The sequence below is a fragment of the Varanus komodoensis genome, unplaced genomic scaffold (assembly GCF_004798865.1).
Source record: "Varanus komodoensis strain SLA01 unplaced genomic scaffold, ASM479886v1 scaffold3, whole genome shotgun sequence".
NCBI lineage: Eukaryota > Metazoa > Chordata > Lepidosauria > Squamata > Varanidae > Varanus > Varanus komodoensis.
Window position 1 is genome coordinate 36,857,583 of NW_025335761.1, and position 224,817 is coordinate 37,082,399.

At 44.9% G+C, this 224,817-nt stretch overlaps 3 protein-coding genes across 4 annotated transcripts; 1 reads left to right on the top strand and 2 right to left on the bottom strand.

Annotated features, from left to right (window-relative positions):
• Window positions 1-47,226: 47,226 nt before the first annotated feature.
• Window positions 47,227-59,914, bottom strand: ZDHHC22 (zinc finger DHHC-type palmitoyltransferase 22). The gene is made up of 2 exons (XM_044437088.1): window positions 59,359-59,914; window positions 47,227-47,486 (listed from the first exon to the last, which is right to left on the bottom strand). Exons 1-2 carry the CDS (start codon window positions 59,912-59,914, stop codon window positions 47,227-47,229), a joined length of 816 nt encoding a protein of 271 aa, XP_044293023.1.
• Window positions 59,915-103,714: 43,800 nt separating this feature from the next.
• On the top strand, window positions 103,715-186,284 carry TMEM63C (transmembrane protein 63C). Of its 2 annotated transcripts, XM_044436420.1 has the most exons (25): window positions 103,715-103,845; window positions 126,036-126,218; window positions 146,872-146,955; window positions 148,214-148,442; window positions 150,361-150,440; window positions 154,841-154,928; window positions 155,928-155,965; window positions 158,541-158,683; window positions 161,548-161,599; window positions 162,455-162,563; window positions 164,243-164,316; window positions 165,173-165,253; window positions 166,412-166,532; window positions 168,957-169,090; window positions 171,604-171,726; window positions 173,277-173,430; window positions 173,861-173,967; window positions 174,586-174,672; window positions 178,341-178,406; window positions 179,059-179,221; window positions 180,097-180,202; window positions 182,574-182,741; window positions 183,974-184,089; window positions 185,510-185,581; window positions 185,876-186,284. In XM_044436420.1, exons 4-25 carry the CDS (start codon window positions 148,245-148,247, stop codon window positions 186,086-186,088), a joined length of 2,493 nt encoding a protein of 830 aa, XP_044292355.1. In that variant the 5' UTR covers window positions 103,715-103,845; window positions 126,036-126,218; window positions 146,872-146,955; window positions 148,214-148,244; the 3' UTR covers window positions 186,089-186,284. The 2 variants fall into 2 exon arrangements, with proteins under 2 accessions (XP_044292355.1, XP_044292356.1); XM_044436421.1 differs by lacking the exons at window positions 103,715-103,845; window positions 126,036-126,218; window positions 146,872-146,955; window positions 154,841-154,928; window positions 155,928-155,965 and having other exon boundaries at window positions 148,428-148,442.
• Window positions 186,285-198,376: 12,092 nt separating this feature from the next.
• On the bottom strand, window positions 198,377-218,572 carry NGB (neuroglobin). Its single transcript, XM_044436423.1, has 4 exons — window positions 218,461-218,572; window positions 209,128-209,239; window positions 203,641-203,760; window positions 198,377-201,444 (listed from the first exon to the last, which is right to left on the bottom strand). The coding sequence occupies exons 1-4, from the start codon at window positions 218,562-218,564 to the stop codon at window positions 201,298-201,300; spliced, it is 483 nt and encodes a 160-aa protein (XP_044292358.1). The 5' UTR covers window positions 218,565-218,572; the 3' UTR covers window positions 198,377-201,297.
• Window positions 218,573-224,817: the final 6,245 nt, after the last annotated feature.

A 224,817-nucleotide genomic window follows, 5' to 3' on the forward strand; every position in this document is an offset into this window, starting at 1 on the left:
AGTCTTGCACCTTAGAATTTGTACTGCAGGGACTCGAACCTGAATAGTTTATTTGACCCAGGGAATTAGGCCACATTATTCAATGCATATTAATTTGATAGGTATTTATTCTATTTCTAATCAGCCCAATTAAAAAATCAGGATCAATGACATCCAGTTAAAAGGATGAAAGGCAATGCAACGAAGCATACTGTGGCAAAATCCTTTTCTTATTTCTTACCCCTAATGAGATGATAAAAAGTTATAACATTCTGTTTCTATGGCAATCTATTTACAAGAACTCCTCATAAAATTCTTCAAGTTCAACACAGTTATACCAGTGCTTAACTGTTAGTTCTGTCATTTGATCGGTTGATCAGAAAAGTACAGAAAAGCAGGGGTTCAGCCTGGATGCATCTCACAGCAGTTGTCAGAGAAAGCTGCTTTTTAAGGTGCATTTCACTGTACGGAGCATCTGGGGACTAAGGTAAGCGAACGATGACAAGGTTTCTTTAAGTGCTTGTGCGTACAGCCAATTTGTATTCCTATACTGCAGCTGCGACTGCCTCAATCTAGTAGTCAATATTGCTGTGTTAAGTTCATGAGCACTGCCTGCATTCAGTCAAGCTTGCCACTCACAGTCATGCTTGGCACACACGTGGCACACCTGTGTTTGGGAAATAAATCAGGAATGGCTGCAGGAGAATAGGTCACAGGAGCCGCAGGACTGTTTCATCCACTTGACTGCTGTGTCAGGCTTCCTGGGGTTGGAGATGGGGGTGTTTCGGGTTTTGGGGGGCCCTTAGGTCCTCAGTGAGCCTACCTTTTCACCACCCTTGCCACCAGCTGCCGGTGCTCTGGACAGACAGGGAGCCAGTGAGCAAAGAAGCCACAGTGGCATCCCCTGCTCCTCCCTCCCATCACCACCACGTCTGGCCCAGAGTGAGGGGCCGTTGAGCATGCACGGTGCAGTGGCGAGGAGGTGCAGCAAGACCCGGGAGCTCTGTTCAGCCGGCCCCTGCTGGTGTGTGGGCCCATGGCGGATGCCCAGCCACGTCCACCCTTAACCCCAGCCTTGGGCTGCAGTGCTGTGGGGCCCCCAGGTTTGTTGCACACGCAAATCTAGCTTGTCTGATGTTGCTTGATTTCTGGGCGTGGTTGGGTCAATTTGTTTGCCATGCCAGGGAAGCAGCAGAAAAGCAGTCCCTCTGGCTCCAAACCGACCACCCTATCCAGCTGTGAGGCTGCTGGTGGCTCATCAAGCGTTGCATGGAGATATTTCATGGTGCATCGCAGCCACGGCCCAGATGTGTTGGACTACAACTCTCATCAGGGGATGGGACCGGCTGGGCAACCTATTTGGTGGGGAGGAGGTTGGTGAGGCTGGTGTATGATGTGGCACTTCAGCAGGTAGGCTGGAATCCACAAGGTCATGACGGAAATGTAAGATAGGCTGCCCTCCGTTTTCAGCCATGATTTCGAAAAACTTTATTTATGAAAAGAAGAACAGCAGGTGGCCAGGGGCAGCAGTGTGGTGGGGGCTGGCAGATGGCCTCTCAGAGACTGGGGGCTTCAGAGGAAAGATCTGAAGTGAGCCAAGCCCTCGCTGTTGACAATCACACATGTGTGAGAGACTACTGGTTGCTGTACATCATTGTCAGAGCCAGAAGCAAGCAGTTCACAGTGGACCTTTGGACTAAAGCTCCTTTAGTCCAGTGGACGTGGTCCAGAGCAGCCTTTCCCAGCCCTGCGCCCTCCAAATGTGTTAGACTGCAAAGCTGAATGATGGATAAGGACTAACAAATGGAATATATAAGGTTTCTTCCAAAAGCAAGCACAGTAGAATTGAATAAACTTTTTTGAAGTTGTTCTTCTTTTGTCTCCCAATTCTCCACATTCTCTTTCCACCCGGAATGAGGTTACTCAGTTGGGGAAGTCTCATCCAGAGAAGTCTCTGAAACAAGAATAAAAGAAGAGCCATGCTGTATCAAACCAAAAAGCTGATCTCATCCAGCACAGGTATATATGAGAAACTTGTTTCTGTTCATTCTTGACCAGAACTTATCCAGTGAATACCTCCTGGAAGCAATCAGGGACCCAAGCACAATCAGCAATTGAAATCCACACATTTAAAACTTGCAACACATTTCACGGAACCAAGAAAATATGTGTCCAAAGATGCATACCTTTGGAAAATGCATCTTAAAAATGTGAGCTATTGAAAAATGATTGCGGTAGATGTGAACGATCAGGGAATTATGCACAAATTTCAGTGTGAAAAGAAAAATGGGGGGTTACAATCTGATATGGGCACAGGTCAAAATGAGTTTCAAAGAGGAATTTGAGAGCCTCAGCAGCTCAGGTTTTGCTGATTCACAGATCCCTAGTCCAGCATCCTGTTTCCCATAGTGACCAGCCAGATGCCTCTGCCCCAGTTATTCCCCAGAATCTGGAATCAGAGACATGTCCATTCAGATTCCAGAAGCAGATAGAGTCAGAAAGATTTGGCGGGGGGCTAAAAAAACAGGGTGTTGATTTTCAAAAGATGTACCTATATTGGTGTATAGGTACAGATCAACATGTTGAAATAATGACCATAATTTAACTAGAAATGAAGAACATTTCACCCGGGGGGAAGACTGCCAGCAGGTGACCTGTGTGTTACCTGAGAGATTTCAAGGTATGTCCAGTAAAAATGCCATTGCTTTCTTTCCTGTTCATGCCCCACTGACATTTTAATAATGCTAGGACCTAAACTTTGCTTAAATGATACATCATTGCCATAAAACCATTATGTTGTTTAGATCATTATTTTTAGTATTATACAAATCATTATAATAGCAGTATGATACCTTACCACTTGTATTGTATTTCCATTGTTTAGCTTGCCCACCTTATTTTTAACTATATGTGGGCAGGAACAACCACCCCAATTCAAAGTAATTGCAGGGGCTTATTGTTTCATTCATATAGTAGATCTGGCATGAATAATATGAACCAATAAATGGGAAAATGTATAGAGGCTGACAAGCAGCACATTGGAGTGATCAGTTCCTATCCTTATCACTACCATATATGGAGAAAGACCCCCTTCTCTGTCCACACATGTCACACATAAGGCACAGAGGCTCCATCTCTTGTCAGTTTGTGTCTTGTCGCAGAGCATTGACTGGCCCGCCTGAAGGAGAGACCTCCTCTCCAGGGACTCAGCTTAAGCCAGTGTCTGTGTAGCAGCCAGTCAAGGGGAGCTTTCTGATTTCACATCTCCCTAGATTCCAGCGATGCTGTTCACATGCTTAGGAGATAACCATCTGATGCACCAACAGGAAAATGGCATAGGCACCAACAGGTAATTTTTTAGCTGATTGCAGGGGACCCGCGAACATCTCCGATTGTTGAACAAAAATTATTAGGTGTAAATTAGGCTGTTAGAATCTCTGATCTAAAGCAACCCACACATAGGCTTATATTTGGGTAAGTAGACCATCCCAACACAAGCTTCATGAGATCTTCCCACCCCTTTTTGCCTCTGGCTCCAGCTGGCAGACCTCTGATGGGAAGGGTCATGATTCAATGGTAAAGCGCATGTGTTGCATGCAGAAGGTCCCGGATGCAATCCTCGGTGACTCCAGGCAAGGCTGGGGCAAAAATCCAGCCTGAGGCTCTGGCTGGCCATTGCCAGTCAGTGTCACCAAAGCTGGGCAAGGCCCTACTCAGTGTTAGGCTGCTTCCTGTGTTTCTACAATTATAGTGAAAAGCAAAGGAGATTCCACATACCTGATGTTTGTCCTTCCTGCCATTTACTCAAAAACTTCCTGAGTTCTCCAGGGGCCGCTTCCTTGTTACCTCTTGCTAAATTTATGACATATGCACATTTAAGTGAATGGGATTTCCTAACTCCCTATAACTCCCTAACTCCATTTATTGCAATGGATTTAACCCAGGAATGACTGAGTCTGGATCCACCTCATGTCTACTGGAGTTGAAAATGAAAGAAAGCGGGGGAAATAACCATCTTCCATCAACCATAAAAATCCCAGTGCATGAATTTCAGCATAGGAATTTGTTCAGAACTTGAATATAACTTTATCAGGTAGTATTTTGAAGGGTGTTCAAGCAGAAAACCAGAGGAAGAAAGAATTAAGAAATAAGAAAAGCAGATTGGAAAAGGAGATCTACATGAAGCAAACATATTGTAAAGCCAGCAAGAACAGTTTACCTGAGAACATTCTTAGATAATCATTACTTATACGCAGATATGAATAAATACACAGATTGTATAAATGTTTTATATCAATTTAGAAAAATGGCCTTGTTTCACCTTGATCAAATTCTGTGGCCCATTCTGTTAACAACAATTCTGACACCCCCACTTTGACATTATTTTTCATAAATCAGGGAAAATAACTATCAAATGATTTCTTCCCCAGTAAATCCTTCTGGGTATTTTTCAGCAACTGGAAAAATGAATGTTGACAAACCCAAAATTTATGAAACAGCAACATTATAAAAATCCATCATATAAATAGTCAACAGTTTAATCCCAGCAAATCCCAGCTCTGATTTCTAAGACTCCACATTTGTGGTGGTTTATGGTGTCACCAGAATCCCTTGATAGAATTACTGCCTTGTATTACACTGCTGATTATCAACTGCCTGTGTATGTATAGAAGAGTCTTTACAAATAATTAAGGATTGTAATTCTGGATTATCATTGATTAATGGACAGCGAAGCCTGGTACCTCCTGTGTCTTGGAAGGCTGCTCTGCTATTATGTCACATCTGATCTTTAATTCATCCATTTGATGACTACCTCCATCTTTGGCACAGGAATGTCTTCACATTGCTCCATATAAATTAAATCCAGCTGTTAAATGGTATTTTCAGGAAGATTAATTGACGCTAACAAGGAAAAAGTGCTGGGTGAAGAAAAAGCCTGAGTCCTGTTTTGTTTTTAAATAGATTTAAAAAAAATGCAACCTATTGAATCTCACCGTTTAGAAAATCTCGGAAACCTTGGCTACTGGAGATTGTCAAACATCCTGAATCCCCTTCTATATATGACATTCATTTTAAAATTCCCAGTGATACAAATGAGAATTCCATGTCTGCAGGCACAAATGTCCCCCCATCCTATTTATATTTGAAGCGTTGTGATATGTATCTTAGTAAGGTAGCCAAATCCCATTCTGTTGTTTATATGCTAATATTTCACTGGGCTTTCTTCCAGACCCCCCTTTTTAATGATCATCCTGTTTTGTTCTAAAGCTGTTGTACAGAGTTACAGAGCATTTCTTAGATATTTCTGCCTTCAAATGATCATATCAAGTTTCTGTGGTGAATCAAACCCACCTCTGTAAAAACGGAATTGGGAATGATAGTGATAAAATATACACATGCACACACCTGTATTTTTCCTGTCCTTCAACATAAAGGGCTATAGTAAAATGCCACCTAAGTTTTCTTTTTCTGCAGTTTTGCCCTTTGCAAAATCAAGAGAAACAATGGCTCATATTCTCCCCTTCTCCCCAAAGGAGGACATACAATACACCGAGACTTCTCTGACCTTGCCAAGAAGCCTTTTGCTCAAAGACAAAAGCAAACGAACAATGCTAGGTTGCTCTTTCATGCTGCGCTTTGCCAAAAGCCTTTGAGATAAAGGTCAGAAGCTGGCAGCCGCGGCTGCTGGTTAGTTCTAATAAATCCAACAGGTAATTAGTACAATGGGTTTAATTAATTTTGTTATGGTGGTCTTTACTGCCCACTGCCCACTGCCCACTTTATACTCTAAGGAGATAGTGACTGCAATGAATGGTAATGTAACTCACAACATTAGATCTTGAATAAATCTCTTCAGAGCTACCTTAGATTTTAAAAGACAGAAAGAGAGAGGGGGGGAGAGAGAGATGCAAAGGCATATTTTTATTCACACTCTTTCCTGAGCCATATAAACCGGAGAAGTGGATGGAGGACTGTCGCATAGAGACACCACCCGCACCATACCTGCGCTGCATACTAATGAAATGTGCTCCCACCCTGCAGATGGGGACGTGGAGAGACTGTTTTCATGTCAGCTCCAAGCTGAGAAGTTCGAGCAGCAAATCTCAATCAGCAGAAGAGGAGCGTGTAAAAGTGGCAGGGCACCCAGACTTTCATACACTCCCAAGAAAGGAATATAGCCTGGCATGACTCTGGTCATGGGGCGGGAGAGGGATGGGGGCGAGATGCAGACCGAGACTCATCTCTGTGGGATAAGTGTATCAATTCAAGTCTTGGTGTATGGAGGTCTGAGTGAAGGCTCCTTACATGAAACCAGAGGAAGATACTTAGCCAGGCATCGCTCCAAGAAGGGCTCATGCTCAGAAAGGCCTCCGTGGGGAAGCAGGAGCTCTTGATCCAGCTGGAAACAGACTGGCATCAGAAGTTCTAGTGCAGCTCCATGCATTCGAATGGCTGTGGCAAAGCCCAGAGTTATAAGTCAGGGTTTCTTGCAGCAAATCTGCAATCTGTGCCTCTTACACAGGAGTGTCATGCCAACTGGGCCAAGTTTCCTGAGCTCAAAGGTCTCAAAAGAGATTTTTCTGAGAAACTTCCTGAGAATATTTGGGGGTGCTTTCCACTCCCAGAAAAAGAGGGCCATTTTGCAGAATTTTCACCAGAGATGTGGAGCGGGGGGACGCTGATGGTTGCCATTTCCCCGTGCCCGACAAGCCCAGAAATGATGCTAGATCTGGTGCATAGAGTGTGTGGGGTGCGACATGGCAGCCAAATGGCCAATGCAGCTGCTGCTGCCTGCAATGGCTACCAAAAGGAAAAAGAAATAAGCCCTGTTGCTGCCTGTGGCAACGGACAGCTGTGCATCCCAGAGCCTGTTGGAGAAATGGTATCCCCACTTGGTTTCCCCAGCATGCCAATAGAGGAAAAGATCTGGGGAAAAGATCATTTTCGTTTAGGACCTGCATGTTCAGGATTCATCAAGGTCCCATTTACTGCAGGAATCATAATGGGTGGAACAAACGCCAAAAACACAGATTGCCAGCAGTCATCAGACTAGAAATGAAAGCTGAACCTCAGCAAGAGTGAGTGAAAATATGCTGGATGCAGCAGCACCATCAGGGGAAGTCCCAGGCCTCATTCTGCAGGTTGCTCAGGCAGGCTGCAAATGCAGGAGGGTCCCCAAATGGTGACCGAGTGGCCACATTTTCAAGTGACTGAATTCATGCATGTCATCATCTAAAGAGGGGGGCTGTAAGACCATTAAGTCCAGAGTCTAAAATCACCCAGCTGCACTACTGGCTGGGGATGCTGATATGGTAGGTATATAGAATATTTATGCCAAAAGAAGTTCTCTGCATGACTTTTCTCCAAACATTCCTATGAATGGAGGTAGGTTCACCCCACTGATAATATAGGCAACGGCCTGTAATGGAACACTTTGATGCATGCACCTTCAAAGTTGCACAAGATGGCAAAGAAACTGAGCCTCTGTGGCAGAAGCCGGGCACTTTGAAAGGAACATTTGCCTTCAACAGCTTCGTAGAATTTAGTATTCCAATCAGGAATACCATTCCTCCCAGGGGAATTCACGGATAGCACCACCTACACCCCATAGGGCTGTGAAGCATGCTGTGACCCAGCCAACCTCTCCCTCCTGAACACTCCAGTCCTGCAATGGTCCTTCCTCAAAACAAGGTACAGGTAACTATGCTGGGCTCTGGATACAACAGGCATATGGAGCCTCCCTTTAGATGGCCATGCGTATTATGTGAAGCACACAGTTAAGATCTCTCTTCTTCTCACCCTTCCACTTGCTTCTCGGTTGTTTTTATATCCTGATGCTAAATACATTTACTTGGGAATAAGTATTGCTTTGTTGCAGAAACAGGTAACGTATGTGCAGTTCTAAAAATAATAAAAGGCACATCCGCAATCACACATGTTCCCTGTCATCAAGTCAGCTGCCCCTTGGCTCTAATCTGTGTGGCTTTGGTTACTGCTTTTAAATAGGAGGTGGTTGTGTGAGAAGCAACGTTGAGCCTCTTGCAGCACTTCAGACCATGTGCCACTGCCTCTCTCACCTTCTGCTCTCCGGAAGACCCTTTGGGGAGTCCCTGGACTGTGGGGGTCTCTGGATTTCAGCCCCAAGGTCCTACCTGCACCACTGCCTCCAAATCATTCCATTGTTTTTGCAAACATGCACAAATCATAAAGCCAACCCTTCTGCTGGCTGAGGCCAATGACAAGATGGCAACCCGCCACCGCACCCCATCCGGCCTGGCCGCTGAACGCCGGTGATGGGGCAGCATCCTCCACTACGTCTGAGGACAGCGGGCTCGTTTTAGGAGTGCAGGACAAATTCTATGGTCCACATAGCTTGGCCCTTCAATATTCCCAGCATTATTCCCCTGAAGTGTCTGCTCCATTCTGCTTAATGGGAGGGCCGGCCCTGATGGACCTGCACAAGCGCTTTCATGCTGGACTCGTGACTGAAAGCACCTCATGCTACTGTGACCCAGAAGTCAATTTAGCCATCTCTGAATGTTCCCTCAGTAAGTCTGAATACCCAAGGGGCAAACATATTTAGAAGAGTAATCGTTCCAGGATTTAGAATCATTAGCTCCAGGGAAAGGGGCCATAGCTCAGTGGTGGGGCACCTGCTTCACTTGCAAAAGGTTCCAGGTTCAGTCCCAGCACATCCTTTCAAAAGGATCAGGTGGTAGGTGGCAAGAAATCCCTTGGGAGCCCCTGCAGCTGTAGATAACATCCTGGATGAATGAATTGTCCGACTTGGCAGGTTCTCTCTCAGAGCAGCAGGCTCTAGGAAATCTTCCTACTGCCTTATGCAAGGGTAGCCAGGTGGGTGCATTCTAGGTATATTGGACTGCAGCTCCCACAGTCCTTACCACTGAGTAAGCTCGGGCTGATGGGAGCTGTGACCACAAACATCTAGAGGGCACCAGCCCGCCTGCCCACCTCTCACTTCAGATCCCCTGAATAATGTTCTTTTACATGGCACAGGTGAAGAGGAGTTGTGTCAGCTGTAATTGCAACACTGGGGTAAAACCAATGCTGACCACATGCTAGAGATATCAAGACAAGGGCTGAAGCTGGGCCCTTCCACACAGCATGTGTGTTGGCGCTGAACTACCCTGCGCAACCATCGTCCCCCACCTGAATGTGCCAAATCTCTCAATGGCCAGTGCTAGTGGTGCACGGCAGCACTGAAGCAATGACTCGCTTCGCTAGGGTGGGACAGGACCGCCCACAGGGGCTTGTGAAGCCAGATGAGGCAATGTGGTTTTGACAGCGTCGGCCACAGAGTCTACGCTATTACATCAACAACACTGATCGCCTGATGCTGCAGGAGCACGTTTGCATGACACGACAAGCCACACTGTGTAGGAAGCCTTACAGTGAGGCTTGTTTGCCCCGGGTCCTGCATCCTGAGGCAGCCCATCCCTTCTCTGTCCTCCCACTGCTATTCCAGAGACACCATGTGGGAGCACTGGAAGGAGCCCCAACAAGAGGACAGCTGCCCCAAGTGCCCAAGCAGCGCTGCAGAGCGGCTGCCCACAGCTTCCTGCTGCTGATCTCAGCAGAGACAGGCTGGCAACCAATGTGGAGAACAAGCCATACGTTCCGGGGCAGGGCTGGGAGAGGGTGCTTGTCCCCACCCCACAAGCCGTTTACCTGGCAGGCTGATTGGTATGGTGGGACAGCGATGTTCTCCTGGGCCTACTCCTGCATGGACCCAGGGGAACATACCTTATCCCTGCCCTTGCTTTGCACAGTGCCTACACGTGCGCTCCTGAAGCCTGTGGGGGTGGGGGATGGCACACAGAGCTCCTCTTTCCCTGCAACTCCACCTCCCACCTTGGGCTAGCAAGGAAGAGGAGCGAGTTTCAGCCAGCAGGCTGAGCTCCCTCCTCTTCCTCCCAGACCAAAACAGCAGGTGGGAGTGCAGCTGTCAGAGGCACCGCTCTGTGGGTCACTGCTGTGCATAAGGAGGGGGTTTGTTGGAATGTCCTCTGCTCCTGTTCCCAAGGAGTCTTGGGGACCAAGAGTGACACAGTTGGTTTCCTGCATGCCCCCCCACAAGCCTCAGGTGGAGCACATGGCAGCAGCACACAGCAGACACCTGGGAAGCCGGTGACAGTTGGCCAAACTGCCGCTTGGGCACTGGGGCACTTTGGCTGGCTGGGAATGGCTGGCCTAGAGCTGCGTAGGTGTAGCAGCAGGTGTTTCTGCCACCCTGGCCAAGCACTCTGTGGGCGTTTGAGCTGCCCCTGGGATCGTATCATCCAAGGTTGGGCAATGAGGCATGTGCTGGGTGGGTACCTAGGCCTGCAACATGGCCTGCTGGGGTAGCTTCAGATCCACAAAGAAGCTACCCGGTGGTGGGAGACAGTGCTGCATTTGGTCAACGCACTAAGCCACAGTGTCTTCAAAGCCAACGTGGCTTAGCATGTTCTGCAAACCCAGTTAATATGACCCACTATGAAAGATGCAGTGAGTGGGTTCAGACAACACAATAGCCCATACTCAAGGGCTGAGTGTGGGTTGTCATTGAACTGTGAGCTGTTGCTGAAATGTGGCTTACCGTGTTGTCTGAGTCTAGCCAAGATAACAAGCAATCTTGATAACAGCCCACAGTCAACCCTGCAGCAAACCATGGGTTGTTTGTAGTTAGTGTGCCATAGAAGCTGACATCAGACAAGATGGTAACTCACATTATAACAACAACCCACTGTTGAACAACAAGCCACACTTCACCATACCCAACCCTTCAGTATGTTTGAACCTAGATTTGGATCCCGATTGAAGTCCAAGCAACTGAGCTGGCAAAAGCAGATTTCCCTCATCTTTTCCTCCACTTAGCAGACCCTTCAGGTCCCTGACAATGCTGCATGGGGCACTGGGTGTCCCTGATGAATAAGAGAAGTGAAGAGATTTCTGAAAATCAGGTAGCAGAAGCCGTTCCATTCCTGGAAGCAGAGCAGTTCCAGGAGCAGAGCTGTTCCATTCCTGGAAGCCAGATCCCTTCATCTCAATTTTTTTTTTTTTTGAGGGGTGGGGGGATTCAGGAAACTGCACTGCAATACAACTAGAACGGCTGAACACCAATGTAAATGCAGAGGCAGCAGACCTGGTTTTTATTTGTATGAATTGGCAATTGTTTGACAATAGCGTGTTAAACAAGAAACAAGCAGAAAAAGGAGTGCTATGCCTGTTACCCCAGCAGAGCTGTTTAAGAAAAACCTGTCTGTAAAGGAGACAACTCTGCTCCCAAGTGCTTGATATTTTGAAGATGCGATGCCAGAGCTCTCCCTTTAATCTACCAGCAACATGGCTGTTTCGTGTACTGCTCCAATTCTTTGTTTAGGTGTTGCGTTCTTCCTTCTTGTCCTTTAAATCTTGCTTTAAAGTTTAATCTGATTGAACTGAAAATATTTTCTCATCTTATTAATCATATGTTCCTCATGTGAAAAAGTCTTCAATGAACGACTTCTGTTTTCCATTCTTGAAGGCTGTTTGCAGCAGCTTGGGGCAACATGGTGTGTTTTCCCGTACAAACATATAATCCATACTATTAAAAAAAGCAGCATTTCGGGAGACACTCAGGATATGCTATGATTACAGGTTGTCATCCCCCCTGCACATTAAATCTTAAACCATACATCCTGTCTTAAGATGAGATTGTTTATTTGTTAATTGCATTTCTATACCACTCAATAATCAAATCTTTTTGGGCCAGGCTATTCAGAAGGCAGAGGTTCAAACCCTAAAACATAAAAATGGAGGGAAAATAATTAACCAAAATAAAACCAACAACAAGAGAACAGCCCTGTAAAGACCTAAAAAGAACTAGCACATGATTGAAAAAGCAAGCAAGAAAGAAATACTTATTTCAATGATTTCAATTAGACTTGCTCTCTAGGAGATGCGCACAAATGTGGCTTAACCGCCTGGCCTTATGCAAGCTTACTCGGAAGCAAATCCCATTGAATGCAATAGGATTTATTCCAGAGGAATTGTGCTTAGAACTGCAAGCCTGAGCCTTCAGTCCTGTGCACACTAATCTGAAAATATCTCCATGGAATGCAATGGGATTTCTATATTATACGCACACAAATACATACATATACATATAATATTAATATCCCACCATTTTCCTGCAAGGGCCCACTGCAGCTTATATTATCCTCCACAGCTCCATTTTATCCTCACAACAACCCTGTGAAGCAGGTTAAGCTGAGAGTCAGTGAATGGCTCAAGGTCTCTCGTTATGGGTGAGTGGGGACTAGAACCAGGATCTCCTAAGTCCCAGTCCAATATTGTAACCACTATACCAAGCTGGCTTTCCATAGTGCTCTGCAACAAGCACCTGAGAGCCTTATCCAGCACCCTCCCTCCCTCCCTTCCATTCTTCCACTACTCCATGTGTTGCATCCAGGACACAGCACTGTGTGTAAGCACTTATTAATCACAAAGGAGGTCAACCGTTCTAAGGGGTAATTGGTAGCTTCAATTGTCAATCTATTTTGCATGAGAAATGGGCCTAGCCTGCTCCAACTGCATCAGAGATTTCTGAGCCCCATCTGGATTGTTCTTCAGGCGTGGTCCCTGAAGTGTGGAACAGGGCAGGCATTTCAGTGAGGAGCATCTACTTTGCTCTTCTTTTGCAGCCCTCTATAATAAAAGGTGGGATGCAGGTGGCGCAGGGGTTTGAACTGCTGTGCTGCTGGGCTGGTTGATTGAAAGGTCGCCGGTTCGAATCTGCACAACGGGGTGAGTTCCTGTTGCTCCATCCCAGCTCCTGCCAACCTTGCAGTTCAAAAGCATTTAAATGCAAGTAGATAAATAGGTACCATTTTGGTGGGAAGGGAACAGCATTCCGTGCGCTTCGGTGTTTAGTCATGCCGGCCACATGACCACGGAGACTGTTTGCAGACAAATGCTGGCTCCCTTGGCTCAGAAACGGAGATGAGCACCGCCCCCTAGACTCAGGCATGACTGGACTTAACATCAAGGGGAAACCTTTACCTTTATAATAAAAGGTAATGAAGCACCCAAGCACTCGGATCACTACTGTGGTCTTGAATTTGTAGGCATGTGCCATATTGTGAGATCAAACTGGCTTGGTAATTAGAAGTTCTTGCTTTGAGTTGAAGGACTACTGCTGGATTTCTGGGTGGTTTGCAGTTGATCAGTAAGGATTTCTGACTCCCAGTTGTTTTCCAGTGCAAGAAAGAAAATGATTCTTCCTTGCCCTGAATTATTCTGCTGGAATTTAGAAGGTGAAAGGCTGGTGCTGGAGTGTAGATGTTTGTGTGGAAGGACTGTGAGTGTCCTCTGTTCAGTTCTGGTACTCAAAGCCAATTCCTGCTCTCAGGATTCTCTGCTAAGCATGTGCCTTTTGCACCCGGCTCAAGGTTGCCCGAGGCTATGATGACACGAAAAGCACTTGCCACAAAGTAGACTAAGGCACTTGGGTGGCTGATGGGGAGACATGCCTTCTACAGGTCTAACTGCTTCTCAGGGTAGCCCCATGGAATGCATGCTGCCCTCCTCCCCGCAGCCACCCGAGCACCTTCCTCCAAGGCAAGCACAGAGATGCAGGAGAAGGGGTTGGGTGGGCAGGAAGAGTCCTGGCAAATCCTAACCCCCTCAGCCTTCTTTTCTCCAGGTTAAACATACCCAGTTCCTCCAACTTTTCCTCATGTTGTTTCTTTCCATACTGCTGGCCATCTTCACCGCTCTCTCCTGTATCCATTCTCATTTGTACATGTCCTTCTCAAACAGGAACACCTAGAATTAGATACTGTACTCCGGATGAGATCTGACTAATACAGAACGAAGTGGAACTATTAATTTCCGTGACTTGGAAACCGTGTCTCTATTAATGCAGCCGAAAACTGCATGCACCTTTTTTGCAGCCACATAGCATCACTGATTCGTATTCGGCTTGGGTCATCTTGGGACTACAATTCCGAGAGCTCTTTCATAGCTACTCCTGCCAAGCCAAGTGATTCCCATCCTATAGCTGTGAACTGGATTTCCCTTCCCCCCATTTCATGTTATCCAGAGCTGCCTTCTTTGTGTGCATGGAATTGTCTAGGGAAACTGGGAGGAGCCAAATTAGTTGGCACTCTACTTACTCCGAACAGCAAATGGTGCCCATCCTTTTGGGCATAACTGCAGGATGCTGCACTGCAGGGACAAGCAACGCATGCAGATGTGTGCAGTTGGCTTCACTCTTCCCCCACACAGCCTCACCCATGAATTATTTGGTATGATCCTTCTTTTCTATCTATATGCCATCAAGGCAATTATAATTGCATCAAAATGTAATTAAAAGAATGCTATCAGTTTGGGAATCTTCCCCCCTCCCTCTCTCATTTTTGCAAGGGGGCTCACCAAAGGCATCAGGCTAAGCATAGATGGGCACCCACCCAGGAGCCACCCCCTGCAAGATTCCACTGCCAAGACCCTCTGGAGTCGCTTCTGCTCTTCTTCACTACAACCTGCTTATTCACAGCTATGTGTGATGGTCCATCTGAGTCTTTTTGGGCCTTTTTCTTTTGCCTCTCTGGGACTGTAAACAAATCAGCCCAACCATCCATATGATACAGTCAGCATCAGAAAGGTTTGTATGTGCAGTAAAGAATGTTTGAAACAACCACCCCCTGCAGGGGATGATAGCACCACCGGGCCCCCCCAGCTGCCGCATCAAGCCAGGCCTGTGCTGAGAGCCCAAGCCTTACAGGCGCTCCCTGGCAAGTGCTCCCTGGATCTGCTACTCTTCTTCAGCATCACAGCCTCATTGTCTACCCGTCTCTCACTTTGGCCAGACCATGGCGGTGCTGGGGAGGAGCAGCAGATGTCACTGCCTGCCTCCTTACTGACCTTCTGCACACCTGTGCTAGCAAAGCTGAGAAAAAGAGCAGAGGGCGGCAGAATCTGCTGCTGCCGACAACGGTGATGAGGGGGGAGACTCACTGAGGCAGGAGTCCTGCAGAGGGATGCTTGGCCGAGGGCTCTTCAGCGGCTGGGGCCAGTGGTGGTCCTACGGCAAGATCCAGAACATCCGTCCACCTTGTCACAGAGACTTTGGTACAAATTTGGGGGAATCACACTAGGTCCTATTATTGCTCAGCTTACCGCCTGAACCACTCCTTCCACCTCTGGCCCATACCTCAGACACCATGTGCTCCCCTCCATCAGTCCTGCTTTCACAACTCTAATCGTCACAGCTACAAAGACTGTCATGGAGGATGCTGAGTTAGCCTCACACCTACATTGCCCAGGTGGGAATAATCGGGCAACATGCAAAGCGATTCCAGACAGGGTCCCTCTGTCTTCAGCAGAGAAACATGAGAGGAGCGTCAGGCACCAGGGCTGCAAGCATAGCATGGCAAACCCCTTATGGAGAAATGGATCTTGCAGGATCAACAGAGAAGGGATGCAGTTGACAACAAGAACAGAAAAAGAGTATTTCTTTTCCTGACATACTGGTGGCCTGCTCGAGTGCTAGAAGACAAAGAAAGGATTTCTTTCAATTCCCAGTTTGGCCTCATCCCCATCCACTCTCTCAGACAGGCTTAGAGCCCATAAGAGGAAGCCAAGCCAAACAATGCAAGAAGCAAGACCCACGTTTAATTTTAGCCACACAGCTGCCTCTGAATTCCTTCACTGCACTTCTCTTTAAATGCTTTCATGCACGGGGCTATCTGGAGTGCTGCAGGCAGGCACAAATCTCTCTCCAAAACTAATCTGTTTGGCCTTGTCAAGGAAACTAAACAGGATGGATCAAATGCCAAGTGGAACCAAACTGGATCCTTATGTGATTGCCTGCAGTCAGACTGGTTTTAAGCGATAAGTCAATATGTTTCACGTGTCAGGCAGCGCACTTCTTCACTCCCTTCCTTCCTTCCTTCCTTCCTTCCTTCCTTCCTTCCTTCCTTCCTTCCTTCACCCTCCCCGGCACACATATTCTCGCACAAACACAGGACGCTGCTGCTTCCTTCTTTTGCAGTAGTGTCAGTTCTGTACAGATGTAAGATAAGGAGTTCTCCAATCTCTAACCTGCACTAGCCGGAATGTTTCTCAGTTATCTGGAATGGAGTCTGAGTTTACTGGGAGAAACCGGAGAAATCGAAATATCTGGCCAAAAAAGAAATTGAGTGTCTTGATCACCCCGAGTTGTTTTTCTTCTTTGGGTTTTGGAAGATGCTTGCAGCACTTCCAAGTGTTTTTGCTGCCATCATGTGGAGAATATCCAAACTGCAGGGGGGGTTTCTTGCAGCACCCACAACCATGACTTCCACCTAGAAATGTGTCGCAGCTCTGCAGGGGCATGCCTACATGTCGGGATGGCCAGACTGGCTCAGCAGAAGAGCCACATATGGTAAATGTCGCAAGCGGGCAACCGTGGGCAATGAGTGGCAAGCGGGGGCTGTGGGCAGCAAGCAGCGAGCACGTGCCTGCAGGTGGTGGCTGAGGGGGGCAAGCAGCAAGTGGGGGCCGCGGGCACCCATGGGCAGTGAGCTGCGAGCTGCAAAATACACTCAAAGATTCGCGTGCGGCTCGCAAGCCTCGCTTTGACAACCCCTACTATATATGTTTATTAGCAGAGCCAAATTAGATACCTAACTCACCAAAGCCATCTATCAAAGCCATCCATGTGATAAATGGCTTTTTAATATCATGGCACTCTCCAGGGAATTGTGTTGCCTTCTAAAAGGCTCCCTGAATCTACCAGACCAGCAGAGCTAGGCAAAGATTTGGCAAACTGGAGGCACTTTAAGACCAAGGAGCACAATCCCAAGAATTCTCCCTCAGTTGCATCCACAGTTGTGATTTCATTGCCATTCGTTCTTGCTCCTCCAGGAATATTTAGGTTGAAAGCCAGCCTGTAAAGTTACCCTTGACTGTTTTAAAGTATTTAGTCTACTCACAATCACATTGCCTTCCCCCCTTCTTTTTCTTGAGGACAGGAAAGGGTGCAAACCTCCCTAGAGGACTAGATGACGGCAGGGTATGCTCCTTTTGCTGGCTGGCCTCCTAGGCTGTAATTTGGGCCTAATTTCTGTTTTTCCCAATGTGTGCAGCTCAGAGTGTGAGGCCTTTTCAGGGTTTCTGGACAGAAAAATCAACCCTGCAACCATTAACATCTCTCCAATTGCTTTCCACAATGAGTTTCCAATCACATAGTTACATATTTTCCCTTGATTTTCCAACAAGTAGGAAAATCTAAAAGCCAGGAACAAGACTAGACAAACCCTCAAGAAGGAATTAATAAACAGATCCTAAGATTAAACTTGAATCTTTGAGAAAACAAACTTCACATTAACTTTTAACTTCTCAGTTATAGCATAAATTTGCAAAAGTTTTATACCTTTTGGAATTTCTTTGTTCACTGTGCCCTAAATCTCTCTTTTGCTTAGCAAACAAAATATATGTCAGTTATTTATATATACTTTTTGTTCTGTTTTGTTAAGTTGACTTTTTAATAGTCCATTAAGGGCATTGCTTTTCCTTTCCCTGTCCTGGTCTTCACTTCCCCCACCAGTGAGTAAGGGAGGGGGATTGGCTGGTCTCTCCCCACAAGAGATCCCAACCTATAAATTCAGCTCCCCCAGGTAACAAGAAAGTATGCTACTTTTGCTGTCTGGCCTCCTAGGCTGTAATCCGGGCCTAATTTCTGTTTTCCCCAATGTGTGCCGCTCGGCGTGTGACGCCAGACAGCGAAAGTAGCATGCCTACAGGGCTGGTGCAAAATGAAGTTAAATAGAAATATCTGTTGGAACTGATGCCTGCCAAGAAGGGATAGACAATCCAAAGGCACCATAATGCTGAGCTGGCTGATGGTGTTTCACCTGTATCCCAGGTCTAACTTCTAAAAGCCACTACAGTGCAGTGGTTAAGAGCACAGGACTGGTGCTCAGGAGAGCTGGGTTCTAGTCCCTGCTCAGCCACGGAGCCAAATGGGTGACTTTGGACCAACCACAGGCTCTCAGCCCAACCTGCCACACAGGGTTCTTGTGGGAATAAGATTGAGACCAGGAAGAAGAGAATGATGTAAGCTGCCTTGAGTCCTTAAAAAGAAAAAAGGTGGGATATAAATCTAATAAATAAATAAATGGTGTGATGCTGTGTGGCAGGAGTGTCTAAAAACAGTGTTTGCTGCTCTCAGTGCTGTTTTCTTAATCTCTGATGCTCTGCTCACTCAGTGCCAAGGAGAATGGCATAGAAGGTGGGCCTGGTTGAGCCCCTGCCAAGGGCCCCCACCCCAACAGAGGCCACTGGCACAAGCCCCTGGAGCTGCTGCTCCCCTTCACCTGGGCCAACTGCTTGTCCATCTCCCTCTTGCACTGACCCAAACAGCAGTGGAGGTGAGAAGGGGGAGCAGCAGCATCTGGAATCGGCTGGCCAGGTGGGACTGGAACCACTGCAAAGCCGTGTCTCAAACTCCTAACCCAGCCAGGCTATCCAGAAGGATACCATGGTCAATGGTATTGAAAACTCCTGAAAGGTCTGGGAGAACTAACAGGGACACACTCCCCCTGTCTTTCTCCTGGCAAAGGTCATCCCACAGGGTGACCAAGGCAGTCTCTGTCCCATAACCAGGTCTGAAATGGGACTGAATGCAGCCAGATGGTCCATTTCCTCCAAGAGTGGCTGGAGCTGCCCAGCCTCCACCCACTCAAGTACCTTACACAAGAAGGGAATGTTGGCCACAGGCGTCTAGTTGTTGATGTCTTCTGGGTCCAGGCAATCCTCCTCCAGGAGAGGCCTGATCGCTGCTTCTTTTAATGAAGGCAGGACCTGACCCTCCATCAGAGAGGCATTCACAGTCGCCTGGACCCAGGAGCACATTCTCTCCTTGGCTTTGAATACCAGCCATGAAGGACAAGGGTAAATGATAGAGGTGGTTGGCTAGACCTGTCCAAGCACTTTGTCCACCTCATTAGGCCTCAATTCTTGAAACTTATCCAATAAAATAGGACCAGACTGGGCTCTGGACACCTCTGTTGAAGAAACTGCATCAATTTCATGACAAATCTAAGCAACTTTATCCTCAAAGTGCTGGGCAAACATGTCACAGTGGGCTGCCGAGGGTTCTTCTTGGTATTCTTCAGGGCCAGCGTGTAAAAGGCCACGGAGCACTTGGAACAGCTCCACTGAGCAGCACTGAGAAGATGCAATGCTGGCGGAGAAGAAAGCTCTCTTTGCTGCCTTCACTCCCATGGAGTAGCTCAAGAATGAACTCTTCCCGGTGTTCAGTCAGACTCAGCCTGGCTTCTTCTCCACCTGCACTCAAGTCACCTTCCAGGTGCTCCATTGCCCTCAGTTCTGCTATATACCATGGTGCTACACAGGGTCTGCCCATGGGAAGAGGGAGCTTTGGTGCTATCATGTCAACCAGCTGGGCTGCCTCTGACTTCCATAGGACAACCTGGGCTTCAACAGGCACACCAACCATATCAGCCAGAAGAACCCCCAGGGCCCCTTGGAAGCCAATTGGATCCATCAGACTCCAGGTCCAGACCATTTTAATGGGTCCCCCTCCCTTGCAGAGTGAAAGAGCAGCCACAAGTCTAAATTTCATGAGAAAGTGCTCTGACCATGAAAAGGGGGTTAATGACAGACACCCCCCCCACACACACACACTTCCAGATCACCGTGAGTTGGGCTGGTGACATGCTGAGACAGCCCCATGGCTGTTATGGTGGCCATGAAATCCTGAGCTGGCCTGGACAAAGCAGCTTCAGCATGGAAATCGAGGTCCTTCAGAACCCCCATCTTGAGGATCCTCAACACCAGGTCTGAGATTACCTCCATCAGCTCAGGTAGGGAGTCTGACATCCAGCTGGTGGGCGGTACATCAACAGAATCTCCTATCTGTCCCCATTGCCCCAAACCAGGCACAAAACCCCAAGACCTTTCTTTGAGTGGACAGGGAGTTCCAAGAGAGGGATTGTATCCCTAGATTAAGGTCCAGAGCCGTCTTGCATCCTTTCTTAGACACAGCCTGCCTGCCTGCCTGCCTGCCTGGCTAGGTGCTTCCTCTTCTTGCCAGGACTGGCCTGCCTGCATGAACCAACAATAAACAGGTCATTACAATAAAATGCTAAAACTGCGGGAGTGACGACCAACATGGACAATTATTATAAACATGACTACTAACTGTTAATTTTTTAAAAAAATGTTTTGGTTCTCTGCTGCATGGTCATCCTGCTTAGTTTCACACCTTTTCTTACTGTGATCTTCACTAAAACAGGAAAAATCATCTCACTTTTGCTGTCACTTTCTGAAAGGTCTTATCTCCCTTCTCTTCAGCTGAGAATTTATGCCACTAATAATTAGAAATGTTTTAATAATGTTCATTCTAAACATACCAGTGGATTAGTGGAATTAATTTTTCCCTTTCTGTGAATGTCTTATTTTCTCATCTTTGCAATTGCTTGACTTTGGGTTCATCTTGATTGGATATAGTTATCAAGAAATACACACAGTGACATTAAATTGGGCCTTAGTGGCGTTTTGTTCTGTGGTGTTCAGCCCTGCTGGAAAAGCCATTTTTCGTGTATCCAAAAGTTTCTTGTGCCATCTTTGTGACAGTGTCTAACAGGTAATGCTGTCCTAGGCTAATATTTCTTTGAATTTTGACATGCAGTTCTTGGCATAATTTAGGAGGAAACTTTTATAACCGAAATGCAATTTTTATGCAAGTGTAAAAAATATTAGCAGAAAATGGGACAGAATGAAAACTTACAGAACATGCACTGACCCAAAACAGACTGATCAGACCATCCCTAGTGTTCTTTTTATGAAATAAGAGTGTAACTAATAAGATATCAGAGTTTTGATCTAGATTTTTTAAAGAATGTAAAATCCAGTGCACCCCCCGTCCCAGCATCTTCTCCCCCATGCCTGCAGCCTATCCCTTTCCTCTTCTCAGCACTGCACTTGAACTCTTCAAGAGGCAGTCAGTGCAGTGCAAGAGCAGTGGGCCAAATGTTTGGTCTTAGGAGTCTCACACTAACTTCGCAGGACCTTAGTACTGGGTCATTAAAAAATCCTAGGAACCCCAGGCAATTTGAGGAGGCCATAGGGTTGCTCCCCCAAAGACTTAATATTTGATGGCTTTTAAATATACTGAACTATGCTCTGGCCCTCATCCTCTTTGATGGAGTCTAACTGCCTTGCTCTTTGGCGACCTGGTTTTCTCTTGCCACTGAGCATTCCAAGCATTATATCTTCTTCTAATGAGCTTGATTGCATGTGACTGTAGTTCAGCTGAAAAAGGTGGCACAGGATCAGAAAGTTCGGCGAGATTTGGCCGATAGGATCACTTATAGTCGGGCACGACTGAACAGCTGAACAACAACAACAAATATACTGGTTTGGAGAGAATGTGACCAATGTAGAGATTAAGAGTGTTGTACTAGGACTTGGGAGATCTGGATTCTAGTCCCCATTTGGCCATGAAGTTCACTGGGTGATTTTGGGCCAGTCATGAACTCTCAGTTTAACCTACTACATGGGGTTGTTATCATGAGGGTAAAATGGATGAGGAGAACTTTTTAAGCCACCTTGGGTTCCTTCCAAGAAGAAGACAGGTGGGGTATTTATTTATTTATTTCAAACTTTTCTATCCCGTCTACCACTAGTGTCTCGGGATGGCTTACAATAAGAACAATAAAATAACAAAACAAACACAGCACCCAACAGTCAAGATAATGAAGATAAAACCCCCAGTTAAAACCAATTAAACATTACAATAATGGGAAAATAAAAAGGGTTTTACCTGACTCTGAAAAGAATAAAGCACTGGCACCAGGCAAACCTCTCTGGGGAGTGTATTCCATAAATGGGGTACCACCCCAGAGAAGGCACAGAGGAGGATATAAATCTAATTTAATAGTTACAACTACATCACAGAACAGCTTTTTAAACAATGTATTTGCCTTTAAATGTACTATAGCCATAAGACTGGACTCTTAACTAGAAAGTAATAGAGCAAAATATCCTATATTTAAAACAAAAACTTCAAAGTGGAATAATCTGTCATATGCCTTAGCCAGTCCATGGTGATAGATGACAGGAGTTATAAGCCACATGTCTGGCATGCCACAATTTGCCCACCTTGATCTAAAGCCTGCCTAATTGGTCTCTATTCCTGCTATTCCTGCTTTCCTCTATTCCTCTGTCTGGTTTGCCCCGGTAGAGGCAGGATAGGTTCTATCATCTGTCTGGTTTGCCCAGGTAGAGGCAGGATACATTCTATCATCAGAGACCAGTCAGCTTCCCAGCTTCTCCCGCGGCTGCTCAGCAGAATCTGCTGGCTCTGCTGGAAGGTTCAACAATAGCTCCCAGTGACTTTCAGTTCGACTAGTCCCATTTGTGATTCCAGTGCTCCGGAACTGACCCCCATTTTATCTACAGTGCTCATCCGGCTGGCCTTTAAGCAAGTAAGTCAGAAATGTGTGCACAAGATCCAATCTAATCTGCAGTACGCATCTGGAAGCTGAATTTTGCAACATGTCAAGCCTGCTATTACAGCAGCGAAGTGAAATCAAATGCCTTCAGAATACATGGGTCATGCTGTGGAAGTGCAGATTGCTTGAGATCGACTTGAAACGAAGGAGCCAATGAATCAGAATCAAGTGATTCCAATTGACCTGGTTCAGCTGAAGCAACAATCTAAACTAGCATTGGCTGAACCAGAGGTGTCCCTAGCAGAGCCAAACAAAGTGAAGAACCTTCTATCCAGCTTTCCCCAACCAAATACCCTCCATCTTTTGGATACAGCCCCCATCCCTCTTAGCCAGCACAGCCAGTGGTCAGGAATGCTGGGAATGTAGTATGAAGCATCAGGTGAGCATCAGGTTGGAGAAGGCTATACTAATGTAAATGCCACTTGAAGTTATTTTGGTACCTAATGCTAAAAGTTGTCACACAAGCAGTTCCTCTCCCTTGCCTTTCCGTTGAAATTTTAAAAGACTGCTTCAAATTTAATCCATGAAATAAACTTATCATTGACAATTGCCCATGTTTGTAAGTGCTCAGATTCAAAAGAAGCTTCAGCAAGTGTTGATTCAATTAGCCCTCGTGATTTGGAGCTCGTACACAGTATGTGCTTTGATCATCTGAAGGAAGGTTTTATCTGATTTATTACTACATTTACAAACTACCTTTTTGTAATAATTCAAGGTGACTTGCATAGTCCTCCTCCTCTCAATGTTATCCTTATAACAGCTCTTTAGGTTGATGTGAGGTTAATGACTGGCCCACAGTGACCCAGTGAGCTTCAAAGCTGACTGGGGACTAGAATATTGATCTCCAGAGTCCCTATCCACAGTGTGCTACATCAAACTAGTTCTTATTTGAGAGCACAAGAAATATTATTTATTTTCCCTTTTCTTTCTTTTTTCACAGTTGGACATGGCCTAGCCCTTTGGAGACAGCAAGACTGAGAGAGAAAGAGAGGGCAAGAAAGCTTTTGATGGGCTACCATCAGATTTGAAGAAGGTTCTCAGTAGTTTCCACCCAATTCAAGAGCCTGTTGGACTAGTGGAGATTGAGGGTGCACTTTTAAAAGTGTGTTATATGGTGTTGCTATATTTAAGCAATGGGGTATCTAAGAACCCAAATAATAGTTCCAAGTAGAATAAAGATATTGATTCTTTTAAGATCCCTTCCCCCTTAAAGCTGGGAATTGATTGAGATGCTGAAGCATCTTCAGTGCCGTTTCTAGTCTTGTGAACAAAACAGCTCCTAGAAGGTGCCTCCGTTTCTCAGCTTGAAAGGTTCCCTTTCTTAGCTTGCATGCACCCCCCGCCCCCCGCACAGCCCATCCAGTTCAGCTGGGTCCATTGACCTACTGGTGGCATTTCCACTGGATGGAGGGACTGCTGGGGAGGAGAGTGCAGGAAAGTTTAAATCTGGATCCCCAGTATTTCATGGACAGGTTGATTTGCATCAGCAACTGACCAAGAGTAATACTGAATATACGTTCCCTGGGTACACAAGAGATGGGACATTCTGCCTTCTTTGTAAGAAATGGGGTGAACACTGTTTAACAGTAGGCATTTGCTGGCCACTGGGATACTGACCCACTCTTTGTGTAAAGACGGGGCACTGTTCCTGTCAGGCCATGAGACTGATATGCTAGCTTGAAAGGGCAGTGAGATCTTCTGCACACCCCATGCTCTCTTTCATTCTGCTGAGAGAACCATGGGGAAACATTTTTTCACGTACTTGGCCTGAGTGACCTTAAACATAAACTATGCTACCTTCCCCCGCCCCCCAGTTGGGTCCCACACATACCTGCACTTTAAAAAAGATTGGAGCCTTGATGTTGAAAAGGTTCAGTAGAACTTCTCCTACAGAGATGTTCCTGCTCTTTTTGACCTTGCCAGCTGTGCGCTTTTCATGTTGTCCCTGTTCTTCCCTTGAGCTGCATCATAGTTTGGAGTCTGAAGAAGAATGAAAATAGTCTTTCCCCAGGAAGATAGCAAGCAAATCTGGGTTTACTGAAGCAAATGGATTGTTAGACTGGAAAATATTTATGGAGGGGCTTTGCAGCTGTTTGAGCACAGCTGAGCGCTGCACAATTCTGTGTGTTTAAGTTTCAAAACAGCAGGAATGGTCTCTGGTTGGAAATGCTAAGTGTTTCCTTGTCACTTTAAATTTAGTGCCCTCACTGTATTTTTCTAATATCAACAGCCTAAAGCATTTTAAGCAAGCATTTTAAGCATTCCTGAGCAGCTCCTCCTCCTTATCTTTAATGCCTTAGCATTTTCCAACCCAGGTTTCTCCAGAACTGTGGATTACAGGTCCCATCAGCCCCAGCCAGGATGGTCAATGACCAAGGATAGCAGGAGTTACACAAAGTTTGGGGGGAGTGCGTTTTGCATTTAGACTGCTGGTTCTTGTTATGGGCAGTGGTATTCACTTGTCAAATTCCAGAGGATGCCTGAAACTAAATCAATTCAGATTTAAGTCATCTGAAAGCCACATGGTAACACACAGAGAAAACCAACTACTGGATATGTAAGAGAAACACTAAGTATAAAATGCACCTTAAGAAGGATGTGTGTTTAGGATTAGAGCAAGTAAAATGACTAAGCAGCCTCCTTCTCCTTATGATTTTCCCCTCATTTTTTTGTGCCAAACACAGACGCTTGGGGTTTAAAACATAATAATCATGCCCATCAGTCACTTGATAACTGAGAACAAAATTGGGCATTTCTTTAAAATGTGATGCTAAAATGCATACTTTAAAGGTAAAGGTAAAGGTTTCCCCTTGACATTAAGTCCAGTCATGCCTGACTCTAGGGGGCGGTGCTCATCTCCGTTTCCTAGCCGAGGGAGCCAGCGTTTGTCTGCAGACAGTCTCCGTGGTCATGTGGCCGGCATGACTAAACACCAAGGTGCATGGAATGCTGTTACCTGCCCACCGAAGTGGTACCTTTTTATCTACTTGCATTTGCATGCTTTCAAACTGCAAGGTTGGCAGGAGCTGGGACGGAGCAACGGGAACTCACCCCATTGTGCAGATTCGAACTGGTGACCTTTCGATCAACCAGCCCAGCAGCATACTTTAATTCCATGCTAAAATTCCCCAGTGTCTTGTTTGTATTTATATATCAAAAAGTAATTGTGGGAGACCCTAACTGGAGAAGGGGTTTCACCTTTCCCCCATGCCAAATCCTGCTGAAAACCAGCCACCCAGTGGCTTTTTGCAACTAGCCATAAAAGAGGAAAGAAAAGCACCACCCTTCCCAAGACACCTTTTGAAACAGCTTTCCTTTGGCTGCATTTGACTGTAAAAAGGCTGGGAGGGGGACATTTCAGGGGGCAGAAAGGAGGAGACTGATACTCCACCAGGATATGAAGGATCAAGGCGCAACTTCTCACAAATAGGGGGGAAACACCTGGCTGAAATCAGTTGTGAAAGTGTTTTAAAGGTTGTGGGAAGCATGGAGGCGATGTTGCCTCCGCACTCCTTTGGCCTTCCACTGGATCCCCACAATCCTCTGAGTTCACAAGTCTGTGAACAGCCACACTGGATGGCAGCCGAGAGAAGTTCTGGCTGCTGTAGTGTACTGCATAATATGAAATAGTTCATTTCACTCTGTGCTCAAACCATGCTGTAAGTCATGTGTAGAATGCGCTATTTTTCTGAGAATGCCAGAAACACTGAAATCTGAAAAAATAAAGTACTGACTGAGGAGCTTTCTCCACCCATAAATATCTGCCCACTTCCTCAGGTGTCACCATAAGGAAGTTAGCAGTGTGCTGTCTGAAAAGCAGCCTTGATACTACTTTAACAAGCACAATAACTTGGAAAAGTTGACACAAGATTTGTACGTGCGGTTAAGATTAATAAGAACACTTGGTTGTGTACAGGGCTCCCTGTGCTGGATGCAGCCAAGCTATTCTGTCCTTTCCTCCCAAACGAAAAACATGCATATGCCCCCAAATATTTTCTGTGGTTTTTTGTTCCCTCCTACCATGATTTATGACCACTGGCCATGCTCAACCTTCATTGGGCTGTTTTGGGGGTTCCCTTCAAGGCAGGGGAAGAAGGGTTCTAAAGGGGGGGTGTATTCCACAAACCTTGAGATCCCCCCAAGTCTGTCTACCATTCCCTCTCATGAGTGATGTTGCTTTACAACCAAAACAGAGAGAACTGAGCCCAAGGAGTTGAGAATCTAAAATGTGATACATCTGATATCAGGAGCAGAATCTCTGTATACCAGTTGCTGAAGAACACAAGTGGGAAATAGCACCATTGTGGTCTTCCCAAGCTGTTTGGCCACTGCGGGCACAGAATGCTGGACCAGATAGGACTTCAGGCTGATTCAGCAGGGCCCTTCTTTTTTCCTTAATAAATATAAATATAGATACAGAAAAACAGAGAGAGAATATGGTTCAGCAGGGGATTAGAGTGAAGGGGATGTGTGAAAGACTTTGCAGCAAAGGTGAAATTCAAAGAAAAGCACGGAGGTCACATCAGGTAGCTTTACTTGAGGAGCAGGAGGCTTTTGAACAGGTGCTGAAGGTGTGTATTGGAAAGCACCGAGAGAGAGAGAGAGAGAGAGAGAGAGAGAGAGAGAGAGAGAGAGAGAGAGAGAGAGAGAGAGAGAGAGAGAGAGTTGCCCTGTCCTGTCTCTAATTGCTTTTAGAGGAAGGCTTCTAAGCTGCCTAGAACACATTTGCCTCTCGATAAAACCACAGAAGAGATGCAAAAGAGGCATTAGGATAGTGCAAGTCATGCTCTGAACATCTGCATGCAGTAGAACAACTGCAGTGCTAATTTGCCCAAACCCAGCAAAGGAGGAGAAGGTGCCTTTTAGGTGTGTGGTCCCTGTTTCTGAGCAATGCTGCTGGCTGCTGTCAGCACAAGGCTTGGCTTGAAGGTGGGCAGCAGAATTTTCTTCTTCCTAGAAGGAGAAAATCTGGGCATGCTTTTGTCTTGGGAGAGAGCCCTTTGTTGCATGTGCGTACGTCAGCCGTGATTTTAATTGGAACCTAGCTTTTCACCCATTAAAAAGAACAAACTTTGCCCCTCCATGTTCTTTAATGGTGCACTCCTATGCATGCCTGTTCAGAAGGGCCACAATCTCTTCTCCGTTATGCCAGAGGGCGGGATGTAGAATATTGGGCTGAAGTTACAGGAAGCCAGGTTCTGGGGGGACATCAGGAAAAACTTCCTGACTGTTAGAGCAGTACGGCAATGAAAGCAGTTACCCAGAGAGTGTCAGGCACTGGACAGTATAGACATGAAATTAATAGTAATTGTGTTCAAATAATCAATTGCAACAAGTCTTTTGTAATTGCAGCATTGCATGAAACCTCCTTCATTTTGCCTTATGTATTCTCTTGAATATCCACTTAGCTATCTTAGTGAAGCAACCTAATCTAGCGTTGCCCTGTACATGCAGATACAAATACAAATACAGGTACAGATACAGATATACATATTGGGGGTGGGGGAATTACACTTCCAAGTTTCAACCAAGTTTTATCTGCACTGAGAAGCCTCTTTCCTCCTTTAGTTCTCAGTTTCTCTTCTAAAAGGTCAACCCTTCTTGCTCATCTTTTCGTCTACAGGGGAGGTGGACAACACATGTGCCACATGAGGCTCCCCCCTCCCTCAGCTGGGCTCCACTACCCCCTTTTACCCCTTTTTTCAGGATATGAAAAGGTAGAAAGTTGCGGTTAGCCACCAATATTTCACAGCAAACCAACAGAGTGGCTTAAAAGGGACAAAGCTTGCTTGAAAACAGACTACAGCCTGGGTGTCTCGTGTCATATCGTATGTCAGGCATCCCTATAATCTCACTTTTCTTCTTCATGTGCATGATTCCATTTCCTTGTGGTAGACAACCTTCCCTCCACCTTCCGCGATGTCAGTGATCTTCTCAGTGCACCTGTGATTTTCCATCTCTGGGCCACATTCTAAACAATCACATTAACTAAGAAATGAGATTACTTTTGCAGGGAAACCAGTAACCATATGGCTTATGTTTTAAAATCTTAGTGATTTGAGAAGATGAAAGTCTGGGGGAAATGCAGCAAGATCCCATAACATTCATACTGTGAGTGGGTGGCAGCTGTTAGCAAACAGAGAAGACAGAAAAGCGTAGAGAGAAGATTGAAACGTATAAAGGAGAGCAGAGTATGAAGCACCTGCTCTGATCTGCTAAGGTGGCTAACAAGCCAGAAAATACTTGAACGTTTTAATTTGTTTTAGAAAGATGAGTGGTTCCCATTAATGAAACAAGCATTTTGTCAAACGGGCATAGCACACAATGAAGGCTATAGTTTTTTCTTGTTTCAAAAGTGAAAGCGAGAAGTGATGGGGAGGGAGAAGATAAGAGGGACACATTGATGAATGGATTGATGCCAAAGATCAGTTCTTCTTCCAAGCACCTATAAACATGAAAAAGTTTTGCTATCAGCTTTATACGTCAACAGCTCAAGGGCATCCAAACCGAATGGTCTGTTCATCTAAACTCAGAATGACATAGGAATTTCTAAGCTAGTGCGTCAAAACCATGCATGCCTTCTACAGAGTTTCCCATTGTGTATCCACCTTTCATTACCTCTAGTCTCTCCATTTGTCAAAAGGCAGAAGAAAATCTCTCACTAGGTTCGATCTAGACTAAATGAAGGCATAATCCTATGAATGTTTAATCAGAACAAAGGTCTAATAATCCCAGCAAGCACTGCCTAAAAGTATAGAGGATTGCACCCTTACTCATGTTTTGGTCCCATGAGAATCAACAGGACTTGAGGTTTCCATAACTAAATGGTCTCATTGACTTCAGTGGGCCTAGGAGCAACATAAGCTGCTGCCTTATGCTGAATTCCTCTTGCCCAGTGGTGATGACGGTGACTGGCAGGGGCGCTGAGGGTTGCAGGCCATAATATTTCCCAGCCTTTCCTGCAGATGCCAGGGATCAAACCCAGGGGTCTCTGCAAGCAAAACAAGAGCCTTGCTGCCAAGGCGCTTCCTCTCCCCTCAATATGCCTTCCATGGTCTGGATGCAATTGAATGGACGGGAAGGCCAGCTTGAAAAACTCCCATTATGCCATTCCTTAAAAGGTCAGACTGTGGGTACCACTGACTCACTAACTGTTCACATTCTGTGGGAGGGTTTCTTATATAATCCATTTTGACAAGGAAGTATCTCTGTGAGGATCTCCTTCCTGTCATGGCTGTACTCCTAAGCAGGCCTCAGTGGGTGAAATGGAGATCTGACGCTCTGAGACGTACCGCCGCAAAACAAACATTGCCCATGATGAGAACGAATCTCGGTTTCGCCACATGGGGGTGCATGTGCAACACGCTGGCGCACCAGTTGAGAACTGATTGTAGAGCCGGCTTCTCATCGAAGACAAAGCCCAGTGCCATGGGTATGCCCACATTCCCAAATGCATCCCCACTCCTCTGCATGGGCCTGATGGCAGAGCAGGCTTCGGCACCGATGTGTACTAGATGTTGTTACAGCACTGGAACAGTGTATGACAGGGTGTGGAAATGCCTGAAATAATAAACATAAACATGTGTAGGAGCCCCATGTCTCTCATTCAGATCTTAAGCATTTCTGCGAAGTCTCGGAAAATTTCTCAGTAACCATGTGTGCTTGTGTCAGCTTTACTGCCCATACATCTAAGGGAGTTTCCATGGAGTGACAGATTCATCACTGCATCTCTCAGCGGTTTTGTACATTTTCCAGTCAATATGCAAAGCATCTAAGAAAAATGCCCTTTGTTTTAACTTCAGAGGTTGTAAAGTGAGAGGACACTTTGCACGTGTGCCACCCATCTCTTTGTAAATCTGTGTGTGTGCAGGTGTGTGAGTGGGAGGGTGGATGGATGGATGGATGGATGGAGAGAAAGAAGATTGCTATTGTTCTGTCTTTCTTACTGCCCACTCTGTGTGAACAGATGTGTCATGTGCTTGTAGAATCACACCCCTCCCTGACACACCCACCCGTCCACTCACGTTACTTTGGCTGCAGCCCGGCCTCTCCCGCGTTGCTCCACCTCCCAGGCTTCCTTCCACTGTATTCCCAAGGGAAGCCACCCCCACGTGCACAGGCTCTGCTGGCTTTCTCCTAATCTGTATAGCAGTGTGTTGGAGATCCTTTCCACAGTTTTTTCTAGGAGGGAGGAAAAGAGTTAACCCTCCACTACTCCATGATCCCCCACATGCTCTTCAGCTGGCTGGCAAATAAACAGAGGGCAGGAGGGGGAAAGATGCTGCAGCCATCCCTCCTTTCTCCCTTCTTCCCAGCTGATTAGCAGGAGGGAACGCTGCAAGTTGCATTAAATTAGACAGCTGGCTGCCTCTGAATGAAAGAGAGGCCTATTGCACAGAGAATGTGCAAAGCACGGCCAAGACATGAGTGTCCGCCAAGGCCTTTTGGAGATTATGCCCTCAGAGCAGAGGATGTAAAGAATCTTGTGAAGACACCCATATTCCTCAAGTCTTGCGATAGATGTATAATACCTAGAGAATATATAAAATGCAGTCACAGCATGCATGTTCCCCAAAGCCCACTGGAGAGTAAGCACATTAACCAGGAAATGTGCACGATTCCTTCTTGGTGGACAACTATGTGCACCTTCTCCATGAGGCATGGTATGTGCGCACAACGGCTGGCTCCTATGCGCATTCGCTATTCGAGTCAAGTCACCCCTGCGGAGCTCCTATGTACCCGCTGGAGAGCCTCTGGAGGTTTATATCTTATGTTATGCATTGGATTGCTCCATCTTTCTTTTTGTGCTCTGGAACTAAACTTGAAGCCTGACCCCACCATTGCCAGTTCAGGGAAAGCTGTGCATTCACTTCACAGGGCATCTCTCTCCTTTAGCTTCAGCATTTCCCCTACAGTCAGTTCGTATCTGAGATGATTACTTCCCTCTGCTCATTCGTTCTGTTACCTTTGACATATTTATAGATGACAATTGCATCTCCCCAAGCCTTCCCGCCTCCATCCCCCCTACAGATTGCAAAATTAGCTCCTTTGTCTTTTCTCATAAACTGTCTCCAAGCCTTATAGAAGGTTTTTCTTGCCAGTTTTTTCTCCTTGTCATTCTTTTCCCCATCTGTTTCCCCTAATGCCTGGACAGCAGTGCTGTAAACAGGTCCTCAGCAGCCAGTACAAAATCAGATGGGTCACTGTGTGGTTTGCTTGCTTGTTTGTTTATATATTGTATTTATATCAAGCCTTTTTTCCTTCATTAACCCAGGCAGCTTGCACATTCCTCCTCTCCATTTTGTCTCCACAACAACCCTGTTAGGTAGGCTAGATTAAGTGTCAGTGACTGTCCCAAAGTCACCCAGTGAGCTTCATGGCTGAGCTGGCAACCATAACCCTTCTTCCCCATCCCAGTCCAGCACTCTGGCCTCTGCACCACACTGGCTCCCTTGATTTCAAGCGAGATCCTTTTATGCAGTGACACCCCCCTTCCACAGCCTCCATATTCACCAGACTCTAAGGGTAAGCACAGACCATCTTTGCTGGTAAGACTCTGCCTTCAGTTCCCACACTGAGGCCCAGCCAGCTTAAAGATTCTTGCTCACGGCAAAGACTGAGTCTCCCTTCCCCTCTTCCTGGCTTTACATCAACACCCTTTGCTTGAAGCACCTGCCCTTCTGGGTCCCCTCCTTCGCTGACCCCATGTAGCAAGGCTCATCAGCCAGCCTCGCCGCACTTGAGGCTTCCACGCCAGATGTTCATTCCAGCTGCAGCTCTCCTGCCTCTTCCTGCTGGAGAGTTCCAGGCCCCTTATCAAAGGAAACCAGGGGAGGGGACCGTACAGAGGAGCTGCCCCTTTCCTCTGCCTTGGCATGCAGCATTTTCCTCTCTCTTCCTTCCCACTTTCCTCCCTCCTGCTACATCTCAGGACTGAACAGTTTCATCTTGACGGGAGCCAGCTGTTGCTGCCAAGGCTGCACGCTCCTTTCTAGGCAGCCGTGGTTGCACCTGTATCCTCAGGCCTACCAGCTTGGGTGTTTCCAGCCAGAGCATGAGGATGCCCTGACCCAGGGAGTCCTGGCCGCCTGTCACATGCGGAGTGCGACTCTGGCTTGCCTGCTCATACCCTGGGAAAGGGCCGTGCTGTGGAAATGTGGCTTCACTGTGACATCGTCACTGCATTTGAACTTCCTCACTTGCAGCTCTGCAAACAGAGCAAATGCATCTCTCCGTTTGGTTCTTTTATCCCATGTGCAGGGCAAAAAGTGGGCCTTTGCAAGCACCTAACAAGCAGGAAATCTATAGAATAGGAAAACATAGTTGGCTGGAGCATGCTGGGAGTTACCAAAGTTATTTCAGTCTAATCATGCATAGGAATGCACCCTCACTCAGTAAAGGTTGCAAAAGTTTGCCTTTTTCTAAGAGCCCGGCTATGTGCTTCTTCCACCCTTTGGGAAGAAAAGAATGGAAAGAACCTTGCTGAGGACACAGTCTTTAGTGGGCTTCCAGGGACAGCCATGGGTGGGATGCTCTGGATGCAAGGATGCTCCAGAGTGCAGGGCCGCATTCAGGTTGTGGTGAAACTTTGATACAACACTTGAAAGGGACATGCCCAGCTCCTATTATAACACAATGCATTGAGGACTTAGCAGCACTTCCAGTGTTTCAGTGGGAGGTATTTAGACACCACCTGCAGAAGGATAAATATACGGACATTTGATCCTCCTTTTCTGAAGTTTATGCACAGCTATTTCTATTGATAGCTGTATGACTACGCACATAGATACCAATGAATACACGTTTTATGTACACCTACTGTAAGTGATTCATTTTAATTACTGAAAGAGAATGGTGGTTTCCCCCCCTTTTATATGCTTTTTTGTTTGATTCTTTTGGTGAAATTCACATTTATTAAAAATAATAAAAGTTTGGGCAGAACCATTTGGCAAGGTACTGGAAGGATGAGATCTGAGCCATTCCTGCTAGTCAGTCCGTCCCTTATCACATGGATCCAGGATTAAAAACTACAGGGACACAATCCCAATGGCAGAAGCCCCTCTGGTCTTCCTCCCCTACCAATCCCGCAATCTGGGAGTGGCAAAGACAGGGGAGGAGCTGTGTGCAACTGGTCAAAGAGGAAGCCATGGACCATCCTTCCATGGAGTCTTTCAAGAATTCTGGAAGTTGTTGGTGCTGGTGGAAAATGAGAACTCCTTGCTAGCCAACAGAAACCAGATCATGGGAGCACTGGATGCCACACAAAAGGACCAGTTGAGGAGCTGGTCTTCTCTCCTTCTAAGCAGGACAAAAGGCTTCTAACTAGAATCCCTATTGTCTTAAAGCTGACCAGCTAGGCTGGCTTTGTGATACAAAAGGAGACTATTGAAGAAGTCAGTAACGGAAGACACAAGCAAAGTTAGAATACTGTTCATTAGGGAAGCGTAGCTTGATGATCCAAAGTTAATTCCAGGCTGAATGCCTCTTCTGCCTTCCAAACCAAAAAGAATTGATTTTACCTTCCAGGTAGATCCTGCTGTGTGTGGGCCAATCAACTGGAACATCTGACATTTCTCAGCTGGTGTGCTTTCTTAACATGACACTGTGTGATTGGACTAATGATGCTAAAGTCCACCCCCCACCCCACCCACACACACCCCCTCCTCAGCTTGCTTGCTAGAATTTCCCACTAAATCTTAAACTCTCAGGCTCTCACTAACTGTCTGGCTTATCTCTGGGTCCATTTTGGGTGTGAATTCCAATGCCTCCCCCTTTTCCACTTCTGAGTCAGAATCTGAATCAACAGCCTTTGAAGGATGCATTATTTTATTTTATTTATTTATTAAAACATTTCTATGCTGCCCCATTCGCCGAAGCCTCGGGGCGGCTCACAACATGCAGTAAAATACAAAAATAACAATATAAAAATAAAAATATAAAATAAATAACAATATAAAATAAGTTGCCCTTATTATAAGAGGAGTGGGTCCAAATCCTACACCAGCACTGGGAACAGCAGCTACTCCTCCCCGCATGAGCAGCCCCGGGCTCCATGTGGCACGCTGGTTGGATCCTTGGTTTCTCACAGCAGGCATCATCCTCATGAGGGTGGTGCACAGTATATGAAAGGCCTCAGTTCATTCTGAGAAGCTCAGTCGCTCCTCCCAGGGGTAGCCAAGTTTCCTTCATACCCACCGTTATGCCTAAACTCAGATCAGAGGTAACTGTGGGAATTCCTCCAGGGAACAGAGCCTAGAGGCCAAGTCCCCCTGCCCCCAGGAGAAACCCAAGATGGCTCCACAGCCCACATATGGAACCTCTGTGGGCCAGCGTTTCTGCATCCCTTCAGTACAGGAGCTGGATCCGCAGCCCTTAGACCTTCTGGAACTGGCTGATTGCCATTTTTCCATCCCGTTCAGCCACCAGGGCATCTCACAATAATACAAAGATTTCAAGAACAATATCAAACAACAACATCATCATTTAAAAGGGTCACTAAAGAACAGCAGATGAGCTTCCTTACTGCAGTGGAAATGGGACTCAGCATAACGTGCTTCAGCTCAAACTTGTTTTGCATTGCATTGCACCGTTTCATGCAGCAGCTGAGTAAAACAACACATTCCTTGTGGCTCAATGCATTTCAGCAGAAGAACATCCAATCATGCAGCTAAAAAAGTGGAGGGGCAGAGCCTTGCAACCCTCCCTAGCAAGCATGGTTTGCAGGCACGACTGAAGCCACAGCCCTGAATTTACAAGAGCTAAACAGGGCTATCATGGATAGGATATTTTGGAGGACTTTAATTCACAGAGTTGCTGAAAGTCAGAGATGACTTGATGGCAAATAACAGCAACAGCCATGCATTTTATTTAAGTGAAGCTACCTTCTGAATATTCCTGGTCATACAACTGTGAAAAGCACAGAAAGGCTGTGACTTACTGCTCTGTTACCATTGCAGTAAGCATGCCTCAGTTCAGAAAAGGGTGAGATTTCTTAACTGGAGTTTGCGAAGGGCATGTCATTGTATGCCCTGTTCCTTTACTGTGGAGATTATGAATTCATTTTATTAATATAATTAATATTATTAATTTGTTGATTTGGATTTTGTTAAAAGCCTATTCAGATTTAACCCAAATGTTTTAAATAAATTAATAATGCCACTCAATCTTCTGCTTTGTATTTTTATCCATATTTTATTAACATTGTATTTTTAAGTGTTGCCATTAGTTTTTATTGTGTTTTATCTCATGACTGTGTGCTGCCCAGAGGTGCTGCGGCACAACTGAACGGCATACAAATGTTTTAAATATAAATAAATAAAGGACCCTGCTTCTTGTGTCAAGTTTTAACTAAGGAGTGGGGAACTTCCTGCCCTTGAACTGCTTTCTTATGGGTAGCAAGGAGGGGAAAGCAGGAAGGGAGAGAGGGAAAGGAGAGCCACCTTCTCTGCTCCAGCCCTTGCTGGCATGCAGCTTCCAACAGCTTAATCCTTAGGCAATTAAGCCGTTGACACAAAAAGTTAAAAAACTGTTTCCCACCCTGCCTGATGGAAAGAAAACCCTTCTCTTTTCAGTTTCTGTGAGCCTGGTACACACACACACCTCTGTGTTTCATTTTTAGCCTCTAACATACTGGCTGTGTGCTTCTTTCCCATCTGGTGTGGAATGACCTGCATGCCAACCCGTTTTGATTCACAGGAGTTGTATTCCAATTCACCTGGAGGGTAAAATGTTGGGGAAGGTTGGTGTACAGCTAAGAACTTAATGCTGCATGCCAAATGCAGTTTGCAGATCGCTTTTGACAACTCCATAACAATATGGTTGGAGCCTTATTTGTCAACTCTTATTCTCTGAGGAAAGGTTGTCTCTGGAGTTAATAGATAGTGACTTTTTATTTCTCATTTTCCTCTGAGGGATTTCTGTAAATGCCCCTCACCCCAGGATACATTTTTCCACCTACACATCTACTCGTAGCTGAGGACTTGATCAGACCCAAGGGCTGGAGCAAATTAGGAACTCTGACAGCTACGGCTCCCTTGGGGCTTGCAACTCTGAGGCCTTCAGTGTTACACTCCAGGGAACTGACAAAGTGACAGAGAGACAGACTAGCGTGCACCATCAAGAATTTTACATGTCTGTACAGGGAGCTTATATATAATAACAGGGGTGGAAAAGCTTTTTCTGTAGAAGGCCACATTCCTTCAAGAATAATCTGTTAGGAGCTGATGCCATCAGTGGGCAAGGCTGGTCTTGTTGGTTGATGGGGTGCAAACTAGGGGAACTCTGAAACAGAGTCAAATGAGTCTAGATTTCTGTGACTCTAACCTGTGGGTTCCACAGTGGACCAGCTTATTCCCAGTTACACAGACTGCATGGACTTACAGACCAGTGTTCCACTTTTGGGATTGGGTTACATTAATTCACATTAGCATTCGTGCACACTGGGGCAAATGCACCTCCATTAATTAGCACAAGTAAAACAAAATTGTGGTTAAAAGAATTTAATTTCATCAGTGAGCAGGTGGTGGAAGAAAAGGAGTCTGACAATCCACAAATCATAGGCAGAACTGAGTTAACAGAATCTGGACATCCAGAACCAGAGCCAAGAATAGCTCTGCCACCTTGTTTTTGATTTCTTTTTCCCAGCCCCCTTGTCCTTTCTCCCCAATTCTCTCCCTTTGTGCTGCCGTAGGAGGTACAGAACATGCCTGCCAGAAGTGTGAAATGACCACTTTGAGAAGACTTTTGCAATCAGACCAAGAGGTGTAGGTTGATCACCCCTGCTATACAGGGAAGCAGGGCTGAATAAGATTGCAACCCGACTCTTGGAGATGTACACCCACCAGAACAAAAAATACTGGACTAAATTAAAGATGGTTCTCTAGCAGTGCATAACAGGAGTGCCAAACACAAGGCAGTCACAAAAAAAGGTCACATTTAACTTGCTCTGGAGTGCTACAAAGCAATTTCAGTGTCTGCCAGCAATTTTCCTACCAAAAATTAAAATTGGTAGGTGTCATGATGACCTGGATGGTATGATTTATGGGGCAGGAGAAATTGGTGGTCAAACAGGCCCCAGAATCTCCTGCAATTGCCCACTCTTGCCATATAAGGTGGATTAATAAGCACACGAGAAAGGATAGCCAGTGAAGACGTACCAGTGGAAATCTGTCTGAACTGACCTTGAGCAGAAATGTGTAGCTGTCAAACAGCAACATGTTTGTGATTCATCCTCTATGTAGCATTCCTCATTTGCAAAACGCTGCACCGTCTTGACTGCTTCACCCACACAGGCCTGTGATGTAGGTGGCTGTTATTTGGAACTCAGCAGGGGGGTGGGCAAGAGGTCCTGATCTGTTCTAAACCACCCAGCGCTGAAGCCTTCTGACTGATTTTTATATTCTGTGCAAGAATTAATAGGCATTTCTGTGCTCATTTCTCTTAATACACATATTTATACACAGTTGCAAATACATGTTCCTCTAATATCATTGGCCTTGTTTGTTGACTTGTACAAAATTTTGGACTTTCACACTCGGATTAGAATTTTTGCACTTCTGAAATCTTCATGCTTAGATCTTCTGTCCCAGTGGAGTGCACTGGGTTCTTAATCTTAATATATGAAAACAAATACAGCATCAAAATGTCTTTTCACTAAAAGTTTATCTAAATTGGCCAATTATTGGAGGTGTAATACAGCTAATGTTTTAGCAATGCCAGTGGCTGCTCCTTTTGGGAGAAGGTAATAATATGGATAATTCTTGCAATGGAAAGTTCTTTAACGCTTATGGGCACTATGTCTTGTCTTTTGCATTTAGTGCAAGGTCACAGTATACATAGAATCATAGAATAGTAGAGTTGGAAGGGGTCACGAAGGCCATCAGGTCCAACCCCCTGCTGTTGCAGGATACCTGGGTTCAGTAAGGAAAGACCCCTTTTGCTTTAAACCTCAGCAGTTTATTGAAAGATCACTCAGGCCCCCTGCAGTTACTTACAACTGACATGCTGCCAGGTAGTGGTTCTCACTGCCAACTACAAGCTTTTTGAACATATACAGAGTGTTTCACAGGTTCTCAGTCACATGACATAGCAGCTGATCAGGTGATGACAAAATAAGGGGAACACAGTGAAAAAAGAATGTGAGAGATCTGAAAAGGAGCCGTAATACAATAGCCTTGATTATGAGAGATTAACTTAAGATCACAGAGGCACAGGGATTATTGAGGTCTTGGCAAGTAGATGAAGGTGATTGCAATACTGCTTGAAAAACTTGTCTGGCTGCCTTATCAGTTTTGTTTGCTGTTAGCACAAGAATACACAGGGGTTAACTTTCCTTGGCAGCCCCATTCTGCAAAGGCTTTTCCAACCAAAAGTAGTTGCCATCTCTCAAAGAAACAGCTTTAAAATTAAAACTAAACAAAACCCTGCCTTGGAATTCTGATACTTTCTGAAAAAGAGGTGCAGAGATGTTGCAGGTTTGATTTTATAACACAAAGGCAACTACCTTTTCTACCAGGATTTATCTGGATTTCCCCAACACAGGACACCAAGTGTAATAGGTTCACTCAAGTTTCTTGTAAGAAAACGCTAACACTTTTTTTCCTTCTATTTTTCTGATTTTATTTTTGGTTTTAGTTTGATTTTTGAAGCTCACAATAAAAATAATTAAAAATAATTGCAAACAAGTTCTCCTAATACATTTTACAAACAAGTTCCTCTAATTCTTAATGTTTCAATGCTTAACTAATATATACATTTTGAGATGTACTTGACCCCAATAAAAGCATGTTTTTACACATGTTTTGCACAAGTTTTTACAACATTCAGAGAAGTGTGCTTTTTCTAAATTATCAGCCTGTGCTTTTGCAAGGACCTGCAATTGGTTTGGAGTCTACTCAGAGTAGAGCTTTCCTCGTATTGTTGCCCTCTCTGAGGAACTCCCTGCCTGCTGATGCCCTGCAGCCATTGAGGTGGTTTTTGTTCTGATGCCTGCTGAAGACATTTTACAAACCTTCCTGGACTGACCAATCTGTTTTATTGGTACAATAGGATTTCAAAGGTTTAGTTCTGTATTTCAATTATTATTAATTTTTCTCCCCTTTTTATTGCTCACTGCTCAGACTTTTTTGTGTAGACTGATTTAGAAATAAAATTCAGAGATGATGATATCTCACCTTTTTTCTTCTTGTGCTTCACATAGCCTATTTTAGGCTTCATAGCTGAATGGGGACTAGAACCCGGATCTCCCAGGTCCCCAGTCCGACACTCTATCCCCTCCACCGCATATAATTGAAGGATAATTGAATTTCAGTTTGCTTATACATTTGAAAGTAATAAATTAGGGATTTTTACATTAAAATGCAAACCCAACAATGACTCTCCCAACCATCGCATACCCCCAAGAGATGTAATAAATCCACTATCATGGTTGTATTTTGATACAAGGCTCCTGGATCGAATCATCCCGCAGACTGTGCCTGCTGGATAACATCCCAGCCCTCACTGAGGTCTCGGTGCAATGGGACCGCTGCGCCAAGTGGCCCCTCCCCAATTACCCTGCAGCAGCAGTGGAACAGAGACTTATCGCTTCCGATAGAAATCCCCAAACAAGTGGAAACACTCATTTCGGCAAGGCGGCAGGTCAATGGAGCTATGTCAGCTTTGTTGCTTTGCCCCATTCCGGAAATGCTCGTTTCTGCTCATGTCCTCTTGCTCCTGGAAGTAAGCAGTGGGTCTCTCTTGGGGAACAGAAACTGTAGGGCTGTAATCTAATCAGCAGTACACACTGTCCCGGAAGTGCAGCAAGATGGGAATCGGAGGAGAAATTAGGAGGAAGTTTCAAAACGGCACTGAAGTCATAAAGGCTGGAAGAGGACATGTTTAGCCTGGAAAAGAAAAAGACTGAGGAGAGGCATGATGTCACTCTGTGGATTCCTCATGAGTTGCCTCCGAGAAGGTTGGCTAGCTACCTCCCCAGAGGGCAGGACCAGGTTGAATGGGCTTCAGTTACAGGTGGGCAGATTCGAACTGAACATTAGAAGAAATGTTTCGATGGAAAGAGCAGTTTGCCAATGGGACTGATTACCCAGAGAGTGGTGGACTTTCCTCTGCTAGAGTTCTTTAGGCACAGGCTGGGCAGCTGCCTATCGGAGCCCGCTCGCTGTGGACCCCCGCATCAGCATTTGGTTGAACTGCAGGGCCCCCTCCAACTCTGGTTCTGTGACTGTGGGATACCAGGTTTGGGTGAGCATAAACGTGAACCCAGTTTTATTTCCTTTCTGCTCCCCCTACCTGACCCCACCACTCCATATTCCTCCTCCTCTCCATGAACTTCCATTTTAGTGAGTGCAATCTGGGGTAAAGTCCAAGGATCCCCATTATTAGTACTGTATTTCTATTTGTTTTCCTGCACTCTCTCTATTTTTGTCCGGAGAGCACTTGCTGTACAACGCTGCACCATTATTCACCAAATGCAAGGAACCCAGCCAAAGCCAGTAAATGCAGTGAAGGTGAGAGTGTGCTGGAGCTGGGCAAGAGCGATCTGGATTCAGATTTTTCCCCAAGGCCAGCCTACCTTCCAGCCACAGATTTGCAGTCATGTACAATGCTTGGTACTCTGACTGGTGGGACAGCAGTGAAATGGGATACTCATAAACATGCATTTCATGGTGGAGCAGAGATTGGGGGCATCCTTGTTCACCACATCCGCCCCAATGTCTCTTTTCTGTCACCACATGCAAATGTATCAGACTCCTGCAGCATCTCTCAGATGCTGTTGGACTACCACTCCCATCATACCTGGCCATAGGCCATCCTTTCTTGGGACAGATGGGAGCTGGAGTCCAACTACATTTGGAAGGCTACGGGCTCCACCTAGGACTTTATATGCCTTTGTTTCCAATTTTAAGAGATTAAATGTGCTCCACCAGCATGCATGTAAGTCTCAAAATCTGGAGAAATTGCGATCCTGTGCACATTTAGACAGAAACGGAGTCCTGTAGCTCCCGGTATGCTGGCTGGCTGGGGCCTGCTGGGAGTTGTAGGGCTTTTTAATGTCTAAAATGAATAAGGTGGCACCCTAAGCAGCCCAAATGAAAGAAGGGCAAAGTGGTTACATAACAGCCACTTCTTGCAAAAGTAGAGAGGAGGATGGTGGAATCTGACTTGACCTTATTTTATGTTAGTTCTATACCACCCAATATAGCTGAAGCTCTCTGGGCACTGAAGAACTTGTGATCTAGAACACAACAACAATATATCCTAGTATTACATTAAAAATAAAACCACATTTAAAACTCCTTCAAGGGGAGTGCAATCCCATCCAAAACAGCTTGAACACCCTCCATCTGATCAGGGGAACCACCCATTGACAGCATCTCAGCCTTTTATGGACTGTGCTTCAGTTTGTTAGTCCTCACTGAGTCCATTCTTGCAGCCAGGCATGGATTAAGGACATCCACAGCCTCACCTGCTAAAGATGAAAAGGAGAAATAGAGTTGTATGTCTTCTTACTGATGGCAACATACTCCAAAACTCAGTGGTTTCATTCAGATGTTCAATAGCATGGGAGACAAGACCAAGCCCTGAGGAACCCACACTGGGGAATCCACGGGGCCGAGCAATATCCCCCAAGCACCGCCTTCGAGAGCTGGCTCTCCGAGAAGGAGCAGAACCCCCGGCTCCCTAATTCAGATAGCCACCCCAGAAGGTGATGGTACTGAAAGCCACAGAGAGATCGACCAATAGCAACAGGGTCACGCTCCCACCATCTCTCTCCTGGCATTGCCCATCATCCAGGGCAACCAAAGCCGTTTCTGCGCCTACACCTGGCCTGATCCCTGACTGAAATGGATCCAGATCATCAGACTGATCCAAAAGTACCTGGAGCTGGCTGGCCTCCACCCATTCAAGGACCTTGCCCAGGAAGGATTCATTTGCCACAGGCCTAAAGTTCTTCGGATATTCCAGGTTCAGGGAGAAGATCTGCAGGAGGGGCCTCACCACAGCCTCTTTAGGGCAGCCTGGAGCCACTCCCATTCACTGATCCCTGTCATGGCCCAGCTGGCTGTTCCCTCCCTGCTAGGCAAGGCTCCAGCATGGACATGGCTGCACAAACCTGTCCAAGTATCTTGCTGACATTTTCATGCTGAACCAACTGAAACTGATCCAATAAAACTGGACATAAATGTACTTCATTTGATTTAACTGCTATAGAACTGGAGACCAAGTCCCAGCAGATGCAAGAAATTTCATCTTGGAAGTGCCTAGCAATTATATTACAGCAGACCTCAGGTGGGTCTAAGATGTCCTTGGGCTCTGGGTGACCCTAAAGAGGTCCCCTGGGTGACAAATAGGAAATTGGACAGAGGCAGTGAGATGTTGTTTCTTAGCCACCCTAACTACCCCCAAATATACCTGATTATAGGCTCTTACCAGGACTTGATTGCATCCACTAGAAGTCTCCTTCACCTGCACTCTAGCTGTCTTCTGTATTGTTTCCTGGGTATTGTTTCCTGTATTGTTACCATGGAGCTTTATGAACTTTGCCACAGAGAGGCAGCTCAAGAACAGCCACCTGGGTCATATCTGTATTCCAGAATCAATCAAGGATTTGACAGAACTGCCAGCCATTTCAGCTGGAAAGTCCCCCATAGAATCATAGAATTAGAAGTTTCCAGAAGGCCAGAGGGTCCAAAACCTGCTCAGTGCAGGACACTGAATTAAACCGCCCCTCTCAGGTGGCTGTCCAGTTGCTTCTGGAAACAATCAGGATGCATTAGGCTTCAGGGCCAGACCATCTTAATCTGGTCTGCTTGCAAAGGGGGAAAGTGACCATTGCAGAATCATCGAATAGCAAAGTTGGAAGGATCCAGAAAGCCAGAAGGTCCGATGTCCAATGTCAGTGCATGACTGCAAGTTAAACCATCCCTTTCAGATGGCTGTCCAGTTGCATCTTAAATGCCTCTAGTGTGGGAGAGCCCACAACCATCCTAGGCTTCCATTGTTGTACCACTTCTACAGTCAGTAAATGTTTCCTAATATCTAGCTGGAATCTGGCTTCCTGCAACCTGAGCCCATTATTCCATGTCCTACACTCCCTATCTGCCCTCCTGCCCCTTGAGATCTGAGGCGGAGGTCCTTCTTCGGGAGCCCCCCTTGAAAGAGATTAGGAGGGTGACTACCCAGAGGAGGGCCTTCTCTGTGGTGGCACCACGATTGTGGAATATGCTCCCCAGAGAGGTTCTCCTGGCACCAATGCGTCTTTCTTTTTGGCGCCAGGTGAAAACCTTTTTATTCTCCCATTATTTTAATGCTTAATTGGTTTTAATTGCGATTTCATTATGAATTGCTGGATGCTGTGCCATTTTTATCTGTGCTTGTTGTAAACCATCCCAAGATGCTAGTAATGGGACAGTCTATAAAAGCTTCAAATAAATAAATAAATAAATAAATGAGAAGAGCTCCTGTCCTGCCTCTTTGTGCCAGCATTTCAAGTACTGGTAGAGTGCTATCCTATCTCCTCTCAGTCTTCTCTTCTCAAAGCTAAACATGCCCAGTTCTTTCAATTTCTCCTCATAGGGCTTTGTTTCTAATCCCTGAATCAACCTTGTCACCCTCCTCTGAACCATCACTCCACTAACTGAGGACCACACACTTGGTCCCATGTCCTCCCCCCTCTGAGCCACATATTCTGGCCCTTGGGAGGGAAGAAATATCACCACCCACCCATCAAGTGTCCTGAAGAGCCCAAAGGCAGGATGCGAAGAGGGTGGCCTTTGCCCTTGCAGCTTCCTCAAGAGAATTGATCCCCTTTGGTCTTATCGCCTTCAGGGTCATGACTGCTGGGAAACACTGCCCAGGGAGCTTCAGCTATGGGCAGTATAGAAATGTAATGCATAATAACAACACCCCAGATCAAGTGGCTCCAAATAAGATCCTCTCACTCACAGCTGGCTCAGACCAGCAATCAGCCAGGGAAGTTTTGTTTCTCTTCTTTCTGTTCCTCTGCTGCTGAAGATCTTCCCCAGAACAGAAGAAGCAGAAGGCAGCCACAGCCCAGGGCAAGGCCTCAAGGAGGAAGGTCACACTCAGCTGCTGGAGTGTGTTCTGGCTTGTTTGTGAATCTTGTGTATGACACTGAATTCCCAGTCCATGCTCCCCTATTTAATAATGAAGGACTTTGAGATCATGGCACAGACAAGAGAAACATTTAAAAAAAATCATTATGCTTTATTTGTGAAAATGCAGCATATTAGATAGGTAGGTACACAAATAAGTTCTCATGCAAGCACAAGTATTATATAGAAGGCCTGTTTTTCTATGTGTGCTCCCATCGATCTAACTAGTTACTATTTTTCTTCTTTAGAAGGTCATCATGCTCTAAACGCCTTTCAGAATATGTTTCCAGTGTGCAAGTGTTGCACCTACGTACAGGAAATATGGGTTATGAACATCATGGAAGAATAAAGATCTAGCTTCAGAGCGGTTCCTCCAGCCAGCTCAAGAACAGTAATGAGCTTGCCTTTGGTTAACTAATAAGAACTTCTCAGAGCAACATTGGGAATGTTGAAATGAAATCTAGGCACATCTACGGGAAGCCCTGAATTCAGTTTCTGCACATAGAGGGATCTGGCTATCTAATTCCAAATGGACTGGAACCTGCCATGCTCTTCAGTTATCCCTGGAAGCTACCCACTAGGTGTGTCAGCCCCCCGAGGTGAGAAGGACAGTGACAGTAGTGGCACCCACTTGGTCCCCACTTGTATACCTACTTGGCATCAGCAGCAGGTCTTTCCATTTGCTCTGGGATTTAAAACAATGAATGCCCCCTTTCCATTTTATGTCACATTATTCTGCTCATAAATTTTATGTTTATATGTCATTTTGCTTATTTAAATTGCCTAATATTATTTTTTGTGCAGTGGTTAGTTGGTTGCCCTGCCTGGAAGTATGGGTATTGAAAGACAGAATATAATTATTTAAAATGGTATCTTTCTACAAAAAAGGGAAGCATGCATTTTCATAGTTTTGTTTTCATCAACTTGTGGGTGGATTTCAGCCTTTGGCGTGTTTGTGCATGTGTTTAGACCTGCATTTATCTGTTTCTAAATTTTGAAAAGGTAATGGATTTAGCATTTGTGCAAAATCCCATATCAACTCTAGAAGAAAACATGTTAAACTTAAATGGGGAAGCAGGTTTTTCTTTTCTGTTCTCTTTTCATTTAAAATAAGGCACCTTCCATGAGAGGGTCCTGGCATGGAGGGAAATGGAATGTGTGTCAAAGGTGTATGTCAGAGAATCCAACCGACTGGATTGATCCCTGGTAACTTGCATTATTTACTGCCTCCAGGCAGTTCAATGAATATATGGATGAAACCATAGTTCTAACGCAGCCTTCCCCATCCCGGTGCCCTTGGTGTCCAAGAAGTCTTGCACTAGACCTCCCATCATTCCTGGCCATTCATCATGCTGCTTGGAAATGATAGGAGTTGCAGACCAAGTGATCTGAAGAGCACCTGACTGGGGAAGGATGCCCTAGATTTATATGGGCAGGGAAATCCTAAGAAGCCATCATCAGGATAAGGCAGGCTGTTTGGGGAAATAATGTTTGGTTTGTGGAGGGCATTGAGAAAGAGACAGAGAGACCGAAGGATTCTGGTCCTTAAAATGTCTCTTACATCCCATGAATGGTACAAATTCTTCTTCATGGAAGAATTATTTATTGCAAAGTGCTAATTCAAGCTCCTGCACTCACACTCTGCTACTTATAGCCTTCTCTCTCAATAATTCAGTTTGCTGTCTCTGGATTCCTATGGCAATGGGGCTACTTAGTCATTGCAGTTTTGTTTTGAGCTTTAAAGAAGCCATCCAAGGTGATGAACTCCATGCCCAAACAGGTCCACTACCATGGAACACCATGCATAGCTCTCACGAAGCTCAGAACAAAAGCTGCTAGCCCCACTGCCAAAGGAGCCACTCCTGGTTGCCCCCCGACACATGTGAAATCCTCCCTCGATCCTTTCATTCCTGCCCCACTGCCAGCTCTCCTTGTCCCCTTTGCCCTCAGTGTGTTCAACCCAGACGCTCTTGCTCATCAGTCCCAGGGCCCCAGGCAGCCCTCTGAGGCAGGGATCAGGGTGAGAGGCTGAAAAGCCCCCTAAGTGAACAGGCCACACGGCCAGTTGATGAACTGCTCTTCCTGCAACATGGAATGGAGACAGGAATGCGGCTCCCCCCACCCCACCCCCCGTGCTTCATCGCAGCAGTGTTCAGACAAACCCAGTCCACCTCCCTTGCACGGCCAAGCACTTCGCTGACCACTGACCACTGTTCCTGTGAAACTGGAGCTTTTCTATATTGGGGCCAGTCTAAACTGCTAAAAGCTTCAGCTAGCACATTTGGGCAAATCGCACAGGAAGCCTACGCTGTGCTTATTTCCAGCTCACAACCACAAGGCGGAGGGTGCAGCCACTGTTCCTACTGTGCATTAAGCATGAGAGGTGAAGGGAAGAAGGCTGCGGGGGAGGGGGGAGGCGAATATCATGAGCAAATGATCCAAGGGAAGGCTCAGATTCATGCCAGGGATGAACAAGGCAGGGATTTCTGCCCTAGCTTTATCCAACTCATGGTCCACGTCCTTCCCCTCCCCTCTTTGTCTACCAAGTGGTGCAGTCCATTACCAAACGTGTGTGTGTGCGTGCACAGGGGCTCTCTGCACACACCCCATGTCTGCAGGAGGAGGTGTCACTTCTGCCGGTGATAGTCACTTCCTACATTGAGCACGGGAATGAGAAGTCCCAGCAGCCACCGCTTGCCAAAGACCTCCTCGAGGTTCTTCTTCCAGGGCCGGGCTTGGGCAGCCATCCCCTTCCGCACCTGGTACCGCGTTTGCCCCCGCACGATCAGCAGCACTTGGTGGCAGCAGAAGCCGGCGCAGGCGAGTCCGATTCCCAGCCAGAGGTACAGCATGAGGATGACAAACATTTCTGAGCCAAGAAGAGCTCCTGCAGAGCCACAGCAAGGGAGGGAGGAGAAAGCGAGGGAGAAAAGGGAATTCCATGAGTCTCCTCACACATTCACACAGCACACGTCCGGGAGCGGCTGGTCGGTCGCTGGAAGCAGAGGCCTCTGCACACAGGACCCTTTCACTCGGGAGTGTTGAGCCTCTCCCAGCCCGAGGAGCCGCTCAGCTGGGGATGTTCTTGGGGACTGCATTCCAGTGGGGTCACAGCCAAAGGCCTATAAATCTCCTAAATAAATAAAATAAATAAACAGAGGGTGGGGCCAAAGGCAAAAGGGGCAGGGCCAAAGTACCCAAAAAGTCCAGTAGAGTAAAGTGCTTTAAGCTCTTACTGAGAGTTGGAGGGGTATTTTAGGAGGAGAACCTTAACCTTTCAGAACGGTGGCATGGGGGGATGCGCAAAAGCTTGGAAACCACCAAGGAAATGAGATACCTGCAGAACCCTGGAAGGCTGGATTAGGACCTCCGGTCCATGTGGGAGCAAATTTCACCTGCTTTTCATTTCGACACTTTCTGTGCTTCCAGATCCATTGAATGCAGACATATGGATACATTTGAAATAGAGCATTGAAACTCAGGTCCATGGTACAAAAACCCAGCCCACCACCATTCCATGTCAGTCATCTAGATCAGGCTCTGAAATACCACCTGTACCACTGACAGGCCCTAAAGTAACGCAAGCTTATTCCCAACCCTGGGAATGAGGTGTCCTATGCTATCGTTTGATACGTATACTCCGAATACAAAGATTACTGTGAATGGCACTTCTATGAAACACAATAAATTCTTAACCGCAGTATGTGCAATGTACTTTGTCACAGGAGTACAATTCCAATCATCCCCAGACAACGCGGGGTTGGAGGGAAGTAGCTTTGGAAGGCTGCACCAGAGGAGTTGCCATGCCTCTGGTAAGATGTTGGTTAGAGATTCTGGACTCCAGCTCTTTTGCACCTGGCACCCCCAGGATGATGTTGCAGCTATTTTAGAGAAAAGTCCTCTCTTTGAAGTCTATCAAAGGATAACCTTCTATTTGTAGGTGTCCTCCATCTGAGTCCAAGTCCAGTTTAATGGAGAAGGCCAGAGAAGAGGAGGGGTCTTGAAACTGCCACCTGGGTGGGAGACCGAACATCCAGCACACAGGCCATGAAGCTATGGTCTCCCCTGCCAGAGGAGATGGACTCACTGCTGTTATGTACCCTTGAGTCATCTCTGATTTACGGTGATCCAATGAGAGAATGCCCTCCAAAATGTTCTGTCCTTGATGGCCCTGCTTAGTTCTTGTAAACTCAAGGCTATGCCTTTCTTTCTGGAATTTATCCATCTTATAGCTGGCCTTCCTCTCCTTCTTCTGCCTTTAATTTTCTCTAGCATTATTGCCGTCACCCCTGAGCCTTGCTTTCTCACAGCCAATGTGTCCAAAGCACAACCACTTCTGTTTCACCCTTTTTGCTTCCAGAGAAAGTCCTGCTTTGATTTGATGTAGGACTCGCTTGTTCATCCTTCTCCTGGTCCAGGGTATTGACAGAGCTCTCCTCCAGCTCTACTGCATTTCCGTTTCAATTACTGTATGACTTTTAAATTCATACCCACCTATACCTGTACTTGAGCCTGTAACTATTAGCATATGCACATTTCCTGCAAATATACATCCCTATTCATTCATGCCCTTTTGGAGCAGCGGGAGATGCATAAAGGGCATGCAAATAACCACAATTTTATGGCCTTCTGAAATCATCTGGGAAGTCATAAAATTATTCAGAGACCCAGACCTGAGGTCCTGCTCTCTCAGACTTGGAACTCTGAAGGCTAAGCCCCTACCTGCCCACCTGCAGCCCCTGTGCAAGGAACTACACCAACTGCCACCTCCAGGTGGCAACTTGGTCCTGCAGATGCAGAAAAGGGGAGGGCTGGGGCAGAAAGGAGGCTGAGGCCAAGGACTTAATGCTGATTTCTACCAGCATCCCAGCCTCTTTCCTTCCCACTCCCTCGTGGAAGGCATGGCGGCAGCAGATGGGTATCACCACTACCACGTTTTGTTCCAGGAACAGGAGACACATAAGCCTCCGAGGTCACAGGCTTACGAGCATCGAGGAGATGGGGCATAGGACTGTGCCCCAAAGGGCATGATAGAAGATGCATAATGTACTACTAAAAACCTTTTGAATCTCCAGAAAGAATTTAAATTGGAACACGTCAGTATATGACTTGGGGCAGGGAGCTCCATCCCATTTGAAGTAATAAGAAAGCAGGAGGCTTTCAGTGTTACTGCATTTAATTTCGTTCTTTGGGATTCAGCTGTCTTGTCAGATATGCCAAACTCTTGACAGTTTGGGGCTGAGATATTAATTCCAACTAGCATGTGGGCTAGTCGAGAGAATACTGCCAGGACAGGGTCTAAAGGCATCTGGCACATAATCCTGAACCACAGCTAAGGGAAAATAGACTTTTGCAGTCTGCTCTGACTGTCGAAATGTTCCCTGGCTCCACCTTCACAGGAGCTTATATTCTCTGCATTTCCAAGCACTACCCTCGTTAGCACGGCTGTTACAACCCTAACATGTTGGGCTGGCTACACACAGCCTTCCACTACTTCTACTTCTATTTCTCCTTGAGTTTTAGTTACTGCACACAGAGTAACTAAATTTTAGGTACTGCACTCTTCTCCCATACCGTTTGATCTCTTCTTACAGCCTCCAGGTCTCTCAGGATGCTGCACTGCTGATCTGAGGGCTAAAAAACGCTATTAAGATCTGGATCTAGCCATGACACCTCGCCACCCCCCACACCATCTGTGCTCTAGAGCAGTGTTTCTCAACTGCTGGTCCACGGACCGGCACCAGTCCGCTGGAATTTCCTGGTGGTCCGTGAAATTTTTTAGTTTTTAAATATAGTACCAGAAATGAAAATTTTCTAAAATAACCAGAAACTGAGCAGTAAAACTGCTAATAAAGGAATAAAATATTGAAATTAAGTGTAATTGAACACAACTTGCCAGGACTAGCACGGGGCCTCTTGTGCTCTCGGCTGCCGATTCCCCGCCTCTTCCCCAGCCAAGGAGGTTGGGAAGGGGAGAGGCAGCCCAGCCAGGAGCCACACCTGCCTGGTCCACCCTCGGGGCAGAGACCCAAAGACTGGCCCTTTCCCTTTCTCTGCTGAGTTTACTGCTGGGAAGGGAAAGGCAGAGATGGGATTGTGCTGAGAGCATTTTATCGGCCGGGCTATGCTTGTGTGTATGGGGGCTTGAGGGGGTGGGGTTTGTTCTCTTTCATTATTTCATATTATGAATATTATTGTATTAAGTAACTTTGATTTTGTATAGCTCTGCTGTTGATATTGTATTTGGATCTGAATTTGCTATGAGCACAGTATTGCATTTATATTGATTTTGTATTTTGCTAATGTAAATTTTTTATCAAGTATTCTAGAAATAAGCAACAGCAGATTCCATAGTAGCCTTATTTGAATTACATATTGCTCTCTAAAAATTTCAGTTGTATTCGATTGCATTTAATTTCAATATTTGATTCTTTTATTAGCATTTTTACTGCTCAGTTCCTGGCCATTTTAGAAAATTTTCACTTTTGGCACTATATTTATAACTAATAACAAAACACTATGTTATGTATATAATGCTTTTTATTTCTGCCTCAGCAGTCCCCAAAATAATTTTTTCTGGTCTGCAACTGTAAAAAGGTTGAAAACTGCTGCTCTAGACTAGGCGTTAGGGTTGCAATCTGAATCAGGGCCCTGAACCTACTCTAGAGTAACAATGGGAGCCTTGTAGCTGCTAAAGGTAGATTTAAAGTAATACCTGTTTTGTCACTGAAAATTGTGTTCTCCTACAAAGAGATTTGCAGGTGTGGTTCCAATCTAGAAAGGATAAATCAGAGCTTATCACAAAATTTGAGCCCATCCAAATAGGCTTGAATTGGATAATGGATTTGTCTCAGTATATTAATTTAGGCACAGTCTAGTGCCCCCTCACCTTTGATGCACAAAAGCCTCTGAACTCTGTGAGTTCCAGGTCTAAAATATCTTTTTCTAATGTTATTTTCCTGGCTGTTGATGGTTTGCCAGGCCATGATGAATCTTCATATTGTTTTGGCTTGTTTTAAAACATGTTTTGTTTCTACTCTTATTCTGCTGCTGTGAAAATTTGCAAAACACAGCAACTCACTCTGTGAACAAGCTACAGAGCGTAAGTAGTCCTGCGTGCCTAACAGACCATCAGCGTTGCTTTGGGTTATCTCCTTCCCCTGGCCCTCCAGCTGGTATCTGAGATACCCTCACAGCACAACTCATCTTCTCACCTCCCCATTGTTTCTTGCTACAACCCCCTTTCATGCCTGATTTTGTTTGCCTTTGCCAGAATTCGGTGCCTCCGCCAGAGACAGCTGCTCCGCCAAAGCCCAGGCGGCACTTCAGAGTAACTGTCAGTAGCTCCCTACCCTTGTTTTGTGGGGAGGCAACCATGTGCACATGTGTCTTGGTAATTCTTTGTATTTATTGGCCTGTTCGAGTTGCACAGATACACACTCACAGCTGTCAGAAAATAGTCTTGCTTGGTCTATTACCTTGTTAGTTACCATGGTCAAATGCTAATAGGGCAGGCAGACAATGCATATAGATTACATTGAGAACATTCGATAGCTCTCAGTTCCCTCGCTGTCAGCTGGAACATACCAACAAACAGGAAATAAACCACAAAGGTTAGTTCACCCAAAAAGTGTGGTCTGTAGATCTCCCTCTTTGCAAGGTGATTAAATGTTGCACTGGCATTTCTGAGTGCTACCCACCTTTGGACACTGCCTGCGCCTCCAGCAAAACCAGAAGGGGTTTTTAAGGGTACCCATGTTTTTCAACTCCCTTTTGAGGTACTTCCTGCAGTTCCTTAACAGCTGTGAGTGGGGGCACATAGGATGGGTCCCTATTTTCATGATCCTGTTCCTGCTCTATTTTTAAGTGCCTAGGAAAATTTCCCTTTTTACTTTCTTACAGGGAAATATATGTAGCTCTTATGTATGAGAAATAAATAGAAGGGAAATTTCACTGTATGGAATTATGTTTTCACACAAACCTATGTGTGAAAACATAGGTTTCATACATTGAAGCAATCCAGAACTTTGTTTTTTGGGTGCCCGGGACTAAAGGGCTTCTTGGGTGTAGGAAACCTGGTGGATTGGATTAACTATTGATGCTGGCTCTGAAGAGCAGGCTATGTAAGGTCTCAGTTTCAGTTTATTCAGCGTGGAACAACACAGGCCCTATGTCCTGCAACTATCTTGTTCCAGATGCATGCTTAGAACTTTGTCTTCTGACATTTCTTCAAATAAGGGATGCCTTAAAAGGACACGTGATCACCCACGGATTGCCAGATCCAGAACAGTCTTGGATTCGAGAACTGCCAACATTTCCTTAGAGTAGTTTGCAAAGGATCCTTTCCTGTGCCCCCACCAACTGAAGCTCCACAAGGAAAGAATCACAGTGCTTCACTAGATGATCTCCAGTGTGAGCCAGTGGGGCATGGTGGTTAAGCGCGTGAGTCTGGGACTCGGCCAGTCCAAGTTCTAGTCCCTGCTCAGCCATAGAGCCAAGTGTCTGACTTTGGGCCAGTCACAGACTTTTGGCCTAACCTATCTCACAGGGTTTTTGTTGTAGGAATAAGACTGAAATCAGAAGGAGGTGAATGATGGAAGCTGCCTTGAGTTCTTCATAAAAGAAAAAGGTGGGATATAAATCGAATGAATGAATAAATTTCTTAAAATAGGGAAATCTATGGGGGTTGGGGAAAGAGTTCTTAAAGCATTATGGTCTTCATAAGCCATTAGGAAAGCCTTCTACAACAGGTGCCCCGCAGACATCTTGGACTGCAATTCTGACCAGCCCCAGCAAGCATGACCGAGGGTAAGAGATGATAGAAGCTGCAGTCTCACATCTGGAAAGCACCAGGTGAGGAACGCTGCATTAAGAGTTTTAAAGTTAAGGACCAACTCCAGAAATTGTGTGTGGAATTGGACCTGCAGCTGGTACAATAAGAGAGCGCTTCCCTTACTGTGGTAATGAGGGAGATCCTGTTGCATGTCTGCTTTCCTGCTACTATGTCAGTTGGAGCCAGTTATGTCTAAAGCAGAGACAAAATTTTGCCTTTTGTTCTTCTAAAGCCTGACTGAGATGGCTCTCCCACTGAGGACCCTTACAATTTGGTTTCTTTGGGCCCTGAACCATGTGCTTCACTACCAGGATATCAGACAGCTTAACAAGTGTGCTTCACCTTCATTCCCATGAAGCTGCACAGCAAGAGAGCCTGTTTCCACAGTTCCTAGTTTCCATGTTGGGGCTTTTGCCAGGAAAAGTTAGGAAAATGTCATCTGACATTGACAGAGCTAAATTATCATGCTTTCACAAATCAACAAAAGCAAGAGTACCTCCATGAGCCAGCCTGTAAGTAGTTACTGTTTGCTGATAATGCCCAAACCATTGCAAACATTACTCCAAATTTCTGTTGTCCTGCTTCAGAAAGCCTAAGCATGTCATGGGCTATCTCTGCACTGGGGAACAAGTTTTGACTCCTGCACAATTGCGCAACTTTGCATTGCCTTTTCAATGGTACTGCAAATCTAAGACTTCCTCTCTTCCTAAGTCCTCTCATCCCATTTGTCTGTTATTCTACCTTCATCCTTTACTTAAGCCCTAAACTAAGTTAGGCTAATCTGGAGATGCTGATGGAACAACAGGAGTACCATGCATTTTGCCAAGGAGGCAGGATGAGATTTTGATTTCTAGCTGCTTCTCGCTATGGTTTTCATAGGACTAAGATATCAGTGCCTTAGGAATGGCATTCCAAGCTTTTCGCACTGGGACGTGTGGCAGAGGAGCTGGGAAACCAGCAAAGGAATGGTCTTTGACCTTCTGAAGAACATGGAAGGCTAGTTTTGGCCCCAGGTGGGGGGATTTTGTCCATGGGCCAGAGCAGCTACACCTCAACTTAGGAAAATGATGTTCAAGCTTGCTATACAAGGTGTTTATATAACTGGAGATAAATATTGGACAAGAATCTTAGCTAGTGGTATGTACATAACTTCAGTGACTCATTCAACTACAGTTCAAATTCATTTACCCGCATAGCCCAAGAAGCATCACAAGCCTCTGAATAATTATTCATCATCATAAAGAGAGATGCATTTACCTGAAGTCGCATTGCTACAGGGCTACACAGAAAACACATACAGAAATATGTCAGGGGATAAATGAAACAGAGTAGCATAGATAAAATAGATAGAAATGCTAGAGGGTTTACTCCCCTATTTAGTGCTTGGAGCCACTGCAAGAGGGTTCTGTGATGCTACTCATGGTACTTATTATAACCATTAAACACAGCATAAGGAATTCCTTCAGGGTTTTCTAAAGGACCTTTTGAAATTTTCTATATGTCATCTTGAAGAGGATATTGCCAAGAGGATGTCAATAGGGAAGGTCAGTTATTTGCATCCAAGGTTCTGTCTATAAAAAGCCACTGAAGACAATATTACTAAGTACATAAGAAGAGGGTCACACTTTTCTGCCTTGATAGGCCATGCTATGGGTGTGGGCTAGATCCCGGAGTTCTTGTTGAAAGACCTACAAGTGGTCCTTTAGCTCCCGTTACCCACCTAGGAAGGCTGGAGGGTGTGCATAAGAACACAGCAAGAGCTCTGCTTCAGACCAGCTTCCATCTAAGCCAGTGTCCTGTTTCTAACAGTGGCCAACTTACAAATCGTGGGGAGCCTACAAACTGGGTGAAAGCAACAGTCCTTCCCTATTGTTTGTCAGCTGCCCATCTGGCATTCGGGAGGTATATTGTCTCTAAATGCAAACATTCTTTTCAGTTAGCAAGGCTTCATAAATATTGATAGCCTTATTTCCATGTACGCTGAATTTTTAAACGCCATTTAAGTGACAGTGGCTTCCTTAAAATAACAGTATTTTGTATGTAGAAGCTCTTCTGCTTTTACCTGCCCTGAGTCTGCTTCTGGTCCATTTCATCAGGTGTCCCTGATGTCCTAAGGGACACTGGAGAAAGAGCTGCACAGTCATGGGCAGGGGAAGAAGTCAGTGGGGTCTGGGGTGGTTTCAAAGCTACCTCTGCTGTGCAGCCTGCCAGCTTTGGGTGCCAGGCTAAACAAGCAAATCACACAGTGCATAACTGGTGTGACAGTTATGGCTCCTTTCTCCCTGTAATCACATGAACCCAGGCAACATCTCTATCACCACTTCTGGTGAGGCATGGCAGCTTATAATAGTGTGAGGAGATTCTTGCAGCTGATTATCCCAAGATTCTCCTGGAAGAAAAGGCATTAAAGGGATCCACCCATCCTTGCTTTCTAAATGTGGAGTCATCCTTCCATCCTTGTCAGTTCCACTTGTTTTGCAAGGCTTTGTGAACACTAAACCACAAAAGACAGACCGGGCTTCTTCAGGAACTGAAGGGCAGGCATACATAATTTTCTACTGCAAGGCAGGTTTGAAAAGTGAGCAGAGAATCTGGAGACAACTATTAATTGGAAGCCTTTGTTACCTTTTGTTGCTCTCAACACTCAGGCTCTGGTGGGAGATATGCAGAGACATTTTCCCAGGAAAGCCTGCGAATTTCATTTTGGGGCCACATTCCTAATGCTTGCCAGTGCTGATTTCTCTGTTTCTTCTTCCAGTACAAATCTCCCCTAAGCCACTGACTTAAACTATATGTATATATATTTGGCTCCCTAATCTGCTCCTTGAGGTAAGCAAATAAACAGCTAAAATTGTCATTTTGATGATTCATTCTGAGCAAAGTTTGTAAAGCTGGAGGTTGAGATTGGCTGCACAGTTCCCCCACATTTTAGCACCTGGATTTATTTTTCTTCCAGATAGGCATAAGGTGATTTCACGACTGTTGTTGTGAGCAATCCTGTCCGAAGTGCTGAGTCATGATCATGAAGTTTCTGCAGACTGATCCACTCCAGGCTACCCAGCCAGGAACCCTTGGGCCCATAGCCATCACCAGTCAGCTGAGGTAGCCTATTCTGTGATGTATGCACCAGTGTGAAATGAAGCAGCCCCATCTCTTTCCGCCACAAGCAATATCTTCTCTGTCTCAAATATGTGGGAGAAGCTGCCTCAGGGGAAGAGCCTACAGCCACTCAGTCATAGAAGAATTTTGCTCTCTTCGCTTTTCCTAGGCTTGTCATGTTTTCAGACCCTTGGGGAAGATACATCATTGTCTTCCAATCATGCAAGTAAGTTTGTTCAGATTCAAAATTAACAGTGAGAGTTCCCATAATGAGACGAATATCCAGGCAGCTGGGACACTCCAGCGGCATGGATTAGCTCATGGGTGGGGGACCTGGTGCCCTCCACTTGTTTTGGAACACATTTCCCATAACCCCGATCATTAGCCAAACTGGCTGCTTCTTATGGAAATTGTAGTCTGACACATCCGCAGGGCACTTGCACCTAGTTTAACTTGCAAGAGAGATGACGAAGAATGGACTACCGAATTAAGGCATCATAGCCAAGATCCCTGATGGAATGACCTTTGCAATTCCTCTTTCTCTCCACTTCATAATGCTGAGCAGAATCCAGGCTGCAAGCTTAAGAAACTGATCCAGCACTTATTAAAACAACAAGAACATAACATTAACAAGATCTCCCACCTCTGCTTTACAATAAGAAAAATAAAAACTCTTAATGAATATAGGCAAGGGTCACCTAGTCCACTGATAATCTCAGAACAAATATATCACCTGTAATGTTTTCTTAATCCTTCCTACAGCACACAATGCTAGCAGCCATAAATAGATTTTTTTCTCCCAAGCAGCCTTGTGAGACTTTAGTCAATAAACCAAGAAAACACAATGCATTCAGAGAACAAGGCTGTTGCGTGAGAAAAATCTTATTTTATGCAATCAGTTCCAGAATGGAACTCTGGATGTGTGTTACATGTCTGTTGTTTGGTCTTTGAAATTTGACACAGAAAGCTATGATGGGAGAAATTTGAAAATATGGGGAGGAAAAACCAGAAACTGGGCCCAGGCAGAGTGGTTTAGATGGGTGATGGAAAAGAAGAGAAAGTTCAATAAGTATGGAGAGCAAAAGAGAACACAGCATGATGATAAAGCCAAGCGTTTGACTTTCCTTCGGACTGCTTCCAGGTGCAGCTCTCAGGACACCATTGCCCTGCTCTGAATTGAATGGGGGCTCCAGGCCATGCAGCCTTCACCTGTAGTCCTCCCAGGCTTCCCCATCACTTCTTCCATCCCTTTCCTCACTGCAGAAAACCCATTCAAGAGAAAAAGATGGATTTGCCACACGATGCTTTCTTGATTTTTCACACTAGACGTCCTCCATCTGCAAGCACCCTCAACCAGCAGCGCACTTTGCTCCGATGTGCCAATATTAATTTCAGGTCTTCCCTCCCTCTGCTAGGAAGTGCTTGCACCATAATCCTATGAACGTTTACACTGGAGTAAGTCCCAATAAATTTTGTTGTACTTCCTGCATAGCCCAACCGGGTTTATAATCACCAGCTAAGGGCACAATCCTATGCATATGTTGATAGGAGAAGATCCTTCATGTTTCCCTGTCAAAATATGCATAGAATTGCACCTTAAATGAAGTTCAACACCACTGCTTTCTCACCCTAATTTTCTTCCTACTCCCTGTACCTGTCCCAGAAAAAGGCATGATGGTTGGCATAGAAGGGACAAAAGCCCAGATGGCCAGTACCCTTTGACAGCAACAAAACCAAGCCAGGTTGCTTTTCCATCCGAGGCAGAAAATACCCCGAGCATCTCTCTCCTTCCCTGGCAATGACAACCAATTCAATAACCAATGATTTGCTCCCCTTTCAAGGCCCCCAGGCTAGGTTGTCCAAGGCAGCCTCCTCACATTCCTTAATGGTAGGACTAGACCCAGGAGAAAGTGTCACACTGGATAACACATCTTCTTTGCAAGCCATTCCATCAGCCCTCCAGTAGCTTCACACAATAATGAACCTCTCCTGCTCTCTTTTAATGTCTGCTTGGAAGGTTTAGTGCACAAGATGCATTGCTTGCTTCTCACTGACTCACCCTTTGGTGTACCGTTGGGTGCCTTACTTAGAATCTGATCAATTATACATAGGCAGCATAGGCCTCAACTTGGAGTAGCCCCTAGCCAGTGCTTCAGGCTTGGCATCCTAGGAATGTAGGGAGCCCAGTAGCCTCTTTCTATTGTTCGCTATGTGAAGAAGCTCTTTTGTCTGTCCTAAATCTCCGGCCACCCTGCCTCATGAGACAATCCTGGGTTCCGGAAGTGTGAGAGAGGAAAAGTTTTATCCACTTTGTCCACCTCACGCATGATTTTATGCATCTCTAACTTACATGTTCTAAGCTTTCCTCCTGGGAGACTCACTCCAGCCCAATCATTTTGGTTATTGTAATCTGTGAAGGCTATTAAAATAAACGGATAATTCAGAGAGTCTTTTGGCTATTGGGCAGTATAGAAATGAAATGAAATGAACAAACTTAGGAGCCTGGATAGCAATATGAAGGCCTAAGGGGAAAATCTCCCCCCTCCAAAAAAAAAAAAAAAAGGAACTCACATCTCATTTTTCCTCCCTTTTTCCAAATTGCTCTGAAAATTGGAATAGAGACAGATTTCCTCCCCCAATATTTTTCATGCCCCACCTGGTTTTGAATTCACACCCACATATATACATTCAGATTCTCACACTCCACAACTAGGAATTCTGACTGGAGGAGGAGAACTTCTGGAAAAAGAAAACTTACAACAGAAGAACTGGTTGGGAAGAAGGAAAGGGATTGAAATACTCCTTCTGTAAGATGGAAGATACTTACCTGAGAAGAACTGGCTGATAGAGCGAGGCAGAAGGGTAAGGAAAGCCAGTGGATTAGCAAAGGAGGTGGAGAGCACAGCAGAAATATAAGCCACCCCAGTGACCAGGGAATCCAGGCAAGCCAAGGAGGTGTATAGACAGAACATAATGAAGTTCCGCATGTTCCTGTTCCCTATACAGTTCCCTGTGAAGAAACAGTGGTGGTCATGCCTTTGGGTGACCCTGGCACACAGTCTACAGAAGTGGGTGCCTGGCACGGCTGAGTCTAGGGAGGAATGGCTTCCATCCAACCAGTCAGCTCCTCTGGCCAGGTCCACGCTTTTGCCCAAGTCCTCTGGGGAGTTCTGAATCACCAGGATGTAGTTGCCCAGTGCATTGGCTGAGAGGAAGAGGAAGAGGACCCCATGCAGCAGGGCAGACGAGAAAAGTGGGGTGGCACCGGAAGGGTCTTGGAGCATGCTAGGGATGAAGAGGAAGAGCTGGAGGGCGAAGGTCACCAAAGAGATGCACAGGAAGTAGGCAGGAGCAACCACATTGAGAAACCTGAGAACTAGCATGGTGCAGGTGGCATTCCTGCAGGACAGACAGAGAAAAGAGAGCAAGCATCACCATCCCCCTGCACACCAGGGGTCGTCACTTCCCTCTCCCCCCTGCTGCTGGAAAGTACCCTCCCCACCACAGCTCCTGGCCCTCCCGCACCTTTCATCCAGCCAGCTCCTTTGGCGCCACTGTCCCACTGCAGTCCTCACCATCCCCACCCTTCACTCCCTAGCTCGGCCATTTATTTATTTATCTAGAGTATTTGTATGCCGTCCTTTCACATAGCCTCAGGACGGCTTACATAAATGTCCAGGGAGATAAACTCCTAGGGGAAGGCTTGGTCCTCACCCCTTAGATGAAGTTGCTATCGGAGCTTGAGGTCTACCTCCAGGGACCAAGTGGGCAGCTCTGCCACCAAGATGCCCAGGGCTGCAGTCTCTGGAGCATCTCCCTGTCAGCTTCCTTGCCTGCCTGCCTGCCTGCCTGCCTGCCGGCTGCATCACAACCAAGCTCACTCTACTGCCTCCCTGCAACCTCCTTGGTCTCCAAGGCTGCAATCCTATATACACTTGCCTGGGAATCAGCACTGTTGAACTCAGTAGGGCTGACTTCTGAGTAGGGCTGCACTGTGATTCAAGAGTTCCTCTTGCAGGCAGGTGACATGTTGTTGTTGATTATGTATAATTATGGGGGGCAGGGGAGGATCTGTTCTAATCCTCTGCAATATGGATCAAAACCCCCAATGCTCTAATTTAGCCTCCTAAGCCACAAATCTGCAGATTACCTCACTGACTGTTGTCCCTGACAGCCACATCATTAGGAAAGACCGAGAGAGCAGCTGCTTAAGTGCTGCCCACCCTCCAACCGTGTGCCAAGAAGGAACTCCGTAAACAGAACCCCTCCAAGGTGTCTGGCTGGCATGGCTGTGCAGCCGATTCACAGCACAGCAGCCGATTCAAGCACACACACACACACACACACACTCACTCCCACACCCACCCGCACCCGTCGCCGGGGGCCTCCGACACCCAAACATGGAGGTGTTCCTACAAGTCTTTCCGCCCACCCCCCACTTCCTTCCCACCCGCCTGCCTCACAATAGCGTCTCTCCAAAACAAATCTATGTACGACACGCGCTTACAAGGTAGAGGTTTCTTTTTTCAGAAAAATAAACTGCTGTTCCCCAGCAGTGGCAGCCTCAGCTTCTCCCCTGCCCAGCCACTCTCCTTAGTCTGACTCTCCTTAGTCAGACGCAAACTTAGGAGTCTGCATTTGTCATCGGAGGATTATTAGCTCTTGACCCTCCCGTGATCCGATAGCCGCTGGGAACTTTTGCGGGCCACACTTCGGTCCCTCCCTCTAGGGGGCTTCGGCAGGGACCTGCGATGATCAGGCGCCAGTTCCCAACTCAGCTCTGTCTCGCTGCCTGTCTGCAAGGTCCATTCAGTCCTAACCTTGAAGTCCCCTTGCTGGCTGCCTTGATGGATCACCGGGCGCGCACCCCGCTCCGCCGTATGTACCTGGATGCCGGAGAGGATCAGGAGCTGCTGTTCTTCCAGCACCGGCCAGCGCTGTGAGTCGCCGAGCTCCAGCCCAGCAGCTGCCTCACCCCCCGCCCTTCAGCAGCGGCAGCATGAGCAGCGGAGGGAACGACTGAGAGCTCCGTTAGCAGTCGCGCCAGGGCTCGGTGGGGAGCCCTCCCTCCCGTGGCCCCAGCGCAGGATACGCCTTCGCTTGCACAGGGGAGCTGTCCGCCCCTTCAGCGCCCCGGATGGGGAGTCGCTCGCGGGAGCTCCGCGGGGAGCTGTCCCTTCAGCACCACCCAGAAGCAGCCGTCGCCGGCAGCAGCGGGGGAGGCAGCGGCGGTCGGTGGAAATCCCTCGGCGGTGCACTTCTTACCTGCTGGAATCCCTCTCCAGACAGCCGCCGCCTGCAGCTGTCCTGCTCAGTCTGGTCTGCAAACTCAAGAAGGTCATGGGATCCTCCGAGCAGAGGAGGACAACACTGGGCTCATTCACCTGGAGAGCAAGGATTCTCTCCTGCTCGCTCGCTCGCTCTCTCGCTCTCTCTCTCTCTCTCTCTCTCTCTCTCTCTCTCTCTCTCTCTCTCCCTCTCTCTCTCTCTCTCTCTCTCTCTTTCTCCTGTTATGTCCTAAGGTAGAAGTGAGGAACGTGTGTCCGGCCAGCCACATCCTGGATGTTGACTGCAACTCCCAGAATCCCTCGCTATTAACTATGCTGGCTAAGGCGGATGGGATGTGCAGTCCAGTAACATCCGGAGGGTCACACTGTGCTGGCAATAGCCCTCTCCCACTTTTGTCCCCACTCACCCCAGCAAATGGTCTGTCATGCCATACAGCCTCTGGACATAGCTAGCTAGTCTGGCTAATTGTTGCGCTTCCCCACAGATATGGGAAAGTAGACATACCTTTCTGCTTCTGCCCACCTCACCCCTGCCCCCCACAAAACTCAGGATCAGCTGGCCTCTTCAGTCACAAACATTAGTACAAATCTTTCTTTTTTTCCCTGTGGGGAGAGGCTGCAACAGCTGGGATTGTCTAGCTTAGGAAAAGGTGAGCGAGCAGGCACCTGGCACAGGTGTACACAATTATGCAGCATGTGGAGAAAGTGGATGGGGCTTTCCATCTCTCAAAATACTAGAACCCAATGGGGTCATCCCATGAAGCTGATTGGTGGACGATTTGGGACAAATAAAAAGAAGCACTTCAGACAGCAGATAGTTAAACTATAGAATTCACTTTTACAAGCTTGTAGTGCTGGCTACCAATCTCGATGGCTTTGGAAGGAGACTGGGCAAAATTCTGAAGGAAACATCTATCAGTGGCTACTAGTCCCAATGGCTATATGCTACCTCCAGTAGCAGCAGAAGTGTACAAATGTACAGCAGTTTCTGGGGAACATGGGCAGGAGGGTGCTGTTGCACTCACCTCCTACTTGTGGGTTTCCCATAGGCAGATGTTAGTAACTGTGTGAACAAATTGCTAGATGAACCTTGGTCTTGTGCAGCATGGCTCTCCTTATGTTACATTAGAAACATTGATGTGCTGGGTTGTAGGCAGCTGTACAGTCAGGAACTTAATAATGTGCATACCTTTGCCCAGGCAAAGGCCAGGGGATCCTTATAGAAGGTTTGTGGAATCTCAGATCCACAATCCAAATCCCGCCTGCCTGGAGTCCAGATCTGGAATTTCCTGTGTGTCTTCTCTTGATGTCACTTGCTTTACCCCAACCGTCAGTCATTTCCTGGCTTTTCTGCATGTGTTTCGCTCCATTCTCAAAAGCTGAAATGTAACTCCTAAGGTTTGAGTTATTGGTCGCAAGGGCTGACAGCTTAAATATGCCAGTATTGGGGGTCTTTTTGTAGTATGGTCCCATGCCCTTTGCATTTGGCCATGGCCAGAGCCCAAAAGTTTCCCTAAAATTGAATTTGATGTTTGGACTGAAACATCAGGTTTGCTGCAACTTTCTAGCCTTTCCGGGTTATGGCGAGCCAGTGAGCAGCCTTTGAGGGCATACAAAATAAGCCATAAGAGCCATGCGGGATCAGACCAACAGTCCATCTAGTCCAGCACTCTGTTCATACAGTGACCAACCTAAAGGAAATGCACAAGCAGGACAGGAGTGCAACAGTACCTTCTTGTCTGCATTCTCCAGCAACTGTTGAATATAAGCATGCTGCCTCTGCTGCCAGTTAGCATACAGCCATCAGGACCAGTAAGCAGAACAGGCTCACCCTGGAACTTTGCCGCTCTTAACTGTCCTGGGAACAGCTCTGCTCACAGCCTAGATGGAACAAGGAACAGATCAAGACCACAAGGTTCTTTCTAGGCGTCCTGCAGCAGCAGGGGGTTGGACTTGATGGCCTTCATGGCCCCTTCCAGCTCTATTAGTCTATGATTCTATGTTTCTGTGGGTTCCTGGTTCTAGTCCCCACTACTCCCAAGAAGCATCTTTTGAAGCTGTGCTGATCAAGTGATTAATAAGCACATGCGGACTCCCCCGTAATGCATAGAATGGAAATGATTCTGAGCAAGTGATGTTACTTAATACTGAATCAGATTAGTGTTCCACCTAGGCCCATATTTATTCTGACTGGCAATAGCTCCTCTGGTCCCCATGCAGGGACCTCTGCCATCACCTGCTATGACATCTGTTTGGACAGCAGTGTCAGAGATGTGTGCATATCATTTTACTTTCATTATGCTGAAATCTGCACTGAATACTTAGGAACACGGAGCAATTTCAAAAGGCTAGCTCAGTCAATAAAAGGTCAATATGTTCCAGAGTTTAAACCATGTAAGAATTACCTGTATTGTTGCAGATGAATCAATCAATAACCAATCAGGTATGAATGTAGCCTAAGTGCACTGCAGGTGCCCCCAGTGGGGAAATCACCTCCAACTGGTTGTCCCCTCTCCCCACCCCCCCCTCCTGCCTGAGAGAAAGCTACTCAGGTGCAAGCAGGTGGTGGCAGGTGCTTGATGGCAGTGCCCCATCTGGAGGTAGAACCACTCAGCTGATTCCCTTGCTCCTGCCTGAGATGTTCTTGACGTGGGCTTCCTACCATGAAGGCTTGTGTTGCTTGGGTTCAGACAGCACAGGAAGCAATCATGGTAAGTGACAAACTGTTTTGTATAGTGTTTTCATGTGCTGAAATGCCACAATTGGGTTTGGGCAACATGACAGTCAAACAATAAACCGCACTGTGACTTGTTACATTGTGTAAACCCAGTCCATGACTGAATGTATGCATGAGCACATAAGACAGGGCGCTGCGGTTCTCCAGAGTTGGCCGACAACTCCTCCTTTCCTTTGGGGCAATGGCAGTTTTAGCCCATAAGTTCTGGAGGGTCACAAATTGCCCATTCCTGACACAGCATGCACACAGGCAGAGAGGAGGGGAGAGGAAGAACAAATGAGAGCAGAAAGGGAAAGTGGCGTGGGGAACAAAGCAGCAGGAAGAAACCCCTCTTGGGCTAAAACCTAAAAAGTGATATATTCCTTTGCAAGGGAAATAGCAAGTCTACATGTCTCTCCATTGAAAGGCTAATCATCATGAATCATAACATGGAAGGGGCAAGCAAGGTAGTCTACCATCTTTGTCCTCTTTTTCTAAAGTAATCTGAATAGATGTGTGGCCAGTTTTTGCTTGAAAACCATCAAGGAAAGGGATTCTGTGGTTCCCCTGGGCTATTTACTGCTGTGCTGAAGCACTTCAATAGTCAGAACATTCTTCTGACATAGCACTCACCTCTGCCTTCCTGCAAATGAGCCTCATCTACCTGTATCCTCATTGAACAAATAAATCCACATTTGCAGGGCTTTCTCTCAAATATTCCTAATCTGTCTCCGTAGATCCCTGCCAGACCTCTTCAGTGCAGGCCCTCCTTTGTGAACATCCCCCAAGTGAAGTATGGAGCAAATTGGCAAGAAAACGGGCCAACTCTGTTATCACAACTCCTCTTTGGAACTCTCTTGCTAAAAAAGTGTGACCGACACTCTCATTACTCTGTTTTTGTCACCAAGTAAAGACTTTTTAATTTAGTATACTTTTTTGGAATTATGGTTTTATTTGCTTTTTGCTGCTGGTTTATTGTTGTTTATATTATCCTCCAGTTTTCACACTTTATATTAGTTGGAATTTATGTTGTTATAGATGCTATTATTATATTTTATTATAGTTATGTTGTCATTTCTCTTTTCTGTGAGCCACCAAGAGAGCCCCTCAGCCATGGGGAGGTATACAAATACAATTAAATAAATATCTGACAATTGTTATTTTCTCACATAGCATGAACATAGGCAAGTTTACTAAGTAGTAAATCCCATTGCATTCAATCCAATTCACTCCCAAATAAAATAAAGTGGTCAGCCTTCCTGTTCTTTTCTTTCGGCCAATAATCAGAAAGTTATTCAAACTTCCAATTAAGTTATATTTGTTTTCTGCATCTTTCTCAGTTGCTTCTGCCTGAGAAATTCTAATTATGGTTTCCGTGGGACTCACCATCATAGTACACAATCCATAAGCAAGACTTCATGGGCTACCAGCCACCTGGACATTCCCCTGGGCAAGCCCCATTGAAGAGAATGGAAGCTCACAAGACCATGGTTATGATTCAACAGAGCTCATACAGAACTTCAATGGTCACTCTTTGATCTATACAGGTGGAGTGGGGAGGGAGTCTTGATTTGTTGATTCCTTATTTTGCAGGTTTATCTTAAGTTGAATCTAATAAATAAATAATGTCCCAGCCTGGATTCTATTTTTAACTGGACAATGTTTTCTCCATATTTTAACAGCTTTCATCTTTTGGAGAGAGAGAGAAAAAACACACATAGAAGCCTTTTCATGTAATAACAGACTCATAGACTAAAGAGAATGACAAACTTGAAAGGCATTAATCCTCCCCATATAGGCCAACCACAAGTTATAGTTTATTAATGATATGTATAACAGAAATTGGACAGCTTTCCCCAATGGGGTCATTACAAAGGCAAAGTAATTCATGCTCAGCTTTCTCATTAAAATGGTTCTCTCAGGTTTGATGTCCCTAGCAAAAATTAAAGCTTCATAGATTAGGAATCAGATACAAACAAGTAGAACCCATGACAAAAAATTGCAGCACAAAATGGCCCCTTTTGTGAGGATAATCTGTCCTATTCCCCTCCTAACATATGGATTAGGATTCAGAGAACTGAGATCAGTAAAAGCATATATCATATGCCATTATTGTATATATCAATACCATATACCATTAACTTTACCATATACCTTTCTTGTTTATGCTAATGACAAATTATAGTAGTACTGATGGTAGTGGGTTTATGTTAGCATGCCTCCATTTTATTTTACTTATTCCAATGCAAGCTGGGAATTATGGGAGTTATAGTCCAACATACCTGGAGGGTATCAGATTGGGAAATGCCATCTTAGTCCATCATTCTCTTTCCAACAGAAGTCAGCAAGGTTCTCCTGAGCATTCCCAAACTGGGCAAGCAGGTGATTAGTGCCTTCGTTATTTGTCTCCAGCATATGCCCCTCTACATGAGAATTCAATTTCACTGTCGTAGTACATCACTGTAAAAAGATCTGTACTCCATGAACTGTATTTAATCCTTTAAAAAGCCTTCCAACTTAATGGCTATCACCACATTGTATGTTAGTTACAAGTTGGGTACAGTCTATCAACTAAACCACATAGTGCTATGACTAGGCCATGCGCAGCAAGAAATCTGAGATGAACTAGAAGCCTGGAAAAACAAGTGGTATAAGGGTAGACCAGAAGGCAGGAGCAAGCCAGGAGTGAAGCCATGACTGAAGAGCATGAAGCACGTTTAACCAGCAACCCAAAAGTCAAGGCCAATGAATAACCAAGGTAAGAGTGGCATGCTAGAGTTCAGGACGCAAGGCTCAGATGAATAGGAAGTGATTTATATACATTCCGTCCCAGAAGTCCTTGAAGAACCTGCTGTGCTTATCTGAGCCTCAAAGGGGACACCACAGGCACCCAATAGAATCACATCAAGGCAAGGAAGTCCAGACTAGTAAACAGAGTCAAGACACAGTGGGAAAGGTCCACCTAAGCCCACATACCCCGATCAAGGTAGATAAGTCCCGACACAATATGAAAACAGAAGCTCTCTTAAAGAGAGAGTAAATGAAAACATGAACTAAATAGCTCCAAGCATCCTGATGCCTAGAGCCTTTTTCTGACTAAAATAATTGAGCATGGTGCCTCAGCAGGGAGCTAAAGCCAGCTAAAGTCCTATGAAGATTTAGAGGACTTGTATATGGTCAGCTCCATCCTAGCAGAACTGAATGGATGTTTAAAGACCCCTCACCTAATTTTACAGTCTTCAGATTGTGCCAAGGACTCTTCATTTGATGATGGCAATATTGTGTCCTTTAATGGAAACACAGAAACATAGAAACAGAGCAGGTCAGAAGGGGTCTCCTGGGCCATCTAGTCTGACCCCTGGCTCCAGCCGGCTCCACTCATGACATGCCTCCATGAGGTACTGATGCTCTGTCACTAAGGAAGTAGCCTGTGCCTTGACTTCTTCAGAGTCTTCTGCTGCACATTGGAAAACCTAGAGGACTGAGGTCATGACAGAAACCCACAGTGACCAGCCTGGGTGGGTGGACTCAGTCTATGGCCTAGAGGACGCTACCAACTGCCATTCAGTAGTTCACTTCACAGGGCAGCTGTGCACAATTCCAGATGCTCCTGTCACTGGGTCTCTATGCTAGCATAAATGTTGGAAAAACATAACGGGTTCTTGGGCATCTTAAAGATGGATAAATACTGCCACTAAGCTTTCATAGGCCACAGCTCACTTCAGAAAACACATTTCACTACTACTGTAGCTATAATCCAGAGATCTACAAGCAACTGGAAAACAAACGCCAATACACTGGAAAACAAACAGTTGAATGGACCCCCAAAATTGTAGATAGCATTGTTAGGTCATGCAATAAAATTCCCAGAGAATATATAGGGACAGAGTTTGCATTTGGATTTATGTCAGGGACCGATTCCTATATTTATACCTTTCTTTTGTAGCTGTTGCTGCCAATGAGTAGTTATTTTAGCTCAGGGCTCCATCTGTAAGTAAGCACAGCTACCACTCCAAGCCTCTGAGGGAAAGTGCCGTACCATCAAGGACAGGCTGTAGCTCACTGGTGATAGATAATTTCAGTGGTTTTAGCAGGAAGATAGAAATGTCCATGAGTTGCATTCTCTTATTTTCTCTTCCAGTTCTGTTCTCAGGTGTTGATAGGGCACAGAAAAAGGCCTCTTGTGAAGATCCCAAAAGCCAGGCAGGCTTGCACAGGAGAAGGCAGTTCTTCAGAGATCCTGGGCACAAGACATTTAGGAAACAACCCTACATATATTTACCCTCAAAAAGTCCTATAATGCACAGCAGTTCAGAAGTAAGCCCCAGTGAGTTGCAAGGAACTTCCTTACAGGAAAGTGTGTATAGAATTGCTGCCCGATGGTCATAATCGGGACTCTGAATTGTGCCCAGAAACATACCAGCGACTGATGAAGCTGCTGTAACAAGGGAGCCACCTGCTCCCAACCTTTCCACCACAAGCACCAAGGCTTGCCCACACACCATTCTGTTCCTAGATGGCAAATGTGAACATAACATAAGAAAAAGCAACACGAACTCACCCCTTAAAACCAGTCAACCAACCCTAGTAACAAATCAATGTTTTCCTGTGAAACAAGTACTGTATCTCATTAGTGAAGAATATATATTTTTTAAAGGAAAATGGGGAAGCAGAGAGAATGGGGAACCCATGGGCTATTCCAGGAGTTTGTCCTTTGCTCACCAAAACAGCTCTGAAACAGAAGCAGACTTGTCATGTTCCTTCACTTTTAATAACATGATGTGTGGATGCTGCAATGCAATGTGCAAGAATAAAGGCACCTAAGAAATTCTCCCGAACAGGGAGAGTGCAGTGTAAGTTAATGTGAAGTGATGTATGTTGGGGGTGGGGGCGGAATCCTGATTTCACACACTCAGTGGCCCTGTGAAAACACAAGGCCTCCTTCTGTTGAGAGCTGCAGGAGCAGTGTGGGTGGAAGGCAAGGGCAAAGCCCACTTGCGTAAACCAGGGTGCACCTGGCTCCATAAAGACCTTTGCACAGGTAATATTAAGGCTTGAAATGGGATTGCGAGAACATTTGGCTGACCGTACAGTTAGGAACTGATAAGAATGTAAGACAAGCCATGCTGGGTCAGGCTGCAGGCCCACCTGGTCCAGCACTGTGTACACAAACCAGCTGCCCACAGGATCCCTCAAGCAGGGTGGTTTCAAGACCTTCACCCACCCAAGCTCCTCTGCAACAGGTGCATGCGAGCAGGCCACCTCTGGTAAAGGAGGTAGCAACCAGCCAGCAAGGCTAGTAGCCGCTGAGAGCCTCCTCCCTCATGAAGCTGTCCAATCCCTTTTTAAAGCCAACGGGATTGGCAGCCATCACCACTTCCTGTGGCAGCAAATTCCACAGTCTAACTATACACTGATAAGATGCAAAGGTCCACACCTTGGGGCAGCAGGGGTGAAATTCGTGTATGCCCCTCTTCTCTTAGAGTTTTAACTCTGTACCACTTCAAGGGCAAGCAAATGTCTGCACAGGGCTACAGAGGAGGGATGGACTAATGCTGACTAATGGGAAAGGGGATCTTGAGGTCAGGGCACATGGTTCAATGGAAATGTTCCAATCCAGTTTGCAGAAGCCGAGAAGAAGAGGATCTCCATGGCAAGAAGGATGAGACAAGAGAGCACAAGTAATACAAAGAGAAAAGGCTGCCAGTATCATAATGCCTTGCTATAGCCACCTTCAGAATATCACCCCATCTCAACAAGGATATGGTAGAGCTAGAAAGTGAAACAAAATGACTCTCTTCTATGAGGAAAGGCTACAGGATTGAGTAAAGTGTATAAATATATAGAGAAATCAGATAGTTTCTCCTTCTCTCATAATATCAAAGCCTTTCACAGGAACTGAGTAGCAAGCAACAGAACGAAGGAAGGATTTCTTCAGGTAATGCAAAATTAATATACAAAATGGGCTGCTGGAAGTTGTGGTGATGGCTAAGAACTTAGATGGTTTAAACAGGATTTACACACAGGGGGCTTCCAGATGAGGTTTTCTTGTACCATCGCCCTACCTTGCCCAGGAGGTTTTACAGAGTGGCCAGGTGGAAGCATCTTCCACTCATTGCACATCCATGTTTGCCCACTGCTTCCTCCATCTTCTTTCTCCTTGTTGAGAATCATGCATGAAAATTGATGACACGGTGCCTTCTGACTGGCCGTTCTTGGAGCCCTCCATCCAGAAGCACCCAGTACCATACAGGATAATGCTACCAGTCGTTTTAGTTTCCATATGGAACCTGCAGCTTGAGAGGCAAAGTGGCACTGGGGGAAAATGTGGAAGGCATGCGTGGTCTCAAGCAATTACGTGGTGTGCTGCCCTTTCCCCTTTGTACCTGCATGTCCTTTTGAGCTGGGATCCTTAAAAGGCTAGATGCATTCCACATATATCTGTATCTAAGGATATTCTAGTCCTCGTTTAAGACGCCCCTGCTTCGAAGCTTTGGCAAGTGTCAAGATGGACATCTGGGAAGGGAGCATTCTGGATAAGTGCCATTTATCTGCACTGTCCTCAGCCAGGGGAATGGAGGAAGGGAAGGACTAATCATCCTGATAACTACTCAAAACAACAGGTAATTCATAAAGGCTTTATAGTATACAAATCCCAGAGAAACAGCAGTTGGACTGAGCCTCATTGTAGACCTGAAGCCTGAGGGTGCAGCCCATTCCAGGAGTCTGCCTACATTTGTTTCTCTGAGAGGTTCCCAAAAGCAACAGGGACATAAGCATGGCTCTTTCTGTTGCTCTTGCTTTACGCTTTGTACTTTAATTGCTGAGCATTCCTGTTTGGGAGAATCGAGCACTGATCTTTGCACATTTTTTGCTCCATGCATTGCAGCTTAATAAAATCTTTTTGCCTTCACTCAATTAGTTTGCTGCTTGCCTCCAAATCCTCTTAGAGAGAAAACAACCATTGCCCTTTGGCAACACACTGATGCCTTGCTGAGGAGCATGAGGAGATGGCGCTTGCGTTCCTGCCCTGCTGACCAGCCACGGATGCCGGACAAGAGCAGGGTGCCAAGCAATATCAGGCTGGAACATCAAGGTTGCCGCTTGCGCCACCAGAAGATGTCAGAGGGCACGGCCCCACACCCACTGGCACCATCCCCTGCCCCGTCCCCTTTGGCCTTTCTCCAGGCTGGGAGAGGCCCAGAGAAATAGACCTGCCAGCCCCTTCTCCCAGGGCTGACCTGGTCCCTAGCTTCAGCACCTTAGATTGCAGAGAGCTGAGGTGATTCCCCGTGCAGTGCTCTGTGCAGTAGGGATTTTTCCAGGGGCTTGGAAAATGGCTCGGAGGCCCTAAGCCCCATTTCCCGGAGGAATCCAAGGAGACCCCAAAGACCAGATTGGGAAGCCCAGCAGGCTGGATTAGGGTCATGAGCTGGGGGCCCTGCACCCCTGGACTAGATGGACATTTGGTCTGATCAGCAGGCTTCTTCTGGCATGGACATACATAGACCATACGCAGCATCTGAGGCGCCCGGCTTCTCAGATATAAAAGAGCAGTTAGTGCTACTCTGGAGCCACTACCTGGAAAATGTTGCTAAAAAAAGACCTGCTGCAATCTTTGGATGTGGATGATTTGCCATCAGGAATGGAAATCTTGCTTTTTGCTTACCTTATGAATGAGTGGCATCTGTAATAAGCAGTTTGTTAGACCATGAACACACCCCCAGTTTGTTCATAATATGGCTCTTCTCTAATTCCCCAGCACTAAGCTACTTCTGATCCTTCCTGTTTTAAAAGGACCGTCTTTACACATGACAAAAAAAGGAAGCTGCTTTAGGTCAATTATCCGCACAAACATCCATTTCTTTGCTGCCACCCAGAGGGTCAATCACAATGAGTACAATCTTTTAAAGTACTGGTTTTTCTAAACAGATAGATGTTCTGTTGAAAAGTTAACACATTCTGTCCCAATCTGTCAAATATGTAGTTGAATTTTTGGATAGGGAGCAAATTAGCCTGTCCTTGAACTGATGCCCAAGAATGGAAAGTCTCTTTATTCCAGTCGTCTGGCTGCCTGTCACTGGGAGAAATGATTTACGGCCCAGCTGAGCTCCATGCCCTCTGGCTTTCGCCCAGGAGCCATCTCTTGGAAACAATTTCTGGGACTCCCATTAAACCAGCATTCGAAACGTAGCTAGATCTCATTTGCACAGATGAATGGTTTAATGACTGCAGATCAGATCCAGAGGAATGACTCTTTCCAGTGGGCCTTCTCTTGTGAGACACAGATAAAGCACATAATGCTCCTGTAATTTCCTATTAGTTTCAACTTGGGAGTGTAGGAAGCTGCCTTTTACTGAGGCAGAGCCTTGGTCCATCCAGCCCAGTATTGTCAACACTGATTGGCAGCAGCTCTCTGGGGTTACAGGCAGGAATTTTATCTCCCCAGAGATGCCAAGAATTGAACCTGTGGCCTTCTGCATGCTCTGCCACTGAGTGATGTCCCCCTCAACATCAGGGAGGCTAAAAAATAGCAGAGGTACTGAATACTGACTCATTAGGATTCTACCAATTCCCTCTAGTGTGAAAATGGTCTGTTTATTATTCTCCTCTCCTTCCTTTTCTTAATATTAGGCCCTAAGAGAATCAGTCCAGTTTCCCAGGACCGCTAAATTTGCTGAGGAGACTTTGTTGAGGGATTTTATGAAAAGCTTTCTGGAAGTCCAAATACAGCATGTAGGAATCAGCCATATCTACAAGTTGGAGGATATGCTTGAATAATTCTTTTTAAAAAGCATGTTGAGCAGGACTTTCCTTTGTAGGCACAAGAGTGTTTCTTTGTCAGCAAAACTCCCATATTTCTAATGCTTCTAGATTTATGAACACTTTACATCAATTTACCAGGGACAGGAGTTATGCTAAGAGGCCTCTATTCTATTGGTTTCCCGCTACATTTATTTAGTTAGTTATTAAAAGGTCATTACATGGGCTGCCTTTTAGTCCTTGAATGAGGAGCCTGATTTTAATTGCATCTGTTTATTAGGAGATCCATAATTTCCAGATGATATTTTCCTGGGAATTCTTAAAGCAGGGGAGGGCAAACATCAGCATCAAAGCCAGAGGTACACAAACCAGAGCCAGTTGTGAAACTCTAGAGGATGAGCACATGTTTAGCATTACAGAGCAAGATGCTGCTAAGATGCACGGGTACAACCAAGGACCTGCAAGCCACAAGCAGCAGGAAGGCCCTCTCCCCGCAGCCTGGGTCTTTTGCCTCCAGCCACGTCCCAGCTGCTGGCACTGCCAGTCTGCATTAAGCTGCAAGCCAATCACATTTCTGCCCCATTCCCTCCCCCCCCCCCGTTCTGCTTTGAATTTGTCAGTTAGCCTTAGTAGCATCACATTTTGTCACTTCACTGGATTTGCTTCCTCAGATGCATGCCTCCAAAGCAGCGGCTCAAGCACAAATATCTCTCTAAATTTTCCACACTGAAGATGAATGCAAAGGATGCAGTTGCTCTCCCAGTAGCCTCCCCAAGCTCCTTCAATAATTTTTTCATGCCTTCGCCATCTAATGGTCCCACAGCCTCCCTTGTGGAATTCCTGCTTCTGAGATCTTTCCAGAGATGTGTATCGTTTGCCTTTATGCTCTTGGGTTTCAAGAGCTTTGCTCAGCAGAGGGCTTTGAGGAAAAAACCTGGGACCCACTCAGCAGAACAGCTCCCAAAAAAAGGCTCCCAAAAAAGCAGGGCCAGCTGACCCCCATTACCAAATACACTCACATGTGCCAAGTACACAGTGTCATCTGAAGAGCAGTGCCCTCTGGTAAGTCCAGAGCCTGAAATAACCAAACTTCCCCACTGTTTTTGCTTGCCTGTTTATCACATTGGGTGTGTTCTGCTGAAGTCTGTGCTCTTCTTTAAGGTTGCCTACCTGGGCAAGAGTTCTTCTTTCTAAAAGAAGCCTTCTGGCTTCTGCTTGTTAAGCACTGCGCTATTTGCACACGCAGCTAGGGAGAACTTCATTCACATGTACCCCTTTCCAAAACAAATGCATGTACAGAATAGGCAGGATGAAATGACTGCAGACGTTTCGTCGTGTATGATCTGACATATCCTAAGCGGGATGGCCACTTCCATATTGCTGAAGAAAAGCAAATGTATCCCAAAAAAGGCACAAGAAGGCACACATTTAAAATAAAAATGTGTGCATAGCAATTAATATTCATCAATGAAAATCCAGATATAATTTCTATAATTTAAATGGAAATGCAACACATCTCACCATAGTAAAGACTACAACCAGGAGATCAGTTCCAACTGCTATCCAGGACTAATTCAAGTCCCCTGCTCTTATTCTCCTTTATTATAGTAATCTATCTTTAAACCATGCTGGGACTGGACAGCTCATGAAACAGAGGATGTATTGTCCTCTGTAAAGTAGGACCCATGGCATCTGGTTGCCTCCTTTGTTTCAGTCCATCATTATCCTTCATTACCAAGAGGAAGGATGGAATACACTTTTACTCTCCACTTTCATAAGATCTAGCAGGTCAATAGATTTTCATATTCAGATTCAGTCAATTCTGCCCACCAACCCAATCTCTCAGTATTAAAATCCACTTTGAAATCTGTCGCATTAGAGCAGTGCTTTCTATCGTTAATGGACCAGGCTTTGGTCTGACATTTGTTGGTTGGTTGGTTGGTTGTCTCCTAGCGAACATCCTGTGTCCCTGAGTTTGCAGCTCAACTGTGGCAAACCGCCTTAGGCAAAAAAGAAAAAAGTCACTCAAAGCAGCTATCTTGAAACAGATTGTGTTTTACATGTTGTCACACACTGAAAATCAGCCAGGACAGCTTTAAGGAAGTGAAGTGAAAAGTTTGTATGCTTCAGGCAGGCTGTTGCCATGGTGTTACTCAGTTGGCTGTATTTTTGTATTAAGGAATAATTTTGACGGTATCAGTTGTAACAGGTTGGATTATCAGCTTGGATTAGGGAAGGGAAAGGAGAAATACCACCCACCTTCCAAATTGAGCAATTCTATAACCCTCTAGAGGGCGAGGGAGATATTCCACCAGTATCCTGATGGAAACCTACCAAATCCTACATGGTTTTGGGCTGGAAACAGAGGGAAAGCCAAGTTAAAACAAAATAGAATTTAGCACAGAACAGCTGCCACACACAAAAACCCTGAAAAATATACTTGTGGCAGCCAGTCAGAAATCATGTCTCTATTGACGCCCATACACAGCCCACATAGGTAGCCAATGAGCCAATGAGTGCCCATCATCTACACTGTTTTTTACTGCTTCACTGGCATAACTGATTATGGAGCATCCACTGGAGACGTCCAGGAGTATATCAGGAAGGATCTGCTGGCAGGTGCTTATTTCCAACCATCTGTCCTGTTCGGTCAAGTTGGGGAATCAGTGGGGCAATTCCTTTTGTCAAGGTCAAAAAGCAGGTAGAGATTGGAAGTGCCTTACTACCGGGCCAAAGGGAGACATTTCAAAAGCAGGGCTAGAGGCACTCCAAGAAAAAGTCAAAGCTGCCATAGGCAACCAATTCAGATTAAGAACAGGGTCCTATTTATCTGTCTATCGCATTTGTATGCTGCCCCATAGCTAAAGGCTCTCTGGGCGGCTCACAATGTGCAATATGAATATATTTAAAATACAGATAAAATTAAATAACTATAAGAAACAAAACTATAAAACATAATAAAATTAAAATACATTAAAATATAAATAGGAAACAGGAGGAAAATGAACTCAATATGACCAATTGTTGTTGTTGTTGTTGTTAGTCGCGAAGTCATGTCCGACCCATCGTGATTCCATGGACAACATTCCTCCAGGCCCTCCTGTCCTCCACCATCTCCTGGAGTCCACCTAAGCTCACACCAACTGCCTCAGTGACTCCATCTAGCCACCTCATTCTCTGCCGTCCCCTCCTTCTTTTGCCGTCTATTGTTCCCAGCATTAGGCTCTTCTCCAGGGAGTCCTTCCTTCTCGTTAGGTGGCCAAAGTATTTGAGTTTCATCTTCAGTATCTGGCCTTCTAAAGAGCAGTCAGGGTTGATCTCCTCTAGTTTGACTGACCGGTTTGATCGCCTTGCGGTCCAGGGGACTCACAGCAGTCTCCTCCAGCACCACAATTCAGAGGCCTCAATCCTTCGGCGCTCAGCCTTCCTTATTGTCCAGCTTTCACAGCCATACATTGCAACTGGGAAAACCATAGCCTTGACTATACACACTTTGGTTGGCAGGGTGTTGTCTCTGCTTTTTAGTATGCTGTTTAGATATAACCAATTAGAATTCCCAAAAATAATAAACAGTAAAGCAAGAAATCAGCAGCAAACCAATAATCCAATCTAAAAACAGATTCCAAATTTAAAAAGTCTTGACTTGGCGTCAAAAGCAAGATACAGTGGATGCCAGTCACCCCTTCATTGGAAGAGAATTCCAAAGGTGAGGCACAACGACTGAGAAGGCCCCTCTCCTCACCAGTTCCCCCCTCACCTCACAAGGGGTGGGTTCACAAAGGAGGGCCTCCAATGATGAGCTAAGTGGTCTGGCAGGGATATATAGAGACAGGCGTTCCTTTAGACATCCTGCTCCCAAGCTGTTTAAGGCTTTATATGTCAGCGTGAGCACCTTGAATTGGGCCTGAACCATAAAAGGGATGAGTCTTATGTCATGGAGTAGCTCAGGAGAACAGGGTTTTTTAAAGGTAAGATCAGGTAAACTAGACTGCAAGGTAGTAGGAACTCAAATAAGCTGGAGTTTGTTTGTTTGTTTGTTTCAGCAAACAGCATATTTCAATTGAAGACTGATAGAGTTGGGTCTCCCAGCCCATACCCAGGTACAACTGCAAGCTGTTAGTCTTGCTTTGAAGTCTCCCTACTTCCAAAGAGTTCCTTTACTCTTGGGGAACCTGGTTGTTCTGGGACTTGAGGTACATCGTTTATCTCCAAGTAGTAGCCTCTGCATGTACCTCCTATGCCAGGGGCTCCATGACCTCTTCTGCAATGTTGGACTCTTCATCAAAAGAAGCATCTGGGTCTCACTCGGATATGGCAATAGTGCAGCTGTCTCTCTATCACCAGGACAGCACTTTGGGTGCATCATAAAGCAACTCAGCATTTCTGTGTGGCAGGATTGCACCCATAAAGATGGACAAACTGTACAGGCATTTGTATAATTTTGCTAGATGCTTCAAACCCAATTCAAAAATTGAATTCTTGGTCATTGTTTGGAGAGGAGGAACACATGTGACAAATATTTGTCCCTTTGCATCTTGCAAAATCCCTTGTACCAAACTGCATAAATGGTGACCTTGAAAATATTTATCCAAAGCAGAGTTATTGATCTTGTACCTATTTGTCTTATAATCTTATCTCTCTTATAAATGTGTGACTTTTATAAATAAACAAATATAATTTTAAGACAGATTCCTGTATTAAGTTTGAATCCATCTGACTGAACAAGAGGCATTCCAACCGAAGCATTTGTGCTGACATGCTGTGAGTTTTCTCTGACCTAGAAGAAATTTGCCCAGTTGCATTCAGGAAAAGCCAGCAGGTGTTTCAGGTAAGAAAGCTGGAGGAAAAGATACTGCCCACTTGGCTATCATTCATGTGTGTTCAGGTTATGTTGCAAATGTTGTACTCTTTGTATATGTGTACGTGTGCATATGTGTATAGCACAAAAAGAAATAAGTTCAGTATGAGAGGCAAAATGCAGACACTTCAGAACCAAATGTCAATCTTACCAACTTACCGTCTTGCCTCATGAGAGATCAAAATATCTGTCTCATCGACTTATCTGCTCTGCTCAGAAATTTCACTGTGTAAGACTCTTTAATTTTTTTAAAGGGTAAAAAAAGACAGTGCTGGTGGAACTTAATTTTTAAATACTTTCAAAACTGTGTTTTGTTTGCAAGCACTTCGTATTTTGTATTGACTCAATGCTCTTTTAAAAGCTGTGAATTATACATGCACTGCTTAAGATGTTAAAGTGCAAAAATAAGAAAACATTCCTGATCTCGGGATCTTCTATATGTGCTAATACCAGGAATTTTGTAAGCATATCATTTTCTCAGGGACACTTTCTTCCTGGAATAGAGCAAGGGGTATATTATCTGCTGATCCATGATCCTCTATGTAAAGAAACCCCACAAAATAATATCCCTAGGCAGGGACACATGTCACACATAGGTATAATGACAATATCAGAACAATGATAATTAGTCAGATCAGTTATCCCTGGATATCAATCATCCAGTGTTAGAATAGATCCATTGAAATGAAGGAGACTAGTCAGTCAGTCTAACACTGGATTCAGCCCAATACCAGTGCTAATATTGCTCTGTCTGTCAGTCAAAGTGGGGCATTGAATAAATTATGCTCATCCTGCAGCTTCCAATTTATTCAATCACTGCATACAGAATTACTTTGCCAAAAAACAAAGTAAAGTAATACTGGGGACATAACTGTCACCCAACCCTGACCAAAGTTCTTGCAGTGATCTTCAGATGGAAAAAGAAATCAGAGAGGCAGCCAAAAGAGAAATGTTGGGATAATGGGTGACTTCAATTACCCTCACAGGAGCTGTGTGAATGTTCACTCATGACAAGGAGAGAAAATTTCTAGATAATGATAAATTATTGTGCACAGCCTTAGATAAGTTGTCATGTAGATAACAAGAGGGGAGGTGACCCTTTGTCTTATTCCTGACCAGTGATCAGAATCTGATTAAAGGTAAAATAGTTGCTGAAGAGCTTGAAAGCAAGCACTGTCAAATTAAACATAGAGGTGAAGGGGAAATGACCTATGAAACACAGCACTGGCAAGTCCAATTTGAGGTGAGAGAATTCCTCAAAAATGAGATGATTTGCTCAAAGGAAGTTGGAGAGGAGAATTGGGAAGGTGAAATGTTAGCGGGAAGCTATAAAAGAAGATGAGATAAAAGTATTTCAAAGATTACTTTGAAACTGTAATCCGAGGGCATGAGCAGGGCTAAGAAAATGTCAGCACGGTTACTGCTGACCCCAGGTTCTGGGGAACCCTTGAGGAAGGCACCCTCCACGGTCCCTCCCCACCCCGCCCCGGTCAGCCTGCCTGCTCACTGCCCTTGTCGGCAGCTGCTGTGCCTCATCCTTGTCTTTCGCATCATTGTCAGGCATCGCCGGAGCCATTTTTTGCACCAGCTCCGTTGGAGGTGAAGAGAGTAAGGAAGAGGAGCCAGTCCCAGGGTCTCTCATCCTTGCCCCTGGCAAGTGCCAATCATGCCTTCCCAGGATACTAGCCCTGAGCATCATTACTGGGCAGCATTAGAGAAGTAATAAAGGGCCCAAAGGCCTGCTATAAATAGGCGAAATCCTATTTATCTATTTTGGAGCACAATTGTTAAAACAACTTGAAGTTGATCCCGACAAACAAAGAAGAAACTGAAGCAGCGAATTCTGAAAGGCATGTAAACATCCAACCCACACATCTTTAAAAGCATTAAGAGCAGGGAATCAGCTGGAGAGAGAAAGGGGGATGGGAGGACCTTTAGACCAGGAGAGAACAGACTTCAAGCTTGCAGGGTTACCTGTATGTTTTACTTGAACCCCAAGGCTCACCTGCTGGAGCCAGGTACAAATACTGGCTCGGGGTGGGGGGAACCTTGGTCTTAAATGGATTGTGAATCTGTTCCGTCTGTTTTGCAGACTGCCAACCATATTTTGTTGGATCATGTGTTCATTGACAATTCAGATTTTATTTTAGGAAAGTAAAAAAAAAAAGTCATTCTAATTGCACAAGTGCAAATCAGTGCAAGTGTGCATTTTCACAAAATCCTCCCCTCACAAAGAAACCTTGAAAAAATGGTCCCCTGCAGAAGCTATAGGTCAGAATCATAGCAAACGTAACTCATTTAACCCTACTGAAGATTTCACCATCATTTCTAACGTACACACACTGAAAATTAAGGATCAGGGTGCCCTGAGCACCCACAGAGCCCAGGAAGTGTGATCACTAACAGAATCCAGCTCACAAGTCCTTTCACACAAAAAGCCACTCTTGGTAGTCCTTCAACCATTATTTTTCGACTACCTAATTTATAAGATTGGAAGTTTTAAATTTAAGCAATCGGAGGGAGTTTGCAAAGAGGCTAAGGGTGCAGTGCTATGCGTTTTAAGACAGATAAAAGTTCTACAACTCCTTGAAAGCTGTAGGAATGTATTTGTCCAAATCTTCATTGGATTGCACCCTTGGGGTGTGATTTTAGATCTAAATAGAAGTAAACACCATAGGGCTTCCTCTCAGGAAAGGGTTTATGTGATCGATAACCGATGGCCAGAACTAGTGCTTTGAAGTTCAACAATCAATGAAACTGCTGGAACAAGAGAACCAGCATGCTGATGGCACAATGGTGAGAGTTGTGGAAATTTTTCTTTCTCAACATGCATAGGGTTGTACCCTTAACAGATTATTTGATTGGCCTTAAAGATACCAACATATGAATAATTGTTTTCAGAAAGTGTATCTCAGGGGTCAGGAAGGTCAAAGGAAGGTGACAAAAGATGAAATTTTAGAGTAATTTAACAAATTACACATTACAAGTCACCCAAGAGTTCTTAAGGAACTGACATGAGGTAATGCCAATCTTTTAACAAACGTATTCAGTTCCCTTCAGGATTGGAAAATAGCCATTTTTAAATGAGGTGATAGGAAACAGAATCTGGGAAATTACAGACTTCTCAGTTTGTTCAGGTAAATTGGTAGAAAATATGATTTAGAGTAAACAAATGTCTAGAAAAATGCACCTTATTAAAGATGGATTAGCAACAGGAACTCTGCTTTGCTAGAACTTTTCAGAATTTCAGTGTCAAGGATTGAGACAATGGTGTGTACACATTTTGTTCTTGGACTTCCCAGAATGTTTGGCTCAGTCCCTTATCAAAGGCTCCTGAGTGAATTTAGCCATTCTGTTAAGACTGAACCATTTTAGAGGTACTTTTGCCCAGATGCAGCAGGCTATTTTCCATGTACTTTTATTTTAAAATTCAAAATAAATTTCCATCCACATCTGTTCCAGCTACGCTTCTTCAGCACAGCTACACAAAGAGCTTTAGCACATGGATTTAAAGTACTTGCCAGATTTACTGAAAAATAGGTCCTATTGTGGTCATTACTTGGAAGAGGGTGTCTCTAAGATTAAAGACTTAGGTCCACCACAGTGTTTCGGCCACATCTTTATATTCACCCATATAAAGAACCTGATCTTTGCAGTGCTCAAAAGAAACATTTTATGGTTCCATATGAAGTTTGCCTTACAAGGAGCAACACCAGACCATTTCGTGTGGCAGGGCCTGCCCTCTAAAAAGCTCTTCCAATTTATACCCTGCAGGCATCTATGCTCTTGCCTTGTAGATGTCTCCTTAAAACTTATTTCTGTCTTCAGGCTCTCCCTGAGGTGTGAGCCAGCCACTTTCAGCCATACTTTTATTGTTGATTAGCAGAGTGATTAGTCAGTGTTGCTTATTGTCAATCTGTGAATGAAAGAAAATAAAGAGATCCCCACATATCTTCAGTGTGATCATGGAGACTGGCCTGGATGGTAGAGAGAGACTGCAATCTCAGCCACCCCATAGTTGGATAAGCAAGTTTCTCGCACTAGAGTTTTCTTGGGTTTGCATGCCTGATGGGTTCACACACTGTATTTTGCCTGCTGGTACACAAAGAAGAGGCTTTGCTTTTTAACTGTTGACTAGGTGAGCTTATGGTTTCCTATCGTTAAGCGTTTTTCCAGCTCTATGGTATTTTGGATTGAACCTAACCCATTTTATCCATTCAAACTCTGGGTTTTTTTTGACTTTTTATATGCTTTGATTTCCTATACAAATCTTATTCTGGATTGTACAAGATGCCACCCTCCAGAAGCTTTAGCACCCTCAGTCCATGTTACTCATGATATGTCAGAGAGGATGGTTACATCAGAAAAACATCCTGTTTTACTGCAAAGATTAATTTATGTTACCTTCTGACTCTACAGCCATTCAGGAGCTCATAACCATATGCAGAGAGAGGAAGAGGTTCCTACCTGAGTTCAGCTTCTCCACTGAATATGTTTGACAGGTCTTAAACGTCTACCAGGAACATTACAAATCAAATCAGAGAGATTCTTTGTGACAAACATGGTAAGTGATCTAGAGAAGTCTCTGAACACAGTGGGATGCTAATTTTCATGTTTTAAAAAATCAGAAGCAGAATGAAGTTATGAAGAGGCAAGTTATTTGGGACATTGTAGTTAACCTTCCCCAATCCGGCACCATCCAGATGTATTGAACTACAGATCCCATCATCCTGGGGCTAGAGTGATGGGAGCTGTAGTCCAACCCCTCTGGAGGGCACTGAGTTGCAGAAAGCTGTTCTAGGAACAAATCATGGGAAAATACTTTATATAAAAGTGCTTGTAGTATGATAACTAATCTTATCCCATCTCCAGTAGAAAAGTGTGTGAACGAGCCATTCACATAAAAACCCAAGGAGTTAGACCAAGTGCTGTCCTTCGACAAGCAGAATGGACACGGCTACTGAGTCCAATACCACTTCTCCTATCTATTCCCCCTGTGTGCCTCCCCCCTCCCCCAATCTGCTTCCAATGGGTGGGGTGCAAAAGGCCTCTGGGGAAAGGGGGAAGCAAAACTCTCCTCCCAAGAGCCGCGTTCTCCCTGCTCGTGCCATCTGTGGTTTAGCCGAATATAACATGGACTTTCCTTCCAGATTAATGCATCGAAATGTGTCTTCCCTAACTTGCTTCATTGGCTCAGAGGAAACAGTGTGGGAGAAAGCTGTGACCTTTTAGTTGTGGTTGGGAAGGGCTGAGGAAAATGAAAGGGGAATGAAATTAGAGGCAAACATACCAAGTAACCATTTATTGGGCATCCTAATGTGTCATGAAAGCTGTTGCTGAAATTAACATTTGGATCATTTGCTTCCTGCTGCTGCTGATGGGAACCACCCACTTTTTGCAGTCAAATGTGTATTCTGAATGTCAGTGAATGCAATGCAAAGCAAATATTTGATGCAATGTTCCCAAATACATAAAATGAAACAAGGGCTTTATATATTATAAGACAATTATGTTTTCAGCCTGAATTATAATAAGCATGTATTATTTACCCTAATTGGATTTATTATAAGTGATGGGCAGCAAAGGGGTAGACTCTTGATTCCGGGTCAAAAAATGAATGGCAAAGAATGGGTACTGCTATGCATTCATTTCTCCTGAATCACTAGGGGAATTCACTGAATTTTAAAGCAGCCCTTGGAACACTTTAAAGCAAGGGTAATTGGAACTGTTAATGCCAGGAGCCCCATGCTGCTGACCAGAAGGATGCCCCCTATAAAATGTTTAGAAACCTTCCCAACTCCCTGTTTCCCCATACAGGACAAGCTGTAGGGACCTGGCCCACTGAAAAAATACAGCCTTCCAAAGTGGTTCTTCAGATTCTGAATCAGAACTGGAAGAAAAGGCAGGATGAGACTATCAGGGCCAGCTAGCTCTGAGATAAGCCAAGAGCCAGTAAGAACCAGACCACAGCTGTTTCCACTGGGAAAGGCTGTGGAAAAGACAGAGTTGGTTTGAAGCAGACTTTAAATTATTAGTCCAATTATATGGGAAGAGATCAAAAGGGCAGACCAGCTGAGCAGTACAGCTTTTCCTGACAAATGGCTTCAAGCAACATGCATGATCCTGAAGGTAGACTCAATTCCCTTTGGCTGGTGAGAGAGGAAAGGTATTTGATTTGGAATTGACTTCTTATCATTAAGGCACTTCTTCCTAAAAGCCAATATTCTAACCTTGCGGGTATCTCTTCTAATGATGATGTCTGAAATACTCCTCTGGGTCACAAAACCCTCCTAGCTAGCCAATTTTAACATAGTAGAGACTTTAGACAGAAGCATTTTGTTCTGATCTGCTTGGAAGGCATGGCAGAAAGACCAGCTTGCAATACAAGCACGTCTAAGAATTCATGTAGCACTCTTTTTATCTCAAACAAGTGCTTATAGCAACCTTGTGAATACACCCATATGGTTTTCCTAATGTCCCAGATTGAGGCTGAGGGGATGGTGTGTTGCATGAGTCCATTATGCGTATCTGTGTCTATAAGGAGAGATTTGAATATAGGCTTTTCCACATACATTCCAAGTTCTGCCAAGAGACCACAGAAATACAGTGGGATTAATAGTCTTGCCTTCTGCCTTGTGGTTGGCACAGGCTTTCTCCTCCCCTTATCCATCACTGCTACCCTCTCCATTTCTACGTAGTGATGGGCAAACTTACTGCTGGTGAATGTGTACTTGGAAAATAACTTATTCATCCATGTAAGTTTGGATGAGAGCTCTGTTTTAATATTGAATTTCATTACAATTATATGAATTTACACATGGTGGGCATGTCGTGAGCGCAGCCGGCTGGTGCCGGAGGTCAGACTAGATGGCCTGGGAGGCCCCTTCTGACTCGCTTTGTTTCCGTGTTTCTATGTTTCTAATTTTTGCTCATGTGTAATATCAAGGAGCATCTTGGGAGCTGTAGTTTGGATGTGCATAGCGCAACCTGGCACCCTGTGCCACCACATTATGTGCCCACTTCGGATGGGTTATTTTCATGTGATGATGTTGCATGATGTTTGTTCAGCACTGCGACTCCAGGACAAAGAGGGTCCAGCAGAAGTGATTTCCTCCTCCTTGAAGCCACAGCTGCTTCAATTAACTTTTGGGGCAGTCTGAAAATTTAGGGGGAGGAGTCTGTGAAAAACTTTACTGCAAATGTTCCAAAGCTTATGATCAGTCTTGGACATAAGACAGAATTCTTGATACATTGATCAAGGGATGCATTTTGTCCAGCAAAGTAGATAGTTTTCAAATACAACAGGAGCATTATTTCTAGCAACCAGACTGTCTTTACTCCAAGTGGACAACTTGTAGTTTGGGATGGGAAGAAAATATGTTCCTCAGACAGGTTAGAGTAGAGAGAAAGAGAGAGAGACACTTCCACAGGGAGGTGGTTATACTGGGAAGGAAAATGGAGTTCTGTACAGACCTGGGCAGGTGGGTGCATGCATGTATCTGTCACTATGGATCTATAAACACACTCTATAAATGGATGACTGGATTGACTGATTTAATCTTTCCCCTCCCTTTGCACTACTTATGACACTCAAAGCAACTAATGACCTAATGGCACGATGACTAATGGAGTCAAATGGTCACAGGGGAAAAGAAGACCCCAGACCCCTGTGAGCAAGAGGTGTGCCATGCAATTTACCTAATTAACCCCATAGCATAAAGTTCCTATATTGCCTGAAACCAGTAGGTACATGACAGGGAGTGACTTCGAAACCAGCCCAGAAGCCTACAAGTAGCCATGTGTTCTGGGGTGCTTTCAAGGCCATTCCCACTACACACCTTCCTACTTCAGATGACACAAGAAGCCCACATGCCATGAGGATTATGACTGGCGTGCCATGGAGACAGGGAAAAGAAATTGCCCCGCTTTCTTTTCCCCAAGTGATCGCGCAATCCAGGCCAATGGCTAATGGCACCAACACATCCAGCAGTCTTTCTGGGCCGCCTATCCATCCTGCTGCATTTCTGCTAGAAAAGCGCTGTGCACTGTTATGAAGCCCTACACATAATAACATGTTCTTATATTCAACCATAACCCAGTTGCTGATTGAGTGTTGAATATTCAGCACCCAACAGATGGTCTGTCATTTTTTTCCCTTTCAAAATGGAAATGACCAGTTACTAAAGATAAAATACACAGTCCCCTTTCCTTTTCTCCTCCAGGGCTCTCCTTATGAAATATGCTTGTCCTCTAAAAATCCAAAATAGGATCCTAAACAGCCTTTGTTGTATAGGACAGAAGCACAAGTCACAAGAAACATGAGTAACAGAATTCCACCAGCTGTTTCTTCTAGGGGAAAGTGGATGAAGAAATACTGGGGACCATAAGTAGAAGCAGTACAGAAGAGGATGCAGAACCTTTCCTCCATCTACCAAATTCCCCCACATTCCCCCCCCATCAAACTCCTCCTCCCCCACCTCCCCCACACTCCAGAGATGCCCTTTTGAAGGGAAAACAGCAGGGGAGGCTGGTGACCCCTACACCAATGGGTCCATTGCAGCTTTTTATTTCACCTGTCTATCTGTCCATCTGTCTACACCATCTTTTTTCAAAGAAACTCGAGGAAGCTTATATAATCCTCCTCCTCCTCCTTGCAATCTTATCTTCACAACAACCTTTTGAGGTAGGATAGGCTGAGTGTCAGTGACTGGCCCAAAGTCGACCAGTGTGCTTTGCAGCTGAGTGGAGACGAGCACCTGGAACTCCCAGTTCTCAGCCCATCCATATAACCACCATACTGCACTGGCTCTTTTGTTTTCAGTTTCAGCAAAGCTACCCATGGTGTTCCGTGGGGGTGAGCCTACTTTAGGGATGGAGTTGAGTACCATGGGTAGTTTCTGCAAAACTCAAATGAAAAGCTGCAATGGATGAGGAACCTGACAGCCTTAGGGGTCACCAACCTCTCCCAGAAAGCAGAATGTGAACAGATTTTCAGTCAAAAAGGAGCAATCATAGGAGGGGTTCAACAGCCCCTTCCCCACCACCTTTGTGCTCCAAGCTGCCCTGTCTGAAAAACCTGAACTACCACAGTTGTGCTGCAGAAGCCGGTGAGTTACCTGTAATTCTATCATCAGTTACAGTGGGAAAGATTTACAGGCAGCGGTGGAAACTTGGCTCGACCTCCACTGCACGTGAAGGTTTGGAAGGAAGGCATTTTGAGGGGCAGTCCATCTTCTTCAGTGCTTGGTGTCTAATTGAGGCAAATCTTTTGAGTCATTGCAGGTGAGAAATGCTGGGAAGTGCACCCTGGATCATGCTGTTTTGTTGCCAAGGCGCATGGGGGAATCGCTCTTGTGCAATGTGCCACTTCACTCATGATTGCTGTGAACAAGCCAGGAGGAGCAGCAGTTGAAGGGATGCTGAGGCATGGCTGGCAGTTCAGAGGCTGCAGCCAAGCGAGAACGTCAAATGTGCAATGCTGGACTTCACCGGAGAAGTTGCGGAGGGAGTGGAATAGGGCATTTTTGCACATGTTCCAAATGCCTTTGAGCCTCTGCTCTGCCATTTGCATGACTGTTGGATCATAAGGTACAGAGGATGGTGGAGAAGCACTTGTGATGGACATGAGTAAAGCAGTAGTGAGGTCTGGTCCTCAGGGGGAAATCCAGGTCTCCGCAGCTCATGGGGCTCACACGGCTACCCATAGAGTGATAGGTAATAGGAGCATCAACTTGTCTGTCATCTGATTTATTATTTCCTGCCAAGGTGAGGAGTGGCACTTGTAGGTTTATCTGCCTCAGATGGTAAAATAACTTGGTAGCCTAAGATACTCTGTACCTTGTCTTGGTGGCTGGGAGTGCCATTCACCACAATGGTACCTAATGGTAGGATCAGCCTACCATAACCTTTTAACAAGGGAAAAAAGTCTTTCCAACCTCCTCCCAAGCTGGGAAGGTCCTCATGGCATGTCTCCCTTAGGAGAAAATGTATTTCTGCAGCCCAAAATAGTGTTTGCCTTTTTTAAGGCAGCACCACACTGCTGGCTCATGCTTAGCTTGTTGTTTACAACTCCAAGGTCCCTTTCACTCTCAGTACTGTTGAGCCAACAGTTCCCCAACTTGTATCAATGTAGCTGATTTTTCCTGCCTAGGTGGAGAACTTGGCATTTGCCCATGTCGAATTTCATTCTGTTGTTTTCCACCCAGCACTGAAGCTTGTCCAGGTCTTCCTGGATCTTCAACCTGTCTTCCAGGGTGCTAGCTATTCCAATAATGGGTGAAGTCTACTGCTCAACCTTCTGCTTCTATGTCCTATTACTTCTGGCAACCGGCATGCTACTTTATACAAAGCACAGTTCTAATCTACTCAGACCCACAAACGTTTATTCCCTTGCCATCTTCAGGAGCAACTAGAGAACTTTGCTCACACACGTATCTCCCCACCCTGCCTCCATTATTTTGAACATACAATCTAAATCAAGGCTCTTTTTTCTTATAACTGCTCTGATGGCTTTTCAGCAAATAAGGTGCTATTTAAATGTGAACAATAAATGAATAAAATAAGGTATACTGCTTAAACGAAATGAAAGCCCAAAGCAAAGGCAATGTGTGTGTGTGGGGGGGGGGGGAGTTGGGGGAGAGAACCAGGAAGAAAAGGGAAAATAAGGATTATTTTTGGAACAGAGTAGCAGCTGGTTCAAATTCTTTGGTCTCCCCCCACCACCCATTTTAAAGGCTTTTATTTCCAGCCCTCTACATCTTTAATAGTGCTTTTGTGAAAACTGCTTGGTCTTTGCTGACCTTATACTTCTTATTTCTTGGTAGCAAGAAATTATGGGAATGATCATAGAATAACTAACTAACTCTTATGCAGGTGTAGACAGAAGAAAAGGCTGAACATGCTGGGAGCTGAGGACCTTTATCTGTCTAAACATGCACAGGACTGAGCCCTGAAATAAAAGAAACAGTAATAAACTTTTAAAATGGAAATTGGTCCATCTAAACCCATGCCATTTACACCAGCCAGCAGTAGTTCTTCAGGTTGTCAGGCAAACTTCTCTTAGATGTCGCTGTCCTAAAGTAGCAGCAGCAGTAGTAGTAGTTGATGTTGTTGTTTTAATGGAGCTAGCAGGGACAGAAGTATGACCTTCTACATGTAAAGTCTGTGCAGTCCCATCAAGTTCATCAGAGAAACTGGAGATACCTGTGGAAAAATCAGGGATACACTTAGAAGGTTTAAGCAAAGTCCATGAAATAAAAGCCATGCAAGATGAATGGCCAGGTTGATGCATCATTTTCCAGGAGAATAAAGCACACTTGGGCCTCCTTTGGGGATTATTAATCAATGACTGAAAATCTCCATGGAAGCCAGTAGATGGCAGTGCTAAATTAGCTTTAACAGTTTCCTCTCACCTTCCCTCAGTGAGCAAGCCACACATTCAGATATCAACCTACTTCACATGGCAGGGCAAACCATGATAGGTTATCGACCTTGTTTGCTTCAGAGTGGCTTGTTGTGATATTCAGACTCAGCATGGTTTCCTCAGCCTGGTTTGATAATCACACCTGAAGCTCTATGAAAACTTCAAAGCTTGTTGTTGGGCTCTTCAGGGTGGCTTGTTTTTCAAGTGGCTTGTCATGACGTATGAATCCGGCATAGTGGCTTATGTGTGGCTTGTCATAAAGAGCTATGGAGCTGCCTAGCAAGGTCAGCCAAAAGGGCAATAACAATTTAGCAACCTAACTAACAATATTCCATCTCTATTATGACAGTTTTCTCTTCCACCATCACCTCCCTAGAGAACACCCTTTTTTCCACCATCAGGGAGATTTGCACAAATTTAATGTTGGGGTTTAAAAAAATATATCACATTTGGATGATTTGTGCATAATTAATAGGATGTATTTTATTTTAATTATTTTGTGAGAGATTTGCACACATTCCCTAGAGCACTATAACTACTGAACTTTGCAAATCTCCCCAAAATGTAATAAAGGAATAAAGGTACATTTGTTAAAAAAAACTCCCTGAAGGTGAAAAGATATACAACATTTATGCAAAGCACCCTGAAGATGAAAAGATAGAAAGACAGAAAAAGTACTTCTTCCCACAGTGCATCATGAACTATGGGATTCAATTAACTATGGAATTCATGGCTACAGGAAGTAGTGATGGCCACCAATTAGAGTAGCTTTAAAGGGGGATGGACACATTCATGGAGGAGGAGGACAAGATAATTGGCTGCCAGCCTAGTTGGCTACCTTTGTTATCAGAGGTGGTGTGCCTGCATACACCAGGTGCTGAGCAGCTTGGACAGGTAGAACTCTTGTCCCCATCCTGCTTGAGGCAACTGCTTTGCTACCATGTGAACAAAATCTTGGCATGGATGGACCACAAGTCTGATCCAGCATGGCTCTTCTTGTGTTCTTCTGTGACTTGTGCACTGTACCACTGAGTATCACTAATTCCTGAGTGAGGCAGTAAGCACTGCTTCGCTCATGAAATATTTCCCACAAAGGTAAGTCCTGCCTCAATAACTGTTTGGAGTCCTTTAGGAGTGCCAAAAATGATGCAAAGGGGTGATCCAATAGGCATGGTTTATCGGGACTTTGAAAAGGCTCTAAACAAAGTCACTTACCAACAATCTCTGAACAGACTTAGCAGTCATGGAATAAGAGGAGGGGTCCTCTTATGGATTAGTAACAGGATGAAGAGAGTGCGGACGAATGGTAATTCTCCTAAAAGAGGGATGTAAACATTGGGGTCCAGCAGGGTTCTTTACTGGAACCAATGATTTCCAACTTGTTCATAAATGATGGTGAAGTGGCCATGTTTGCTGACAGCATCCCATTATAGGGTGGTTAAAACAAAAATGGACTGCAAAGAGCTCCAAAAGGATGTCCCTAAACTCAGAGAATGGGAAGAAAAATGGCAAATGCTGTTCAATGTAAGCATGTATTCAGTGACACATTTTGGGTGAAACCCCCCAGCTTCAGGTCTAGGCTAATGCAGGGGTGGCCAGACGCTCAATGGAAGAGCCACATACAGTAAATGTCCGTCGTTTGAGAGCCACAAGCAGGTGCCCACAGGCGGCGGCAGTGAGCAGAAAGCAGGTGCCTGCAGCAGGACACGAGGGGCAAGTGGGCACCCGTGGGAAGTGGCGGCAGGCACCGAGTGGGCACTCACGGGTGGTGGGCAATGGTGGCGAGCCACAAATAAACTCCAAGAACCACATGCAGCTCCAGAGCCTCTCTTTGGCCACCCCTGACCTAATGGGATCTGAGTTGATGGCTCACCAAAGATGGGTTGTTCACCATGGTTTGCATTGTCAGCTGGATTCAGGCAACACAATAACCCATTTCACTCATGACACATGCTTCAACAACAACCCACTCAGTTCCTGAGTGTGGGTCAGCATGTTGTCTTGAACCCAAACTGTATGAGATACTCAGAAAGGTGTAAGGAGGCCAGGGCTGACGTCAAAGGACAGTGAGGTGTTTGCCAGGATTCCAAGAGCAGCAAAGTGTCCACCATTCAAGAGCACCAACTTTCATTTTGCTTGTGGTACCCAGAAAGGTTTGGGGAGAATACCCGGTGTGCTCACCCCAACCCTAACCCTGGGTAAGCAGGTCTGCTTCGGCACACATGCTTCCTGTGCTTCTTCCAGTGACAAATGCCATTTGACCTGATCCCCAAACCCAAATATACCAGTAAATTAATATTACAAGAAGACATGAAGTTTAATTAGTGTGTCTCTTGCTACATTTATCCCCAAAAGCCAATATATTACTTACTTGTCCCATCATCTCTACCAGATCTTTAAAACTTCAGTAGGAACTAACTAAGAATATAATAAGATCAGGAGAAATGCACAGGCCAAAATAAGCAATTTAGCAGCAGGCAATTAACATTCAAGAAAATGAGATTTTTTCCTACTTGGCTTCCAGCAAGACCTCTGTGCTTGTCTCTGCAGAAGCAGCTTTTTTCTTGAAAAAAGCAATTACTGTAACTGTTTGACATAAAGCTGGGAGATAGTATTTCTCCTATAATGACTTTTTTCCTAGTAGAAGAAAATTAGATACATATTTTATCAGCTTTCGGATAGAGTGTTTAATGTGTACAGTTTATGTGGAATATCTCAATTATATACATCATTGTGTATGGATACCCCAAAGTTGTCAGGGAAGGATTCATGGTTTTGTTCTGTTAGTGATTTTGTGCTTATTTGCCCCCAATTATTTTTGTTTTCTTTTATATTTTTAGATCATAAGCCAACTAGCAGGATTCTTTGTAAGAAAGGGTAGTTTCACTTGTTCAGATATTCAGTATTTCTTAAATCTTCTGCATCCTGTTTCTGAAGAAATGTGCAGATCTGGGTAGAAACAATTCAAAAAACAAAGCAAATGAAATTCTCATCCATTGTTTTTGTTTTCAATATGCTTTGCATGGGTTTAGGCATTACTGTTGATGATGTTAGAAAAGAGGACTCACAAAAACAAAAATGACACGTCCTGATAGGAGCATTCCTATATAAAGGTCCACCAGCAAGAGCCACAGGTAAGATGGTGGTTGAGCGGGGTGATCTGCATATTCAAATACATATGTACAAGTGAGTAAATTGCAAAACAAAATAGTGATCCAACCATCTGATTTAGACTTTAAAATTGCTATTGTTAAGCAATTGGGATTTGGAGAGCCCTTCTAATGCATTGCAAATCATGGCGCCATGGCACTCTACCTGACCAAATGAATGGGCTGAGCAACAGCAATTTTTGCACCTGGGCTGTATCTAGTAGCTCCAGCTACTCCGGGAAACGTTTCTCTATTGAATTGCCTTGAGTTTCCAGCTATATCTTGCTTTCAAGGCTAAGCTTTGGTTTAGGGAGCATTTTTTCAGAATTATATATGAGCACTGTGATACTGCCCTAGGCTGTTTTAGTTGCTGATTTAGGAAGTGGGGGCCTCATTTGTCAAAATTACGTTTTTCTTATGTGTTCACCCCTCCTACTACAAAGTGTCATCATTACTTGCAAGAACGAGGTGATTTGTAGTAGAGGTCGATCTGAAATTATTAGTTGGTATTGCATACTTGGTGATTAATGATTCCTGCAATGATTTTGTGTCTGGCAAGATATTGTGCCCTGGATAAAATAAGGCAGGCAGGTATTAGAGGTTTTACTGTTTCTGATTAATTCTGGCATTTTCTAGGGGTATCTGCATCTTGGTCTTTGCTAATAGTGTGTGTGTGTCCTTAATCGGAGGCAATTCTACAGCCCCAAAGAGTAGTGATAAACTGACCTGCTTTTAGATCTCTGCTGATGAAACTACACCTATATTTTCTCTTGTTTTAGGCTTTCTGAGTATTCCCCACACAAGATTTTGGATTTCCATAGTTTGTCTCTTTCTTTTACCTAAGCTAACCAGAATGATTCACTGTGTGTTAGGTATGGAAGAAAAGGAGGATATAAATTTAATATATACATGCATATAATATTTTGTATATTGTTGGGAAGCACATGATAAAATGATAGTTAATTAGTTTGCAAGAATCAACAGATTGTAGAGAATGTGTGCCATGTGCTATACAATCCCACACACATTTACTCAGAAGTAAGTCCTCTTGGTTTACTCCAAGGTATATCAGATTCTAGCCTGAGTAAACTTTGGGAATAGTCATGGTAATGATTCATGTTGCTGAATGTTGGATTATGTTTTGTGTTTTGGACTGTTAACATGTCCAATAATTTTATGAAGGACCTATCCTGTTTGCTGAATCCTTTAAAACCAAAAAGCAGTCAGGGGAGACTATGAACAGGAGCAGAAGTGGGTTGGAGAGAGGAATTTAATCATCATCGTTCTTCCACGTGGAGGAAATTATGTGAATGCTCAGGAGAGATGAACTAGACTGGACTAGTCTACTTTTTTAGACATCAGAGTAAAGAATAGTGGTCCCTCTGCTGCTGTGCATGCAAAACAGCTTTGGGCCACTAAGATTTCTGCTTCTTTCTATGCTCACTTTCAGGAAGGCTATGCTTACAGAAACTGAAAGAAATTGTGTCTCAGAATAATGCATGATTTGAATGATAAAAGTGTAAAGAACTGCTACAAAACTTGCATCTCTCTTGCTGGCTTTCCCCAGCTGGAGCTTTAAGCATCAATCCAGCAATAGTTCCGTTTAGCTAATATCACCCTCTTTATCCTTGCATCAAATGTTACTTTGTTGCTCATGTTACTCATTGGAAATATTATTTGTCCATTCAGATATCTGTCCATTCAGTCTGCATTAAGGTCCTTGTCCAGATTGAAATCCAATCTGAATTAAGATGAGACATTGTCTATTAGAGACAATTTTTCATATATTTTTTTCAGGAAGAATGCAAATTGTACTCTAGGAAATGAAATATTAACACATGCAAATCATCATGAAATTATTTTTGTTAGGATCTGGAAAGAATTTGTCCCTTCATCGGTCCAGACAGATCTTTTTAGCTGGAATAAACTATTTTTTCAATATCCCCATGTACACTTTTTCTTCATTGGTTGTCCAGATCCTAAATTGTTTATGGAAATACCCTCTGCAAGGTGCAATTACATGGCTTGTTAATTTGGAAGGTGGCATCAAAGGGGGTTGTTAATTGATAGCAATTAAACCATTTTTCATTTTACTTTTAATTATTTTTTTCAATTTCAACATCTGTTCTTAATGAATTTTCTTAATGTCTTATTATCTCTTTTGTAAATCCTGTAATGGTCTATGGCTAAATACAATAAAAACTCGATTTGACTTCTTAATTTGCTGTGCCTTTAGTTGACGCTGGCTCCACATAGTCTAAAACCTTGGGATTGTTATTTAAGTTGTATGTTGGCACTGTGCTTCAGTTAAGGATCTTTTACAGCTTTACTTTGATTTTTGATATTAAGAGTGCATGGTTACTTGTTCCACAAATAGGGGTGCGTGAGGAATCTATTTGCAAGTGAGAATCCATTGAATTCCCTGGGGTCAGCTCCCTAGACTCTGGCCTGCTGAGTGCCTCTTCCACATCCTGCAACCACTGCTGATGAGGTAGGTTACTGGTTGCACAACTAGGGTTCCATGAGCATTCACAGATTTCCTCTTGAGTCAGCTTGCTTTGCAAGACTGGAATAGAATGAGAGGAAGTCTGTGGGTGCTAGAAGGATGGATTCTGAAAGTATTCATCCCAGCCCTAGCCACAAACTGCTCCTAATCTTGTTTAGGCAGCAAGAATGCCACTTCTCCATCTTCTGCTTCCAATTACATAGACTAATTGATTTCTATATTGCCCATTTGGTGATGCCCATGAGTACAGTCACCTAATCTGTCGCTTGAAGTATATATTTGCAATAAACAGATTGTTGACTTCAAAGAATTGTATGAGTCCTTCTCCTGCTCTGTTTTTAATTCCTAAGTCTAAGCCTCCTTCAACAATTGATTCTGCGTTGCATCCTACTTTTATGTTCCAGTCACCTGTGATTATCAGCATGTCCTGTTTTGGTGTATTATCAATTCTCTCTGGGACACATGCATAAAACTTTTTGATGTCTTTTTCAACATATGCTGTTGAGGCAGAGACTTGAACGATGCTTATGCTTTCCAAGAATTCTGACTGATAAGATTTCATCAGACTTTGCATTATACCTTCTTATTGCCTGTGCTACATCTTGCCTCCACTTCTGAGTCTGTCAATTCCAGAGTAAAACAGTTTGTGCCTGACTGAAAATGTCCCATTCCAGTCCACTTTAGTTTGCCCACACCGGATACTGTGATATTTAAACATTCCATTTCTTGCTCTACGTTTTCCAGTTTGCCTTGATTCCTAATTCTCCCGTCTCATATTCCAATTGTATGTTTGCACAGCATCAAACACTCATTTTGCCTTTGTGCATGTCAACCCTTCAGCTTCTCTTCAGCTTTGATCTATCTGCATCCTTAGCAACACTGCTATTCATTCTTGTCCTTTGCCCTTTCCCAATAGCTGGCTGAGTGCCTTCCAACCCAGGAGACTCATCTTTTGGCACGATCTCTTGCTTCATTTTGGATTGTTTCATCATAGGACCTGCAAGGTAAAAAATAGTGGTTTTCCATTGCCACCTTTTGCACAGTACAAACCAGAGCTAGTTTGATCATCACTGCCATTGTCAATGAAAGATCTTCTGCCAGTGTCAACTACCACTGCTATCCAGTAGTTGCCCTTCAGCATTTTCTCTACACCCAATGCTGCAAGAGATATCCACTCTTTTCTCCTGATGCGACCATTAGTCTGAAGAGGCGGGATGTATCTTTGTCTGGAGTCTCCACTTCAACCATTCCATCTTAGGTGCTCTTGGTTTCTCTGGTATTCTCAAATCCCCTCACCACCTTAAGGTGCCCATATAGTTTATTGATTTAGTATATTTTATCCTGCTATTTTCCTGCAAGGAAGCCAAGGCAGTTTACACGAGGTTCCTCGTCTCTCCATTTTACCTTCCCAATGACCCTGAGGGGAAGGTTAGGCTGAAGTGGCTCAGGGGCACCCAGTGACCTTCATAGCTGAGTGAGAACTAGAGTCTCATGAGGACTAGAGACTAGACAAATCCCATTCTGACTCTCAGACTGCTACAGGAGACCCCATAGTGGCAAAGTCTGTGTCATACCATAGTATATTATGGTATTATAGAGCCAGCTAAATAGGAAAAAGTACAATAATTGACATGTATTTCTCTAATTATGGTTTATAACTACTTAAAAAAAAACAAGGGGAATCAGTAAAGAAATGGGGGGGGCAGTTTTTAGAGAGAAGAAATTACCCCCATCAATGCAAGTAGTACTGTCTGGATGTCATCAGAACTGATGAAAATAGGGCCACCTGTTAATTAAGGTCCCCCCATATTGGGGAGTGTGAAGAAAAATAATTTCCCACCAGTGTTTTCACCTTGAAGATGTCGCCAGCAAGAACTGCTTCTGGCAGCGATCAGAATATGTTGTCTGCTAAGCTGCCAGTGTGGCGTAGAGGTGAAGCGTACAGGACTGGGACTCAGGTGATCTGGGTTCTAGTCCCTGCTGAGCCATGGAACCAAGTGGGTGATTTTGGGCCAGCCACAACCTGACCTGCCTCACAGGGTTGCTGTTGTCGGGATAAGCTTGAGAGCAGGAAGAGGAGAATGATATAAGCCACATTGGGAAAAAATGGGATATAAACAATTTTATTTATTATTAGATTTATATCACAAGAATTCAGTAATCAATACTCAAATGCATAAGGCATAGATCCCCCACCCCCAATTCTTATTCATATTCATGAAGTAACATAAAAATCTGAGAAATATCCAAGAACATCCTATATTCCATAGTCGAGAGAACCACACAAGCAGGACTGATGAATCATTCTAAGAAGAAAAGACAGCTGCAGTGTTCAAATGACTGATTTAAAAAGTCAAGGGTTTCAAAAGGATTTTTTTCTTCAACATGCAGTGACAAGAAAATCCCATTGGGAAGCAAGACCACTAATCCATTTCATTCGTCCTTTGTGGATGAGAAATCTAATTTCGATTGCTGAACAGCTGTAGCTGAAAATACAGTAAAAAGATGATAATAGAGATAGCTCTTTGGAGCCTGCTTCCTGCTGTCCTTATAACAGACCCATCTGCAAGTTCCACTCTATTCTAGTTGAAGAAAGTAACTTCCAGCTTGTTCTTTCAGACCTCTGGTCATTCTTCTGGCTGAACATTAGACAATTCAAATTCATTTTCTGCCAACTGGAATCTGCTTTGTACTGGCCCTGGCTGGTGATTCTTGACTCTATCAAACACAGAATGAAGGAAGTGTGAAGAACTTATTCCTCAGGCATTTCAGGGGCACAAACTGATATGAACATCCCTAGAGGACAGTTTCCCAAAGCATCATTGCTGGGAAGACTCTTCTGTTTCTTTCCACCAACCAGCTGAGTGTGTTTGCATGCATTTGTGTGTGCATGCATGCAATATGTTTTTAGAAATCCTGGCTTCACAGAAATGACTTCTATTCTTCTGTGTTCAGAGGTAGCCAACTTTTTGCTGGATCATTTGGACAAAGAGACAATCATTTGGACAATCATTGTGCCTTGTTTGTGAGCATCCATACAAAATGCTGGAAGGTCTTTGGTATGATGTAAACAAGGTATTTCCCATGTGTCCAAGTTGAGGAGGTACATGACCTAAACTGAGACAATACAACAATGATCTTGTCACTGTCATTGTGCAGGCAGTTGTGTGGTGCAGCGGTGTGGCACAGGATGGCACCTTCCTTCCTTGACATGCACATGGTGGGCATGTCATGAGCAGAGCCAGCTGGAGCCAGGGGTCAGACTAGATGGCCCAGGAGACCCCTTCAGACTCGCTATATTTCTATGTTTCCTCAGGGTAATGAGTCCACAGTGTGTGTGCGTGTGTGAGCAAGCTTGCTCGTGCAGGTGGGCAGGAGCCAAACCAAGTGTAGATTCAATCAACTATTTCTCTCTCACTTTCACTGTTCTCTCTGGCACCTCTATTTCTTCTTTTTCCCTCTCCTGAAGGAGGGACTAGCTATCTTGCCAGAGATCTGAACTAATCATCTTCAGAAGGCTTTTGAGCTAAGGCTAAGGACCACTGCTCCCTGCCCCTTTGACACAGTATTAGTGGTTGGGCTATCACATCAATGATTAAAGCACACTATAGGAAAGTTACACCTAGTTTTACTGCAATGTTTTAATTGAATCTGCACATCTAAAAAAATGTAAACATTGTCCTGGGAGGAATGACTGCCTACACCTTTGGGAGGATGTCTAAATGAATTTGCATACAAATTAATGATCTTTAGCCCACAATGGAAAGATAAAACTCATTTGTTTGTTTGCTGCTGTTGATTTATTTTTATTTTTATTTTGTAAGGTGAGACATAGCCCAGATGTCCTGAGTGAAATATGCAAACTTTTACTCCACCAATTCTTAAGCAAGGACAAACTCAACCATGTACTTAACTCTCTTCAAAGAATCAATAGGACCTGAGAAGTGCTTAATCCTGGCAGGATCCTTAACCCCTGTGCTGAAACAGATGCCTTTGATTTAAGAACCAAGAAAGATGCATCTCTTGAGACAATCACACTCAAAGGAAGAAAGGTCAATATTTTGACGGAGCAGATTAGAACTGGAATCAAAGGCAGACAACAAACATGGAACCCAAGGGTGCCATTCCTACATTGCTATTCTCCCCAGTCAACCTGTTCTTTAACGATTGATTTGAATGTATAAATATTTTATGTCTGAGGCTGGGTCACAGATGTGCTGGCTAAGTGGTCTGTGATATTTTATCATTGATTATTCTTGTTTTACCTGATGTTGTTTGGGAAATTACTGATATGTTATTGTTACAGTGATAGTCTTCAGCAATCAATAAATGTGAAAAGCATAGCCTTGAAAAGTGGCTAAGAAAATGATTAAATAATAATTTGACAGCCCTTGATATTTGGAATGACCATGGAGTTCAAGGCCACAGAACTGGTTTATCAGACCATTACATCACAATGCCAGCATCTGTGCTACACATCTCTGTAACAGCCCAATCCTATAAGGAGCTGAAATCAATTGACTTAGCACAAGATCAGTCAACTTTAGTTATCTGAGGAAACAATCAGTGGCCCCTAGACATGGTCTGAGGGTCATAGGATAGTTCAGATTCCCAGCTCAGATGTCAGGGGTCCAGACCCCTCCCCCCCCCACCCAACCCCACTGCAGCCCGCACAGGAAGAACTGCACCTGCAACTTTCTGAGCATAGGAAAGCAATTTCACAGAAGTGAGAAGGAAGAAGGGGGTGGAGGGCAGGGAAGCTGTTCTGAAGGTGCTCCAGCATTTCAGCTGTGAGCTGCCAGCAGCATGAACACAGTACCTTGGATGCTACTTTTGTCATTTCTCAGAATACCAGGTTCTAACATTGTAGTGCAATCAGAGATAACCATAAGCTCTCTGGGCAGTTTACAGCAAATGTAAGAACAAAACAATTGCTTTATTAACAACATATTATTTTCAAATCTAACATACATATGGAATCAAAGAGGTGGTAATTGAAGTGGATCACTGCCTTGTTGTGGTGAAGGGGCTTGCGTAGCTCAATGAAGCTATGTGCTATGCCGTGCAGGGCCACCCAAGACGGACAAGTCATAGCAGAGAGCTCTGACAAAACATGATCCACTGGAGAAGGAAATGGCAACCCACTCCAGTATCTTTACCATGAAAACCCCATGGACAATACCAAAAGGCAAACAGATATGACGCCGGAAGATGAGCCCCTCAGGTCGGAAGGTGTCCAATATGCTACTGGGGAAGAGCAGAGGGCTAGTACTAATAGTACCAGAAAGAATGAAGCGACTGGGTCAAAGCTGAAAGGACACTCAGGTGCCGATGTATCTGGTGGTGAAAGGAGAGTCCGATGCTGTAAAGATCTATACTCCATAGGAACCTGGAATATAAGATCCATGAATCAAGGCAAGCTGGAGGTGGTCAAACAAGAGATGACAAGACTGAACATCGACATCTTAGGAATCAGTGAACTAAAATGGACAGGAATGGGTGAATTTAATTCAGATGACCATCAGGTATACTACTGCAGGCAAGAGTCCCTCAGAAGAAATGGAGTAGCCTTCATAGTCAATAAATGTAGGAAAAGCAGTACTGGGATACAATCTCCAAAATGACAGAATGACCTCAGTTCGGATCCAAGGCAAACCATTCAACATCACAATAGTCCAAGTCTATGCCCCAACCACTGGTGCGGAAGAGGCTGAAGCTGACCAGTTTATGAAGGCCTACAACACCTTCTAGAATTAACTCCAAAAAATGATGTCCTCATCATGGAGGATTGGAATGCTAAAGTTGGAAGCCAAAAGATAACCGGAATAACAGGCAAGTTTGGCCTTGGAGTACAAAATGAAGCAGGGCACAGGCTGGTAGAATTTTTCAAGAGAATATGATGGTCATAGCAAATACTCTTTTCCAACAACCCAAGAGACGACTCTACACATGGACAACACCAGATGGTCAACACAGAAATCAGATTGACTATGTGCTCTGCAGCCAAAATGGAGAAGCTCTATACTGTCAGTACAAACTAGACCAGGAGCTGACTGTGGCTCAGATCATGAGCTTCTGGTTGCAAAATTTAGGCTTAAATTGAAGAAAGTAGAGAAAAGCACTAGGTCACTCAGGTATGACCTAAATCATATCCCTGATGAATATACAGTAGAGGTGACAAATAGATTTTATTTATTTATTTATTATTTATTAAAACATTTTTATGCCGCCCCTTTCGGCAAAGCCTCGGGGCGGCTTACAACAATAGGAATTTAAGGAATTGGGTCCTGGTTACCTGAAGGAGCGCTTACGTCCATATATGCCCAGCCGCCCCTTGAGATCAGCGGGAGAGGCCCTTCTCCGGGAACCCTCCGGGAAGGAAATTAGGAGGGTGGCTACTCGGAGGAGGGCTTTCTTTGCGGTGGCGCCCAACTTATGGAACACGCTCCCCAGAGAGGTCCGCCTGGCGCCGTCGTTATTTGCTTTTCGGCGCCAGGCGAAAACCTTTTTATTTAAGCGGTATTTATTTAAACGAGAAGGAAGGACTCCCTGGAGAAGAGCCTAATGCTGGGAACAATAGATGGCAAAAGAAGAAGGGGACGGCAGAGGATGAGGCGTCATTCCTAGATGGAGTCACTGAAGCAGTCGGTATGAGCTTAAGTGGACTCCGGGGGATGGTGGAGGACAGGAAGGCCTGGAGGAATGTTGTCCATGGGGTCGCAATGGGTTGGACACCACTTTGCGACTAACAACAATTGTTGCCTTTAGAACAGAAAAGAAATTAGAAAACTTAAGGAAAATTAGATACCCTGAAAATGATGGCTGATTCAGACATTACATAAATGTAGTTTTCAGAACTTCAAGATTCCTGTTTCTAATAAAATATCCAACATACAAACACCCATGGCGAGATCTGAAGATCTGAAATAACGAAATCTGAACTGAGGAAGAATTTCCAGAGATTACATTAGACAAGGGCAGATGCTCTTAATATAAATAAAATGAATTCATATACATTAAAAAGTGTTTATATCATAGAGTTGCTATATAACCAGTTCTATACAGAGTGGAACATTCCAGGCAAAATTAATAAAACAGTGTGGTTTGGTAACCATCAGCTATGTACATACAGAAGGAAATTTTAACTGTTAGTATTAACTGATTTTATCTGGCCAGGGTGGCTTATTTTATATTGTATTTTTTGGATTTTTAATGTTTATATTAATTTATTGTTGTAAGCCGCCCCGAGGCTTCAGCGAATGGGACGGCATAAAAATGTTTTAATAAATAAATAAATAAATAAATATGTAGAGCCAGCATCAAGGGATGGACATGGTTGGGCACCTTTTCTGGATGTGTTCTTGTCCTCCTCCTCACTATTGTAAGCTGCTGTTCACCTGCCTCATTTTGGTTTGACAGCGGTGGTGCTGAGAGGGAGGAGCAGCAGATGCCAGGGCCTGATCACCAGTTTTCTGGCAGTCAAGTCTCTGATGACCATGGCGGCAGCTGAAATGCAGCTGATGACAAGGGTCGTGAGAAAGTTAGCTCATTGAAGCAGGGGGCCCAAGGGCCCTGCAAAGCCTGGGATTGGCACTATTTCTGAGGCAGCAAAAACTCCACCTGTTGTAATGCTGCGTGTCACACGAACTTCATCATAGAACTCTAGATCAGTGATATTCAGAAGGATTTGTTGGCATCTCACAGAGAGGTGGTGACAAACCGCTGTGCCCACAAACTGAGCCCATGTCAGCTCCCTGTTGGCAACAGGGTCTTCCGTTTTCCCCGACCCCCAATTTAACTGCGCTTGGTTGGGTAATTTGCAGAGAGCCCCTACTCCGGGCATTCTGGAGAACGGAATTTCTGCCGCGCGCGCCTTCTGCTGCAATGTTGCAGAAGGGAGGAGCGCAGCAGGCGCAACGGGGAGGTCCCTTCCTTGTCGGCCCGCTGCAACGAATGCTCCTCTGGGAAGCTCACCCTCTCCCTTCGCCCCAGCTCAGGTGGCAGGGAAACTCGAGGAAAGGGGCGGACTGGCCGGCGCGCACCCCCATGACGCAGGATGTCATCTGCGCGGTTATGGCACGCAAAGTGAACCCAGGTGCAGGGGGAGGTGGGGAGGAAACCGGGCTCCTCTTCTCCAGCCTTCTCAGCCTGATGCTGCACAGATGCTTTTGGACTACAGCTCTTGTCACCCCCGATCGCTGGACTTAGTGGCTGCGGCTGAGAAGAGCTGTAATCCAAAACTATTGAGAGGACGTCCAAGTTAGGGGAAGACTGCATCTTACTCCAGTTTCCAAATGGAGGCGCCCTTTGCACGGCTTCGGGAATTTGCAGACCATCCCTCGGCTCGCGAGAAGTGGCTTTGGAATGGTTATCGCTGTGTGCTTTTTTGTAGCCTTTGCCTGACGGTGCAGATCTCGGACAAGTGCAGAGGCGGCGGCGGCAGAACAACGGATCTGGAAAGGGCACCGCGCCCGCGAAAAGCCTCCTTTTCGAAAGTCTTCGGACGCGGAGTTAGCCATTTGCAGACGATCCCTTTTCAGTTCAGGGGGTTCCCTTGCATAGTGCCGATGGAGCAAAAAAGCAAGATCTGCGTTGCCCTTCGACTCGCTCAGGTAGGAAACGAACCTCTCCAGCTCGTCCCCTTACCACGAGGACAGGAGACTCCAGCGTCTCTCCGCGCACGTGAAAATGCGGCGCTCCCCGCCTCCATTTCCGGGATTTGGAGGGGAGAATGCCTCATGAAAAAGCCTTGCTAGATCGCGAGGAGAGGATGCTTTGCGAGGCAGCGATGCAGGTGGGATTCCTCCCTCAATTAGCGATGGAGACATTTGTTCCCGTTTTCGCCGTTCGTGCTGTTGTCTTGGAAGGGTCCCCTTTGCTGTCAAACATCCAACAGGAAGGGAAAGGCTGGGAAGTGGGTGAACATGTGGGGAGGCCGCAATAATCGGGCGTGGGTCGGCCAGGGCATGTGAGATCACGCGAGGAACAGTCGGGGAGAGCCTCTGCCTCTGCTAGCGCGGCCTGCCGTTAGGCCGGCTGGAACAGTAGAAAGACGGGTGGTTCGTGGGACTCTGTAGAGCAGTAGCCTAAAATATAAATCAAGAGTGCGGCTGCAGCCTCATCATGCTCTGCTTGTGGGCTTCTTGGTGCAATTTGGCTGACCACAGTTGGGAACAGGATGCTGGGTTGCTAGATGATACTCTTGGGCGGGTCCCAGCCGGCCTCTGTATCCTTAAAAGCAATTACAAAAAGCTAAAAGGAAGGTGCATCAAATTGGGGCCCAGTTTCTCATTTATGGGAACTGGAAGGCTACGCATGATTTTTTTTTCTTTTTTTTAAAGTGAAAATCTTGCCATTGGGCTAAGTTGTGCAAGTTACCCTAATCACAGGTTGGGTATCATCCAGCTGTACTAATTTTTGGGAGCAGTGTGCCTCACTTGTTGGTTGGTACTAAATCTGAGGCTCCTGCTATGAATATATGAATATCTTAGTTAATGATAGGAAAAAGTACTACTGAGATAGCACAGAGTGCATTTCTTCCAGAATAAGCATGGACACCCAGACTCAAGAGAGCTGGAATGGTATATACAGGCCTTCCGGTATTGTAGCCTGACCACGCAGGTCCTCACCCCTTCCCTTTTGTCTTCATTAAATAAATAAATACAGAGGGCTAGGTATACTATACCACTTCAGACTGCAGGTAGAGAGGATTCCCAAAATGAAGTGCTCTTATATATATAAAAACTCTCCATGTAGTAGATTCCCTTTCCTTAACAACTAGTTTTCTGCATGGAGGGATTTGAAGTTGTGGTGGTTTTCGTATGGAAGAACATTGTATCATGTGTATGAGGTCACTCTAAAGTCTATGATGGTATGGCTCAGTCACAGTTTATAATTTAGGTAAGGTTTATTCCCAAATCTATACCTAATCCATGAACATAGCTACCCCATGTATTTATTTGGTTAGACTGCAGTCCTGGTTGGATGGGCAGCTTCAGCTTGGGTCCCTCCGAATGTTGTTGGCCTTGAACCCCCATCAGCCCTAGCTAGCACAACCAACCAGTTGTGGGGGATCATGAATGTTTTTTGCCAAAACATCTGGAGGGACACAAGTTACACCGCCCTTGTACTGAATCCAACAGCTTTATTTTATTCCAAGTTTTCAAATGCACACAGCTATGGAACAGTCACTGCCAACTGGTGAACTAAGATTTCCTGTTTAGCAGTTTAAACTTTTTGTGCTGGGATATTGCACAAAATGATACAGGTTGTTGCACTTCTGAGACAAATGTACAGTAGTTTTGTGCAAGAAGAATACCAGTGATGATGCCATAAAAACTAAGGGCACAATTTTATATAAGTTTAGATATAAAAAGGCCTACAACTGCAAGGATGCCCCAGCCAGTGCCATCTGTCTTTTTTCTATCTAAAAAGTGCCCATAGGATTGCATTTTAAAACAAGTACATTTGTATTTATTTTTGTACTTTCCAATAATCAAAGCTCTCTAGACAGTTCAGAAATTAGGAGAATGAAAGCACGATACACAAAAACTTAAGTGCCAAGTAAATTGCAAAATCAATTGATGACTGCTGCACAGCACAACATGAGATCCCAGGTTGCCGATGCTTTCTTCAGTTTTGGACTACAGCTCCCATAATCCCAGACCAGTGAGCACACTGGGACTTGTAGCTAAAACATCTGAGGGCACCAGGTTACTTACCACCTTTGTACAATGATTTTTATGCTACTTGAAAATCATAGAAACAGATCTTACAGCAACACAAAGCATTTATCTGGCTATCCCAGTGTAGCCTGCACTAGCAGCTGCTGTTCAGAGTTACAGGTGGGAATCTTGACCATTGTGTAAGAACAATTTATGCCTGAGATCTTCTGCCTGGAAAGTAGGAGCTCTGCACTGACCTAAGCAGCATCCTGTATGATTTTCATTACTTCATATTGGGCTGAATTCTCTAATCACAGGAACTTTTGAATGGGTTTTCTGGCTCCTGACTGCAGGAACAGCTTCTGGGCCAGGGCTGATGAGCAAGTCAGAAACGAAGAGCTCATTGCATCACTGATCTCCCTGATGATGATTTTTTCTAGAAAAGGTGGGGCAACATCTTAGAACATCAGTGCCTTATTTTCTGCTGAAGCTTTTCCTAAGATCACCAGTTTGCCTGTCTTTCTAATCTCTGCTGATCTCACCTAGTCATGCACACATCCATCTGTGTGGCCCCTGCTTATTGCTGCAGTTTTATTCAGGGGCCACATTTATCGCTCCTGGCAAATAGCCCTTCAAAGATGGAAGAGGCTGAGAGTGTGTCCTGAATACATACCTCAGCCTGTTTGTATTGATTATTCTTTATTTATTTAAAATATCTTCACCCCACCTTATATCTGAACTGGATCTCTAAATGGCTTACAATTAGGGTTGAAAAGAACAGGAGCTATGGTCACTCAACCTTACTTCTTTACCTTTGCATGTTTATTAAGATCTTTTCCTTGGTTGAACACATCCTATATCTTGGCCTTTTCCAATCTGGGGCCTCAAGATGTCTTAGACTGCAGTTCTCATCAGCACAAGCTGGCATGGGTACCAATTGAGGATTATGGGAGTTGTAGTCCAGACAAGCTAGTGGGTACCCAGTTGCGGAAGGCTGTTCCATCTATATATTTCTGAGTGTATAGAAAGCAGTGGCTTGTCTGAATTTGCGAATCACACATGGTAGGGCCAGGTCAGAACAGGAAGCATATAGCTGTTCTGATTTGCTGCTGGCTGAGGGATGAGGCATTTCTCCTTCTGTCTAATTCTGTGATTTGTTGCCAATTCCTGCATATTATGCTCCTTCCTTGGAATTTGCTCAGCTTATATTGGGGGAGTTTCATGATAGTAATAAAAAAGACCAGCTCTCTCTTGTCATAGCAAACCCTGAACTGTTACAGATTATAGAAATCAACCGAGCATAACTGCAGCCCTATAACTCCTGTAGTTTACTTTTTGGTTGAGAAACCCAAATTCATTCTTTAGCTAACTTGCTCACAGGATTCCTCCCACCCACTATAAGATTTCTGAGATACTGTACATGAAATATTTTTAACATGTACGTATGAAATATGAAGATTCTTAAGGCAGATAGTATTAACAGCCTTCTCTGAACTGGTACCCTCCTGATTCTCACTGGGGTAGTGGAGCTGCAGTCTGACGCATCTGGGAGAAAGCTGTTGTTTACTGTAAGGCTATTTGTTAGAAAAGGAACTGTTGCAGGAGTTGTAACCTTGTATGGTCAAGATTTCACATACTGAGGGTGTCTTTCCACTAGGTCACACTCCCCTTATTCTTCTCATGATTCTGAACACTTGCATGGATGACCATAGTTGTTCCATATTGAAACCATGCTGGTAATCGAACTGAAAAAGCACTGCGATATTTTGCATCATCCAAGAATGCCTGGCCTTGATCCACTATTGTAGGTTTAATCCCTTCCCCCCAAAAGGTAATTTTGCAGGATCATATGAATCTAACTTTTTTTTAATGCTGCCTTCTTCTCAGTTCAAAGGATAGAAACATCCCCAACTTAAAGTAAAATCTTTCATCACAGTTGTGATCCTACCAAACCATGTTCCTTAACTAGCTTTAATTAGCCAGTCTAATTAAGAGGCAGAGATTCTACCATTGCTATACTACATACATATGGTATCCTCATCACTACTGATGTAAAACAACAGCAACCCTGAAGACAGACTTAATCTAGTCTGAATATTTGTGTTTTTATTCATGGTTTTGGCCATATATCACCTTGGAGATGGTGCTCCAAAGGTTGAAGCTTCCAGGTTGCTACTAAGAGTAAAAATGGAGTAATCAAATCCAGAGTTACTCCAGTAATATGGTTCTGCAATCCAATGATGCATTTTCAGTGTACTTCCATCCTGAGGATCTTACATATACATGACTTCCAATGAAAGGGAAGGAACCATTAGGTATTGGAGAAATGGCAGGGAGCAGCAGATGCCTGGGAATTCAGGTCTTGCAAAAGAGGAAGGGTTTTACTGTTGCCCAGATGCCATTGCAATGGCGCACCAGTGTACCCCTTGCTACCCTGCAGGACTGGGATTCCCAGGCATCCGCTGCTCTCCTGTGACTTTTCCCATTGCATGATACCATGGCAACCCAGCCTCATTGATGGACAATATACACTTTTTTTTGGCCTGATGGTAGAAAGGTGAGAGGGGTGGGGAATGTAGGAAGATCTCATAGAAAGAGTTGTTTTAACTGCTTGTTTCTGTGCTAACACATTTCTCAGGGTTACAACAGCAGGTTAGCTCCTGCCTTGATTTTTTAAATGCTTTTATTTTTTTAAAAATGTTGATGGTATTTTTTCACCCCTAATAATCTTGGTATTTCACATAAATGCATTGCAGTTACTATGGATCCCCCAAGCTGTTTTGGTGGCAATTAGTTACAACTCAAGAAATTTAATTGTGCAACCTGCAGATGCAAAGGGCAGTTAGCAGATCAGTGTCTGCTTTTGGAGCCTGGCTCCAGACCTCTTGCGTTTGTTTTGTAGAGCATCCTCCACTCCCAGCTGCAACATAAATTAGTGTCCTTATGTGAATGAGACTTTGGTCCAGGATTGTAATGCTTTGGGACATGATGGTGTGCAGTTGTTTACCACAGGCCAGCTGATGACCTGCAGTTTTTCATATACAGAAGAAAAGGATGTCTAGAATCAAAGAGTACTAGAGTTGGAAGGAGCCAGAAGGCCTTTGGGTCTAACCTCCTGCTATTGCAGGACACTGAATTACACCATCCCATTCAGAACACTCTCCAGATGCTTTTTGAATGTCTCTAGTGAGGGAAAGCCCAGAACTTCCCAGGTAATAGGTTTGATTGTCATACTACTCTGACAGTTTGGAAATTCTTCTTCCACCTTGTTGGTTTAGGTCTCTGAGGCTTTTATTGGAGGTGGCTTATTCTTCTGATCTATGTGAGAACCTGTTGGAAATGCTCCCAAGTTGGTCAGGAGGCTTGCAAAAAAAAAAAAAAAAAAAATATTCCATGGAAGCCATTTAGCTCATCCCCCCAGCCCTTCTATTCCCACATGGAATTGACAAGCCCAAGTCCAGATTTTGATCAATTCACATTGCATGGTGGAGACTATCATGAGGTTCTGGATGTCTACAGAAGAATCCAGCAGTGGCAAGACTCTGGCTCTGGTGACAATCAGCTAATCCTAGTTTATGGTGCAACATCAACAGTGCTACTGTTGGATGCTTCTCTTTGCATCCACCTGTTTCTTTATCCAAGCATGACTGGTACACTGCTGTGGCTTAGTTACTCCAGTGTTACTGATAGCTCTGAGCCCAGCATGAAACACACTATAAATTGGATGTACATTATCAGTCCCTTTGGCATGGGATGCAGTGGTCTGTGCTCAGTGCCTACTAGGATCTGAAGAGCATCTCGAAGGATAACTTCCTGGTTCCCATGCAGGTTTATGGAAACTGCCCTGCTTTGCAGAGCAGCATGTTGCTTGACAAGGAGAGGCCACAGCTCAGTTACTTGGCATGCAGAAGGTTACAGCCTTGTACAAATACAATTTTGACATCACCAAGTAAAAAGATCAGGTAGCAGGTGAAAGGGAAAACCAAAAAAGCCACTGTCAGTCAAGAGTAGATAGTCCAGGATTGGATGGCGCAATGGGCCGACTGAGTGTAAGGTAGCTTTGTTTGTTCCTATGACTAAGCAAACTGGAATGCTATCCATGAAGTCATACATAAAATATATGAAAGAGGCTTTTTATTATATATGCCACATTTGTTACTAGTTTGTTCTTAATTTTTTAAAAAAGTAATGCATGATTTGATGAACTTGTATATTCATTTGGAAGGGTCTATTTTATATTGCAAGGAGCTGTGAAGACTGAACTTTTAAAGGGTTGCTAAGACATGAACTAAATACATATTTTGCAATTCCCTGCATATGCAATTCCCCTACCTTGTGAGCAGGGACTTCAACACAAACATTTTTGCTTTGCAGTGTAGATCTGCTACATCTCTCTCTCTCTTCCCTTGTCTTTCATTTGGAATGTGCTGAATTAGATTGACAGTCTATGTGTAGATGAAAACATAGTGATGGATTGTTTGAGTGATAGGTAGATGGAAAATTTGCATTTTAGAATGAGTCCATAGGTAGGGAAAAATTCAGTGGGTTGTCCCAAATATGTCACAGCACTTGTTTGATGGGAATTTCTGGAATTTGACGGATTATAATGCTGTGAAAACTGGTACTGTTCTCCCTGTGTCAGATGCTCAAGCAGAGCTGATGTGTCAGAAATCTGCAATGGATCATCTGCTGTCTTCTGGAGGGTTGTGTAATCTTTGGGGATCTGGAAGGCTAAAGGACAAAGGAACCATTCACACTGGCTAAAGATGTGTTACCATTGGGCCACTATGATTGAGAGAGGCTGTGTTTTCATGGCTCGGTGGGCTAATTGCCTCTGCCAATATCTGAGCTCCTAACATACTGCCTGTCCCAGGGAAAGGGCATTTACTTACCACTTAGAGGAAGTATGTAAACCTTGCTGTGACGCCTGGCAGGAAAAGCAGGCCAGGATTTATGGATTTACACAGCTGTCACCGAAGCAGGAGTGATCTTAGGCTGTTGAGCATTTAATGGAGTGGTAAGGACTGCCTGAATCCTCTGTGCTTGTTCTTGTTAGGGTGCCTGGCAAAGTCTAGGACAGAGAGTGCTGTCTGATGCTGCACGTCTACAGCTCTCTGTCGGTCTAGGCTTTTTTTATTTTCCCCTTCTCTTTTTGCATTTCTCCTGGAGGCTGCATGAGATGGAACCAAGCGCACAAATGGAGACTGAGACCCAGCTGGGCTGCCTCATGTCAGTCTCTCAAAGGGGAAAGTCACCAGATGTCTGCTCAGAATGCAACTAGCTCTCTGGGCATGAGAAGCCAAGGGCACCTGGAAGTGTTACAAAGTCTGTACGGGGGGGCAGGGGGGGCTACGGAAGAATAGGATGCAGCTGCCCTGGCAGAGGAGAAAGCTACTTTATGGCCTCCTGGCTCTTTTTTTTATATTAAATGGCAACTGCAAGAGTAGACTTTGAACCTTCAGTGTTTCTCTCTATAGCATTAATCACCCAAAGCTGTGAGAGAATCAATGGCCACAGTGAGTATGTGTGCTGCATGATTTAGCTCCCATGTGGGAAAGAGTTCCCAGAAAAAGAGGTCCCAGAAAGTTTTGTTCAACATTTTTAGGGCACATGCCCTAAATTTCACATATTGCTCTGCCTGCTGTCTGGGCTGTGGCAACCAGCACAGGATTGGCACAGTCCCCGTATGATTTTCCTTGATAAGATGTGAGCAGCTAATTCAGCCTTGTCCAGTCTGGTGCCCTCTAGATGTATTGAACTACTACTCCAGGAATCCCCCAGTCAGTGGTAGTCCAACTCATCTGGAGAACACTAGGCTTGGGGCAGCTGAACTACATCAGCATCTCTGATTACTGGATGTCCAAGAGACTCCTACTGAAGGGATAGAATGCAGTCTTTCAGCCTGGGCCAACTCAGCCTTTCATATGTATTGCAATGGCTGTACAGCCCACTTCAAAGCAGTGAAAAGTTTCAGGGGCTCTAGCACTTACCCAGGCTCCAGCTTCCTTAGAAGGAGGTCACTGGGGAGTCATGGTGTCTCTGTGATACAAGTTTCGTTTACATGTATGGGGTCCACAGCATTAGCACTCCAACAGATTGCTGCTACCCTTTCCATATCACCATTCTCTGCTTCATACAAGCTTTGGCACTTGCTGCTTCTTTCCAGTCCATTTCTGTACCTTCACACTAGAATAAAAACTTCGAGTCACCTGCGGCAGCTGTAACTCCATCACTTCCAGTTACTGTCAAAACAATCTGGTCATTTCCACCAAGGGACTAATTAGTCTCATGCAGGAAAGAGTCTGTTTCCTGCACCTCATATTAATGTCTGTGATGGCCACTGAATATTATTGGCTTTTTGGGCTAGAGCTCAAAATGAAGTGGGTTGGGATTTACCAGTGACAATACCAGTTAATGCAGATAAAATAAAAGCTATCAACAGATCCCATTGTCCAAAGCCGTCAGAATCTCTACATGTCTGTAGTGGCAGATGGACTAAGGACTTTCTAAGGCTGCCTCCAACCTGCCCACATAACCAGCAGCGACCAGTCACAGGCTGTTGCAGCCTACATATCCCTGTGAATTTATTTATTTATTTATTTATTTATTTAGAAAATTTCTATGCCGCTCGGGGCGGCTCACAAAACATTAAAATATAATACATTAAAAATATAAAACGAATTACAATATAAAATAAGTCCTTAGTTCTGGACTGATAGCAAAGAACCTCCAGTGTAAACCGTCCCACAGGTGAACACTCATGCTGAATTATAATCCCTGATTAGCATCGAGCCTTTCCTGATGAGCCACATTAAGGAAGGAAAAGAGGATAATGTTTCACAAGGCTGCCCCAGCCCCATGGCAGCAGCCCTCTGGGTGTTCTTCTAGAGGTCCCCAAACTCTTACCCTTCTACTGATCCAACACCCCAAAAGCAGCAAAACTTGTTTTTTGTGGTCTTGATGCCTCGCTACTTCTCATTAGGCAGGCTTGCCACCTTTGGGTGCAGTGGGAGCCACCCTTCTATTTTCATAGACCAGGACTCTGAACCCTCATCCTCAGCTCTCCTCTTTCCAAAAGAGATTGCATTTCCATTATCAAATTCTGAGGACTTGGGTGATTGAGACACCAGCACTCCAGAGCTATTTGCTGCAGCCTGAGACTGCTAAAACAGGAGAAACCATTTATGTCACCAGGACTCAGTCAGTGTGGAGGTAGAACCAATCAGCCCAAAACCAGCTACATCCTTATTTAAGCCCAGTATTGCTCTGGTTCTTTTTGGACCTATAGACATGCAATCCTTCTGGCTTCTGGACCCAGCATCACTTAGAGCTTTCAGATCTCTCCCCATCTTGGTTCCTTGTGGACGATCAGAATGTAGCAGAACACTGAAACCCAGGCACCATCACTGAACACCATCTGAACCTATGGCCTCGAATGGTACACCCATCACCATTCACCATTTATGAATTAAGATTTAGATGCACATCCAGTTAACTTAAGGTATGTGAAACTGTGGGGGACATGGGGGTAGAATCATCTTGCCTTTTGGCCAATAAACAGAACACCTCGAATGCTCACTGTTTCTACATTGATGCCATTTCCTGCTGTACCTCTACACCCCTCTAACATAGATTTAGAGATGGGCAATCTCTTTCAATTCAAAGGCAGTTTTGGAGAAACCTTTGCATGCTACATTTCAGTGGTGGGTTTTGCTGAATGCAAAGACAGTGAGGCCAAAATACAAAAATCCACCACATTGTAGCATAAAGCTCTGACTGCCAGTTACTAAACCTTAGGGAAAGCATTTCAGCTTTCTAGAGAGGGGAGACATAGCAAATAAAGGGGGGGGGGGGGTGGGGGAACCACCTAAGAATTGGTGGTTGAGGAGAAAGGGGGTGGGAACTCTGGGAAACCCAGGGAGGGTGCATATGGGTCACAACGTCAGATTCCCCGCAGTTCTACCTGCACTGCACCGGCATCTGTGTTTACCCCACTGTGTGGAGTGCTGCTATGCGAAAAGCTTTGAAGTGGGAAAGTCACTTTCAGATGAGCACTAGAGACTTCGAAGACCAGGGTGCTGGTTCAGTACTGCTACCCTCTGCAGTTTCATTAGAGTGAGAGCCTTGGCACAGTGCTTGCTTCCCTGGAATTAAGCCACATGCTCTATTGCAAAATCTGCTCCTCTGAGTTGGCAAAAGCAAGCTGGACTAGTGTAGAGACTCTGCTGAGGTTTTCAGGACCATCATGGCATTTGAAAGAAGCAGGGTAGGGTCAGGGTCAGGGTCAGGGCCATTTGTGGAGCCGAGAGGTGGGCCAGATTTATACTGTATGGTTGTCTGTTCACACAACACAGGGATGGACCCAGCTGCCCTACCAGGAGCTCACTAGAAAAGCCATGTTACATGAACAGGGGTCAGAACCTGCATGGAGCCTGGGAGAAAAGCACATTGCCCAGTCAAGGCACATATAACTTTCTCTCATTGAAACAAACAAGACTTGATTGCTTGACTTTGGTTGAATTGCACCCATTCAAAACAAAATATAGGATTTGTTGAAACCTCATGAAACAATAGAATAATGCAGCAGGAATTGAGCAGGATTGTTCAGCAGGATTTTAACAGTTATTTTTGAAGGAGGAATTGAGCAGCCTAGTACAGCAAGACTTGCTGGGTTTCTAACAGGAAGACTACATGATTAAAGAAAAAAGAATTTTAAAACTTCAAAATGATGCAGTCGGGAGGGATTAGTGTCATGTAGTGCAAATTCATAAGTGCCCATTCCCTCCTGCAACTTTATTATTTATTTAAAATATTTATAATCCCTCTTAATGCTAGTTCCCAAGGTGGCTTATCATAAAATTTTAAAATCCATGCAAGAAATAAAGCCAATAAAATTAAAGCAACAATTCAAACAGAAGAGCAGTGAAAAGAATAAAAGCAACTGCAGCAGTAAGAGAATGCGTAAGGACAAAACAATGCCAACAGATTGGCCCAAAGGTTAAAATATGTCAGACCCAGTTAAAAGCTCATAGATACCATTAAAAGCTTCAATATATAGCATTGTTCTTCAGCAGTACTGCAAAGAAGGAGCCAGCGAACATATGGGGGAGGGCATTCTGCATCCAGAGAGCCATGACCGGGGAGACCTTGCTCACTGCCACTCATCTCAGATGGAGGCACTCTGAGCAGAGCCTCTGTGAAGGATCTTATAATTAGGCAACTTAATTAGGCAGCTGGTTAAGGGTGCTGAAAGCCACCAACAGTATCTGAGCCTCCATCAGAAGTAAGGCTGCGCTCAACAGCAACCCCAAGCTGCATACCTGATTCCTTGTGGCAGGGATGAGAATGTGTCACTCGCAGATATTGTGAGTTGTCCTTCCTTATTTGTTGGCTCTGTTGGGTAGGGCTGATGAGAGTTGCAGTCCAATGACATCAGGAGGTTTGTGTGTTCCAGTCCTGTTTGTGACACGTGTGCCCTCATTCAAAACAGGCGAATCCTTTCCTAAGTGGCACCTGGGCCTTTTCTGGAGGGGAGTGTACTCCTCCATAAAGCAGGGTTGGGGAAACTTTCAGGCAAGGGCCTTGTAGGGAGTTGGGGGCTGGATATCATTGTAAGCCGTCCTGAGACAATTGTCATAAAGGACGGCATATAAATGTTTTAAATAAATAAAGATCAGCAGTGAGTGAGACCAAAACCAAAGTGTGGCGTGAGAGAGCCCAGAGTGGCCAAGTGCTGCTTCTGAGGCCCTTCTTCAGACATTCTGCTGGTTGAGGGGCAGCAGCAGCCTTTTCTGGGGCAGCAGCCTGGCATGGAATGCCCTCCTAGAAAGACTTGCCAGTGCCTGTTTTGGGTGCCGTTTGGTGCCAGGGAAGACCTTTTCCTGGACTTTTCTATCTGTTTTGTCCCGTGCAATCCCTTTTGATCCATGTTCTTATTCTCTGGCTCTTGAGTCTTATGCTGCATCATAATTTTATTCTTATTTGCCTCATTGAGTGTTTAACCCATTTTATAAATTGCTCTGAGACAGCTTGTTTGCAGAGTAACCAAAACAATAAAATAAATAATAAATAAGGTTAAGCTTCAGCATATAGGCCTTCATCCAACCTATATCTATAGCAGCCTTCCCCAGTATAGTATCCTCCAGTTAATTGGACTACAACCCGCATAGCCCTAATGGCCAAGGATGACAGGAGTTGTAGTCAAAAAATGTGGAAGAATGCTGGTTAAGGCTGATTCGCTGCCTCACTTGGAGAAGATAGAAAGGAAAGTGGGAAAACAGAATAGCCGAACCATATTCCAGGCAGCCATGGCATTTAAAACAGAAGAATTAGGAGCAGGGAAGGATGTATTTGTGCAAGATAGCACTTGCCTATACACTAAGCATAAGCAGGAACATAGATAATACAACTCCTCTTGTAGCAGATGTGCTGATTTTCAAGGACATCTGGATTCTGCACAATTGCTATGTTAACACAGTAATTCAGAATGCTAGAACATTCATCCAGAAAGAACCAGGGATGCTCTTCAGCAAAAATCCTGCTTTGAAAGGAATTGTTTGGCTAAGGCAGTTGGAAGAGCTCGATCTGCTGAGCATCATATATTAATAAACATCGCTATGTCTGTTCTTAGAGTCAAAACCTCAAGCCTGATGGTTGCTCTCAGCTCTTGCTGATACTGCTGGGAAATTGTTGATGCCTAATAAACCTGAGCACTATGTATTCCCCTTGGAGGAGAAACAACAAAGCTGCAAAACACACCCATATGAGTCTGATGGGGGGAACAGGAGAGGGAGACAACAATGGTTGTGGAGGAATGTGTGCAAAAAATATGACCGCAACACAGACTTCTGTGGAAAAATCCTGAGCAGAATATCCAGTCTGTGAATATTTACCGTAAAAATAAATCTTTTTTCCCCCTATACTAGCATATCATCTTCCCCCAGCATTCTTGTGTGGGGAAAAAATATTAAATTGGTCTTGGCCCCAAATAATCAGAAGCAGTGGATGAGTTTCAGACAGAGCCACTTGCTGGTGTTGCTGTCTAGACTGCGGAACTCTGTTCCCTGGGAGGCGTGCCTTCTCCCATAGCTCTTTTCCAGTATGTGGGGAAAGCTGGCCTTAAAAGCTAGCCAGGCTTTTTATTTTTATTTTAATAAGGCCATAGTCTTAGATGTATGCCCCATTGAAAACAGTGGGAAATCTCATTATCCCCCCACATTGTTTTGATTGTTTTTTTTTTAGGCAGCCTTTGTAGGCCATTTTTGGGGGCATATTGGCTGAAAAGCAACTTAAAGATAAATCATAATGTAATACAAAATATGAAAGTAAAATAATTGCTTATTTCCCCTTTAAACATTAATATGAAGTTAACTGGGGCGAATATTTATAGTCTGTGTTAATGCCTTTTAGACTATACCCAGATAGCATCTTCCTTTCTAATTCCTCTAGCAGTAAACCTGACCGCAGTATTGGAATAATGGTGGCAAGCTATTGCACCAAATAAGGCGTAGGCTAAGGGCTGATTAGCTTTTGGAATTTTAAAATTTAAAATGCATACCTTGGTGGCACCAAATAAGTTTTCTTCTTAGCCCATGTTTCATGTGTACAAAAAGATCAGCATGGCCACCGTGTTCTGTAGTACTACCAGTTTCATTCTTTTAGAAGTCTGGCCTTATTTCCTCAGTTGTTTTGTACTTCTGGCTGCTCATCACTCAGTCTTCTTTATTCACCCATGTCTGTGAATAGCCAGAAAAATACTGTAAAGATTTTCCTGCAACAGTCACTAATTTAGGCTCTGCCATCTGCTCTGATTCTGCTAGACTCTAGTCCAGTTCTTGACCTAGCTTGCTATTTGCAAAGGGATCACCCAGATGGCTTGTGGGTGTCAGATGCACCGAATAGGTACGACTGAAGAACCCTATCTGCAATTATCCTTTGTTTCCAGTGTGGCAATTACAAGTTTTATTAAAATGATACGCAATGTTGGAATTAAGCCTTGAACTGGATGCACATTCTGATCAGTATGGCATTTTCATTATGAACTTTGCACATTCAATAAAGGACATTCTGATAATCTTTGATTAAAAAAATACCCTACTACCCGAATAATGAGAAGCTAAGATAATTTTCTACAGCACAAGAAACCATCAGTGCTGGGTGTGCAGTCCTTCAGTACCATTGCCTAAACATGGGGTCTCTAACATAGTGCTCACGGACATTCTTGATGCTAGGCTCTGTGCAATTCCTGGAGTTGATTTTATTTCCTAAGATTTTTTAAATGTTAAAAAAGTTAACTGGGAGGCTGTGTCGCTGCAAAGCTGTGGTGACCTGGTGCCTGCAGGCAACCCCACTTTGGGTGCAAGGCCTGGTGTAGCAACTGGGACTGGTTACCACTGCCAGGAGGAAACAAACCTAGTCTTCTCAGTTGTGAGCCAACTTGCATGTAATTTGACTTAAAGACAATTTCTGTTTTCTCAGGAAAAGAACTCATTCATAGACCTGGAAACTCCGTGTAAATCTCATCCAGCCCCTGCCCACTTGTCTGGGTGGAGATTCCACAAGATTCTCTTGCTTTTCATCTGCTAACTCTTAAGAATAAGCTAATTCCCAGTTCTGAGATGGATTCTACAAGATTCCAGTTGTTCAGACACCTGGACAGTTCCCTATGCATTAGGCTGGACAAGTGGTGGCACTTAACCCGGTTGCAGTCATCTCTAGGTCATCTCCATTGCAAAGCCAGCATCAAGTGACCTGGCTTTTCACTTAAGCAGAGGTGGACAACTGATTACAAAAGGATTGTTTCTGACTTTTAGACTGGGTTATGATATGTCTGAATGGACCACTCTATGCCAACCATAACAAAAATGAAGGGGTGCTCTCCAATGCCATCTTTATTTGGGTTCAGAAGAGTAGCTTTACATGTTGGTGGTCAGAGCTCATCTCTCCATTTTATGTAGCTTCTTGGGCAAATTGTTTTCCTTTAGCCTCACCAGTTTTCCTTCTGGAAAATGAATGTTTTAACTGGCCATACCCACCATAGCAGCCATTTTATGAAGGGACAGTCCTACCTCCAGAGCAGCCATTTTCTAAGAACATTGATGGCATGCTTACAGCATTTCAAAAGTGCTTACCTACCTGCAAATTTGGGGACTCCTCTCTTTCAGCTCCAACAGATTCCCTTGCTAGATTTTAACTTGATTGGGGGTATTTTTCCCCAGGCTTTTTATATGTGCTGCCCAGCACTGGAATAAACAATAGATTGTGTATCTCTGTGTGTTTATGGAGCAGGGGGAAATTATCCTCTCATGGGAGCCAGCATACTCTCCAGTTTGTATATATACTTGAACTGAATCACATCTATACCTTCCTTGTCTTTCCCCTCTCATTTGTGGGTGTTTTGTTTTTAATGCTCAGCTTTTAGCAGGCACCTATTGCATTTTAGTATTAGAAAGCTCATGGCACATTGATGGTGCCATAGCAGTGACATGTTGCTCATAATTTCTCATGCATTTCACACCTTTTCTGTGTAGCTGTGGGAGTTGAGGATTTGCTCTCTTCCCTGTATCCTCTCTGGACATCATGGTCTGGCTGTTTTGAAGCCCAGTGGTATCTGTATGTTTAAAGGGAAGCTGGAAATGGTGTGATCTTCTGCCCAGTGCTTGTTAGTCAGCCCACATATTCAGCCGCCCACGCAGAGAGGCAGACAATAGGCCGCTCTACGTCAGCCGCAAGAAAGCCAGGTCACTGGAGACTAGCAGTGGCTCCAGGGAGCAGCCTGTGAGCATCTGTATTGCTGTTCATGGTCTTTTCATTGGAGATTTCTTACCTTCTGCCCTGTTCTTCAGCAAAACCACTAGCAAATCCCTTCTCCTTGCAAAGAATGTATTTGCACTGGTGCCTTTTCAAGTATCAGTTTCCAGTTCTGTCTGTTCTTCTTTGTTCTGGTAATTCATCAGACTTGCAATCTGCCCTATTTTGTCTGGTTTTTAAAACTGTTTGTAATGAAACCGTACATTGGCCCAGGATCTGATCTGTAGCCACATTTCTGGAACTTTTTCCCCCAAGTACCCATGGGCCTTTCAGTGAATCATTAAAAATTGCCTGTTTTGTTCAGTATTTGGGGCATTAGTTACTGCTGTCTTTATCTCTTTTTAAAAGATATCTTAATTGGAATTAAATAATTCTTTTACATGTTTATAAGCTCCTTTGACCTGAATTGCTGGGTATAAGTGTATTAGACAGATAAAAGTGTTACTTTAGCTAGTTCACATAGATTAAACCAGAGTTTCTAATTCAGATGGAATGAAGAACATTGACTTAATATAAGCAAAGAATGAAAGACGAAAGCAAGCATGCAGGCAGAGGGGTAAAGGACTGTTCAACCCTGTCATTAGATCTTGGCTTTATAACCACAATTATGAAGCTGGGAATGATTGTCCATACCTGGCTACTGAGACATCTTAATGGAATAATAAATAACCAGGATTGAGCATGTTCCTATTCTCCCATGCTGCACAGTGGATTCTGTAATAACAAGTTGCTCTTTGGGAGCCTATGCAATCAGAATTGGTCTCCCTTAAAGTTGGCAAAGGAGGAGCTGTGTGTAAATGGCTGGACTAAGCAATGTTGGGATCCATTTGTCCAATCCAGCATTTATGGAAATTGCAAGAAGTTTAGCTTCACAAGGGCACCATTTTAAGGAGATGGAGAGTATCTGAAACAGATCTCCCTCCTTTAGAACTCGGGCCATCCTGAAATTTGCAATAACAGATTCTGTGGTAAACTGAGAACCAACTAGAACAGGACTATTAAATTTCCATTTTGGAAAAGCTCTCAGGGGCAGTAGTCCAGTAATAGGTGGAACCCAAGGCAAAAGAGATAAAACCAAAAATGGCATTAATTTAGATTAAAGCTTTTAGTATTGCTAGTTCTAAATCTTGTTGTTACATGATGTCAAGTCATCTCCAACTTACAGCAATCCAATGAATATAAATTAGGAGAAGTGTTTAAACTTATTAGGGAAAATCTGCAGAACAGCAGGGAAATCAGCAAAGGGTCAGTGGTAGAAGGAAGGGACCACCTGGAAGTCACCCAGGCCATCTAAATAAGAATAATCAGTGGACCACCCCAGAACAAAGTTACCCAGCTTTTCCTCTGTTTCACAGGCCAAGTTGATTATGGCAAGAAATGTTAAAACAAGCAGCACACAACAAATCAGTCCGATGAAGTATAAGCAAAAGGACCACAACATATACCAAATGAGAAACTAGTGGACTTCTCTGGGCTGTGGAGCACATCCTAGAGCATAAATACCACAAGTTCATCCTTCTCTTACCCACCTATTGCACCTCAGCTGGCAGTGAGATATACAAAGCACAACTTCCATTATTAACCAGAATGCACAGGAAATGGCCTAGAAGAGAAGGCAGTCCTGAAGAGTTTTAATAGTGGGAACCCAGAAATTATTAGATTATCACATGATAGCAGGGATAATAAATTTCATCTGGCTGTCCCAGGAAACTAAGCAGGGGTAGCATTTTATATCAACTGCTTTGTGTTGAATTTTGGCATTCATGTAACTAGGGCCAGGGGATATGAGGAGGTAACACACACATTTACTACCATTGTACCTTATGAACTGCTTAATTTTGACAGTTCTTCTTGGGGAATATTAGCTATTGGGCAGAATAAAAATATAACCAATAAATATTTGCATAGCAGCTAATAGTTATAGCAGCCATCCATTACTTATCCTCATATCCTCTATGCCACTGTTGTCACTGAAGCACTCACAAAAGACCTATTTGTTAATACAGGCTTTGAAGGGATAAAGCAAGTGCTCTGTTTGTTCTTATTCCTTGTGTTGACTTTTTATGGTATTTTATTACATACTTGTAATTTTAGCATCATTATTTTAATACGGTTTATATTTGATATAGGTTGTCAGCCACCCTTTGTGTGCAAGGGCAGGATAGAAATCAAATGCACTATGCCACGTACCAGTTGACAGCACCTGTCTGAATTGCAGGTGTGGCTGGGGATGATGCGGGGCACATAGGTTGGGGAAGCCTGCACTAGGCCAGGGTTAGAGAACATGGAGCCCATGGGCAGCAGAGCCCCCCTCAGATGCCTCTCTAAGATACTGTACCCCACTCACATCACCCACATTACATTTTTAAAAAAAATCATGTCTTTTTTTACCAGCAGCTAGGATTGCTGTGAAATAGGCTTCTATCAGTGCTGAAAACTGGGTTCAAAGCAATTTTAAAATGCTAAGGCTCAGCTCTGTACTCAGACCTGTACTCAGTGTTTTCAGTAGGCTGTGTCTTTTGTCGTGCCGTTTTGTGGTGGTGCACAGGACAGCTTTTCAGACTGCCAGATGTGCCCTTGGTCCAGCAAGATCTGCCCCACTAGATCTGCACGCTAAGGCACAGGAAAATCTAGAGATATAGGAATGTTGCAAACCCACATCAGCTTTGGGTGCCATTTCCAAGGATGCCAAGAATAAGTGCTAACCTCTGTGATGCAGCACAAGAAAAACACTGTAGCTCTGCAACAGCCAATGAGTAGCTGTGAGGTCACAGAGATCAGTGCCAAGCAAGTAACAAGTCCCTGTCGTGGGGAGTTTGCCATCTAATTAGTTAATGTTTGCTCAGAGCTTTGCAGATGCATCATGCAGACTCAGTGGTATTAGGGCATTATTGTTGTTAAGGCACAGTGTATGAGCAGGAGGCAATTAATATCCAAAACAAACAGTCTGTGAAGTTTCTAGTGGGGGTAGGAGCAGATAGTCTCCCTATATAAACCTGTGTGGAGGCTGCCCTTGCAAAGTGTTAGGCCAGCAGCCTGGATGTTGTGCCAAGGGGGAAGCAGACAATAAGAGGGAAGCGGAATTGGAAGTTTTCAGTCCTGTATGAAAAGGTAAGAGTACAGAGCTAATTTTTTTCCTTTGGAATCTTTGGTTGTATTTTATAGTTTTAATGTTTGTATAGCATTTTAATCTTTTAGATGTGCATAATCCATCCAGAGAGCATTGGCTTTGGGGTGGATTAAAAGGAAATCACTTAATAAAAGCGCAATCCTATGGGGATGCCTTAAGCCCCTGAACATGGTGGCTTATGGTCATCCAGCACAGAGGAGAAAGAATGGCAGATGTGATCTCTGCCTCCCAATCTGCAGTGTTGCTTGACGGGCCTTTTTGCCCATTTAGTTGGCGTAGTTTGGAGATGGAGGGAAGAAGTCTGGAGAGGCTTCAGGATAGTTTGTGTCTTTACCTCCCTGGTCTCTCCTCTTCCCTGCCTATCTGAGATACTCTTTTCTCCCTGCTCCAAGGTTGCTTTCTTGGTCTCAGAGAACAGCCAGTGTAGCTCTTTCCAGGCTCTCTCTGAGGGGGAGGAGGGTCTGGAGCTCAAATTCCCAGATGGAGCACAGTCTCCAACCCTGGAACTGCAAATCTGAAATACCCACTGGTCCCCCAGAGGCCACAGGATCGCTCCTTCTATAAGTAAGTAAATAAATAAATAAAATTATACCAAGTTGGTCCACAGTATGGTCTGCAAAGATTGGCAATGGCTGTACAAGGATTTAGACAAGGTTCCCCCCCCCCCGCCCCCCATTCCTATCAGGAGTGCCAGGGTTTGCATCTCTCACTTTGTGTGTGCAAAACCGCTACTCGCAGCTGAGCAGCAGCCCTTACCATAGATCCTCAATCACTTAGCCTGAAGAAGAGCTTTGTGAAGTTCAAAACGTTGCACTTCCAGTGGAATCACTGCCTTCCACAACCAGTTGCCCTCCAAGTGCGTTGAACTGCAACTTCCATAATCGGACAGCATGGTTATAAGAACTGCAGCTCAGCATCTCTGGAGGCCACATCTGGGAAGCCTTCATTAGAGTATCAGACTAGACTGGAGAAATCCCGGTTCAGCTCCCCAGTTGGCCACAAAGTTCTCTAGGTGACCATAACCCAGTTTCCAGCTCTCATTCCAACCTACCATAAAGGGTTGTTGTGAAGTTAAATGGAGAGGGAGAGCACTTTGGAGAAAGGTAGGATATATATGGTTTTTTTAAAAAAAAAAACCATAATTACTTGAGTTAAAATATAATAGCATTACCCACTGGATCCTCTCGTGCTTTGGACTGAGCATGTTGGGAATATTCTATATGTTTCTGTTCTGATCGGTTGTCTGCATGGATGCACATGCCGTTCAGCTTGCTGAGGGTTGATTCTTGTTTCAAGGCAGCACCATGTGCACCATGTTAGCCCCAAGGCTTCCAGTCCATACATACCACATTTGGAGATGCGCCACACCCTTCTGCACTTCATCTTTCTTTCAGAGAATGCTGGTGTAAGTGCGGCAAGTACATCTGGCAATGTCAAGTGTGACTGGTCTTACTTTGGGACTTTGCAAGGTTGCACACATATTTATGTATTTATTTATTGCATTTCTGTCTTTTCTTTCCTCCAAGATTATGAGACAATTTATATAATTTTCCTCTTCTGCATTTTAGTGTCAAATAAAGTCAAGCATGATTCTATCCCCTCCCCACTCCAGTTATGTACAGAACTCTCCCTTCTCCTACAGGAAGCTCTTACCTCAATTGTCTTAATAAAGAGGTAGCAGTAAAGGCCAGCAAGGGAGGATTTACTGGGGTGTGAGAGCAGAGAGGAGAGTAAGCAAGAGTTCTGTGGCCACTTGTCCTTTGAAAGAAAGGAAGGCCTATTTTGGAATCTGCCGCCAGGTCAGCATCTAGCTGTATGGGCTAGGAGACGCTGATGAGTTGGGTGCAGGATGCCAAATTATGATTATGATTCTTATTGCAATTATATCCTTCCTTTTTCCTCTTGCAAGGAACTTAAGGCAGCTTGCTTGGTCCTCTTCCTACTTCCTCCTCCCAACAACCCTTTGCAGTAGGTTAGACTGAGAGTCAGTGACTGGTCCAAAGTCATCCAGTGAATTTCTTAGGCTAAGCTGAGACTAGAACCTGTATCCCACTAGTCCTGGCCAGCACAATAGCTATTATAACTCACTGGTTCGTTTGAACACTTGTTTTATAGCAGTAGAAGAGATGGAAGCATTTCGACATTTCAGCAACCCAGGAATGATTCCAGATGACCCAACAAAGGTTTGGTGCTGAAATGGTTTTATTAGCGTCATCATGTATGATTGTTGCAAGGAGACAACCATGAAATAGCATGTGGCCCTTGGTTGGGCAAGCCCTCATATGACTGCATCTGAAGAAACTATCATGAAGTCTCTGATAGACAGCCGGTCAGATTCATCCATGTTTAGCCCATATGGTTCCCTGATACGGTTATAAGGGCAATGAGATGTGTTTGCTCCAGGCGTGAGATGAGAAAGCAAGCAGCTGAACTGCATACTACTAGTCCTGCGGTGGTCAGGCTGCTGTGTCATAATAGTCATAATTCACACAGCTTTTCTCTGGCATATTTAAAAAAGCAGAAGGCAAAACAAAGCCTGCCTTCTGTGTTTTCAGCCTGGGGATGGAAATCTCCGGTTGTAACATTTGATAGCCCCTGGGAGCACAGGGAGCAGGCACCGTACTCCGTGCAAGCCCCCCTCTGCCCCTCCTTCCCAGACAGGGCCCTTATAGTAGCCGGCAGCCTTGCCACTGCAGAATCACAAAAAGGCACGTGCTGAATTGGATGGATTTGATGGATTACTGCAGTGACAGGAGATGAGGTGGGGACACTCTGTGTGTCTGTATGTGCAAGATCCTCCCACATATTCCCTGGCTGTTGCTAAATGCTGCGCACCATGTTCCAGCTAAGTGCGGTATATAAGAGGCATAACTCGGAGGGAACTGTTAGGGTTTGCTGATGGCAAAAAGCCCAGTTGAAGTGACTGAGAAAGCTGACCATTCTCCAGAGGTTTCTCCGGGGTGGGGAGAGTTTCTGCTTCCTTGCGCAGACTTGCCTGCTGTGATGATTAGAACTGAGAAAAGGCCTCTTTAGGCAGCTGACCCATCCCACTCTCTTCTGCCAGCCAATGCAGGATTGCTTCCCGTGTCCAAAGAGACGAGGAGGAGGGCAGGATACCACTTCTTCATGCATTATGCGCTGCGTATTCACCAAAGCGGCCTCAGATGTACTGACAGCATCTTTCTTCTTGCGTCTCCAGGGGCCTTTGGGCACAGCTGCTGCCTCACAGCATGAATAGGCTTCAAAACTGATTCTTGGAACTTTACTGGGACTCACCGCGATAGAGGGAGAAAGAGAGAGATTCAAGCATCCACTCCCACCTTCTGGTTGCTCTCAGTTACTTTGCAGACTGTGTTTGGGATCATCTGACTGTCTTCATCAGGTATGTGGCAATTGCAACATAGTTTTGGAGCCAGGGCTTGGGGCTTGGGCATGAATGCAGGTGTGGAGTAGAAAGTGATTGTGCCTGCCTGGCCTGAAAAATCAGCCCCCTTCAAGGGCCTTGGTCAGGAACTCTGCCAGGAGAGGCCCAGTCTGAGACTCTTAGGACTCGGCTGAGTAGTTTCTGTTGAAGTGTCATGTCTGGAGCCCTTACCTGAATTATGCGGAGTGCTCAGAGTGTAGCTTTGGATGTGCTTTTCAGTGTCAGATAAAGGCAGTGCCAGTCGTCAGTGGGAGAGCAGGAAACACCCTCTGGAGCGCAGCAATTGACACACTCCACCTCTTGGAATGCTGCCGGCTGCTTATAGCAAGCAAGAAGGACTTGGTTCGCTTTCCTTGGTACTGCCTTCTCCAGGAGTGCCCTCCAGATGTTTGGGGTCACAACTGCCAGCACCCTGGCAATTGGCCATTCTGACTCGGGATTATAGAAATTACCATCCAAAAATCCTGAAAAGCCAGTTCTGTCCCTTGTGCATACTGACCTAGTTTGCATGACGTGGTATGGATCCTCATGGGTTACTTAGCCCACAATGAGCTGCAGTGCCCACAGGCACCACTTTGCATATCCAGGCCCCACCCGGAGGTTCTGAAGACACACAAAGCCAACAGGCGCGAATTATTCAAGGATTAAACAGCCCCTGTGTAATGCATGCTCTGTCCTGGGGTTAGCATGACTCAACAACCTCTGAGCAGGGGCTGGGTATGCAGAGTGTTGTCCACATGTGGCTTAAATAAATAACCCAGAATAGGTTGTATGTTGTGTGAACCATCCTATCATCTGGAAGCATCTCCTTCTGATTTCAGACAAGTCTCTTCTCTTGTTCTACTTGGAGGTGCTAGGGATGAAACCTGTAACCTTTTGCATGAGAAGTATAAGCGTCATGATTGAGCTGCAGCTATTCCCCTCCTGGCAGTGCAGGGAATGATAAATGGGAGTGAGTTCCTAAGGTAGGGTCAGTAATTTTGCTCCAAGGGCTTCATCTGGGAATTGGTCATAGGTTGGGAATTGTCATCGGCACCTGGGCTGGCAAGGAACAGGGCCAGACCATGCATTGTCCTTCTTACATGTATATCCTGGAGACCCCTCTCAGTGAGACACTGAGTCCCTCTTCTTAGTGCATAGGACTGGGGAGTTGAAGCCTTCCCTGCATGCTTGCCAGGAATACATTGTGTCTCCCCCCCACCAACAGCGTTCAGCTGGAGAGAGGAAGCAGGCTATATGGGAAGGATGGGGCATGGAGATGGCCTTCTCTGTGCTCTGCCTTCGCAGTCACTCTCTCACCAGCCTGATAAGCAGCCGTCAGGTGCCATCTACCGCCACATCATTTTGGCAAAATAGGCAGTGGGGTCATGTCTGAGGACAGCGAAAGCTTCCACGGGTGACTTGTAGCCTATGAGACACAAGTTGGAAATGTATGCTCCGTGTCAGAGGTAGGCAGACTTTTTGCAGGGAGAGCACATTTGACTATTCGAAGAACAATCTTTTTAGCACCAATGGAAACCTATTTCCCAGCTGCCAGTTAGACAATGTGTTAATTGAATGGAAAAAGTGGAAGGGGTAGGACATCTAGGCAGATGCCAGAAAAGGAGCCAAGGGGGTGCCCGTGGGCTCCACGTTGCTTAACTCTTCTTTAAGATCTTAATGCTGGAGTAACAGCTTCTTGGAATTTATAGGCATGACAGGATAATAGGGTGAATACCCACTTGAACTTGAAATATGTTGCAAGTTTGAGAGCTAGTAGATCTATCGAAGAGGCCACCAAGTTATAGCATTGTACAGTACAAATGATTCAGATAGTAAAATCCCTCTCCGTACTATCAGCTCCAGTATGATATAAAACAAGCTTAGAATCATAGAATGGTAGAGCTGGAAGGGGCCAGAAGGTCATCGGGTCTAATCCCCTGTTCTTGCAGGACACTAACTTACACCACCCTATTCAGATGACTATACAAATGCTTGTTTAAAATTTTCTTAAGATAAAATACAAAAAGAAGAAAAGTATACATAAAATAAAGTAAAACAGAATAAAGTAGCCAATGGAATTTTAAATAAGTACAACCAATACATTCAAACCCACAAATTTATCTATCTTTCTGTCATTCCACACTCTATGGGAGTTCAGAAAGGAAGAAGTCGTTATTCTGTACACCAACAAATTTTCCAATCACTTTAAGTCAATTATAGATCCTCAGCTACTTTTCAAAGAACTCCCTTTTACATCCCATTAATTGTACTGGGTATAATAGAATTTCCATTGTCATTAAATTCTTCAACCGGTCTTCTATTTACATAATTAGTTAATTTTGCCATCACTGCATATTCTGCCGGCTTATTTTTCCATTCTTCAATTATTGGCAGTTCTGGCGATTTCCATTTAGAAGCAATTGTAATTCTTGCTGCAATTACGTAACTGTCCAAATGCTTTTTCAATGTCTCCAGTGAGAGAGAGCCCACAACTTCCCCAAGTAATTGGTTCTATCGTCATACTGCTCTGAGAGTGAGGAAATACTTCCTGGTGTCTAGCCTACATCTGGCTTCTTCTGTTGTTGTTGTTGTTGTTGTTGTTGTTGTTAGTCGCGAAGTCGTGTCCGACCCATCGCGACCCCATGGACAACATTCCTCCAGGCCTTCCTGTCCTCTGCCATCCCCCGGAGTCCACTTAAGCTCGCACCAACTGCTTCAGTGACTCCATCTAGCCACCTCATCCTCTGCCGTCCCCTCCTTCTTTTGCCATCTATTCTTCCCAGCAGTAGACTCTTCTCCAGGGAGTCCTTCCTTCTCATTAGGTGGCCAAAGTATTTGAGTTTCATCTTCAGTATCTGGCCTTCTAAAGAGCAGTCAGGGTTGATCTCCTCTAGGACTGACCGGTTTGATCGCCTTGCGGTCCAAGGGACTCGCAGGAGTCTCCTCCAGCACCACAATTCAAAAGCCTCAGTCCTTTTGCGCTCAGCTTTCCTTATGGTCCAGTTTTCACAGCCATACATTGCAACTGGGAAAACCATATCCTTGAATATCCGCACTTTTGTTGGCAGGGTGATGTCTCTGCTTTTTAGTATGCTGTCTAGATTTGCCATGGCTTTCCTCCCCAGGAGCAAGCGTCTATTAATTTCTTAGCTGCAGTCCCCATCTTGGAGCCCAGGAAAATAAAATCTGTCATTACCTCCATTTCTTCCCCATCTATTTGCCAGGAAGTAGGTGGACCGGATGCCATGATCTTGGTTTTCTTAATGTTGAGTTTCAAGCCAACCTTTGCGCTCTCCTCCTTAACCCGCATCAAGAGGCTCTTTAGTTCCTCTTCAATTTCTGCCATTAGAGTGGTATCATCTGCATATCTGAGGTTGTTGATATTTCTCCCAGCAATCTTAATTCCAACTGGTGATTCATCTAGCCCCCGCCTTTCTCATGATGTGCTCTGCATATAAGTTAAATAGGCAGGGCAACAGTATACAGCCTTGCTAACTCCTTTCTCAATTTTGAACCAATCTGATTCCATGTCCAGTTCTCACTGTTGCTTCTTCACCCACATATAGGTTTCTCAAGAGATAAATAAGATGGTCTGGTACTCCCATCTCTTTAAGAACTTGGCACAATTTGTTGTGATCCACACAATCAAAGACTTTAGCATAGTCAATGAAGCAAAAGTAGATGTTTTTCTGGAACGCCCTAGCTTTCTCCATGATCCAGCGTATGTTGGCAATTTGATCTCTAGTTCCTCTCCCTCTTCGAAATCCTGCCTGTACTTCTGGTAATTCTCGGTCCACATACTGCTGGAGCCTAGCTTGTAGGATTTTGAGCATAACTTTGCTAGCATGGGAAATGAGTACAGTGGTGTGGTAGTTTGAACATTCTTTGGTATTGCCCTTCTTTGGGATCGGAATGTAAACTGACCTTTTCCAATCCTGTGCCCACTGTTGGGTTTTCCAAATTTGCTGGCATATTGAGTGTAGCACTTTTACTGCATCGTCTTTTAGGATTTTGAATAGCTCAGCTGGAATACTGTCACCTCCACTAGCTTTGTTGTTGCTCAGACTTCCTAAGACACATTTGACTTCACATACCAGGATGTCTGGCTCGAGGTCATTGACCACCCCATCGTGGTTATCAGGGGTGTTAAGCTCTTTCTTGTGTAGTTCTTCTGTGTAATCTTGCCACCTCTTCTTAATCTCTTCTGCCTCTGTTAGGTCCCTGCCATTTTGGTCCTTTATCATGCCCATCTTTGCATGAAATATTCCCTTCATATCTCCATTTTTCTTGAAGAGATCTCTGGTCCTCCCTATTCCATTGTTTTCTTCTATTTCTTTGCACTGTTCATTTAAGAAGGCATTCTTATCTCTTCTAGCTATTCTCTGGAACTCTGCATTCAGTTGGGTGTATCTTTCTCTTTCTCCCTTGCCTTTCACTTCCCTTCTTTCCTCAGCTATTTTTAAAGCTTCTTCAGACAGCCATTTTGCTTTCTTGCATTTCTTTTTCTTTGGGATGGTTTTAGGTGCTGCCTCTTGTACAATGTTGTGAACCTCTGTCCATAGTTCTTCAGGCACTCTGTCTATCAGATCTAATTCCTTAAATCTATTTGTCACCTCAACTGTGTATTCATCAGGGATTTGATTTAGGTCATACCTGAGTGGCCTAGTGCTTTTCCCTACTTTCTTCAATTTAAGCCTAAATTTTGCAACCAGAAGCTCATGATCTGAGCCACAGTCAGCTCCTGGTCTAGTTTTTACTGACTGTATAGAGCTCCTCCATCTTTGGCTGCAGAGCACATAATCAATCTGATTTCTGTGTTGACCGTCTGGAGATGTCCATGTGTAGAGTCGTCTCTTGGGTTGTTGGAAAAGAGTGTTTGCTATGACCATCATATTCTCTTGACAAAATTCTACCAGCCTTTGCCCTGCTTCATTTTGTACTTCAAGGCCAAACTTGCCTGTTATTCCAGTTATCTTTTGGCTTCCTACTTTAGCATTCCAGTCCCCCATGATGATAAGGACATCATTTTTTGGAGTTAATTCTAGAAGGTGTTTTAGGCCTTCCTAGAACTGGTCAGCTTCAGCCTCTTCAGCACCAGTAGTTGGGGCATAGACTTGGACTATTGTAATGTTGAATGGTTTACCTTGGATTCGAACTGAGACCATTCTGTCATTTTGGAGATTGTATCCCAGTACTGCTTTTCCTACTCTTTTATTGACTATGAAGGCTACTCCATTTCTTCTGGGGGACTCTTGCCCGCAGTAGTATACCTGATGGTCATCTGAATTAAATTCACCCATTCCTGTCCATTTTAGTTCACTGATTCCTAAGATGTCAATGTTCAGTCTTGTCATCTCTTGTTTGACCACATCCAGCTTTCCTTGATTCATGGATCTTACATTCCAGGTTCCTATGGAGTATAGATCTTTGCAGCATCGGACTCTCCTTTCACCACCAGATACATCGGCAACTAAGTGTCCTTTTGGCTTTGACCCAGTTGCTTCATTCTTTCTGGCGCTACTGGTACTAGCCCTCTGCTCTTCCCCAGTAGCATATTGGACACCTTCCGACCTGAGGGGCTCATCTTCCAGCATCATATCTTTATGCCTTTTGGTATTGTCCATGGGGTTTTCATGGCAAAGATACTGGAGTGGGTTGCCATTTCCTTCTCCAGTGGATCATGTTTTGTCAGAGCTCTCTGCTATGACCTGTCCGTCTTGGGTGACCCTTCACAACATAGCTCATAGCCTCACTGAGCTACGCAAGCCCCTTCGCCAAGACAAGGCAGTGATCCATGAAGGAGTGCTTCTTTTAACTTAAGTCATACTTGAGGGATTTTTCCCATCAGTATTACATGTTAATTTGGGGGGCTAGGAGTTGGGGTTCCCACCAGTATGTCTTCCGCTGCTGGGTTCCAATCTACCACATAGAAATCCTTGAAACAGCAGATCAGTTGCAAAGAACATGGCACCTTCCAGAAGTTTTGGACTACAATTCCTGTGATATTCAGTCATAGACTGTGTTGGCTAAGTCTTGTAGAAGTTGAAGTCTACAGCAGCCAGGCAGCACCAGATTGCTTTAACTCTGTAGTAGATCAAGAGTAAGTACAGAAAACAAGTTTGTGTATTTTCTGTGTTACTTGTAACTAGCATTATGGTTTGATGTTTTTGCCCAGTTTTATCCTTGGTGACCCATTCTGGTTCCATCTCAATAAAGAAAAGCAAGCTACAACTAACAATCATGGAAGTCGGTGGAGTTCATTTCCCCTAGAAAGGGTTGATAGTAATGTACTTAAGGGAAAGTACTTTAATTGTACAAATTGTGTGGCTAAAAACAGAAGTCATCTTTTTATTTTGAGCCAGACTTCACCTACTTGGTGCCCTATAAGACCCATCATCCTCCAGCCAACAGGTTTGGATAAAACTTTACAGAAAGTTGTTAGCTTTGTAAACATTCATAGCATGCCTGATATATGTGAGCTTCATATGTGAGAATTTGTAGTTTTTAATTTAAGGTAATGAGGTGATTATGGATAAATAATGGAAGAGGTGGCACCTTTAGGGAGTAGCATGGACTTGCGCAGGGAACAGAGATGGTCCTTGTCCACAAGAGCCTTTTGTAAACTTTATGCCCACATTCACATGCCTATGCATGCTGGCTCCCAAATTAAGGAAGGTCTAGAGCTTATTGCTAAGCACCTTCTTTGCATGGAGAAGGTCCCTTGTTCAATCCCCAACATCCCTGGTTACAGCTTGGAAAGCAGTTACAGCTACCCTGCCTGAAACCCTATCAGCCAGTGTTGAAAAAGCAAGATGATCCAAATGTCTGACTCAGTATGGATGAGCTACCTCTGTTCTGAAATAGCAGAAGTTAGATTAATCACCCTCTGAGTACCACCAAAGAAGATGCCCAGCCTTGTCTGTGAAATGGTAATTGTAATTCAAAAGATTATAGTCTGAACTGCAGACTAAAGAAATGGTTGCTTGTTTTTGGTCTTTTTCCAAGCAAACCTCCAGAGAATATTTTAAAATCCAGAGACTTGCATTTCATGCTCTAAGTGGCCATTAAGGGTGACCAGTAATAGCACTGATCCAACAAGCTACAGTCAGTGCATAGAAACAGTTCAGCATGCCAAAGTCTATACAGCTGTGCACAGGGTCTCCAATCAGAGAATCTGTTCACACAGTTGACGTATATGTTTGTTGACACACATGCACACATGTACTGACTTCCTTTTTGTGATGGGGAATAAGTATGGTATACGTAAGCAGCCTTCCAGGGTCCTGTGTTAATGTCTGGTTGCCGCCCCTTGTAGGCATTGAGCACAAATGACTACTACCATTTGTCCCCTCTCCCAACACCCAATGTTCCAGAACAGCATTTGAGGCATGGGAGAAATAAAATGATAGCCATAGTGGGTGGAAAAGGTGGCTATCTGTTGGGACTGCCATGTTTAATGGCAGAAAACATCTTGGGGCCCCATGAGAAAGACAAAGTGGTGGATGCCAAGAGGCTGTGGTTTCTGGAGAAGCATTGTTGATCTTTACCATTAGCAAAGAGGAAAAACGGTCTGCCGCACTGAAAGGTAAGACCTTCATGAACATTAGGTGGGCCTACTCATGTCAGCTGGAGCTCATGGGAGGGCACCTGACCACTGTCTTCCTCCAATCTGGACTTATCCCTCGGGAATGCAGTCCACAATGAGGCCCAAAGTCCATCTAGTCCAGCATTAAGCGTTAGGCCCAAGCTAAGTTGTTTGAACATGGATGCCAGTGAAATCAGTTGGATGAGTAGTCATGTCTTGACTTACAGCCCATAGCCAGTCCTATATTTCCAACAAGAACTCGCTTGAGAGATCACTGGTGGACCATGTTAGCAATGGTTCCCTCCCCCTACTGTTTCGTTCTCCTTCCTCGAGTTATTAATTCACAGGGGAGGTGCAAAGGCTGGACATAAGCAGCAAGTTGCACTTACTAGTCTGGCATGGCCGAGAGGATTACCAAGGGAAGCCTAGGACTTCTCATTATGGAAACATCTTATAATGGCTGCAGAATGTTCACAGGAAACTGTATGTCTTGCCTTTTCTTTTTGTGCATATGTATTGCCCAGAAGGATGGATGTTATAGCTGTACATATACTCTAGCGGCTATATGATTGCATCCACTTGAACCTCTGCTAATAGTGTTCTAATTAAATGAAAATGGGCAGTTGCGGTTTGAACAAGAAAGGCAGTTTTTTTGGTCATTGCTCATTCCTGTTCTATAGAAACTTAAGTACAGCAGCTGTGCTCATTTACATCCCACGTAAACAATTGCCGCTAATTGGCCGCTAATTATTCCAGGAGAAATGTATAGTCTTCTTGAATAACTCTTAGTCCCATGTGGACTGCTTTTAAAACTTTTCAAAACCTTAATACAAACTTGTAGAACAAAAGTATGTGGGGGGGACACTCTTTTCTGATAGGGACTGCTCTGAAAGAATTCCTGCCTGTTCACATCCGCTTCTGCATCATCCCAAGCACATGTTTGTGCACTCAGACAATTGATTCCAACAACTTGTTCAAAAGCTTTCATCAGTGCAAGCTTGGCTAGTAAATCTTTGGAGCAACTTCAAGGAGGCAGCTACCCTTGGGAATTTGAGGAGGCACTGATGCACTGTGGTCATAAGGGGACTTCCGCCAGCAGTGTGTTCAGCTGCTGCTGAAGATGCTCATGTTTGGATGTTCTTGGCTAGTAAGAGCCCTTGAACCCAGACCTGTTGTTTTCCTGGAGAAATTGTCCTTGTAGCTGGAGAGAGTTAATGCATAGAGTGATATATTCTGAACAAATATGGGAAAGTTTACAAGGGGGTAGGAATTCTTGGCTGGTGATATTAAGTTCTAGAATCGTACTAGCCTTCTAGGTGTATTGGAGTACAACTCGCATCATCTCTGGCCACCATAGCTCATTGGTCTGGACTGTTCCTCCCCCAGTACAGAGTTCTGGGCTCAGACATCATGGACAAAGTCTCAGGCACGGAACATCCTGGGTTGTGTAGCTCCATGTGAGCAGACAGAAGGCTAGAAGCCAGCAAACTTCCTTATTCATAGCTACCCAAGGTTTGTTTTAACCCTAGGTAGTTGTGACATACAAACTGGCCATTGTCCAGTGTGAAATCCCAGAGCCATTTTGGGCACCTTTTCTGAGAAAGTGGATATTATTCATTCTTTGTCATGGACTCTGTGCATTACACATATATGGGTGCTGCTCCTGCGCAGAGCCTATTTTTGGGAAGATTTCCTAGCTACAACAGTTTTCATTTTTTCCTGTTGTGTAGTTGGGGATGGTATATTTACTGTACCTACACAAAAATGATCTCATGCATGCAATGAGAGCTTCTCATTCTGTGGATGTATCTGTAAATCAATTTAACGTGAAGATGACACAGTATTAAAATGAGAGCGCTTAGCAGCATTGCCGTTTTGACACACACATGGAGAGGGCAATTCTCAGAGGATCCAGTTGTGTAAAGTCTAACTTTTCAGAGCTGACATATACTAGGTTTAAAAAAAATCATCAGAAATTAAAAGGATTCAGGGCACAATGCTGGAAAGTAAAAATGGCATAAGCTTTAATTGTAGGCTTTATTTCTGACCAATTCTGCATAAGATTGTGCCATTGAAGTATTTAACCTAAGTAAGGGCTATTGTGCTTTACCATCTTTCCTTTTTCAAACACAAACTTCTGGCCCTACTGGCAAATCTATAATTTGTTGCACCCTTCCCCAACCTGGTGCCCTCCAGATGTGGTGGACTGTGACTCCCGGCACAACTGGCTTGGTGATGCCAGGGCTGTAATCTAACTCATCTGGAGAGCACCAGCTTAGAAAAGGCTGCTTTGCTGTTTAAGCTACATAGCATGGCTCCTCAAACTGCGGCCCGCAGGCCAGATCCAGCCTGCCATGCCCATTTATCCGGCCCGCCTCAGAAGCTTTGGACTTGCTGGAGAAAACGATCTCCAAGCGAGGAAGCCGCCGCCTCGCGTGTGTGCCCACTGCTGCCACTGCGCCTGCCGCCTTGCCGGCCGGCGCCCACCACCTCACCACACCGGTGCTCGCCAGCCTGCGCCCAACACCTCGCCGCGCACGGGCCCATCGCCACCACCTCACCGGCCTGCCCCCACCACCGCCACCTTTCAGCTGGCCTGCTGTTGAAAAAGTTTAAGGACCCCTGCTACACAGCATGATCTCCAAGAACAACCTGATGTAAATTGGGGCAAACATTTGAGTAGCGGAAAGCTCTCATTATGAAGCACGGCTGTCTGTTGTGTCAACGGTGAGACAGTTGAGACAGCTGTGAGCGTGCCACCCAAAGCCCTCTGCCCATGCACTAACATACACACTGGATGAAAGGAGGTTTGCCTCTGAAGATGCAGATGACTCTTGATCTTGTTGCAAACAATTCATATTTACACAAGGCTTAACTACCAAGGATATCCCAGGGAAGGAATATAGTTAGGCTGAAGGAGAGGAGAGTGTGAACACTTGAATTAAATTGTTAAAGAAAGGATAGTGATCCTTTAGCCTCCAGTACAAATCCAGCTGTTTGGGAATCTCCAAGTTGGCACACCCCTCCCCGCATGTCAATCATTTGGCAGTTTTCCAATTTTTGGAAAAGCACTTTTTCCCATCTTAAAAGATTGAAATAGCTTTCCTAATGCTTGGTTACCAGCAGTAAAAGCTTTAAGGTAAAATATGCTGTTTCTTTAATATTTTGGCTCCTCTTCCTCTTGCCTTCAGCCCCTCCTCCTGCTGGAATGCACCCTCTGAAACAGAATTTGGTGCTTGTGTCAAAAGAGGTTCAATATCCCTGGCCTAATGGGCTTTACATTACAAAGTGGAAAAATTGCCCCCAGTAAGTAAACATGGAGCTGAGCTTGGCTTATTCTTTTTATGTTATCTTAGCATGCCTTTAGTCTCATAGAAATTTTTGTTCTTCTTGCTGACGTACTCTGTTTAACTTTATACAAAAGTACAGTTAGTAAATGTGCCCTTTTGTTTAATTTTGTTTTACACATTGGCATAAGCTGTGGGTAGTAATAAGTGGTTGAGTTCACTGGGTTCACACTGCTTTGATGAGGCTGAGGAATGGAATCTTAAAGGCTACTAATTTGGAAGGGACACAGATACTCCCTGGTGAAACCATATGCTTAGAGTTGTGATAACCAAGAGGGAAATCTCCTTTTCATTACTCAGAAATGTTACTATACCCTTTGCATCAAATCCTTAACTTTAGCTTTGGCAAATTAATTTGTTGGGCCTCTTTTGGCCTGTGCCTACACCAGTGCGTCATTGTTCTCCCAAGTATTGTGTTTCTTAATCTAATTGTTGCACTATTGTCCTGAAGTGATATTCCAGGAACTTGAGGAGAATTGTATATTGTATGGCTCCACTTCATTATCCTACCATAATTAAGCCTGTCCTTTGCTGGTAGATTTGCTGCTCTTCTTTTAGCTTCTTTCAGTCATGTGAGATTTCCTTGTGTGGGTTCCTTTATGAATGTCTAAACATTGGCTGTCTTTAATTGGTTTTGTTCTTGGTTGCCTTGATTTGTATAACAATAAGCCAGGAAATGGATTAGATGTACTAATAACTAAAACACAGGGGAGAGACCAACTTTAGGAAATAACTATGGAAACCCAGTTAAAAAGAGGCATTAATTTGCAAAGATTGCTAAATTATGTGGGTGTTAAGTATAAGTAGATACAAGTCTAAAGAACCAAAGGTGGAAAGCAAATGCCAGGATGGAAGCAAGTTAAATATCCTACATACCTTCCACACAGCAATAGGAACTGCTTATTTTCATATGAATCTGCATGCATGTTTCATTTTTTAGGGGATGTCTAAAGAATGTTCTGTGCTTTTCCACCATCTGAGCTGTAGCACGTGGAAACACAGAGCAGGGCCTTCTCAGTGGTGGAACCCAAAAAGTGGGTTTTTCTACCATGAGAAACGCAATTTTCTTTCTCCCAGTTTTCTGGCATTGAGTAACAACAGTGCTTTAAGATGTGCTTTTGCAGAGTGTTAATCTAGAAATTTACTGGTTTGCAAAATTTTAGATTTTATGTTGCTTTGAACTATTGTTTTGTTATCACTTATAAGTCAGCCTGTTGTGTAAGCTAGAAAGGAAGATAGATAATAAATAAATATTATTTCTGTAAACCTGTGTGTGCCAAAATCATGTTTCAAAGACAGAGTTCATATCTCTTTTGTAAGGAACAAGTTTTCCTGTTTAAAAAGAAAAAAGTCATCCTGGGATGTTTTGTAAAGGATGGGATATAAATATTGTAAATAAATAAATTGTTTTAAAAAAAGCATCCATGTATATGCAAAGCATGAAAAAGTATTGTAGTACTGGGGAAGGCAGATCTGGCAGAGTGATCTGTACCTGACTTACCTTGCACGTCGACTTCTTGGTGCTCCATGTCTGGCTATCTCTGGAAACTTTAGAAACAGCAGACTACTTCCTTCCTTATGATCCTGTGACCTTCATCAGAGGCCCTATTATATACACCACCACCAAGAGAAGGTACATGATAGAAAAGCTTTTCCATAGCAGCATCCTAACACCCTCCCATGGGTGGTCAGGTTACTGAATTTTAGACAGGCAGTGAAAACTTATTTTGCCAGGCCTTTAGCTTTTAAAATTGCCTTTGTAAAGAATGTTTTATTTTTATACTCTTGTTTTTACTGAATTGTAATGTACATTGCTTTGCCCTAGTGAACAGAAAAGTACTAGCACTAGTAATGCATTAATTCATCATCATCATCAATATGTAACCTGGCAAATCTGTAGCCTCAAAACTAAATGCATTTAATAGGGGGATATGCCCTACTAAACACAGTTGGATTTATTTATGAGTTAATATGTCAGGACTGAGAGCACTTTAAGGACCCTTTCAGATGTAAAAGTCCTGATTCTCTTGGCAAGAGGACAGTGTAGAAAAGATTTAAATAAAATAAAATAAATAAAACAGAACTTGGCATTACAAGAATGAGCGGCAGTGAGCCCCAGGCTCTCATTTTCCTTCCAAGCACAGATGCAAGGACATCACAAGTTTTCATTTCTGTCTTAAGTTAACAATAGATGGTTGTTAATCCAAACCAAAGGGACCTTTAGGTTTGAATAAGCTGCTGTCGCTGGCATGATTGGTGTTTCAACAAACCATGGTTTTAACTAAGAAGAATTCTCCTTACCCCCCAGAATTAACATGCTTGGGTTGTTTAAAATGGAAGGGAAAGTTTACCTCCTCTTTATGCGAAAGAGCGTGAAAGTGTGAGGTTTGCTTCTATGTATGAAGGCTGAAATCGGCCCAACTGTGGTGTTTCGTTCTCTTGTTTGAAGTGTAGTAAGTCATTGGGCCCAGCTTAGACACGAACGCTTTGTTCCCTTCCTTGGCATGATCAACTGAAGAAGGAGGTCAGTGCAGCCTTTACTCCCCTTCTCCCAGTTGCCATATGTCACGACCTGCTGTTTGTACTGAGCTCAGCACCAAGGTATTTATCGATGCATCCTTCCCAGGCAGTGCTTGTTATTGATTTGTCTCTGCTGCTGAGTCAGTGTAACTAGCTACAGTTTCCTTCATTCCTTCCCTGAGGGTCTCCACTGACCTTGCACTCTCAGTGACCAAAGTCATGTTACGTAGCTGAGTCTCATTCATTCAAGCTCTAGTCAAGCAAAGGACAGCTAATGTGAGATGACTCTTTGCTTGGGATGAACCAAATTTAAGATTGAAAAACTGAGTGACTGAAATCAATCAACTGATCCATTCCTGTTTTTGATAGAAAGCTGTCTCTTCTTTAATCTTAATTTGATCTGTCATACAATTTGATTAATAAATTCTTAAGATAGGAAAGATGAAGCTTAGGAATACAGCTAAGAAAATATGACAATAACAGTTTTGTGTGTGTAAATAACCCTCTTAAATTTTCCTCTAAGTATTTGATTACTTGCATCCACACTTTCTTTTGATAATTATGTGTTAACTTTGATGTTGGGAAGACTTCTGAGCCAAATGATGTTTGAAGTGGCTTTTGGAAGAGATAAAATCACATTTAGAAATGTGATTTCTAAATTTAGAAATGTGGTTATAGGTTATTGTTCCAGTAAGGGATCAAAATAAATTTGCAGCCCATCAGAATAGCTCGAATTTAGCACCTTAACCTGTGGCTACTTGTCAAAGGTGAAGTTTTTGCAGTACCTTAAAAACTGTCTTATTTTAGAACACCTGTGGGTATAAACCATCCTGTCAGTAAACTCCTGTCTCCAGGAAGAGAACTACCAGGGATTCTTAGAAAAGCAAATGTGGAATCTAGGAAGCTACTTTATACAAGATCAGATTCTCTTTCCATCTAGTTCAATTTTTGTCCACTCCAACTTGATGCTGTTGGTTGCTCTGAGCAGGAGGCGGGGATTCTGAGAGTTGTAGTCCAACATATCCAGAAGGCACTGGATTGGAAAAGGCTGGACTGACTGACTGGCAGAGAGCCTTGGACAGAGATCTTCTGCAACACCTCTACCTTGTTTTTTTAACTGAAGTCGTCAGGGATTGAAGATGGGGCCATGTACACATGTGTAAAGCTTGTGCTCTCCCAGTGAGATCTGTGCCCTTCCTCAAATCTGTGTAATAGGACTGAATATAAGGCCTCTCCTTTCAGAAAAATCCTGGAAAGAGAGGAACTAGCCCAGCCTTCAATGACCTGATACACTCTGAAAATGTTGGGTTTCAATTCCCATCATTCACAGCCTGCAGGGGCACTGGATTGAGAGAAAACGGATGAAGTCGGGAATGCATGTGGTTTTCTGGGGAGCCCCATAGAGCTGTATTGGGGCTACAGGAGGGCCATGTTGGGCCTGAGGTTCTGGAAGAACAGCCTCTACATGGACCTTGGAGACCAGTTCTGGAAATATAAAGAAGTCTGGAGCTGCTGGCTCCTAGAAGCCAGTTTCTCTCTCTCCTGCTCTGCAAGGGACTCATTCTTCTTGTTAACAAAGAGGAGATGTATTATTCAGTGCCTGGAAAGGCCATATGGTGGCTTCCCTGCTGTTTACAGAGGGAAGGGAGGTGAGAGAAGGCAGGCAGAGTCAACAAGGAACTGCAAAAAGAAGCATATTTCACTATAGCTCTGCTGGCCAATCATCCACCATTTCAGGACAGCCCCTGATCTTCCTCTGCTTGCTCAGAAATAGGAAACTAATTTATATTGTATAGCTCTAGCACAGTATTATGTACAGTACTGTCTCTCAGCAGCTCTCTAGGCTTAAGCTTACAAGACTGGAGTTTTTTCCAGCCTCCTTGAAGATGCTAGGAACTGTACCCAGGACCTTCTGTGCACAAACCATGTGTCCTGCTAGTATATTTCAGCCCTTCCCCAAGATGGCAGGAGATTCACAACAATAGAAGGTTCTTCACAAAGTGTAGGGTTGAACTATGAAATTTGCTTCTACACGCAAAGTGATAGCCATCAAATCAGATAGGTTTAAAAGAGAGACAAATCCATGGAGAATAAGACTATCAATTGTCACTAGGCATGATTCTGTATTGCCTCTCTTTACCAGTTGGTGACATATGTGAACAAGAGGGTGCTATTGCATTCATGTCCTAATTGGGCTTGGCTGTTGCAGGAACAGAGTGCTGGACTCAAAAAGACTTTGCCCCAACCCAGCATAGTTCTTTCTTGTAGAAACTGAAGGTAGAGGTTGTGTACATGGGCGGAAGATCATTTTTCCCCATGTCCAGTTCTCATGGAAGATAGTTTGTGCAAGGGTATTCCTTTTGCTTAAAGAAGATGTCTTTAACACCTTCCACTGGCAACCTAGAGAGCAACTCACAAAGCTCAAGCAAGGGCTCCTTTGAGTGCTGACCCACCATTCACAAGCTCGCCAGCTAGGTTAAGGTCAAAGTCTCTTCTGTGAATGTAGCTTTTAAGAGAATTGAAAACATTTTGAGCAGGGTTTCACTTCCCATGGCAAATCATAGAGATATATGAAGATCTTTCTATATTTACTCCGAATTTTACCTTTAGTATACTCTCTAAGCAGTGACACAATAGCCCCTATCTTCCTTCAGTGTCAATTTCACTTTCACAGCAGAAACATTCAGAGGATTCAACAAAGCTGTAAAAGAGGCCTTAGGGTAGACTATGAACTAGAAGTACATAGAAATTATTATCCATGTGGGTTCAAGGGTTAGCAGAGAAGTTGCTCTTAATGCACCTGCACCACAGAGGAATTGGGGATGCTCTTTAGAACTGTGTGTGGAGACATCATGCATAGCTTCAACCTGTGCTTAAAGAACAAAAGATGGCCACATACCTCATCTATGCCAGTACTCCCTCCCACATCAGTTGGTCCTTTGGGAGAACTAGGTTGCTGCCAATCTGCTAGTCATTGCATAGGGAGTGCATGTTTTCCAAGTACACCTGGTCAAGCTCTCACAGCAAGGGGATCGGTTTCTGTGCAAGTCCAGAAGGGCTAAAGGCAGATAACATGATCAAAGCAGGATGGTACTCAGTTTCCAAAGGAAACCAAGAGGGGAGAAAGTCTGTGGCTACTTGATGAGACAGGCTAATCAGTATGGACCATAAGCTATTAGGTCCTTTGAATATAGATTACAGCCTGGAGGGCACCCATTCATCCATAGACCCTGATCTTCCTGTATTACTGAGGGACCAGGAAGAGCATTATTAGCAGATCAAATCAAGCCAGAACTTTCAAGCAAAAATTATGAAACTGAAACTGTCAGTTTGGGCATATCATGAGAAGGCAAGATTCACAGGAGAAGACAATCATTCTAGAGAAAGTCAAAGGAGGAGAAGGAGGAAGAAGAAGAACAATTATGAGATGGATTGATTCCTTAAATGGAGCCACAATCTTGACTTTCCAATTGCTAAGCAAAGTTGTGAAACACAGGACAGTTTGGACGGCACTTATTCATAGGGTCAACCTAAGGAGAGATGGCAGGTATCATGCTTACCCAGTTGTAGTCTACAAAAGTATGATCTCTCTCTCAAGGCTTCCTGTATGCTTGAAGGTGGGTTTAGAATGCAATCTGGGCCCAAGTTAGATTCAGTGGACCCCTTAGTTGCCCACTGTGATGAATTTGCACAACACTTTGAGGTTAAAATTGCTCAAATCCACCATGAATTGGACTCCATAGTTGATGGTAGTCCTGTATCCAGTGCACCGCTTATCTGATCTTGTTGGATGAGTTTCAATTGTTGAGGCCTGAGGATGCAGACAAAATGCTTGGACAAGTTCAGTCCACCACCTGTGTACTTGACCCTTGCCCTTCCTGGCTGATTACCAAAGCCAGAGAAGGGATGCATTTTTGGGTCCAGGAGGTCATCAGCACTTCTTTGAGGGAGGGTTTAGTCCCCTCTCCTTTGAAGGAGGTGGTGATCACACCTCTCTTGAAGATGGCAAGCCTGGACCCTGAGGATGTAGCCAATTATAGACCCGTGGCTAATTTCCCTATTTTGGGCTAGGTGCTCAAGCAGGTGGTGACTGGACAACTCCAGGCACTCTTGGAGGAAACTGACCATCTAGACCCAGTTCAGTCTGATTTCAGACCTGGTTTTGGGACTGAAACTGCCTTGGTTGCCCTGGGGGATGACCTTTGCCAGGAGAGCGACAGGGAGTATGACCCTGTTAGTTCTCTTGGATGTCTCAGTGACTTTTGATACCATCGACCATGGTATCCTTCTGATAGGCTGGCTGAATTGGGAATAGGAGGCACTGCTTTGCAGTGGTTCTGCTCCTACTTGGCTGGCTGATTCCTGAAGGTAGCACTGGGGGATTGTGGCTCTGTGCCATGGCAATTATGCCATGGAGTTCCACAGGGTTCCATTTTATCCCCCATGCTGTTTAACATCTACGTGAAACCTCTGAGAGAGGTCATCCGAAGGTTTGGGCTGAGGAGTCACCAGTACACTGATGACACCCAGCTCTACCTCTTGTTTTCATCTAATCCAGGTGAGGTGGTGAGGGTTCTAAACCAGTGTCTGAGCAGAGTGATCAACTGAATGAGGACCAATAAATTGAAGCTTAATCCAGATAAGACAGATATATCACTGGTAGGTGGTTCATTTGTTCAGGTGAGTTATATTTGCCCTGTTCTGGATGTGGTTGCACTCCCTCTAAGGGACAGGGTATGTAGCTTAGGAGTACTCCTTGACCCAGGGCTATCCCTAAAATTCTGGGTGGCTTCCATGACAATGAGTGCTTTCCACCAAAATAAGACTGGTCCATCAACTGCATCCTTACCTGGATAGACAGAGCCTAGCACCAGTAACCCACATTCTGATAATCTCCTGTTTGGACTATTGTAACATGCTTTACATGGGGCTACCCTTGAAAATGGTCCAGATACTCCAAATGGTGCCGAATAGAGCAGCTAGGTTATTAACTAGAACGAGCAGATGTGACCATATAATGCCAGTCCTATACCATCTCCACTGACTACCTATTGAAGTCCAGGCCCTCTTTAAGGTGTTGTCAGTGGCATATAAAGCCCTAAATGGTTTAGGGCCTGGATATTGAATGGAATGTCTCCTTACCTATATTTCTGCCTGGACCTGAAGCTCATCAGTGGAGGCCCTTCTCCAAGAGCTCTCTTTGAAGGAGGTGAGGAGGGCTGTTACTAGGAGAAGGGCCTTCTTAGCAATAGTGCCCTGATTGTGGAACATGCTCTCCAGAGAGGTTCACCTGGCCCTGTTTCTTTATTTATCCAGCACCAGACCCAAACTTTTTATTTACCCAGTTTTTAAAAATGCTTTAATATATATTTTATCTATTGTATTTTAAATCAATTACTATTCACCTGGTTCTAATCTTTTAATTCTTTTGTACACCGTCATGAGATTTTTAAAAATATAGGATGTATAGAATTTTTAAAAAATAAATCATGATCATTATTTCAGGATGAAACTACCATCTGGAAAAGTCCTTGCACCATTTTTTTCCTCTTACATGCTTCTCTTTTAATCTCTCCAAGTGAAAACTAGAAAACTGTTGAGTCAGGAGGACTCAGGTTAGATCCACGCCCTGCCCTCCCATCACAAAGCTCAGCTTATCAACTTGACCCAGTCACAATCTCTGCAGCCTAAGCTTTCTCATAGGGTGGTGGTGGTGACAAAATGGGAGGTGATCATGAAAAAACAGAGGATGAAAAAAGATATGAATTATATTGCCTACTTTTCATCCCTACAGTTTTGCATTTTAAACTAAAATCTCAGAAAAAGTACAACTTGTTCCAACCTGGTACACTCCAAATATGTCGGACTACAACTCCCGAATTCCCTCTGCCAATAAAACTAGGACTGAAGAAGGTCAAACCAAAATGTCTGGAAGACCACAAGTTCCCTCCCCGCCCCCCTAATTCATAGGATTACAGCTGAAGTGGATCCTGAACATAGATACTCATAGAATTGCATTGTTAGTGCACTTTGGGTGGGCTCGAAAAGCATTGAATGTGAAGTTGTTGTTAATTTTATTTCTGGGAGGTTTAGAACAATAACATTCTGGGAGGTTTATTGTAATACATAACAATAAAATACAGTATAAATGCCATGAAAACAACAGTGTTAAAATGAATGTAAGATTAATGTTTAAAAGTAAGTTGGGGTCCACATCTCAGTTTTACTAAAAGGTAACTGTTCGTTTTGTATGGTGAGGCAAGGCTGTAGGAGATCAGAAATACCTGGGACTTGGCCGCAGAGCAGCACGGGCTAACGCAGAGGAGAATGGATATTGTGTAGGCCTCAAGACTTTGCCAGCTATAGGTGGCTTGAGAGATCAGACGATCTCTCAAGCTTTTTCCACTCTGATTGAATTGGACAGTAGGGAGCCTTGGCATTCAGCACTTGGGACACACAGCTGTTCCTTTTGTATTTGAGCAGAGTCCCTGACCCACTAAGAACAGGGAGCAGAGAGATCATTCCTCTTTTTTTGCTAGACGTTTCACCTCAGGACACTGCAGCCATTTCCTGTAATCCATTTCCAGCCTTCCTCAAACTAGTGTTTTTCTGATGTGTCAGATGCAACCCCCATCATCCCCAGTCAGTACAGTCATTAATGGAAGTTGTACTTCAACACTGACAGAGGATCTCAGCTTGAGGAAGGTTGTTCCAACCCAAACCTGGGGCAGAAATTGCAGCTGTTCTCATATATGAGTTTCTTTTGAGATGAGTATTTTAATTTGCATTCTTTTCCATAAGGACACATCAGCTGATTTCGACTTCAAAAAGGTATCATGCATGGCTTGCTGTTTTAATGACACCACTTATTATGGTTTCAAATTTGCTACTGACCAGGTCCTATTTAGATTGGTGTACAAAGTCTTAGAAACAAAAAGATCCAAGCTGTCCAAAGAGAGTGAATGTTATAAGCTGACTGGCAAACGAGGCCTTAAGGTTGAGGCAGGATACTGTGCCTCTGACCAAAACTGTTTGTTTTGCAAGGGTGGACAAGGTGTGGCAAGACAAGTTTCACTAGATTCTTACAAAGAATAACACTGTCAACGTGGAGACCTGCGCAGCTCAGTCATGCAGCTTTATCAATATAATTGGTGTGCTTTTGCTTTTTTCCCCATAGTGTCTCATGCTGTCTGCACAACAATGGCAAAGGTTGATCCTGGCATCTGTAATGGAGTCTAAATTGGGGAATGACACTTCTCAGGTAGGATTAAAAAGGAAATGGGAAGTTTAGTTTTTTAAAAATGATAAGATTGTTACCTAAGATCTAGGCACAAGGTTGAACTGCAGCTTGCTGTTTAGGCTGCTTCTCAGTGCCTGGACCATAGTACCACTCTGCGTGTGATTGTGGCCCTGGGTGAGTGCAAGGGTTTGGGGCCCTGCTTGGAACATGGGTTGCACTGTCAAGAACCAGCTGATTTCAGACCCTCTGCTCTGTATGTATTTGTCCCATGTGCTGAAACACCAGAACTGCCATATGGGTCACTTTCCAGGGCAGGAAGGGGATCTTTCTGGAATGTTTTGAAAGGGGCAAGCCTCTCCAGAGTGCAGAAGGTGATCACACTCCACCCCTTCACTCCATAAACTGTGCATGTGACTGAAAGAACAAAACCAGAAATTTGAGGAGAGTGAGGACTCTGGTCAGGTGTTCTGAACCACAGAAAGCTGCTGGTGCTCACCCTGCCCTCCGTCTCACACCACATCATGTTGAGCAGAAAGGTCTGAAGAGCTTTGAAGAGGTCTGTTAATCTCTTGTGAGGTCAAGGCCATGGCTTCCTTTGTGGAATTGATCCATGTCATATTTGGTCTTCTTCTTTTTCTTCTGCCGTCAACTTTCGTTATTCTCTTCTCTACTGAGTTTTGTCTTCTCCTGAGATAAGTCAGAGATTATTGGGATGGGCTGCACAAGCAGCTTCTGCTGATGACTTTTCTAAAAAGACAGGCAGATTTGGGGAGGGGAATCCCTTCAGATGGTAAAGTCTCCTTGGATAAAAGTTTTTCAATCTTCTCCTATCCTGCCTATGTCTTTTTTCTTTAATTCCACCTAGGTGTGTCAGAGAAATCTGGAAGACACAAACGAGTTTGGATTTCTATGGATTTGACCTGTAGTTTCCACAGTGGGACATCTTTTCCTAAGTTTCACAGATTCTGCAGACTGGTCTTTTTTACTTTTTGTAATTTTACATGCATTTAGATGTAGAATATGAGAAATTAAAAACATTGATCAAAATAAAAATTTTCTCCATAGGCAAAGTGTGAACATTTGCATTTTGGGGGAATTTGAGATTTGGCCGGGATTTACACTTGTGCAAATTTATACATTCATGTTTGAACACATTTACGCAAAATCCAAATCTTCCAAGGAAGGGACAACAGAATGAAAGTCCTATTACAAGCTCCAAATACAAATAGAATTGATTTAACCAAATCTAAGATCATAAACCCACCCTGGTGTCTTACAGAGAAAAACTCCCTAGGAGACCATAAGCATAGATGGACAACATGCTTGTGGAAGAGCCTTCATCAAGCGAAGGAGGCACCCTCTCCCTGAACGAACTCATGTTTCTGGATGTCCTGACCAACAACACAGAGGAGCAGTGCTTCAGCGCCCAAGCCCGCAGCACCGTCCTGCAAGGGCTGCCGTTTGGAGGTGTGCCCACAGTGCTTGCCCTCAACTTCATCCTCTGGCTGGTGAGTGAAAGAAATGCAATTGCATCATTACCCGTTCAGTACCCAGTAGTCACAGTGCTTCACTTGCAGCTGGGAAAGAAGGAAACCAAGTAAGACATAGCACTTAAAATGGAAGTTAGGACTTAGCTACTTTTCAGATGTTTGTTTGCCCGATTACAGGGATGCAGGTGGGGGCATGATTACAGCTCAGCCCTTCCCTGTCCAGTGCACGATTGGAATGCTTAGGAAAAACATCTACTTTGATGCCGGTGAGACCTTTTTCCCCAAGTGTTGAAGGTGAGCCAGGATAGAAGACAAAACTGTCTCTGATCTCACTGGGGTGGAGTGAGATAAGCCTTTCTTCAACATGCTACATTTTCTCTAGAGATAATGGTTTTCCTGCTCTACACTATGCCCAACTTTAATTAGGTAGGCCAAAATTGCAGCTGCTTGCTTATATGTCAAGGGAACTTCCTAGCCTGCAGGAAGTGACATCACCTCCATACACGGGAAGTCACAAACCCAGAGGGGGCATCCCTACTGAAAAAAAAATTTTTTTTGAGTAAATTTTATTATTATTTTCTAGAAACTAAAAAAAAAATCATCAGACCTGCTGGGTCAGCCTCCCATTTTTTTTAATATAGCAATCCGTAAATATATTCAAATCTACGCATAGTCCCGTTTCTCTAGCCAATGATAAAAAGAATTCCAAGTTTGATAGAAGTATGTATCCACTTTCTCCTTCAGAGACAAAGTCAGTCTGTCCATTTCAGCACAGTCCAGAATCTTTTTCAAAATCAGTTCATCCCTACTGAAAAGATTTTTAATGGTGCATACATGCGTGGTTCAGTACGTAGGCTGGTTACCGTCTTTTGTTTTATCCAGCCAATGTCAAAATACTTTGGATGCATTGATTGGTTGATTATAGTGGAGCTAATATTTCCAAAAAGATAAGTATTTAAAGGAAAGCACAGTGCAGTGTAGTTGGACTGGACACAGGACTGGGACTCAGAAGAGCTGGGTTCTAGTTCCTGCTCAGCCATGTTGCGCACTGGGTGACTTTGGGCCAATCACAGAATCTCAGCCCCACCTACCTTACAGGATTGTTGTTGTAAGGATAAAATTGAGTAGGAGAATTATGTAAGCCACCTTGACTCCCTTGAAAGGAAAAAAGGTGAGATATAAATATTACTGTATACCACCCAGAGAGCCCTAGATGTTTTTTCTCTGTATTCTCTGTATTTTTCTCTAATGAAATCAGCACTCACATCTGGGTGCTGATTTCATTAGCACCCAGATGTGCCACATGTAGACTGATAGCATCTGAAACTTCCTGTTGGGGTTTACACAGTTGCTTTGTTCTGGAGAGGCATGCTTGATCCTGTTCAAACCTTGGTGGATGCACAAGCTCTGAGGCAGACATGAGTTTTCCAATGCTAACTTGGGGCAGGGGAAGATTTGCTGGGGAATGGACAGATTCAAAACATTTATCCTCACCTCCATCTGTGCATGTCTTCTTCCCCATTTTTCTACTTTTGCCTTTTCTTCAGTACGCTTAGAAGGAAATTTGTTTCTGGCAGAACGTATATGCATTTTTGCAAGGGAGAATTAGCATATCCCAGAAGAATTAAGTGTTCCCTCCTCATTCCTGTTTGCCCTCCAACCCACCATGCACAGTACCTCAGCGAACAGGAGTTTGGGCACATGTGCTCCCTGAGGTAACAAAAGTTTAGCAAGACACCAAAATGTGTTGAAGCAGAAATCCCATTGTGTAGCCATCATGATGTACACTAATGTTAGCTAAGAAGAATCCAGTGTTGCCACATAATGCAGCTTCCACAAAGGTCACAGGTAAGGAAAAGAGGCTTTATAATGGTGGGCTCAGTTAACTACCACAAATAGGGTCCATTAACCCTGTAATTTCTTTCTCATGCCACAGTTTCTTCTTTTGGTCTTCTCCTGCCTTCGGAAAGCAGCTTGGGACTATGGGCGCCTGGCCCTGTTGATGGATAATGACAGGTGAGATCTAAGCTTTCCAAGTGGATGGAAAAGCAACAGAGTTGAGGGATGTAGTTTCTTGAACATGGATTTGAAACAAAAGGCCCCTGTGGTGTGGGTGTGGGTGTGGGTGTGGGTGTGTGCTGGCTTGACAAAGGAAGAGCTGAGGGCAGCCGTCACCATTACTCCAAGCAGAGTAGAAATGGACAAAGTGTCATGGCATCTGCCTGGTGGAAGGAGAAATAAAATGGTTGCAATGGACTGCAGCAGAAGAAGTGTGCATGAAATCCTAATCAACTGAGCTTTCATTTAAAATAACAACACATAGAACATTTTTCTAGGGCTGATAATAGCAGATGAAGTGTGCTTTTGGACAAGGAAGCCATTTTATCATGCCATTGACTACCTTATTTAAGCTCCGTCCTAGATGGGTAGAGTCCAGTTCACTATAGGTTTTTTCAGACTCCCAAACTTGCTCTGAGGTTGAGTCTGGGACTCCAAAGTCAGAGAACACAGGCTGTCAGTTGCATTTGAGAAGTGAGGCAGAAAAGTGCCAATCTAAGGAAGGGCAAAAGTAAGGACCAAAACAGACAATACCTCAAAATAGGAAGCAACCCTTTCTTATTGCCATTTTTACAGTAGAGTCAATGCAGGGAGCTGATTTAGAACCCTAACATAGGAGGAAAGGGACTCCTGCACTACTTTGGACCTGATCCAGATTGGTGGGCTTGCACCTGAAATTCTTACAGCCAAATAGTTATTCATTCCAGTTTAGTATGAACAATGAGCCAGGGATTTGCTAATTCAGTTTTGCTTTGATGATGATCTTTGACAACTATCTCATAGCTTTAGTGGGCCCCTTCCCTACATCCACATATAACATTGATATTATAATAATGCTATCTTAAAATACAAGCTTAGTGTAATTATTATTGTTCATTGTTACTTTTTATTTTATTATTGTGCTTTGTTAAAGTTATTAATCATTGTGTTGTTGTGGTTTGTGGTTTGAAAGTTTGTATGCCCCTTTAAGAGGGTTTTCCCTAAAAGGCAGCATCTAATTCTTAAATAAATAAGGGCACAATCCTAGGTGTGCTTAGACAGAAAAACCTTTTCCAATTCCTAGCATGCCCAGGCCAGTATCACAACTGGAGCATGCTGGGAGTTGTAGGATCTTCTTGCTGTCTAAATATTCTCCATCCTGAATAAATAATTTAGGATGAAGACAGACAGATGTTCTATGCTGAAGGGTTTGAGGGTATGTGTTCCCTGCCCTGAAAAGAGATGCTTCAGAAGGCAACACATGAATCGGGCATTAATATGGCATGGAGAGCAGCACCATGCCTGCTGGTCTTGTCCCCACACAGTGGCCACGTACTGGGGCCTTGTCTACAGAGGCAAACCTGGTTGAGTTGCCCAGTCATAGGACACATTGGGCAGGCTTCCCCTCTGAAGACGAGGCCCCAGTCTCTCTGAAGTGGGACCACTAAGGATATTCCCCTGCTCTCTGTCCTGCGTAATGCTAATGTGTGGCGAAAGACCTGAACAGGGCTCTCTTTTGGACCACCTCCACCACATTTTAGAATGTGTGTCTTCCTCACCCCCCTGTAATGTTATATACTTTAAATACTGCAAAGCAGTGTATACATGCATCATTGCTGCTGCCATTGCCATTTCATTCATTGGCTCTGATGATCTCACCTGTGTCCTCCTTTTTTTTTTTTTTTTTTAATTAGCTATTTCCCTCCAAGCACATGGAACTCCTACAAGTAACGATGCAGTGGTGACAAGGGGATTGGGGAGACTGTGAACTCTTGTGAAAGAAAAAGAATTGCCACTGCTTTCAAAGGAGGGTTTGGGGCTCAGTCCACCCCCACGCGATCAACTGGCTTTCCCACACAGCCTTGCCTTCTCACCTTTGTTCATCAGGGAATAAGCTCTGTCTCCCTGCCTGTAATTTTCTGGAAAACTAGTCTTGAGGGATTTCTTGTGAAGGATGCAAAAAGAAAAGAGGAACAATGTACAGGTGACACCTTTTGTCCCAACTTGAGGACAAGGCAAAAATGGTGGTGATGAATTCCATGGGGCTCTGCTACAGATTTCAAATTGGACAAAGCAAGCTGCCCTTTTATATTCATTGTTTCTTACTGAGCCTATTAAAAAGGGGCTATGAGTCTCCTGCACCCATCCTCCTGCTTCGCAGTGGCTTTTCTTTCCTTCACAGGGTATTATCATCTGTCATTTCATGGACTAGCTTCTGGGCAAGCTCTTCTAGAATATTCTTCTGATCCTGGTTCTCTCAGGTGTTGGGTTTGTTTTTCTTTTGCATTGTTCCCAATCAGAAAAAAAACCCTGGTGTTAACACATGTTGGGAAATGAAAAGGTCATGATCAGTGTCTAATGCTTTAAAAATGCAATGCCACGCTCTCATCGAGTTTCCAGATGTCCCTGGTTTCCCTGGTTTTCTTTCAGAACATCACGCTTCCCTGGTATTTAATGGGCATCTTATTTCAGGCACCACAGCTCTGAAATAACTCTTGTTGAAACTCTGATCCTGTGCTGTAGTATCAGATGAGATTATTGCTCTTGGGTCTTTAGAAATGATCTGTCACTTGCCAAGGTTGCTTTTGTTTGGTTCTGGGTGTCATTTATCCCTTCCCTTTATAATTCTGAGTGTCACTTGCCACTTCTTCCTCCCGCTTCCAAGTAATAACATCAGACAAGTAGAGGCATGGGTCCATCCAAACCACATTCCCCCCTTCCCCTCATTCAGGTATGATTTGTCTTGAATTATGGTCCATGGAAAGAGTCTTAAGTATTGGCCTGGTCTATTTGCAAAGTGCTGCAGGCCTGGTGAAGCAGGGGGCCACCTCATGCAGAGCCATCCTGAACCGCTCTTGCCATGTTGTTACGCCACAACAACCACAGAGCACTGCTCAGTGCTTGCTAGTTGTATGCATTCGGTTTTCCCTTCCTTAAAGGGCCAGGCAATGAGGGCCAGTGGCAGCAACCGCCGAAGGAAGAAGCAAAGTCCTGCCATATCCTCACAAGGATACAAACCTTGCGTTTGCCAAATCACATTCATGCACTTACAGGGGCTCCAAAATGCCTTACTGACTGTGAGGATAGACCATAGCTGGGTGGCAGAACACCTGCCTTGCACTCAGGAAGACCTGGGTTCAAGTCTTGACACCTTCAGTATCAAAAGGTTCAGGTAACAGGGACTGCTTCTCTCCAGCTGCAGGAAAGCCATTGCCTCTCAAGGTAGACAAAGTAGGCTAGGTAGAAAAATAGTTCACTTCTAAGACAGCTTCCTACATCCCCAAGGGCACACTCCTATGTGTGTTTGGACTTCTTTTTGTCTAAAAGTAGATAGGAATGCTCCTTAAGAGTAAGGTAAGAGATCAAAAACCTTTCTCAGGTCAGAAAAACAGTGTTGTCAATATACACAGCCACAGGCTATACCATATACAACAGCCTTCCCCAACCAGGTGCCCTTCAAATGTAGTTAGAAGTTGTGGCTCAAAGTAGCTCAGGGGGAACAGAGGAAGAACCCTGCTAGATAAGGCCCCTGGTCCATTTCATCCAGTATTCTGTTCACACACTGAGTAAGGTGCTGCCCTTTGGAAAAGCGCCACAGAGCATATACGCTGATGTTCTCAGTTATCTGGGAAAGCCAGTCATGCCAGCAAGCACTGTTTGTTAGCACAGTGTAACAATATCACATTGGATACTGCCCTTGGTCAATGCAGTAAGACTGATGGAGTTGATGGCTTAAGATACCTTTGGCTCTTCCAGAGTGTCACACTCATGGAACCTCTTAGTCTTCCTCTCCACCCCCACCCCATTAGAGCTTAGCTTACTGGGCTCTTTTGCTAGGAGCCAGCTGGGCTGAAATGCATTTAAGCAGCTCTTATTCCATCCAGCCCAGAACAATGCCAAAAGTGAATACATACCATCTTGGTGTCTCTGATTCATTAAGGTATTATTGTCAGCTACCTCAGAGCTCCCCCCCCTTGTTTCCATCCCTGCTGCAATATATCCCATTGTCTGCATAACTATTCTAGTGCAATTAATGCTCTACATCCATTGGAGAAGGGAGACTTCTGTTTCTTGTGGCCTCTCTTGAGCATTAAGAGTTCGGGTCCTTGGCGTTCTGGTACAGCAATTTGAAGGCCTCAAACCCCCTCATCTTTCTCATTCACTCTTCCTCCTCTCTTGCTGGCTGCTGTCTCTGGGGCTTGGTGAATGCGAGTGAGAGCTAGGCACTTACAGTTGATGAATAATGTTTCCTTCTTCCCTTTTGTTTCTTTTTTCCTCTAATCTGATTCACATAATCCTCCTCACTGCTTTGCCTTCACTTTCTCCTTTCTCCCTCCCACATACTTCCTCTTTCTGTCTCTCTTCCAATATACGGGAAGCCTGACATCACTTTTCTATGGAGAGCAAAGTGAAAAAGAAAAATCCCCATCGGAGACCAGCCCACTGGATGCTGAAAACAAAGATGTGGTGAGTCTCAATAGAGAAAACCAGAGGGAATGGTACCCTGCATGCAGAGAAGCTTCTTTCTATCAATGTCTGCCTAGCACTGGTCAACCTTGCTTGCAAGAAAGTGTAGGGCAGGGGAAATGGTTGCTGATGTTTTCAGAGAACTCTGTTTTTTCTTTCCCTAGCTGTGTAGCTGCATGATAAATCAAAATTAAAGATAAGGCAAGAAGCAAACAAATGGGGAAGCAATGTTGGGCAATCTTAATGCTCTTCATCGATTGCCTTCACTGTTTCTAATCTGCATGCTGCCACTTTTTAATTTCATTCAATTACCTTGCTAGTTGGGACATGGCTATGAAACAACTGACAAGTTGAGTCAGGCAAAGGGTCCATCTGTCTAAGGCTCCTGTATTTGGCAATAGCTAATGCTTTAGCAGACAGAAGCAACGTCCAATTCTGGCTTGCTGGAATTCCTCATTCATCCCGCAAAGCATCTTCCTTGGGCCACATCCCCTTTTGGCTTTCAGAGCAAAATTAGACCCCCTTTACCTCAGGGCAGCAGGGAGGTATTCAGCAGAAATGTTTGGAAAGGGCAAAAGCACTGCTGCCGTCTCCCGGTGCTTCATTCCCAGTGGTTCAGCAGTTAGACCAGTCAGATGGCCAGTTCCTTCCATAGCCATCCCCTGCTGTATCATCTTGCTTCTCTAGAGGAGATTTGGGGAACCCTGCGGCCATTCAGGTATTGCTGGACTCCAACCCCCATAATCTCTTACCATTGGCCATGCTGGCTGAGGCTGATGGGACCTGGCGTTCAGCAACAACCAGAGGGTCAAATGTTCTTCATCTCCCTTTTAGGCAGTCTTTTCTAGGATCAGGTTCATTTTCTTTGCTCTGCATGTACCAGTGCTGCATGACTGCAGATGTGGGTGCAGCCTGAAGTTTTTTGAGATGGCAGCGAACAGTGTTTCTTGACTAAATGATCTCAAGCGGCTCATTCCATTTCTCCAACTCCCCTTCTAGGGCTTCTGCTCCTGGCTCCTTTCCGTCTACCAGATGAAGTGAGTACATGTCACTTGCAGCAGTAACTGTCTTCTGTGCCTCACTCTGCCTTTCCTGTAGCAAGGTCATCTTCAGTGAAAATCATGATGATATCATTTGCACTTCATTTGCAACTAGATAGTCACCTCCATAAGCAGCAGTCCTGGATGTGTATCTGTGAAAATAAGACAATGTGAGCCCAGTGAGGCTTACTTCTGAATATTTTATTATTTATTAGATTTATGTCCCACCTTTTTTCTTTTTTTAAAGAACTCAAAGTGGCTTACGTCATTTTCCTCTCAGTCTTCTCTCCACAACAACAACCCTGTGAGGTAGGGTGGGCTGAGTGTCTGTTACTGGCCCAGAATCACTCCATGACTGAGCAGGGACTAGAACCCACTTTACCTGAGTCCCACTCATAACTACCACACCACACTGGCTCTCCTATATGTGAGTACGTACACATGTCATTGCTTTGTTCATTGAGATTGAAGAGCAGGTAGAATGAGATCTTTTATTTTATCTATTTTTGCTGTTCTCTTCCTGCCATCTAGTGCTAATGAGCTTCCCATTTAACCATGCATCATACTGAGCTGAGAGAGCCAGATTGAGAGATCTGCATGTATTATTTATTTATTATTAGATTTTTATCCCACCCCATTAGCCATAAGGCTTCCTGGGAGGCCCACACATTTTATAAAGTTTGTGGAGAATCTCACTTTTTCTCCCTTGCCCAAAGCACCACTTCAGGGGACTGACACTGATCACATTGTTTGAACCTACAATCAAAGGTGCAATGAAAGGAGCCCAGGGGGGGTCATAGCACTCCCCCTTATTTTGGAAGGGACCCTGGTTGAATAATCTTGGAAATAGGTGTTGCTTGGGGGTGTAATTTTGAAGTGTGTGGCTCTTAATATACCCTTAATATAGTAGTAAATATTCTAAATTTGCCACTATATCACTGCAAAAGTAAACCACAACCCCCATATTACAAATCATACAAAGTTATGAATCCAGCAAGTGGCAGGTGATACTTGTATTTAGTATGCATTAATGGTTTTTTAAGCTATATTCATACCCTACTTTCCAGCCAAAAAGCTCTCAGAGTGGCTTTTGTGGAATTAATAAGGCAGTTCCTGCTCACAGGCTTGCTATCTAAAAACACGACATACAAGGAAAAAGGGACAGGGAGGGAAGAAGAAAAAAAAGAAACTTGGGCACTAATTATCTACACTATATAAAGCTATATTCTGCCAAGAGCAGCAGTCTGGGTGGACAATCACTATTTGGTTTCTTGTACTTTTCTGTGGACTCTGCAACCACTGACTTTGGGTTGCAGAGTCCACAGTGTGGGCGCAAGTGTGGGTCATCCCCCGTGAGTCCAGAGTCCAAAGTTTAGGGGTTCCAGTTTCTCAAAATTTCCAGTAATCTTTTATTGTGCTCTCATTGGATCCTTGGTGAATCACACGTAAAGTAGCCTGACTAAGCCCATCAGAAGTCATGGCTAATTTTCCCCATTGATTCAAGTGAATAAACTCCAGTTATGATACTTTTCTTCCACTAGCCATTATTTCTCCCAAGTAATTCTGGAGCTAAGAGTTACTAGAAAACACCTATTGGCCTCACAGAGCTACAATTCCCAGAACGGTTTATCAGTCAGTTCCTCTTCTCCAGGAACTCTGGAAGCTGTATTTCTCTGTATGAGGAATAGGTGTCCACTAACAACACTCATTATCCTGTTACCACTGGAGAGCAGAAAGATTCTGCTTCATTTCTCCCCATTTTCTCTTCCCATCAGTGGTGGAACTGGAGCTCACAGTGATGCAGCTCAGCACTTTTTCATTAGTATGGATGCTGGTGTCACCTGCCATCCCCCTTAGAATTCTCAGTTCCCTCTGAAATGAACTGGAATCCTTACAGCAGCTGGGAGGGAAGTTAATTTCCCCAGCTCTGTGGAAATACAGAGTATCTGGGGGTGACTTTGCCTTAAATGGGCAAGTTTCATATTTTCTGCTGGACTTAGCTGGCCAGGCCAGAGAAGGGGCAGAGGCAATGTTTGTCTTCCATCCTCTGTCTTGGGAGATTTTCACTGGACCAACTTTTTGAGGTGTGCTTAGAAGGGGGAGGGAAGGAGTAGAGGGAACTGAGGCTAAATCTGCCCTAATTTCCCTGGTCTCCTCCGCTCCTTACCTACTAGAAAGCCTCCTTTCCTCCTCCTCCAGGGCCACTCTTCCAGAGTTAGCCAGTAGTTGTCTCCAGAGTGGCTTCAGCAGGAGGAGTCTTGGGCTGGATCTCCAAGGCCTCCCATGGTCCCTGGGAGTCTCTCCAGGGGACTGCAGGATTACTCTCTGAAAGCTTCAATTTCAGTTTCAGAGTTTTCACACTTGTCCTATTGCCACTGCTGTTCATCTTTCTTAACTGTGTATACCGTTTTTTACTCCTGGAAGTAGGGATAGAAATCCACATAAATCCAAGTAGCAAAGCCCTTCACTGTTGTTACTGTGTCTTCCATTTTGCATGGGCATGCAAGAAGATCCAAGTGTAGAGGAGGCTTCTTTGTGACTTTCAGTTAACATGCCTCCATCCCTTTCTCAGAGATGAGGAAATTCAAAGCAAATGCGGAATTGATGCCACCACCTACCTCTCCTTCCAGAGGCATATACTGGTGCTGCTTATGATCATCTGCGTGCTCTCAGTGGCTGTCATCCTCCCCGTCAACTTCTCTGGCGACCTTCTGGGTACGTAGCACTCCAAATCCACTGGGTAACCCCACAGCCGGGTAGGAGTCTAGCCTCTCTGGGATCTGGTGGGCTGTTTTTATTATCTTGGACCAGCTTGGACATTGTGGCCTTTCCAAGGAGTTTCAGAGAAACTAGTCTGCTGGAAGAAGCAACACTGAGAAAATGGAAATGGCCAAGAAGTGAGCAAAACAAGGCCAGGGAAGTGCTGCCATGTAAAGTCAAAGAGAGGCAGAAATTGGAAATCAGAGGATCAGATTCAGTGTCAGTTTTAGGCTTCGATAGGCCTTGAGCAAGGCACCCTTAATGGACCCCCTCCCTCAGTGAGTCTATCTTCTTACCACCCTTCCCACCAGCAGCTGTTGCTCTTCTTCCTCTTCCTTCGTTGCTACCACCGAGCAAGTACATAGCGGCCTCTGCACCTCCTCTTCCTCACCACCACTCTTGTCTGAGCCAGAGCAAGAGGCAGGCGAGCAAACAGATTGTAGCAAGGAAGAGGAGAAGCAGCCCCAGGAGGTTCTTGTTGGTGGGCCTCTGCGGGGACGTGGCTCCTCAGCAGATGCCCATCAGTGTTTGACGTAGATGCCAGCCCCGGTTCAATTAAGCAGGATGGGAAGTACATGATTGCACCTCGGTCTTTTTCAGCTTTCATTGAGTCACACTTTTTCATGCCTTGTTCTGGACAGGGACCGTGGGGGAAGGAGGCTAGCACTTGCTGCAATTATTCAGACAAATCTCTCCACCTGAAAACTGCTACGTTTTTTCCATTTGGGGGCAAATTTCTTCATAGAAGGCAGTTTTTGTTGGGTAAATGTCATAAGTAGAAATTGCTTCCCCCAGAGTTTGTCTTTTGTTTTAAAGTCAAACAGACAGAAATGCCATAATGTGTTTCATCTTTTCTAGCTTGGTTCCAGAACAAAGCATTTCTGTCCTTAAAGCATTCACAGTGCTTCCAGAATTGATCTGGAGAGCACTTTCCCCTTGATCTTTGAGCTGGGAAGCAATATTCAGTTCAGATGAGGGGATACAGTGACACATAAGCCCACACATAGGAGGCGATTGGTTATTTCTTTCACTGTGACTTGTGTTTTCCTGTGACAGGGGAGACAGGATAAGATCCCAGGGCCTTCTAGTGATGTTGTCTCCAGGAGGAGAGACAGTATGGCTCTGAGCAACAGCTGCTGGAGAACTATAGTATAGGAGGGCCCTGGCCTTTTTGCCCTCCTTGGTGGCTTCCCAGAGTCATTTGGGTTACTTGTGTGGGAAGCAGGACTGGGACCTAGATAGGCCTTTGGGCTGATCCAGCTCTGCTCTCATTGAATTCTCAAATATTAAATTCTCTTGGCCTTTCTTCGGTATCTCAAGGCAGCATGTATGCTTGGGATTTTAGTAATATGATAGAATGCTTCAAGGATGGCCATCCTCTCCATTCTCAGGAACTGCTCTACTATTCAGTCACTTTTGCAGGGAGGCAATTATAATGTTCTTTCAGGAGACTGGTTGGCAGGCATCCTTTTGCCTTTCTAAAGTGCCAGTGAGACCACAGTGGGATGCAAATTCTAGATTCAGTAGGTACCAAACAGGCACTTCCTCACACAATGCAGGGTTAAACCAGAGAATTTGCTGCTACAAAATGGACTGATGATCACCAGCTTGAGTGGCTGTTAAAAGGAATTATATTTGTGGCAGATGAGCAGCTGTCAATGGCTACAGTTCCGATGGCAACAGATTACCTCCAGTAGCAGAGGCAATAGTTCTGTGTACGCCACTTGCTGGAAACCCAGGCTGAAGGGGCTTTTGCACATGTGTCCTCCCTGTGTGTTTCCTAAAGGCAACTGGTTGGCTACTGTGGGTGTAGAATACTGGATTAGATAGGCCTTCACTCTGATCTAGCATGGCTCTCCTTAAGTTCTTATTAAATGAAGCCGGGTAGAGTTTTAAATTTCAAGTTTTCAGGATTTTTTTATATGGCTAGCTTCCCAGAAGACTGTTTAAACAGGACTTGGCTTATGCATGCTTAGTTTCGCAAAGAGGCTTGTTCAAAGCCATCAGCCTTGCTCAGGCACCTCCTAGTTAGTGCCTTACAGATTGCTGATGAATCTGAATGGCCTTTAAGTGAAATTAGATGCCAAAGACTGATAGTCATGATGTGCTACCTCCAGATTAGGAGCAGCTGGCCTCTGAATACTTCTGTATACCAGCTGCTGGGGAACCTGAGTGGGAGGGCATTGTTGGCTTCATGTTCTGTCTGGTGGCTTCCTGGCTGCATCTGGTTGGAGAAATAATTTAATACCGTGCCGATGGAAAGTCACCAGTGCAATGGAGGTTTCTTCCCTTCTCCACCCGGCTACACCATGAAAGAAGCTCCAAAGAGTTCCTCAGCCTTCTGGTGCAGAATTTGAAAGCACATGGGGATTTGGAGTAGAGGGACATGACCACCTGTTTCTGCTGAAGAAACAACTTCTGCGGCAGCTTTGGACCTAAGCTCATGCTTGAAGAAAGCTGTGCAGATGGACCTTTAGTCTGCCCCAGCATGGCTGCTCTTAGCCTCTTGTCTTCTTCACCTAAAAAAGTGAGCCAAAATGTCAATCAAAGCTTGACTTAATATGGTAAGCAAGCTTTGGGACAAATCGCTTTCAGAACCCAGTCTAATGTACAGTCCATCTGTTGGTTATACCCAGGTCAATCACTTGACAAATCAGATGAGATCCCCAGCATTATGAAAGCAACTAAAACCTTAACCATTTCACTGTGTAGAATGTTGGGAGGCCAGTGGGTGCCACTGTTGTTGTTTTTTAAACAGTGTCCATTTTGTGACAGTGTCCTTGGATGTCTTTGACCTGCTCATATTGTTCTCTTTTTAGGAAAGAACCCAGCTACCTTTGGCCGAACCACAGTCGCAAATGTCCCCAAAGAGTAAGTAATTTCACATCCTCAGAGCTGTGCTGCTTGCTGTTTGAGGTGATGGCTGTAGGGGGCAAATAAGCCACATGTGCATACAGATAGTTCTTCATCCACACGTGTTAACCAGTAATATGGAAGCCTTTTTGCTTGACAGGATGATAACTGCTTGTGTGCTTACATCTGTATGCTCACATCTGTAGATGCATGTGTGCTTCATTAGTGATATGAGCAAAATTCAGGTAGAAATCGCAAACTGCATGTGAGTTTTCTCTTTCTCCAACCAGCAAAGAAAGAAGTGAGGGAGGAATAACAACCCAGCCAGCCTGGTTCACTTACTGCAGGAATTCTTTTGAGAATTGCCGTAATCTGATGCTAACAAATCCAAGGCCACTGTTTTCTGCACTGCAGTCTTTTCTCTCTTTTGTTCACTGCTGGGCTTTGCATGGTCCTTCCACACAAACAGTCTAAATCATACTCCAGAATTTATATTAATCACCATGTAGAGCAGGTGTGTAAGCCAGATTCAGCTCACCTGGACTTCCAGACCACTATCCCTGGTTGCCCTGTTGGCTTTCCCCCCTTTCCTCCAACTGCCAGTCATCTGATGGTTTCCCAGCTTTTGCACATTTTCACCCATCCAAATGGTTGAAGTGCTTCTCCTAAGGCAGGAAGAGCTTTAAGTTAAAATGTGATCATATTTTCAGGCCCTGCTGCCCCTTGCCCTGCACACCAGTGGAATGTGGCCCCAGAGGGCTTCTCCATAACTGAATTGGGGGGAGTAGAAAGAGGCTCAACCTCCCTTATGGAGGGTTAGAAAGGCTCTGGTTTGAAAAATGCCTTCCCCACCCCCCCTTTTTTTCCTTGCAGTGACCGTCTTTTGTGGTTACACAGTATCTTTGCTCTCCTTTATTTCATCATCACTGTCCTGTGCATGGCTCATCACTCCATCCAACTTGAATACAAGGAGAATGAAAAGGTAAAGAATGCTACAGCCCCTTTTAAATCTTTTTGTTCTGCCCTTTCCAAGAAATTCTAGACAGTGAGAAGTTCTGTTGTCATTTGTTGTTTTGCCCTGGATGGGCATTCTTGCACCCAGAGATGCAAACTTGAGCTGCATTGATGTTTTCTTCTATGGAGGCATCAGGTAAAGTACCAACCCACCATAAATAAACTTGCCAGGTAGCCCTGGGCAGATTACAGTCTTGGAAGGGGCATCATGGGTTGTCTAGTCTCATCCTCTGTTCTTTGTAAGAAATCCAGTGCTGAAACATCATCAGCTTGAAGACCACCAGCAAGGAAAAGCCCACTTATCTCCCAGGTCAGGGGGTGGGCAGTATGTAGGCCACATACCCTCTCTGCCTCCTGTAAAATTCTATGAAATGACCTGCCCCCCACAACCTGGCTTCCAAATTTGCAGCCAAAATTGGTGCTGTGGCAAGAAAAAATGCTGACTTTCTAAAGATTTTTTTCCGAGTGATGCTATGGTGCCAGAGTTTGGCAGCATATTTAGCAACAATTTCAAGAGAGGTGTAGTGACAATTGCTGCCCAGACCAACGGCAGTTCCTTACACTGGGTAATTGATTCTGTTGCTACCTCTCAGTTAATTAAGACATTTCTCTTAATCTTCATCCTAAATGTTCCCTTCTGCAACTAAAACCCATCAGATCGATCCTTGCCTGCAGACAAAAACAAGTGTGTCTTCTGTGTTGTTGGCTGCCTATTGGACTACTGTTCCCATCACCCTTCACCATTGGCTATACTGGCTGGAACTGATGGGATTTACAGTCCAGCAACATCAGAAAGGTCATGTGTTCGCCATCCCTGCCTTATATTTGAATAATCCACCCCAGTTTTCTCTTCCTGAGTTAAATATAATCCAATTTTTTGATATTTTGTTATAGGACCTCTTTTCCATACCTTTGACTCATTGCCTTCCTCTGAACCTGTTCCAGTTTGTCTACATACTTTGTAAAGTGTGGCACCAAGAACTGAGAGCAGCTTTAGATCTTGAAAGTATGCTGTTGATGTCCTCTTGTCATATTTCCTGTCTAAAGTCCAGATGGTCAATTCACACATCTCCACCTACAGAATTAAGCAGATGCGCCTTTCACCGGGGTGGAGATGTATGTGCTCCTGACTCTCCAGGCCTTATGCAAGCAGTAGGAGCAGACTGATTCACAAAGCCATCCTAAACCTCAGGTCCTCTCCTGTACAAAGAGAAGAATTCTGACCCGTAGGGTTGCTTTGAGGATCAGTAAAGCAGTTCGCACAATTAAAAAAATCCATCCATTAACACAATACGTAGCTGAAATTGAGAGAGTGGATTTCTCCTTAATGCTTTTAAAAGAAAGAATGAGTCCTAATCTCTCCTGCCACCCAGCAGACCATTCCCTGTTGTGGAATCTTGGAGTCAGATGGCTCCCTCAGTGTGCCCTTAATGGGAACCACCATCCAGGCAGGAAGACTTCCGGGGTTTCTACTGCTTGTTCCTTGCACTGGTCCTTCAGCATAAGGTAGGGCTTACCTGCCTGCCCAGTTTCAGAGCTGATCTTCATTAGCATGGAATTCTAGGTATCCTGCTTGTGTCAAAAAAGTTCTAGTTCTTTGGCGCTAGGTGCCTCCGCTTTAAGGATTTTTCCCTTCTTCTACCTCAGGTAGCCCGGACATTGATGGTAACTGGGATTCCCAAGGAGATCACAGATCCCTCCCTTGTTGTCAAGCACTTTCAGTAAGTACAACTACATAGGTGGCTGTTGCCTGCGCTTTCCTAGACCAGCTAATAATAATCCTGGATGGGTGGCAGATTTGTGCTTTTAAAAAATGGGTACAAAACTATTGCACATGGCACGTGGACATTTGAATGGCCAGGTTTCCCTGCAACGAAGATTGAAACGGACGTGATTTTTTCACACCAACCATGAGTGAGAATCAGATCTAATTTGAAACTAGATAGCTAAGAAGGAATCAGTGACAAGTTCTACCAGGGAAGCCAGCCTCTCGTGTGTCGAGATGCTTTGCTTCCTGCTGCAGCAATAGCAAGCATTAGTCCCTCTTCTCTTCAAATGTTTCTTCCAAGGCAAGGAACTCGGAGGCCTGCAAATGAGGTTCCCCTTGGCCCCCATCAGCCCCAGTTGGTGTGGTCAGTAGTCAAGGATGAAGGTAGCTGTAGTCCAACAATATCTGAACTTTAAACATTTTAAGGAAAGTGGTCTTTTAAAGTTGTTTATTTAATACCATTGTTTATTTAATTTCTGTACTGCCCAGTAGGTGAGACTCTCTGGTCTGATCATTGATTGGGCATCAGTCCCCTTTTTACAAAGTGTGCATTTGTGGAGTGGGAGGGTGGGATGCTTCAAAAGTGCTGAAGAATTGTTGGCTTCTGGTCTTAGCAGAGTAAGATACATTCTTAAAGGAATGTCTCATTTTTAATTGGCTAGTTGTCACTACAGCTTTAAAAGAAAAAGGGAGTCCATGTTCCATTGCACCCTCTGGATGTAAAGTTTGTTAAGGCACCAGGAAGAGCATCCCATCCTTCCCCCAAAAGGGGCATGTTCTTTACAGATCTTGATAATCTCTCCTCACAGTGAGGCTTACCCGAGCTGCACAGTGACTGGTATCCAGTTTTGCTCTGATGTCCGCAAACTGATGAAGCTTGATTCAGAAAGGTTTGTCGTCGTCCCGTCCCCATCCGCCCCACCCCTATTCTCAATCTCTCCCTCATTCTCAATCTCTCTTGCCTTCTTTGCCTTGCGGGGATTTGTTTCTTGGGCTTTTTATGCTTCTGTCCTGAGATCCTTATGCAGAGAGACAATGCGAGAACAAGGCAGTAACAAGCATCATTGACAAGGATGTCATCACCAAACCAAGAGAATTACTTCAGATGCATTGTGAAATATCTTTTCGACATGCCAAGGACTTGCATCTCAGCCATATTTGCTTGAGTCTGTAGTTTGCTCCTAAAATACAAATACTGTAACCTTAACATTGGAACTAGGGAGGAACCAATCTGTCTATTTCTGGTGCCATGTCACTGTTACATGTTTTTACCTTTAATTCCATTCAGTTTTTGAACTAATTGACAATCTTGCAAACCTCAGAGTAGCTTTGCTAATTAACCTTTGCTCCATGAAGAGAAAGAGCTTTCATTTGCAGATGGAGAATTGTACTCATGGAAGGACCCATACTCACAGGGCACAATGTTAGGAACCAAGCCATATTTTAATAATGAAGAAAATTTCGGCAAACTGCAATAACAGAAAATAATATGTGTCCAAATCAGAAACATGAGCTTATACAGAATTAAATTGGAAATATATAGCTTTTTTTCTCATTAAGATAGCAGTTCTGAAAGAAGAAAAGAAAGGGGGAAAAGAATAAAAACAATAACAATGTAATAATGTTAATACATTATCTCAAAGCATGTCTTTGAGTACATATTATGATGCGGCATTTCAACATTAGGAGTAATGCAAAATCCAATGGATAGTTGAGTGCACTTACCAAGGCATTAGGAGAGACAAGATCCTCCAAACTGAGATTTTGGTATAATAGGATAGCATACAAAAGCTTTTAATAAATTAACTAACTAACTATACTTGGAAAGATTCTTCTGCGTGCAATCAGGGAAGTCTTATCTATGGAGAGAGTCCAGTAGATCCGATCCATTAGGGCCCATTTAAAGTCCTCTCATATTTCCTGGCACTGCTCACAGGTAACACATTGGCCTTTTATAGTCATAATTATGGACAATAATTAATTCTGACATAACAAAAGTAATTTGTTTAGAATTCTGTTTAGAAACCTCTGTCGTTCTGTTCTGACAGGCGCAAGGCCATGAAGGGGAGGCTTTACTTCACCACCAAGGCTCAAAAGGAGGGGAAGATCATGATCAAGATCCACCCCTGCTCCCGCATCTTCTGTTGCCATTTTTGTGGCTTTGAGGAGGTATGAATTGAAAGTCAGGCTCCTGATACACATCGAATAAGTAAGCTTGCACCTGGGCGTCTTTGTTTGCCCATTGTTCCACTGGCTTGTTCATCTGCCATTTTCCAAGGTATGCCTATAGACAACCTCTTCAATCCTGGGAAATGGGACCCAGTACAAGAATTTTTTTTAAAATTCCAATAATATGAGAGTGGCTTTCCTGATCCTGTCCCAACTAAGTTCATGGCAGAGCTGAAATTTCAACTGCAGATTTCCAGCTATTGTTTACAACTGCCACACAACTTGTCTTCACCTGGTGGGCAAGAATCCACAACTCAGTTAAGCCATTGTCTGAGATGGTTTACCTAAAAATACACAATTTCTGGCTCTTCCTACTATAGTTGTCCTACCATTATCAAGACTCTACAATATATAAATAGCATCTGTATTTATTAAATTATACAATCGTATAAACTCATAAATGTTTAGACACATAGAATTCTTAAATCACAGTGTATACAATGGATACTGTCAACCACATATTAAAGATACTATGGACAGCAGAACAGTAAAAGCCTGTCTCAGCTTAAGATCTTTTTCAAGTTGATGTAAAAATAGCTTCTAACTTTGTGGCAGGAGTGGGGAAATGTTTTCTAATCGTATTCTATTAACTTCTCAGAATAGCTTTATGATAAGTTGAATGGTGCAGTTCCTTCATCCCACATTTTCAGTCATTATGGAAATGCTTCTTAATATTCCTCTGCTTGATACTAGGAACATAAGGTGCTGGCTTTCACGGAGCCATCCTGGATCCATCTAGCCCAGTCTTGTCTGACACGCACCGTTTTCAGGGTTTCAGGCAGGATTCTTTGCAGTCCTGCCTGGAGATGCTGGGGGTTGAACCTGGGACCTTTGGCATGCAAACCAAGTGCTGTCACTGAGCTACAGCCCCTCTTCTGTAATAAGCATGACATAATGAAAGCCAAATTTCGCTTTGTCTCAGCCACCAATCCAATTTTCTTTTATTTCTGTCTGCCCTTCCCATACAAGCCCAAGGGAAATACGAATACAGCTAAAATTTCCCAGGGCTTTTATCAGATGTAATGTCCACTTCCTTCAGAGGAAGGAGTCGAAGGATGACTCCCGCAGGCCTGCCGCCGCCTACGTTCCCTGTGGCCACATCTTTTGGAGAATTGTGCAGGGACTCTGCAGTGCACATGGCACCTTTCTGGGCAGACCAGACCCCTGATGGGCCAGGGTCCCCGCTGAAGTGGAGGAAGCCACAAGGGAACGTCCGTATGGCTTGCAGGTGCCTTCGTGCGTCAACTGAATGAGCAACCCAGCAGCGGACCGCCCCACTCTCCTCCCCGACATTTGTTTTGAGGGAGAACATGTGAACTCCATCAGAGAATGGAGAAAGAGGTGGACAGCCCCCACACTTCTTTTTCTGAAAAGAAAGAGGGTATTTAAAGGCCATTAACCAGTAGATTTACCCTGCGAAGGTTTCTAACTTTACTGCTTTGGAATTGTGCATTTTGCAGGCAGGGCAGCTGCCTCCGTGTGAGTGGACTGCAGGCGCTTGGCATTTGGGGCACCGTTTGAAAGTGCTGCTGGAGAAGTTCAGTTCTGCACACTTTTGAGTAGATGGGCAGTAGTTTTGTCTTACTTGCTTCTTGGTAGGCGTAAAATCCGTAGCGATCACATCTGGGACTGCCCACTGTGCCTCTGGCCTCTCCCACAAATGGAGTGGGGCCTGCAAGACCTTTTCCATGCTGCAGGTGCCTCATATGGAAAAAGTTTCCCACCCCGATTTAGATAAGGTTTTCCTCTCCCTTCAGCATAAAGAATGTTCCCAAAGTGGCTGACCGATCAAAAAAAGTTTTAAAAAATCACAGAATCCTTTGCCCTTCTCTGAAAATGCTTCAGCTAGCTTCGTCTCGAGGCTTGGTTGGAAAATACAGCCTGGCAACCAGCTGCTGCTGTTGTTGCTGAATCCATCATCTCCTTGACAGAGTTATTGCTGTCCTTTTTAAAGTGGCGCCTGCCTGAAGAGTCTGGACAGATGCCAGTAATCTCCCCCTGTCAGGAACACACCTTCTTAGTGCCTCACTCCAGTGGAAATTCCAGGGTTAGAATTTGGCAGCTGCTGAATGTTTATTTGATACAAAAACTGTTGTAGAGTCTGGCCTTCAACTTTTACTTAATCTTCTGCAAAAGAGTCTAATCAGTTTATTCTTTGTGATGAAAATGCCTGGATTAAAGCAGCATCTGTCATGCCAGGCAGCCTCCCAAGGAACTATTTTGTGTTTGGAGTTTATAGAGAAATGGAAGGCATGCAAACAGAAGGGGCTAACTTCATTCAACGTTTACTCTACCTGACATTTCCAAGAAAAGCAAAACATATCAATCTTTTCTCTTTTCTCTTTTTGTTAATGTGGCTGCTAGGTGGATGCTGAGCAATACTATGGGGAGCTGGAAGAGAAGCTGACAGATGAATTTAATGCTGAACGTGGCCGGATTGCTCTCAAGCGCCTCGACATGGCTTTTGTCACCTTCCAAGATGAAAGAATGACAGCCACGTGAGTGTCCCCTAGTACTGATCTTTTCTCTTACGAGGAGGTGGAGAACCTGTTTTTTCTGCTGGGACTACTCTGGTGGCAGGGAGCAGGGAAATCCAGTAGGGGTAGGGGTCCCCTTTGCCTTTTGTTCCCTCTTTCTGCCTCCCCTTTTTTCTCTCCGCTTCTCCAGAGCCAGGTTTTGGAGGGCCTTTGAGCAACATACCCTGCATTGGTTCCTCCATCAGCGAGTCTGCCTCTTCTCCACCAGGGTCACCAGCTGCTCCCATGTCTCGGCCAACCTCTCCCAAATGCTCCTCTTTCTCAGCATTGCTCCCGTGTGCTTGTTTCGCAGGCAGAGACCCAGTGAGCAGTGAGGCAGCAGCATCTCCTGCTCATCCTTCTCATCACCACCATCTAGGTTGGACTGAGTGGTTGGTGAACAGGCAGCTTGCAGGGGTGAAAAGGAAGAGCAAGTCCAGGGACTCTTGTTCGTGGGCACCTGCTGGGCTGAGGGCCTTCAGCAGCTGCCCTGCTACATCTGTCCTGGGCAACCACCCTACCTCTGTTGTCCCTCCTGCATTTTCCTCCCTGCCCCATAGTCTTCCTGGAAAAGGACACATTCCTCTCACTAGAAGTCTGAACTGACCACTTCTAGAGGGATGTTCAGATTAGGGCAAGGAGCACCTGAAATCAGGCCAAGCAGATTGCCAACCTCTTTCTCTGACGCCTTGATGCTGTAGTGCTTTACTATTTCACCCTGCTTGCCCTCACTGAATTTAGGTCGCTGCTCTGAGGTTGTCAGTTCAGTTCATGATAAAGAGAGGGCTTGAAGCCTGCTGAGTGGCTTGTGAGTTGGTGTCTGAGTTGGTGTCTGCCTTTCAGATCTTTCCTTTGCAGTCTCTCTTTCCACTGGTTTCCCAGTGCAGGAACACCAGACCAGAACATGTCTCACTTCATGCCAAAATAAATCTACTTCTGTATCCCCGAACAGAGACTCTGGAAGCACCTCTTTTCAGCAGCCCACAAAGAGAGCCTAGCTTGATCCTGCCAGCACAGTTTGGCACTGTATCTCCTTTCACTCAGCCATAGAAGCATTGCAGGGCATGGCCTGAAGTCTGTGATATAAGCAGCCTTGCAGAAGTTCTGCACATCTGCCTCTGGCCAGTGCCTGGATGGAGCACTGCCTGGGAATCCACATTTGAGGTCCATCATGGATATAAATATAATAACCAAGCATATTGGCCACATAGGAAAGAGATTCCCAAAAGGAAAGTGATCCCTTGTTAGAGATGCCACTGGAAGGCTGAGCTTCATCAGTGTATCCCTGCCTCTCTTCCCAGTTTCTGAAATGTTTGGATACTGGCAAGCCTGTGAAAGCACTGGACATGGTGCCATCCCCTCCCCACGCACCTCCCCTGTCCTCATGGTAGAATTGTAGATCTTCAGCCAAATGGCCACGGCTCATTTCCACAGCCACTAATTATCTTGTGGCTCACTGGCCTTTGTGAAATTTTTGCCTCCTTCTCTGGGGTTGAAATTCCTCTCCAAAGGCTTAATTCCTGGTCTTTAAACTAAAATACGGTGGTTCAGTCCTGCCCCAACCCATTGCCTTAGGTTCCACCCCACGTTGGAGCACGGTTCCAGAATGGAGGTCAGCCCTTGGCCTTGAAGAGGTTCAACGGCCTTGCCTTCCTGCATTCTTTGAGGCAGTGCCTTCACTCCTGCTGCTTGTTGGGTTTTGGGTTGGCTCCCACCCTGATAGTTTGCAGGCAAGGAGAAAGAGGGCTTTGCTACAGACCATGGACGATGTGACTGTGCTTTCACAGCACATGTGCTACAGCAGCTTCCCCAACCTGTTATCCTCCAGATGTGTTTGTTGTGCCACAGCTCCCATGCCATCATCTCCAGCCGTGCTGGTGTTATAAACCAATACATCTGCAGGGCAAGGGGCTCCACCTTGGGGAAGGCTGCTTTCAGGTTCCCTTTTAATGTGTTTCCTGAGTGGAACGGCCCTGTTAATGCTGATAAGAATCCTCTCCTGTATGATTCCAAGCAGCAGTGGGAAGGAAACTCCTTTCCTTCAAGACATCAAGCATAACCATAACTAGAAAGATAAAAATGGTTTCTCCTGGAAAGATTTGGTGGGTGTGTTTGGTTCCTATTCGGGGTATAGCTTGTGCTGCACTTGAGATGAGAACAAAATTTTCTCTCCGGGGAGACTGACTAGTTGCTAGGGGAGACCTGTGAGGGAATGGAATTGCCTTCTCTTTTAATAGTTGGCTTTAGTTACATGTCTTGTTGCATTAAATTGTTTTGTGAATCAGGCAGACCCCTGTACACAACCAACCCTTCATCTCTGGCCCACAAACTGAGTGGGGGGTGATAATGTGTTGGGTTCTCATGGCTGAGGGCAGAGACAGCCCTGCCTGAACACAGGGGCCTTCATACCACACTCTGCCAGTTCTTCTCCAGTGCAACGATTCTTTATCCTGAACCACTTCGCTCACACAGTTACCCCTTCTTCTCTTCCCCAGTATTTTGAAGGATTACAGCCGCATCCGCTGCCACAAGCATCCCCAACAGTCATCCGTGACGACAGTGGTGAAATCCCATTGCTGGGGAGTCAGCTATGCCCCCGCCCCAAATGACATCATCTGGTAAACACCTTCATTATCTTGGTTTTCAGAGAGTGGCAAGGCAGGGCACAACTTCCCTTGTTAAGGTTTTTTTTATATTTTAGGGATTTACCATCCTTCACATTTTAACCACAGTAGTGTCACTAGGCAACAGAAGGAGAATTTAAATGTCTCTCTTTGGGCAGTGATTTTAAATGTTGGTGAGTCCAGAGAGAGATCAGTTAATCTGATGCTTCATGGAGATACTATGAGTGACTGCAATAATCAGATGTTAATTTCCAGGGATACTGCATTGCCCTTTTAGGGACCTATTCAGAATTAATGATATTTATTTTGAAGTTTTCTATGCTGCCTGCCTGCATTGCCTCAGGTTGATGCATTATACAATACCAAATACAGTTTTTTTAAAAATGCAAAATAAACGTGCAATTATTTATTTATTTATTTATTTATTTATTTAAACCATTTCTGTGCTGCCCCATCGCAATAAGTCTCGGGGCGGCTCACAACATCAAAAAAAGTCAACCATACATTAAAACCCCCAATACAATAAATCCCCCAGTACCATAAAACCTCAATAAAACCTCAGTGCATTCTCGGCTAAAAAAAAAAAACCTCTAGTGAAATAAATAAATTAACAATTAAAATAAGTTTTAAATAAAAAGGTCTTAGCCTGGCGCTGAAAAGCAAATAACGACGGCGCCAGGCAGACCTCCCTGGGGAGTGCATTCCATAAATGGGGCACCACCGCCGAGAAAGCCCTCCTCCGGGTACTCACCCTCCTAATATCATTCGCAGAGGGTTCCCGGAGAAGGGCATCTGCTGCAGCAGGAGCTTGAGGCTGATTTTGACCCCAGCAGCTTTGCTTTCAGCCACACCAACCGCAAGACAGCATCCCTGAGAGCTTCTCTGAAATTCACTTTGCCTTTCAGGCTGAAAGTGTTTCCCACCCCTGCTTCGTGGGGCAGACAATTCATAGGTAGGGTGCTATGTTGCCACCTGAAACTCTGCTCCGGAAGGTTGGGAGACTCTTCAGTGGCTGGTGCTGAAGGTGCAGAAGGAGAAGGGGATTGGCACATGTGCCCCTTTCTTCTGTCAATGGGATCCTTGTGAGCAAAATTCTGCTCAGGGAATGCAGCCACCAGCACAAAACAAACTGGACCCAACCTGTAGTGCTTTTCCGGGTTCACATTCCACATGCAGCACTGTGGCGGTGCACAAGCAGATGATGCTCAGGCCACCATCTGCAATCTTTTCAAACCTCAAAAAATGCAAAAATCCATAGGTGGCATCTAGCCCCAGCATTTTGTGAAACACTCTAAATCTTGTCCCTCTGCAGACTTTGTAGGTGTTGTCTAACGGACTTCCTAAAAGGAAGTGTTCCCAGCCCACGTTTGGCAAAACTCCCCTTTCCCTTGGCCATTGGCCATGCAGGCCGGGGCGGATGAGAGCTGCAGTACGAAGCAGCTGAGAGGGGGAGCCAGATTGGGAAGTGCTGCCCTAACATTTTGGTGGAGGAAATGGTTGACTTCCCTGCTCATCACTTCCTACTTGTGCTTTCCTCCTCATAGGGAGAATTTATCTGTCCGTGGTGCTGTGTGGTGGGTCCGATTTATCCTGCTCAACATCTGCCTCTTCCTCCTCCTCTTCTTCCTCACCACACCTGCCATCATTGTCAACACCATGGACATGTTCAATGTGACGCGGCCCGTGGAGACCCTCAAGGTGCATCTCCTTCCCCCATTCCTGGGTTCTGCCTCACTGGCACCATGGGTCAGATGTGGGGAGGATGGCATCCCACCCCCTGTTTCTTTGAGCTCACCTGGTCCACCCTCACCTGTCCCAAAACGGGAAGCATGCTTGTCAGTGCAGTGGGCCAGGATTAAGAGCTAAATCTCTTGCTGACTGAGCCTCACCATCTCTGTGCACAGGAGAACCAAGACTGCGCAGTCCTCTCTGTGGTGCTTTGGCTTTGAAGTGGACTTTATCAAGGCACAGTCATGCCCAATGGCAGCATTGGCAGTGATGGGGAGGATCACCCCAGGGCATGTAGCACCAAGCAGAAGTTGCATGCTTTTAATCCTGCTTGCAGAGGGACTATATGGAGAGAAGCGACGGGATATCCAGATAAAGCACTGTGTTTTCTCCTCCCCAGAACCCGATTGTCACTCAGTTCTTTCCCACACTGCTGCTCTGGGCCTTCTCTGTGTTCCTTCCGTTCATTGTGTATTACTCAGCTTTCTTTGAGTCACACTGGACAAGGTAACTCCTATATCCTTATATTCCAAAACTTTCAACTGGCTTAACACTGGAAATGCTGCATGATATCATGCTTTGGGTTAGTCACACTGGTACGTTTTTAAAGTTTCTTTAGAGAAATACCAATAGATTGTGATCTACCATCTGTCCACCAGTGTTCAGCCATGGCTGCTGTTAAAAAAAACTAATAAACACCCAAAAACATAGAACATCTTTGCATTTTCAATGTTAATTTGTTTGTTGTAATAAATGTGTTTCTTGCAAGGTTATAAAATGAAGCCGCAATCTAGAGAGTTTCTAAGCAAATCTTTCAATTGGTATGTTTTCTTTCCTCCTGGCCCCTGGCCTATAAAGAGACCCCCCCCCCTTCTTTTCTCTGCATCAAAAAAATTACTGTATCCAAAGTTCAGCCTGCAAATAAATTCAAACAAAGGTATAAACTTTGCATAGTATATTCCAATTTTCTAGTTGCCAGATTTGGAACTGTTTTGTTGTAGTTGTATTATTTCAGACATTCTACTGAAGAGTATCATCTTAGCTTGTTGTAGTATTGATGTAGTATTGATCGATCTCTCTCTCTCTCTCTCTCTCTCTTCCTGGGATATTTTTTTTTCCTTATAGGTCAACTGAAAATCAGATCACAATGCACAAGTGTTACTTTTTCTTGGTATTTATGGTTATCATCTTGCCCTCTCTTGGACTGACCAGGTACAGATCAAGTTGCATGTGGATCAACTTGGTTTATCACACGCCCCTTGTAGAACCATGACATGGCAGGGGAAGTGGGAGAACAAAGCAGAATTAAAGAAGGGGTTTCCTTTGAGCACATCCCCAGCCTTGGAATTTGTTTCCAGGATCAGAACTGAGCCCCTTGTTCTTCCCACAAAAGTCCACTCCTGACACCATACGCTTTCATTGTAACAGCCTAATATGGAAGGAATGAAAGCAAAGTTTTGCTTTTCTCAGCTAATGGAGAGCTAGAATTCTTTGTTGGTCTACTGCAAAGCACTCTGATCTGCCAGTCAGTCCTGATCTAACTTCTGCCCACCCATGCTGTACGAAAGTCACGCTGTGCTTTTGAGTATGACTGCCATGGTGCCCATGGGAACATTTTCCCCTAATGCTCAAAGTAGAGGTGGGGAGGCACATTTTGAATCAGAACACAGCTGGGGAGTATGGAGGTAAGCATCCGCTCAACGTGAGCTACATTCTAAGTAAGTATTGCCATAATTAGTTTATTAAAAAGATGTAAGTAGCTGTATGCCATGCAGGTAGCACAACATTTCGCTTGGCCTCATATGCAACCCTGCCTGCCTCAAAGAACACGCTGACATTCAGTTCCTTCTGAGATGGAGCAGTTCTAGCATAAGTATTTGGCAGGAGTTGAACACCAGGAATGAATCAGCAGCTATTGCATTTTTAGGGAGATTTTCACACAAGGGTACTCTTCAAGTGGTAACTGCAATTAATACACACAGCCTAATTTTTGCAAGCTGCTTTCAAACATAGACTGGCAGCAGCGGTTTTTCCGGTCTTTTTAGCTCCCATGTGTGAGTGTGTAAATTTATCAGGGGGCAGTAGAAGTAGCTGGGTAGAATAGCTTAAGCTTCTTACATCTGCATGTGGTTGTTCAAATCTGGGCAAAAAAGAAAGTGAGGATTAGCTGTGTGTTACATATTTAAGGTGGCTCGCAGCATGTTAGGCATAACTGGCCCACCAGCCTCAAATGGGCAAACACTCTCCTAGTCATAATCAAGACCTCCAAGGGCAAGGCTGGTTCCAGACAAATCTCCAAACCAGGAGTACTATCCATCTAACCCCAATCTGCTGCTCAGCTCGTCTTCTGACTGAGAGCAACTTTATTTTGACTGGATTAAGTTTCAGTTTGTTAGTTCATATGCAGTCCTTTACATGTTCCTTGCATGGGTTCCGGACATCAACAGCTTCTCTGGAATAAAATAGAAAGGAGAGTGAGAAATGAATATTGTCTGTACAGTAGTACCTCGGCTCACAAACGCTTCAGTTCACGACCAAATCGGGTTGCAAACAAAAATTTCATAAAAATTTTAACTCAAGTCACGAACTCCACATTGGGTGGCAACCATGATCGTGGCCGTCTCCCCACCCCCCTGAGTGGAGAGATGGCTGTGATCATGCTGGGGGCGGGGGGGGGGGGAGATGGCCGAGATCGTGCCCATCTTTCCTGCAGGAGCGCAACTGCGATCTTGGCCATCTCCCCCCCCAGCATGATCGCGCCTGTCTCCCCTCGCCAGCACGCCCACAGCACCCATCTCTCCCTGCAGCGCGGCCACATTTGCACCCGTCTCTCTCCCCCACAGCACACCCCGTTCGCACCCGTCTCTCCCTCCCCCAGCGCACCCGTGATCCCACCATCCCCATCCCCCCCCAGCAAGCCAGGATGACTGGCGTGATCGTGGTTGTGCTGGGGGCAGGGCAGGGAGATGGCCATGATCTTTGTTGTTCTTTGTCACTTTGCTTCACATTTTTCTAATTAAAAAAAAATAGTTACATGGATTAACCTTATTTACATTGAACCTTATGGGGAAATTTAACTTGGCTCATGACTGTTTTGGATCACGACCAGAGTCCTGGAATGGATTAAGTCCGTGAGCCAAGGTACCACTGTATATTGGTGGCATCCAACCAAAATAACCTCCATAATTTCATAGAGATGTGAAATAGCATGGGGAACAAAATAGAACCTTGAGGAACACCATAGATAAATGGTCAAGGTATCAACCAGGTGCCCCACAGCACCCCCTTCTGAAGCTGGCCCGCCCTCAGGAATGACTGAAACCCACATAATGCCTAAGTGGCTTCAGGCCCAAGCCAAGTCCAACCCAGCAAGCTTGTCCAGAAATAGTATCAAAAGAAACAGAGAGACGCAGCAGAACCTTATCCATTTCCTGGCCATATGCCAAGGTGACTAAGGCTGGCTTAGTCCCAAACAAGGCCTAAACCTAGATTGAAATGGATTTAGATAATCCAGTCTTTTCATCCAGAAATCTTTGGGAACTGAGAAGCCACCACACCTTGCCCAAGAGCAGACAATTGAAGACGATCCAGAAATTGTCCAATATGATTGGAGTAGGGACAGGGGCATTCAGTAATTATCTCATCGCAGCCCTTTTGGCCATGCAGTCACCACCACTCCTTCCTCTAATGAGACATTTACCATCTGCTGTGAAAAGGCAGATTCCATGTTAGACATAATTAGGAGCAGAATTGAAAATAGAACTGCCAAAATCTTATTTCCCTTATGCAGATCTTTGATGCACTTAGAATATTGTGTACAGTGCTGGTTCATTAAGTAAAAAGGGCATTATTAAATTGGAAAAAATGCAGAGAAGGACAACTAAAATGAGCAAGTGGTGAAAGCAACTCTCCTATGAGGAATAGCTGCAACAACTGGAACTGTTTGGCTTGGAAAAAAGGGCGAGTAAGGAGAGACATAATAGAGGTGTTCAGAATTAGTTCTGATGTGGAGAAAGATGATCAGGAGATAGTTTTCTCCCTCTCCCATCATACTAGAACCTGAGCTCATGACTCTAACTGGTATGAGATTCAGGACAAATTCAGTACTTTTTCACACAGCATATAGTTAAGTTATGGAATTCACTGCCACAGGTATGTATGTATGTATTTGTAACATTTGTATGCCATCCAATTACTAATGTCTCTGGACGGCTAACAGCATAAATAAATTGACGACCCACTCTGGCTGCAAATTAATAAAATACAATAATAAAATTCGATATTAAAACATATTAAAATATTGATTAAATGAAAAGGGCTTAACCTGGCACCGAAAAACATATAATGACGGTGCCAGGTGGACCTCTCTGGGGAGCGCATTCCATAGTCAGGGTAGTAGTAATGGCCACCCATTTGGACATCTTTCAAATGCTGTTGGACACATTCATGGAGGAGGAGGAGGCTATAAATGACTAGTAGCCTTGATAGCTATGTGCTGCCCTGGTTAACAGACGCAGCACACCTGTATACACCAGCAGCCAAAGAGCCTGGGCGGGCAGGGGTCTTGTCCCCAAACTGCTTGAAAGATCCTGTGGGAAAATGGTGTGCTGCCATGTGAACAGAGAGCTGGACTGGATGAATTGCTGGTCTGATCCAGCATGGCTTTTCTTGCGTTCATTTCCACCATGACTCCGCCAGTTCACCTCCTCCCTTTCTTGCTAGCCAGGATGTTGAAGGATTGGATGCACATCTAGCTGGGCTGCTTCTCCAGGAAACCAGTCCACACCCTCAGACTGAAGTGTATCCAGTCAGTTCCCATGTAATGGCTTGCAAAATAATACACTTCTAATACGTTCCTGATCTCTGTACTTCCCTCACAGTTTGGATCTTTTCTTCCGCTGGCTCTTTGACACCCACTTTGTGGATCAGGCAGAGATAAAGTTTCAGTGAGTACCATTAAAAGCTGTGTTTGTCTGGGATGGATCTGCTGGCTGGGAGGCGTTAGGATGAGGCCGTGGTCCTTGTCTGCCAGAAGGAAGGCCTTAGAGTGGGGGGACATCTTGGGAACCACTCAGTGTTTTGTTAAAACACAGGTTTCATCAAGGAAAAACTCTGATCAGTGGATTTTATCATTAATGGCAAAGAAATCTAGTGCCAGTTCAGATCCATGAAAGAATATTTGTATACATCATATGCCAAAGTATCTAGAAACCTCACATTTCCGGCATTATATGTACATGTTCTGTTAATGTTTTGGTGCTGTTTTTACAGCATCCTTGCTTTATTTTGATTTTATATGCTCCAATATGGAAGCATAACGTGGACTGCATGGAAAGGTGGATAATTATAAAATAATTATAAAAAAATTATGGTGATTATAGTAATTATCATTATTATAATTATTGTCATAAATGGCTCGCTGGTTTGCCCAGTGGGATGGGAGCTTTTCTTGCACATTTAGTGCCTGTGCACATGCAGGATGCTCTGTGTGCAGATGACCTTGATTCTTAACAAAAATACAGTCCTGGAATTGCCGGTTGCTACCAGTGCTAAGATCTTTCTTCTCCTTCTGCCCCTCCCCCATCTCTTTATGGGTAGGTGTGTTTTCCTCCCCGATAATGGTGCTTTCTTTGTCAACTACGTTGTCACCTCCAGCCTGATTGGGACAGCCATGGAGCTGCTGCGCATCCCTGGCCTCATTGTCTATGCCACACAGCTCTGCTTTGCCAAATCTGAACCGGAGCGACTCCACATCAAGAGGGTTTGTTGTTTCGCTGTTGCTTCACAAACTGGGATGCATGAAATCCTGTGTTAGGACAGAGGGTTGGATTCTGTGGTCTGTGTGGCCTCCTAAAGCTCTAGAATTTCCTGTTATCATGTCTTGTCATGAAGTATTTCTATATCCTAATACCATAAATCTCTGGAGATCTGGAAAGGTATTCTAGAATCAGACATGACCAGACTCAAGGGTTCTGAGAAGTGCTATCCTAGGACAAGCTTTATTAGTCGGATTATATTCCATGTGAACACAATGCATTGCAACATTCTATGCAGCATGTATTTTAGACTTGATGTCATTCATTGAGAAGCATTTTTTTTTGTTCTTTAGAGAAAGCTATTTGCCTGTTCACTGCAGTTACAGAGAAATACTGGGAAATGCAGGTAGCGACTTGGTGGGAGGGTTCTGCAGAAAATGGGGATTCTTGTGGAGCAGGAGTCTCATGAGATTCTTTTCGACCCAGAACAGGCAATATTAACCAGGGTGTGTTACCCCTGGCTAAGACCCCAAGTATGCTGTGCAACCTGCAACCAGCTTGTACCATGTCTAGGGACACACAAGGAAGACCTTCTTGCCACTTTTCCAGTTAGAGGGTCTAGAGAAGCAGGGAAGCTTCCTTTACCATAGGTCTTGGTCAGTGTAGACATTAGGTTTAGCCTTAATTAATGCAAACTATGGTTTGTAACCCATATTGGACATCAGTTTTGCATTCTGATTTGCTGTGATTTAGGTACTTGAATATAAAAGCTTGATCTTGGTTAAGGAATATAACAATATCCTTTTAAGTGATGCTTTTTAACTTATCTCACAATAAAGCGGATGGCCACATGATCACTGTGCTATTGTGTTTTCCTCAGAGCCAAGCTTATGAGTTCCAGTTTGGATTGGAGTATGCCTGGACTTGCTGCATATTCGCTGTTGTCATGACCTATAGCATCACATGCCCCATTATCGTCCCCTTTGGTAAGTCTCTCCCCAGTTCCCAAAAGCTTTTGCCCTTGTTGTGAGCCGTCTTTATAGGCTCTTGACCACTGCACATTATCACCCAAGGAGTCCCTGCAGCAGGAGACAAACAGTGAAAGCCCAACCATGCAATTGTCACTGTGAACTGAACCTCCCAGACCACATCCCTTTAAGTATAAGAACTGTGCTGTTCTGGGCCCCTTTCTGTGTGTGGAGAAGCAAGGTTACCCAGACCTGCGTATCTGGCAAAATAGGAAAACAGTTCAGTTGAGGTCATTCCAGCCCCTTTGAATAGTTAATAGCCTAGTCCAGTTATGATGCCTGGGACAATATAGATGAAAACTGATAGAATTTCTGCTGAACGGAAGCAAAAATAAATTATATTACCATGCAAGGCAATTACAGGCAGCATTACCAAGATCCACATTGCTGGATTGCAGACCATTGAGTGAATGCTGCACTGCCCTGACTCCTACACTGAAAATGGATAGGACCTTAAGTGTATTTTGATGCACGCGTGTTCAAGGACTTAGCCTTAAAGCTTCAAGAATGGCTGTTGCTCAGTTGAAGAGCTTATGCTGTGCATGTAGAAAGTTTAATCTCTGGCATCTCCTGGAAGGGATGGGAAGGAATCTTATCTAAAATGCTGGAAAGCCAGTGTGGTGTAGTGGTTAAGAGTGGGACTGGGACTCAGGCAATCTGGGTTCTAGTCCTTGCTTAGCCATGCAGCCAGCTGGGTGACTTTGGGCAAGTCATGGACGCTCAGCCCAACCTCCCTCACAGGGCTGTTGTTGTGGGGATAAAATTGAGAGAAGGAGGAGAACAGTGCCTTCCGTTTTGAGTTCTTTAAAAGAAAAGGGGTAGGCTATAAATCAATCAAAAAACAAATAAATAAATAAATACACCAGTGAAGAAAATACTGGGCTAATGCAGGACCAGAAGGCAGCTTCACATGTTCCTATAAAAAGCACACATGTCAACACATATTCCAGAATCTTCAGAAGGATCCCAATTTACTTGTGTTCAACTTTGTTCTCAAAAACTACACCTCTGCCCCTTACACTGAAAGAGAGATAAAAGGAAAATGTGAAGAGACTATTGGACAGACTTGCATGATGCAAACCTACCAATCATTCCTTTGGCATGCCAATGTACTTTTTAAAAAAAAGCAAAATAGAGAGAAAAAATCCCTGCGACAAATTCTTCGGCATCCCCCTTGCTCAGCTTAAGTGGGAGAGCTGTCTGGGGGCCTTCTGCAGCTCTCTAATTGTGGCAGGTGGCCAGGTGGGATTTGGAGCCTCTCCGTTGAATTCAGGGCAGTTTGAAACCACAGAGGCGCAAGTGCTGTGGCTTCACTTCATCAGCTCTCCAGAGAACCACCTAAGAGAACTGGGAGGAAACTGATAAACGGGGAGAGAACAGAGGCCAAACTAGCTCTATTGCCAGAAGATGCCCGCTAGATGCATTTTTTTTCTTTTGGAAGAGAAATTATCATAGCAGAAGCTGACTTGGTCTGGTAGCTTCTCAGGTCTGCTTTGCACAAGGATCAAAGTAGGTGGCACGCTGAATACACAATCATATTTACATATATTTTCAATGGGGGGGGGGCAGGAATAGCAGCTATGGGGGCTCTCACCTGGATTGACATGGGAAAGGATATGGAGCATAGTCCTTCCTTCTCCCATGCAGTTGACTCCCCCTTACCCCCTTAATTGGTCTTTGCCCAGAAGAAAAGCTGCCATTTGTTTTCCTCCTGGGGCAAACAGCGGTGTTCAGGCAGGGTTGAGGAAGGACTTTTGTCCAGAAAACAGCAGTGGTGTTTTCCCCTGCTGTCCCAGATGGGATGAGGGCACAGATATGCTATGTGGTGAAATGCAGTCATACATTTGACATGCAATCCAGTTCAGTCTAATCACTCAGCACAGCAAGTGGTTTAGTTGTAGGAGAGCAGGATCCAGCTACAATTGAAGAAGCAGGACAGTCGGTAAGATGCATGAGGCTCCTTAATACTGGCCTTTGGGCTATAGAGATCAGCACTATCTCCTATGAGTGACAGCCCCTCTTTGGCATCTCACCACCACCACCACCACCACCACCACCACTGGAGTAATGTTTATCTCAAAATGCCATGGATTTGTCCCTTGCAAAGCATGACTTCTGACCCTGCTGGAAAACCCAGATACTTTTTGGCCTACAACTACCATCATCCCTGATCCTTGGACATACTGGCCAGGGCTTGTGGGCCTTGTAGACCAAATCATCTCACCCATCACTTCTGCTGCATTGTCTTTCTGGGTTTTGATGTCAACCAGCATGTCTCCTCTGAGTGGCTGCACCTTTTGTCCAACCCCTCTGATCTCTCTGTTCACAGGCTTGCTCTATATGCTGCTGAAGCACATGGTTGACCGGTATAATATTTACTATGTGTATATTCCCACCAAGCTAAACCAACGCATCCACTCGGCAGCCATAAGCCAGGTAGTGGTGGCTCCCATCCTCTGCATGTTCTGGCTGCTCTTCTTCTCCATTCTCCGCCTAGGTAGGTAGTGGCTCCTCCAGTTTTCCCTAAACGCAGCTTTGCTCCCTTCAGCCGAGGGCTTGCACACATTAATTTCAGTTAGTTTACCTCTGTAGTGCAGAACAGGCTTTGGTGCGGAGCAGAATTGTCCCCTCAAACCACATTTGTATAGCACTGGAAATTAATGGGAATTGTGTTTGCATAGTATAGTACAGCACAGCAAAGCACCATATATTTCTTCTATATTCCACCACAAACCTGTGAGGTAGGTCACTGTTGCAGGTGGTCAGCAGAAAATGGGAAGGAGTAACTTCCCTTAAGAAGAGAAAGTCAGAAGCTGGGCAGACAGGTCCCCTGGAGAAAGCAGCTGATACAGTCCAGCAGGAGGGGAGTCTCTGGAGATGACCTCTGCAGCTGTCCATTCCTCTCTTGGCCAGAGCTCACAAAGGATGGACAGCAGTCCCAAATGGCAAGTGTTTTGGGAGAGGGCTTGTGGTGCAGGCCGTCTCCTTGGACACCTCTAGAGTTCAGTGTGTCGGTCTCTGAGGAAGGACACTCTTAGAGCCAGACATTTAATCTGGCAATAGGCATGGGAATGCAGGGTGCAAGGACACAACAGTGGCAGTGATGGCCGGGTGGCCTGCAGCAACACAGGTGTGCTCTCCCAACTCGGGTGATGGAAGAACTTGCACAGGCACTGCACCTAATATGAGGGGTGTTTGAGCTTTCGTATGAAAGACTTCTGTGAATAGGAGGCAGAGAAATCAATAAAAGCTGATTCAGTTTGCCATGGGAATGGGGACAATATCCACTTAGTTAACATTTTAGTATGAACCACTTAGATTTGCACTTTCAAAACTTAACACTTACGCTGCCATACAATTACCCTTTGGTTTTTGCACTTCTCTGAATTTTGCAATACCTTTGTGTGATAGCAGAGGTATGCAAGGGTGTGTACATTAGAGAAAATTGCACATCAAAATATGTACATGCCAAAATGCCTAGCTTCCAGAAAGACATTTATTAAGGGTATGTGGTTGCAAAAGTGATATTTTAGTGAAAAAACAGTAGATATTTGTGAATGTTTGTGGAAATGAAAATACCAGCAAGTGTTCATGTGGCATTTAAAAGTGTTTGGAACCTGGTGTGGAAAGCATAATTTGAGCTTGGAAATGTGCACATTACAGAGAGTGAAACACTGGTCCATTCATCACTTACCTGCTGTACTGTTTTTCTTTTCATTGATGCTGCAGGCTCCATCCACCCCATCACCATCTTCACCTGTGTAGTCCTTCTCTGTTGCATCCTTTCTTCCTTCTTCAGCCTGTGCTTGAAGAAGCTGCAGCCAAGGCAGCCTTCCAGTTACCAGGTAAGAGAAGGCAAACTATTCCCAGTTTCCTATGGGCTGCTGCTTGCATTTTTTTTAATGACCAGCTGCCAGTTGAGGTGTATTGAGAGCATCTAAACACCAAACGCCAGTTTGCACGTTATTTTTAACATGCACATGTGCACTGCCTTGATAGCACTCAAAGACTTTCAGACTTTTGCCTGAATACACCTCTGAAAGGAACGGATGGGTGTGTACATTAAACTGTCAACTAAATAAGGGAAGCCCAGCAGAGACAAAAAGAATCCAAAAATAGGCATATGTCAAATACAACTAAAGGGATAAAAACCAGTTTGGAATCTGTTGTGCAGTTTCAGATACAATAAATGAAACCATCTTAAACTGGAATATTCAGTTTGTAATTCTTGAGTCTTGAAGGGTCCAAAACACAAATGACAGAGGACTTTAAGGTATCCATAGAATTGTAAATCATAATAAATACAATACATCAGCAAGACCTACATATTTTTGCTACCATGTTTTGATGGGAAGAATTCAAGGGCACCTGGTGCATGTTGAAACCCTTGTATCCCACCACAACTACAGCTGAACCCACCAACCTCTAAGAGCTGGGGAATCTGTGATCGTCCAGCAATTGTAATTGCTGGATTGCAATTCTCATCACCCCTGCCAGTAGAGCCAAGCGTGCTGGGAATTGTCATCTTGAAATATCTAGGATTGCAGGTCCCATCATTCCCAGTCAGCATGGTCATTAGGAATGGGCCATCATGTCTTGAAAGCTTGGAGTTGCAAACTTGGGAGGCCACCACTTCTGTTCTAAATAAATGCTGTACATGCAAATATAAAAAAACCTGTGGAACTGGGTAAATCCAGCAGAGTGGGCCTGATCTCATTTGCTAAACTGAATCCGAAACCCAAGATCCATTGATGGAGCAATTCTGTGACCTTAGCCATTGTCTGAAGGTCCCTGGAATATTCTGAATTCACCTTTCCAGAGTTGGAGACAGCGCTCCATCCTTGGAATGGAAGTAAACAATCATGCCCTCGCAGCTGGCACTGAAACAATCGTGCCAGCGATCAGAAAGGTGACTACAGTGAGGGGGAAAGGGGAGGTATTTTGGTGAACGGGAGAAAAGAAATCCAGGAAGGTCAAAATTAAGCTGTCCCAAGGCCTCTCCAGTCTCCTTTTCTCCTACTCCAAAGTGCTGTCACTAGAAAAATGCAGTGGGGAAAGATGGGGAGGAAAAGACAGCCTCTGCCGCCTTCCCTTCCTTACAGTGGCTGATGCGATGCTCTTATGTTCGGGGGCTTCTGGACATCAAGGGTGCAGTTCATAGGAGTGTGTCCTAAGACAGTCACCATTTGGGGATTTACAGGCAGGGCTTTAAAGCTGTTTTTTCCTGTCCTTCATCCTCTCTTACTCTTCCCTGTCTACAAGCAGATGTCTGAGCAATCTGAAGGCACTTTCAATGATGCAGAAAGGAGCAGCATCTCTTCAACTCCCAATTCAAATGTAAGTGCATCCTCCATTTGCTTTTAAAACTCTCTTGTTTGTCTTGCAAGTTTGCTTGCAATAGCACAGCTCTTTCATACCGATACCTGGTAAGGTACATGCACCAAGTCTTCCCCAGCTGCTCGGTGCACAACAGGGCCAGATGTCACATCATTTCTTCACAGGCCAGATGTCGCATCATTTCTGCATTCCTTGGAAGGATGGGAGTGGGGGGTCAGGAGGGATGTGGCTTGCCAGCCAAAGCGGCACGAGCGAGAGGCCTCGACATCTCACCACCTCATTTTTGTGTCACAGATGTTTGTGGCCACCGTGCTTCAGGAGTCAGAACTGAGCCTGACACCAGCAGCATCCCCAGCTCATCAGTCCTATGGCACTATGGGCAGCCGTCTGGAGCAAGTGGAGAATGTGGAAGAGGGGATGCTGCAGAGCTTTGAAACAGAGCTGGAAAGCACGGAGGGTGAATTCAGAACTGGGCCTGTGCTGGACAACCAAACCCGCTACCGTTGACCGTGCCCCACCAGAGCAATGACAGACAGACGGGAACATTTAGAGTATTAAGTGTGCCAGAGGGAAAGCATCGTGTCCCAAGGCCTAGATTGTTCCGACTGCCATATCCGTCCCGCTACAAGCCAGACTTGGGCAAAGCTCCAGGCTTGTGTAACAAGATCTGAAACGGTCAGGTGGGCGCACAGTGTGCCCTTCGACGCTGCACATCTCTAGCCTTGTGGTTGGGTGGCAGCTCCGTTCTAGGGCAGAGACAAAACTCATGGGGAATCCAAAGGAGGCAGTGTTACTCCCACCCTGTGCTCCGGCTCTTTAGCAGTATGTCCAACGTGTTGCCTCTCCTTTTGCTCCAGCATTACAGGCTGCCATGGCCCAGCTCTTCCTGTGTCTTCTGGCAAATCCTCTCAGGCCACCTTTTCTCTCCGTCTCTCTCTCAGTCTCGCTCCCACACACATTTTCATTTGTGCTCTTTTGGGTAATTGGGAAGCGTTCCTGTAGTGTGTGTGGCCTTCTTCTAATGCCAACAAGAGGAAATTGCTATCTAGATTTATATAATGGCCACAATAGCTATGAACTTTTCTGTAAAGGGAGGGAAGAAAGGATTGACGAGCATTTCCTAAGACATGTCTGAGATGCACATGCAGTTCAGGGCGCTGCAGCGGCAGCAGAAGCATGGGCCTGCATGGTTCCTGAATGGTACCAGGGCCTGCAAACATTCTGCATGCAGGTGACAGAGCTGTGGCTTTCCCCTCCCACCTGCACACTCATTAGATGATGCTGAAGTTCTTCTTTTGCCTGATGGTTTCTGAGAAAGATTCACCTTGCCAGTTTGGCCCAAGTGACAAGCATGACTTGTCTCTTTTTTTTCTAGGCTTGTGTTTGGCTGGTTGTGTGCTTGACAGCTAAAAGACTTGCCATGTTCAGATTTTGCATTGTCTTCATCCAAATGGGGGATAGGTGGCCCAATTCCTTGCTTTTAACAGAGGTATCCAAATGGAAATAAGCGGCAGGGAGTAGTTGTGCAGAAACTCAAGCCCAAACTAGATATGAATGTGGATGATCTGTGCATGTTGATCCAAATTTGGTGCAATCTTGTGGAAACCCAGGAATGAGGCAGACTTTCAGAGTAAAAAGGGCATGTGGGTGAGGGAACTAAATATTCATTCCAAGCTGTGAGAAGCAGAGTCTGCAGACTGCAGAATTTTGGGCTGTGGGAGAGGGGACCTGCAGTGCACGTAACCTACAAGCTCTTTTTGCTTCCCTGAACTGGACCTCTCTCTGCATGATTGGGGCAGATCCTAGTTTAACCACATGGCTGTGCTGCAGTCGCATCTACTTTGGCACCAGGTTTTTGGCTCAGGCAAGAATGGAGTGGCCAGCAGAGATAAGGTCTCTGCCTTGAAATAGCCATCATCCTCCGTCCACAAGCATGAGAGATTGTCAGCCCCCAGGCTGTGCGATGTCATCTGCTCAAACTTGACCTGACCCCTCCTCAAGGTAGAAGCATTAAAATGATGGGTGCCGTTATCAGATGACTATTAGACTTCTGCATGGGAATCGTTTTCCTGTGAAGCTACTCCATACAGAGTTCTCACTAGCAGGACTACATAATGAACTAACCTGTTAGATAATGGGTAAGCAACCATGTACTCCCCATCTTTTAGACTACAGTTCCCATAATCCCTGACCATTGACCATGCTGCCTGGGGCTTATGAGAATTGTAGCCCAGAATGGCTGGCAGGCACAAGACTGCCTGCCCTCCTCTCTCTTGTATTCACTGTGCAAAGCATATTCTTGGGACTTGAGCACTTTTATGTGGTCTGTCTCTCCTGCTGGTATTGAATGCAGCGGCCCTAAACATGCTGGAAATGGCCAGTGTCACAATGCAGTAAGCAAGGAAGGAGGGCTGGTCTGCACACAAATGGAGGATTGCCGCCCTCTTTTCCTGGCAGTGCTCCTTCATCTTCAATTACCACCATTGTATAGCTGTTGATCCGGTGAAACTCACCTAGCATGTAGCAGTTGTAATTGGGAAAGGTCTTCCTCAGGTACAGTGTCTCTCTTCTAGAGAAGGATTTTCCTAGATTTCTCCCTGGCCTACAAATGTTAAAAGCACAGGAGGAGATCTGCCTCAGAGGGGGCATGTCTGGAAATAATGAAATCGCTATGCACAGTTTCAAGGCCTCTTTTGCAAGGAAAGAGATAATGTTTAGATGCTCATTTGGCGGATAAAAGGACCTGGAGGAAAGTTTGGGGGATGCGTGGCCCTCCAGGTTCTGTTGGATTGCAACTTCCATCAACTCTAGAGTGATAATGAGTCGCAATCCGACATTTGGAATGGCTAGAAATTAGAGCAACTGATAAACATACCCTGGAATTAGATGTTTACTGAAGTAGAGACCACTGAAAACAATGGCGATTGCTCTGAAATGTTCCTGTAGATGATTTATTGGCTGAAATACTGAGACATGACTGCTTGGGAAGACCTTCCCTGCAGAACTGTGTGTATGAAGCATCTTCTGAAGCGAAGCACAGCTGCTGAGCAAGCACCCCATCTCTTCCAATGCAAAGATTCTGTGCCGAGAGAGATGCTTGCTTTGCTTTCTGCCAAGGTGGGGCCTTCTGTAGCTAACCATAATGTACACTCCTTGCCTCAAAGCAGAATTTGCCACACAGTGCGGTATGACCCAATAAGCCCTGATGGACCACATGCTTTTCTTCCCCACATCTAAGGACCTGGAAGAGGCCGTAGTGCTACATTTCCTGTTTCATCATGACACGCGAACCTGAAAAGCACTTAAGCATGTTGCTTCGCTCAGTAAAAAAAATAGCTAAGGGATAAGCAAAACAGTGCTTTATTTCACAAAAACAGTGACAGCATGTTTTTGTTGGGTCTTCTCCAAGGAAATCTATAGAACAATGTGCAAAATTTCTCTTGCAGACTTTAAATACAGCCAGCGTGCTGTGATGGTTAAGGGTTAGATGGTGATGGTTCAGGGTTCTAGTCCCCACTCAGGTCAGGAAGCTCACGGGGTGACTCTGAGTAAATCAGTCTGAGCCTGAGCTGGGTTGTTCGTATGAGGATAAAAATGGAGAGGAGAGCTATATAAAGTGCATGAGTTCCTCACTAGAGGAAAGAGAGTTGGGATATAAATGCAGTGTAAGAATAGTATAACTCTCTTTTTCAAAATGTGTAGTTATGCAACAGTAATACAATTTTTATCATAACAAAACTATCTGATAAAAGCAAGACTGAAAATTTCAAACTGTTCATAACCATCATGTGTATTGAATGATAGCATATCTCAGGAATAAATTATATCATTCAATATATGTTAGAGTTATTTAAAGTTTGGAATGCTGAGCCTTTTAGTCTAGATAAACAGTTGTATTGCTATTGTCATGTACGTGTTGTATTAAATATTTTCAACAGACAGACATGTTTAAAACCTATAATATAAACTGTTTACATTGTTGTATAGATGTCCCTGAAGGAAAGGCATACTGCAGTGTGTTGGAACTTATTCTTGTGCAATAACGCATAGCCTTTGCTTATTCCATTGCTTTTGGAATCCTTTGTAAGAATTCCCCATTTTGTTGGCCTCATTTTCAGAGGTAGTTTGCCATTCTTATCAGGGTGCAATCATCTGGCCCAATTGTAGGAGATTAATTAAGCAGAAAATGAAATACTAAAAATTAAGCAGAAGATGAAAAGGAAATACTGGAGCGCAAGAGATAGGGAGCCTACATCATGCATTTAAAAAGTATCCAGATTACATGAGGAGATGTGAGTCACTTTATTTGCATTTGCTTTCATTTAAATTAGGGTATGGATTATAGCAAACAAGTAAAACCACCCATTGACTTTTATCCCTCTGGTTTTGGCAACCATCCAAAGAGGGGGAGGAAGCACAGAATTAGAAGAGGTTTGGTCTTACTTCTCTGTGTTAAAGGTTTCATGGAAAGCAGTGAGACTGAATTATTTCTGCAGACTGTGTTTGCACCGTTCCTTAACTGTTGGCATTTGAACTGTGCCCACCATATTAGTAATTCTGTTCCAGGACCCACTTTTGGTTGGGATTCCAGAGGAGATGGTGGCAGAGGCTGGAACCTTGGCAGGCTGGGTTGGGGTGGGTAAGTCTGTGGTACAGCACATGCATGCAGAAGTTTCTAGCTTGAAGCCCTGGAATCTCCAGGTACAGCAGATACTCCTGCCTGACACCTGGGAAGTCCACTGGCAGTCTGTATTGACAGTACTGGGTGAGAGGGACTAGTGCTCCAACTCAGTGTAAAGCAGTTAATGTTGCTCTTAGTGCAGGCACCTGCAGAAGGATGTCATAGACCAGGTCACAGAGTAACAAAGGAGAGCAAATTGATGTAAAGGCAACACAGGTCTCTGAGAAGGGACTGGTAAGTCAGGCAGTTGGAGAAATCTGCAACAGATTCAAACAAGCTCGAATTTCTCTGAATTGAACGTGCAAATTCCACAGCAGACTGGTTTTTTCCAGGTTGCACAGATTCCACAGACCTGCAGACCACTTTTTAAACTTGCAGAAATGTTATGCCTATCTAGTTGCAGAAAAATCCAAAAAAAGGCAAAAAAGTAACTAAAAATGTTCCTTCCCCCCCAAATTAAGAAAAGCTTTGTGCATTGGGGGGATTTGTACAGTTTTAGGAATGCAAAGTTGTGCAAACACATAGGAATGCACTTAGTAAATAAGCAGACAACAGAATGAAAGGTGCCTGAAAGTCCATAAAATGCAAATGAAATGGATTTAATGAAGTCCATAAATCCCTACTGGTGAATTCCTCCCTCCAGAGGCTACTGGGGTCCCAACACCCCAAAGTCAAGGGTGTGTGTTCCACTACCTGCCTTACACCCTTTGGGACCTACAGCCTTTAGCAGTGCTTGGTTTGGCACCATTCCCCCAAAATATCTGAAAGACTGACAGACACCTACTTGTTGCATGATGTGATTTCTGCCTTCCCAACTACAGCCTTTTGAAAGTTTGAGCTGAGCAACAGGCAACTGCAGCTCAGGAACAAGGGAGCACCGCTTTTTCTAGGCAGCAGCTTGCTCTTGCTTGCTTGCTTCAATCAATACATCCTCCAGTACAGCAGCCCCTTCAGGGCGGCATTAACTGCTAATCTAGGGCTGCAAATGTATGTACACTTACCTGGGGAGTAAGCAGAAAAGGCCGCATGTATATTGCAAACACACACACACTGCCTGCTCCAAACTGGAGACCCTCAGGCGTGCCTGTGCAAGTCTGGGCTGACCCCCTGCAACGGTTCCCACGGGCGTGGAATGGTAGGCTTGTCCCTCGCTTCCTTGCAGCAGAGCCACAGCCGGTTTCCCAGATCTGCCAGAACACGCGGGGAGAGGTGGGGCATTGCACGGCACGACCACGTGGAGAAACTGGATGCAAATACCAGTGTTACCAGACGTGCAGGCAGGAAAGAGTATCTGCATCCATGAACCACCTCCTTAATCCAGCACCCGGGCCATCAAACCTTGGCTTCCTCCACCTGGGTACTCCATGCCCTTTCTGGCTGCTCTGAAAGGGTAGCCAAGCCCAGAGCGGACAGGTGAGTCAGCTGTTTCTTCTGCTGTGGGGCACATGACATGATCCTTACCTGTTCACGTATGCTAATGTAGCAACCCTTGATGCCTCCTTTTTCGCGGTTCTGTTCCACAGAGGCAAAGTGCCTGTGAGTGAGTCTGTGGCATCTTTGGGAAGCTCTGGTCACTTGTCTTTCCCATGGCTGTGGCCCTATAGGAAAATGCCAGAGTTCTGTCTCTTGTTCTGTTTATTGCTATGACTGTGCCTTGAATAAAGTTCCTTCGCCCAGCTGGCACCTGGGTTGAGCTGCACGTGGCTGCACAGCGTGATGCTGACTCCAGCAGGACAAAGCGGCCCTGGCAGAGCGTCGCAGGGTGTAAGCATCTCCCATCGCTTTGGGTCAGCAGGATCACGAGGCCTCAGCACTACTGAGAATAAAAGATCGCATCATTTGGATCCATTTGTTCTTTAAGGAAAAGAATCAGACCGATCTTTATGCAGCCAAGGTTTATCTTCCCAAGGAAGGTGGGCCTTTTAGATGTCTGCTCCAGAAGTGGTCTGGGATAGACAGCACAGAGGGGGCAAAAAGCAGTAGTCCTCCTTATAGCAACTATCCCCATTTTCATCTTAACTGCTTGCCTGTGTATGGTTAAAAAAAATCTCATAGCCAATCAACCAGCATTAAACTATGACAAGTGGAGCCTGCAATGAAACGTTACTGTGTGGAGTGTTGCTGTTCAGAACTGTAGCCAGCCATGCCCTCTTTCACATGACACCATTCCATCGCCACCTCGTTCAGCATATATGCCCACCAAGCTTGCTCCATGCACATTTGACTGGGAGGCTTTCTTCTCATAGGCTTTGGTCCTAAATATTTTGTATTTCCAACCACTCCTGACCCCCACCCCACAGATACTTATCATTTGCCTATGGATGTTGCCAATTTTATTGCATATGGCAATTAGCCAACTAAGACCCTTCATCAGAATGCTGCAACGAATGTCTAGACAACGTCTGTACGCTGTTAGCACCCTGCCTCATTCATGGAATGTTACAGGCAGGTCCAGATGACAATGATTCTCACTTGTAACCTTCCAGTGTATTCCCAGTACCGCCTTCATATCTTCCATCATTTTCCTTACTGCAGAAAATCTATCAAATAAGAAAAAAATGTAAAAGTGGCTAGGCTACATTTCGTCTAGCTATTGCCGCTAAGCACCAACACCAAAGTCAGCCCATGATCTAACCTGGGTCTGTCTTCATGCACAGTTTTTAAAAATTTTGGACTTTTAGCATTCCAACATGGTCGCATGCAAGTTGGTGGAATGCAGAACAACGGAATGCTTAATATGGCTTGGGAGGAGGCCTAAAAGAGTAATAATTTGAATAAATTGGTTTCTCCCACAATCTAAGTCTGGAGGAGTAACTGGAAATCCAATCCAGCCTTTCCCCATCTGCAACCTGCAATATAGACAACACTGCAGGATCAGTGTAAGCTACTTGGAATCCCTTTCCAACATGCAATGTGGGTTTAACAGTACACTGCAGATGGTTGTATATTCTCAGCAATGTATGGGGAAAAGTAATGGACAGGTTTATTGTATTTTTGCAACTTCAGCCCATCCTGCATCAGGGGTCTAATACTGTGGTCATACTACAGGGTTGTTGTAAACAAGGAGGAACCTGACCTGCAGTATTCAGTATGAGCTACACTGCAGGGATAGCGTAGGCTACCTTTTTCCCAGCCACAGCCTCTTCCAGTCTGCAATGTGGAGAGTGAACTGCAATTGCTCTGGAATTGGCATAGGCAGGATTTTTAAACATGTTTCACACCAAGTAAGAATTGAGTTAGAAAGATGGGGGATTCCTCTGTCTGCTGCTAACTTGAGGGGTTCAGGGAACAACTGGTACCCAGTCTCAACCTTGGATGTCTCCTTTTTCTAAGAATAGTTCTCTGCATGGCTTCCTCTCTGTGTGTGTCTTATTCCTTCCTCCCTTTCCAACCACTCCATCTCATTCACCTTCCCAGGCCAGTGTCGATTTTTCCCTTCTCTCAGTGTCGCTACATTCCGTGCCACTGAGCCTTCATGGGAATTCTTCCCTGCATATCCACAGCCCCTTCCAGGGTTTGCCCCAACTGATGCTTTTTTCTTGCGCGTGGGTGTTCCAAAGTGAACTGCACAATGGCAAACTCTCTTGTGGTTGGGAAATAAGTGGGGCCTCAACAAAATGTTGCAGTGTGCTGTGCACTCCTGTTCAGGGATTCACCCTGCCCACATAGCCCCTTCTAGGATACCATGCAGTCTCCCCAAGTTCCCATTCTGCCACCCCAGTCAAATCGGTGCTGTTTTGGTCACCCGAAGATCTACACTCTGGAAACAAACCAACTTGTCCTTAGCAGGCGTGCTCCAGCGAAGTCACACTGGGAGCCAGCTCCAACAAGACCAGTTCAGATGAAGTCTAATACTGGACCAACGTTTCTATCAAGCCCTAGTCATCAGCCTTCAGTCACTTGTTTCCACCAGGGATTCCCCAGCTGCACCCATGGCCATATGGTCCCCATCGGTTTCTTCCTTCGGAAAACCTTAGTCTGAAGGCCTAACGGAGGTTCTCCCTTTCCCCTTCCTAATCCCATTTCTTATGCATATATGAGAGACCGGAAAGCCTCACTCATTTCATGCACCCAACCTTAACTCCCACACAACGAGCAGCACTATTAGTCACATCCCAATGTTGCGGAGAGAGAGGGCAGCTTTCCTGAAACTGTTCTGTCTATGGAGAGACCCTGTGGAATAAGGGGTGCTGCTTAACATGCCAGCCATCTATAAATGCTTCTTTGTAAGTATCCCTTCAGCAGTTTGATGGTTTAGGCTCCAACTAGTCTCTAAGATCTGAAGCAAGCCCAACAGGGGGAGCTGGAAACCTGCTCCAAACACTGTTTGGAAGGTTAGGGAGAGACTAGGCATTTTATGGTCCACCTATGGATCCTCCCCTATGACTCCTCCCATATAACCCTGTTGAGAGGTTCTAATCCTAATCCCTGATGGGCTTGAATCGCATGAGGCACAGCGGGAGGAGTGCGGAAGTTCCACCTGCCCTTCCCTCGCCATCTCTGTAACCCTCTCCGCTGCCGGGGCAGGCTGCAAGGTGCGGGCCCTGCCGCTCTGGCTATGTCTGCACAGGGATTACACCCTCAGCATCACAGAAATACCTGCTCCAGAATTCAGTGTGGTGCCAGCCCCCTTGTGGTTGAGCAACCCTGGGCAAGGCCCCATTAGAGGCACTGAAAATGGAGGCTACTGGCCACCATTTTCACCAGCGCCTGTTGATCATCCTCACTGCCTCCTGATGCTTTCTTAAGAGGCCAAGATCTGGCAAACGAGGCCATGGCATCTCCCACGCCTCCTCTATCACTTTTGCCTGGGCCAGAACAGGAGGCAGATCAACAGGCGCCAGCCCTGAAGAGGAGGAACACGTCCAGAGGGCTCTTGTTAGTGGGATCCCGCTGGGTTGCGGCCCATCAGCAGGAGTCCAGCCAACCTTGCCTTTGAAGCAGGACCTGTGGGGAGCCTTGTGGGTACAGCAGGCACCCCACTGATTGATCATAGAAACAAAGTGAGTCAGAAGGGGTCTCCTGGGCCATCCAGTCTGACCCATGGTTCCAGCCGGCTCCGCTCACAACCTGCCCACCATGTGCATGTCTAGCTTATCCTTGAACACCCTCAGCGATGGGGCCTCGACCACCCCCTGTGGAAGCCCATTCCATACCCCCGGGGTCCTGTCAGGAAGTACTTCCTGGCATCTAAAGTGACCCTTGGTTCCCCAGCTTTGCTTCCATCCCCCCCTCCTGCAGTCCCCTCCAGGTCTATTTACGTGGAGGATTAGAATACCTGAAAACGGCTCTTAGTGCTGCAAAAGCAGCGCTGGGACAACATTTGCCAATCCATCGCGTTCCACTCAAAATCTTCCCAGGACAGCTCTTAGCCTAAATGAACACATTTGTAAGGGGGGGGGGGGTGTAAGCAGCCCACATGGTTAAACTAGCTTGTTTTGAAAACTCTTCTAGGCCTATGCACCCCATCAGGCTTAAGTCATGTTTCAGTTCAGTTTAATGGCAGGCTAAAAGATGGGGGGGGGGGTTGAACTGTGCTTCGCATATTCTGAAGTGATGCAAGAACCGGTGAACATTGAGCCGTGGCCCAGTGCTCTGAGGAGGTTCTTGGCTCAGTGCTCTCAGGAGTTTCCTAGAGCTGGTTGGCAGACAGAATGAGATAATAAAGCTAAGAGAGCAGTGAGTGTTGATGTCAACCTTAAAATATAAAGTGGTTTCAAAGTGGTTTAACCTCTATAGGCAGCCCCCGCCCCCCCCCCCCGGCCAATAACAGATATAAATGTGCTGGAGTCTGCCAAAGGCCTAAAACACAACTAGACTCATAGGATGAACCCTGAGGGAGCAAAAGGAACACTGAGAAGGAAGGGGGCTCCACAAGGGATTGTTACAATTGCACAGCCCCTTCCAATGAGTCATATTGGGGCAGGATGGGGAAGGAGCGGGTGATGACTCCTAAAGGACCAATCCAATCGGGCACAAAGAAGGCACCAAGGACAAGCTCAAGGGAAACTTTTCAGTCTCCCATCAGCTACTCAGAATGGCCGAGGGAAACTCACATCACACAGCCAGTATCGGGCTTTGACCACCTCTGTGACGACAAAGCTGAGCTAAAAGGCTATGCGCATGTCAAATAGCCACCGGTACTGGTTGACGTGTCATCGGTCAGTGGAGTGCAGCTGAACAACTGACACACGATTCATGCAATGGTGATTGGCTTCCTAGGGCAATGGGTGAGGCAGCGAGAGAAGGCCTGTGGCCAGAAAACAATTTCCTTGAATGGCCCTCATTACATGTGCACCAACTATATGTCCTCCATTTGACTAACATGCTGTCACCTTGCCATTTCCTTCTTTTTAGTGGCCCCACATGAACCACAATTTTTCTTAAATATTTACCAAAGGAATTAAGATAGCAATTAGCAAATGAGAAGATGTAACTACCCTACAGGAATACAGATTTCATCCAAAGCAGGTGACCAGTCCACCCAACCAAGATCTCAGATAATCATCAGGGTGGGATCAATGAGCATTGAGATCACGAGTGGAGAGGAGCAAAACTACCTAATGGGATCAGAGCCGACATTCATTTAGTGCAGCCGCCTGCCTGGGACATCAGCCCCTTCACACACAGACCCTCATGCTTCTGAGGTGTCCCTTGCTCTCTCAGCCATTCTCAGTTTTGCAGAGGAAATATGCAGTCAAGACAGGCCCCTGGGCTTAAACCGCACAGGGTAAAATGTATTTCCATCTTCTGTTGCTTTGCTCTCCCATCCAGAGTGTCCATCACTCTCTGGCAATGAGGAAAAACTACCTGCTGCGGTGGTTGCAGGCAACCATCTGCCTTGGCACACACCTGTTCTGGTTACTATGGAAATCAGTGCTCCCACATAGCTCGCATGTTCCTGCCAGGTTTATCACTGTAATGCAAGAACGTCAGGATGGGGTGATAGCAAAAGCTCCAGGTATCCCAGGGCAAAGGCTGGCAAGGGGGAACCAAGGGCTTCATTTGGAATGGCTAACAGCTACATTGCTTTGTTTTGAGGAACGGGCAGATTAAAGCTGCCGAACTCACTCCCACTTAGTAAATCCAAGCCAGGCAGGAAAAACTACACCTGCACACATGCAGAACAGCCCCAGAATGTCATGTACCAGTGACATGGGCTTCTGCAATCAAATCTCTGTCTGGACATCTTGCAGACACAGGGCCAAGTTACCAGCTGCTGTGGCTGGGATCCAAATATACCAAACTGAATCTAGCACAGATTTTTGATCAAAAAACTGAACCAATTCCCTGTAGTCTTTCTAGAGTTTAGCAATAAAGAACACTTACTTTTCTGTTTTAAATTCCAAAAATATGATCTTAAGTTTGAATCACAACTTTAGGTGCTTCTGCACGCATTGAAAAGATTCAGATCCCCAGTTTTGACCTACTCTTTTTTCTTTCACTGCCAGCCACATGGCAGTTTCCCACACATGTGCTACAGCACAGGACCTGTAGGAAGCACCCCTGGAGATATGGTGAAATCCAGATCCTGAAAGGACACCTATGCTTAGAGGGGGAAACTCTCAAATGCTGTCATCTTGTGCTGCAAGAATTGTGACGCTCGGGGAAAGGAGCCTAGCTCAGTAGAAGCATACACACTTTGCATGAAGAATGTCAGAACGTAAGCAGAGCATCTGGCCCACCATGCCATTCCCACAGTGTCCAGCTGGATGCCCACAGGACGCCCACAAGTGGGACAGGAGTGGAACAGCCGCTACTCACTGGACTTTCCCCATGATGAGTAGCCAATAATAGCCTTATACTCCGTGACAGAAGGTCCTAGGTTTAATCTTGTCATGCCCAGTAAAAAGGATCTGGTGATACATGATGGGGAGGCATTTTCGTGAAATCCTGGAGAACTGCTGGCTGTCCCTGACTAAGGGCAGCTTTGGTCCTTCCTCCTTCACCAGAGGAGGATGGCAGGAACTTCATATAAACAGCAGTCATATAAACCAAGGGAGCGACCACAGTTGGATCCACTTCTCCTGGGAAAAGTAGCCATGCACAGAGAAGAAAACGCCTCTAGGAACATGTTGACATCATACTGGTTTCACACTGCCACATTACCAGTGGATGCAATAGGCAAAAGAGACATCATCCCAAACAGGTCTGACACACACCAACAGCAGAATTTTTATTTCTTTGAAATTCAACAAAACATGGCACACAAAAAGCATCTAAAGAGCTATGAAAGGCACAAGACATTCCCAACATTTAGGGTTCTGTATGCAATAAATGTTTTTGTATTGAGGAGCATTCAGTGAAGTGGGCCTGAGGCCCGGAACAGTACAAAACTCAGAAACAGGTTTATTGTCTCCTTTCCTGCTACTTCAGAGAACTGGGCCTCAGTCACCCTGGGACAAGTCACTGGGTCACAGTTACAGAATGCCATGGAAACGCACACCAAGTAGCTACAAGGAAGACTGAAGCTCTGCAAAAAAAAAAAAAACCAACCAACATCTATCCTAAGGACTCAGGGGGTTGGGGGTATATATATCTATTTCCAGACAGTATTAAATCAGTGCAATTAACATAGTTTGTGCAGGAATAAGCATTTCCGATGACCAACACAGAATCTGATCATCTCTCATCATGTTTAATTCCCAGTTGGCTACTGTCGCACAGCCTTCCTTTGCTCATAAAACAGATCTGACTGCCAAGGATTTACCATTATGCCACTCCAACTTCACTCTTCCCCCCACCAAAAAAAAAAAAGTTTGGGGAGGAGCAAAGGAATGTTGCCCAAACTCAGCAGGACATGTACAGATGTTCTGGGCTTATTGGACGCATTATGCAGCGGGAGGTAGGAAAAAGGTGAGAGAACATTTGTGCAGAGAGAGGCAGGAAAGGAAGGAGGAAAGAGAAGAGCTAGGAGGTGTGTTAAAGCACTGGAACTCACCAGCGGGATTCTGCAATTTACTGGACAGAGTGGAGAATATGCCATATTAATACAGCTCAAACTATGGAAAAGATTCAGTCCCCCTTGGCTGCTGCTTTCTCTCTCAAAGGTTTTCTGCTGCTGCTCCATGGTTAGAGAAGAGCATTATGCTTAACATGTGTCTGCATTGCCCCTGTTGATCAGAGCAAGGCTGTCACACTTTTGAGAACTTCTCCAGAGCCAGAAAACTAGGTCCATGTCAGTTTCTTCAACAAAAGGAAAATTCTGTTGAGGGGTTCAGAATGGCAAACCATCCACAGTAGAAAGCAGCAGCTTGATTTTCAGGCTTCAGCCCAAAATTATGACTTCAATCTGCATTAAAACCGTGGGCCCAAACGCAGTGCTGGAGGATGCTTTCCACTTTGCGCTGTGTTGTCCTTTGTGCAACGCATTTGTCCCGAAGCTTTCTTGGAGTTAATGGACACAACAGAGGCTTGGCAACATGTAACATTTTCTCAAAAACAAAAAAGGCTTAAGTGCCCCTACAAATATATTTTAACACAACATAAAAATTAACCCAAACATAGGAAGATTTCAAAGGGCTCAGTCATATGCATGTCTAGACAAAGAACAAGTTTACAATTCCCACGTGAGTCCTGCCAGCCTGCAGAGGATCACACCTTAAACTGATTTTGATGCAAAAAATAAGGTCACCCACAGACAAAGGAAATGTATGAACATGAGCGGGCAATTGCTTCCACACGGCCCGGAAGATCATCCATACCTAGTTGCCAAAATCATGTAATTACACACATTAAATACAATCACAAGGTACAATCCTGAAGCACTGTTAAATTGGTTTATTAGATGGCATGTAAAGCACAGGCAGAAAAGCAGCTTCTTAGTGGCCAAGGAAACAGTTTGCCACTGGCACATTTGGGGCCATCCAGACCTTTGCAGCTTTCCTAGGCCACATAAGTGGCAGTGGATTTAGTGGAAGAATCACCATCCCAGCCTATCATATGGGCATCATGGGGGGCAGGATTCCTGCCTGTCTGTAAGACAATGTATGTATTCTGCCCCCTCACAAACACAAACCAGGTTTGACCCACCAATTGTTTTTTTATGGGCCTCTCTGCTTCCAGAGCAAAAGGAAGAGCTGACTTCGCATTCGCTTTCCGCAACTGGATATTCTCCAGATGTGTTCAACTACGATACCTCTTATCTCTAGCCAGTATATTTGGAGGGCTGCTTACATGCTTGCTATCTACACCAAAGGCTGCCTGCATTTCTAATTTCTCAGGATGGGCTCTATCATGAGGACTAATTAAAACCAGACAAAAACTTCAGACCCTAAGAGGATTCTTTCAAGCATTCAAAAGGCTGTTCAAATATGCTTTGGGAAGAAGAACATGAATGGCAATGCCCAGAAATGGATTTTATGCTACCAACTCTCTTTGGCCAGAAACCAGGATGAATCCTGGAAGCTTTTCCCAGAACGAAGGCTGCGTTTGCCACTAATTTCACTACAAGTTTTTATTTTCACACACAAGGAACTGGCAGCTGCTGCTTTCCCACTGGCTTTCATGTTAGACCCTGTGGCCCAGCATTTCAAAAATCCAGCCAGTGCACAGCTCAGATGTACTTAAGAATTAACCCACTTTTTTAGAAGAAGAAGGAGTATCCTGCTTGGATAATCCTAGGGAAATGCACATACCATTGATTAATTTTACTAAACCCATCTCAGTCCCTCTCTCCCTATGGAGAGGCTGGTGCAATAACCTTTCTGTCCTAAGGGATCTTTCCAATTTCCCTTTGTAAGGAGATGATGGCAAAGAAAGAGCTGGAGGGGAAGCTGCTGCATCTGCAACAGCCAGGCTGGCTCTCGTATGCCCCCTGCAAACAGAGATGTGGAACTGCCACAGTGAAACTCGGAAGCGGCGTCACATTATCACAACAGAGATGGAGAATGTGAAAGTAAACAAGCGGGGAGGGAAGGAGAGAGAGCACTGCAGAGGTCGCTCTGAAATACACCAAGCTGGGAAGGTGGGCTTGCTCTCCCCTCTCAGCTGCTCCCGCTAAGAACAGCCAGAACCCCCAAGCCTGACGGCAGGTTTATTCCACCTTCCTGGGCTCATCCCAGCCACAGCTCATGGCTCTCACCACAGCACTGTAAAGTTTGGTCCAGGCCTCACGCACATTCGGGCTGAAGGCAGGACCATGGCATTTCTCCAGCATATACAGCAAGGATTCCCCCACGGCCTGCAATGGAAACAGGAGACAGAGATCAGCAGAGGCCTGGGGCATGCTCCGCTCGCCCCCAAAGGCCATGTTGCTTTAACACCTGCACCCATCCAAGGATCACCAAAACCTGTGCAAGCATTTGAGATTCCCAGATCCCTCCATCAGGCAAGATGTTACTGTAACGCAGGTTGGCCTTGCAACATGAAACAAAAGGATTATTTTGACCACCTGACGATGGGACTTTCAATGTGGGATGTCACATGCAACCCAACTACTAGGTCATGTTTTCCATGTTTTCTTCTTGATTTTTTTACATAAATTAAAAATTATATATGAAAGCTCCAAAAGGAAGTATCTGTCTAGAAAAGGAATCTCTGTGTTTAACTGAGCACTAGAAACTGATCTGAGTAACAGATATATCTTGCATTTACACACACACAAGCACAGAAGATCTGCCATGATTGATTTTTGTCCCCCAAAATCCCTTTTCTTTTTTGTCTCACTTTGTTAGCAGCTAAGAGAGGCTAATCCCATTACGTTTTCGACTCTCCTTTGGCCTTATCCTTTTGCTACTGCAGACCTTATGGCTTTAATATCCTGCCAGGTTTCATTCTCCCCAGCCCCATCCAATTTTGTCAAACAACCAACATGATGGCAAGTGCTAAATAAACTCAAATGGTTGCTCACAATTTTGAGACACTTTATTGATCTTAATAAAGATGTTGCCCTATTATAGGGTATGGATCCCCCCCCATAGGCCAAAACACATGAATGCTTTTTTTATTGCATACTTCATAGGAGTGCCTGCTTTTTCTGCCCCCAAAAGAGAACCAGATGCCGAATACCCCTTTTAAGGCCTTCAGGCCAAAGCTAGCTTTGCTTAGAAGCACTTTCAGTTTAACAGCTCTAAAATCACATGAGCATCCAAATATCACATCAAATGTACTACTGTTAAGATAATTTGTTTTCAGAAAAGGATTAGGGTTAGGACATAAGAGCCATGCTTAAACCAAGATCCCGTGTTCCCACAGTGGCCAGTGAACTGACTGGGGGAAGCCAACAAATAGGCCATGAGTGCAACAGCATCCTCCCACCCATGTTCCCCATCAACTGTGGTACTGGAAGCAGCAGTAGCCATTAACAGATTTATCCTCCAAGCATTTGTCCAATCCTAATCGGTGGCCATCATTACATCTTGTGGCAGTGAATTCCATAGTGTAAACATGGACTGCATGAAGAAGTTCTTCTTTTTATCGGACCTGAATTTCCCACCAATCAGCTTCACAGGATGACCCTTGCAAATATTATGGGGGAGTGATTGGTAGACTGCATTTCCTCGATGCCCATCTGGAGGACCCACCATTAATCTTTCCTGAAACCCCATCACTTTCACCCAGCTCTCATTCCCAGTTATGAACAGATCCATTCTTTGCCCTTAGCAGCTTCTCCCAGACGCATTTTACCAAAAGGTGGGGTAATTGGGCACCTGTCCTTCTTCCCACCCATTTCTGCACCCACCCTAATGATCTTCATTTTCCTTTATTAAGTTTGCACATATTTCTTCTTCATTCCACCCCCACTCTGGAACTCTTACCATAAGATTTGAAATCCTTATAATTCTTCCTCATTTAAAACAACAACAACAACAACAAAAGATTGTACTCCCACATACCAAGAAGATGCTATAGGAACCTTTCTCCTAAAGAAAGACTCAGCAGTCCTTACGTGTTATCTCACCATCTGACGTGTATTTATTTCCTTGTTGCCTTTCTGCCATTGCATTCAAGACATTTTATACGTCAAATGAAATTTTCTAAGATACAAAAGCTCCTTTTTCCTGCCCCTTTGTAGACCAAGTCTTCTAGAGCCCATCACCCAAGCTTCTTGGCCTGGAATTCTCCTCTCTTGCTTTTTCTTCTGCCATGGAGGTATTTTCAAAGGCTCCCAGATGGCAGGAGAAGTTGTCCCAGCTGGAGTCTCTCAGGCCAACAATCTTCTATTTTAGAGCCAGTAGTATTTCTTAATACAAATATTAACAAGGGGGAAATTGCAGGTATTTCAGTCCTTGTGGTATTCCAAGGTGTGCAAAATGCGTTATAAACCCTTATGCATTTATAAGACTTTAAACAAATCTCCTCTCATCAACTGAAAGGAAGGTGAGGCAAATTCTGAATGGCACAGATCTATCTTGAAATGAAAAGACAATTTACTTACTGAAAAAGACTCCACCTTCACACCAACTGCCTGGTGTTTTTTACCCAGGTTGGCAAGGTACTCCTCCAAACAGTGTAAGTTCTCCAATTGGGTTACAGCTGCATCTATTACCAGCATTACCTAATAGGCAGACAGGACAGTAAGAGAACAGAAGAACAGAGTTCCATCCCGAAAGAGAAACACTTTTCTAAAGGCATTCTGCAGAAGTCCCTGAAAGGCTTGTGCTGCATATCTCTGGAAGTCCAAACGGAAACACATTGAAAAGATATCTGTATTTCAAAGAAGCAACACAGTTGTCTCTTGCTACAACTGTGCCTCCTGTCCTAGATGCAATCAGCCCTGCTCTGGGACAGTCAGGTGATGGGTAGTTCAGCTTCAGCACTCTATTTATTTCATTGTCCTGATGCCCAATAGCTGAGGCTTTCTGGGCAGTTACCAAAAGCTAAAAAACAGAGAAACAAACAAAATTAACACAAAACAACAAAACCACAGCAATTGCAATTGAATCAGCATAGGAGCATATTAGTGGTACAGGATAATGCAGTATTAAAAAGAAAGTTAAAAGTTAAATTGTTAAAATGCTGAGAAAATAAGACACCCTCACCTGTTGCTAGAAAGAATGCAAAGTAGGGGCCAGGTGCACTAATGAGTTCTTTATGGCACTGACTCTGAAGATAGTTTTTATTGCTCCACATTGGCACTGCTAGAAACATTTCCAAGATCCAGTCCATTGATGCACATGGGTCAGATATGGTTTCATCTGCACTAGCTGACTGTGCCATTCCAGGCTCAATTCAAAGTGCTGGTTTCACCCTTTGAAAGCTCTAAATAGTTTGGGACCAGAGTATCTTATGAATTACCTCCACTCATCCACAGGTATCTTCCTGCCCTTAAAGGGAGTCAAATGCCAAGGCCTTGGTCTAAGTCTCCCACCGCCCACCTCCATCCAGGAACAGCGAGGGGGCACCAGTGATATCACCACGACAGTGAAATGCCTTGCCAAGAGGTCCACCTGCTCCCAGGCATGCCTTTCCTTCTTTGGGAAGTCTTTTAAAGGAAGGCATGGTACCAATTTGACCTGGCTACTGGCTTCAACATTCATCTGGTCCTTTTCATGCTTGTATGGTTTGTTTATCTCAGGGGTCCTCACACTTTTGCAATAGGGGGCCAGCTGAAAGGCGGCAACCCACGTGGGCGGGTGAGGCGGGGGTGGCTGGGCGCGTGGGCCAGTGAGGTGCCATCGGGCAGGCGTGGCGGCAGCTCGCTCAGAGATCTCCCAGCAAGTCCAAAACCATCTCCGAGCAAGCAAGCCATTGCCTCCCTGCCCGCGCAGCAAGTGGCGGCACAGGCCGGATAAATGGGCATGGCGGGCCGCATCCGTCCCCCAGGCTGTAGTTTGAGGACCCTTGGTTTATCTTCTTCTGCTTCTGCATCTTCTTTTTCACATGTTTTGGAGTTTGCCAGGTTGAGTATTTCTAAGGGAGGCAAGTTAAACCAAAAAACCCCCTTAACACCTAAATAAAATATGTCTGGCCACCCCTGGAACCACCCAGTGGCCAAGTGCTCTCTTTCATTTAATGCAGTGAGGCTGTTCTAAGCACTGTATCTAACAGAGCAACCCTAACTTTGGAGGGGGCAGGGAGTGATGCGGTGCACCAGCCAGGGCAGGAAAGAGGGACACTTTCAAAGGAGGGAACTTTGGTGCTTCTTCTCTCCCCCCCTCCCCACCCTGCCGCCCCTCTTCATTTCAATGGGAAGAGAATTGCTGATGCTACCTCCAGTTTGACACAGGCAATGGGCCTGGCTGTGAGGTCTGCTGTGGGAGTGGAGGGGCTCCAGGTCCACATCTAAGACCACCTCCACCCCATGCTCCTTTTCTGGGAGCTGACTGCCATTAGACATCTACCATGGGGCACTGGGACAAATCCTTTGTTTAGTCACAAAGTCGTGCCCAACCCCTAACAACCCCATGGACAACATTCCTCCAGGCTCTCCTGTCCTCCACCATCCCCCTGAGTCCACTTAAGCTCACGCCACTGCTTCAGTGACTCCATCTGGCCACCTCATTCTCTGCTGTCCCCTTCTTCTTTTGCCGTCTACTGTTCCCAGCATTAGACTCTTCTCCAGGGAGTCCTTCCTTCTCATTAGGTGGCCAAAGTATGTGAGTTTCATCTTCACTTTCTGGCCTTCTAAACAGCAGTCAGGGTTGATCTCCTCCAGGACTGACTGGTTTGATTGCCTTGCGGTCCAAAGGACTCGCAGGAGTCTCCTCCAGCACCACAATTCAAAGGCCTCAATCCTTCGGCACTCAGCCTTCCTTAGGGTCCAGCTTTCACAGCCATACATTGCAACTGGGAAAACCATAGCCTTGACTATACGCACTTTTGTCGGCAGGGTGATGTCTCTGCTTTTTAGTATGCTGTCTAGATTTGCCATAGCTTTCCTCCCCAGGAGCAAGCGTCTTTTAATTTCTTGGTTGCAGTCCCCGTCTGCGGTGATCCTGGAGCCCAGGAAAATAAAATCTGTCCCTACCTCCATTTCTTCCCCATCTATTTGCCAGGAAGTGAGAGGACAGAATGCCATGATCTTAGTTTTCTTAATGTTGAGTTTCAAGCCAACTTTTGCACTCTCCTCCTTCACCCACATCAAGAGGCTCTTTAGTTCCTCTTCACTTTCTGCCATTAGGGCAAATCCTACCTCCCAGCATATCTCCTTCAGTTCGATGGATAGTTAGGATTGCTCTCTAGCTCCCCCTTTTAATTTAATTAATTAATTGTTCGCTTCTGTTGGTGGGAGGACAATGTGCAGCCCATACAGTGCATTTGGACCTTGGTACCATCAGGGTGGTCTCTTTTACTGTCTACTGTCCCCTGAAATTGTCCCCCCACCACCAAAAGAAAGAAAACATGTCCATTGTATCACAGAATACCAAAGGGTTAAATTTGCCTTGAAAGTATACAAACACTATGAAATGGTTTGCTGCTGAATTGGTTCAGGGTGGAGGCCGGCAGCCCCTGAACTTCCTAAAGTTGCCAGCCACCCCGGTTTATATTCTACTTCTCAAAGAGAAAATTGCTTAAGGGGAAGAACAATGAAAGCAGCATTCATCAAAATATGTCAGCTAAAACTTATTTACAGTATACTATTACAAAAAAGTCACACATGCCGGAGAAATAAACAACATTAAAACCAAGTCTTTAATCATATCTACAAGCATCAGAACACATTAAATTAAAATCAGCCAACTGCTAGGTGGAAAGCCAGCTAAAAAATGAAAAAGGTTTCCATATTCCTGCAGGCTCCCTAATGTCAATCCTTTCTTAACCCATCCTTGAAATTAGCTTCTGCTTGTCCTTCCCCCTTGCTCCTGTTAAGTTTAATTATTTAAATGACACTAAATGTCATAAAGTGAATAGATTTATGCTGTTTTCAAAAATGCATTATCAAGGAGCAGAGGGGAGGAGATCAAGTTAGAATAACGCTCATCACAAATGTTTGCCTCTAGATAATTTTTCCCCGTGAGACCAGGGCTTCTCAGACTTTCTACTGCTGGGATCTACTTGAGAAAGCTTGAAATTACTAGAGCCCAAAATGGTGATACAAAGTAATTCAGCCATGGCAGTGGAATTTGGAAAAATCAGCTGGCAATGGCTGGCATCGTTTTCTATCGGTATCTAGTCCTGTTTTGGAAATTATGAAAAAAAATTGCCACAGCAATTTCCTTGTATCAGGGAGTTCCACAGTTCACCTTATCCAAACTACCTGCAGACATTGGCTCTGGAGGGACTGAGACTCCGTTGCCCAGTTTGAGACTTGGCCTGCCCAGTTGTGGTGGCATTTCCAATCCAAAAGAGTGAAAGGGTTTTTAACTGTCTGCTTTGCTTCCCAGGTTAAACAGGCCTCTCAGAGGATTTCTATGTTCTCCCCTTCTCCCTTCCTGCTTGTCCCACACTTAACCTGCTTCTCCTCAAACAGAATTTTCATTTCATTTCTTCTCCTGTTTCATTTACATTTACCTCCCTTTAATTCTCCCCATCCTGTCTTATCCCAGTTTTTGAAACTGATGATGATGATGATACTCATTTTAATTACTAACCTTTTATCCTCTGGTCCTCCTCCTCTTCCTGCCCCTCCTTCACCTCTCTATCTTTTAGCCATCTTTACTCTGGGATGGGGGGGTGCTGGGGGGGACTGCATGAGATACAAAACGTCCCATGTGCTTCTTCTTTTCTCCCCTGCAATCTGTCCAACCCCTTTGTCTTCCTCCGTTCCAAGCAGCTCAAAATCCCCTACAGTGGGAATGTGCAGGCTTTAGGCTTGGGGGAGATGCTTTCCTGTCTTTACTAGGATCCCTTAATCTAATTCCAATTATACAAAAACTATACAGAATTCCAAGACCAAAATTTTGTTTTCAGTATCAGAATAGCATGGCACTCAGCAATCATTATTTCTGTATGTATGCATATATATATGCAAGGGGACTGCAGGTGGCGCAGTGGTTTAAACCACTGTGCTGCTGGGCTGGTAGATCGAAAGGTCGCCGGTTCGAATCTGCACAATGGGGTGAGCTCCCGTTGCTCCGTCCCAGCTCCTGCCAACCTTGCACTTCGAAAGCATGCAAATGCAAGTAGATAAAAAGGTACCACTTCGGTGGGCAGGTAACAGCGTTCAGTGCACTTTGGTGTTTAGTCATGCCGGCCACATGACCACGGAGACTGTCTGCAGACAAACGCTGGCTCCCTCGGCTAGGAAACGGAAATGAGCACCGCCCCCTAGAGTCAGGCATGACTGGACTTAATGTCAAGGGGAGACCTTTACCTTTTATATATGCATACATGCATATACATATGTATGCAGGGTAGGCATGTCATGAGCAGAGCTGGCTAGAGCTGGGATTCAGACTAAATGGCCCGGGAGGCCCCTTATGACTTGCTCTGTTTCTATGTTCTATGTTTCTATGTATGTATATTTCACCTTTTTCTTGCAAGGAACCCAAAACAGCTTACATTAATCTCCCCTTTTTTTATCCTCATAACAACCTTGTGGTATAGGCTGAGAATCAGTGACTAGACCAGAATCGTTCTAGTTCCATGGGTCTCCTGAACCACAGTTCAACATTCTAACCATTATGTCACACTAGTTTTCACAACAGCCACACAATAATTATGGTTACCACAAGCTATCTTCATTTCAACAGTATAAGGTAAGGCCAAGGAAATCGAATACTATTACTGTAAATCACCCATTCATCTGCCAGTAAGTTCAATCCTATTCACCATACATCTTTTTATCACGCAACAACCACAGGACTAAGTCCACCTGTGAAAGAATGGCTGGACCAGGAGCACCCAGTCCTGATTTGAATGCAGCTCTCCCAGAACATAGATCAACCCTAACTCTTCTATGAATGGCTATCTGCTAATGCAGGCTTCAGCAGCTGGAAAGGTTTGTTCAAGAATGAAAGACAACGATCTTTATATCCATTACCTTTCTAATGTGCTCCAAGAACTCGGGAGATGAGAGGCACTCCTGAGGAGTGGAGAACGTCTTGCAGTTGTACTGGAAAAGGGGCAAGAGGTCAGGTTCCAATTCAAAAAGCCTGAAACAAAAGACATCAGCCCATCACTTATATGAGCACCATTCAAATCAAAGAGTAAAACTTCTGAATCGTCATTCCATCTCATTTCTCTTCCATCCCACCTTCTTCTACCAAGGTCCGACATAGAAATTTGATGCATCAGGGAAAATAAAAAAGGAAATCTGGGGTGAGGGCAAAGTTCCTTAAAAACTAAACTTTTTTGCAAATTTTGTATCTCTAAACTTCCTTTAAAAGTCTTCTTTATAATGTTTAGAAGACTAGTCTCTCATTTTGGGAGACTAAAAGTTGGATACAATATGAAGGCTTGACTTAAACATTTTATTCACCATGAATACATGACATTTTTAAGTCAAGGTATTCTTATCCAACCCTAAAAATTAGGAAGAAGACTTTTATGGGGAGTTTGGAGATGTAAAATTTCGGGAACTTTTGAAGCTATGGATGGGAAGTGAATCCTCACTGCAAGATTCCCAGCCTCATAATTTCTTCCATTCCATTCCATATTGAAATTACCATTCCCGATAATGCTCAGCTTGTAACATATGACTGGCATTACTGTATCATAATATGTGAAGGAAGTATGCATATTCCTGGCAGTTTAGGTTCTCTTCCATAGAGTCTCCTCGTGCTTCTTAGCTTATTCTGGTTAGGTTGAAATTGCTCCAGGGTTCTTAGACAGGCTTCGTCATCGTTCATGGTGGGTTAGCCAGGATTCCCCAGTTATGTGTAAATGAGCTCTTGGTCACTACCCCTTCGATCACGTGCCTTTCAGCTCTGTCCCAAGCATTGCTTCGCAAACAGCTGCTGCACACAATCCTTCTTCTGTGGGTGACTGCCCTGGCTCTAGCTTCTCCTGCTTCCTTGGGCTGCTAGGTGGATCAGGTATTTCAGAGACAGCTTTGAAATACCTGATCAACCTAGCAGCCCAAGGAAGCAGGAAAACATGTAATGATCATGCCTAGTGTAAGATACTCTGTTCAGCCAATAATTACAAACTTACTGAGTTTACTTTTAAATGTTTTAAATATTACTTATTCATGTACGAGCTTATGCATTTAAGTTTCACCTCATACATTTCACTTTCTTAAAGTAACAGAGGCAGCTAAAAAAAAGGTATAGCGTATTTTTCAATTAAGTTCCAAATGGCTGTTACCCCCAAATTGACCTGCTTTCCTCCTTTCCATGGCTTCACCATTTCTGGAAAACTTGCTGCTCTAATCCCCACACCCCAAGAAGGCCAGCAAAAGTTGAGAGTGGCAGGGCCAGGCGCGAGAAGGACACTTTCTCTCCCCTGAACAAGTCAACACTTCAGTGTGCCCCAAAGGGGAATGCAAGGCAAATAGAAGCAGTTGCTTCTTCCCCTGGCTCTTGGCACACCTACTGAGCTTGAAGCGGTTGACAAGAGCAGCCAAGGAAAAGCACCAGGAGGCCAACGGCTCTTGGCAGGCAGGGGGTATTGATCCTCTACATGATGCCAGCCTTCCTGCCAACCTCCATCCCTACCAGTTCCCGAACACAGTTCCAAGCTGTCATGTGAACTCCCCCCAGCCCAAGAGCTGTCCTTGGAAATGGCAGAGGCAAAACAATCCTCTTGCTCCTGGGCAAAAGTTACAGTACCACCGTGCTCTCTCCTGGCCATAGGTCAAGCTGGTTGGGGATGATGGGAGTTGTAGCCCAGCACATATGGCGAGCACCAGGTTAAATAAAAAGGTAAAGGTTTCCCCTTGACGTTATGTCCAGTCATGCCTGACTCTAGGGGGTGGTGCTCATCTCCATTTCCTAGCTGCCAGCGTTTGTCCGCAGACAGTCTCCGTGGTCACGTGGCCGGCATGACTAAACACCAAAGTGCACGGAACGCTGTTAGCTGCCCACCGAAGTAGTACCTTTTCATCTACTTGCATTTGCATGCTTTCCAACTGCAAGGTTGGCAGGAGCTGGGATGGAGCAAGAGGAACTCACCCCGTTGTGCACATTCGAACCGGCGACCTTTCAGTCTACCAGCCCAGCAGCACAGTAGTTTAAACCACTGTGCCACCTACAGTCCCTACCAGGTTAAATAAGGAGGGCTAAATAAGATTGATTTATCAACACACTGCTAGAGTGTAAGAGGGACATGATGTTTAAAAATGCTCTTTCATATAGAGCCCAAGTCATATCAAGGGATAAAGCTCTGGAGGGGAGAGAAGAATGAAGATACCATGACACCTTTAGGGGCATTGGAACATTGCTTGCACCAAGGCTTCTTCCAACTAAATGTCCCTGACAATGCAGTTCATATGCTCCACTGAAGATGCTTCAGTACTTCCCTAGCGCAACATCCAATGCTCACTATCACAAGTTTTAACCTCCTCAACTCTCCCCAGAGTCTTTTTTTTTTTTGCTCTTTCTGAGGGTTGTATCCAATCCTGTGTGCAGAACGCTTACCATTGGTGGAACCGGTTCTCCTTCACTCCAGAGCCCCTCATCTGTGCTCCAGATTAGCTCTGGAGGGTTGGAGGAACCTCTGGGGCAGAAACGAGAGCTGTGCAAGAGCACAGAGAGCATGTTGTGGGGGGGGGGGGTGCTGTTGCACTAGATAATATTGGATGGATCCTGACATTCCCTCCAGCAGGGGGGTTTTTGCTTGTCCCTGCTCTCCCCACCCCCCATAACATACTGTAGGACAGGCTGGCCATGTATTCAGGTCTTATCAGTGCAACTGGAGCCTCCATGCAGTCAGGGGTTTAGAGGAATCCCCCTCCAGAAGCTCCCAGCCCAACTTGGGGTAGACCAGCCTCCCAGGTAAGTGCAGGCACCACGTGAATTCGAGTGTGCCAGTTGGCAGTTGCAGTCTAATAAGCAGCTGTCATCCCTACCTGTTCATCAGGGGTATAAAAGGGGACTCCGCCATGCGATTGCCCCTTTGCTGTAGCTGAACTTCATTCTCAAGAATAAAAGCACAGATTTCCCTTTCTCTCACTCCTGTCATGTTTAATTGGGCGAAGCGTGTCAGGGTCAGACCCACTGTGTCCTTCATTACCAAAGTCATTGCCAGGTTGCATTTCACACATGCGGATCATCCGAGCTGCCCTCTTAACCCTGCCTATTGAGCATCTCTCTGGTGATTCTCCTCTGCTCTCAGCCAAACACGACACGGCCCCACTGAGGCTCCTGCGCTTTATGCAGAGATATAAGGGAAGACATGTGGTGGTGCTGAAAAGAACTGTCTGATCCCAGCAAGACCAGCCTCTCAATCATTCTGAGCTGGCATTCTAATGAAACAAACTGATGTCACCTATCAAGCAGGGACTATAAAGCCATTTGCACAAAGAAGGCTTTATTAAAAAAGAAAAACCTAACAAGATTTCCTGTAGATGGCAATATAAACAGATGCTCACCAAAATCCATTTGACACCAAGCCTCGAGTTATTGGCCAGCCTAGGCACTTTCATTAAAAAGGCCTTGCTGGATTAGGCCCCTAGGGCCATCTGGTTCATTGGCATGATGGAGTTAAACATCCTCTGGTTTTATTTTTGTTTTGTGCCTCTGTCTGTGCCCCAAATCTGAAGGCAGCTACAATGCATAATGCTAGTTGATGCTTATATCACACTTTTGAGTGTTCAAACACTTAATAATTACTTCAACAGTATTTACTATAGCATGGAAGTTAGGCCGGTAATATTGTAGGTGGTAATGTGTAAAAATCACTTACCTAGTAAATTCATGAGAGGGTTTAGATTTGAACTGGAAACCTCCCCACTATACCACAGCTGCTCTCAATAGTCAAAAGCAGACTGCCACAGAAGCTGGAGGCTCCATTTTAGCCATTACAGATAACAGCTGCTGTTGGACCTGTTGTTTGTGAAGTTACCCAGTCATTTGTAAAATGCTACTAAAATGCTAATGTAAAATACTTAATGCTACCTGTCATTGCAACATCCTAACATTTGATCATTTTATTTTGCATTTATCTTGTTTGTTGTGATATTATTTTATGTAACTTGCAAACGAGCTCCTGGTTTGCATCCTGAGAGGTGGCATGTAAACTGTAACACTATGCTAAATATTATTATTATTTTAAAAAACCCTGGTGTCATCACAAAGTTGCTCTATCACTGCTTAGCCTAAAATCACTTTTAAATAGGTTAAATGGCACCAGTCCAGCTAACTAAGAGCCACGGTTTGCCTCTCTCCATGGTGAACAATGCCTGTCCTTTCCTAACCTCAGCTTTCTATCTTTTAATCAATTACTAGCCCATAAAAGGACACATCTCTGACTTCCTTTCCTTAGGAAGGGGAGCTTGCCAAAAGCTCTCCCTTTAAAAGAAATATAAACCCACATAAACAATGCTCACCTAATCATCCTTCTCCATGTTTGTTGACACTTTCAATACATTTTACAAAGTCAGTGAAGCAAGGCACCTAAAGAATCCACGCCAACGCTTCCTTCAGCAAGCCTGGCTGCACTATACATTCCATGTGTGGTTTTAATGTAGCCTTAATCACGCTTCCCACAAATTTACACAATAGAGAATTGTCTGGAAGCAATATAAGCTCCTGTGACCTATTCGAAAAACAGGTGTTGCATGGCCCATGCTGAAGCTGATTTTAAAATACATTTTAGTTAAAGAGGTGGGACCACAGTACGTTTTTGTTTAAGGCTCTTACTTCCAGTAGTGACACCTTGGGAGAGGCGGTTCAACATGTCGGAATGCAGGTGGAGGGACATGCAAAATCTGGGAAGCCACCAAATGATTGGAGGTCGAGAGAAAAAGAGTGGGGCCATGGAAACAGGGTGCAGCCTTCAAGGGAACCCAGGAAGGCCAGGTTTGACTCATGGAGCTGAGGTTTGCACTGCTGCTCTGGTGAATTCAATCCATCTCTAGGGACTTGCTGCTTTCTAATGTGCCTTGATTAGTTCCAAAACTTAAGTGCAACCCTTGCAAACTTTTAAGTGCACCACAGATCATACCTTTATTCTTCATTGAATGGACAGTACTACATTTGCCCTGAGAAATACTACATATGTTTCTTTATCTATTCATTTAATTGATCTATGCAAGTATCACATTCCCTATTTGGTATTACTGATTTTTTTGTCGCAGATTAGCCCTCCAATAGATGACATGGGGGCACCTGAACAGACATGTTGGATTATTTCCTGGAAACGAAAGTCTAGAGCTTGGCTCTGAACTGAGACAAAATGAGCGGAATTGCATTACAGCTAGACAAACATAGCACCACCCTCTACTCATGAGAGGAAGTTAAACAACCCTTCTCCCTGTTTAGGCAGCTATGGCTCAGTGGTGGGGGACATGTCTTGCATGCAGAGGGTCTGAGGTTCAACCCCTGGCAACTCCAGTTAAAAGAAGCAGGCAGCAAGTAACGTCCACGTTCTCCCTCCCACTGGGAGAGCCACTGCCAGTTAGAGTAGGTATCACTGAGCTGAATGGACATACACTCTGACCTGGTGTAACTCTGCTTTGAACACTTGCATTTCCAGTCTTCACACTATACTAATGAGAATTCGGGGTTGTTGTGAGGTCTGATAACCTGAATCATGGCACAGAATCTCCAAAAATATCTAATAGAAATGAGGACTGAAATGCATCCCAGCTCTAAAGCCACAATACTGTATAATGAAATTACATTGTTTCTTAACAACTGCAGTTTCCAGAGGCTCAGAGACCCTGTCCCATCTGTATCTTCCAGTTTTCCCCTCTTTAGCCCAGGGGTTAATAGAATGCACCAGGCATTCAGCTGTTCTCTCACATGCACCATTTCCTCTGCCCTGGGACTGATCCTGGAATTAATTGAGCCTCTCCCCAAGGGCTAGGCCTGGCCTCCGCTCTGGCAATTGCCATGTCACAAGCAATTAGGAAGCTGCTCTGATAAACTCTGCAGAGCTGAGCACAGGAAAAAGGGCTGTGGAGCTGCTCCCTGAATTAGAGAAAACCATGTATTTGCATCCAGGAAAAAAATCAGCAGAAGACAGGAGCCAAACAACCTTTTCCCCTTCCCAATCAGTTCCTGGTCTTTAATCCGGAAGGCAGAGTTTTATGTGAAACCAACATGTCTTGCAAGACCAATCCCACGGGTATTTACTCCAAAGTCATGAGTTCTATGGGGTGCACTCCAAAATAAGTGCACCCAGAAGTGTAGCTCTTTTCACTGTCCAGGCTCTTCTATCTAGTGGGTAAGTGTCTAAAATGGAGTGGGGGGGCGGAATCCTCCTGGAGGCTCAAACTTCACTAGAAAGGTCCCTCCATTGTCCCAGAAGCCTTAAGCATTTTCCCCCTATTTCCATGTGTTAGTTGTGATTAGTTCCTGCCAATGAAATGGCAATCTGCATGACTCTCTCATTGCTCTACATATTCTTGGGATTCTCAGGGAAAATGAAAATAAGTGTCAAGATGATGTTATGTACAAAAGATTTTCCCTACACTTCAAGTCCCTCCCAGTTTGGTACTTTTAAAAGGGAATTTTCACTGGTGAGAATGAATTCAAAACTATGTAAACAGTGATTTTAACTTTTCATATAAATGCAGGTTACATAATAAAGCAATACTATGATCTACGTATTTAATATTAAATGTGAGATATAGATATCCATATAGGTATCGATATATATATATGCAATTAAAACGTCCAAGTTCTTGGAAAAACAGTTGCATACATCATAGTCCAGAGTTTCCTGAAACCTGAGATTTTCTGAATTTTGTGCCTTCAGTATTTTTGGTTACAGATGTTTATCTACACCTTTTTCCCCTTGCAAATTCATTCTGTGCTTAACCTTCATTACTTTCTGAAGTTCAGATTTAAAATAACAGGCAGAGTGATCCTATGGCCCCCTAGGCAATGTCTATAGAGCCACAGGATTTTTTTGTGGCCTGGCTTCAGTTTCAAAACTGGGAACTCTGAGCTTGCAGTGCCTTTCCCCCACCTGACAACCAGCAGAGAAAGAATAATGCCAGCTGCTTCTTCAAGGTGACAAAAGTGATGTCAGAGAAGGGGGTTAGTGGGCATTCTGAGGGTGGACAGAGGGGGATGGTGCCTTGGTTCCCTGCCCTCCCATTCCAAAACTCTGCTGGACAGTCAAAATTGGCTGCCTAAGTACTTTGAAGGGTAGACAGGGCATGAAGGCAAGTTCAGAGGGTTACAGGCAGCCTCATTAGACTGAGCCCTCCTCCCCCCTTTTTTTTTGCTTTTATTTTTAATGATCTTATACCTCTTATTATTAGGAAAGTCATTTTCTTTGAGTAACTTTTTGGCTTCTCTCTTGATCCTCAGTACGTTTTACAAACAGCACACATATTCCATCCCCCACACTCAACAGCCTCAAATAATTTAAAATCTGGATTTAAACAATAAAAACAAAACCTTCATATCAAGCCTTGGTAATAACTGACTCCCCTTTTCAGTGGCTGTCTCTTTTGTAGAACAGGACCACTCCATTCATATCTGAAACCTTTTCTTCTGGTGGCGTGATTCTAACTGTTGAGGTTGCTTGACCTCTTTTTATTACATACTCTCTGCTTTCTTTGTGTTGTTAGAAAACAGAGAGTATTCATCTCCTCTTACATTGTAAAGTGCCATTCTCTGAAGCAGTGGTTGTAGCAACAGCAGCAGGTGAAGAGTGCTTTCCAAAATAAGACTTGCTCTGTACAACATTTTGCACCATACTCGCTTCCTTTCTGCAGAAACAACTTAGGAACTGAAAGCCAGAATGGCATGGCAACTAAAGCACTGAACTGGTATTGCGGTGACCCAGGTCTCTGCTTCGCCCATGAAATTCACTGGATGACTTTGAGCCAGTCACTGACTCTCAGCCTAACCTACTGCAAAGGGTTGTTGTAAGGAGGACGTGGGAAGGAGAAAGAGGACCAAGTTAGCTGCCTTAGGTTGCTTGCAAAAGGAAAATGGCAGGATATAAATGCAATACGAATCATAATCCTAATTTGGCTTCCTGCACCCAACTCATCGGTGTCTCCTAGCCCATACAGCCAGACTTTGACCTGATGGCAGATGCCCGTGGAGGTATTACTTCCTTTCAAAGGACTGGTGGCCACAAACCTCTTGCTTACTCTCCTCTCACACACCAGTAAATCCTCCCCTCCAGGCCTTTATCACTACCTCTGTATTAAGAGAAGTGAGGTAAGACCATCCTGTAGGAGAACGGGGAGTTCTATGCATAACCGAGTGTGGAATCCTGGAAGGCAGGAGGGAGCACTCCTCTTCAGCAGATCTTGCCAGAGGTGGGCAGCCACTACTCCCCAAAAAGTGAGTGGGGGCGCCATTAATGAGTTGGGGGCCTGCTCTCTCACACTCCTGCTCTCTCACACAACGCACGTAACATTCACCCATCCATTTATGCAGACCCACTCCCAATCTTCACCCCCGCCCCCCCCGTAAGCAGTATTTTTAAAGCCTCCACTGGCATCAATGGAAGCCTTTTTAGCCTAATCGCTGCCCGCGGGTAAAGAAGCGGGGAAGCGCGGAGGGGAGGCTGCTGGTCACAGGTTGCCTTCCCCCCGCAGATAACGAGAAGGTGGGGGGGGTCAAGAAATGAGAATCCCCTAAGCTGACTTAATCATCTTGCCCCGATCCCCGAGACACTCTCCTGTTTACTACGTATTTAGCCAGGCAGCTGGAGATTCACCTCCGCACATCCCCTCCCCCGGCCGTTCCAGCCCTCGGAGGCGCAAAAATGCAGCCGCCCGGGAGCACGAGGAAACCGGAGAGCCGCGCCAAGCGCTTCCGAGGTGCTAGAAAGTAATTCAGGCGGGCAGCGACATCGAGTCTCTCGTCACATTCTGGCTTCGGGAACGAAGAGGGCGAAGGTACGGAGGGCTTCGACGGGGGCGGGGCGATCGCCCCTGTCCCGGCCGGCCGCCCCCCCCCCCCGCCCCGCCGCCGCCCGCAGCCCTGTCCGCGCGGTGCTCGGAACAAGCGCATCGCGGCAGACCTGTGAGAGGGCACCCGAGCGGGCAAGTGGCTTGCAGGAGCCGAGAAGGGGCCGAGGACGGGCGGCAGGGCGAGGGCTCCGTGTCCTCGGCGGGGACAAGGGCTGCGCCGACCAAAAGGGGCGCTTGAGTGGCGCGGAAGTTTCGAGGCTCGGCGTCAGCGCGCGCCCTGGCCTGCGCCTGCAGGCTGCGCCGGGGAGCGCTCCTGGCCCCCTCGCGGCTGGCCCGGCGATCTGCCCGAGAGGCGCCCGAGCCGCGCACGTGCTCCCGCTGCCTTACCTGGTGAACAGGACGATGCCGTGCTCCAGCGGGCTGGCGCTCACTTTCTGCCAGCTCTCGCGGATCAGCTTCTGCTCCGCGCTGCAAAGCCCGTCGCGCTCCATTTTCGCGCAGAGGCAACGGCGGGAGCGGCGCCGCCGCTTGAGGAGGGCTCTCGGCTCGAGCAGCGCTCGGAGTAACAGGTGGCCCCGCTCTTGAGGCGATGCGCGGCGAAGTCGCTGGCTGGCGGCGGCCACGCGCGGCGCTTTCGAGTGCGCCTCCTTCGCCCTGCTGCGCTCGGGACGTCGCACTCACATCGCTGCGAGAGCGGCGCTGAGCGGCCCCGCCGAGGACCTCCTTGGCTCGGCTTCTCTAGGGCGCCGCTCGGGCGGGCTGAGAAGGCTCCCGCGCTGCGCTGCCCCGGGAAGGAGCCCGAGTGCCCCGAGGGAGCGCCATGGTGCGCCGCGGAGCCGCGAAGAAGAGCGGGGAGAACCTCCCCTGTCCTCTAGTGCCCCACCTTCCTCCTCCTCCTCCTCCTCCTCAGCCTGATCCCCGAGTGACAACTCTGGTCTGCCCTCGCCTCACCCGAGTTGGCGCAAGGATCTGAGCGGTTCTCCCCGAGCAGTGCCACCTTCCCAGCTTCCAGCGGTGGAAACGCTGCCTTGGGAGCTCTTAAAGAGACAGTGGACTCTTTCCAACCCCTTCCAAAAACATTACAGGATTCACACGACCTGAATGGTGAAGGTGTGCCTGACCCACCATGTTCCCATGGGAACCCAACCTGCGGCCTCTTCCTCCCCACCTCTGCTCACTTTTCATAAAGGCGAAACTTCCATATCAGCGCACCTGTCAGCTAGGAGAAGGGTCAAAGAATTTCAAGGATCTTTCTTGAGGCATGTTCACAAATTACGCTTCTACATACCTATGATGCCACTGAAAGGAAAGCTATACTCCTATGCATTCGGCTGGGAGAAAGTCTCACTGAAGTAGGGGTCTACCTGTCGGCAAAGATAATCGAGCTGCATCTCTGAGATTCTGCAATCTGGCAAACATAAAGGTGGAATGAAACTGTTCTTACCAAATTTCTACAGTATGATAATCTACATGATCCTCTTACAAATTATTTAGCCTATCATAGTGAGCATCTTTAACACCTCTCTTGAGAGCAAGAACAAAGCCTCTAAATAATAGGCAAGTGTGTTTTCTCCCATTATCTGAGCAGACTGAGATGTGATGTGCAAAGCTCTACAATTCAAGAGAAAATTAAGATTTGTCATCAAAACTTCAACATTTAGTGGACCTGAACTCCACTCCCAAATCCTAACAATCCACAGAAAGTACGTTTTGCAAACAAATTCAGATTCTGAATCTCTTTGGATCCTGATGTGAAATATATCAGTTCAGAAATTTAAGAGTGGAAGAGCCCTCTAGGTGAGATTAAAAACCCATCCAATCAGGCACCCTGTTTCCGCACCCCCAGGAAGCCTTCAAGCAAGACAGGGAAACAATTGCCATTTTGAGCTGTGGCATCCTGCCCGTGGCCATGGAAACTTTAAAAATAATTGAGCACTTCCCCTCTAAATTCATTTCAACAGAGTGCTTAATTGCTTTAGAAACAACTTCTTTTTTCCTCTTAGTCTTACATGATTATAAAAATATTTGAGCCACAAGCTTTACTACATTTTTAATGAATTTTAATATGTGTAGAACTACAGAGGAATGATGAGATTTCTTTGGACATAATTTTGCTGAGACCACAAATGCCATGTGTGAAAGGATGTTAACCCTTTTTACATGCTCTAAATAAAATATGCAGAAATGGTTTGCGGCAAGTAAAAGAGCACATGCAGCCTTTCATATTCCCCAGAATGTTTCCCATTCTGCCTGATGTCAGCTCTACAACTCTGTGAGGTAAGCATAGTAAGAACAACAAACAGATCCTAGGTATTCATAACATGGTCAAGCAGGGAGGCTTTTGTATAATAGTACAGGATGAATTCTTTTATATCTATTAAATGCATATACTACTCCACAGCAAAAGGCTCTGAGCTTTTCCTATCACTTCTCTTACTAAACATCATTTTTCACTATTACTAAAATATAATGTTATAGACAAAATCTGTTGTGCAAAAGTTTGCAAAGCTTGGCATTTAACAATCTTGGTAGCTCTGGGTTCTTTATGGCTACCTGAAAAAGGTAAAAAGAACCATTTGTATAGGTTGAATTTGGCCAAGAATGGCGAGGGGGGAGGGGAAACAGTGGGAGAAAGTGAAAGTGATACTAGAATTCCAGGGAATTGGACTGCTGCAGCTTTGGGGACAGGCTGCCTTTGGGGACAGGCTGCCTTGCATCAGTCAATACATTGGTAATTCGATGGCTATTACAACACACCATTAAAGTCTTCAATATTCTTTTCTCCCAGAGAAATGAACTTGGTAAAGCTGTCCTGAATAGTCAACTGCACTGGACCAGGAAGCAACAGAAAACCGATTTACAGTATCCATGATACATTTACCGTCTTCTCCAACTGCCTGTTTACAGAAACCAATATACAAAACAAACAGTAACATCACAGCCTAGCTTTCATACAGAGGCATGGCTTTGCTGTTGGCTAAAGAATTAGACATCCAAGTCGTTCTGGCTGGAGAAAGATACAACACAGAATTCAAGTGCCTAGCAACAGAACAAAAGCTTGAAACCAGTTTTCCCAGTACCCTAGCTGCCTTTCTGAATATGAGAATGCTTTTTTTCAGTGCTGTCCACTCCCTACAATATTTTCAACATTACTCTTAAAACAAAACAGTTCCCTCGCTTCCTCTTAGCGGTCCGCTAGCCTCCCCCATGTAGCCTCATTCACTGGATGGGTGTGCAGGCTCACAGCTATAGACTTCAGTGCTCAAAATTACAATGCCTGCCCAGAGCCAGCCGCATCCCTTTGTCCAGAGCATGGATCCCAGGCACACCATATGAAGCAGAGATTGTTTTTGAGAGATTTAGGACAGCAAAAGATAGCAAAAACAGCGTGTCTGCTATCTTGGGTAGATACTGTGGTACTCCTCTTGACCAAAACATGCCACTGCTGTGAGAAGCAGATAAAATATTTGGCTTCCCAGATGACTGTCTCTGTGTGTACTATATAGATCTCACATCCACTCAGTTCTACAGTTTGGTAGACACTCCCTGCTAAAGGTTGATCAACCTCTTCAACCTCTTAGCCTTTTGTCCATGATGAAATGCAACAAAAATGCTTTTGGTTTGGTGCAAAACCATGGAGCTTATGAGGTCACTAGCCCTAACTGAAATTAGCCATTTCCCCCTATGAAGGAGGTTGCGCTCTTCTCAACAGTTTTTCTTCCCTCTAAGAAGCAGTAGGAAGCTGCGTGTTGCGAAAGAGACCCTGTTTTACATGAGAGTTGCTTTGTTCTCTGACTGAGAGGAACAACACGTACTGCCAATGCAGTAGTAACGTCTTTAAAAATGATGACTTTCTTTCCGTGACAGTTCTGTTTTTTCATTTCCATCCCAGCTAGCATGCTATTCTGTGTTTTATTTTATATGTCCGGTTTTATGTGCTGTTCTCTTTTCCTTACATAAATCTTCCTTCATGGTTTAAGGACTCCTGTTTTGCCATGAGTTATTATAAAGCCCTGAGTCTGCCAATGAACCTTATCACTGCTCAGTAGGATACTGGTGGGATACAACATTTCTAAGAGGAGTAGTAAGAGGTAGCAGCCCTTTCCATTCCCTTTGTTAAAAAGGGTCTGTGATAATCTTGGTAATCTTGTTTTGGGTGCCCTGCCTTCTTGCATAATATTTGGTAGATTGGGAAGAGTAAACAGTGCATTGAGAAACCAAAATACATGCATTCACTTTTCACTTAAAAGCAAGTCCATGCTGGCTCTGTGTGAAGATAGCATTGCCTCAGGTGGATCAGGACCTTATTTTGTAACAAGCTTTATTGAGTATAATGAAGGTTCTGGTTCAGTAACATGATAATGCACCTCCAAACTGAAGATTCAGAACCCACTATGATTGGGAAATCATACCAGTAAGCAAAATACACTCTGAACACCCCAACATTATCTGGAGAATGTTGTAGATCCTGGGAATACAGAGGCTGGCCATCCCTGACCAAGATCATCAAACCAAAACATGACCGCAATCACAGCACTGCCCTTCTCAACTGTTTTCCCCCCTTATATAGGATCAGAGACAAGTGTCTTTCAGCAAACCCAGCCAGTTCCTACAAATTATTTGGGATCTGAACAGTATGGCCATAGGCATGTCTTTGCGGAAGTAAGCCCCACAAAGTTCAGTGGGACCTGCTTGAAAGTAAGTGTGGATGGTATTACAGCCAAATTCTAACTTCCTAGCAATCAAGCAGACCCTAAATACTGAATCCTTCAAGGCACCAAGGCATCATTCCTTCCCCTTCCTTATCCCAAGAAATGTTTAACAATGCAAAGGAGGTGGGGGGGAATGATGGCACCAGGACAACCAGGCTGTGTAAGACATTATTCACCAGTCACTAAACCAATGACATATTAACTTGTTTAAATTTACTATAAGCGTACCAGGTTAGTAGAATTAGAAAGGCTGAGTTTGTAATTGGCCAAAAACGTTCTTGTCTGAAATGAGTCTGTTTAAAATACAGGAATACCTATGCAGAACCCTGGGGACTAATAAGGTCTTACTTGCATACAATAAGTGTCACAGAGCAGTTATTCACACTGACAAGTTTGGTGTGTAGCTTTTAGACTGCAGTTTACACAGCCATCTGTGACTATTAGCAAAGAGAAGCATGGTCTGGGTTTTGCCATTGGCCGGGGAGCTCAAGGCCACCCACTTCTCAAGAAAAATGTCATGGCAAGGACATGGCCTCATCCATTGGCCAGAGAAGGAGCAGCTGCAGGGAGTTTGCTCCCCCCGTGGCCTGCCAGAGGGAACACTCAACTCCAAGGGCCAGTTGCCAGCTTAGCCTCAGCTGCTGTCCAGAGGGAGAAGGCTCACTGAGTCGTTACTCTCTTCCAAGCCAACAAGACAGGGAATGGCCGGCATTCAGTGGTGGAAGACAAGCTCCATATGTAGAGTGCCGGGTTCATTCTCTGGCATCCCCAGCAGGGACTAAGATCTCATCCTGAAAACCCTGCAGACTCTGTTTTGACAATATTGGGATAGATAGTCAATGATCTAATTAGTCACAAGGCAACTTCCTGAGTTCCTAGGCATACAAGCCTATGTTTAGACAAAAATATTCCAAGATCATGGCTGGCTGGTCTATACCGGGAACTGAGAGACCTTGTCTTGTCTAACCATACAAGAAGACTATCAAGCGAAAGCAACTTGGTCCAAGGTGAAAATGACTACTTGTCCACTTCATTCGCTCACATGATCCCAGACCTCCTCTACATTTTCCTTCCAGTTGCCCCCCTCCCTTGTGTCTTGTCCTCCAGTTTGTAAGCCTGAGGAGCATGCCTATGCTAAATTTGCATTTCTGTGAAATTCATTGTGTATTGCATTTTAATTGCTTTAGAAGCCTGAAAAGTGGATCAGAAGTATAATAAATAAATAAACCTTGCTGCATTCATTGTATGGGTACTCTAAATGCCTGGAAGATATAAATGGGAACATTACCACACATTTAATTTAAGGCAAACAGAACCCATTGTACAAGGCAAAGCAAGCATTTAATAATGGCTTTTAAACTACATCAAATCTATTCAAAGCCCTCCGCTTCTATCATTAAGATTAAGTGAAAGCTCTTACTTCAAAATGTTCTGTAGCTTCAGGCACCACTGATGCAGTTTTAGAAAAGGAGGCAATCAGGCAAAAATCTCTAACCAAATAGGAGGAAATTTGAAGAAAAGAGAAGCATAATTCTAAAAGCTATTTGAAAGTCCTACAAGGAGGTAGTGCTGGATTTTAGATGGTATGTCTTGTTTTTAAAACTACATGTAACTCTCATATAAATGGCTTTTAAAATGGTATATTCTTCTCAGTCAGTGCATACTAACCCTTCTGCTCTTCTAAAGCCTACACACACTCAATGTAAATGGGACACACTCAAAGATACCACAGGGAATATGCCTGAACTATCCACAAATACTGTTTCATTTCTGTGTTATTTTACCCCCCCCCCCTTGCTGACCTAGTTCACATTGCATAACAACCTACTGCAGGCAGGTATCCACAGTGAGTTGCCATATTGTGCAAACCCGAGCCATTTTCTGTAGCGTGGCTTACCTTTTGCACACCAGCCAACCTCACAGTGCATGATTTGTTCGAGGGTTTGTTTGAGCCATAGTGAATTGTCATGTCATCCAAACCTGGGAGAACGATTTCATTGTGGGTTACTGGAACTGGCAGCAAAGTCACTTG

What these genes read in the sequence shown, in the direction of transcription:
- NGB (XM_044436423.1), bottom strand. Translation starts at nt 218,564, where the DNA reads ATGGAGCGCGACGGGCTTTGCAGCGCGGAGCAGAAGCTGATCCGCGAG. An exon ending in GGCATCGTCCTGTTCACCAG is followed by an intron (nt 209,240 to 218,460) that starts GTAAGGCAGCGG and finishes CTTTTGTTTCAG; the next exon opens with GCTTTTTGAATTGGAACCTG. An exon ending in TGAAGGTGGAGTCTTTTTCA is followed by an intron (nt 201,445 to 203,640) that starts GTAAGTAAATTG and finishes TTTCCATTGCAG; the next exon opens with GCCGTGGGGGAATCCTTGCT.
- TMEM63C (XM_044436420.1), top strand. Translation starts at nt 148,245, where the DNA reads ATGGACAACATGCTTGTGGAAGAGCCTTCATCAAGCGAAGGAGGCACC. An exon ending in TCAACTTCATCCTCTGGCTG is followed by an intron (nt 148,443 to 150,360) that starts GTGAGTGAAAGA and finishes CTCATGCCACAG; the next exon opens with TTTCTTCTTTTGGTCTTCTC. An exon ending in CCCCATTATCGTCCCCTTTG is followed by an intron (nt 180,203 to 182,573) that starts GTAAGTCTCTCC and finishes CTCTGTTCACAG; the next exon opens with GCTTGCTCTATATGCTGCTG.
- ZDHHC22 (XM_044437088.1), bottom strand. Translation starts at nt 59,914, where the DNA reads ATGCTAGTTCTCAGGTTTCTCAATGTGGTTGCTCCTGCCTACTTCCTG. An exon ending in TATCAGCCAGTTCTTCTCAG is followed by an intron (nt 47,487 to 59,358) that starts GTAAGTATCTTC and finishes GTGGCTCTGCAG; the next exon opens with GAGCTCTTCTTGGCTCAGAA.